The 288,358-nt window shown below is 44.7% G+C and overlaps 2 protein-coding genes across 8 annotated transcripts; both read right to left on the bottom strand.

Annotated features, from left to right (window-relative positions):
- Positions 1-12,206: 12,206 nt before the first annotated feature.
- LOC116975428 (aryl hydrocarbon receptor-like) lies at positions 12,207-103,060 on the bottom strand. 3 transcript variants are annotated; one of them, XM_033024541.1, is made up of 11 exons: positions 102,877-103,060; positions 101,785-101,972; positions 61,022-61,137; positions 48,772-48,861; positions 47,018-47,132; positions 44,486-44,616; positions 28,399-28,601; positions 27,562-27,671; positions 20,641-20,782; positions 18,233-19,631; positions 12,207-16,706 (listed from the first exon to the last, which is right to left on the bottom strand). In XM_033024541.1, exons 1-11 carry the CDS (start codon positions 102,915-102,917, stop codon positions 16,560-16,562), a joined length of 2,682 nt encoding a protein of 893 aa, XP_032880432.1. In that variant the 5' UTR covers positions 102,918-103,060; the 3' UTR covers positions 12,207-16,559. The 3 variants fall into 3 exon arrangements, with proteins under 3 accessions (XP_032880432.1, XP_032880431.1, XP_032880433.1); XM_033024540.1 differs by having other exon boundaries at positions 47,009-47,132; positions 102,877-103,059; XM_033024542.1 differs by lacking the exons at positions 48,772-48,861; positions 61,022-61,137; positions 101,785-101,972; positions 102,877-103,060 and adding an exon at positions 47,292-47,381 and having other exon boundaries at positions 47,009-47,132.
- A 6,403-nt stretch (positions 103,061-109,463) lies between these two features.
- Positions 109,464-253,278, bottom strand: LOC116975427 (aryl hydrocarbon receptor-like). 5 transcript variants are annotated; one of them, XM_033024536.1, is made up of 12 exons: positions 252,845-253,275; positions 252,552-252,739; positions 156,590-156,711; positions 148,993-149,082; positions 139,612-139,735; positions 130,201-130,340; positions 128,238-128,440; positions 127,107-127,216; positions 121,294-121,435; positions 118,330-119,160; positions 117,003-118,068; positions 114,833-115,838 (listed from the first exon to the last, which is right to left on the bottom strand). In XM_033024536.1, the coding sequence occupies exons 1-12, from the start codon at positions 252,901-252,903 to the stop codon at positions 115,818-115,820; spliced, it is 3,096 nt and encodes a 1,031-aa protein (XP_032880427.1). In that variant the 5' UTR covers positions 252,904-253,275; the 3' UTR covers positions 114,833-115,817. The 5 variants fall into 5 exon arrangements, with proteins under 5 accessions (XP_032880429.1, XP_032880427.1, XP_032880426.1 ...); XM_033024538.1 differs by lacking the exon at positions 114,833-115,838 and adding an exon at positions 109,464-109,539 and having other exon boundaries at positions 117,727-119,160; positions 252,845-253,278; XM_033024535.1 differs by having other exon boundaries at positions 114,833-115,835; positions 117,003-119,160; positions 252,845-253,277.
- Positions 253,279-288,358: the final 35,080 nt, after the last annotated feature.

Below are 288,358 nucleotides of genomic sequence, written 5' to 3'. Positions count from 1 at the left end.
CTCCTGCCCCACAGAACCTATTTTAAGATACCTCAACTCAGTCCTATCATCCTTGTCCAGTCCATTCCAACCTACATCCAAGACATTTCACACACCCTTCAACCAGGAAGAAGGATTCCAACCCGAAACGTCACCTATCCATGTTCTCCAAAGATGCTGCCTGACCTGCTGATTTACTCCAGCACTTTGTGTTTCTCTTTGTAAACCAGCATCTGCAGTTCCTTGATTCTATATATCACCAGTGGCCATTCTTCAAAACATTTTGTTAGCTGCAACACACCTAACAGTCGTGAAAGGCACAGATAAATATTAACGGCCATATTCAATAGTACCCTCAGTAATATCTAAATGCCATTGCCACAATCAGTCATTTATCCATACATGGCATCATAATGACAATGTCCTTTCAATGTCATTGAAAGGAAAGCAAACCAAAACATACGATAAAGAACTGAAAGGCCAAGATTAAACACGTACAGATCCTATCATTCCCATAACTACATTAACCCTGTTACATCATTCCCTCAGCAGAGGTGGAGTGTGACTACATTTTACAAGATCAGAGACATCCCACTAACAGGAAGGATAAAATAGCTCTGTGATATTGTTTTATACACTGCATCTGAATGGAGTGCTACCATTTGACCCAAGGCTGTCACACTGTACAGAACAATGTGAAATAACCTACCTGACCTCCGCAATAACCTACCTGACCTCCCGGTGGCTCAGCACTTCAACTCCCCCTCCCATTCCCAATCCGACCTCTCTGTCCTGGGTCTCCTCCATTGCCAGAGTGAGCACCAGCGGAAATTGGAGGAACAGCACCTCATATTCCGTCTGGGGTCCTTGCGTCCCCTTGGCATCAACATTGAATTCTCCCAATTTGGCTAGCCCGTGCTGTCCCCTCCCCCCCTCCCCTTCCTTCACCCTCTAGCTGTCTCCTCCCATCCGCCCGCCCTCGGGCTCCTCCTCCTCCTCCCTTTGTCCTTCTCTCTTTCCCCACCCCCTATCAGTCTGAAGAAGGGTTTCGGCCCGAAACGTCGCCTATTTCCTTCGCTCCATAGATGCTGCTGCACCCGCTGAGTTCCTCCAGCAATTTTGTGTACCTTCGATATTCCAGCATCTGCAGTTCCCTTTTGAACAATGTGAAATGTTTGGTCATTTGGACAGGTTGAACAGTCAGGATCCAGTGGTGTAATCCAGTGAAGAGTATGTCAACACGGCATTTAATAACAAGCTAAAAATATTGATTAGCCAAGAGATTTTACTGATTAGCCAAGAGAGCAACACTGATATTTAATATATTTGCCTGTGGTTCTCTTATGGCTTGGCAAGGACGTCATTGGATTTACTGATGAGAAATTTAACATAAATGTACCACATCGCCCCACTTGAAGCCACCACTTCCCACCCACATACAGCCTGACCACAAGATCAGAAACAGAAAGAGCAACCGTGTCCCCTTTGTGAGCAGACAGAACACATCACCTCTTCCTCAGAGTTATCCTTTCTTAACAAGTGAATGATTTCATTTAAACCCACAAAGCATACTACTGAGTTTAGCACATAATCAATTAATTTTTGACAAAGCTTATGTTAATGATAATAAATGTGGAATATGACTTAAGTTGCCTGAGACGTGGTCTATCGTGGCTGTTCTGCTTTCTCTACTCGCAGAGCCTGCATTGCCTTATACACCTACAAACTTTAAGCAGGGAATGGTGAGGCATATTGAGGGATTCACCGGGATGATGGCGGGGCAAGAGGTCCTAATTATGAAGAAGCATGAGAGGGATGAGAGTAACCAAAGTGCATAACTTTACAGTTATCATGGAAAGAGCAAAAGAAGAGGGTAGAATACCAACATTTTCTATACACAGTATTTTTGTCATGAAATATAGATATCGAACATTTTACCATCAATAAGGTTTGGGAGCATTATCCATAAAAACAGGTAAAAGAAAAGGTTTTTAATGGAGTACTTTTTCAGAGTGTTCTTGTAAGCTTCTGATGTTCAATGTCCTGCTTTCCTCTGCTTAACTATCATGTTCCATTTCATAATTTCTTATGTCTTTATTATTCTTTTAGCTCAATTATTCAGGCTTCCTACATTCCACAGTCCATAAGTGTCAGCTCATCGAAAACATTACATGTTATATACTTCCTCTGGCATTAACTCCCATTCAGCCTTTGCTCACCCTAGTCCAAATGCCTCCAGTGTAAGTGACTCAATGTTTGTGATTGGATCTTTTCCATCCCCATCTCCGGAACATCCCCAACTCTACAAATACCTGTCCCCAACCTTGCCTCCTGCTAAATCCAGTCCAATAACCCAGTGCTTCACCATGGGAAAGGACACCTTCAACTACCTTGGTCCCTTGTCTGGAACTCCCTTCCTAAACCCCTCCACCTCTCTGCCTAATTTAAAAATTACTCCATGACATTAACTTTTCATTCCACGTTCTTGCCCTATCATCTGCTTCTTACTTGATTACATATTTGTAAAGAGCTATTAAACATTTTTACCGGTTGGTGGTACTGCATGAATAATATTTAATCATTTTAACCCACTCAGTTTCAATAGGTTAATGTACATTTGCCATAACAGAGAGTGAATTTATGGATGAAGATCCCTGAAAGTGGCCAAACAAGTAGATAGAGTGGTAAAGGAAGCATATCGTTTGCCTGCTTTCATGGGTCAGGGCATTGAGTATAATGCCCCTGTCCCACTTAGGAAACCTGAACGAAAACCTCTGGAGACTTTGCGCCCCACCCAAGGTTTCCATGCGGTTCCCGGAGGTTTTTGTCAGTCTCCCTACCTGCTTCCATTACCTGCAACCTCCAGCAACCACCTTCAACCTCCAGGAACCGCACGGAAACCTTGGGTGGGGTGCAAAGTCTCCAGAAGTTTCCGTTCAGGTTTCCTAAGTGGGACGGGGGCATAAGAGTCAGGGAGTCATGAGGAAGTTTTATCATAGGGGCGGCGCGACTTTTGTCTGCAGCGGCCTCTGCAGTCTATCTGTCTTTTTATTATTTTCTGTCTTGTTTCTATGTAATTTTTATAATTTTTTTTTGTCGGGGTATGTGTGTGGGGGGCGGGGGGCGGAGGTGGGGGGGGGACTTTAAAATCTTTCCCCTGCACGGGAGACCCGACCTTTTCTTTGTCGGGTCTCCGTTGTAGTTGGGGCTGCAACGTGGAGCGGCCTCCGACAGGAATGACCTGGGGCTCCAGACGCGGAGCTGCGGTCGTACTCACCGTCGCGGAGCTGGCCGAGTCCTGAGCGGGTGGAGCTGTGGTGGCGCGCTGCTGTGACCCGACCCCCGGAGATTCGGAGGCTGCAGCTGCGGGTCTGGCGGACGTGAACACCGGGAGCCCGCGGGTCCCTGGTGGGAGACCGCTTTTCGGGGCTTCCGCAGCGGCGACTTCTCCCTCCCGAGTTGCGGGGTTGAAGAGCACCTGGAGCGGGACCTTACATCACCGCCCCGCGCGGCTTGGAATGGCCGCGGGACTTTGCGAGCGCCCGCCGAGGGCTCCAACAACAAGACCCGGTCTCGGCCATGCATCACCCGGCGTGGCTTTAATGGCCGCGGGACAATCACCATCGCCAGCCGGGGGCTTTGACTTTGACTCTGACTTCGGGGGGGAGTGGAGGGGAGAGATAAGTTTTTTTGCCTTCCATCACAGCGAGGTGGAGATGCGCTGTGATGGATGTATGTGTAAATTGTGTTGTGTCTCGGGTCTTTTTCGTTTTGTAATGTATGACTGCAGAAACGACATTTCGTTTGGACCTCAACGAGGTCCAAATGACAAATAAATTGTATTGTATTGTATTGTATTGTATATTATCAGACTTTGTTTAGGGCACATTTGAAATATTGTGTGTAGTTCTGGCCATCTCATTACAGGAAGGATGTGGAGGCTTTGGAAAAGGTTTATCAGAAATATGTCTGGATTAGGGAGTATTAGTTACAGGAAGAGGATGGACAGACTTGGATTGTTTGCTCTGGAACACCGGAGAATACAGGAAGTCCTGATAAAAGCATATAAAATCGCGTAGAGAGTCCCTATGAGTATGCAGAACAGAAACAGGTCCTTGAGTTTATCGAGTCTGTGGTAACCATCAAATGATCATTTACACCATTCCCATTTTACTCCCTACACATTCCAATCAGCTCACTGGAGCAGAGAGGCAGCAGCAGCTCTACTATTTGCGTCATTGTGCTGCCCTGGGACAACACTGTACACAGGATACAAAGCAGGTCTCAATACCCTGCATGATGCTGGGAGAAATTACTCATACCGATACAAAGGAGCCAATTCATAAACTGGAGCAATTCGGACAGATAATGATCTCGACTCTGCTGCCATAAGCATTTCCCACCCTGGCTAAACAACTCCATTTGGAATCTGCTTTAAGTAAGATTGTAATAACTTGGTGTAAACTTTGCAATGTTGCAGGAACAGTAATAAACCCTGCAGTTTGATGCACATGCGAGCTGAACATCCACTGGCTATGGATCACATTATAAATGGCGTGAGAATGAGATGGTTTATTTTATTGTAGACTCTCTGAAAGATTTAACACAAAGCAGAGCAGTGCATGGCCCTTGTGGTAATTCAATGTACCTAACTCAGAGTGCTGACATTTTGAAAATGCTATTGCTGGCCACTCATTTATCGCAACAGTGGTTAGGATAGAATATTGCAGAGGCTGTCTTGACTCTATGGTGAAGCTGCTTGCCTCACAAGCCAACTGGTCGTGACAAAGCAAGTCCTTATATAAAAGAGGTGGCTTCACTAGTTCAAATACCCAGCTATCTTCCAGTGTCTTTGAGAGCGAATGAGAGAAATGACTGAAATGTGCAAAGGACGGTTTTACTCAGCCCATGTCGGGTTTGTCCTCCTCCCACATGCCCTCCTTCCTGCACAGTAAAGGCCAGAGATCCAGTGTACTATCCCATATTACCAGTCTCAAGAGTCATTCAGGACAAATGTCTCTGTTTATTCCATCCTTTGCAGCATAAACTTACTATAATTTCGACAATAGAAAGATAACAATTATACAAAGACAACATAATTATTATACTTGGAAATAATTATAGTTTAAGCATAATTCTTAAGTATAACTGAGATTTAAAATGCAATACAGTAACTATTAAACAAAAACAAAACATTAGATGCACAATCTCTTGCCCAGAGTAGGACAAGAGGACATACATTTCAGGTGAAGGGAAAATGATTTAATAGGAATTTGAGGGGTGACTATTTCACACAAGTGGTGGGTGTATGGATCAAGCTGCCAGAAGAGGTAGTCGAGGCTGGGACTATCCCAATATTTAATAAACAGTTAGACAGGTACATGGATAGGACAGGTTTGGAGGGATATGGACCAAAGGCAGTCAGGTGGGACTAGTGTAACTGGGACATGTTGGCCAGTGTGGGCAAGTTGGGCCAAAGGGCCTGTTTCCACATTGGCACTCTATCACTCTATATATGCCAGAGGCTAGAAATGTGCCTGCACAACTCTGAGACCCAGCTATGGAATGGGCAGAACTTCATGCTGGGTTCCAGGTATGGCAACATTGTCACCAATACATGTCAATGTCAAGAGGGCCAGGACCCCTCTTAACACCGATTCCATGAGTCATCCTGTTCCTGCAAACTGACCCTGAGCCCTAAGATAAGTATCCGTGCCTCGGTCTACTCGTTCATTGGCACATATTAGACTCTTCACAGTTCCTGGGGCTGAGATCCACCTGTTCTCCAGGTGATTCTTCTCTCCTTGCAGAGGAAAGACTGCCAGCCGGTGTTTAAACACAGAGACACAAGAGACAGTAAGTTGGATTCTATTTACACATTTCACCCACTAGCCTCCATCTCTAAATCCTTCCTGGTCCACCTGCCTATCATACCTCCATTATGTAGCTCCACTAATCACCTCCAGCCTCCATCTCTACTTCTCCCTTTCTGTCCCTTGGCTTAATCTGCCCACCCCATCTATCATCTGCAAGCCCCAGTCTCAGCCTCCCTCTCACCTCTCTATACTGGCTATCTCTCCACTACACTCTCAATCTTGATGACTCAACTCAAATCATCGACCATTCCTCTGCCTCCATGGATGCTGTTCAACCCTCTGAGTTCCTCCAGCAGTTTGTTTTTACCTGTTTGATTTTAAACAAGCTGGTTATAATCAAGTGAGGACCCCAAACACAAAGGAGGCTTACGGCCAAATGTTTGGTGAGTCAGAAAAGGCAATGTGATTTTGTTTAATAGATTGCTCATTTTAGCCTTGTCATTCATAGAATATAATTATACCTACATATAGCAATTTTGCTGGAGGTGTTTTAAATCTTCACTTCTTAAACAATAAGGGACACAAAATGGAAAATGCACTTACTGCAACGATACGATAGAACTTTATTTCTCCCTGGAGGGAAATTGATCTGCCTACAGTCATAAAACACAAAATACATGAAACATGAAATTGAAGTGATGAATGGAAAGGATTGGGGATGTGCAAAGATTGGAGAAGGGGAGGGGGGGGGGGATAGTCAGTCTACTCCACTACAGAAGGGGGATGTTGTACAGTTTGATAGCCACAGGGAAGAAGGATCTCCTGTGGCGTTCTGTACCACATCTTGGTGGAACGAGACTGTTGCTAAAGGTACTCCTCAGGAACTGAACCCAATGTATGAATGGAGGTACAATCAGCAGAACCAAATGTATGAATGGAAGTACCATCTCTGTCCTGTCCCATTCACATTGCCATGCCCACAGTGCATACACATTGACCCTTATTGCTAAAGATGCCAGGGATAAGTAGTTGTGGTTGAGGTTACAGTGTGCAGCTGGAATCATTCCTCAATCCAACAGTTCCCAACCAAATGAAATTTTCCCAAGAGAAATATTTCTGGAAGTACCTATTCTATCTCTGGTTGAGATCAGATCCAGAAACAACAACTTCTCTCATATGGATAAATGACCAATTTTGCCTGAAGGTAGCATGAAACTAAAACAGCCAGTGTTGCTCCTCCCATCCTTTTCTACCGCTGATCACCAAAGGGAATCAGTTGAGACCAGTTTCAATGATGAAAATAATCCTTCACAAAATGACACCAACCATTGCATGAAGACATCGATAACTAACTCAAATAGTATTGGGTAAAATCAACTAAAGTATTGGATAAGATCAACAAAATTCCACAAATGAGGCCTCAGGCTTATGCCGGTTGTTCCTTCTGCAATATGAAGTCCAGTTGAACTCTTGCAGGTCTCCAGGTTGCCATGAACATAACCACCACCAACCTTCTGGAGCAGAACCCCCAACTTCCACTGGTCTTCTTTCATGAAGCTATGTAAACATCTGACAAGCCACCGCAGAATGTGGAAACTGAAGTAGCAATTAGACTGTGCTTAATCAGTCAAACATTTCTCAAGGGACTGTGGAATCCGACCCCATACTTAAACAAAGTTAACGAGGGGTTCCCATTTGGAAAGGACCTAGAAAGTTATAAAATGATTCATTATTATCTTTGAGAAAAGGTCAAAGCATCAAAGATAAGTTGAATGGAAGGAATTTATTGCATAAATCCACTACATCCTTCTCAGTCTATAGTTGATATAGTGCGGGATTAGCACACACCAGGGAACAATAAAAAAATGCTCAAATTATAATTATGGAAATAAATGGTACACAGTTAATTAAAGCATTGTTCTGGTCTGCTTCCATTTTGTAGCTTGTGGATCCAATGGGGAACCAGGGAACAGTGTGTTAAAAGTCAAGAGGAATAACAACAATAATGAATGAATGGGGTGGACATTACTGCTGGATTCAGTGCTCTGTGTGCACTCCACTGAGGCTGCCAAGACCACAGTGCAACAGGTATCAGCCGGTGGGGGAGGGAAGGTTGTCTTGTCCCCTTCACCAGCTGGGAGTGGGAAGTATCTGAAGCGGAATGACTCCTATCCAAGTGAATGTTCGATATTTCAACCAGCCACCTAAAAGACAGCTTTTATTTGCCCCTGCTGCTTTCATTAACTCTTTCATCACAGACACCAGGCACCCAGTAGTTCATGATTCTCCATTTGTACGAAAGTGTGAGAGATAAGAATGGCCAATGGATTGTGAACACAACATGAACAGGACCTTGAATAAAGATTATTTTTTGTAAGTACAGATAAATCAGTTCACTCAAGAACTAGACTTTACTTTATATATATATGTGTATAAGGTGTTATTGGACTTCTTAGTCAATGGGAGAAACAGCACAGAAACAAGTCCTTCAAACCACTGTCACCCTTTATACACCCTTCCAGAACATTTGCCACCTCCGTGTTAATTTTTAGGAAGTTTTGCACCTTCTGGATGTGCATACATTGGGCAGAGTCCACGCTGCAAATCACACTGTCACTTTGATTCTCCTACCACTCACTTCACACTAGGGGTAATTTATAGAAACCAATTAATCAACCAGTCTACATGTCTTCAGGATGTGGGAGGAAACCGGAGCACCACGGGGAAGCATGCAGTCGTAGGGAGAACGTGCAAACCCCACACAGGCGGCACTGGAGGGCAGGCTCTAACCCGAGCTTACCCGTGGTTTCTTACTCAGTGGATCAGGCAGCATCTATGGAGAACATGCATAGACACGATTTCTAGGGACCCAAATGTGACCTATCCATCCTCCAGAAATGCAGCCTAACTCGCTGAGTTACTCCGACTCCGAGTGTCCTGATTTCTTCATACTTTGCTTCCATTTACACCCTAATCACAGATGTCTTTACATTGCATTAACAAAATGCCTCAAAAATAAATGAAATCAATGCAAAGAACTCTTCCTCAAACTCCACGAATTTATTGGAGACCACATAAGTGAAATTCATTCAATGCACTTGAAGATCGATCATTCCAACAGTCCACATAAGAAAAATAGTAGAAGCCAAGGAATGTTGATTCGCAAAGGAAAAATACTGTTTAAGCACAGTATTTTAATGGATTTTAATGGAACAAATTGATTATTTGGCAGAGCTTCACCAGAGCTGGGTTAGTATAAGGGGAGAATACAGTTCCAAGGCTGCAGATGGCTGTGACAGTGCTCAGCTGGCTGAAATTGCTGTGGAGATGTGCACCATTCACCATCTGGTGCCATGAATGTTTTATTGGGAAGTTGCACTCCTTGAAAGGATATATTCCAGGACAGATATATTTCATTTCATTCTGCTTGACTAGTATTGACAGCTCAAAAGGAACCTGCTGATTTCTGGCCCATAGAATTATATGGTCTCATTTTTTTAACAGCATTGCCGTTCCTTCCAGATGCAAATAAAATATTCACACCACTAATCAGGTGGTTAATAGGGGGTTTGCTATTCTAGCCTCCTTAGTTCCCTCTCTCGTCCTTTCATTCATTCTACCCTTCCATCCACCACTCTCCACCCAAGATGGATCATACTAGCAAGCTAGACACCATCCTCAACGACACCATGCAGATCATCACCAGCTGCCTGGCACGTGCCATCAGGATAGGCAAGGTAGGCACTGCCTACTCTGACTAAAAGTATAAAATGATAATTATTAAATATAAATAGTAAAGGCACGGGAGAATTATGCTTACCTAAGAGATCGATCTCTTAGGTAGGCATAATTCTTCGTGCCTTTCATGTGCAGTACATGTAATACGGGAAAGTGTGTGCAGCCCACGTGCCGTGGACGCTGCTTCAAGCCGTCAATTTCAAGCAGAGCTGAAGGCAGCTGAAATTCTGCCTTTGCGGCTGTAAAGTGGGAAGCGGCTGCAAAAGGACAGCGCCGCTGGGGGAAGATTTCCTTTCACGGCGTGTGAGGAGTCTGGCCAGGGGTAAAGATGCAGGAGGGCAGGAGCGTTGAGAAGGAGGGGGTCGGGGATCATGCCAGAGCAACCAGCTCAAGAGCGGGTCAGCGGGCGATGGATAACAGGACAGTGGGCAGTGGAGATTACTCCATGTGTCAGCACGAGTAACCTCAATTGGTCCCTTGTTCCCGCTGACACAGGAGTGTCCACTGCCCGCTGTCCATTTATCCATCACCCGCTGACCCACTCCACTCCATGATCTTTGCTCTTGAGCTGGTCCCCTCACTGTTCAGATGGAAAGCACTGCCAGAGGTGAGCGGGCCGGCAGAAGGCGCTGAGGTCCGGCGGCCGCTCGCAGCCACCCGAACTGCTTCCCTCCCCAGCCACAATGCTGTGACTCCGTGCCCGGAGCACCGCGGCAGCGGTAAGTGAGTTGCTGGCATGATCCCCGACCCCCTCCTTCTCAACGCTCCTGCCCTCCCCGCAACTTTACCCCTGGCAAGACTCACCACACGCTGTGAAAGGAACTCTCCCCCCAATTGGTTCCTTCAATAAGATCACAACTGATTCAACTTGTCCCGGTGTGCTCCCGTTTTTCCCACCATCTCTCCACCTGCCATCACCCTCCACCCCTCACCCATTCAGTAATTCAGAATGAAGGAGATTTGGAAGCCTTGGGCAAATTGAATTGTTACTTTCTTTATTTTTATTCTTTATTTTTACGGAGAGGAGAACAATCTGCGCATGTACGGTTTAAGATTTTTTTTAAAGCCGACTGACTGCCTATCCTGAGTAATTACTCACGGCACGTGCCTGCCGGCTGCCTACGTCCTACTCCAACGGATCTTCTGTCGGTGCTCGCAGGTAATGCACCCGCCAAGCTTCTCGGAGAGTACTTCACCCACAGGCTGGTGTGCAAGGCCCCATCGGACGCCAAACATCCTTTGCACCACCTCGCCCAGGACACAGCAACTGGGACCTCAACACCTGTCATCTCGTCGTCCCTTCTCCCATCACACAATGACCCTCTGTGGCTCCGGTTTCAACACACTAGAAGCATGGAGAACCTGCTGGGAAAAGACTTCGCGACCTCCTTAATTCACTGTTGCACCGAACACCACAGCCCCACCCGGCTCGGACTTGCCCCGCAAAGAGTGGATCGCCCTGAACCGGCTCCATACAGGGGTCGGCCGGTTCAATGCCAACATGCATCGCTGGAGGCTGCGTTCATCAGCAGCCTGCGTACGTGGAGCAAACCAGCAAACAGCGCAGCACGTCATTTTCGACTGCGCTGTCCTTCGCCCCCCCGGTGGAAGGGTAGACCTCACGGCCCTCGACAACAGCACATTGAACTGGCTACAGCGCCTGGAGGGGGTTACATAACCTCTGCTGCCTCAAACGCATGAAGGATCCAAAATGCTGGAGTAACTAAACGGGACAGGCAGCATGTCTGGAGAGAAGGAATTGGTGACGTTTAATGTCGAGACCCTTCTTCAGTCTGAATGCTGCCTGTCTCACTGAGTTACGCCAGCATTTTGTATCTATCTCCAGTTCCTTCCTGCACACTCTCCACCCAAACTGATCTAAGCAGAGCATTGGTCATGATATGTGTTCTCTCAGAAAGAGCACAAGAACACCTCCAGTGAGGATTTCCCTCAGTGGAAATTCATGGAATGCCACCTGTGAAGAATACCATCAGGAAGGACTCATGGAGTACTACGAGCGGGGATTCACGGAACACTGCCAATGGGGATTCATAGACTGCTGCTTCCACATGGAAAAGATTTCTGAACATTTCTCTGGAAATGCATCAGTCTGCGAGATATTATCATGAGGTTAATCAGATACCTCTCCTTTTGTTCTCTTCCTCTGCACCCCTGACCCCATGCTCTGCAACTGTAAACATGATTTACCCATTTCCAGTTCGGAGCAAAGATCATCGACCTGGAATGTTAACCCTGTCTCACCCTCTGCAATTGCTGCCTGACCTGCTGAGTATTTCCAACATCTTCTATGCTGTTTCATGTACTGTATGAATCCTATAATTTGCACACATGAACCTGCTCATTCTGGGGCAATCATTCAGGTCTTTTCCTATATTAAAAGCAATGGGACTGTATTTTCGATTTGTTCCAAATACCATATTAACAGCACATCCAGAACGGCTAGCCTCCCGAGATGAGTTTGAGTGATTTGGATACCTGTGTTAAGCTATTCTCTCAGTCTTTGCAAGGCACTCTGTCGCTGAACTGCTGCTACACTGATTATAAATACAACTATGCAAACACACACACATACACACAAGTATGCAAAACCATTCATCAAAAAAATGTGCAGCTGCAAGAAATGTATAAATCCATGGTAAAATCTAAAGCAAGTTTCTTTTGTGTGAACAACACTGTGAAGTGACGGCACAATCTCTTTATTGTGGAGAACAAAGATTACATATCAACAGGCAACATACAGATTGCAATCATACAACAAATCACTGTTTTTATTCTTCAAAGTGTTCGCACGTTAATAATCAAATAAACGTGAGATGGCTACGAAACGACAAATTTAAATTCAACAGATATAAAATATCTTGACTCCTAAATGAAAACAATAAATAAGAGTGGGACCATCAGTTTCAAAAACAAGGTGTGAATGTTATGGCACCAATGGACACATCAGAATTAGTGACAATTAAAATGCTAAGCATATAGTATAGTCAAACTACAACAAATTATCATTGGACAGTAAAAAAAACAAAACTGACCTACATCTGTGTCCAATAAAGCATTGGTTCAAGGTGTGCTCAATGTATTTCTAGAAATTACACATTACACTATTTACAAAATATATATGTATATATAATATGCAAGTATAGATTGTATATTTATGTTGTAATGTTAGGCTTCAATACTGATTGTCATCACAGTCATTTACTGATTGTCCTTGTTGCTTAAAATATAAGTGTAAAACAACCATTTGTTCCACCTCTCCCAATTCCTCTACCCTCACCCAGGAGGTTGATTGCTGTTATTGAGATTCAAACTTGGCCTAAGCAGTCAACTCTGGCCTCTTGCTTTGATCTCACTCCTCCCTCTATTCTAATGGAGTCACAACTGACAGCAGCCTTCAGTTGCCAAGCCCCGAATTCTTCCTAAACGTCCTTGCTCTTCCTTTAGGGTGTTCTTATAGAGCCCCACCTGAGCTAAGCACTTTCAGTGGGTATTTTTCTTTGTAATTTGACATTTTGATGATAATGCCTCCTACCTTCTATAACTGCGAAGTGTTATAGAATCCCACAACACAGAAACAGGCCCTTCAGCTTACCAGATCTGTGCTAACCATCAACCACCCATTTACACCAAAACTACATTAACCTCTATTTTATTCTCCTCACATTTCCATCTACTACTCTGTACATTCTACCACTCTAGGGGCAATTTACAGCAGACAATAAACTACATTTTTGGGATGTGGGAGGAAACTAGAGCACCCGGAGGAAATCCACGTGGTTACAGAGAAGTTTGCAAACTCCACACAGACAGTACGTGAGATCAGGATTGAACCGAAGTATCTGGAGCTGCGAGGCAGTAGCTCTATCAGCTGTGTCATTATGTTGCCCCAAAGTTTTCAATGTTCTTTTTGCAACATTGATAGTGATGTAAAAGTGGAATTGTTGTTGCTGGAGATCTGGGTCAGAAGTTCTCCACAAAGGTGATGCACCCCACAGGACTGACACTGTCCTTTCCCCAGGTCTTCATGCCTTCACTTTATAGGGAGTTTCAAACATTCAGCAAGCACAGGTACTCTTGTAAATCTTTCTACCCCACAGCTCAGTGGTTCAAGGTTACTCGTAATTAGCTGACTATTGGCCAGGCTAAAGACGGCTACAACATGTGTTGGAGGACATGGCCAAAACCGGCAGTCGTGACCATCTGTGGGCAGGAGGGTAAGACACTTCAGGACTGGGCAGAGATGGCAATGGAAGTCAATACTGAGATAGATGAAGTGTTCCACTTTGGCAGGAAGAATAGGAAGAGGCAACGTACAGGGCACACCACTAAAATGGTACAAGAATAGTGCGTAGTTCATTCAAAGTGACAAATTGTTAGGAGAAAGGTTAAATAAGTGGACGGGATTGTGCTTAGTTTGGAGATACAGCATGAAAACAGGTCAGTTAGTAGGTAGATAGGAAAGTTTTGGTGGGATATTGGCAGGCAAGTGAGACTCGCTCAGTTAGCCACCTTGTTCGGCTTGGATAGGTTGGGCCGAAGGGCCTGTTTCTGTGCTGTATGGTGCAATCTTCAGCCCTTGCAATTGGGAACCCATGAACTGGACACTCAGTATCAAAAACATTAATTTTCCATCAGCCCCACAAAAGTACCTCTAAAAAGTCAGTTCCAGAGGCAGCAGAATGTTGACAAAAAAAATTACTTTATGAATTTTCAATCATGAAAGTATATGGGCAAAATATAGAAATGATTTTACATTCATTCCAGAAATAACATAGCATTGCTATTGTATTTTGGGCTTCACTCCAAATATGTTTCCCTGGGTGAACAAATAATGATCGTATTTATTAGACAATGCCTCCTACCTTTTGCAACCACTGGCTACAACCAAACTGTGAAGTCCTATCTGTCCAAGTGCTGTCAATATTCCACTCTGTCTTTTGCTCAGGACTATGCACACTATCATGTTTTCCAACTGTCATGGCATGATCAAACCCAACCTTATAACCTAGACTTGGCTGATATACTCTGGCAAAACCACTCTCTCCATATCCCATGTCCAGACATGCAGACCTTCCGGCCAGCATCACTCAAAGATGATCAGGGGATGACAATTCTTCCTCTCTCACGTTGGTCAAAACTCCTCCCCAATTGGGGTCGATCATCTCAGTCTCTTAATTACAATCAGAGAAATTGAGGGGAGAGATCATTTTATTACAGTGCGCACTGACTCTGGTAATTCTGTAATGGCATCAGAAATAGACGTAAAGTGCTGGAGTAACTCAGAGGGTCAGACAACAGCTCTGGAGAAAAAGGATGGGTAATATTTGGTCGGGACACTTCTTCAGACATCAAAGTCTGGTTAGAGACCACTATAAAGTGAAACTTGAAATCAAGGTGAATTTGATACGTCAATTCATCATCTGCCAGAAATTATTTGAACCATCACCATATTCCTGGGAGGAAACAAATTTTCCCCAAAGACTCTCAGACGTTCACAGATAAACAGGAAGTTCCACTATTCTACTTTATTCCACCACTGACCCCTTGTGTGGACAATATTCCTAATACTCCTCCCCATCCACACATGATTTATTACCTTTATTGGAATATCTGTTCAATTGATATCCATTCTTTGATCCAGCAATTCCAATCATAACAAGATCTTTTTCAAAGGTGCAGTTCATCTCGACCTCAATTGTTCCAGTATAGAATATCCTGCCATTCATTGTGTGCAAGCTTCTTCTAATTTATTGAATCCTTGGGCTTCAGTTCAATTCAATCTCTTCCACCCTCATTGTCCAAGTCAGATAGATACATGGGTGTACGCCATTGAACACTCAGAATTTTCTGTATCTCTTCCTCCTCATTTCAGCTATTAACCTCACTCTGTCGCTCAGTGAGACTTCAGCTGATCCATATCTCAGTTCCATGGACCCTTTGCCTTGAAATGGTTCATCGGTCTAATTTGTGAAAGCCAGCAACAGCTTCCAGGAAAATTGTGTGAAGGGATATGTCACCGGAATGATCTACTTTCAATTGTCCTGGACTTGAATAATTCTTCAAGATTAACACAATCACCTGCTCCACGTTTCATAGAGACCTGATTACATCACCCCATGTCTTCTCTCCTTAATAAAATACTTATTACTTATGCCTACAACGTAATAATTTGAGCCCCATCATCATTCTGATCAATCTGTGTGGAATTCCTCCAAAGCTAATTGTTCTTTTCTCCATTCCCAGCCCAGGACGGAAGACAATGTCCCACTAGAACCTTTTACATCTTTCCTCAAGAATTATTTCAACCGAGGCTCTATTCTCAGGTTTGAGTTTCAGAATCGTGTTGATTTTCTTAAATGTCAGTTTGAAGCAACAACTACATGAAAGTCTCAAATTAAAAAGTTTAAATACTTGTGAAGTTGCAACTCTATTGACACATGTGAAGTATGATGTGTCTGATGTCATGTTGTTGAAGATATCAAAGCACTGATCTTGGTCTGACTGAAAATAATTTTCTCCCCAATGTTAAACGTTGACACTTCTTCACGACCTCACTGACCTGCAGGCACCTTGTTCACCAAAGGGAAAGAGACAACCCACTGGCTGGTTTAAAACGGGACAATGATCAGAAATGAGGCTGTTTCCTATTCATGGCAGCTGAGACAGCAGAAACCTGTCGCCATCTTTCACATCCTCAGTCATTCTGAATGACTCTAATCAACACAAGGGTAGACTACGCAACAGGTTTAGAAGGCAATTCACACTGCAGCCTGCATTTATGTTTACATGAAAATCGCCCAGCTCATTCTACTCTGTAATTAGCACCTTAAAATTGTTTTAAGCAGAGTACACACTCAACGGTAAACCCATCCCCTCATTAACAAAGAAAACAAGGGGATTACATGGACAATAGTTCAGAGCAGCAGTACTTTAGTTTGCTTCAGAAATCTTCCGTTGCTGCACGTGGTCCTTGTGGTGACCCTGGAATGACCACTTGGTGGGAAGTCATTGAATGTAATAGCCAGACGTTGGAGGGTTTGCAAAAACGTCCGTGTAGGGCTGTCTTTTGTCTGAAGACATTTCGTTTCCACCAGGATGGACACAGGCATCAGGATATGCCACATCGATGGTGCTTGGAACACAGTTCTCCCCCTAAAGACATGGACAGAGTAAGCAGAGAGACACATGAGATGAGATGAGAGCAAGAGCTTAATTTAGTCTAGTTTACCAATGTTGACCTTAAACGGGAAATGCTCTCTGCTCCACTATTAGGCTAACAGCGCAGGAGAGCCTCTCTCCGAGTCTGAATCAGGCTCGCTCTCCTCTTCAAACCATACTCTCCGCCACAACTCCACTAGGGCCTTTTGTGTCACATTCTGACTGCTCCATTTAGCCACCTCCAAGGTAGTCACCTACTTGCCCAGAGATTCAATCTTGATTAACACACACATTACAAATGAGTCTTTGAAGCAATATACAATGCACAGCTGCAGATATAGCATTGATTTGAGGCACCTTCTATTGGGAAATAGTTTTTATTACCCCAATAGCTATGTTTCTTAAATAGAACGTGATACTGCAGGCAAAACACATGGGTTTTATGGATAACTGATAATACTAATGTGAGTGCTAAGAGTCAGATAGAAATATAACATGAAAATAGGCCCTTCAGCTCATTGAGTCTATGGTGCACCAAACACTATACAGCACTAATCCTGTTTCATTCCTCCCATATACCCATCATTTAGGCTCTTGATTCCATCCCTCACCTACATGTCAGGTGGAATTTAAAGCAACTGATTAGCCCACCAACTAACCTGCAAGTTTGTGGGAGGTGGTAGGAAACTAGAGCACCCGGGGAAACCCATGCTGCCACATAGAGAATATACAAACTGCACACTGACAGCGCCCGAGGTCAGGGTTGGACCCAACTTGCTGGCATTCTGAGTCAGCGGCCCTACCAGCTACGCCACTAAGCTGCCCTGTTGGAAAGGCAACATCTACACCCAACTCTACCTGCCCTTAGAATGTGCAGTTAAATATTCCTAAACAGCAGGAAGCAATCCGATGTCAACAATCACTAGAAGGGTTCAATCCCCTTCTCCCCGAGGTCCCACTTACCGAGTTCTTGGTAGCTGCCTCAGATTCCTCTTATATTCAACAGGCTATCCGCTGCCAATAATTCTTTGCAATAATTTGCAGGCACCTCCAATTACTAGTAAGCGCATTTCAGATTTTCCACAGGCCCTCTTAACTATCTCTGGCTTCCAGGCAGTCAAGTCCCTATCCAGTAGAAATTTATAGTCCACACATCCACCCAAAATCATTAATTAGGTAACAGTGTAAAAGCCAAGGGAGCTCACCCAGCACGGAGCCAATTGGGCTGATCCACATCACAACTAATAGAAAATAGGTGCGGGAGTAGGCCATTCGGTCCTTCGAGCCTGCACCGCTAATATTCTATTACACACCCTATCTCAGCTTTGAATGCATTCATTGATAGAATATCCACAGGCTTTCAGACCAGAGAATTAACAATCACTACCTCAGCAATTAAAAACCTCATGCCTTGAGCTCTTCAGCCAGTGGAAACAGTTTCGCAACATCTACCCATTTTCCTCAGAGACATTCGCTGAGAAGCTTAAGTCAAAATCCAAATGGAAACATGAATTTGTTACCTTTTGGGACCCATCCTGAGCAAGGGATGGTGGAAACAATCCATGCAGGTCCACCGTAGGCTGCAGCTCTGGACAATGTTCTACAAAGTGGGCAGTGGAAGGATTCGACAGCGGGTGCTGGCAGAGTGGAGTTCCTTGTGCCGGCTGCTTCTGTGACAAAGCCTGAAAAGTGGAGGAGTTGGTGAGGAAGCTGCGGTACTGACTATCACCAGTCATTGTTAACTCCACGTAAGGTGTCCCACCCATGTGGTAACCCATTTCCTGGCCAACTTGAGTGGGGGCAAGAGACGATGGCACAGGCTGCTGATAGGAATCCACATTTTGTCCAATACCATAGCCATGAAAGGGATCCAGCTTGTAAGGAACAGACTCAACAGCTGTAGGTGGGCAGACATAGTTTCGCCACCGGTGACCATCCCTTGGCTGGGGGTCTGCTAGATGGAGGGAATGCACGCCATTGACAACAACCTGCTCTGTGGTTGGCGGTTCAAACTGGCACTCCGTGTGCAGTCGCACTTTCAGCAGCGGAGGCGTGGGTTCGCCTAGAGATCGGGGTGCATGGCAGGGCAACGAGTGTTGGTTCCAAAGCTGATCGTTCTGGTGGGGTTGTGACAGGGCTTGATGCTGCATCAGCAGTGGAGGGTGGTGTCGAAGAACATCTTGGGAGGAAGACAGAGATTCTTTCCCTGAGACTGTGGGGTCCATGTTTGAAGCTTGGGGAAAGTTCGACAAAGGATATGGCTGCCCGTTTCCTGAGAGTTCCTGATCGTTGTTGGTCACCATCGAGTCGTGGATGTAGGACAAAATCTCACCATTTGTCATGATGTCATTTAACGTGGGGACGTAGTCAGGGTCTGTTTCCACCCTCACCATCCGCTCATCGAACAGGAGGAGCTCCAAGTCATCCGCCCCGAGTCCGAGATTTTCGAGCGCACTGAACAAGTCGCTGTTCAAGCAGTTGTCCTCAGCCACCAGGTTGAGGGAGTCCAAGGTGGCCAGCAAGGGATCGAGTGTCCTCTCGTTGCCCTCTGGCTGTCCTGCTTCACCAGGAACCAGCTGCCAGTTGCACCCAGTAGTGTCCCCAGAGTCAGCGGCTTCGCTGAAGGAGCCGCCGCTGAGAGGATACCTGGGCTCAGAGGCCGGGTGGCAGACGTACACAGACTCGTCCTGCTGCATCATGGCGCCCAGAAGCGAGCTGGGGTCCACCGATTTTTGGTGCTTCTCGATTTTGCCCGAGGTGTTCTTCCTCCCCCCGCTGCTCTTCCCCTTGGCCTGGTGCAGATGTGAGTGCCCTGGATTTGAGGAGGTGGTTATCTGGTAGAGCAGCGCCTCTCCCGTGGCAAAGTTGAAGGGCTGGTGCTGGGTGCGTTTACGGAGTTCCTCCCCTCCCTCCTCATCGCTGTAGGAGCACAAAATAAGAAACCAACAGGTTTGTCACATAATGGATATAAAGATTATAAGCTGGGTGTTCTGGCCAATAATTATCTCTTAAATGACACAATAAAAAAATCATTACCACTGCCGTTTGTGGGGAGCTTCTTGTGTAAAAAATGGCTACCATGTTTCCCACAAAAGAGATGATGCCTTAAAATGAAACATATCGCTATGGTAATGTATGAAGCAAAATAAACTTAATTGACTTAAAGATCCTGCACTTTAGGATCTCCTAAGGTCATCTTAGATTTATTTCTGGATTCAAAGCTCCAAGGACACTAAATACAGTTCCTAGTTTCAGAAGGAAGAAACTTCAACCAATAACAAGGCTTGGTTGTCCATTGACTGTTAACTAGGGAGAGGGGGAAGAGGAGGAAAACATAAATGGTGCAGCTGATAGAACCGCTGGTTCACAGTTTCAGTGATCCTATTCGATTTGACCTCATGTGCTGTCTGTGTAGATCAGTGTAAGGAATTTCATGGAACATCTCAGACAAGGCAGATAGTTTCACCAGATAAATGCTTGAAGATGAACTCAGGGACAGGAGCCTTCACATGGACATCCAGTCCCCTTGCAGGGATTGGATCATTAAATCTGCAGGCAATGTGAAGACCACCCAATAGATGGGGAGGAGCAGGTTGGAGGGTGGTGGACGATGCAAGAGGCGGGAAGACCCACTAGGAGCAGAGGAATGGGACTCGCAGTCCCAATTTTCCATCATCTTTCCCTATGGCCCCACAAGATCAGGTCAGAATCTGCCTCAGCTGAAACCCAGACTGGGGGAGAGCAAAAAGCACCGACCCTGTGCTGTGATCTGCACGTTCACTACTTTATTCATCTCTCAGCTTGTTAGACAAACAGAGTGAAGGGGTCCACAGCACATTCCCTGCCAGGAAGATCAAAACTGCGAGGGAATTGCGAAGCAGTAACAAAGGAAAGGGAACAGCGCAGATTGATCCGCACTCTCACTCACACCAGAGGCCTCTGTGTTGCAATGATGTAGTCTGGCTTTCCATTCTTGTACACCAGCCTGGCATTTGCTTGCACCCAGGCCCAGCGGTTGTTCTTGGTCAGCAGTCGGAACACAGTCAGGCCACTCTCGCCAGTTTTAATCACTGGAAGAGAAAGAAAAGTCAGAGTGAACACAGGCATCTGAGCCGATGGAAGAGCTTTCTTGATCTGATTAACAGGCTGGAGGACATGAATCAACTGGACAGATTACAGACGTTGTATTATACCAACACACAACTTAGGCGGAGGCCATTCAGCCCATCAGGGCCCTGACAGTGCTCAGAGCAATCCCCTTCTCTTACTTACTACCCGATAGCCTAGTCTTTTGCATGTGCCCATTTGCTAATGACAGGTCCAATAACAACATTTAAAGACAATTTGGACACGTAGATAGAAAAGGTTCAGAGGGATATAGGTCAAGTGTGGGCACCTTGGTTAGCAGACAAATTTGGCTGAAGAGCTTGTTTCTTTGCCATATGACCTTTCCCTACCCATTAACACTAGGGAGCTTACAGCAACCAATTCACCTCTAACCTACATGTCTCTCAGATGTGGGAGCAAGCCGTAGTACCCGAGGGAACTACGTGCTCATGAGTTAACTTGCAGACTCCACACAGACATCAACAAGGTCAGGATTGAACCTGGATATATTACGCTGTGAGGTAACAACTCTCCATGTTGTGCCGCCATTTTTAAGAGGGTGAGTCACTTAGCTATATGGGCATTACCTGCTAAGCACAGGATCTAGATTGTATTGGTCCATGAGCAAAACACCACGTGTTCTGGAGAAAAGATGATCTTTTCCCAACTGATGGACAATGCCAGGGCACTAATTCAACGTCTGCAGCCACCATAACCATGACTCCTATATCCCCATCACCCCGTTACTCTTTATGATAACTCTTGAACAGGACTGGGGAACGTTTTGCTGTTGAGCCAGGGACTGGATATTCAGTTGGATCATCACTGTGATGTGTAGAATCCCACCCACACTGGGAATGAAGACTTTCTAGACTGTTCCTTGCCTGGTTTTATCACAGACTTGCAAACACTCTTGTGGACATCTGTCCGTTAAAAGTAAATTCTATCTAACCATTCCTGTTCACTTCTGCACCTGGCTTGAGAAATCTCCACTAAATCTGCAGGACAACCTCTTGACCAGAGCAAAATTAGATATTGATCTTGGATACAAACACTGTCAGTTTTAGAAAATGACAAATCAGAAATAAATAATCTACAATTGCCTGCAGTTCAACCATGCAGTGAACCAATACTAACTAACAAGGTATTTCCCCTGTAACCTATTAAAACGATGAGGTGTAGGGGATTTAAAGCAAAGATCCTAGATGGTCCACTCGACGAAAAAGACGTAGTACGGTCATGGGCAGATTCATGGGTAATTTAAGGCCCCATTTCCATAACCGGCTTCCGTCTCCGCACCAAAGATCCCATAGGATAATAGTGCGGAGACGGAAGACGGTACAGGAAACATTCTCGTAAAAATAAAAGTATTTGCTAAAAATCTTCTCCTCATTTTCAGAATTTTAACTTATTAACACAAACTGTTCCCCCGCAACGTTGATTACACTGCGAGTCGGGTCGGGTCGGGTCCGGTTACGGAAATGGATGAAAAAATGGCCCACGTTCCGTTCCGTTGCGTACTACACGTCAGCCCATTGCAATTAGCAGGAGTCATCCATCTTGCTCCACTATAGGATCTTTGATTTAAAGGATGATCGTGTTACATTGAAAGTAGCATCCTGATTGGAAATACCCTGAAGATCTAACTGGGCACAACTTCCAAACAGCTTGTGTAAAACCAGAAGCAAAATGACAATTCTCTTAATAGTCTCAATGTTAATTTGGTCAAGAAATATGGAAATTGAGCTACACGTCCAAGTTTAAGGCCATCATTGAGCAGATGCTCAAGATCTAATTCGAATCTCATGAGATCTGAATAAAATAGCCTGTGGGAAACATCAGACTTTCATCTTCCCAAATGCCAGCTTCACTAAGAGCTAATGTTCACTCCTCTCAAAGTTGTGGCTTCAGTCGGTACTCCAGGACTTGGGTAGGGACTCAAGTTGACAGCCAGTTGCACTACCATTCCTGAGGAAATATTAAATCGAGACATTTGTTCTGACTGCAGTTGGATGTAAAAAATTCAATGCCGCATACTAAGAGTTTCGAATTTTCTCAGTGGTACTCCACTCACTGCTAAGAAGCTAATTGATTATTCTTCACATCTGCAGTTGATGCAAATAGATTGCAACACTCTGACAGCAATTGTACTGCCTAGGTGATGCATTGGTCTTGAAACACTGTGGAGTTTCTACTGCAAATAATAAGGTACAATAAATATAGATTTTATTTAAAGTGTGCAGTCACTAATTCAAGCATGGACTATTGGAGATGGGTGACCCTGACTCAGTGGATAGTATCTTCACATCACCATGTCATCTATTGGACAACGCCTTGGGTCAGACACGACTTCTGACCTTTGACCGTACGTTCCTGCAGAGGGGCAATGAAATCACGCCTTTCCTTGTCGCCACATCGTCTGAAGACGTTGGTTTCTGCAGCTAACAAGGTTTTCCCACCACGCCTTTTGCACTGCTAGCTTGTATTTTCCAGTCTCCATGTGGGCCCAGGGGAAACAAAGGAAACACATGCAACAGGGGCCTGGGGAAGGAGAGTCTGACACAGGCTCAATCCATACCAGAGAGGCAGACGAGAGTCCATAAAGATTCTAACTTAATTCTGGTTGCATTGCCCATTTGCCAGCATGAACTTTAAGAGAGTGGTGAGAGAGCTGAAGAATGGAACTAACTCAACAGCCAGCATGGTAACAATGTGAATACATTCTGCATCTGTGCAGTATGAATTCATACAATGATCTCAACTAAATGTTAAGCCAACAGTGTAATCTGGTTACTCAGATGTCAGTGTACTAGAAGGTTTGCATTTCAATAAAGAGTTCAACTTTAAGCCTCAACAAAACAAACTTCAAAGAGATGATGCGTGCGCTGGCCAAGGTAGATCGGGAAATTACGTTAAAGGGTAGGACAGTAAACAAGCGGTGGCTAATATTTAAAGTATTAATACATTGTTTACAACAAATATACATTCTTTTAAGGTGTAAAATTCCAACAGGAAAAAGTGGCAGTGGCTTTCATGAGGTTAAGATAGCATTAGATCAAAGGAATACGTTTATGATGTTGACAAAAAGAGCAGTAAATTTGAAGATTGAGAACATTTTCAGTATTCAGCCAAGTGCAAGGCCAAGGCATCGATGAGGAAAAGGAAAGTAACAAGACGCAATAATTAGGGTGTAACAGCTTACATGGACTGGGTCTGTACTCTCCAAAGTTTGGAGGAATGAGAGATGATTTTAATGAAACATTAAAAATCTTCTGAGCCACAAGAGAGTGGATGCAGGAAGGATATTTTCCTGGCTGCAGTATTGTAACAATGAGAGTCTCAATATAAAGAGTGTTCGTTTCGGACCAAGATGATAAGAAATGTCTTTAGTTAAGAGAGCAGTGAGTTTTTGTGTATTTCTACCCACGAGGGTTGTGGAGGCTCAGTTGCTGATATACTCCAGGCCGCCATTGTTAGATCTTTGACTATTAAGGGAATCAGCGAATATGGGCTCAGTGCAGGAAGACGGTGCTGAGGTAAAATATTAGCCATGAACTTACTGAAAGTAGGAGAAAAAATGAAGAGCTGAATGGTCTCCTCCCATTTCAACATTGAATGAGGCAACCATTCCCATTCCCCTGATGTTACTGGTGTCGAACATCACAGTGCTGTCCGAGCCCTCAGGCGACAACTCTTCTTTGACGAGGTCTTGACATTCTTGCAACTTTTTGACAGGATTGACACTTACGAGTGCCAATCCTGCCAAATAACATACAGACACGTTGCCCTAACTCGATTGGGAAACCACCTGGAGACTAGGTCGTTGCACGAGCGTGAATTGGTTTCAAAATTGAGCCTTTACCACTCAAAGGATACAACTCTATTCAGCTTGCAACAGCTCAGAATAATCAACAACCCTCAGAATAAAAAAACCCCAAAATACTGCAGACTCTGGAAATCTGAAATAAAAACTGAAAACATTGGAAACGCTCAGCTAGTCAAGCAGCATCTGTGGAGAGAGAAACAGCAGTTTCAGGTCTGTGACCCTTCATCAGAACTAAGTTCTGACAAAGCCTCCCTGTCCTGCAACAATAGCTGTTTCTCTCTTCACAGATGCCACCTGACCTGCTGACCAGCAATGTTTGTTGTCATCAAGCCCCAACTGACTCCAACCGGAATGGGTCAGTTTTGTTCAGTACGTTGAATTGGTCAGGCAACAGAACAATATCTTGGGAAACCTTTTTCTTCAAATCCCCCGGTACAATGTGACTTTGGTAGACATATCACAGACATGAGCTACCCCAGTTAACAGCTTTGGAGGGGGAGTGTTGGGGGAGAAATAATTGAGCAAATGTGCTTTCAGAGGCTCAAATTGGTGGGATTAGCAAATTCCACAGGATTGCTGAATTACATAGAATGTAATCTTTGTATGGGGGACTTCCCTAATGTATTAAAAAAACCGTGAGCATGTCATCTGTGTTTATTACAACTCATTTTTTAAAACTTCAATGTCAATGACAAAGGCAGCATCTAATGCCTATCTGTAAACATCCTTGACAAAAAGTGTCATCTTCTAGAACCGATGAAGTGCCAATGTAGTGTGTGTGATTTGCCAGGCTATTTTATGGAGCATGTAACCTGCTGTAATAATGCTGTTAACTGTAACATGGTGTGACAGGCTCCCTTTAATCTCCTTGCTGCACTGAATCCTATTGCAGTCCAAATGCCATTTCTTCACTAATCCATAGCTCTGGTGTATGTGTGAATGGGTGAGGCTCCTGTGGAACTGTTCCCAGCAGTTTTGGTGAAACAGACTGTCATTTCAGATCCAGGTTTTTCAACTGATCTCACATGGAGTGAACTATTGAACAAGGTGACAGATTCATTGAAGCAAACATCTTTGTTGTGGCAGAAAGAACATTTCCACAAACCACAAAAGCAGCTGCATCATCTTTTGAGCCTGATGCCCGTTTGCAAGAAAGACCCTGTTTTATCTGGGGCTGCCATCTCCACACGGGCTTTCTCCTCTGTTCCAGCCCACAGAGATTCATTCAACTTCATAAAGACCAAGGTGTCAATAATGGCCATCTCCATTAATTAGGTGGTTGGTGAAAAATAAAATTAAGCAACAGCCCCTCACAACTTTTCTGATCTTCCGCCACCCTCCATTCTGGACTTCAGCGCAGAGTGCTTATATACTAAAACAGGGATGTGATGTTGAGGCTCTATAAGCCGCTGGTAAGGCCGCATTTGGAATACTGGGAGCAATTTGGGCACCATATCTGAGGAAGGATGTGCTGGTTCTGGAGATGGTCAGGAGGAGGTTTACATGACTGATCCCAGGAATGAGTAGGTTAACCTATCATGAGCATTTGTCGGCACTGGGCCTGTACCCGCTGAAGTTTAGAAGAACGAGGGGGGGACCTCATTGAAACATACAGAATAGTGAAAGGCTTGGATGTGGAGAGGATCTTTCCATTAGAGATTCTAGGACTGGAGGTCATAGCCTCAAAATTAAAGGACGTTCTTTTCGGAAGGAGATGTGGAGAAATTTATTTAGTCAGAGGGTGGTGAATCTGTAGAATTCTTCGCCACAGAAGGCTGTGGAGGTCAAGTCAATGGATATTTTTAAGGTACAGATTAGTACAGGTGTCAGAGGTTATGGGAAGAAAGCAGGAGAACGAGGTTAAGAGGGAGAGATAGATCAGCCATGGTTGAATATCGTAGTAGTTTTGATGGGCTGAATGCCCTAATTCTACTCCTATCACTTATGACATGACCTTATTACTGATTTTCAGAAGATCACCCAAAAGGTCCAGGCCTGAAGGTAACCATGCATGGATAGAGGAATCAGCAGGTGAACAATCTAAGGTGTACCTGATATACTCATGTATGGTATGATTTGACTGGATAGCAGGCAAAACAAAACTTTTCTGTGCAGATAGACACAAAGTGCTGAAATAATCCAACGGGTCAGACAACATCTCTGGAGAAAAAGTATAGGTGATGTTATGAGTCAGGACCCTTCTTCAGACTTCAATAGAAAGCATCTAATATGCCATGTATGTTCTGTGTGTTGTCTGAATCTATGTGCCTGCGATGCTGATGCAAGCAAGATTTTCATTGTACATGCACTTAACTGACAATAACAATAAAGTTGTTTTGACTTCACTTCCTTCTAGAATTCTATTAATGGGAATCAGTACTTAGGTGTTCAGCATATTCATTTTCATCTCCACGTTTATTTTTCCTCTTTATTTTTACCACCAGGCCATATTCCTTCGGTCAACTGAACCCAGTCTGAACAAGAGTCTGGACCCAAAACATCACTTTTCCATTTTCACCAGATAAGTTGCCTGACCCACTGAGTTACTCCAGTACTTTGTGTTTATCTTTAGCTCATTGCTTCGACAATACTTCACAGTTGCACTGGAACCATTCTATTTGCCTACATTGCAAATCTGTGTTTACTTGTGCCTTTATAATCTATACAGAAAGAAAACCAATAAACAAAATGGGCATAGTTTGAACGCTGATGTGCAAGGTTCGGTGGAGGGCATGGCACTCATAATTCGGTGACCATCTTTTAATCCAACACCCCGCTGTGGGCCTTCTGTAATTTACCTGAGCTGATATATTATTCAGTGCTTCTGCTATAGCTGGGAAAGGTTTGAAAGGTCAGTGAGTGAACCAAGGCAGCTGGGAGGAACATTAAGACAAAGGCAGAGTCTGAGGCACTTACTCCGGACGTGATTTTCCGCACAATGCAACATATCAGCTGCATGGATGAACTGGTATCCGGTCCCTCGTGCCCGGAGTTCAGCCTCTGTGTATCCCAGAACAATCTTCCCTCTGAAACAAAGAACAAGGGAGGGGTTCAAAATCTTCAGTTGCACAGTGTGTTTCTTTCGCTAAAGAAATTAAAAAGTGCTGAGATTGTTGTTCCTCTGCTAGAGCAGTAATATGGATAATTATGCTTAAACCCAATATATTTGTGAAAGGATGGCAGGAATAGCCTTCCTTACTACCATTTCAAATTGCAAATTAACCTTTTAGGAATCCTGTATCAGCACTCTCAAGTCCCTTTGCACCTCTGATTTCTGAATCCACTCACTATTTAGAAAATAGTTTACGCCTTTATTCCTACTCTCAAAGTACATGGCCACACACTTTGCTTTGTGTATTCCATCTGCCACTTGTTTGCCCACTCTCCTAATATATCCAAGTCTTCCTGCTTCCACCACACTACTGGCTCCTCCACCTATTTTTGTATCGGCCACAGCCTGAATCAGCAGAATAGCCTGACCAATAGCCCACATTGGTCTTCTGTAATCTGCCATCAGTGAAATGTTGTCTGGATTCACCTGTAGCAAACCTTGACTAAGTAAATCTCAACTAAATACATATGAAAGCCCACACAAATGCTCTGAAAGACTGGACCCTGTAACTGACGCTGGGAATTTGATTCAAATGTTCAATCCCTCAATTAAATTCCATTCCTGGTCCACCCCAAAAAATCTATACTTCTTTGTACTTATTGTTCTAAAGGTTCCTTTCACCTTTCTCCCCAGGTTCTTACTTGGCATCACAGGCAAGTGGTGTGAAGTCTAACTTGTGTTTGGTTCTGAAGATCATGTTCTTGGTCCGCACCTCCAGGATGGAGGAGGACTGGAGGGGAGCAGCCAGGGCAAAGAGAGCCAGTTGCGGTGGGATGGGAGTTCCGTCCTCAGCCTTCCTGTTCTGTCCATGGAGGAACCTCAGCCGTCCCTGGAGGTTGAGAGCCTGGTGGTAAAAATAAAGAGGAAAAATAAACGTGGAGATGAAAATGAATATGCTGAACACCTAAATACAGATACCCAGTAATAGAATTCTAGAAGGAAGTCGTCAAATCAACTTTATTGTTATTGGCGGTTGGATGCGTGTACAATGAAAATCTTACTTGCATCAGGATCGCAGGCACATAGATTCAGACAACACACAGAACATACATTATACATAAATTACTCATAAATTCGACAAGCCCGTGAGTAGAAAATGATTTCAAATCACAATTAGAAAACCAGTCCATGGCCGTGCACCATGTGGTCTATTGTTTTGTTGCAATGGTAGGATCAGGGCTGTGCAGGTTGGTTCAAGAACCTGATGGTTGTAGGAAGGTTGCTGTTCCTGCAACTAGTTGTGGTGTGGGACTTCAAGCTTGTGTACCTCTTCCCCATAGTAACAGCGAGAAGAGGGCATGATCCAGATGGTGACGATCCTTAATGATAGATGCTATTTTCTTGAATCAGTGCCTCTTGTGGATGCTTTTGATTGAGGGAAGGGCTGTGCCCATGATGTACCGGCTGAGTCCACCATTCTCTGCTGCTTCACGCGCTCCAGTGCATTGGAACTGCGATAACAGGCCATGAGGCAACCAGTCAGGATAGTTTTTACAGTACATCTGCAGAAGTTTGATAGAGTGTTAGGTGACATGTCAAATCCTTTTGAACTTCTAAGACAGGAAATGTATTGGCGCATCATCTTCATGATTACATCTGTGTGCTGAGACTGAGACACGTCATCCGGGATGTTAACTCCCAAGAATTTGAAAGCTAATTCTCTCCACCACTGAATCATCAATGAAAGCGCAGCTGAGAGGTGGAATGGGAATTGTTTTACAAGTTGCTTTTACAAGCCCAATGTTTTCCCACAGCACCGCCGCAGAATTGTATGTGCATTCTCCAAACGGTAAAGTGCACGCAAGTGAAAAGCCATGAACATCATACGGTTCGGCTCATTGGCTCTTGAAATATCTCATTGATATGACAATTGTTCCCTACCAGGGTCTAGCTGTTGACACAACTCATTGTGGATAGCACTGTTAGAGCACTGGCATATTTATCCTCCTCACACACTTTGTGCTGACTTTTAAGCATTCCCAGGTCAAATATTGCACATTCAGATGGACAATGAAGCTCCCACTGCTCTGCCCCACACCTGTACCAGAAGACTTCCAAATTACCCATTATATCATTCATTGTACTTTCATGGAGATCTATCTACTCAGAACTGGGATGAAGATGCTACGTAGTACAGTGGCTTTAGGTTAGTCTGACCTGGGTTTAAGTACACATCTTGCAGATGAGAGTCAACTCATGGGGGTGTGTGGACAATGTTAACCTAACACAGCTGCAATGAAAGTGATAGGATCAACATTGAATGTTTGCGCATGCAAAACTGTCCCTCTTTGAAAAGAAGAGTGAGTGTCGTACGGGACAAAATGAATAGAAATATAGTGTGTATGTTTCACTCAACTGGTGTGTTTGGAAAACTGATGTGATCGGGTAAACATCTACATGTATATTCCTTTGTGGAATTGAACGGACAGTCTCTGGCTTGAAGTCTGTTGCCAGGAAGAGTAGCTGCATTGGATTTCACTACCGTTCTTCGTGCTCCTTAGCTATCTTTTCTCTTCTCTTATTTTGGGAAGTGGGAGAAGGAAATGTGTTTGCTTAGATTCATACAGCACAGAAACTGGCCCTTTGGTCCAACTCATCCATGCCGACCAAAATGTCCCATCTAAGCTAGTCCCATTTACCTGTATTTCACCCATTTACCTCCAAACCTTTCCTTTCCATGTACCTGTCCAATTGTCTTTTAAATTCTGTTACAGTACCTGCCTCAAATACCTCTTCTAGCAGCTCAATGCATATACCCACCACCTTCTGAGTGAAAAAATTGGCCCTCAGGCTCATATTACATCCTGTCCCTCTTGTAGTTGCTTTGTTTTATGAATGAATGTTTCTTTTATTATGTTACTTCTTTTATTTCTTTACAGATGGTCTCACAGCAAACCGATCTACATGGACGCTATGTTAATCTGATACAGGATCAAGCCTAGAGCACTTCTCAAAAACTGGTGAAAATAGTATTCATGGAACTCTACATTTTTATTGCAGTACAACCAATTAACTCGAGAAGATGGAATTTCCAGCTAAAGACACTTGCCTAGAAATTGAAAGGTGCCTTCAGTAGACAATTTGTGGTATTTTTGATTTTAAGGGGCAGTGGCTGGAATCAGCGAGGGTTGGGAGGCGAGGGTGTGAATACTGGGACAGTTCAAGTTGGAAGGTTACTAGAGAGGCTGGGGATAAGTTGTGATGAGGGTCAGCAATTTGGAGAGGTGTGAGACATGGAGGCGGAAGTGTCTCAGTAGTTGTGGGAGGGGGTGTCGATATGTGTTGCTATATGTCACCACGCATGTCTGAGTTTTTCTCTGTCCAAAGGCACCTCAGATCCAAGTGGGTCTCAGGGATAAAATGTGGACTTTGCCTCTCAATTCTCTCATGTATGACACTTTTCCCTGAGACCAAACTGCTCAGCTCACAAGGTGGACCTTTGGACTGTGGGGAGTAGGGGCTTTGGTCATCCTCCAAAGTTCTCTTGATTTAGGAACTGTCCCTTTAGAATGAAAATTAGAAATATAACAGTATTTGAAGAAGGATTCTCTGTCCCTTTCTGCAAGAACATGCATGAAACTTAACCTAACATCAGTTCCAGAAATGTTATTTGAATCTATAATTAAGGATAAGAGAGACAGAGCACTTAAGCGAAATTTGAGCTGATTTAAAAGAGCCAACATAAATGCATGAAGGTTATTGCATCTATCCGATCACATTGAAATGTTTAAGCAAGTGCTTATAAGTCCAGAAGGCATTCAATAAAGTTTGACAGGGGGTAAAAAAGAAAGTGGGATTTATGATAGACTGACTGGCTTGTTTCCACTGGAATGCCAGAGGTTGTGGGTGACTTGATAGAAGCATATGAAATTATGCAAGGTATAGACAGTCAAAGCCTTATTCCCAGGATGGAAAAATCAAATACTGGAGGGCATGACTTTAAGGTGAGAGGGGCAAAGTTTAAAGGACTGTCATATGTTGATAGAATGGAGCGGCTGGGCTTGTATACTCTGGAATTTAGAAGGATGACAGGGTATTTTATTGAAACATATAAGATTATTAAGGGTTTGGACATGCCAGAAGCAGGAAACATGTTCCTGATGTTGGGGGAGTCCAGGACCAAGTCAAGTCAAGTCACATTTATTTATATAGCACATTTAAAAAAACAACTCTCGTTGGCCAAAGTGCTTTACATTTGTTATAAGAATAGTATAAACATACAAACTACATACATATATACATATAGCCCTCACTCAGTGGACGTCAGGAAAGGCTTGGGAGTATAGATAAGATTTTAGTCTTGACTTAAATGAGTCGATGGAGGGGGCAGTTCTGATGGGAAGGGGGATGCTGTTCCACAGTCTAGGAGCTGCAACCGCAAAGGCCTGGTCGCCACTAAGCTTATTGCCTAGACCACGGGATATTCAGCAGCCCCAAGTCGGCCGATCTGAGGGACCTGGAGGTGGAGTGGTGGGTGAGAAGACTTTTAATGTAGGAGGGGGCAAGCCCATTGAGGGCTTTGTAGACATAGAGGAGGGTCTTGAAATGTATACGGAACCGCACAGGGAGCCAGTGGAGAGAGGCCAGGATCGGGGTGATGTGGTCCCTTTTTCGGGTGCCCGTCAGGAGTCTCGCTGCGGCGTTTTGGACCAGTTGCAGGCAGGACAGGGAAGATTGGCTGATGCCAGTGTAAAGAGAGTTGCAGTAATCTAGGCGGGAGGAGATAAATGTGTGGATGATCTTTTCGAGGTCATCAAAGTGGAGGAATTGTTTTATTTTAGCTATAAAACCAGGGGCTACAGTTTAAGAATAAGGGGTAAGCCATTTAGAACGGAGATGAGGAAACACTTTTTCACACAGAGCTGTGAGTCTGTGGAATTCTCTGCCTCAGAAGGCGGTGGAGGCCGGTTCTCTGGATACTTTCAAGAGAGAGCTCGATAGGGCTCTTGAAGATAGCGGAGTCAGGGATATGGGGAGAAGGCAGGAACGGGATACTGATTGTGGATGATCAGCCATGATCACATTTAATGGCAATGCCGGCATGATGGGCCGAATGGCCTACTCCTGCACCTATTATCTATTGTCTATTGAGATGTACGGTGCAAGTTCTTTGCGGAAGCTGTGGGATTTCCCCCCCGGTGAGAGTGTCTAGAACTGAGGGTCATAAGGAATAGGAGTAGAATTAGGCCATTCGGCCCATCAAGTCTACTCCACCATTCTATCATGGCTGATCTATATCTCTGCCCTAACCCCCTTGATTAAGGGGGGCACCATTTTCAAAGTAAGGGGCTGCATATTGTAAACAGAAACAAGGAGGGATTTCTCTTGAGAATTGAGTCTTCAGAATTGCCGTTGTCAGGCCTGTGGAGAAGAATCATTAAACATACTCAGGCAGAGATTTTTTTGGGTCTACAGGGGAGTATTAAAATGAAATTTGTTCAAAAAGTATCACACTAAACCAATTGAATGCTCCTCATCTTAATCATTTGGAGCTCATAAGGAACACTCTGTATACCTCTTTGCATCCCATCCCAGAAAGAACATACACATCCTTGAAGGAATGTACACAGAGCCACCAGAATACTGTCAAGGATCCAAGGTTTAAGTAATGAGCAATTTTAAAAGTCTGTGGTCACTAAATTCAGAGGATTTTTAAAGGAAACTACTACTTCTAGGATGTGAGTGATTAGAATTAACATTATGTTTACTCAAAAATGGAAAGTGTAATAAAAAGAAAATGCTGGAAACACTCAGCAGGTTGGGCAGCAACTGAGCAGAGAGAACCAGAATTAGTGTTTCAGGTCGGAGAACGTCAGATAGAATCGGGAATGGCCATCAATGATGTCAAATTGCCCTTGACATGGTGATGCTGAGCCACCTTTTTGAAAAGCTAAGCTCACTGAAAAACTCTCAATGTGCTGGTGGGAAGAAAGTTTCAGGATTTGGACCCAGTGCTGATGAGGAATGGCATTTACCAACTCAGGAATATGTGTTACGGCATTTCTGTCTGCCTGAAGCCCTCATCCTTTGAAGTGGCTGAGGATGATGGGACAGTGTTGTCAAGGAAGCCTTGGAGTGTGGCAGAGCATTCTTCCCTTGCTTATTCACTGCTGTCCTCGTTGTCTTTTCCTCTTTCTTCTTCCTTAACACCATTTCCGCTGTATTTAAGGTCACTCCTGAAAAAATGGAGTCCACATACTTGACACCACTCCTCTACATTTTGATCATTGCACCCCAGGGATTCCCATAGCTTGGTGAGGCAGTTACACTTCATCACAAAGGCTTTGAAAACATCTCTATCTGCCTCACAATCTCTTACCACAATGAAGCTTGGAATGTGTCGAGGGTTGTCAACTGTCCCGTATTAGCCGGGACATCCCGTATATTGGGCTAAATTGGTTTGTCCCATACGGGACCGCCCTTGTCCCGTATTTGACTGCTACTACTCGCGTCGAGGGGACTGTCGGGTAGGAGCACTGCGTCCTGCCCCGCCTCACCTGTCCCGACGTACTACATCCCATGGAGTGCAGCAGCAGCGCCTCACCCGCTGCCCCGTCGGTCGGCAGCCCAGTCAGTTGTCCGACCTTCGGACTTTCGCTGACCGCCTACACCAAAACCGCTCATTCTCATGGCCGATTGTCGGTTCATGAGTTGGATGTGATGCTGGACTTTGCGAGTGACATTGCGCGCAAAGTCCGGCACCCAGGCCAAAACTCCTCAGCTGGCCCGCCGGCTGGGCTTTGTGTGCAGTCCAGCACCCGGGCCAACTCATCATTCACCCAGCCACGGCCGAGTCAGTCAACGAATTGCCGTCGGGAATTTGTCCCTTATTTCAACCTTTGGTCCCTTATTTGGGAGTGAGAAAGTTGGCAACCCTAAATGTGTCAGACATGTGAACAAAGTTGAAAATCAAAACAACTGCAAATGCTGGAAATCTCAAATAAAAACAGAAAGTGCTGGAATAAAAATCTGCTGTATTTTTCCTGGCATGTTCCAGTTTTTAGATGTAAGCAATGTCCCCTGCTGCCAGAGTTCACCAGAGTTCACCAAGGCCTCAATACTGGGGTGCTGCTTCAGGAGAGGATGCTGATCGTGAATGGCATTCTACCTTGGGACTACAGTGAAGGGAAATTTTAAGGTAATGAGAGGAATGCTAATTAAATGGGCAGTTGTGCCCTGGTTGTTGTACTTTTAGAAACATAGAAAAAAGGTGTAGGAGTAGGCCATTCGGCCCTTTGAGTCAGCACCTCCATTCAATGAGATCATGGCCGATCACCCACAATCAGTACCCAGTTCCTGCCTTCTCCCTGTATCCCTTGATTCGCCTAGCCCCTAGAGCTCTATCTAACTCTCTTTTAAATGCATCCACTGCCTTCTGTGGCAGAGAATTCCACAAATTCACAACTCTCTGTGTGAGAAATTTTTTCCTCATTTCAGTTATAAATGGCCTACCCCTTATTACTAAACTGTGGTCCCTGGTTCTGGACTCCCCCAACATCGGGAACATGTTTCCTGCATCTAGCGTGTCCAATCCTTTAATAATTTTATATGTTTCTATAGGATTCATTCTCATCCATCTAAATTCCAGTGAGTACAAGCCCAGTAGCTCCATTCTTTCATCATATTATAGTCCCGCCATCCCAGGAATTAACCTCGTGAACTTACGCTGCACTCCCTCATTAGCAAGAATATCCTTCCTCAAATTAGGATTTGAGAATGTTCGTTCTGACATCAATTTTATGCCCCTGTGACATCAATCAAAGTACCCTTGCTGCCACACCTCTGACCTGATGTAAGTGTGGTTGGTCACTCTTGCCTTACCTCTTGCATTACCGATTGCATTCATTATTTGGACCAAGGTCCCTTGAGGATTGGCCTTGATGGAACCCAAACAATGCAAGTGTGAGTAAGTTATTGGTGAGCTCCATGCTGAACACATACTCCACCTCCTGGGTTGGATTTGCTTTGTGTCCATAGAACTGATCTGAGCAGATGACAGCGTACTGGAGTAGTTGACAGTACTGAAAGCTCACCCAGAAATGTGTAAGCAGGAACTGCAGATGCTGGTTTAAACCAAAGATAGACACAAAAAACTGGAGTAACTCAGCAGAACAGGCAGCATCTCTGGAGAGAAGGAATGGATGACGTTTCATAGAAACATAGAAAATAGATGCAGGAGGAAGCCATTCGGCCTTCGAGCCTGCACCGCCATTCATTGTGATCATGGCTGATCGTCCCCTATCATAGAAACATAGAAACATATGTCGAGGTCGAGACAAGAATCCTGCTGAGTTACTCCAGCTTTTTGTGTCTATCTTCAGCTCATCAGAGATGATGGCAATGTGGGACAAGAAACTCCAGTGTCTATCATAGCCTGCACATCTTTCCAATCAACTGCTCCAGAAAACAAGCTCATGCGCACACCAAATGTTTACACTTTTCTGATCTGGCATCTCTGTTATTCCTATTCTACATGAGAATGAAAGATTCCAATTAAAACCAGCCTCTCCCGTCTCTCCTTAGTGCATTTGTCCACTTCTCCCTTGCTGGCCGAGTCCAAGGTCAGGAGCGTTTCATTGCCATAATATTGGAACAGGAACAGTTCTTATTTGCTGCAGCTTTACAGGCACATTAATGTAACAACACCACAAATTAATATACAATAATACAATAAATTATCACTGAAACAAGATAATCAAACCATTTAAGTGCAAGTGCATTGTGCAACCTTAAGCACGGTCCATAGTAGATCGTTGCTGAGGTAGGGTTGTGGGTAGGATTGAGCAGTTCATGTTGATTCAGTGACTGATAGTTGATGGGAAGAAGCTGTTCGTGAATCTGGAGGTAACGGCTCTCGGGCTCCTGTACATTCTTCCCGATAGTAGCAAGATGAGCGTGCGCTCAGAGTAGTGTGGTCTTTGATGATATAAGATGCATTCTTAAAGTAGATCCCTTAGTGGAGAGTTCAATACCCATGATGCACAGGGAAATCTCTGCCACCTCCTTCTTTCGTGGGTGTTGACGTTACGATATCAGGCCATGAGACAACCAGTCAGTGTGCTCTCCATTGCATAGTTGTATACATTCAACAGACTATTTGATGAGAGCTGAATCTCCTCATACTTCTGAGAAAGTGTTCTGGGGAGTGCTGAACCAGGGGTCACAGTTTAAGAATAAGGGGTAGGCCATTTAGGACTGAGATGAGGAAAAACCTTTTCACCCAGAGAGTTGTGAATCTGTGGAATTCTCTGCCAGTGGAGGCCAATTCACTGGATGTTTTCAAGAGAGAGTTAGATATAGCTTTCAGGGCTAACGGAATCAAGGGACATGGGGCAAAAGTAGGAACGGGGTACTGATTGAGGATGATCAGCCATGATCATTTTGAGTGGCGACGCTGGCTCGAAGGGCCGAATGGCCTGCTACTGCGCCTATTTTCCATGTTTCTATGAAGTAGACGTATTGATGAGCTTTCTTTGTGATTGCCTCATTGTGCTGGGCCCAGGACAGATCATCAGACATGTGCACGCCCTGGAACTTGAAGACATTGACTCTCTCTGACGCTGTATCATTGATGAGGACAGGTTCATGGATCCTTGGCTTTCCATTCCTGAAGTCACAATCAGAAGCCTGCAGGCAACTCATAGTACTGTTATAATCCTTTCCCCACCCTTGTCTTCACCAATAGTCTCTCAAAGAATTTTTGCAGCATTATCAATGGTGAATGTTATTGTTAAAACCATGTTTACTGTAATTTCTGATAAAATTCTGTGCCCTATGAAATTGGAGACTGAGAAAACATCTCTGTGCTTTCACGAGTAGTATTTAGCTTTATACGGCTGGTGTGGATCAAAGTAAGTAAGTAAGTAAGTAAGTAAGTAAGTAAGTAAGTAAGTAAGTAAGTAAGTAAGTAAGTAAGTAAGTAAGTAAGTAAGTAAGTAAGTAAGTAAGTAAGTAAGTAAGTAAGTAAGTAAGTAAGTAAGTAAGTAAGTAAGTAAGTAAGAAAGTTTATTGGCCAAGTATTCACATACAAGGAATTTGCCTTGGTGCTCCGCCCACAAGTAACAACATGACATACAGTGACAGTTACGAATGACTCAGAAAACACTAAACATTAATAATAATATAATTAATTAATTTATTTATTCTGACACATGAGCTTTCTCAATAGAAACAATTTGAACTGCTGTTTGGGGACACGAATCAGGGGAGGGTTCTGTAGACTCCTCTCCATCTCCAGTCCTATACCAATGGAGCACTATTTTCCCATAGTGGACTGCTGAATGTAAGACACCTTACATTGGCTTGTGATATAGGTATTACTCTGAAACATTGCCCAATGTGCTCACCACTGCAAACGTTCTTGTAGAACAAGTTCTCCCAAGGTGGAGAGCTTGAGGGGACAGCAGTGAAAATGGAGCACGACTGACAGGAAGGTCAAGAGCAAATTGCAGTCTGTTCATAGCAGAACATAAATTCCACATTCCATCGCACTTGCAAGAATCAGGCGGTGTAAATATAAGACAGAACAACAAACTGTGCTGAATAAAACAGTGAGTGAGAGAGTGGGATACTAAAACACATCTAACTTGATGGAAATATCCCAACAGAGTTTATACATAAAATTCCCATGGCTCTTTTGAAGCCATGTCAGGTCATGAAACAGTGTCAGTGAAACACCTCAGTGCTGTCCTGCTGATGGAGATGTTGAAATAAAATGTTGCCACCAAATCCTGTAAAGGGCACCGACGTTGAAAGATTTGCCCTTTTTCAGTTGATATGACTAATTTGTGATTACCATCTGGATCGTATTGCCAGCTATTTCCTTTTAGATTGAAAGGATTGTGTTTATGTTCCTTGTTTTCATAGTTTATAATCAGAAGGGAGACACCAGGGTGCTCAAATAATGTTCCAAATGACAACTGAACGTGTCAAGATGGTGAATCGAACATTCGAATTGCCTTATTTCATGCACGCCATAAATGCTCTTAAATCAGGGTCTACCATGACTGGCAACTGTTTGACTCACCAGATCCACCCCCCAACCTGGCTCCATCTGCCTACCATTCTCATTGGTCCACCTGTTACCTATTAGCCCCCATCTCTTCTTCTTCACACCGGCTACCTTCCCTTCCCACTCTCAGTCCTGATGCAGTGTCTCAACCTGAAACGTTGCCAATTCCTTCCCCGTCTCCCAACCACCCATAGATGTTACTCACCCTGTCGAGTTCCTCCAGGTGATTGTTCATCATTTGACCTGCAGACACCTCTTAAAGCCAAAAAAGCCACAATCATACATGAAGCTAAACTATATTGGATTGGGATGAATGGACAAATGTTTCACCCCAAAAGAAGAGCTACCTAATGAATTATCTGTGAATTGTCAATTAACAGTTTTTTATCCTGTTACTTTTCTAGCATCTGTTGAAATATTGAAGTGAAATATTGCGTGCTAAAAGAAATGGTAAAGAATTTTATTCGGACCAATTTGGTTTAATCATTCTTTTCTTAAAGGAATTTCATTCTGATTAAGTATTATAGAATGTTTAAATCCTACTAATAACAGCTAAGATGGAGGGGGTTGTTCGAGAGAGGGGTTGGTAAATACATTTTTATATCTCCTGCATGTATTTGACAGTTTAAGGTGACAAGCATTCACAAAATAAAGTACACAGTTACCAAGACGTAAAGTAACACTGAAGCACTAACTCACTGTGGGAAGTCCTGGCCAGAGGAAAAATGGCCAGCACTGCACAGGATGCTTCAATGTGCATCTCTGTTTTGGAGATCCTGCAACAAAACTGCAAGGGTTATGGCCCGAGTTTCTGAGCTGCCGTTCGTGTATTCTGAGCTCCCGAGGCAAAAAATGTATGCCTCAACTGTTGCCTATTTTCCCAGGAATAAACACTGTGTAATCTGACCTGAACAGCAACATGCAGGGTTCAAATTCCTTCAGGCAGGGCAGATGTCACTGATAATCCATCACTGCAGTTCAACAGCATTAACCAGTCCCTCCACAATCCTCAATGTACTCTCTGATATCCATTAAGCTTATTGTACAGTGCCCTCCATAATGTTTGGGACAAAGACCCATCATTTATTTATTTGCCTCTGTACTCCACAATTTGTGATTTGTAATAGAATAAAATCACTTGTGGTTAAAGTGCACATTGTCAGATTTTAATAAAGGCCATTTTTATACATTTTGGTTTCACCATGTAGAAATTACTGCAATGTTTATACATAGTCCCCCCATTTCAGGGCACCATAACGTCTGGGAAACTGCAATGTCATAAATGAAAGTAGTAATGTTTAGTATTTTGTTACATATCCTTTGCATGCAATGACTGCTTGAAGTCTGCGATTCATGGATATCACCAGTTGCTGGGTACCTTCTCTGGTGATGCTCTGCCAGGCCTGTATTGCAGCCATCTTTAGCTTATGCTTGTTTTGGGGGCTAGTCCCCTTCAGTTTTCTCTTCAGCATATAAAAGGCATGCTCAATTGGGTTTAGATCAGGTGATTGACTTGGCCACTCAAGAATTGACCATTTCTTTGCTTTAAAAAATTCATTCATTGCTTTAGCAGTATGTTTGTCTAATTGTCTTGCTGTACAATGAACTGCCGGCCAATGAGTTTTGAGGCATTTGTTTGAACTTGAGCAGATAGGATATATCAATACACTTCAGAATTCATTATGCTACAACCATCAGCAGTTGTACCATCAATGAAGATAAGTGAGCCAGTACCTTCAGCAGCCATACATGCCCAGGCCATAACACCCTCACCACCATGTTTCACAGATAAGGCGGTATGCTTTGGATCTTGGGCAGTTCCTTCTGTCCTCCATACTTTGCTCTTGCCATCGCTCTGATATGTTAATCTTCATCTCATCTGTCCACAAGACCTTTTTCCAGAACTGTGGTTGTCTTTTAAGTACTGCTTGGCAAACTGTAACCTGACCATCCTATTTTTGCAGCTAACCAGTGGTTTGCATCTTGCAGTGTATCCTCTGTATTTCTGTTCATGTGGTCTTCAGCGTACAGTGGTCATTGACAAATCCACACTGTCAGATTTTGACACTCTTGAAGTGTTTCTGATCTGTCGGACAGGTGTTTGGGGATTTTTCTTTATTATGAAGAGAATTCTTCTGTCATCAGCTGTGGAGGTCTTCCTTGGCCTGCCAGTCCCATTGCGATTAGTAAGCTCACCAGTACTTTCTTTCTTCTTAATGATGTTCCAAACAGTTGATTTTGGTAAGCCTAAGTTTTGGCTGATGTCTCTAACAGTTTTATTCTTGTTTCTCAGTCTTATAATGGCTTCTTTGACTTTCATTGGCACAACTTTGGTCCTCATGTTGATAAACATGATAAACGAGATTGATCCCTGGAATGGCGGGACTGTCATATGAGGAAAGATTGAAAAGACTAGGCTTGTATTCACTGGAGTTTAGAAGGATGAGGGGGATCTTATAGAAACATATAAAATTATATAAGGACTGGACAAGCTAGATGCAGGAAACATTTTCCCAATGTTGGGCGAGTCCAGAACCAGGGGCCACAGTCTTAGAATTAAGGGGAAGCCATTTAAGACTGAGGTGAGAAAAAACTTTTTCGCCCAGAGAGTTGTGAATTTGTGGAATTCCCTGCCACAGAGGGCAGTGGAGGCCAAGTCACTGGATGGATTTAAGAGAGGGTTAGATAGAGCTCTAGGGGCTAGTGGAATCAAGGGATATGGGGAGAAGGCAGGCACGGGTTATTGATAGGGGACAATCAGCCATGATCACAATGAATGGCCAAATGGCCTCCTCCTGCACCTATTTTCTATGTTTCAAAACAGCAATAAAAGTTTCCACTGGAAAGACTGGAGGAAAGACTAGGTGCTGAGACCTCTCTTATACCTGCATTAAGGAGGTAATTAAACACACCTGATCAAATACAAACGCCTGCTAAGCCACATGTCCCAAACATTATGGTGCCCTGAAATGGGAAGACTGTGTTTCTACATGGTTAGACCAAAATGTATAAAAATGGTCTTTAATAAAATCTGACAATGTGCACTTTAACCACATGTGATTTTTTTCTATTAAGTATCTCAAATTTTGGAGTACAGAGGCAAATAAATAAATGACGTCTTTTTTTTTTTTTTAATATTTTATTTTATTAGAAGTAAGTACAATCATATGGCACCAAAGTGCCTAATATATATTTTCATAATACATTTTATGTACAGCTTCTTATTTTTTTTGTTATATTAAAGAAAGATTAGAATAAGAAAAATAAATTAGATAGTAAAGGATAGAAAAGCGTGAGATATATAGTGTGTGAAGAAAAAGAAGAAAGACGAATGAGTGAAGAAAGTTGAGAAAAATAAAATATAAAGAGAATAAGACATAAAAAATTTTTTTTTTAAAGGGTAAGGAGATCATTGTTTATAATCTTGACCAACCCTCGTCCAGTCCTGAAACAGTTTTTACAATTGTGTTGCACCATATGATTCCAAAAAGACGACAAATGGAGACCAACTCGTTATGAATTGGTCTGATTTATACATTAGGAGGAATCGCATTTCCTCAAGATGTGCGGTGTCCAACATACTTGCAATCCACATTTTAAGCGTTGGTATTGATGTATTTTTCCAAAATTTAAGTATTAATTTTTTTGCTATTATTAAACCATAGTTAAAAAATAAATTTTGAGATGTGTTCAATTTATTCCCATCTTCAATTACTCCAAATATAATCATTTCAGTATTAGGTTCCATTCTTATCTTGAATAATTTTGTAAATATTTCGAAAATATCACTCCAAAATCTATAAAGTTTTATGCAGGAAACTAAGGAGTGTGTTATAGTTGCGTTTTGGGATAAACATTTATCACAAATGGGGGATATATTTGGATAAAATTTGTTCAATCTTGTTTTTGAATAATATAATCTATGTAAAATTTTAAATTGTATTAGATTATGTCTTACATTAATCGGACATTTGTGAATATATATCGTACTTTTCCCATGTAACCTTCGTAATTTTTATCATTAGTTCCCGTTCCCACTCTTCTCTAAGTACTATGGTAGGTCTATATTTAGAATACTATTATATAAATATGATATTAATTTTTGTGAGTCAGTTTCAATATTCATTACTTCTTCCAATAATTCAGGAGTTATTTTTTGATATCCTTGTATATATTTTTTCATTAAATCGCAAATCTGAAGATATTTAAAATATTGGTTGTTTTTCAGTTTAAATTTTAATTGTAATTGTTGGAATGATAGTAGGTTTCCCATTTCGTACATATCCCCGATCCTTCTAATTCCGAGACTTTCCCATTGGTTATATGTTTTATCAATAAGAGATGGTTTAAATAAAGGGTTATTCGCTATTGGCGTTAACAATGATAAATTTCTTAATTTTAAAGATAATTTTATTTGTTTCCAAATTCTTATTGTACCATATATAATTGGGTTCTTCTTATATATTGTGTTATTCAGTTTTTTCGGGGAGAAGAGGATCATTCATATATTACAAGGATGACAATCCTTTCTCCATTTTTATCCATTCTGTCTGTTGGGTAGAATTATCCAGCCAATAAATTATATTCTTAATATGCACTGCCCAGTGTCTTTGTCCCAAACATTATGGAGGGCATTGTAACTGGATGATGCAGAGCAAGAGACACCCTGGTCTGAAAACATGTACCACTAAATTCAAGAACAGCTTCTTCCCCACTGTTATTAGATTACTAAACAGACCTCTCAAAGCTCCCAATCTCGCAATCTACCTCATTACTTATTTTTTATCTGCACTTTCTCTGTAGCTGTAACACTATATTCTGGAATCAGTTTCATTGCTCTTTTTGCACCACCTGCTGAACTAGTGTATGGTCTGATTGTATTAATGGATTATATGATGTGCCTGGAGAGCACACAGAACAAAGTGTTTCACTTTAACTCGGTACATGTGACAATAAGAAACCAACATCAACACTGACAGATGGATGAGGTTTGTCGGTCGAGGCAACACGGAACTCGCTCTTCTCCAGACCACTCCACGGTACTTTACTATAAATGGGAATGAGCAGGTTCAGCAGTAAAAGCCCTGGTTCACAAGCTCTCGGACTATCATGATAACACAAGGTCACGTTCCCCGAGTATTGTACTGCAACATCAAGCTTGCTGCTCAGGTATTGGAAGCCAGAGTAAAATCCCATTCTCCACTCCCAGACTCACAGAAAAGGCGACAAGGTTTCCAAGATACACAAGTGCTGAACTAAATGAACGTCAGCTTCCAGTATTCCACTTTACTGCAATCCTTATGATGACACAGTGAATGAGGTGTTTAAAATAAGAGGACATTGGTACAAAGGTGACTGGTGGGAAGTTGGAGGGGATTTGAGGGGGAAATCTTTCACCCAGTGGGTAATTGGAGTCTGAAACGCACTGCCTGAGAGGGTAGAGGAGGCAGAGACTCTCACAACATTTAAAGAAACATCTGGGTGAGCACTTGAATTGCCAAGGCATGTGGCAGCTAAATGGGACTATTATAAGCACAATGGCTGGCATGGACACGATGGCCAAGAATCTGTTTCTGTGCCCAATGACCATTACCTACTTCTATGCAAGTTTGAAACTTAGCTGTTTCATGCTGGAGACAGATTTTACAAATGCTTGTTACTACATTTTTAAAAATCACGATATCACTCCTATGTCATTATTGAAAACAGCAACCTACCACAAAGCCAGATGAATTATCCAACAAACAGCGAAACTGGCAGATGAAGTTCCTCTCAAAGAATGATGTGTTTTCTGGTGGTAGCTGCTCAGGACCGTAGGGAATTACAGATGTAGATGCAACCCGTTCACCTGAAGGTGGCATTGAAAATGAGGCATAAATGAGAAAAGTGTTTCACTCCACATTCACCCCTCTTCCCCAGATTTAACCACTCACCCACACAGTGGGAACAAATTATGGCAGTGAATTATGTTTCTATGTTTCTATGCTTCTATGAATTAATTGTCTTTGTCATGTGGGAGGAAAACAAAGTGCCCGTGGGAAATCAATGCTTTTACAGGGAGAATGTGCAAACTCCACATAGATGCACCCAATGCTAGGAGTAAACCCAGGTCACTACAGTTGTGAGGTAGTGGCTTTGCCAGCTGGTCCACTGCACTGCCCATGAGAGACGCAGAGAGCAATTCTCCTGGTGCAGGAGATTAATTGCTCAGGTGTGCCCTGTTTCCTAAGAGAGCCCGTGGATAGCACAGGGCAGCAGGATCCCTGGAGTGCAATCATGGAGATCTTACAGCAGACCTGGGGTTGGAGTTGACCTTGCCAATAACACACCTTGAGTATGAGGCAATGTCCTCAATGGGAAATCCACTGTTGGGCAGGAATGTGATTACCAGGGCTGTTCCAACCTTGGTAAACATTACCCAGTGCAAGAAGACACACCCAATACCTAAGCTCCTACCTAAAGTCTTGATTAATGTAGGGATAGGTGATCTCAACAGGGTGATTGTAATTCTAATCTAACTGGCCCAGTGCCCCTCCACTATGAATTTTCAAGCGAATACAGGACAACCTTGAATGGCCTCCAATGTTTAACACTGATAAGAACATGTTTTGGCAATCAAATGAAGAGAGCATCAGGCACTGCGAGTTACCACTGAGGATGTTGACTTGTACTCAAGGTGCGTCACTGGCTCGGTCAACTTCATCCTCAGTCCTGTTACGGTCAAATTACATACAAACAGCATTTTGTCCCCAATTAACTGTGCGAAATGAACAATGAACCTGCTGTTTGTTGAAATTTGTTTCCGTTGACTTCAATCCTCAAAAGAATACAAGGCATATTTGTTATAATGTCACTCATTTCTGCCCGTCAAGTCTCTCATATGAAGTACAATTACATTCAGAGAGGATCTATGACACAGCAGGTCAGTGAGAAAGCGGGTGAACCTGGTGCAGTGAATCACATGGACCAAATGTTGCTTCTGATACTAGACAACACTTCAGTAAAACTGCACGTTAAAGGCCCAGATAATTCAGTGGTTGTGACACGAGCTCAGTTAGCCTCACGGGGTTGCGGATTGTACTGTCTTCCCGCATTAGTATTGTATCCTTAAGCCTCATTCCTCACTTCAAACCCAACACAGCTAATTCCTTATTCTGAAACAGTAATTGCTCGTTCCAGACATCCTGATTAAAATAAACATTAACGCCACATCTACCCAATGAAGCCTCTTAATTATTTGATATGATCTGCTTCTTAATCTGCTGAGCTGCATAAATTTAGGCCTGGTTACCGACCTTCCCCTCAGTGGTGAATGCTCAATCCATGAACATTCACTCCACACCCTGTACAAGAGGCATCATTTTGCTCAGCATTCCAGCTTATGGTATCATCAAATCCCTATAGAAATGAAGCAGGATTTCCTTACCCTCACCATCCAATCTATTGGCAATGCAAACTAACCTAAGGTTTGCTTTCCTAACTATTTGCTGCACCTGTGTGTTAGCTTTGTGGATTTCAAAATCCCTCTCAATACCAGCATCGTATTCAGTCTTCCCTTCATCCCCATCTAATGATTCACAGCCTTTTCTCCCGCTCACATTTGGGCGCCCTCATCTGGCTTTTCCACCCTTCTCAATGTATGGACGTCTGTGCCTCAGAACAATAAGTTAAGCAATAAGTTTAAGTTTATTGGCCAAGTATTCAAATACAAGGAATTTGCCTTGGTGCTCTACCCGCAAGTTACAACATGACATACAGTGACAGTTAGGAATGACACATAAAACATTAATAATAAAACATTATTGATTAAACATGTGAATTAAATAAGATACCAGAACAAAAGGAGGCTACAGATTTTTGGTTATTGAGTAGAGCTACTACTCATGAAAAAAGCTGTTTTTTTGTCTGGCTGTGGCAGTTTTGACAGTCTGGAGTCGCCTTTCAGAAGGGAAGTGATTCAAACAGTTTGTGGCCAGGGTGAGAGGGGTCAGAGATTATCTTATCCGCTCACTTCCTGGCCCTTGCAGTGTACAGTTTGTCAATGGAGGGAAGGTTGCAACCAATAACCTTCTCAGCTGATCGGACGATTCGTTGCAGCCTCCGGATGTCGTGCTTGGTGGCTGAGCCAAACCAGACCATGATGGAGAAGGTGAGGACAGACTCTACGATGGCGGTATAGAATTGGACCATCATTTGGACCAACAAAGGAAGCACGCGCCACATACGTTTCCCCCACTTGCCTGGCCGACCTTTGTCTGCCTTGTTCACGGCCGGTGGATTCAAGGCCCAGTGAAGGTTCCGGCGGAATTCTTGCTGGTCTTCGACGTGAATCAGCTCGAACACACTCTGGTGCATGACATCAGTCTGGCGAAAGAAAGACCCAAAACTTTGCACATTGGAAACTAGGTTTGACATTGAGCAGTTGCCCAACGTAACAACAAAGAGATAGCAGTGGCTGGCGGGCTTTCATCCAATTAGGCTGCCTCTGCCATTCAATATGACCCAACCTCCATTCAGTCTCACCTAATCTCATGCCTTCCCTCAGTCGCAAGCATTCCTTTGCCTCCCCTGCGGTCTCTCCCAATCCCAATTCTTCAGTCATATCAATTCTCCTGGTCTTCAATTCTGTCAGTGAGTCCACATGCAAATTGGAAGAATAACACCTCATATTTTGCTCCTGCATTTTACAACCCATCGTTACGAATATTGTTTCCTCTAATTTCACGTAACGCTAGCATTCTCTCTCTCTCCATCCCTCGCCCTTCCGAGTCATCCTGTTGGTATCCTTCATATCACCTCTTCCACAGCCAACAATGGACCACTGTGGGCTCCACCTTTACTTACTCTAATTTTCCTCTCCCCTGACTCTCAATCTGAAGGGTCTCGAATTTTAGGAAAAGGGGAAGTACATTGATCACATTGAATGGTGGTGCTGGTTCGAAGGGCCGAATGGCCTACTCCTGCACCTATTATCTATGACTGTTCTTCCTGAGGACATTAAAAAAGACTGGTCTGCCCCAACAGCTGCTGACAACTTTCTACCGCTGCACCACAGAGAGCATATTAACGTATGGCATCTCTGTGTGGTATCTCAGCTGCACGGAGGCGGAGAGGAGAGCTCTTCAGCACGTCGTACACAGAGCGCAGAATATTATTGGGACACAGCTACCAGCCTTGGAGGGCATCTACCACACACGGTGCCTCAGGAAGGCCGTCAGTATCCATAAAGACTCCTCACACCCTTGTAACGGACTGTTCGAACTACTTCCCTCCGGCAGACGTTACAAGGCCTTCTACGCCCGAACCTCCAGACTCAGAAACAGCATTCCCAGATCTATAGCGGCTCTGAACCGGCCCTGCTGAGTGCCCCCCATCCCCCCTGGACTGTCTCCCTCGGATGGTCACGTCACACAGCTTATTTATTTATTTTACTCTTCTTTTACATCGGTTGGAAGCTGCATACTAAATCTCGTTGCACTGATGTGCAATGACAATAAAAGATATTATTATTATTATTATTATTATGTATCTATGACCCTGAAATATCAACTATTCTTTTTCTCAACAGATGCAGCCTGACCTGCTGAGTTTACTCCAGCATGTTGTGTCTCTCTTTGGTGTAAACCAGCATCTGCAGTTCCTTCCTACGCATTGAAAATATATAACTGCTTCGGAAATTCCTATCCTAGGAAAACTATTCATCTGCAGGCTTAGACGCATGCAACCTAGAAACAGGCCCTCCAGCCCTCCGAGTCAATGTCAACCATCCAGCTGCCATCCACACTGAACCCATTGTATTCTCCGCACAACTGTCCCTGAGTCTACCACTCACCCACACAAAAGGAGAAAATTACAGAGGCCAACTAACCTACCAGCCTGCACGTCTTTGGATGTGTGATAAAACCAGAGTACCTGGAGGAAACCCACACGGTCACAGGCAAACTCCACACAAGACAGGGCCCGTTAAAATACAAAGAACAGAACAGGGCACATTCAGGCTCACCTGGTGAAATCCCAGATAGTCCTGGACTGTCGGAGAGACATAGAATATAACCCCATCTGCTGTGACAACCAGTACAAATCCATTCAGAGCCTGAAAGAGAAACCCAAACCAAGATTAATATTAATGAAATCTGGAAACAAAAGTCGAGGCAAAATTAAATTGTTCAATTCAACAATTACATGAATGAAATATTTGGAAATGTGACAATCATGAGGAGTGTTAGACATCAATCTGAGATACCCGCCCAACATCAGCAAGCAGTACATAATTGTGTGAATCAGGCATCAGTTTGGTTCCAGTCTTGGGTGTGTAGAAGTCACCCACAGTGGTATTAGCAGGCTGGCTGCTGAAAAAAAAAACGATTTTCAGCCGGGACTAAAGTACATATTTATTTTATTCAATGTTAAATGTTTTTGAAACTTTAACACTGCAATTGTGGCTGCAGAAGATGAATGGTGGTCGCAGAGGAGTGTTTGTGAGTGTGTAACCTCCAGGAAACAGGTACTCCCATGGTAACGATTTGCATTCTGTAATGACAAAATATATTTGACCACATCAGCAGCGAGGAAGCTAGGGGCTGCAAGGATGGCAGCAGCAGTTTGCTGTGGAAACCCAGTCTGATCTCCATTTCTGAACCTGAGCTTCCTTCTTTGGTTGAAGGGTGTGCAGATCAGATGAATTGACAACTGTGTGGGATCCAGGTTGGAGCTGGAGGGAGAGACAGCAGCTGTGCATAAAGGCACAATTGATTCAGGGATTTTATGAGTGAGGTTGCCCATTGAGCCATGGTTCGTAGCGAGTCTCCAGTGTACTCCAGTGCAAGGATATGCCGTGTTGATTAAAAACCTAAACAGCACCTGTAGGTGTCGATATTAAATGTCTCAGGGCGCTATTGAGCATTGGTCCATCATTCCTCCTTCAACTATGATCAAACATTCCTCCTTCAACTATGATCAGACTTTCAGACATTCCACCCCTACACATTCACTGTCTGGCATCCTGACTGTACCTACACACCTGTTAACACACCGCACAGAAACGCTTTCACTGACCTTTGCAATAGGGCCATGACAGGAACGCGATAAAACAGCAGTTCACAACATGGGGTGTCACAGACCAGAGGTTAGAAACTCTGATAGTTCTGCCTCTGCTTCAGAGAAATTCATTTCCGGCACCAACTCCACTCCACTCATGAATTTTCAGTCAGAACCATCCATTGCAACCACTATTATACTATTCTTATAACAAATGTAAAGCACTTTGGCCAACGAGAGTTGTTTTTTAAATGTGCTATATAAATAAATGCGACTTGACTACTTTATTACAACCCATCCGTTCAGGGGAGAGCAGGGGGAAATCACGCTAAAGCTTATAGCATTTGTGCAGGAGCAGGAGCATTTGTGCAGGAGCGCTGGAAACTGTTCAATCCACATGGATCTCTCCACTTTTTACTTCTGTTGACAGGCATAGACTGACCTTCAGCCTGAAATGCTCTCACTCATATCACACCAATGGCTAAATCCAAGGGCGACAGTGATTCCACTGTAGCTCGCTGATTGACGGTGATGACACAATTCCCTCAATCACACAAACCAACCTCCCTCCCATTCAGGCACGTGCTGTCAGGGTAGGCAAGGTGGGCACTGCCTACCCTGACTAAAATAATAAAATGATAAATATTAAATATAAATAGTAAAGGCATAGGATCGATCTCTTAGGTAGGCATAATTCTCCGTGCCTTTCATCCGCAGTACATGTAACATGTGAAGGTCTGTGCAGCTGACATGCCGTCGACGCTGCTTCAAGCCGTCAATTTCCAGGGTACTGAAGGCAGCTGAAATTCTGCCTTTGCAGTATTGCGCATGCGCAGCGCAAGTTTCATGGCGTTTTTTCAAACATGGATTGCCATTATCTTAAGAGTATCTTAAGAAACAGAGAGAGAAGAATGGAGTTTGTGTACAAATGATGTGGTAAGTAAATTTCTTGGTGCTATATGTTTTTAAATACCGTATTTCCCGGCAATGAAGACGCTATTTTTTGCACAAAAATAAGGCACGAAAATTTACATGTGTCTTGGAAGCCGAAGTTGGAAGGTTGTTAGCCAAGAAAAATAAACTTGGCTATCCCTCAGTACAGCAACATCAAGAACGATGTTGTTGTACTGAGGGATAGCCAAGTTTATCCCTCATTGCTGGAAGCTGATGGGAAGTGGCTGTAAAATGACAGCGACGCTGGGGAGGGGAGAGTTCCTTTCACAGCGTGTGGGGAGACCGGCCTGGGGTAAAGTTGCGGGGAGGGCAGGAGCGTTGAGAAAGAGGGGGTCGGGATCATGCCAGCAACTCACTTGCCACGACGCTCCAGACATGGAGCCACTGCATCGTGGCCGGAGGAGAAGTAGCTCGGGTGGCTGCGAGGGGCCGGACAGCGGAACCGGCCGCCACCTCAGCTCCTTCTGCCGGCCCCCGCTTGCCTCTGGCAGTGCTCTCCGTCTGAAAACCTCTCTCCTGCCGCTCGCCGGTCGCACTCATGTCAGCCGGTCCCCGCAAATCTTTAAATTCCGACAACGCAATCAAGGGACCAATTGAGGTTACTCGGCTTCGGAATTTAAGGATTTGCGGGAAGCGGCTGACATGAGCGAAGCCGATGAGCGGCAGGTGAGAGATGTTCAGACGGAGAGCACTGCCAGAGGTGAGCAGGTCGGCAGAAGGCGCTGAGGTGGTGTCCAGTTCCGCTGTCCGGTCCCTAGGCCACTCGCAGCCACCGGAGCTGCTTCCCTCCCCAGCCACAATGCGGTGGCAACGGTAAGTGAGTTACTGGCATGATCCCCGACCCTCTCCTTCTCAATGCTCCTGCCCTCCCCACAACTTTACCCCTGGCTAGACTCCCCACACGCGGTGAAATAAACTCTCCCCCAATTGGTCCCGTGAAGTATTGTCATTCAATAAGATTCAGGTCTTCACAACTGATTCAACTTGTCCCGGTGTGCTCCCGTTTTTCCCACCATCTCTCCACCTGCTGTCACTCTCCACCCCTCACCCATTCAGTAATTCAGAATGGAGGAGATTTGGAAGTCTTGGGCAAATTGCTTTCTTTATTTTAATTTTTTTGAGCGTGAGAAATTCTATGTCCCACCAGCCTTCTTTCAAAATTTAGCAATTCAAAATGGGGTGCATTTTCATTGCCAGGAAATACGATACTTTAGTAAGAGATTTGGCTTTTGAAGACTTTATAAAAGTCGACTGACCGTTTACGGAGAGAACAATCTGCGCATGCGCGGGCTAAGATTTTTTTAAAGCCGACTGACTGCCTTCCCTGAGTAATTACTCACGGCACGTGCCTGCTCCCATTTACACTTCACGCTGCCTCGGCAAGGCCACCAGCATAATCAAGAAAGAGTCTTCCCTCTCCCATCAGGCAAAAGGTACAGAAGTGTGAAAACGCGCGCCTCCAAATTCAGGAACAGTTTCTTCCCAGCTGCTATTAGGCAACTGAACCATCCTTTCAACAACTAGAGAGTGGTCCTGACCTGCCTTCTACCTCATTGGAGACCCTGGGGCTATCCTTTATTGGGCTTTACTGGCCACAGAAGGTAGTTGAGGCCAGTTCATTGGCTATATTAGATGTTGGGAGTTAGATGTGGCCCTTGTGGCTAAAGGGATCAGGGGGTATGGAGAGAAGGCAGGTACAGGATACTGAGTTGGATGATCAGCCATGATCATATTGAATGGCGGTGCAGGCTCGAAGGGCTGAATTGCCTACTCCTGCACCTATTTTCTATGTTTCTATGTTTCTATTGAACTAAACATTATTCCCTTTATTGTATATATGTGTGCTATGGATGGCTCAATTGTAATCACGCATAGTTTTTCCGCTGACTGGTTAGCTCGCAACAAAAGCTTTTCACTGTACCTCGGTACATATGACAATAAACTAAACCAAACTTTCCAGGGTTCTGTGCAGGTGATGGAATGCAGCAAGGCCCACTGCGGGTTCAATAGTGTTGTGGGTTCAAATGTAGGGGTGGCATAGTTGGAGAGCTGGTCTAGCCGATGTCTCTAAGCACCAGAGATCTGGGTTCAATCCTGACTTCTGGTGCTGAGGGTGTGGAGTTTGCAAATTCTCCCTGTAACTGTGCGTTTGCTTAGTAGGAAGGAACTGCAAATGCTGGCTTAAACCCAAGACTGAAGAAGGGTCTCAACCCAAAACGTCACCTATTTATTTTGTCCAGAGATACTCTCTGACCCGCTGAGTTACTCAAGCTTTTTGTGTCTATCTCTGAGCTTACCCTGGTTGCTCCAGTTTCCTCCCACATCCCAAAGGTGTGCAGATTAGTAGGTTAATCGACCACTGTAAATTGCCCATAGTGTGTATGTAAGTGATAGCACCTGGAGGTGGCCTGACTAGTAGGAGGATATTTCCCTCTGACAAAAAGTCTAGAACAAGCATTGTGAGTAGGCCTGAATAAAGGGGTGCTTTCTTCGCACAGAGGATGGCGAACATTTGTAAATTTCTACACAGTAGAGACCCGGTCAGAGTTCATTAATGGGGTGGAAGATTGCAACCTTCACGTGGTCCGCCCTGTTTCGACAAATGCAATCAACCCGACCTGCACAATCAAATAAGATCAAATAGAACAAGTTGTCCTACAACTTTAGGCTGTGCACGCCATACGCAAGAAGAAGAAGTTCATTAATAACAAGAGCTCAAGGGGCATGGGGATAGTGGAGGGAAATGGCACTGGGCATACAAGTAAGTAAGTAAGTAAGTTTATTGGCCAAGTATTCACATACAAGGAATTTGCTTTGGTGCTCCACCCACAAGTAACAACATGACATACAGTGACAGTTACGAATGACTCAGAAAACACTAAACATTAATAATATAGGGTTTTCACAGACGACACAAACGAACAAACACATACAATACAGCAAGGAGCAGTACACCGGGGCTGCCATCGTCGGCGCCAGCAGCAGCTGCACTGCAAGTGGCAAATAGCCTCTCCTGCTTCTATTTCTTGAATTGAATTGAAAGATACAACTTGGAACAGGCCCTTCAGCCCACCGATTACACACTGACCATCGATCAGTCGTCAGCACTAGTTCTTTGTTCTCCCACTTTTTCATCCACTTCCTACCCACTAGGGGCAATTTACAGATGTCCATTAACGTTCAAACCTGCGTGTCTTTGGGATATATGAGGAAACCAGAGCACCCGGGTGAAACCCACAATGTCACAGAGGAACATGCAATCTCTTACACAGACAGTACCAAAAGTCAGGAGTCTGCAGCGCTATGAGGCAGCAGTTTTATCCGTGATGCCAAGGTGCCACCCTAGGTCTTAGCAACCCTGTGTTCAACAAAATGGATTCACTGCTGGAGCTGGGTATGGTAGAATATATGTTACCAAAACAGAATTTTTGCTAACTACCCAGAGAAAGCGAGTTCAAATCCTACAATGACAAATTGTGAAATTCAACAGTTTCTTCATTAAGTAATCCGGGAATAAAAACTGCCACATTTGGCACAATGCTCAAAAATGCTTCCTCACTCGTGCTTTCTGGAACAAAAATTGTTCTCATTGAGGACTCAAGAGACTACAGATGCTGGAGTCTAAAGCAGTCTGCCAGAGGAACTCAGTGTATCAGATATCATCTGTGGGGAGAAAAGAACTGTTGACATTTCAGATCGAAACACTGCATCAGAACTCTCATCTCAATGACCTGGCCTCAATATAACTCAGGTCTCACAAAAGAAATCTCAGAATTGCTCTCTGAATTTTCCCAGTTCTGTCACGGTGTCCTTGACCTGTAACGTTAACACTGTTTCTCTCTCTCTGCAGATGCTGACTGATCTGCTGAGTGGTTCCAGCAGTTGCAGTGTTTACATCAGATTTCCAGCATCTGTGGTATTTTGATTTGGAGAAGGACTTGGTTACAACAAATATTCTGCAATCCACAACGCCCGATGGAAGGAACAGGCAAGAAAGATCCGACTTATTTTACTGCTAATGACTCTAGGCACTAGACTCTCTGAAGTCAGCCACTTCAACACTGCCTGTTTGCTGGACAAGGTATTCCTCTAACCGCAGACACAATTACTAACTGCGGTTACTAATGGGGAGGCAGCAAAAGAGAGCAGGAAAAATACATTTCAACACTGCTATAAGTTGTGACTTTTCAATCTTCTAGATCACCCTCATCAATCTTCGGATATTATAAATGCCATGAGTCACAAAGCCTTTTGACCAACAAGTAAGTCTCATACCAGTAAAAGAATCTCTTTTATCCCAAGTTTCTCCTTGGCACGGAGTTCAATCATGAGAATTCTTACAGTAATTTAAAAAAAAATCAGAATGTGGCAAAATAAAGCTGAGCCTGGGGAAGGGAAGAACAAGGGATATATGTTTTTTTTCCAAAAGTGGTGCCAAAACTGACAAGTCAAATCATTTTTGTTCACTGCCAAGTTCTACCCTCTTGCTATTAATAACATATCATTTTAAAATTTCATGGAATGATTCCTGTTTAGTTTTGTTAATGTGCATTAAAACATGTTTACATATCAGATTTCTACATGGTTTATATTCTCCTGTAAAAAATACTTGTTTACTGTTCTAGTCTAATTATTGACTATCAGAGTATGGCAAATTTCCACAGAGAAATCACAATCATTATAACTTTCTTACAGGATCTACAGCATTAGTGCTGTCTTTCTCTCGGACCTCTGTCTGCACTGCAACCTTCCTGGACTTTTCCACTTCTTCAATTCTGGATCTTGCACCTATCCAACTTTGATCGCTCTATGCCTTCAGCTTTAAGTGCTTTAATTGTGGCCACGTCTTCAGCTACCAGATGCTTCTGTACATCATTGCTGTTAGGGAATTGTCATTAACTTGTCACCATAAGTGTATAGATAAGAAAGGGTGGATAATGAACATATTATAAGAACTCATAGATACAATATTGTTTCGGCAAAGAGATCATCTGGTTATGATGACTTTGATTGAAGATGGAATGTTACTGGAGGATTCTATGGACTCTTTAAAATTCACACTAGGGGCAGATCTTCAAGTCATGGAGTTGTACAGCACAGAAATAGACCCTACAATCCACAATGTCTACACTGACTATCATGCCCATTTGTGCTAATTCACTTACCTGAATTGTATATCCCCCTATGGCCTGCTCATTTATGCACCTGGCCAGATGATTCTTAAATGCTCTTACTGTCCTTGCCTCCACCACCTCCTCTGGCTGCTCATTCCAGATACAAACTACCCTTTGTGTGGAAGATCTACCTCTCTTAAGCCTCCTCCCCTCTTATCTTAAAACCGCTGCCCTCCTCTGTTTGACATCTTCTGGTGTTGGTTTACATCTCAAACCCAAGGAACTTTCTTCGACACAGTGCTTCCTTTTGTTGTGTGACAGCCACTCCCACGTCCTGCACTGATGGCAGTTTGTAAATGCAGGTCGAAAGAGTGGCCCACAGCATTCTGCATTCCACCTCTTCCTAATACCACCAAGACTCCAGGAGTAGCAGGAACTCTTTCCATTGTAGGGATGGAGGGTGAATATGAGGAACCCTTCAGTTCTGACCCAAAGCATTTGACAAGTACATTCAACACCTCTGGACATTTACAGTCCCGAGTTGTCTCCTCAGACGGTGAGAGCAGTTGCCCTGTGAAGCTTACTCGAGGCAACAGGAACCCATCATTCCTCCTGTCACCCTTATGCACTATAACTGGATCTGAACCCTCCATCAAGGGCCTCTCCATGAGGTGGGTCCTCAAACCCAGCAGCAGGCAACCAGAGTGGGTAGAAGTGACCCCAATCAGTGTCCTCGGAGCTTCCAGAGGTTCTGTGGTGGATCACAGGTTCTGTGGTGGATCAGCGGTAAGTACAAGCAAAAACACACAGAGGAAATATCTGCTCACATTCCTCTGTCTCCAGATCGACAGCGAACAGCATTGTTAAAAGCACCTAGCTGTTTAAAGCTGATGGCATGGTGATTGATTAGAGGCTACCTCCGCCAAGACCATCAAATAGCTGGAAACTTTTGTGTCTACTCAGATGCCAACTCCCCATCTGCTGTCTATCGCAAGTCCTCTTCCACACTGTGCTGGGATGGGCTTCAATATATGAATTAGTGCAAAACAAGATAAATCATATATACAGAAAGAAGGGTCTCGACCCGAAACGTCACCCATTACTACTCTCCAGAGATGCTGCCTGTCCGATGTGTTACTCCAGCATTTTCAGTTTAAACCAGCATCTGAAGTTCCTTCCTACATAAATCATATATATGATAGGTAGATACTGATAGGGTCAAAGGAATACAGATGCTGGGCAGACAAGCGGATGTGAGATGGTGATTTTATTGAATGGCAGAACAGGTAAAGGTGGCTCTTCTCACTCCTGTTTCCCACACTAAGTCATAAACAATGATGAAGAAATGCAGCATTGCCCACAATAGTTCATTGCTGATGGAGATATCGAAAGCAGCAGTTCTTGTTATCTACTGTGGTTAATTAGATGTTCTGAAACTTTCCTCTTGTTCCCTTGTCAAATTTGATAGGAAATGCTTAAAAATGAGCAGAATATTTCTCACTCCTCTTATGAAAATAAGTGTAGGAATCCATACCAGAGGCCTACAAACACAGGAAGGATCTAGGAGGGAAGGTATGCCGTGAGCAGGGGAAAAAAAGAGTTAATCAGACAGAGTTGGAAGGGAAAAAACCCTACATCATGGAAGAAGAGTCAGGATAAAGTTCAATTAATAAAATATAAAAGCACCTCCACTAAAGCCGTTAGATTCCAAGATTGTTACGGTTGGGGGGAGGGACTCAAATAGAGAAAGCTAGTAGACAGTGTGTGAGGCAGGAGGCAGGAGGCAGGAGGCAGAGAAGGGAAGCACTCCGACCCAACATGTAGGGGAGAAAGAAGAAAAATATAATAAACAGGGAATAAGAGGTGGTGGGTTTCTTAAATGTGTATATTTTAATGCTAGGTGCATGTAGGAAAGGTGGATGAGCTTAGAGCCTGGATTGATACCTGGAAGTATGATGTTGTGGCGATTAGTGAAACATGGTTGCAGGAGGGCTGTGATTGGAAACTAAATATTCCAGGATTCCGTTGCTTTAAGTGTGATAGAATTAGAGGGGCAAGAGGTGGAGGTGTTGCATTGCTTGTCAGGGAAGATATTACAGCAGTGCTTTGGCAGGATAGATTAGAGGGCTCGTCTAGGGAGGCTATTTGGGTGGAACTGAGAAATGGGAAAGGTGTAGCAACACTTATAGGGGTGTATTATAGACTGCTTAATGGAGAGCGAGAATTAGAAGAGCAAATATGTAAGGAGATAGCAGATATTAGTAGTAAGCACAAGGTAGTGATTGTGGGAGATTTCAATTTTCCACACATAGACTGGGAAACACATTCTGTAAAAGAGCTGGATGGTTTGTAAAATGTGTGCAGGATAGTTTTTTGCAGCAATACATAGAGGTACCTACTAGAGAAGGGGCAATGCTGGATCTCCTGTTAGGAAATGAGACAGGTCAGGTGGCGGAGGTATGTGTTGGGGAGCACTTCGGGTCCAGTGATCACAATACCATTAGTTTCAATATAATTATGGAGAAGGTCAGAACTGGACCAAGGGTTGAGATTTTTGATTGGAGAGAGGCTAACTTTGAGGAGATGCGAAAGGATTTAAAAGGAGTGAATTGGGACATTTTGTTTTATGGGAAGGATGTAGTAGAGAAATGGAGGACACTTAAAGGTGAAATTTTAAGAGTACAGAATCTTTATGTCCCTGTTCGGTTGAAAGGAAAGAGTAATAATTGGAAAGAGCCATGGTTTTCAAGGGAAATTGGACACTTGGTTCGGAAAAAGAGAGAGATCTACAATAATTATAGGCAGCATGGAGTAAATGAGGTGCTTGAGGAGTATAAAGAATGTAAAAAGAATCTTAAGAAAGAAATTAGAAAAGCTAAAAGAAGATATGAGGTTGCTTTGGCCAGTAAGGTGAAAGTAAATCCAAAGAGTTTCTACAGCTATATTAATAGCAAAAGGATAACGAGGGATAAAATTGGTCCATTAGAGAGTCAGAGTGGACAGCTATCTGCAGAGCCAAAAGAGATGTGGGAAATATTGAACAATTTATTTTCTTCGGTATCCACCAAGGAGAAGGATATTAAATTATGTGAGGTAAGGGAAACAAGTAGAGTAGCTATGGATACTATGAGGATCAAAGAAGAGGTGGTACTGACACTTTTGAAAAATATAAAAGTGGATAAGTCTCCAGGTCCGGACAGGATATTCCCTAGGGCATTGAAGGACGTTAGTGTAGAAATAGCAGGGGCTATGACAGAAATATTTCAAATGTCATTAGAAACGGGAATGGCGTATTGCGCATGTTGCTCCATTGTTTAAAAAGGGTTCTAAGAGTAAACCTAGCAATTATAGACCTGTTAGTTTGACGTCAGTGGTGGGCAAATTAATGGAAAGGATACTTAGAGATAATATATATAATCATCTGGATAAACAGGGTCTGATTAGGAACAGTCAACATGGATTTGTGTCTGGAAGGTCATGTTTGACTAATCTTCTTGAATTTTTCGAAGAGGTTACTAGGGAAATTGATACGGGTAAAGCAGTGGATGTTGTCTATATGGACTTCAGTAAGGCCTTTGACAAGGTTCCACATGGAAGGTTGGTTAAGAAGGTTCAATTGTTGTGGATTCAACAGTGGTTGAATGGGAGATACCAGAGAGTAATGGTGGATAACTGTCAGGTTGGAGGCCAGTGACTAGTGGGGTGCCTCAGGGATTTGTGTTGGGTCCACTGTTGTTTGTCATATACATCAATGATCTGGATGATGGTGTGGTAAATTGGATTAGTAAGTATGCAGATGATACTAAGATAGGTGGTGTTGTGGATAATGAAGCAGATTTTCAAAGTCTACAGAGGGATTTAGGCCATTTGGAAGAGTGGGTTGAAAGATGGCAGATGGAGTTTAATGCGGAGAAGTGTGAGGTGCTACATCTTGGCAGGACAAATCAAAATAGGACGTACATGGTAAATGGTAGCGAATTGAGGAATGCAGTTGAACGGAGGGATCTAGGAATAACTGTGCATAGTTCCCTGAAGGTGGAATCTCTTGTAGATAGGGTGTAAGAGAAAGCTTTTGGTGTGCTGGCCTTTATAAATCAGAGCATTGAGTATAGAAGTTGGGTTGTAATGTTAAAATTGTACAAGGCATTGGTGAGGCCAATTCTGGAGTATGGTGTACAATTTTGGTCGCCAAATTATAGGAAAGATGTCAACAAAATAGAGAGAGTACAGAGGAGATTTATTAGAATGTTGCCTGGGTTTCAGCACCTAAGTTACAGAGAAAGGTTGAACAAGATAGGTCTTTATTCTTTGGAGCGCAGAAGGTTAAGGGGGAACTTGATAGAGGTCTTTAAAATTATGAGAGGGATAGAGAGAGTTGACGTGGATAAGCTTTTTTCCATTGAGAGTAGGGAAGATTCAAACAAGAGGACATGATTTGAGAATTAAGGGACAAAGGTTTAGGGGTAACATGAGGGGGAACTTCTTTACTCAGAGAGTGGTAGCTGTGTGGAATGAGCTTCCAGTGGAAGTGGTGGAGGCAGGTTCGATTTTATCATTTAAATATAAATTGGATAGGTATATGGATGGGAAAGGAATGGAGGGTTATGGTCTGAGTGCAGGTAGATGGGACTAGGTGAGAGTAAGTGTTCGACACGGACTAGAAGGGCCGAGATGGCCTGTTTCCGTGCTGTAATTGTTATATGGTTATATGGTTATAGATGAATTGATTTTAGTTGCAAAAGTAAGGGAGTTTAGTTCAGATGTGATGTAGCTTTGCCGTGTCGAAACATGAGGGTCATTCACTCCCCCGGATGAGCAGTGCTAATGGGTCCTCTCAAACTCACTGAAAGTGCAACTGTCACAATTGATCATCTCTCGAGCAAGCCAGAGCCCAGATCCCATGGCGTTGCTGCCGACCTCCTCAGCTTTCTCTCCTCACCTTGCTCAACGAGTATGCCCCAGTTTGCCCTTGGACGCTGAGAATAAATCGGAAGTCTGGGCATCGTCCGCTAAGCTCAATCAGTGCCTTGGAATTACAGTCAGAGCTCTTTAACACTCAAAAGGGAGGAATGAAGATGGAATGGATCTTAGCATTGAGGGGGTTACATCAGGGAAGAGATAGCCAGCGACCTGACCATAGAGACACACCTGCAGTAAAAGTTCTCCCTCTGGTAGAATTCCATCCACCAAACCAGGCATCTTCCCATTTCCATGGTTACCATATCCATCGGCTATCTTGTTACAGCTGTGGTTCTTGAAGGCAACTGCAATGAAGCACAATAATGGGTTTAACACAAACATAATATTTACTAAAGCCCCGCTGTGCACATCAGGACCTTTCAGTCCACTGAACTTCTGCGCTGCTTGCAACCTGCAATGAATGACGGCAATGCCTACACCTTCTCACTGCGACTAATCTGAAATCCCCAGTCACCGTCAGGCCAATTTAAGAACAAAATGGGACCCAAGGGCACCTGTGTGCATGATGCAGAGCAGGCAGGAGGAGTCAACATGTCAAAATGGGACCTCATGGCACCTTCACCCTGCAGAGACAGTGTTATGAGAAATGCAGAGACATATACTGCGCAGAAACAGTCCAGCCCAGCTCTGCCCACCAAGTTGCTTACATTGAGCTCGTCCCATTTGCCTCTCAATCTGGAATTGAATTGATGTTGGAGCAATGGCCAATGGCAGCTCCTGACTCTCATTAAAATTCAGAAACAAGCCACAAGAACTCAGCGGACTAGGCAGCATCCCCAGAGAACATGGATAGATGACATTTTGGGGTCAGGGCCCTTCTTCGGCGTTCTGGCGGCGGTGAACTGAGTCCTGGGTTCAGCCGCGGGCCAGTGGCTGCGTATGCTGGACTGGAGGGCGGCAGCTTCGACCACCCCCGGGCCGCGGTGTTTCAGCCGGCCCGTTTGCGGGGTTCGGTGAGCCGCGGGACTGTTGTGCCATCGCCCGGTGGGGAATCGCCTCAGCGCAGAGGGAGAAGAGGAGGGAAGAGACAGTAACCCTAAGATTTTTTTGCCTCCACCACAGTGAGGAGGTGCTTGGTGGACTCACTGTGGTGGATGTTAATTTGTGTTTACTGTTGTTTATTATTGTATGATGTATGTATGACTGCAGGCACGAAATTTCGTTCAGACCGTAAGGTCTGAATGACAATAAAGGGATTCATTTCAATTCAATCAATTCAGACTTTGCCCTGCTCCTGACTCTCATTAAAATTCAGAAACAAGGAACATGAACTCAGCGGATTAGGCAGCATCCCCGGAGAACATGGATAGACGACGTTTTGCGGTCAGGAAGAGAAAGCAGGAGGAGAGGACGGGCAGGCCAAAGCTTGGCAGGTAATAGGTGAGCACAGGGGAGGGGGAGGTTTGATAGGCAGATGGTTGGACAAAAGCCCAGAGATGAAAAAACAGGTTGTGTGCGACAAAAGGATTAAAGATTTGCAAAGCCAGAGAAAGGAATGTAGGTGGAAGGGGAGGAGTGAACTAGATGCAAGACTAGATGGGGAACAGAGAAGAGAGAGTGGAAAGAACGGGGGGGGGGAGAGAAAAGGAAGGGGCAGGGACAGGGGTGACGGACTCTATGATGGCCGTATAGAATTAGACCATCATTGCCGGTGGCAGATTGTGCTTCCTCAGCTGCCGCAGGAAGTACATCCTCTGTTGTGCCTTTTTGACTGTGGATTCGATGGTAGCCCCCCATTTAAGGTCCTTGGAGATGATGGTTCCCAGAAACTTAAAAGACTCCACAGATGTGACTATGGTGTTGTTGATGGTGAGGGGGGTGAGGGGAGGGGGAGTGAGGGGAGGGGGAGTGAGGGGAGGGGGAACTCTTCTAAAGCCTACTATCAATTCCACTGATGAACTAGTCACGTTGACCACTCAGGGCGAAATGCTCAATGATTCTCCTCTATTAAATCCAGAAGGGCCTCAAGTCCTGACTATCACAATATCTAAATAGCCCCACATTCTGTTTCTCACACAATTTCAGAGAGCTGTGCCAGTTATTCCTGCAGTCCTATCCAATCAACATCACTAGGAAGGTTCATTTAAACATTATTAAATTGCTGTTTGTGGAAGCCTGCGCTCAAATGGCTGCTAATTTTCCACCGTGCAATGGTGGAGTCACTCCAAAAATACTTTACTGACTGTTAGAATCTGTGGCATATCCTCAAGTCATACTAGATTCTTTGAATGCCAGGTTTAATTCACTCTCATTTCGCTCTTTTCTTTACAGAGGAAGACGATCAAAGTATGCAGCAGGATATAGATCAGCTACAGAAAAGGACGGAGAAATAGCAGATGGAGTTTAATCCGAGCAAGGATGAGATGAGGCACTTTAGAAGGTCGAATGAAAGGGAAAGTATAGACCCTTAACAGCATTGGTATACAAAGAGATCCAAGTCCATAGTTCCCTGAAAGTAGATAGACTGGTAAAGAAGGCATATGTATGCTTGTCGTTCGAGATCAGAGCATTGAGTGTAAAAGTGTAGAAGTCATGTTTAGTTTAGTTTATTGTCACATGTACCCGAGATACAAAAAAAGCTTTTTAGTTGCATTTTTTTCATCATGGTAAGACTTTGGTTAGGCTGCATTTGGAGTATTGGTTGCAATTTACTTCGCTCCATGACAGAAAAAATGTGGGGACTTTGGGGAGGGTGCTGAAAAGATTTAGCAGAATGTTGCTGGAATTAAAGACTTAGCTAGAAGGAGAGGTTGGACAAACATGGATTATTTTCAATGGAGAGCAGAGGCTTCTATATTTTATTGAGAAGTATATAATATTGTGAGAAGCATAAATAGAAATGTTGAAGACTAGAGAGTATAGCTTTAAGGTGAGAGGGGAAAAGGTGTGCGGGGCAAGATTTTTACACAGAGAGTGGTGGGTTCCTGAAACGTGCTGCCAGGGTTGACAGTGGAGGCAGATACAATTGTGACATTTAAGAGGCTTCCAGATAGGCACATGGATATGCAGCAAATAGAGGGATATGGATTATGTGCAGGCAGAGGATATTAGTTTCACTTGGTATCGTGATATTGTGAGCCGAAGGGCCTATTCATGTGCTATACTATTCTGTGTTCTTCAGATTTCATTTCCCCATGCACAATATTACCGTCTTATTATGCATTGGATAGAAACATAGAAAATAGGTGCTGGAGTAGGCCATTTGGCCTTTCGAGCCAATACCGCCATTCAATATGATAATGCTGATCATCCAAAATCAGCCCATATCCCTTGGATACCAAAGGCCAGGGGGTAGACTCCTTTGTGATTGTGTTATTGGCAGGTAATTGTATGGTTTCATACGTGAATGTCACCCAGGTCCTGCTGCATACATGGAGACAAAGAACAAAATTCCAACTTGACGTTTTGATCTTGTTTTCTACTTTGTTATCCAATAATATTACGGTCAACGAATCCTTTGTCATCAACATTCGCGGGGGTCACCACTGGCAAGAAACACAAATGAACACGGCCATGTAAGTGGCTGAAGTGACCATGAAGTGGCCGGAAGGACAGGTCAAAGTCTGAGTACCATGGGGTGAGAGAATCACATCCCGACACCTGAGAGTTCACAAAGCACATGTCAGGAGAGTGAAGGCTCAAACAAGTTCAAGCTATCGGTTTTAGCGAGGCACCTTGCCCACATGGGCACTAAGGGTCCTTGCCCATGCGGATGGTGAGCCTCTTTGCTCCGCCAGTTTACAATGAACCCTATCGGCCATGATTTTGCTCACTCATTCAATGTGGCCTCTGTTGCTTTGAGATTTCCTGCAACCAAATCTACAACTTATGATCATAAAAACAGAAAATGTTCTGTGGAGAGACTCAGTTAACATTCAGATTAATGACCTCCTACCAGCACGATTGTTCGGATGCTGCCCGACCTGCTGACTATTTACAGCACTGTTTACTATTTCTGTTTCAGATCTCCTGGACCTGAAGTATTTTACTTTTGGAATATAACTTACTGGATCGCACACGACGAACTGTAAATCTGGGCCTAAAAACACCTCTGTTCATACAAATTATTTGAAAATTAAGTGAAAACAGGTGCGTCTATTTCTTTATGCAAGTACATGAGTAGCAAGAGATTATTCAATCCCTGATCCTGCTCTGTCTTACATTAAGATTATGACAGACATTTCTAAATCCATTTACCTCTGTATCTCTACAACTTGTAACATCCATGCCAGATAAAAATACACCAGTCTTAATCTTCTTAATTTTAATCTACTCCAAGTCTTACAGCATTGAAGAGCAGGGAGAAATTGAGATTTCCAAACGCTTGTTTGTGAAGAACAGTCTGTTGCCAGAGCTCCCTCAACAGCCCCACCATATTTTTAAAGGTAACTAGACCCGTTGGGTCCCTGTCACACGGGAGGTCTGGTCCTCATACGCAACCTGTTCCCCCAACGCAATATTCCACCACTCACCCATAGCCCCCACAGGAGGCCTGGTCCCCCAAAGCAACCTGTTCCCCAATGCAATATTCCACCACTCACCCGTTCCCCCAACGCAATCCGTTCCCCCAACGCAATATTCCAATCCTTATCCTCCAGCAATCCCTCCCCCTCCTCTTCACCCTCCCTCTTTTTAAACTTTAAATTGACTTTTCATTTAAAAAAATCCAATTGCACTTGCTGCCAGGACTCAGTGTCCTGTGATTTGCAACATTGTAACGAGCAGGGCCAGCAAGTGCAATTGGATTTTTTACAGTGAAAAGTTAAGTCGGCAGTTTATGTAAATGAGATCCCATTGTGGCATCATAGCTGCTAACTGCCACTGCAACTTATAGTGATTTTTCTCAAACTGGATTTTGTAAAGTTAAAAATGTGAACAACTTGTAAAATATACTATCAATCTGACGAAACTCGATACAACACACCACAGGACAATTGTAAGGTGGTCCCAAAATTGTGGCACTACCGTGTACCGTTTTGGCGTAGTTCCGGGAGCACATGCATGCATGCAGAAAGAATCACAATCCAGATGAGAGTTTTAGTAATATACTAGACCAAGTGGGATCCATTGGGCCCCATTCCCCCAACGCAATATTCCAACACTCATCCGTTCCCTCAATGAAACCCGTTTCCCCAACGCAATATTCCACCATTCACCTCTAGCCCCCAACTTTGCAGGTGCGGCTCATTTCCCCTCATCCCCCAGCACTCCCTACCCTCCTCTTCACCCTCCCTCTTCTTTCCCCTCTCCTACCCTCATCGACTCCCTCCCTCCCTCCATAACCTCTCTGCTATTTCACTCCCCCACTGAACACAGTTTAAATAACATATCTCCTCCTCCTCTTCGCCACTCCCTCCCTCACCTCTCCCTAGCTCACCTTTCCCCTACCCTCAGTCGGCGTTGGGGGCTGCGCAGACGCTCCCCTGAGCCAATCAATCTTCCCCATGTGGGGGGTGGGTGGGGCGGAGTCAGCGCTCACCTCACCCCCAAACCCACCCCCCCCCCAATGAAAACAGCATTTTCTTTTGTAGATGAAACCTCACGTTGGGGTGGCATCGGCACTACCCGGAACCAATCAATCGCCCCCACGTGGGGGGGGGGGGGGGGGGGGGGGGGGGGGGGGCGGCGTCGGCACTCACCACCCCACTCATCCCACCACTCCACAAAGAAAATCTCGATTTTTTTTTTGGTTAATGAAACCTCTCCCCTATTCCACCCTGCCCCTTAATGAAAACCACTTTTTTTGGGAAATGAAACCACCTCCCAAGAGTTTGATTAAAATTATTTCTTTTTTAAAAACCTTGCTCCCTCCCTCCCGGGCAGTTTATGTAAATGAGATCCCATAGTGATGTCATTGTCGGGTGAAGCACTGCTCACGGGCAGTTTATGTAAATGAGATCCCATTGTGACGTCATAGCTGTAACTGCCACTGAGGTGTTCAAGTGATTCTTTCTCAAACTGGATTTTGTAAAGTTAAAAATGTGAATAACGTAAAATATAACATCAATCTGAACGAAACTTGATGAAAACACACAGGACAATTGTGAGTACTGGCCCAAAAATTGTAGCGCTATCATGTACCGTTTTGGCGTAATTTCAGGATCACATACACAGACATCCACACACAGGCACACATAGAAACAAACAAGATGAGAGTTTTAGTAATATACTAGACCAAGTGCAGACCCGTTGGGTCTGTTCCCCCAACGTGCGGTTGTGGGGGGGGGGAGGTGGCATGCAGCGTCACACACTAACTACCCCCCCCCCCCCCGCACTCACGCTAATGGAGGGGAGGAGGGGAGAGAGAGAGAGAGAGAGAGAGAGAGAGAGAGAGAGAGAGAGAGGGGGGGAGAGGGGGGGAGGAGAGAGGGGAAGGAGAGAGGGGGAGGAGAGAGGGAGTGCTGAGGGAGGGGTGGGATGAGGGGCGGGGGAGAGGTGGGGAGCAGGGAGGGGGAGGGAGGGTGGAAGGAAGGTGGTAGGGGTGTGTGGAGGGGAGGGGGGTTTAGGGGAGGGACGGTGGGGGAGGGGATGGAGGGGAGGAGGGGATAGAGAGAGGGGGGAGAGAGAGGGGGGAGGGGGGGAGAGGATATCTTGTTTTTTGCACCTTTTTTCTTTTCATTGTTTTCTATAATTTATATCTAATTTATTTTTTTGTAGGTTATCTGAGTCTATGTGTCTGTGATGCTGCTGCAAGCAAGACTTTCATTGTACCTGCAATGCATCGTATTTTTGCATCTGACAATAAACTCAACTTGATTTGTGGAGTTGACCAAATCCTTCACTGACATACATTGGCTCATAGTAAGAAACAACATTCAACATCCTGTCCTCTTTTTCAATGGGCTCCATGACCATGTGCCTTCCTTTCCCTGTATTGAAATCCATCCCTGCCACAAGTCAAAAGATGTGCGCCATTCTATTTTGATCATCTCTGGACTTTAGTGCTCCACCAATAGTAGCTATGTCCTCAGCGGCAGAGGCACCAAGCCTCAACTCTTCATGTCATTAAGGTACTCCTTCAAACCTCTGTCTTTAACCGAGCATATGGTCAAAAATCTTCTTAACATCTTTTTCCAGCCAGGGTGTTGGACTTAGAATTGTGGAAAATCTACAACACAAGAGGAGGTTGTTTGGCCCATCTTGACCATGCTTGTCAAAACAAAATTTCTCCAGCCTAATCGTATCTCTCTCCGGCCCTGGGCCCGTCACAAATCTGTATTTGCAGTTCCGAGTCCTGTGGTGCAATGCCTCCAGGGTGGCAGTATCTGCCTTCAGAAACTGGTCCAGGTCGCCATGCAGACAGCTGTACCGGAGAATTGCATGGTTCACAACCCAGAAGCCGACCAAAAGTGCGGAATCACAGCATGCCCCGAGGGCTCCATGCACCATGAAATGTGCAAGCCTTGAGAATAGAGGGAGAGAGGTGTGGGTTTTCTGCTTAACTGTATCCTTTCATCTCAGGTCTTTTGTGGTTTTTGACAATCCATTTACATGACTGTCCCAAGTAGAAACCAAATAAAAGCAATTGTCAGGGATAACTCAACAACAAACCATTGGATAGAACACGTGTGATATAAACAAGCTAGAGGGATCTTGTGGGTTCCAGTCCAGCATTCCCTGAGAGAGGCAACACAGATGGATAGAATGGTGAAGGAGGCAATTGGCATGCTTGCCTTTAGAGGTCATGGCAGAAGTTTGGTCATTAAATTAGAACTTTACACAACACTGGTTACAACAAACTTGACGTATTGCCTGTACGTACAAGTTATTTTTGATGAGATTAGTGGGCTTTTAGGTGCGGAGGTTTAAGGAAGGGATTGCTCCCCATCAGGTATATGGTACAGGAGCATGAAAACATGCACCACCAGACTCAGGAACAATTTCTTCCCCCTCTGTTAACAGGAGTCTGAACGGTCCTTCCATCAGCTAGGGTACTCGCCAATTCACCTCTACCCCACTGCGAACATTGGACTTCATCAGTGAAACTGATGCACTACAATACCGAGAACTGCCCTCTGTATCTTCCCCTTTGCTCTACCTATTGTACTTGAGTTTGATTGTATTTAAGTATAGTATTATCTGATCTGATTGGATAGCATGCAAAAGAAAGCTTTTCGCTGTACCTCAGTACACATGGCAATAATAAACCTAAACCCAACTATAAAAACATGTAGAGATAATCATAATGTATTTGTAGATAAGTGAAAAGGCTGGATTTTCCACCACATTCTATGCTGAAAATGGGTTCATAGCAAAATGTTCGTGCCATTAATTTGAGTGGTAGGTTCTTCACATGTGTTGGTGTATAACTGGCATGAAGAGGTGGGGTTTGTCAGAGGATGATCAGAAGCCTGTAACACGGCAAAACCACGACCCTTCTCACTGTAAGCATGTTCCATTTCCTACAACCCACTCCGCTGTTCATTCGCTGCATTGTTAATGTACTCTGCCAAAGCATAGCAAAAACGCTATAAGGGAAATTCTTCATATGTGCGGAGTTCACCTCTGTGAGGGTGAAAATGGACCAGCTGTGATTAATTATTTAATCTGCAACTCCTCGCCTCCCCTAACACACTGTCTGCTTATGCTGCAATTACTGGCCTTAAAAGCTTCAAGCTAAAAGTGTCATCCCTACCAGCACCCTGCTCCACAGCTGTTCTGGTGTCCGTCTGATGCTGAGAACACTGATACCAGTTCCAGCAGCTGAGTTCCACGGTACCTTGCCCATTTCCATTTTGTACATGTGAATTTATTTGGCGCCCCCTCCCCCCCCCCCCCCCCCACAGCTCCTTTCTTCCTAAACCTTCCCTCCTGGTTTAATCACCTGGTCTGAAACCCCAGTGTCAGCTGAGATCTGTTGATTCAGCGGTATTGATGTGGCAAACCTCTTGAGTTATAAATGAATGACATACTAAACAGCAATATTTGGTGAACCATTGCAATGACCACTGATTATTGCCCAGCAGACAGTGTCATCAATTCTAGGTTTCATTTCCAAGGGAGATAATGTTCTGAAAAGTTATACAAAAAGCAGATGATAGTTGGTGGATGTAAATCTTCCATCTGTATTCAAGATTCAAAAATCCCAACACCAACCAGGAAATAACAGCCTTTGACTCGTACCTCACTCACGCCCTTTATCATTCATTCACTCCACTTGTCGTCAAGAGAATCAAGAGTTAAGAGTGTTTTATTGACACATGTCCCGAAACGGAGCAATGAAATTCTTCTGCAGTAGGACAACAGACATATAAACACAGTACACAGGCGAGAGCAGAAAGTCATAGTGGGAGGAGAGAGAGAAACAGATATGTCGGGAAAAGAAAAAGTGTCTTTTGTTTTGGTCAGCCAAAGAACCAAATACCTGCTACATCAGAAAACCAGCTGAGTGAACCCTGTACATCCCACTAGAAATGTGTAGGAAGGAACTGCAGATGCTGGTTTAAACCAAAGATAGACACAAAAAGCTGGAGTAACTCAGCGAGACAGGCAGCATCTCTGGAGAGAAGGAATGGGTGATGTTTCGGGTTGAGTCTGAAGAAGGGTCTCGACCCGGAACTTCACCCATTCCTTCTCTCCAGAGATGCTGCCTGTCCCGCCGAGTTACTCCAGCATTTTGTGCAAATCTCACTATAAGCTGCTTGGAGTCCATATCAGCAGAAGCTGTCACATCGGATCTGCTCACCCTGCTGAGGATCAGCTGCAGGAATGATTATGGCTTCCTCCTCCTGCCTCTCACAGTTCTGCCTCAGAAGGATGTGTGGGGATTTGCAACTGGCCTGTGACAGGCAATGATTTGCGTTACCTTCAGACAGTGGAAATCAGCTGGTATTTAGAACTCTTTATAAAAAGCTTTATTGACAATTAAAGAGGAACAAAGATTTTATTCTTATCTTCTTATTGTGTTAATAAAGTAGTGCGATGCCTCCACCATAAACAGGGCTGACTACATTACATAGCTCTGCATGAGCAGCTTTAAGACAATAATTCCACAGTGCAAGGTAGCAGTTCCTCCCAAACAGACAATCTCTGTGAAGGAGGACAAGAGCACCATTATTTGAAGCTCACTCTCAAGGTGGCACCCAATCCTGTCTGGGAAATCAGTCACAGGTCCCTCATTGCTCATCATCATCATCGTTGAAAACATCAACGGGCACGGTGCCTTACAATGCTATGTACGTTAGTGATCGCAACTTCTACTGAAGTGTGGATGACCGTTAGCTCACTAGGAACTCATCCGCCTTTTGACAGGTCTTGTTTTTGGTCTCGCTGGGGGTCCACAGCCCTCTCCTCACCTGGCAAACCAGGTGGGGGAGACGGTTTAGTCGCCGACTATCCGACCATGGAGCAGGTATAACGGGATTACATGGTACCCGTGGCGGGGACAACTCCCCCTGACCTGACCTGGAATTGCTGCAGGGCCTAAATCCTTGAACTACCGACCCCTCAACACCATGAGAATAGCTTCATCAGAAGGAATGTGGGTTCAAGGCTACAACCCTCACTGGCAGCTGGGGTTGGACAATACATGCTAGTCCTATCAGAGGTGAGAGTATCAGGATATAAAGAAATCAATTAAAATTTGCTCACCATCACCTTAAATGGAAAAACCAGGAGAGACAACGTATGCTGGTATTGTCAATGGCCGAGACGCAAGAATGAATCTTAAAATCATCTTGTTCTCTAGCTTGCTTTTCAAATTGCAGAACTTAAGAAATATCTTTGGATAGGCGCCAGACTAATAAGAGTAAGAAAGAGTGTGATTAATTGTCATGTGCACCACATGTGGGCCAACACAATGAAATTTGTACTTCTTACAGCTTTACAGGCATATTAAATAACAATACAACAAATAAATATATCCTCGGTTTAAACCAGTATCTGAAGTTCCTTACTACACATAAATATACACTAAATTAGTTATTCAAGGTAAAGCAGACCATGATAGTGCATGCCAAAGTATGTAGTGCAAACTCAGTAGTGACAAGTCCATAGTAGTTTGGTGCTGAGGTAAGGTTTAGGCTCGGTTCAAGAATCGGATAATTGATAGGTAAAAGCTATTCTTGAACCTGGATCGGTATCTTCTTCTCAAAGAAGTGAAAGAATGTGGCCAGGATGCTGTGGGTCTTTGGTACTAGCTGCCTTCATGAGGCAGTGGTTCCTGTAAGTCCCTTCAATGGTCTGACGATCAATACCATAGACCAGTTAACAGCCACAACTTTCTGCAACTCTCTTGGTCATTTGAATTGTCAACCTAGACCATGATGCAATTAATGTAAGAAAAACACTCGTTGGTACTAATATATTGTGCACTAGATGCAAAATCTAAAACTTGAGCAAACCTAAGGCCTTACTGTCAAGGACCCCCAGATCCCGTTGTACTTCCCTTTTTCCCAACTTGACACCATTTAGATAGTAATCTGCTTTCCTGTTTTTGCTACCAAAGTGGATAACCTCACATTTATCCGCATTAAACTTCATTGCCATGCATCTGCCCACTAACCCAACCTGTCCAAGTCATCCTCATGCATTCTCATAGCATCCTCCTCACAGTTCACACTGCCACCCAGCTTTGTGTCATCTGCAAATTTGCTAATGTTACTTTGAATCCCTTCATCCAAATCATTGATGTATATTGGAAATAGCTGCAGTCCCAGCACTGAGCCTTGCGGTACCCCACTAGTTACTGCCTGCCATTCTGAAAGGGACCCGTTAATCCCTACTCTTTGTTTCCTGTCTGCCAACCAATTTTCTATCCATGTCAGCACTCTTACCCCCAATACCATGTGCCCTAATTTTGCCCACTAATCTCCTATGTGGGACCTTATCAAATGAGATTCATGGATTGTAAACTAATTCCAAAAGAAACTCTAAATACAACGCATTAGCAATGTTCCAATGAGCCAGGTGCACTGACTGACAAAATAATTCATCAACTCATTCAGCAACCACCCACTGATAGCTTGTGCATATAGAGCTTCTTTAATCTGATGTGAGAGGATATCTGTATGCACAGAGGAAATGCACGCAGTCAAATGTACAAACTCCACACAGACAGCAGCCGAGGCCAGGATCGAACCAGTGTCTCTGGAGCTGAGAGGCAGTAGCATTAACCACAATACCAACCCTGCTGCCGATTCCACAAATCAGTTACCAATATTCCAGCAAAAATACACTCATATTTCACAGAAAAACTATCAAATAGTTTTGCAATCCATGATAAAACACCACACTTACTATAATGTTTTTGTCTTAAACCACATGAAGCTGATAACAATGGTATTTTTAGTTTCAATGAATGTACATTCATTTACCAACTTAGAGGTTACAGGCCCCCTGGCTGAAGCATGTGTGGGTGTGTCTGTTGGTATTTGTAAGCATGTGCCCCCACCCCTCAATCATTTGTGTACTCATGCTGGACTGCGTCATATGTGTGCATCTGCGCTCGATTGCGCAGACTTCCCTTGCATTATATTTAGTCAGAATGGTGTCCAACATGGTCTCAAGCCAGACATCATCAATGGGTTCCAGGTTTCACAGTCTGTGGCAAGATGCTCATCTTGATCAGTAGTGAATGAAAACGGTCACTGGGTTCTGTGCCCTGGGGCCTTTGCCACACCCTGCGATTTAAGATCCACTTCACCTTCGTGATAAAACAAGATCCAGACACTGAACGAGGACATCAGACCCAGCTCCAGTCCCAACAACAGGCTCCTGCCAGGCACTGTGACATTCAGGATGAAGGGTCACAGAAACATAGAAAATGGGTGCAGGAGTAGGACATTCGGCCCTTCGAGTCAGCGCCACCATTCAATATGATCATGGCTCATCATCCAAAATTTGTACCCTGTTCCTGCTTTTTCCCCATATCCCTTGATTCCGTTAGCCCGAAGAGCTAAATCTAACTCTCTCTTGAATACATCCAATGAATTGACCTCCACTGCGTTTGTGGCAGAGAATTCCAGATTCACAACCCTCTGGGTGCAAAAACCTTGAGGCTTGCAATAGCTGCTATAGAGGGTCACTAACTCTGAGAGGGCTTGGAGTGGAAGTGAGGGGATGGGGAAGAGCATGCAGTCAAAGAAAGAGGGAGGAGGAAAGAAAACAAAACAGGAAAAATAACCCACGAGATTCAAGAGATTCAAATGCTGGAATTTTGAGTAAACAACAAACTGCTGGGGGAACTCAGCGAGTCAGGCAGCATCTATGAAGGGAAATGGGCAGACAACATTTCAAGTCAGGACACTCCTTCAAGATTGATAATTTTTCATCACAAATGCTGCCTGACCCTCTGAGTTCCCCCAGATAATCCGCATGCAATGCATAAACCAACTGCTATACAGTTGCAAACTGTACAAATTATTTAAACCAGAATGCATAATCAGTTCATTGTCATAGAGTCATACATCTGGAATTCACTACTTTGGAGAACGGAGAGACTCGGCTAATGAGTGCACCCAAATGTAGAGACAGAGATTTCTGGATATTGAGTGAATCAAGGGCGAGGGGAATAGTGCAGGAAAACAGTAGAAAATCAGCCTTGATCTCACTGGATGGCAGAGTAGGCTTAAATTACCGATTACCCACTCCTGCTCTTGTTATAAACTTACTTGTCAGTTCTAGCACCCTTGATAGCACTTTGGCCCAAGAATTAAAACTGTTTAGTTTTTTTTAGTTTAGAATTACAGCGCGGCAGGTAGTTGAGGCTATATTTAAGAGGGAGTTAGATGTGGCCCTTGTGGCTAAGGGGATCAGGGGGTATGGAGAGAAGGCAGGTACGGGATACTGAGTTGGATGATCAGCCATGATCATATTGAATGGCGGTGCAGGCTCGAAGGGCCGAATGGCCTACTCCTGCACCTATTTTCTATGTTTCTATGAAACAGGCCCTTTTAGCCCACCGCGCCGAACCAGTGACCCCCGCATACTAACACTATCCAACACTAACTAGGGACAATTTACAATTTCACCTAAGCAATTTACTATGTTACCTCAGCCTTTTAACCAACAAACCTGTCCATCTTTGGAGTGTTGAAGGAAACCATAGCACCTGGAGAAAATCCACGCAGGTCACAGGAAAAACGTACAAACTCATTCAGACAGTGGTCAGGATCGAACCCAGGTCTATGGCACCGCAAGACAACAACTGCGACGTTATACAAGGAGGGAGAAGTCACAGGAGTTGAAGATTGAGGAGAGTGATGGACCGGACCAGCTATGCTCACACTGAAACCGCGTTCAAGCAGAACTGGTGAGGAGGCAACACCCATCTCACTGCCAAGGACAGGAACTAATATCTGTGCTTCAGGGAAAGAAGATCACCAGCTCATAAAAGGTCATTTGTGCTCGAGAACAGTAATATTCTTGGACTTCAGCTGCCACTATAATCAACTCAGTACCAGTTAATACTGACTTATGGTGACATGTTTAATTACCAGTGTAATCTGTTACTAGATTGTTATGTAATGGTTAAATTATCCATATTCAAACTGCTGGATGACCAGGACAGTATTTATTGATTGCTACCTATTTGACCCTTCAGTTTCAAATTTGTAACCAACAACCCAGTAAATCCATTAACAAGAAAGAGATCAGTTGTTTGCTCAGTACGATGGCCATTCCAATCAATGATTGGAAGAAGACCTCAAATTTCCTGCACATCACCCTCCAATTTGTGTGTCATCGCCCTACTCACCCCACCTCCATATCCCTTAATTTCTCCTTGACTGCTTCCACCAATTGCCCACCTTACCCCCATTTCGCAACTCCATCTGGCTCTATCTGCCCACCATGTGCAACCCCTCCTTGATCCACTTGTCACTACAAGCCCTATTCTCATCACTCCCTTCTTCTCTTTAATCTGGCTCCCTCCCCTCTTGGTCCTGATGGAGGTTCCCAACCTGAACAATTCCTTTCCCTCCATAGATACTGCTCGACCTATTGAGTTCCTCCGGCAGTTTGCTTCTTGTGCCAGATTCTATGACTTGTGCCCTCAAATGATCAATGCAAGGCTTTGCAGCGAATCTCTGGAGGTTATCATTCATTGCTAAAACTTGCAGTTGGCAAACCTTCACACCAAGTGGTATCAGGACAGGTTGCCAAGAGCTTGTCAAAAGGTGAGCTTTAGGAAATGCCTCAAAATGCCATTTGGTGCATCAATTAAAAGTAGCAATGAGCAATGGACCTCAAATGTAGAACGCCAAGATCTGAGAAAGCTAAAGAATTTTAGCATTAGGCATTAAATTTAAGAGATGTGAATTTTAAAATCATGATGTTACTGAGTTTGGTTCACTGAGCATTGGAGTATAGATTAAACAAGCACAGATGCATATAAGGATATGGACAGGAAATGTCGGAAAACCTCAAGCTTAGTGGTGCTGACAAGTGTGAGGTGATGCACTTTGCAAAGACTAATGAAGATAAAACATACACAATGGCAGGACGCCAGGGAATATTGGGGAACTAAGGGACCTTGATATAAAAGTCCAAGGACCCGAGCAGGCAGCAGTCAAAGCAGATGATAGTTAAGAGAGCATATGGGATGTTCGCTTCTGTGTTCGATGCATAAATTATTAGTGTAAGAAAGAACTGCAGATGCTGGTTTAAACCGAAGATAGACACAAAAAGCTGGAGTAACTCAGCGGGACAAGCAGCATCTTTAGAGAGAAGGAATGGGTGACGATTCGAGTCGAGACCCTTCTTCAGACAAATATTCGAGCAGGAAGGTTATGATGCAACTAGATAACATGTTGGTTGGGCCACAGATGAAATATGTGTGCAGTTCTGATCACCACACAATCGGAAGGATAGGATTGCATTGGGAAGGGTGCAGAGGATATTCACCAAAATGGTGCTCAGGATGGAGTGTTTCAGTTAGGCGGCAATCCTGGAGGAGCTGGATTTGTTTTGCTTAGAGTGGCGGCGGTTGAGGGGGGTCTGATAGAGGTATAAAAATTCTGAGAGGCACAGATAGGGTAGATAGTGATTTTTTCCCCCCATAGAAGCAGTTTCCCCATAAAGCCAGCGGAAATCTCTTTAGGGTTAGGGGTTAGAGGAGATTTGAGGAAGACCTTCTTCCCCTCAAGAATGGGTAGAATTTGGAGCCCACTGCCTTTGGTGGAGGCAGAGACTCACATCATTTAAGGTGGATCTAGACGAGCACTTGAATCACCAAGGCCTTATGCTGGTAAATGGGATCAGTATAGACAGTCCTTGCTGGTTAGTATTCACATGTTGTGGCAAAGGGCCTGTTTCTGTGTTGTATGACTCTATGACCCTTCACTTGGCCAGTGGTGTTTAATTTAAATTAGCATGTTAAATTAAACATGTTCACATTAAATTATTTCCGCTCACTCACTAATGCTGACATGAAACAGAACATTTTTGTTACCGGTTTTCAATATCTTGTGAGTGAACTGATGAATCCTGCAGTTTAATCCCCTCTTCCAACAGTGCAATGTTGATTGCTGGTAACTGAAGGCCAAAGCACCATCGACAATGCAGAGAGCAGTGTCAGTCGGCACTTCTCCTTCAGAATGGTGTGAAACATACATGTCCTTGATCTGACACCAGGGTTTGAGGTGGGAGGGAGGGGGGGCTCGGAGATCCTCAAGGGTTTTCCCACTTCAAAGTTAAAGGTGTGACCCACAAGTAGGCCAGCATAATTAAGGCTGCATTAGCACTTCAGTCCGTTGAAGATTTTGGATACTTCATGTGTTTGAACAGGTCAAGTGGATTGTTTCATAAACTCTCCTAAAGACACGAAGTAAATTCAATTTATTTGAACAATACATTATTCATTCAATCTGGAATGAAAACAGAAGTGCCCATTAATGTGCAGTCTTTGTATAATGGATGAATAGCCTGATATGTATAATTGATGGTGCGCCATATGACGGGTTGCCGGAATACAAGCTTGTGTACAAAGACCTTGTTTACTAGTCCTCATTGTAGTATCAGAAATGATACAGATGGCATCAGCAGATTGTGTATGATGCACCTTCAGTACTGCGAATAATCAGTTCACACCTTACCTTGGCCGCTGCTCAATGAAACAGATGGATAGCCTACTGGGTTCGTTTATAAAATATTATTTATTATCTTCACCCAAAGCAGTCCCTGGGGAATTAGGCTGACTGGCATTCACTCCATTTTGGGGGGTTTGGAGATGGCTGTTGACTGATATATCAAGGTGAGCATTTCAGAATGTCGCACTCACTGACAGGAAGCCGTGGAGGGGATGAGAGGTTAGCTTGTGAGGTGGTTGGTTATTCCATCACTTCCACACGGTTTCAGTGTACAACCGATGGACAGGCTTGAGGACCTCAATCCTTTCTCAAAATGCCCACCTACAGAATTTGGGGGCTAGGCTACAGTCCCGTCAATCAGTGATCTTTTCTTTTTTTTGGTATTGAAGGATCTGTTCCAGGATTTTCGATTCCACTTCCACCCTATTTTGTCATTTTTGTACATGTTTTACAGTTGAACGATAACCTTGAAGGCATGGTGGTGCAGCTGTAGAGTTTCTGCCTTACAGCGCCAAAGATCCGGATTAGATACCGACTATGGTTGCTATCTGTACGGAGTTTGTACGTTCTCCCCGTGACCGCGTGGGGTTTCTCAGAGATCTTCGGTTTTCTCCCACACTTTAAAGACGTACAGGTCTGTGGGTTAATTGGCTTGGTATTAATGTAAATTGTCTCTAGTGTGTGTAGGGATGTGTTAATGTGGGGGGATCGCAGGTCGGTGCGGATTCGGTGCGCCAAAGGGCCTGTTTCCGTGCTGTATCTCTAACCTAAACTTTATATGTTAAAGTGAGGTTTATAAAACATGAATGATAGAGCAGGTACAATAACATTTTAAAGACATTTGGACAGGTACGTGGATAGAAAAGGTTTGAAACATTATGAATCAAATACAAGTAAATTAGATAACATTGATTGATATATCAGTCAGCATGGCCGAGTTGAGCCGAAGGGTCTGGTTCCATGTTGTATACTCTATCTTTATGATCACAACCCCTTTGTCCACCTGTAACATTACGATAATCATAGAGTGATACAGTGTGGAAACAGGCCCTTCTGCCCAACTCGCCCACACCGGCCAACAATGTCCCAGCTACACTTAGTCCCACTTGCCTGTGCTTGGTCCATATCCCTCAAAACCTGTCCTATCCATGTACCTGTCTAACTGTTTCTTTACTGCTTCCTCTGGCAGCTTGTTCCATACACCCACCCCCCATGGTGTGAAAAAGTTACCCCTCGGATTCCTATTAAGTCTTTTCCCCTTCACCTTGAACCTATGCCCTCTGGTCCTCGATTCCCCTTCTCTGGGCAAAAAGACTCTGTGCATCTTCCTGATTTATTCCTCTCATAATTTTGTATACCTCTATAAGATCCTCCCTGTACCCCCATCCTCCTGCGCTCCATTGAATAGAGACCCAGCCTAATCAACCTCTCCCTATAGCTCACACTCTCTAGTTCTGGCAACATCCTTGTAAATCGTTTCTGAACCCTTGCAAGCTTGACAATATCTTTCCTATAACATGGTGTCCAGAACTAAACACAATATTCTAAATATGGTCTCAACAACGTCTTATACAACTGCAACATGACCTCCCATCTTCTATACTCAATACAGATGAAGGCCAAAGTGCCAAAAGCCTTTTTGACCACCTTATCTACCTGCGGCTCGTCCTTCAAGGAACCATGCACCTGTACTCCTAGATCCCTCTGCTCTACAACACTACCCAGAGGCCTACCATTCACTGTGTAGGTCCTGCCCTTGTTCAATGTCCCAAAATGCTAAATCTCACACCTCTCTATATTAAATTCCATCAATCATTCTTCCACCCACCTTGCCAATCGATCCAGATCCTGCTACAATCGTTCACAACCATCTTCACTATCTGCAAAACCACTAACCTTTGTATTATCTGCAAACTTGCTAATCCTGTATGTTCTCATCCAAATAATTGATGTAGATGACAAATAGTAACGGGCCCAGCACTGAATCCTGAGGCACACAACTAGTCCCAGGCCTCCAGTCTGAGAATCAACCTTCCACCATTACCCTCTACTTCCTTCCACTGAGCCAATTTGCTATCCAATCAGCTATCTCTCCTTGCATCCCATGCGATCTAACCTTCCAGAGCAGCTTACCATGCGGAACCTTGTCGAACGCCTTACTGAAGTCCATGTACACAACATCTACAGCTCTGCCCTCATCAACCTTTATGGTCACGTCTTCAAAAAAATCAATCAGATTTGTGAGACACAAACTCCCACGTACAAAACCATGTTGACTATCCCTAATCAGCCCTTGCCCATCCAAATGACTGTCTATCCTATCCCTCAGAATACTCTCCAGTAACTTACCAACTACAGATGTTAAGCTCACCGGCCTATAGTTCCCAGCATTTTCCCTGCAGCCCTTCTTGAAGAGAGGTACAACATTTGCCACCCTCCACTCTTCCGGCACCTCTCCTGTATTTAAGGATGACTCGTAAATTTCAACCAGACAGTGCAAATCTGAACAGGGGATAGTAGGTTACTGACATGACAATATGTCATATTTAAGAAAGAACTGCAGATGCTGGAAAAATCGAAGGTACACAAAAAAACTGGAGAAACTCAGCGGGTGAGGCAGCATCTATGGAGCGAAGGAATGGGTGACGTTTTGGGTCGAGACCCTTCTTCAGACTGATGTGGGGTGGGGGGGGCGGAAATAAGAAAGGGAGAGGCGGGGGCAGCAGGCTGTGGGAGAGCTGGGATGGGAGGGGAAGGAGGGAGAAAGCAAGGGCTACCTGAAATTGGAGAAGTCAATGTTCATATCACTGGGGTGTAAACTACCCAAGCGGAATATGAGGTGCTGCTCCTCCAATTTGCAGTGGGACAATATGCCATTATTATTATTACTCCAATTTTTCTGTGGCAAACGCAGACTCTCTGAACCGCCTTCAGCTTTTCAGAAAGGTCCTGCTCATTTTCAAATGCTCAGCAGTAAGCAGGCTTAACCTTTGGTACTGATAATCTAACAGCAAGTGGTGGCATTCAATTCTGACAAGGGTCACTCCCACCTAGAAAGCAGCTTCCAATGCCTAATTATATACGAGGCTCTTCTAAGCACTACATGAAAATCATACAGACCATTAAACACCAGGGAGGGCATGTAATGTCAAGTGAAAGAATGGGAAGGGATTACAGAACAGAGTCCCATTCAAAGCAAATGGAATTCAGCAATAGCATCCAACACGCAGGGCCTCATTGCTGCACTGGCTGAGGAGCATACATTGCCATAACCTCCTGCTGTTAAACACACACAACTCCTGCATCTTAACACAAAGTGTGGGTTAATGCACAACCTCCCTTAGTCCTCACCCACCATGCCTCGCATTTGAAAACACTAGTATTTAATGCTACAGAACTCTCTTGAATTCAGCTATTGAGACACTGGGATTTTTTCGTTCTTCCTGTTGCAAAAGTTCCAATTCATTCCACGATCCTCCCATAACTCACCCTTGTGACCAGGGGTCATCCATAGGCTTAATTCCTATATCAAAGACAAAGGAGCAAATCTGGTAAAGCCACTGGCTCACAATTCCAGAGATGCAGGTTCAATGCTGACTTCAGGCGCTGTCTGAAGATGATATTTCAGAATAATTATTGGAATAACAGTGCCTATTTATTCTCATAAGGAAAGTATTAGCTACAGGGAGCACCATGTGGGAAATTGTGGGAACATCATGTATGAATGTACAAGTTCCTGAAGTCACAGTTGCATGTCTACAGTTTCATAAGACTGTCCCTGGGGATTTGCTTCCTGTTGGGAGTGACACCTTGCAGAATCTCCCCTCCATTTTCTGCTGGGTTTCCAAGTCCTTAATCTCACACCATTGTATTGAAGGGATGGGAGCAGTTCAACAAGGCAGTCTGTCACCTCCTTCCGTGGGAAGCGGACAGAGATAATAAATGTTGTGTTATGGTAGGAAGATCTGCAAAAATATACAAGCCGAGAATGTCTAACACTTCTCCCTTGGTCAGCGTTTGTTCAACCAGTTTATGTAGATCTGACACATTTCACATTTTGTTTAGCCCAACCAGTTCTATCATCAATTCTCAAATTGCTTTCAAACAGTAAATGTTTAAAAAAACCATTACACTTCAAGCAATTATGTTTTAATCAGACAGCACATGGAGAATTAACCAAAATAAAATCACTGACCAAAGACATTGACTGTTGCTCTTTCCACAGACTGTGTCTGACCTGCTGAGTTTTTTTAGTATTTTCTCTTTTTATTTCAGTTGAAGATTTAAGATACATTATTTGTCAAGGAAACATTCCACATTCTCCGTTTCCACGCTGGTTTCCCCAGCGAGCTCTGATTTCCTCCCACATCCCAAAGACGTATGGGTTGGTAGGTTAACAAGCTGCTGTAAATTGCTGCTTATATGTAGGTGAGTGTTAAAAACTGGGGTTGAGTTGATGGGATCGTGAGAAGAATAAAGCGGAATTGTTTATGCGAGTGCTCAAAGGTTGATAAGGACTGAATATGGATCTGCTGCATCACAGTACCAAAGATAGACACAAAGTGCTGGAGTAACTCAGTGGGTCAAATAGCATCCCTGGAGAAAATGGAGGGTGACATTTTGGGTCAGGACCCTTCTTCTCATCTTTCCTTTCTACACACCACAGTACCAGCCAGTTGAGATGAATTACATAACCAGTCTGAAGAAGGGTCTCGACCCAAAACATCACCCATTACTTTTCTCCAGAGATGCTGCCTGTCCCGCTGAGTTACTCCAGCTTTTTGTGCCTATCTTTGTTTACATAAATACATTTAAGGGGAAGATAAGCAGAGAAGGGAAAAAGGAATAAAAGAATATTCTGTGAAAATGGGATGCATTGGAGAGGAAAGCAAGAAAGCGACTGCCTCAGGATGTTTTACTACATTAAAAGGTGCTGGTGCTTTTATTTTTAAATGGCCAGCCAGACATTTGGTTGATAACATTCACATTCTGGCTGCTAGTATCAGGAAAGATATTGAGAGTTGTTGGGTGGAATGGTCTGTTCTGCACTGCAAATTAAAATAATTCCCTTCCCGTAACATATTAAATGGAAATAAAACATATTAAACATTGTCATAGAGTAACTTGAAGCCATTTTATAGATTTCTAGATATTCCCATTGACAGAGTTCAGCAGACTGTGATTTAATTTGTTGGGACAGGTCTGAGTGCTGTCGCTCTTGGTTTTGATGCACTCAGACAAGTTTCCAATTTTAGTTGCTCTCAACGTCGCTTGAAGTCTATTCACATTCAACTGGCATTTTCTGTCATGTAGCTAATGAAAATGCACAATGTGCTCTGACCTTTCCAGTCCCTTAAAGAGTCAGCAATAAAGGTCCCTGTTGACAAATAGCTACAAGAATCACAACTTTTGATGGCCATAATTCATACAGTATATAGTCTTTACAATAATTTACCAATGAGGAGAGGAAGGGGTATGCTGAGCTTTGTAGAGCAGCAGTGGAATAATACCATCCTCAACTTACTGGGAAGAGTTATGGTACCTAGTACTGACCCATTGTCCTGATACTGCCACAGGCACAGCTGGTGACATAGGAGGCTGTAGCAAGAGCAAACTTTCAGAGCTTATTATTTCTGTCTTTTTTTAAGAAGAAATGTCAGTTTTCTCTACTCGTTAAAAACACCCTAACCCAAAAACAAGTAATTTCAGATTTTTAGCAATTACGTCTAACCCTAACCCTGGGTGAGACTCGTTCTTGATTATACTGGTGGCCTTGCCAAGGCAGCACGAGGTGTAAATTGAGTCATTGGAAGGGTGGTTGGTTTGTGTGATGCGAATTCCCCACCACCAGCCATCCATGAGCACAACATTACCAAGATCTTCCTGTGTAATTGGTATTAGTCATACAAGTGTGGAACAGGCCCATCAACCTAACAGGCCCATCAACCAACATGTCCCATCTATACTGGTCCCACCTGCCTGCATTTGGCCCAGGTCCCTTTAAACATATCCTATCTATACACCCATCTAAATATTTCTTAAACATTGCAATAGTAACTCCTCCAACAGCTCGTTCCATATACCCACCACCCTATGTGTAAAAAGTTACCCCTCGGGTTCTTATTAAATCGTTCCCCCCCCCAATTTAAACCTGGTTCCCGATTGGTCTCGACCCGAAACGTCGCCTATTCCTTCTCTCCATAGATGCTGCCTCACTCGCTGAGTTTCTCCAGCATTTTTTGTCTACTCCCAATTCCCTTACCCTGGGCAAGAGACTGTGCGTTTACCCGATCTATTGCTCTCACAAGTTGGTACACCTCTATAAGATCACCGCTCATCTTCCTGCGCTCCAAGGTATAGAGTTCTAGCCTGCTCAACTGCTCCCTACAGCTCAGGCCCTTGAGTCCTCATAAATCTTTACTGCACCCTTTCCAGCTTGACAACATCTTTCTTATAACATGATGCCCAAAATTGAACACGATACTTTAAATGTAGCCTCACCGACATCTTATATAAATGCAACATGACCCCCCCCCCCCCCCCCCCAACTTCTATACTCATCAAACCACTGTTCAGAGACAGCTGAGCAAAGACAATCAATCCACCTCAATGTGTTCACCTGAGCCATGTAAATAATTCTAGAACCATTGCCTCATCAACCCAATGTGGGGGTCCAGTCTGGGGTAAAGCAATTTCTCTAAAAATTACACAATATGAGAATGAATGATACAATAGAAATAATATCCAACAGTCTGGAAAACTGCTAATGCAGCTGTTCCAAGTATCCAAGTATCCAAGTATCATATTCCAAGTGTGCCAGATTAATGGAGATGCACTGTATTCCAAGTATGTGGTATTATCGGGGTTAAACTGGATTCTGAAAGGTCTTACGTGCTCATTTGTTTGAAGAACCTGCTTTCAGGCAGACTGGATAGCCCTGGAAAGCCCCCAAGATCCACGCAGTGGGTCGTTTTAGCCCCACCACTGTTGTAACAATGCAAAACACGGAAGGCAGTTTAAAAGTTAGATGAACAGGTCCCAGCAAGATCTCCACCCCATTCTCTTGTACTTAAGACAGTCACCAAATGGTGCCAGTGCACACGAAAAGGATGTGGCCCTCGACGTCTCTAAGGCAACAGTGCAGTGGGTTAAATGCTACATAGGATTACCCCGCCCCTTCCATTCTTTGCAAATGAGCACATTTAAACTGGGCTTCCGGTGATAATTTGATGTGCAAAAAAGGCAAACCCATTAGCACGCACTGTGATATGGCCCACTGTAAAAGGCCGTGCTTGCCCATTGACCATTACTACTTTCCCTTAATTGGCATCAAAAACTCTGAGGTTCACTCGAGGTCGAGACTGGGGTTGGGGAGTGGGCGGTGGATGGGGAAGAGAAAGGCAGGAAAAAATAACTGGCAATACTATTAAGTTTCATAACCTTTTCTTGGCAGGAGAGCTCTCAGCGCCTCTACACACGCAATGGGGCTGCCAATTATTGAGTTTAGCAGTAATTCTGCAGCTAATTTCCAACAAAGAAATGGTGCCGAGCCAAAATAAACCAGCCCATTGTTTAAAAAAAGTTCTGAGCAGAGATAATGTCGAAGGCTTTTGGATTACGCTGTTGCATACCATTAAGGCTTCTGGCAGAGGCCCAAGTAATTGCTCCTTGCACAATAGTCAGGCACTTTAAGTAATTCTGCATTGTTAAATAGAATGGTTACACTCGGAGATATGGTGGTACTTAAAAAAAAAAGGACACATGAGCCAATTAACTTTTTATTACTCAGCAGCCAGAGGAGTAGGGGTGGGGAAAGCAGTGAATAAATCAATAAGGTTGTCCAATCTGCTTTCAGCTCAGGTACGATGGAGCCTCAATGATGTGGATAATGGGAAAACACAAATTAACTTTAGTTTACTTTAGTTTAGAGGTACAACGCGGAAACAGGTCCTTTGGCCCACTGAGTCCGCACGCCCCACACATTAACACTACCCTACACATACTAGGGGCAATTTACCATTATACCAAGCCAATTAACCTACAAGCCTGTACCTCTTCGGAGTGTGGGAGGAAACTGAAGATCTCGGAGAAAACTCACGCGGTCATGGGGAGAATGTACAAACTCTGAACAAACAATACCCGTAGTCAGGATCGTAGTCATAACCTACATTTACACAACACCTGATACATCCTCAGGATATTCCAGTGCATTTTACAGCCAGAGAAGTACTTCAGCAGAAGATAGACACAAAATGCTGGAGTAACATAACTGGTCAGGCAGAATCTCTGGAGAAAAGGAATAGGAATAGGTCCTTTTCTCCAGAGATGCTGCCTGACCCGCTGAGTTATTCCAGCATTTTGTGTCCATCTTCGGTGTAAAGCAGTTCCTTTCTACACAAGTACTTCAGCAGAGCAGTCAGTTCCATAAAGTGGAAACCACAAGAGCTGGATCTGGGAGGGCCAGTTGTGTTGTTTGTGCACAGGGAGCAGTTGCTATCTAGAACATGCTGCCAGAGGGGGTTTGAGCTGGGCTTAACTCTGGCAATGGAGGAGGCCCAGGACAGAAAGGTCGGATTCAGAATGGGAGGGGGAGTTGAAGTGCTGAGCCACCGGGAGATCAGGGTGGTAATTGCAAACTGAGCGGAGGTGTTGGGCGAAGCGATCGCCAAGCCCGCGCTTGGTCTCACCGATGAAGAGAAGTTGACACCTGAAACAGTGGGGTGCAGGTGAACCTCTGCCTCAACTGGAAAGACTGCTTGGGTCCTAGGATGGAGTCGAGAGGGGAGGTAAAGCGATAAGTGTAGCATTTCCTGCGGTTGCAAGGGATAGTGCCAGGGGAGGGGGTGGTTTGGGTGGGAAGGAACAAATTTACCAGGGAGTTACGGAGGGAACGGTCTCTGCAGAAAGCAGAAAGGGGAGGAGATGGGATGATGTGGCCAGTGGTGGGATCCCGTTGGAGGTGGCGAAAATGTTGGAGGATTATATGTTATATGCGACAGCTGGTAGGGTGGAAGGTGAGGACAAGGGGGACTCTGTCCTTGTTACAAGTAGGGGGATGGGGAGTGAGAGCGGAGCTGCGGGATATAGAGGAGACCCTGGTGAGAGCCTCATCTATGGTCCAGGTGAATTTGAGTGCCGGATGGAAGTTAGTGGTGAAATGGGTGAAGTCGGTAAGTTCTGCATGGGTGCAGGAGGTAGCACCAATGTAGTCGGCAATGTAGCGGAGGTAGAGTTCGGGGACAGGGCCACGTTACGTATCAAACAAGGATTGTTCGACCTACCCTACAAAGAGGCAGGCATAACTGGGGCCCATGCGAGTGCCCATTGCTACGCCTTGGATTTGGAAGAAATGGGAGGAGTCAAAGGAAAAGTTGTTGAGGATAAGGACCAGCTCTGCTAGGCGGAGGAGATTATTAGTAGACGGGGATTGGTTGGTTTTGCGGTCGAGGATGAAACGGAGCGCTTTAAGGCCATCCTGATGGGGGATGGAGGTGTAGAGTGACTGGACATTCATAGTGAAGATGAGGGAATGGGGGCCTGGAAGAAGAGCGTGTGAGGTGTCTTAGGGCATAGGTGGGGAGGGATTTAGGAGATGTGGAGGAATTTATTTGAGAGATTCTTGATGAGTAAGTGTGTCAGAGGTTATGATTGAATGGTGGAGTAGACTAGATGGATCGAATGGCCTAATTCTGCTCCAAGAATTTATGAACTGCCTCCCGTGGCCCATGAAGGGATTGTCCTGCTGATTGGAGAAGCTGATTGGAGAAGCTTCTGGAACTAATAATGTGGAACTCATTGCCACAGAGGCTAAGTCAGTGGATATTTTTAAGGCAGAGATAAACATATTCTTGATTAGAGCAGGTGTCAAGGGTTATGGGGAGACTGGAAAGGCAGGAAAATTGGATTAGGAAGCAGAGATCAGCCATGATTGAGTGGCGGAGTAGACCCGATCGGCCGAATGGCCAAATTCTACTATAACTTGTGAACTTATAATACTGCATGGGAGCTGATAACTGATGATAGGAAGCCTGGGTAGGGGCTTCCGCAACACGGTTCAGGAAAGCAAGATGTAGTGGGCAGTAGCTATTGACCGTGTTTTAGTGTCCGAATGTAACCCATGGCCAGACAGTGTACACATCTATCCGTTGGTGGCCTTGGTGAGAGAGTGGATCGGTCCTGCACTCATGCTCCCAGGGTACTGGCTGAACTCTCTCTCACACAAGGGACGGCCACTTGAAGGGAGTTCCATTTTCCCGGAGTCAGGAAATGGGGAAGTCTGTAATTATGCAAAAATAACATTCCGCACACTAAACTCGTGGTCATTTGTTTCACTTGTCAGTCTGATCTGATTTCAAATATTACAGACGAGCACTTGCGTGATTTATTTTCTGACTGCTCGGCAGACAGGAAACTGGAATGAGCGCAGAGACACTATCTCCACACACAGCTGAAAGAGGCACACGGAACCAAATCTCGGGAGGCTTCTCAGGACTATGAAATTCCAAGCAAATTGCACAATCAGTAGAAGCAAGCAGGGAACGGGATTAACCTTTGCAGCTCCAGCAAGACTATAGTACAGACCAAGTTTGCCCATTTGGACTGCTCTCCAGGGGCTCATTCATCAGGACACTTCAACTGAGTGTAGAAGACTACCAGCAAAGCACAGGATGAGAGGTTTAACGGGTGGTTGCCTGTAGGTTAAAGTGGTTGTGGTGTGCCTGTTTCCAAGCTGCACGGCTCCATGACATTTCAAGTCAAAAGCTCAACTTTAATTAGCAAATGCTACAACACTGCATCCCACACTCCCACCAACAAAATCAATTCAGCTTGTAATCAATTTCATTCCAATCAAAACTTGCATAATTCAATTCGTTCCTGCTTCACCCATCTGATGGGCACATCTGCTTGCAGATCCAAATGCAGGGATTTATGCTTCATGGTGTTCGCTACCATCCACAAGGCAGAAGCATGATGGAATACTCTCCCCATACCTGGCTGAATGCAGCTCCAACAACACTAACAATGCCACACATCATCCCGGAGCTTGACTGACTGACACCTCACTCATCTCTCTAAGCATTCACTCCTTCTACCATTGCAAATACTTGCCTAGATCACTCCAACACCCTCCAAATGCACGACCTCTACCACCAAGGATAAGACCAGCAGGCACAGTGGGACCCCACCATATGAAGATTCACCTCCAACTTGCTCACACCGAGGCCCCTCAATGCAGTCAGGAAGAATTCCTTCACTCAGAAGTTTGTGAACGTTCGGAATTCTCCAGTCCATACACAAGAGCAGGGACGACCAAGGAAAGCAAAAGAAAAAGGCACAAAGAAAAACAAAGATTTATTATTGGAAAAAATATTTGGGAATCTTGGAATGTAATCCTCCCCTTTCCTGGTGGATGTCACGCTTCAGAAATGAGGATCACACAGAAGGTACAGTAACAAACCAGTAGCACACAGATCAAATTTACATCAAGCCTAACCCAACTCGGGCATATGAGATGGAACACGTTACTAGCCTAGTGTGAGGTTCCATTCAATTTGTTACTTAGTTCTTTGGGTCAGAATGATCCACAGTCAGATGAGAGAAGATAAAAGGGGAAGATAAAAAGGTGCAGAAATTCACCAGTAATATCATCACGGCTACATATGGGTCTTTACTTCCAAAATACAGAAGCAGAGTAAAACATGCAGAAGATAGAGACAAAATGCTGGAGTAACTCAGGGATCGGGCAGCACCTCTGGAGAAGAAGAATAGGTGATGCTTCGGGTCAAGACCCTTCTTTAATGTTACATTGTACAATCAGGATAACCAATTGAGAATGAACTTCCATCCCAGAAATGCATCAAAAAAATTAACAGTAAATAAGCAAGAAGGTGATGACCAAATGCATGACTAATCTCAGTAGGAAGAACAAAAAGGATTAAGGTTGCTCAAAGTTATTAAATGTCATTCAGAGGAACCGTTGTGTCCCTTCATATGATCAGGCAGATCAGGACCACTCTCTAATTAGTGATAGAATGGTTCAGTTGCCTGTTAACAGCAGGGAAGAAACCGTTTCTGAATTTGGAGGTGTGTGTTTTCGCACTTCTGTACTTCCTGCCTGATGGGAGAAGGGAGAAGAGGGTGTGACTCATTCTCGATTATGTTGGTGGCCTTGCCAAAGCAGCTTGAAGTGTAGATGGAGTCAAAGGAAGGGAGATTGGTTTGCGTGACGGTCTGGGCTGCCTCCACAGTTCTCCGCAATTTCTTGCGGTCTTGGATGGAGCTGTCCCCAAACCATGCTATGATGCATTCCCATAAAATGGTTTCTATGGCACATCTCAGGAAGTTGGCGAGAGTTGTTGGGGACATGCTGAACTTCCCAAGCCTTCTAAGGAAGTAGAGGTGTTGGTGTGCTTTCTTGGCCATTGCTATTCAACTGTTCAAGGAAAGGGCGAGTATTCCCTGCCGATATTGACACTGGAGGGCAGGGTTGCTTGCCTTCATCAATCGGGGCATTCTGTACAGGAGTTGGGATGTCATGTTATAGCTTTACAAATCATTGGTGATACCGCACTTGAAGTACCATGCACAGTTCTGGTCACCCAGATATGGGAAGGATGTGATTGCACCATAGACGGTGGAAAAAAGATTCACAAAGGTGTTACCGGCACCAAAGGCTCAAGTTGTAAGGAGAGGCTGGAACTATTCCAAAGGAGGCTGAGACATGACCTTTTCAAGGTTCATAAATCATGAGGGGCATGGATAGATTGAATAGACACCATCTTTTCACCTACAGTAGAGGAATCTAAACACTAGAAACCATAGGCTTAAAAAGGAAAGATATAAAGGAGCCCAGAGGGGCATATTTTTCCACATGGAGGGTCGGTATATGGAAGCTTTAAATCTTTTCCCTCTCAGCTTCAACCTATGCCCTCTAGTTTTAGACTTACCATTCCACTGAGAACATTTTGATAATTGTTCCAAGTAAACCAATGAAGCTGGCTCAAATGACCCTCTCCCGTCTCCCCTCCATCCACTCAATGCTAGTTCCCCTTCTTTCTGCCCCCATTTAAGAGATGCAATCTCCTTCTTTCACTTTTGTCAACCATTCATTGGACAGAATGAATCACAGCTTTCACTCAAAAGCCAACAGGTCCACTCAGATGGTCTAGTTTTTATCTCTACAACTGGGCAGCAATCCCGCCTTCCGATCAGCAGCTCCTAGGGTACTGAAGTTGTACCAATGGCATCCCTGTCGACTGCTTTTCTCCAACTTCCCAGGGCTTTGGCTGTGGAGAGAGCAAGTCAATATCCCTTCTGAACACAAAGTGCTGCAATCATTTAACAGGCCCGGCAATAACTGAGAAGAGAAATAGAGTTAACGATTCAGGTCATTGTTGGAAGGTCACGGGCCTATTTCTCTCCCCTCAGATATTCATTTCCTCTCGTCCTCAGTTCTGTTGCAATGTCTTCTACCGGAAGTATAAACTCCGTTTCTCTCTCCACAGATGCAGAGTATTTCCTGCATTTCTTGTTTTTGTTGCATTTCTATAGCACTTCAATGCCTGAAATATCCAAAAGGTACATAGAAGTATTTTCAGCGTACAAAAGTAACTTTGTAACATAGGCAGAAAATCAAGACGCCCCAGACAGTTTAACATTTACCATTGTACCCCCAGACGAACTCTCTCAGCGATTCTCAGCAGCAACTGTTCCGCAAGTCACAATGGTACACCCATCACTGCTTCAACTCACAGCGGGCAGCACTCTCTCCCACTGCAATCCAGATCAACAGTGGGGCAGAGCAGTGAGCAGTGAAAAGTTCACATAGCCAGCATTGCGCTGCTGAAATTTTACTGACAACACAGCGGCTTTCCCGATAGCTCCATTACTCACCCTGCCAGGCCCAGGAGCAGAAAACTGTAATTGAAATGGATGAAATTGTTCACATCTAATTACCAACATTTCAAGGGCCACGTACGTTGCAGTGTGATGCGATAAGACTTCGGGCATTGACTTGCACCACCGACTGAGGGGGTTCAGGGCCTCCCACTCATTGAGAGAGCAATCAGCCTTGATTATTTCATCATCTTCGTATGAAACATTGTTTGAGTTTGTATGAAACAATGTTGGTTTACATCACTGGTGAACTTTCCATGCTCTTACTTGCTCACACAGCAGCAGCAATGAGATGGAATCAAGGTCAAGCTCGGCAGCATAACCACTGCAAACCGTCTCCCAGATCCATTCAGGCATTGGACGTAGACAGCCAACACAGTGCTAGCCCTTCCAACATCCCATGTCCACATTCAGGTGCTGCCGTAAACTCAGAATGAAGGTTATCGACAACCCCTTGCCCGATCACCTCCCTGTCCAAAGCAAATGAAGACAATTTGATCTGACAGACTCAGTGCCGACAAGGCATGCTGTCATTTAATGTAGGTAGTGAACTAATCAACAAAACCATTGCCAAATAGAGGACAGCTGCTGAATTGTGTCTGCATCCTCACTGTCAAAGCCATGAAGCTGCATTTTAGTGAAGCGTTTTATTTTGAAGGCTCAAGCCAGTAAGATTTACATTTTGCCAACAGCAAACTCCATGACCTCTGAATCATTTCCCAATACCTCCCCTTTCCCATTACACATTACCTCCCTGTTTTACCCCTGTTTTACCCCCACCCTGCTGCCTCGTTATGTGCCCGTTTTATTTCACAGTCATAGAATCAGGCCCTTCGGCCCACGTTGATCACCAAGCTATCATTTACACTGATATCATTTAATTCCCATCAATCCCTAAAGTTCTCCCATTCACTTTACAGCAATTTACAGTAGCCAATTAACCTACCAACCCACGTGTCCGAAACCAGAGCACCCAGGGAGATACCACACGGGCATAGGGATAGCATGCAAACTCCACGCTAACAAAACTGGAAGTCAGAATAGAACCTTGATCACCAAGTCATAGAGCTATGCAGCCCAGAAACATGCCCTTCGGCCCGACTTGTCGAGTTAGATTAGTTAACTAATGGAGTTAGTACCACTTGCCTATGCTGGCCCATATTCCTACAAAACCTTCCCATCCCTGTCCAAATGTTGTTTAAATGTTGTAATTACATCCACCTCAACCACCTCCTTTGGCAGCTCGTTTCCTATACCCAACACTCTCTACAGGAAAAGCTTGCCCTTTAAGTCCCTTTTAAATATTTCTCCTCCCATCTTAAAACTATACTCTCTAGTTCTTAACTACCCTATCCTGAGGACAAGATTGTGATTATTCACCTAATCTTTGCCCCTCATGTTTTAAAAACCTCTATAATTTAGTTTAGTTCAGAGATAGAGCGCAGAAACAGGCCCTTCAGCCCAACAAGTCCGTGCCGACCAGCGTTCCCTGCACACTAACACGAACTACGACACTAGGGACAGTTTTCAATTTTACCAAGCCAATTAGCCTATAAACCTGTAATTTTTTGGAGTACGGGAGGAAACTGGAACTCCCGGAGAAAACCCACGCCGGTCACGGGGAGAACGTACAAACTCCGTACAGGCAGCATCCATAGTCAGGATTGAACCCAGGTCTCTGGCACTATAAGGCAGCAACTCTACCGTTGCGCCACTGCGCCACCCCTTCAACCGGAGGTCTCCTTCAGTCTCTTATCTTCCAGGGGAAAATGTCCTAACCTATCCACCCTCTCTATCCACCCTCTCACGCACTTGGTCCTCATTCAGTGCAAAGCACAAGCAGAATAAGAAAGAAAAACTTGCATTTAAATTTTGCCTTTTACAACAGCCAGACATCCAGACAAATGTCAGGCAATGCATTTTGGAAGTACTAATGTGCAAGTGCATACACCATGAATGTCAAGATCTTAAGAAATATTGAAGAACAGAAGGACTTTGGTGTACAAACCTATAGATACTTGAAGGCGGCAACACCAGTAGACAATGTGGTTTGGAAGGCACATGGATTACTGGTCTTCATTAAGCAGGATATTGAAAACCAAAGTAAGAAAGTTATGTTTTCGGATCTCAGTTTAAATTCTCATTCAAGTTAGGATCGCAAACACCTCCCAAGAAAAAGCACTTTGCACATTTGCCATGGCCCCACACTGCTGCTGCACAGAGGGCACTCAAATCAACAGATGATCAGAAGATTTCCCAAACCAAATAAATGCAAATTCACTCAGCTACCAATAAGCAAAACTGTTCCTGACAATTCTAGCTGGAGAGGAACCGATTACAAGAAATACATCGCACACGTCTGAGATGCAGCGGGTTATTTAACAATGCCTTTTGCTCAGCAGTCTTGGAACACATTTGATTAACTCTTGTCGAAAAAAAGCACTGCAGATGCTGGTTTATACCAAAGGTAGACACAAAATAATGGAGTAGCACATCAGGCAGCATCACTGTAGAAAAAGGATAGGTGAAACCCACGTTTCAGTCTGAACAAGTGTTCCAATCTGAAATGTCACCTATCCTTTTTTTTCATAGATGCTGGCCAACCACTGAGTTACTCCAGCACTTTATATTTATCTCCGATTACTCTTGCCTTGATCAGCCCTGGATTTTCATCAAATTGTAAAGAATTGCCGCAGACGTCGTGGGCTGAATGGACAGAATCTGTATTTTACTTCCTGTAAATAAGGGAAACATAGAACACCTGGAATTGGATTAACTCAAGTCCATTATCAGGCTTTTCTAAGGGAACTTGCAGTTTCCTTGAAACCTCTCTCCTTGTCCAAGCCTTTGGTCTCCTGTCCTAATATCATCCATTTTTCACTACTCCTTTGAAGTGCCATGTTATTGTAAAGAGTCGTGTAATGTTTCTGTTTTATTACAGCATGTGCTTTAAGCTTCATTCTCTCCCTTTGCTCCTCATGTTATCTTTCAGTCAGTGAATCTCGTTGCCTCAGTGAATTGAAAGTGCGCGAGGCAAACTGCTGGGCAAAACAGACCTTTTGTAAAGGGAACAAAAACCCATTAGCCCCGACAAGCCCCTCTCTAATGATGCACCTTAATCCCCCTCACACCCGTCAAAGTCTCTCCCAACCAATTCCCTCTTGGATCCATTTGTATTATTCTATGTCAAAGGCCATTCTGCTGAAGCATGTTCCATAACTCCGTTTCTATTCTTCGAGAGAAAACACATGTGCCAGACAGAGAATGCTGGAGCAATGGTGGGTGTAGGAATCTCTTGACAACTCTCAGAGCAAAATCCACTGCTTGTTCTCTCATCCCCGCCCATGCACCCTTCCATCTTCTCCACAACTTACCAGAGAACAAACATAGGGATGCATTAAAGTGGCTAGGCTGAGAGAATGCAGAGCAAGCAGAGTCAGAAGACAAGCACTGCACCAAATTTCCACATGAACTGGTAATCTCCAAACCACTGTGCCCATGGGTTAAGAATAAAAGCAGCAATTTAGTTTAATTTAATGAATTGCATCAACCCTTATTACACAAATCATTAATAATCAAATTATTATTTAGGACCACACAAATGTATAGAACAATGTAATTCAGCTCGTAATGCTTTGTTGCTCCCAGAACCAGTCCCACTCTTCCACAGAAGGGTTGATTGCTGTCTCAGTCACCTCCCAGTGGCAGGGTAGTTGATGCTCCACATAACTGCATTGTGCTGAACACCTCAGCATGCTTTATGACAATCTGAACTTGCATTTTGTTGCCACCTTATTCCTTGCTGTTGTTTGCCACAACATGAAAAATAAATTAAATCTTACCTTGGCCTTAACTGCTGAGGAAACTTCAGTATCAGTCAAATGTTAGGTCCGTAATTGTCCACTGAATTTTTCCCATCGGGATGGTTTGGTTTACACGGGAAACCACAATGAAAAAGGCCCTCTCTCTCATATCAAGGCTCCTGCCATCTCCTTTCTTGCCTCTTAATAACTTGGGATAGATCTCATCATGCCCTGGGGATTTATTAACTGTAGTGATCTTCAAGAGCCCCAACACCTCCTCCATTTTAATCTCAAACTGTCCTTGCATATTAGTATTCTATGCAATGATGTCACTGTCCTCCGGGTTTGTGGAATTCCCTGCCATAGAGGGCAGTGGAGGCCAAATCACTGGATGGATTTAAGAGAGAGTTAGATAGAGCTCTAGGGGATAGTGGAATCAAGGGATATGGGGAGAAGGCAGGTACGGGTTATTGATTGGGGACGTTCAGCCATGATCACAATGAATGGCTGTGCTGGCTCGAAGAGCCGAATGGCCTCCTCCTGCACCTATTTTCTATGTCGTTCTCCTTGATAAAAATAGATGCAGAGTACTTGTTTAGCACCTCACCTACATTCTCGGATTCCAAGCACAAATTCCCTCCTTTATCTTTGAGTGGTCCTACTGTCTTGCTGGTTATCCCCAATGTTTTTAATGTAGACATAAAAAGCCTAGGGATTTTCTTAAATCCGATTCGCCAAAGCCATTTTGTGGCCCCTTTTGACCCTTCTAATCCGGATCGAAAGGTCAAGATCAAACCTGGATCACTGGAGATGTGAAGCAGCAACTCCACTAGCTACATTCCTATGTCACCCCACATGTTCTTCTGCATAAAAGGCAATCTCATTGTTGGTACTTAAAGCGCTTACATATTTTGATTCCTAGCACATTTCCATCTCTTGTTCAAGATCTGGTTTACAATCAGCTACATGAGCACAGTGAACCATCTCCAAATTACAATGAGCCCTAGTCACTATGTCATGATTACTAGCCCCTAATTAACCTACCCTTAAAAATTAATCACGTCACGTTACCTTATCCCAAGCTGAGCCTGAGCAGAGAGCATTTGAATGACAAACTTCTTGTTCAGGGATAGAAGTTGTACTCAAAGGATTTTGGCTCAAATCTACCCATTCATACCAGTGCAATACCGAGGAACTGACATTCTGTCAGACACATCACCTGCTTTACCTACAGCATGATATGATCCGATAAAACTTTATTCATCCACAGATGGAAATCTGTATCCCATTATGCCACACAGCTGGGCGCACAACACATGGTTAGATTAGGTCAGGTTAGAGAAACAGTGTGGAAACAGGCCCTTTGGCCCACAGACCAGTGATCACCCATACACTAATTCTATCCTACACACTAAGGACAATTTACAGAGGGCCAATTAACCTTCAAACCTGTACATTTTTGGAATGTGGGAAACCACCGGGTGGTGCTTCGATGGCAGCCTCGCCTAGTCTGTCTGTCCTTTTTGTCTTTTTTTGATTATTTTTAGTTTGTTTAAAAAGTATGTGTTCATGTTCTCTGGTTTGTTTTATGTGGGGGGTGGGCGGGGGAAACATTTTTTCAATCTCTTACCTTGCCGGAGATGTGATTGTTTTCCGGATCGTATCTCCGGTCGCTCTGCGGCCTAACATTGTGGAGCTGGAGGCCTTGCTCGGGACTGACTTTGAGCCCCGTCGCGGGGCGTGGACTTACCATCGGAGCCGAACCCTTGCCTGGGGTCGACGCTCCAACTGCAGCCTGCAGACTTTAACATCAAGGAGCTCGCAGTCTCGGATTGAGACCGACATCGGGAAGCTCCAAAAACCGCACGACATTCGACTAGCCCCGACCCGGGGTAGATCGCCCGGCGCGTGGGAACTGAGTTTCCTCACGATGCAGGAGCTTGATCGCCCCGACGAGGAGGCCCGCCGCCGGCTACGGGAATAAGATCGTCCCGACAACGGAAGGTTAGAGGCACCCAACCGAGACCGAGATGAGGAAAACTTTTTTCACACAGAGAGTGGTGAATCTCTGGAATTCTCTGCCGCGGAAGGTAGTTGAGGCCAGTTCATTGGCTATATTTAAGAGGGAGTTAGATGTGGCCCTTGTGGCTAAAGGGATCAGGGGGTATGGAGAGAAGGCAGGTACAGGATACTGAGTTGGATGATCAGCCATGATCATATTGAATGGCGGTGCAGGCTCGAAGAGCTGAATGGCCTACTCCTGCACCTATTTTCTATGTTTCTAACCGCTGGAGGACAAAGAAGGGAGAGATTTAACTTTTTTTCGCCTTCCATCACAGTGAGGAATGTGGAGGAGTAACTGTGGTGGATATTCATGGTAAAATATATTTTGGGTGTTCTGTTGCTTTTTATTGATATGACTGTACGGCAAATCAAATTCCTCATACGTTGCAAAACATACTTGGAAACACAGCTTCCCTGTCTTCACCTAGCTTCCCTGCCTTCATGCAAGTGGCCCTCCAAAGTATTTCTAATTCTCAGGTTGATCAGATTGTATTAATGGGGGCAACATCGACACAGTCTTCCCGGACAATATTCGGCAGAGCAAGTGACTTCTCCGTGGAGTCAGGTGAAACCGTTTCACTCAATCAACATCACAACAAAATAGATAAAGTTCTCAATAGCACACCTCTGTTTATGAAAAAAACATTAAGCAAAGTTCACGCCCAGTCAATAAATCCCAAGCAACAATCTGTTCGTATATAATCACCCAATACCAGTCAAAGAAAATTACACATTCACAAATCAAAAGAGATGGGGACCACTAATAGAAGTATGTCAGAGGAGAGACTATAAGAATTACAGTTTTTCTGGAGAGAACTCTCGCATATAATGCTACACAGCAAAAGACACACTTGCCAAGGGTGCAATGATGGAACTTGGGGATACGCAGTGTTGGATAAAGCGCAAAGTACCCAGAAAACAAAGCGACCAAACAAGGCTTCACTGATAATCATGACTGCAGGTGGCTGTGACGGGTCAAATTTTAGTACTGATGTGGGGGTACAGGGGTGAATGGGATTTGGTATGAATTATGATATTGGCAGAAGATTAGTGAAATAATTCTGAAATCAAACAAGATTGTGAGAGCAATACAATAATTCAGAATAACTCTCCCCAAAGGAGGATTTCTAAGCAAGAAATTGTTTCTCAGACTTTACAGGAAATCATTAAAAACTAAAAGCTACGTTGCAGTTTTTTTTTAGCTTTGAAATGCTGATCATTTCCTCAAACAGTGAAACAGGCTCATTAACTGTTGGTACTGGTGCATTTATACCAAACGCTGCCTCCGATTTAAACATGCTAACTGGAAGCTGACTGAATTGTTAACAAGTATTGGCAAATCCACCAAAATAGAGTCTAATTCATCTTTGTTTTGTGGTATTTTGATTTACGGAAGTGTTCTGGGGATTACAATCTGCCAGTCTACCTGCTTTTTTCCAATAGAAAGAGAAAGCTGGTGACATTTCCAAATTAAAAAAAAGGTTGCCATGGAAAAAAAATCAATATTTTTTTACTCGTAGGCTGTCGAGGTACGTCATAGTAGGTCGTAATGCTATCGTATGTAATCGAAGGCAATCAAAGGTATTCAAAGATAGTCGAAGGTAAAGCTCGTTGAGAAAAAAAAAAGCTAAACCGTTGCTAAAAAGCTAAATGTTAAATGTCCGCTAAACTTTATTAAAAGTTGTCTGGCTTCTTAAAAGTGTCTCCACTGCTTCTCCCCCCCTTCTCTCCCCCCCCCCCTCCCCCCCCCTCCTCTCTGCGCTCTCTAAAGGACTTACCGTAACTGTGCCAGCCGTCTTTTACCTTCCTGTTCATCGCGGGTGTGAATTTCAGACAGCGCTCCCCCGCTTTCCCTGGCCCTCGCCTTTGTGATGTGTTTGTGTGTGTGTGTATGTGTGTGTGTGTGCGCAGACGGTCGATCCGGCTCGCAGTTTCATCGCTGATGGTCGATCCAGCTCGAGGATTTTCAGGCGAGTGCCCTCAAACTTGAAGGTCGAAGACAGTTGCTGAAATCTCACGTTAGTGGGACAGGCTCTTAATTCCTGGACTTTGAATGCCATTTTTAGAATTACATTCCACCTCTTAAAAAGGAGACAGGTCATGGCAGGGTATTATGTAATCAATAGGACAGGGCTCGATATTAAATGAAGGTTCAATTACTTTTGAGAATGTAAAGTGGTAATCTTACAAAGGAATAACTTGCCTTAGGGACATTAGGAATAATCAGCACAAGACCATTTATTCTCTAGTTAAGAGTTCAAGCTTGGTAAACCTGGCATCGTTATGACTATCTACGAGTTAGTACTTACCCAAGGACTGCTTTGAAGTACATAACCAGCTGCAGCTTTCCTTTGAAAGTCAGTGAGAAGTAAATGTACAACTTATTTGAAAATGACAAGCAATCAATCGACAGTTCTGCAAAGTACATGCAATTTGCAAAGTGTAATGTGCTCCCACCTTGAGATACATCACAGACATTTGGAATGTCCATCACAGACATTTGGACATTGGATATATCAGACATTTAATTATTCCAATCAATTTTTGAGCTTTTACACAATTGCACTCAATGTTCTAATAAGATCCATTATTTAAACTTCACTTCCATCCATACGACACAATATTTTTTCCAAAAAACACATCTGTCACAGTCTTAAAGAGCACAAAATCAGCTAGTGCAGAATTCTCCATCTTCCCGCCTAGAAGATGCCTGTTCTCTAGCTCGAATGCTCATGAAAATCCAAGAAAAAAAAGACAAATACAAATATGTTTAATCCATAGATTTCCATATACCCAAAGAAGTACAAAATAATTAAGCAGGCTTCCCTAACAACCTCCATCATACAGGCAATCAAAAAGTGGTTGTGGTGACTTTCCATCCATTTTATAAATTCTTTAAATAGCACTTCTTTAAATTATTAATGCCTGCCATAGGGTAGAACCCCTGCAGTGCGCCAGAACAGGAACCAAGCATCCAGGCAAGATCAAAAATATATATACATTCAACAGCATTCCATTAATTAAAGTGGAAATAAAATTCCTTCCCATCGATTCAATACACAGAACAAAACCAGGGCCCCTGATGAACTGATATTTTGAAATGATTACCATTATTGGATATAAATATTTAAAGAGAGTTTGAATGTATCCTTTATACCAGTGAAGCATGTTGCATTATTGCGAATGGTTGTCCATTTTTACACCTCCACAACAAAGGAAAGAACACCGAGTCAAGCTTCCATAGGCAAGAATGTCAAAGCAAAGTAAAATATAAAGTGCTGGAGGAACTCAGCGGGTCAGGCAGCATTTGTGCAGAGAATGGGCAGGTAACGTTATGGGTCGGGACCCTTCTTCAGATCAAAACAAGCCACCCATTTAAAAAAATGCAACAAAGTGGGGAGGTACCAGTTCACCGCAACATATTGGCTCCAATATTTTAAAAACAGAACTCACTTTCTCTTATCCCTTGCACTAGGAGTAAACATATCGCTAAAGCAATGCATTGTTCAAACTGTTTTATCTAAAAGCTGGTTCTCCCCTCCAAGGCAAAATACTTTCCCACAATTAATGTGTACCAAAATTAAAAAACAATCAAAAATGTGACCCTACTTCCTTTCTTAAAAATAGTAGTTTTATTTAACACCAAAACATTGTAGTTCTTTCAAAATATACCTTCCAGGGTCTGTGAGATATACTTAAGAACAAAGACATCTTGTTAACGATGATGCAAAGCTCAATGAATACTTACTGCAACAACGTGAGAAAGGGAGAAGAGGGAAACAAGCCCCCTGGCTCAACTCGTCCATGTTGACCAAGATACCCCATCTAAGCTAGACCCATTTGCCCACTTTTGCCCCACATGTCCCTAAACCTTTTCAATCCAGGTACCTGTCCAAATATCTACATGCTACATCTAATGAAGTGATTCTGAAGTGCAGCCACTGCTGTAACATTGGGAATTATTTCGGGATATAAATATGTGCTATGTGAAGTATGTTAGTGTCTGCACACGATAGATGCCCCCGTTTCCTACGCTCTGCTCCATTCATCCCTGCATTGTGGGTCATCTAGAGATACTCCTGAGAAAGGGTCGCTGCTCCTCGTCATTGCCCACATCATTTCCCCACAACTTTTAACTCACCCCGGAAGAAAGTTTTGGATCGCAAGTAGCTGACACTCAGGCGGAGGATAGAGAGTTTGTCCAGGCTGGAGGTCACATCTTCGGCAAAAGGGAGCAAGCCCGCAAGGCGTTCCAATTCAGAGTTTAACCGGTCCCGGTGCCTCTTTGACGGATTGGACCTGATTCCATCAACATTCACCGGCTTCACACTGATAACAAGCCAAACAAGATAACATTACAAATCAATACACTTTCACAAAACAGTCTGACAGCTAATTCAGTTTGAAGACTCAGTTAAATGCCAATCCATGGTCTGCATTAATTGCCCCGTAAGATTATATTAATCCTCATGACAGACTGCATTAGTGTTCCACAGATAGGACTAATCATCAACATCGAGCAGGGTCAGGTCCATATTAAATGCCATAACACAAATGACAGTACTCTGCACCACATCACATAAGATAGACACAAAATGCTGGAGTAACTCAACGGGACAGGCAGCATCTCTGGAGAGAAGGAATGGATGATGTTTCGGATCGAGACCTTTCTTCAGACAGTGATGTAAAGAGAGATATAGAACAAATGAATGAAAGATATGCAAAAAAAAGTAACGATGATAAAGGGAGACAGGCCATTGTTAGCTGTTTGTTGTGTCCTTTATCATCGTTACATTTTTGCATATCTTTCATTCATTTGATCTATATCTCTTTACATCACTGTCTATATCTCTCGTTTCCATTTCCCCCTGACTAGTCTGAAGACAGATCTCGACTCGAAACATCACCCATTGCTTCTCTCCAAGATGCTGCATGTCCCGCTTAGTTACTCCAGCATTTTGTGTTTCTCTTAGGTTTAAACTAGCAACTGCAATTCCTTCCAACACATAAAGACCCAAACCAGGATGTGCACTAGCCCTACATTACCCACCCCGCTCAGTGCCAGAGCCTGGATCCGCCCCTATGCACCCCTGCACCGAGCCGGTACATCCCCTATGCCCCTCGACACCCACCCGCACCAACCCCCTCCCCCACGCACCCAACCCCTGCCTCCCGCACCCACACCTTCCCCACACACGCCGGTCCCCGCCGTCCTGGCGCCGATCGCACCCACCTCCTCTGCACCGGTTTCCTCCGCTTCCGTCCCGCGTACATGGCTGCAGGAGGGACGGCTCCCTCGCCCGCTGCCCGCTGCCCGCTGCCCGCTGCCCGCTGCCCGCTGCCCGCTGCCCGCTGCCCGCTGCCCGCTCTCCGCCGCCCGGACCCGCAGCCCAGTGGAGCGCGTCTCCGCCAGGCGCGCCGCCGCCGCAGCGCGTGACCAGCCCGGAGCGCGTCTCCGTGGATCAACTTGTCTAGAGCTGCAATTATCCGAGACGTTCTCATCCCACCTCACTTTCCACCCCCGGAGATTCCTCCTTCCCCTCACCCTGCGCGCAGATGGGATCTCTCCTGCTTCCTTCTCCCTTTACTCAAAGTGCGACCCATTTTTGTCCTCTTCCCTCCCACCCACAGCTTGCCAGACTCCATCATGTCCCTTCATACCATGCCCGCAATGATTAACTAGCAAAGTTGCAAAATTTTGAGATTTAAGAAATCAAGTCTGTAATTTATCCCATCAGATAAAGCATTAAAATAAGTTTAATTTGACACCTAATTCACTTTCAAATCTTCAGTATTAAAACAGTTATGGCCATTTTCATACTCGGAAATTAACATCTTGTTCCCTATTGCTTTTCCATTGATTTAACAAAAAAGCTGTGATCGAGGACAGTCAAAAGCCCATAACATTCTTAAAAATTAAGAGAACTGAAAGAAATGTTCAGTAATTATAGATTGAAGCATTCTGAAACAAATATGAAACAATCTTACTTAGATGACTTGAAATTAAAGCATATAATTAGTTAGTTACCTAATTGTAGCTAATAGTAAGATTAAACGAGAACTTACCAGTTTGAAGTTTGATCTGTATTTTATGAGGAGTTACGATGAGGGATTACGTGAAGAACCCGCTCAGTGCGCAGGCGCGGCATACTTCCAAGCAGCGGTGTGGAATCACAGATAGACACAGTTATTTTGAAGTAATAGTAAAGATAAGGAGACATCAATTTATTAGTTTGATCCATATAATGAGGGTGGGAGCGGAGGGCACGTAATCCCTCATCGTAACTCCTCATAAAATACAGATCAAACTTCAAACTGGTAAGTTCTCGTTTAATCTTACTATTTTACTTCGGAGTCACGTGAGTGACTACGTGAAGATTTCAAAGCTCTGTGATTTCAAACCGTGTAACAGTTTTCATTTCACTCACTGCCGAAGTTCTTGAGGGAGGAAGTGTTATCGTAATCAACCAATGAGTCTATTTGTAGAAAAACACAATGGTATTTTATTAAACAATAACAACAAGAATTAAGTTGCTCCCCCGGGCTTAAATTAAATATTTGCAGCTTGTAGTATTTTCTCTGCAAATAAATCAGGTTTCGTCAACGGCTTGTTATAAAAAGTTCTGAATGTCGTTTCCCTTGACCATCCTGCTGTTTTCAGAATATGGTCAACCGGTACGTCCATTCTCTCGGCCGTTGATGTTGATGCTGCCCTAGTGGAATGAGATTTGAATGTATTAGTATCTATTCCGGCAGCCTTCAGTACCTGTTTGAGCCATCTTGAAATGGTTTGGCTCGTTACCCGGCCATGAGGTTTCTTGTGGCTGACCCATAAGGCTTTTTCACTCCCTCTGATATTGTGGGTTGTGTCTATGTAATGTTGTAGATGGGTCACGACACACAACCGTGGCTCTGGTGGGTAGGCCCGGAATACCATTACTGGATTAGCTGTTCCTGGCCTGCTTTGTTTCACCAGACACTGTATGATGAATGTGATCTGATCTGGGGTGGTCACCATGTTGTCCAGCCTCAACTTGTGTAGTGACTGGACCCTCTGAGCGGATACAAGTGCCATCAACATGAGCGTCTTTAGTGTAGCTTGCTCGAGGCCGAGGGATCTGGCTGGTGGCCATTCCCTGAGGTATGTCAGGACCACACTGATATCCCAAATATGGGTGTACCTGGGCTTAGGGGGCTTGATATTGTAAATGCCCTTCATCAGTTTTACCACCAGTGGATGGGATCCCATTGCCTGTTGTCCTGGCGCTGGTTTGAGATAAGCAGAAAGAGCACTCCGCGCTGTGTTGATGGCACTGTAGCTGATCCTTTCATCGTGGTGTAGATAGGCCAGGAACTCCAGTATGTTGGTGGCTGTGGCTGTTGCGTACGTTGTCCCTGTTTCCTGGCAGTACTTCTCCCATTTTTTGATGCTGGTTAAGTACTGCCTTTTGGTGGATGTTCGAAGAGATGCCGACATGGTGGTGATGGTTTGTTCGGACAATCCCAGTTCCAGGTAAGGTCTGTTCAAAACCTGCAACCCAGGAGTTTAATTTTCTCATGGCATGGGTGGCTTATGCCTGATACTGGGTGAGTTAATAATCCTGGATCACTGGGAAAAACCATTTTATGCCGCCCATATGGTTAATATAAGCCACCACAGTAGTATTATCAATTTGTAACCGAACATGCAAGTGCTGCATATTAGATACATATGCTTTTAAACCATAAAAGGCGCCCAACATCTCTAGATAGTTAATGCCCAGTGTAAGTAGTAATGATGACTCTAGGTTAGTCCATCTACCACCTGTGCTGGATATGGAGTTAGTCGCTCCCCAGCCTTGAGCACTGGCATCTGTTTGAATAACTAAAGTAGGGTTAGTGATGATGATAGGGCTGAAACTATGCCAAACGTTTTCTGCCCACCACTGTAGCTCTGAGATTGCTTCAGTGGGTAATTTCATGACACGATCATAGTGACCTGTATGTCGTTTTAGTGCTGTACATTTGCTCTTTGTAAATTTTGATAGTGCAAAGGTCCGAATTGTGTTGCGGGAATTGCTGCTACCATTTTCCCAATTACTCTTGCTACTTGTCGAACAGTTGGTCGCTCGTTGACCATTAAATTGTTGCATGATTGTGCTAATTCAACCATTTTTGCTTTTGGCAAGGTAACAGTCATATGGACTGAGTTAATTGTGAAGCCCAGGTAGTCCATGATAGTGGATGGCTTCAACTTAGATTTATCTGGATGTAGGACGAACCCCAGAGTTTCGAGGAGCTGTTTTGTAGCTGATACTGCTGCCACAGCCAATTCCTTCGTTTTTCCTACTATCAGAATATCATCCAGATATGCCATGACAATATGTTTTTGTTTTCTTAGTATTGTCATGGCTGGTTTCAATATTTTGGTGAATAATCTTGGTGCTGAAGTTAGGCCATTGGGCAATGCTTTGTACTGCCATAGCTGCCCCATCCAGATAAATTTTAGGTATCTGCGATGATCCTTGTGTATGGGTACTAGATAGTAAGCATCTTTAAGATCAATGCTTGCCATGAAGTATCCTTGGGAAATCAGTTGTTTGGCAGTAACAAATGTCTCCATTTTGAAATGTATATACTTAACAAACTTATTTAGTGATGTTAAGTCAATGATGATGCGACATCCACCATTTTTTTTTTGTTTTTTTGTTTTTTTTGTTTTTTGGTTTTAGTGAATATATTCGATACAAATACCAAAGGTTCATGTTTGGTCTTTTCGATGACCCCCTTTGTGATAAGTCTCACCAGTTCAGCTTGTCCCTCACGTTTCTCTTTGACGGAGGGAGAAAATACCCTTTCGGGCCAATGTTGAATTGGCGGCGATTTTTCTGACATGAATTGTATTTTATATCCACTAATGCTGTTGAGTATATACTTGTCACTCGTGACAGTACCCCATGCTTCTTTGAACAAGTGTAATCTTCCCCCTGTTAGTAAAGAACCCTTACTCTCTATATGCTGGCAGGAACCAGACCCACCTACCTCCATGGTTATTGGCGATTCTGTTTCTTCATTTTCCTGAAGATTTTGTTCTGACGTGCTGGCGATGTTGGGGGGAGGCACATTTTCCAGAGGGTCCGCTGCGGGCCCTGATCTGAAAGATCTTTGGGGATAATGTGCGGACCCCAAGCGTTCACCAGTCCCATATTGCGGACGTCGACTGGTGGATGCCGTGGGGTGCTGCCACTTGGGTATCGGAGGTCTTGGTTTGCTCGTCCCGGGGCCTGCCCTCATTAGGCCGAAGGTTTTTGATGCTTCCTGCATCTCCTTCAGTTTTTTATTGAAATCTTTCCCAAATAGCAGCGCGTCCGTCTCCGCAGCTGGGGCTTTACACAAGCCAGCAAATTTGGGATTGAGGGCAGGTCTTATGTTTCCCTCCGGAGATTGTTGATCTCAAATTGTGTGGTACACATTAATGCCAGCACATCCTGCTGGCAGGTATCTATCTCCGTGCTGTCCACAGAACGAGCAAAGGCTGTGATGGCCGACGTCAGGAGCCTTAGGATCCGCTGTAGCTTGAGTTCATGGTTACGAATGTGTGACCCCACGTGCCCCCAGATTTGGCTGTTCACAGTCAGCACTCTGAGGGCCTCACAGTTCTCTGGTGCTGTGTAAAGATCTAGCGCCTCAGAAAGCACCTTCTCCTGCAAGGGCTTATTCGAAAGATGAATTATGCTGGCCGCCAATTTCGGTTTTCCAGTGGTCTTCCAGCACGTGGGGTTGCTACATAGCGGTCCACCACACCCAGCAGATCTTCCTGCTCCTGCACCCCTTGCATACTCCCGATCTCGTCCACCAGCCACTGTTCCAGACCAGCCCAGCGCTGGTCACCAATGCTAGCCTCCAGTGATGAGGGAGCAGAGGGCAGTGTACAAGACACTGTGGAGGGAGTGCCTGATATCCCTCCGCGAGAGCGCCCTTTCTGCGCATCCCGCTGGAGCATCTGCTCCAAGAGCCGTTGTATGTGGCTCAGGCGGCTGTCTCTCCTCCGTTTAGGTGGAGACATGTCCCCGTCCGACGAATTGGAAACCACCGGCCGGTTGGTTTTCCTGGTGGATTTTTTCCCAGTCCGCAGTGCAGGCGTTAGCGGGACTGGGCTTGGCTCGGTGTCGGGGATGGCGGAGCGCTCTATGAGCGGTCCTGCCGCCTGTTGCTGCCCCCCTGAGATTGAACGCTCCTTTGGTGGAGTTGAGCGGGGGGCAGTTCTCTTCGAGAACTTTTTCTTAAGTGCACTAATTTCTGTAAGCAGAAAACACACACACAACTCTCCTTCTCCGTTAGACTCCTTTCCACACCTCAGTGTACTTACCTAACGGTCCGTTTTTTAACCGCAGTGGGAGAGCCTAACTCCAGCTGCCGCCGCTTGTTGCACTGCTGGCGTAATGCCGCGCATGCGCGCTGAGCGGGTTCTTCACGTAGTCACTCACGTGACTGAAGTAAAATTAATTAGTTACCTAATTGTAGCTAATTACAAAATTCAATTACTAGATCTAAACATCTATCAATTTCTTAATAGATTAACATTTTAAAATAGCCTAAGTGTTCAAATAACATTTACACAAGAATTCACAATATAACATAATTTTTAAACCTCATTGTCATGGATTTATAGGCCAAATGGAAGGAATTTAATGTTTAATACCTGTAAATTAATGGCCATTTAAATCATCTTGTGCGTGGGTTTTTCTGGAACGCGATCAATTGTAACGTTGCTGTTTGCGGTGAATTTAGACCCGTATCGGCAGGAAAAATACTGCCGGTTCGTATGGGGACTAAATCACCGTTTCGCAACTTAAAATGTGAATTATAGGCATCTTAAGGAGCACATTTATACATAAACTAAACGGCTTTCGTTTACCTGTCCCAGACGTGAAATCCGTCCCCGTTGTCGGCGTTGACGGCTTTATAAGCTGATTTTAAAATTGCTCCAGCGCCGAACTTGTCGGGCGATTTAAAAAAAACAACCTAGATTAACATCGTGCCTTCCTCCCCTTTGTAGCTGACATTTCCAGTAAATCTATTTTCCATAATCATCTATTTCCTCAACTTCCAGCCCCTGAGCAGCTGGGACTGAGATACCACCTCCTCCTCCAGAGAGGCCATTTTAGCAAAGGCTATGTAGAGGTCAAAGTGCTGTGTTTGAGTGTAACCTGTTCCACTTAGGAAACATGAACGGAAACCTCTGGAGACTTTGCGTCCCACCCAAGGTTTCCGTGCGGTTCCCGGAGGTTTTTGTCAGTCTCCCTACCTGCTTCCACTACCTGCAACCACCGGCAACCACCTGCAACCTCCGGGAACCGCACAGATACCTTGGGTGGGGCGCAAAGTCTCCAGAGGTTTCCGATCAGGTTTCCTAAGTGGGACAGGTCTGGCTCCAGAGGTTTCAGCAACGAGGGTAAGCAGGTTGAGGGTAAAAGCAGGAAAGGTCTTTTCTGTATAGGGCCTGTCCCACTTGGGCGATATTTTCGGTGACAGCCTGAAAAGAGGTTGTCGTGGCGTGATTGGGGCGTGACGCGTGTAGTGACGCGCGGTGTCTCCCTGCCGCCCCTGGGTTTTGGAATGTTCAAACTCTTCAGGCAACATCTGGGTGTCTTATCATGTCGTTCACCCTGTCACACTATGACGTATGCTGTCCTGTGGGTGATGCCCGGTTAGGGTTAAGGCTAGGGTTAGGGTTATGGCTCGGGTTAGGTTTAGGACTAGGGTTAGGGCTTGGGTTAGGTTTAGGACTAGGGTTAGGGCTAGGGCTAGGGTTAGGGTTAGGGCTAATTTATGCAATTTTCACACATACAGGTATTATATTGGCCAGATTAAGGTTATGTAGTCCCAGGAACACTTTACAATGCTCATCTTCAGTACAATATGGCCATAGTATCATACCAGTTAGTATACCATAATGCTCTCAAAGGAAGCATATAGATACATAGCCCCATGCAAAAGGAGCATTGCACAGGGAATGGTATGCACACCGATGTTGAAGTCATGGTAAAATCACAAGCTAACCCTAAAGGGCCTGTCCCAATTGGGTGACCTAATTGGCGAGTTTAGAAGAGTTTGAAAAAATGACATGTTGAAGACCTCCTTCAACTATGTAAAAGACCTCCTTCGACCTCTTTCGACTATGTGGAAGACTAGCTTCGACTAGCTACGACTAGCTACGACTAACTTCGGGAAAATTGGACACCGAATAGTGGAGAGTGAAGATGACCTCCTTCGACCTCCCTTCGACTATGATGAAGACTATCTACGACTACCTTCGACTACCCTTGATTACCTACAACTAACATGCCGACCTACTGCAACCTAGTACGAATAAACCTATGAGTAAAAAAAGTATTGATTTTTTCCATGGCGACCTTTTTTTACTCGTGGGCATTTTTTAACATATTGAAAAAAATGCTGCGACCTAGCTGAGGCCTCAAGTACACGGAGACCACTCTCGAGCATGAAGGAGAGTTACGAAGACCTCCTACAACCTCGTGTCGACCATGCTGCAAGTATGAGTCGAGGGCAAACTCGCCAGAACTCGCGGATTAGGTCACCCAAGTGGGACAGGCCCTTTACCCTAACCCTGACCCTAACCCTAACCCTAACCAGGCGTCACCCGCAGGACAACATACGTCAGCGTGTATGTCATACAACTTGACGGTTTTTAGGGCGACTAAGGGCGTCAGTCACTAACGCTCGCAGTCACCGAAAAAATTGCAAAATGGGACAGGCCCTTAACTTTTTTAGAATGGTTGCAGTGCAGATGACAGTTAGTACAATTGGTATGCTCATCCTACAGGATGTGGGAAGGGGAAAACTTCCAGTGCCCCTGAGGACTACACCTACGGTAAGTGCATCCAGCAGCAGCTCCTGACTAACCACATGGGAACTGGAGTTGCAGCTGGACAATCTCAAGAACATCCAGGAGAATGTGAGCGTCATAGATAGGAGTTGCAGATAGGAGTACCCAATGGCCAAGAAAGCCCCCATAACTATTAACCAATTACCAATGTCTCTACTTTGTTAGAATGCTTAAGAAGTTCAGCATGACAGGTTCAGAAGGTTAGAAAGTTCAACAACCCTCACCAATGTCTACAGAGGCACTGTAGAAAGCATTTTATCAAAATGCATCACAGCATTATTTGGGAACAGCTCCATCCAAGACCGCGAGAAATTGTAGAGAGTTGTGGGCGTAGCCCATTCCTACACAAGGACACGTTGCACCTGAACTGGAGGGAGACCATTATCCTCACCAGCAGGTTTGTAAGGGCTACCTGAGAGATTTAAACAATTGGCAGGGGGATGAGATCCAAAGTAGTACTGAGAGGCAGGATTGGCAATATAAGGTTCCAGGTTACAATGCTACAAGCGAGATATGGTGAAGATAAAAGAAGAGAAGAATATCCTTTATTGATCAAGGGAAATATTGCAGCAGTAGTCCACACTGTCTATTACCGAAGGATCGTCCAGTGAGGCTACATCGGTGGAGCTGAGGAATAGAAAGGGAATAATCACCTTGTTGGGATTACAATATAGGTCCCAAATGGTCAACAGGAATTAGAGGAACAAATATGCTGGCAGATTGCAGGCAGCTGTAACAACTATGAAGGTTGTCATAGTAGGAGATTCTAACTTTCCCATGTAGGCTGGGATTGCCATAGTGCCAAGGGCTTAGACAGAATGGAATTTGTCAAGTGTGTTCAGGAAAGATTCCTCAGGTAATTTGCAGAGGCCCCTACTAAGAGGGCAAAACCTGACCTATTCTTTGTAAATGGGCAAATCATGTGACTGAAGTGACTGTGAGGTTTAAAATAGTTATGGATAACGACAGGGTTGGTCCACTAGTTAAAGTTCTCAATTGAGGAAAGGTAATCCTGTGCATCTTAATCTTCTGGATCAGCAAACTATGGGACACTTAATCAAATGCCTTACTAAAATTCATGTAGACAACATCCACCGTGCACCCATTTCTCTCTTTTCCTCACTATCATGACACCCCCAGCTTCCTCCCCTCCCCCCCAGCTTCCCCCCAATATAATCAGTTTGAAGAATGGTCCAGACCCAAAATGTCACCTAGCTGAGAACATTAGCTACTGTGCAGTCTTCCGAAACCTCGCCTGTGGCAAGAGAAGATGCAAAGATTTTTGTCAAGGCTCCTACATTTTCCTCTTCTGCATCTCTCAAAAAAACTGGGATAGATCCCAACGTGTCTTGGGGATTTATCCACCTTAATGCTCTTCAAAAACCCCAACACCTCCACCTTCTTAATCACAAACTGTCCTTCCATTCCACCACCCTCAATGTCCTTCTCTTTGGTAAACACAGATGCAAACTACTTGTTTAGTGTCTCATCTACATCCCCTGACTACAAGCACACATTCCATCTTTTATCATTGAGCTGTCCTACCTACTTCGCACTAACCCTTTTGTTTTTAATGTAGGTATAAAAATCCATGACATTTTCTTAAGTTCTCTCCTTGCTTTATATTCCTCAAAGTCCCTGTCTGATTTCATCTTCTTAAATCTTGCATCCAGTTCCTTTTCCTTTTTTACTAAATATACAAGCTTTTCAGGGTGTTTTATTTCCAGCAAGCTTCCCTTACTTTGCCATCCTTACCCCTCCCCATGACTGGAACATTCCAGTCAAAAAACTGGGTTTTAAATAACTCCCATGTAGGATGTGGACCTACCTTAAAACAATTGCTCCCAATGTGCCCTCCCAAGCTCATGCCTACAAACATGTTGCATAGAAAGGAACTGCAGATGCTTGTTTACACTGAAGATAGACACAAAAGGCTGGAGTACCTCAGCGGCTCAGACAGCATCTCTGGAGAAAGGGGATAGGTAACATTTTGGGTCGAGACCCTTCTTCAGACTGACAACAAACATTGTAATGTGCCTAGTCCAATGTTATACCTTCCTGCAAGCTCCAGATTTAACCCTATTCAAAACAATCTTAAAACATATGGAGTTATGATCACTATCACGAATGCTCAAAATATAACACATATCGATATGTATCTCAATACAAGTGCCTTATATGCTTTTGCATTTCCAGATATTAGTCAGCAAAACAGCTATGTTGGGAGTTACATCTCTATGTCAGAGCACAGAGGCAGAGAGTGAAATAAAGGATGCCAGGTTTTCCAAGGACTTTTCATTTGTATTTATTTTTGCAACCCTATAATTAGCATCCTTTTGGAACTGCCTAGATGATGTAACATACACACAAATCTCTACAGCTGTGAACATAAAGTGTCAGTGTCATATAGCTCGGACTGAGGAAGGGTCTCGACCCGAAATGTCACATATTGAGTCTGAAGAAAGGTCTCGACCCAAAATGTCACCTATTCCTTTTCTCCAGAGATGCTGTCTGACCCGCTGAGTTACTCTAGCTATTTTTGTCTATCTTTAACAGAGAAGGTTGTTGGCCCACTACACTAATGCCAACCTTTTTGCTTATCTTCACTGACCCCAGCCCACATTAGGACTGTACCCTTCAAGGACTAAACCTCTTAATTGCCTGTCTAGATGCCTTTTAAACATAGTAATTGTATGGGACTCCACCACTTCCTCTGGCAGCAGATTCCAGGTATCAACCATTAGTTGGGCAAAAAAAAATCTGCCCTTCAGACCCCGCTTTAACACTGCTTCCTCTCATCTTAAACTTGTGAGCCCTTGTGTTGATAATCCCCATCATGGAAAAGTAATTTGATTATCTACTCAATGTCGCTTATGATGTTAAATTCCTCCATCAGGTCATCCCTCAACCTCTTGTGCTCCAGTGTAACGACAAATTCTCCTTTCCATGTACACTCCCAGATTATGACAATTACCATTGCCTGTCATACCTCTGTATCAATGCTAACAGTAATCTCTCAATAATCAACAAGTATCCTTTATTGTATCTCACTGCAGTATGGGCTTAGATGTTATGACCCAATGCAATAACGCACCAGCCATCTCTTTGCACCTCATGGCCAATAACAAACCCCGAAGAGGACCCCTTCTTCCACCACAGTGCTCAGTTACTCTCGGGGTCAAGATTCCGTTGTTACTCTGAGCCATGCTATCAGCTGTCTCCAGCAACACCTAATCACTTGTCCACAAGCTGCTTGATTGCACACACTGTGAAGGAATGCACGGAGGGATCAGAGAAGGAATGAGCATGCATGCGACAGGTAATAGATGAGATCCCAGTCTGTCCTGGGTAACCTCCTCACTGCCAGGCCAGTGGTCAAGGAACTTACAACTGGCCTTGGTGTTCCTTGGCTCTGGCAGGTCCAGCCTATCGATGCAGCAGCTGTTCGCAACCAGAAAATGTCTGGGGACATTAGGACAGGGTCACACTGGCATAGCTAGTAGAGCCACTTCCTCAGATTGATCCTGACCTCAGGTGCTCTCTGCATGGGAGTTTGCATTTTCTCCATGTGACTGGATAGTTGTTCCCTGAATGCTCCGATTTCTTCCCACATCCCAAAGACGTGTAGGTTGGTGGCTTGTGTAGGAAAGAACTGCAGGTGCTTGTTTAAATCGATGGTATACACAAAATGCTGGAGTAACTCAGCAGGATAGGCGGCATTTCTGGAGAGAAGGAATGGGTGATGTTTCTGGTCGAGAAGAAGGGTCTCGAGCCAAAATGTCACCCATTCCTGCTCTCCAGAGATGCTGCCTGTCCCGCTGAGTTACTCCAGCACTTTGTATCTACCTTAGGTTGGTGTCTTAATTGGCTGCTGTAAATTGGCCCCGATGTGTAGAATCTGGGAGAGTTGAAGAGAATGTGGGGTAAATTTTAAAAATGGAACTACTGTAGAAGTGTCAATATGTGGTTGATGGTCGTCATGGATGCGATGAGCCGAAGGGCCTATTTCCTCGCTGTCTTTCTATGACTTCACAACGTATGACACTGCCTGCCAACACTGTATGTTTTAGATCTCCCATTAAGAACTGGTAAGCAGACAATTTCCTAACAACATATATCAGCAGGGAAACAAAACCAGCAGATTGTAGAGAGATTTAAAAGGAAACCAAAGAAAATAAAGTGTGGGATGGGGAGTAAAGGTTTTTTAAATGTATATTCAGAGGGAGGGATTTACTGAACCAATGCTCTCTGCTTTTTGACATATGAAAAAAAGGAAAAGGCTTTTTAAATAAGTAAAGAATTATGGTTTACCTCCCCGAAAGGAATTTTAATGTTAAGCAAAACAATACAATTTGTCAACAGCTAAATGTGTTAGACACTTATAAAACAGGATAACATTTTAGTAAAAGGCAGCAAATAAACTGACTGGGAAATAGTATCACGCACACAGCTGAAAAGAGTCTGGGTTGGTACCCCAGACAGCAGAATAACAGATAGGTTCTTTATTGTGATACATGTCATATCAAAACACAATCTTTCTCATACACTACGTTATACACAATTCTCATCTTTGGGGTATTGATTTAATACATAAATAGCTTAAAAAGTTGAAATGTTTCTGTTCTTTTAAAAAAAGCTTCAACTTCAGAAGATTGAGTGTTTTACCGAGCGAACTCCAAACCGATGTCTCACTGTCACCAACCTGGGTGATACCTGCCTGCTACAGCACTTCTGTACATAGATTTTTAAGCTCAAAGGTAAATGTCTTTGCTTTTCGATTAATACTTAGCACTTAGTTAAAGTATTCTAAGGGGAAGACTGCTCTTGGGGAGAGACCCTCTAGACATCTCCTTCATTAAAAGGTCCTCAATGAACAAAGCACACACAAACACATCAGTGAGCTTTAAAACTATCATCTTGTCAAAAAAGATGAAGAGCATAGCTCGCGACAATACGAGCAACATCGATACAAAGGATTTACATCGCGTTTGATATAAAAATATAAAAGTTAATATTTTGTACAGAGCAATAGAAAAAAATCAATCATAAAACATGTGGATAAACCAATGCTTACAATAAACAGCATTGTTTTACACTGGATTTGCAACTTCAGTTACTTTCTCCTTTATTTGAAAGTCCGGTTTATAGCAAACACTGTCAAACATTTCTGCACCATGGGTCCAAAAAGGTTGTATTGGACTTCCTCAGTCCAATCACATACAAGCAGAGGACGGCCCAGACCTCTTGGGAAAACAGAAGAGTAGAGACACCAATGTTTTGTTCCCTCAATTCAGAGCTTCTCCCTGCTGGAAGAAAAGCAAATAGCACATTGAGATCAAAGAATGGGTCATTTAAAATGGAGAAGACCTGCCATGAGGAAAATACTTCAGCTCATCACAGTATTGATCTCATCCTAGAGCATCACACAGGATCCCACTACTGGACACATCTTCCCATCTCCACCCCTTTCTGCTTTCTGTAGAGACCATTCCCTCTGAAACTCCTTGGTCAACTGGTCCCTTCCCGCCCAAATCACTCCCTACCCAGGTACTTTCCCCTGCAACCGCAGGAGACAACACCTGTCCCTTTACCTCCCCCCTCAACTCCATCCAAGGACTCAAACAGTCATTCCAGGTGAGGCAGAGGTTCACTTGCACCTCCTCCAACCTCATCTACTGTATCTCAGATCTGTGCTATAAAAATTGTCGTTTTTTGCCTGAAAGTCGCATATTTATTCTGAGTGTCCACTGACAATGACAGACCGATTTTAGTGACTGTATAATGAAAAGAGTTTTGCCTCTATGATTATATCTGAGTTTTAATTCAGGGCAGCAGAAGGTAGCTTGGGTGCTGAAAACAGCCAGGCACGGAAATCGCTATCAAAACATGGGGAGGGGGGGGGGGGACCGGGGGCAAAAAACGACAATTTTCATAGCACATATCTGAGAGCCAAGCAGCTCCTGCCAGACATTAGTCTGCATGTTTACAATGTAACAGAGTACACTTCTCTCCCATGTGAATTCATGTTAATAGGTTTATAGGAGGAGAATTAGGCCATTCGACCCATTAAGTCTACTCCACCATTCAATAATGGCTGATCTATCTACCGTTCCCTCTCAACCCCATTCTGCTGCCTTCTCCCCATAACCACTGACATCCGGAGCAGTCAAGAATCTATTAATCTCTGCCAAAAAAATATCCATTGACGCCCTCCACAGCCTTCTGTTGCATAGAATTCCATAGATTCACCACCCTCTGACTAAATAAATTTCTCCTCATCTCCTTCCAAAAGGTACATCCTTTTATACTGGGGCTGTGACCTCTGGTCCTAGACTCTCCTTTAGGGAAACACACTTCCACGAGAAACTACTCAGCGGGCCAAACATCTTCAAGTGATTCAAATTTTAATTTGAGCGGAATCATTCTTGGATACAATTGGTTTACCAGCTGCACAGAGATTTGGTCCTCACCTTGAACTGATTGTTGTATTTCCAGGAGACTGGACCCGTTGGAATTTCACAGACAGAATTCCCCGACAGATGAATGAAATTTGGCTCAAACTGACAGGAAGATTGATAAGTGTTCTGCTCCCCGTTGGGCATGACTGAGGGCCCCACCAGAGAATTAGCCGGCTCGTTCTCATAGTAACAAGTTGGCCGCAAAGGACTGTGATTTGGAGATATCTTAACCTTACTGTATGGAGGTTTCTGGACAGTGCTGTCAATGCCTGGGAACGACAGTCCATTCCTAGTAATTGGTGCACAACTTTGGTATTCACATGAGGCAAACATGCAGCTGCTGCTGCCGCTAGTAATTGTCCTCACTGGGAGATGGTTCACTGAGGTCCTTTGGTCGACAGCCAGATTGCAGCTGTAGTGAAGCCAATTGGTGTTGCTCTGATCCAGGTAAGTGGCAGTGGAAACCTTGTCCGTGGTGTCCTGCACCAAACTGTACAAAGACTGTGGCAGGAGGTGATGCATGGGCTCTTGCGCATATGGCTGCTTGGAAACCCGCTGCTCATTCTGCAGCTTTGCCCCCTGCGAGAATTGTTGCTGTGCTAAATTTACAGAGCACCTCTCCTGCTGCCTATTGACTCCCAAATACTCAGGCCTCTGCTGCAAGGACTGTTGCAAATCCCTTTGTAGCATCAGTACAGGTGACACACTCCCCATGTGTTTTTGCTGCATGTTGACTGCAGCAGTCCTGCGTGGTTTTTGAGGGCCATGTGAAATGGGGCTCAGTGTATCAGATGCCAAAGGACTACCCGAGTTCATTCCAGAAAAAGTTTGTGGGAAAGATCCCAGCGCATTCTGATTTCTGGATTGGATATTATTTTGCTGGTCGGAGCATCGAGCAGTTAGAGGCCGGAATGATGTTGTGTAGAGTGGCTGAGAAACTAGTGCCTTCTGAGGATTTGGCAGTACTGGGGCTTGACAGGCAGTGATCTGTGGGTTCTTGATGCCAGTCATCACTGGGTTTTGGATGCCAACCATCACTGGATTCTGTGCACCAGCCATCATTGAGTTCTGGGCACCAACCGTCATTGGGTTCTGGGCACCAGCCATTACTAGGTTCTGCGTTCCAGCCATTATTGGGTTCTGGGAACCAAATATTGGGTTCTGCACACCAGCCATTACTAGGTTCTGCGTTCCAACCAATATTGGGTTCTGGGCACCAACCGTCATTGGTTTCTGAACACCAGCCATTACTAGGTTCTGCGTTCCAACCAATATTGGGTTCTGGGCACCAACCGTCATTGGGTTCTGATCACCAGCCATTACTAGGTTCTGCGTTCCAGCCATTACTGAGTTCTGTGTACCAGCCATTACTGAGTTCTGTGTACCAGCCAACACTGGGTTCTGGACACCAGCTATCATTGAGCCTTGAGAGCTGGATATTACTGGGTGTTGGGTATTAAATCCAAATGGCTTACGTTCTATGGATCTAAATGTTTTTTGTTGAGCTGGCTCAATTACGTTTCCTGCTGTGCAGTCCAGCCCAACGTGTGGAAACTCATTCGCTTTTGAGTTGTCGTTTGATAGCATGTCCTCAACACATGACAATATAAAATCTGTGGTGAAGATTTCATTCAGATCATCTGGATTGGGAGGGCTGCTGTCCATTTTCATTAAAGCCTTTTCCCACTGCTCCAACTCTGCCTGCTCCACGTCCACATCCAGGTTCTGGAGAGTGTCGCAGAGGTTATTTTCATCGATATTTTTCTCCAACAGAATATCCATAATTGTTGCCAGTGGGTCATCCGGGCCTTGGAGCGCCTCCTGTTGTTTGGAATCTTTCCTGACACCATTGGTGATCTGGCAGAAGTCCCCAGGTACATTCAGAATGGCAAAGTCATCTGTGAAGGCGCTGTCCACATTAAACTCCGGTTCCTGGTGAGAAGCGTATGCAGATATGTTCTGAGTCATCAAGGCTCCCAGGAGAGAGTCAGGATCGACCCCATTTTTCTGCTCCACACAGTTCGGCTTCTTAATCTTGACACTGTTCCCCTTCACCAAGTATGGATCCAAATGCAACAGGTGGCTCTCATACAGGACGGCCTCACCTGTGGCGAAACTGAAGGAGACCCCCATGGATCGTTTACGCAAGTGCTCCTCACCTTCTTCGTTCCTGGGGATAAAGATAAGGAAAATTATTTGCAGTTCCATTGACCCTGCTGTTAAAAAGGTTGAGCACAAGAATGGTTACCACGGTCAAGGTTCAGACCCAGGGTGACCCAGTGGTAATAATGATGTGGTAGTGGCCGTTCCCCTTTTGTATTTGGAGGAGTTGATTGTCCAGGGAAGAATGGGCCACCATTCTGTAGGCTATCTGATCATCTACCACAAACCAGTCAACCAGTGAAATACCCTTGCCCTCAATTCAAAAACCTATACAACCCACTGCTGATTAACTGGGCGTGCGTGCAGATTCCTGTTTCAGAGAACTACAACAATTCACATTAACCCTTCCCATCCCAAGTGAAGACATTTCTCCTCATCTCAGTCCTTACTGGCTTTCTATTATCCTGAGACCATGGCAGGAATGTCAGGAGAAAGGGAGGCTTCCTGTATCTGGCTTGACATTGCTGTTTTCTCTCACTAACAGGCCTTTAAATAGGGGGTCTCTATGGAAAGCTGGCAGCAGGGGCACCACTGGAGTCATTATCAACCACAGAGCGTGTAGCATTATCAACCACGGAGCGCGCTGCTGCGACCCGACTCCGGTGGATGGTGACACCGGGAGCCCGCGGGTCCCTGCTGGGAGACCGCTTTGCGGGGCACCGGCAACGGCGACTTCTCCCGCTCGAATTGCGGGGTTCAGAGTGACCTGGAGCGGGGCCTTACAACACCCGGCGCGGCTTTAAATTGCCGCGGACTTGCTAGCGCCCACCGGGGGCTCCAACATCAAGATCCGGGGCAGGGCCTTACATCGCCCGGCGTGGCTTTGAGTGGCCGCGGACTTGCTAGCGCCCGCCGGGGCCTTTGACCTCGACTTCGGGAGAGGAATGGAGAGCAGGGGAGAGATAAGACTTTGCCTTCCATCACAGTGAGGAGGAGACTCACTGTGATGGATGTTTGTGTGAATTGTGTTGGTGTGTGTCTTGGTTCTTTTTTTTGTATGGCTGCAGAAACTAAATTTCGTTTGAACCTCATGTGAGGTTCAAATGACAAATAAAAGGTATTGTAATCTTTGGCAGGCCACACGGCAATGCTGCCAGCCATTTTCCAGCATCCCTTACCAGTGATAATCCAACAACTAGGTACTGTATGTTGCTCCTGCTTCAGGACCATCACAGCCAACACCCTCAGATCTCCCTAGCAGAATAAATTAAGGGTGCACTGGGACTTGCCAATGTGGACACATCAATCACCCATTGCTCAACTGTTAAACCATCAGCAAAGGTCTGGGTTGGATCCTATTTCAGTTGCAAAGGTTTTCAAGTTTTACTTGGCAAGAGATAAAAGAAAGGAAAGCAAAAATAATTTGTTAAAGTCACCTAGTACATAATTCTTCAACATCCAAACTAAGTCTTGCCACAATGCCTTTGACTCTTTAAGGTACTTGTGATCGATTTACAAAGCTAACTTTTGATATAATTAATAGCACACCATTCTTCATGCATTAGACTATGGTGTATCAAAATACTCGGTGCTCTTTGTTCAAAATAGAACATAGATTATAGAACAGTACAGTACAACAGGAATGGGCCCTTTGTGCCACAATGTCCGTGCGAACATGATGGCAAGTTAAACTCTGCCTTCATGTGATCCATATATCTCCATTCCATGCGTACCTATGTGCCTATCTAAAAGTTTATTTAAGGCCACAATCATCTTTACCTCCAGAACCACCCCTGGCAGCATGTCCCAGGCATCCACCACGCTCTGTGACAACAACTTGCACAGCACATCTCTTTTAAACTTTAATATTTCCACCCTGGATAAAAGATTGCGACTGTCTATCCCTCTGCTAATTTTATATACTTCTCTCAGGGAAATAACAATATGTTTCTCAGAAATGTGTCTCTTTTAGAAATTGAGCAAAAGACATGTAAAAGACAATATCTTTTAACACCTGGGATGAAGATAGTGTGCAATTGGTTTAACTGTTGCAAGGATCAAGCAAGTATTGGTCTGTCGAGGTAAATGCTTTGACAGTGGGCAGTGCCAAGCTAACAAAAACGCCGCATGGAGTAAGTGCCTCAAGAGCATTGCGCCCATGCAAATCAAATTAAAATACTCCTGCGGACACTGCACTTACGTCAAGGCCCTCTGCTTGCAAATGATGGAGTCGGGCCGGCCTCCTCTGTAGACCAACCTGGCATTGGCCTGGACCCAAACCCAACTGTTTTGCTTGGTCAGCAGCCTGAAGACTGTCATCCCGCTCTCCCCGGTTTTAATCACTGAAACAGAACGCAACACGATTAGAAAGCGCAAAGTGTCTTCATCTCAATATATAGTATTATCTGATCTGATTGAATAGTATGCAAAACAAAGCTTTTTAGTGTACCTCCGAAAATGTGAATCTATTAAACCAACCCCTCCCCCCCACCCCCTGCATAGATCAGATGTAATCAATCCAAAGAAAACGATCCATAAAACTTAGCGTTCGATATTTATAGAAAAATACTAGACTAAGGGGTAACATGAGGGGGAACTTCTTTACTCAGAGAGTGATAGCTGTGTGGAATGAGCTTCCAGTGGAAGTGGTGGAGGCAGGTTCGATTTTATCATTTAAAAATAAATTGGATAGGTATATGGATGGGAAAGGAATGCAGGGTTATGGTCTGAGTGCAGGTAGATGGGATCAGGGGAAAATAAGTGTTCGGCACGGACTTGTAGGGCCGAGATGGCCTGTTTCCATGCTGTAACTGTTATATGGTTATATGGTTGTGGGACCCGTTGGGTCCCAGCATCACACAGGAGGGCTGGTCCCCCAACGCAATATTCCACCTCTCCACCAATTCCAATATTGGAGGCCTGTGGGAGGGGGGAGGGGGGGGGGTGCTTTCTGGAGCGCTAATATGGGTGTTGTGTGTTGAAGGGACTGGTTTCCAGAGGGCATTGTGGGCCAAATGGATTCTTGGGCTGGCAGCCCAGTCACTCAAGCCTGTTGTGTTGGCAGCTCACTCACAGCTGGTGGGCTCGCAGTTGACTCACGGCAATTCCTTGAAATTCCATTTCAAGCAGGGTGCAAGGGCACCAAAATCAAGTGCAGTTTCATATCATTTCAAGCAGGGTGCAAGGCCACTAAAGACAGCGAGTCGTGACCTCTCCCTCCCCCATCTTGCAGAGACTGAGCCACGAACACACTTCCGGTTTATATAGTCTCTCCCCCCTCCCACGAAAAGGGGCTTGGCCTTCATAGCGTGATTGACAGGAGAGAGAATCTCAACATTTTTTAAACACTAATAAATCTTTTATTTTTCATCGATCTGAAAAATCCTAGGCACCTGATGAGGAGGGGGACGCTGAGTAAGATGGCCAAAAATCACAGCCGTACGTAGTAGCGTTTTTTTCTAATATAAACATAGAAACATAGAAATTAGGTGCAGGAGTAGGCCATTCGGCCCTTCGAGCCTGCACCGCCATTCAATATGATCATGGCTGATCATCCAACTCAGTATCCCGTACCTGCCTTCTCTCCATACCCTCTGATCCCCTTAGCCACAAGGGCCACATCTAACTCCCTCTTAAATATAGCCAATGAACTGGCCTCGACTACCCTCTGTGGCAGGGAGTTCCAGAGATTCACCACTCTCTGTGTGAAAAAAGTTCTTCTCATCTCGGTTTTAAAGGATTTCCCCCTTATCCTTAAGCTGTGACCCCTTGTCCTGGACTTCCCCAACATCGGGAGCAATCTTCCTGCATCTAGCCTGTCCAACCCCTTAAGAATTTTGTAAGTTCTTATATAGAAGGCACGGCAACTCTAATTAGGCAAGGCAGCTCTAATTAGGCAAGGCAGCTCTAATTAAGCAAGGCAGCTCTAATTAGGCAAGGCAGCTCTAATTAGGCAAGGCAGCTCTAATTAGGCAAGGCAGCTCGCTTTAGCACTTTCAAAACCAAAGGCAAGGCAGCTGGCTTTAGCACTTTCAAAACCAAAGGCAAGGCAACTCGCTTTAGCGCTTTCAAAACCAAAGACAAGGCAGCTCACTTTAGCACTTTCAAAACCAAAGGCAAGGCAGTTCGCTTTAGCACTTTCAAAACCAAAGGCAAGGCAGCTCGCTTTAGCACTTTCAAAACCAAAGGCAAGGCAGCTCGTTTTAGCACTTTCAAAACCAAAGGCAAGGCAACATTTTTTAAACACTAATAATTATTTTATTTTTTATCAATGAGAAAGATCCTCGGGACCTGATGAGTGGAGAGGGACCCTGAGTAAGTTGGCCAAAAATCACGCCCATATGTGGTAGCGTTTTTTTCTAAAATCAATATAAAGCGCAAACAGGAAGTGGCAAGATTAGCCTTTTAATTATATAGAAGGCAAAGCAGCTCTAATTAGGCAAGGCAGCTCTAATTTAGGCAAGGCAGTTCTATTTTAGCACTTTCAAAACCAAAGGCAAGACAGCTTGCTTTAGCACTTTCAAAACCAAAGGCAAGGCAGCTTGGTTTAGCACTTTCAAAACCAAATGCAACACAGCTTGCTTTAGCATTTTCAAAACCAAAGGCAACACAGCTTGTTTTAGCCCCTTCAAAACCAAAGGCAACACAGCTTGTTTTAGCCCCTTCAAAACCAAAGGCAACACAGCTTGCTTTAGCACTTTCAAAATCAAAAGCAACACAGCTTTAGCATTTTCAACCCAAAACACACTTTTGCATTTTCAAATTACATTTTCAAACCACATTAAGGGCACTGACAGGTCAGTAAAACCACTCACAGTTTAGTAGACATGTGTTCAGTGTTATTCACAGACTGAGAATTGCAACCTCTCGCTCCCCCATCTTGCAGAGAACTAAGGCACCTCCACACTTCCAGGTTTTATGGTCCCTCCGGAAGGGGCGTGGCCTTCAGGAGAAAGAATCTCAAAAAAATTTAAACACTACTATTTTATTTTTCATCGATGGGAAAAATTCTCTTGTCCTGCGCAGCGGAGGGGGACTCTGAGTAAGATGGCCAAAAATCACAGCCGTAAGTGGCAGCATGTTTTCTAAAATCAATATACAGAACAACAGGAAGTGATCAAGATCAGACTTTTAGTAATATAGATTCCAAATTCCCTTCTGCTTTCAAGCAACATTATTCCATCAGCTGTGTTTAAACATTTTTACTTGGTTTGCCAACAAATCCAGTTCAGGAACCACCATAGGACAGAAAGAGCTGGAGTAACCCAGCAGGACAGGTTACATCTCTGGGGAACATGGGTAGCTGGCGTTTCAGATCGAGATCCTTCTTCAGACTGATTGTTGAGGAGGGAAGAAAGCTTGAAAAGGGGAAAAGGCAGGTAATAAATCAACACAGATGCGGATTTTATTGATGGGCTGATGGTTGAAACAAAGGCCAGAGATAAGAATAGTAGGTGTGAGCCAGGTTTGAAGAGTTGTGGATGTGAGGCCGGGGGAAGAAAGTAACAGGAATTGGGAGGGGAGAGTTGGAGAGGAGAAATAGGTGGGAGTCCAGATGGGGCACAGGAGAGGCAAGTGGCAGAAAGGAGAGGAAGGATGTAGGGGGGGGGGGGGGGGGTTAGACGTTACCTAAAATTGGAGAATTCAACAGTGTACCCCTGAAACAAGGACTGTTTGACAAAACCAACAAAAAGGCAGGCATAGTTGCCTGGCCCATGCGAGTGCCCATGGCTACACCTTTAACTGAAAAGAAATGAAGGAGGTCAATGGAGAGGTTGTTGAGGATAAGGACATGTTCTGCCAAGCGGAGGAGAATGTTAGTAGTGGGGAATTGTTTTGGTCTCTGTTGGAGGAAGAAATGGAGGGCCTTGAGACATTCTTGGTTGAGGATGGAGGTGTAGAGATTGGACATTCATGGTGAAGATGAGGCAATGGGGATCTAGACATTGAAAGTTATTATTAGTGTTGAAAGGCGTGTGAGGTGTCTCAGATGTAGGTGGGAAGGCACTGGACAAGGGGGGGGGGGATAAGATGGAATCGAGGTATGTGGAGATGAATTCAGTGGGGCAAGAGCAAGCAGAAACAATCGGGACAGTCATGTTTGCAAATTTAGAGGAGGAGGTAGAAGAGGGCAGTGGTAGGGGAACAATGAGGTTGGAGGCTGTGGAAGGCAGATCGCCAAAAGTGATGAAGTCAGAATAGGAGAAGGTAGCCTGGTGTTCATCTGTGGGGTCATGGTCAAGGGGTAGGTATGAAGTGTCCGAGAGCTGGCACCTGCCCTTAGCGTGGTAAAGTTCAGCTGCCAGACTACATTGGCACCTCCCTTGTCGATGAGTTTAATGACAAAGTTGGCTTTCTTACAAAGTGAGCGGAGGACTGTGCGTTCAGAGGGGGTGAGATTGGAGTATCTGTGGGGAGTAGAGAATTCAACACAGTTGATGTCGCACCGACAGTTGGAAATAGAAAGATCCAGGTACACGATAAGGGATTGCTGCACCAAGCCTTATTTAACCTCTGCGTCATCTGTCGACAACTTCTGGAGTTTCTGCTTGGACCTGTGAAAATGCCGATTTTGTGTTTTGTTCGAGTTATCCCCTCTCTCCTGTGAAACTCTGACTGAAGATGTCTGAAGAAGGGCCTCGACCCGAAACGCCACATATTCCTTCTCTCCAGAGATGCTGCCTGACCCGCTGAGTTACTCCAACATTTTGTGTCTATCTTTGGTTTAAACCAGCATCTGTAGTTCCTTCCTACATAAACTCCAACAGAATCTCACACGTGTTGGCTGCTGCACTGCCAGGACATCGGTTTGTACATTGCTTCTGTCTTGCCTCTGCGGCTGCGTTGATGCCTCCCCTCCACAGTCAAGGCTAGAGCAATCTGGGCTGCCAAGCCAATGGAATGTGCAGAGGATACACTGTATGAGGTGCCATGGTTAGGATGTACTACTAAATGGTGTCCCATCTCTTCTCTCAGACAGATATGAAAGACAGCGCAGCAGAGTTTCATTGAGTAATGCAGTCATTGCCCACACCCACATCTGTGGGATGTTCAGTAATTGTCATTAAGTCAGTCAGTGCTCCGATCGCTGGCCCGCAGACTGTTACATCCTGAAGCCGCGGTCTGCGGCGCTTATAGCCGCTAGCGCGGCGTGGACTTACCATCCGGAGCATGGGATCCCTCGCCAGGGATCCCCGGAGAAGAGCTCCGACAGCCGGCCTGTGGCCTACAACCTGACGCCACAGTCTCAGGTAAGAAAGTGCCGATTCGGGACCTCCAAGCCGCAGACGTCGGAGGTTCAATCATCCCGACGAGAGGGCTTATACATCGGGTTGTTCGTAGCAGCGACTACGGAGGGTTCATGGCCCTGACCACGGGTGAACAAGGAGGAGGACTGACTGAACTTTGTGCCTTCCACCGCAGTGAAGAATGCTGTGGTGGATGTTTGTGTTAAATCTTACTGTGTATTGTGTGTTCTTTTTAATTGTATTGCTGCTGGCAAATTCATTTCACTGCACCTTCGGATGTATGTGACGAATAAAATTGACTTTGACAATATATCTTTCCAGGAATCTGCTGTGTACAAACTGGCTGCCACATCACAATGAGACTAAACTTCAAAACTTATTTGCTGACCATCAATTGTTTTATATCTTCCCAGGCTTCTGAAAGGCACAGTATAATTATATTATTGTATATTTATTAAACAGCTAGGGTTTACAGTCTCTCCAAAATTTCAATCTACTAAAGTTCCTTTGGCACTCTTTCCTCCAATCATCAGTGCAGTGAAGCCAAACACAGTTAGACCCTATCCCTTCCCTTAAGTTATTTTATATACAATTAATATTTTTGTGTGTGTTGTCTGAGTCTATGTGCCTGCCATGCTGCTGCAAGCAAGATTTGCATTGTACCTCTACCCCACCATATATGGCAATAAAATCAACCAAACTGTTTTACTTTGCTGTCTCAGGTGGTGTTTTCGTCCACCTCAAATACAAACGTACTTATACTCACTCTTCACATGATTGTCAGCACAGTACATCATATCAGCCGCGTGAATGAACTGATAACCGGTGCCTCGCATGCACAGTTCGGTTTCCGTGTAGCCCAGTACAAACTTCCCCCTGTAACAATGAAATAAGAACAGCCCATAATTAAACAGTGCACACATGCCAGCAGGTGACCCAGTGCACAGCTGCCCGGTCACCAGCCCTTAGCTCACCCACTACTGAAGATCCCTTTGCTGTGCCTTGCTAGGGTAGAGGTGAGGCTGCAGATCTAGCTTTTTGCCTCAGGTTTTGAAGATGAAACAAAGAACTCTCCCTGCTGATCCACAAACAGCAACTGCTACAGGATATAGGAAGCCCTTTGGCAATACTGCCCCAAATAAGTAATCCTAACCCCACTAATTTTCCCTATAGTCTATTCTTCGCACATTCCTATCGACCACAGATATTACCACCCCCTTACAATGTGAAATTTACAATGGTTGGTTGTCCTACAGACCCTCACGTCTTTGGAATATAGGAGGAAACCAGAGTATCCAAGGGAAATCCATGCCATGTCAGGTTGAACATGAAAACTCCACACCGTAAGCATCCGGTCGAGACTGAACCTAGATATCTGGATTTGTATAATACAGTGTCTCTACCGTGCCGCCTAAACTCTTGCTGCCAGTGTTCCTGTCCCATTATCAGCTCAACCACTCCCCCTACCCGGCTCTACCAGCTTCGGTAGAAGCTGCCTGCACTTCACCATGCAGAGTGGGTGGGCACTGAGGGATGGTGAGCATCTGCCACTATAAACCAGTGAGAGTTTGTGTCCCCAGTGGTGGCGAGAGCAGCCAAGGAAGACCATAGTAGCTAAATGATGTGGTTAGTAAACCAGAGTACACCCACGCATGGAATGGAATGGAATGCTGATGGAGCGTGCAGCGGGAAGTCAGTTTGATCCGTCGCCCTACTGAGACAGTGTGCCCCCCCCCCCTGAGCTAACATATTGAGTGCCTCACGCAGGCAGCAAGAAGAAGAGGATGCTTGTCCCCACAATCAGACTCATCTGCTGCCAGGATGAACTTCAATGTAACAAAGGTGAGAGAATGTGATAGAATTTGAAACTACCCAACTCCCAACCGACACAACGTACTTGGTGTCACACGCCATTGGAGTGAAGTCCAATTTGTGCTTGGTCTGGAAGATGAGAGTCTTGATCCGGACCTCCAGGATGGAGGGGGCCTGGAGGGGAGTGGCCAGGGCAAAGAGAGCCAGCTGCGGTGGGATGGGAGTGCCGTCCTCAGCCTTCCTGTTCTGTCCGTGGAGGAACCTCAGCCGTCCCTGGAAGTTCAGCGCCTGCAATTGGGATGGAATCAATCAATAGATAAGAGGGAGCCGATGTGGTGGGTACACGAGTAACCCCCATCTCGTCCCTATTCGCCCCCACCCACTCCCCAACCCAACTGTTCCGTAAAAACAAGAGAGGCTCGCGCTGCGAGGCGATACATCCAGTGTGGTGAATCTGTGGAATAGTACGGGTGTCAGGGGTTATGGGGAGAAGGCAGGAAAATGGGGTTGAGAGGGAAGGATAGAATGGCAGAGTAGACTTGATGGGACAAATGGCCTAATTCGGCTCCTATAACCTATGAACCTGATCCCTGCCAACATGTCAACTGTGGCTCATTGCCCCACTCTCTACTCATTGGCAATAGAATGAGCTTTCAAGTCCCCAACCGGAGGCATGAGCACAGAAATTAGGCTGAAACTCGAGTTCAGTACAAAGGGTGTGCTGGGCACAGCCATCCCATTCGCTGTCCTAAGTGGAGATGTAACATCCCATCGCATTGTTTAGAAGAAGGCCAGATGAATTACCCCTATTCTGACCAATATATGTGCCTCAATCAACAAACAATGGAATTGATCTTGAACTCAGTATCATTTGTGGGACTTTAGTTTAGTTTAGTTTAGATACAGCATGGAAACAAGTTCTTCAGCCCACACCGACCAGCGATCCCCACACATTAACACTATCTTACACACACTAGGGACAATTTTACATTTTTACCAAGCCAATTAACCTACAAACCTGTGTGAGAGGAAACCAAAGATCTCAGCGAAAACCCACAGAGGTCATGGGGAGAACGTACTAACTTGGTACATACAAGCACCCATAGTCAGGATTAAACCCGGGTCTGGCGCTGTAAGGCAGTAGCTCTACCGCTGTGCCACCGTGCCGACATGCAGTGTACCAACTGGCCGTCACGTCATCTACTCTGCAATAGTGTCAACAATTCAGTAGTTTGGAATGTTCTGAAGTAATAGAAATGCTATGTAAATGCAATTCTTTCACTTGTGAAGAAGGCAACACACACATACTCATTAGATTTCATGGCCTTTCATTGTTTCATCGCCACATGGACCAGCAAACGACGTCTCTGCCTCTTTATGTAACAGTGGGTGGAAGGATCTGTTCTGTGCTATTATTTCCATCACTCCTTGTTAAAGTAAACAGACCTCTATATAGCGGATTTTAGTTATAGCGGACCGAGGTTCCGTTGCACTGCCCTCCCACTTCTGCCACTGTGCTGGCACCACGTGGTGTGTTTCCGGTTGTGAGAGCAGACAGAGCGAGCTGCATGAAGGCACATGAGTACCGGACCCATCCCTGAAGCACCACTTGTGGGGCCGGAAGCACTGGCATGTGAATCCCCGCTTGTTTAACCCAAAGCCACATTTCGTCCCTCTTGGCCTTAGGTTAAACTTTAGCACCCTAAACTTTTCACTCGGTGAAAGCGGACAATCAGCATTAAGGACATCATCCCTCATCCCTTGTGGTCCGTTTGTAGAGGGGGTTTACTGTTATTGATAAGCCAAGGCAGAGTGGGCTACAGACCAAGTGTTGATAAATGGGATTCAGGAAGGTGCCTGATGGTTGGCATGGATATGGTGGGCTGAAGAGCCTGTTTCTGTGCCACGTGACATTGATGCTATTCCATCTGGAGTGAGGGTTAAGCAATTTCAATGAATAAATCTTAGGTCGCTTCTGCAAGAGACTGCTAGACATTGAAAAGAAAGTGAAAAGCACAGGAGAACAGAGTTGATTCTAATTTACATACCAGGAAGCCTGACGAATTGTCCAAAAGACATCGGAATCTGCATATAAAATTCCTCTCCATGAAAGAGGAATTCTCAGGAGGAAGTTGATGAGGATCATAAGTGATAACGGTGGGACAAAGGTTGCTGCCCTCTGTAATGGCTGGGTGGTGAAACAGAAGGAGAGGGTTAAATATAATGCAAAACTATGAAATCAAATGCATGGCTTAAAATACACAGATGTTTTAGATAGTGTTTAAAACTGCTTACACAAAAAGGATTTCATCTAAACAAGATGTGATGGACTTGCCCTGTGTTTCCAATGGCCTTTGTTAAGCTGGAAGAGTCAGGAATGCCCATCACTTTGACCATTCCCTTTTCTCTCCTGGGAGAAGATACAGGAGCTTGAAAGCCCAGATGTCCAGACAAGAACAGTGTCTTTCTGACCTTTAACAGACTCCTAGACCAATCACCTCTTTCAACCACATTCCCGGTGGTTCTACTTTTACTTAGTTTTTAGTTTGGAGATACAGCATGGAAACAGGCCCTTTGGCCCCCTGAGTCCATGCAGACCAACGATCCCCACACACTAACACTATCCTACACACACGAGAGACAATATACATTTATACCAAGCCAATTAGCCTACAAACCCGGACGTCTTTGGAGTGCAGATGGAAATCGGAGCTTCCTGGAGAAATCCCCCGCAGGTCACGGGGAGAACATACAATGACCGTACAGACAAGCGATTGTAGTCAGGGTTAAACCTGAGTCTCTGGAGCTGTAAGGCACCAACTCTACCGCTGCGCCACCATGCCGCCATTAACTCTACTTCATTGATTATTCCATTATTTCACTTTAATATTATTTTGCACTCGTCAGGATTTTTGCATAAAAATCTTGCACTGCTCTGCTGTTTTACACTTGTCATTGTATTTATTATCGTTTATATCATTACCATGTACTCTATGAGTTTTATCTGAACAAGAAATTCCACTGCACCCTGCTGTATATGACAATAAACTAGTCTGTAATATGTAGTTCATGAAAGGGTTATCCTTATGGAAGAGATGCACATTTCTCTCTCACTGTCAAATTTTAGTCATTTTCTCGCACTTCCCTCTTCCTGCCAGAACTATGCAGCTCACTCTGACCTGACCTGGTGCATGTCCACAGACATAGAGAAACATCAGCAGTAGGGCTGCACCTCATATGACGGCACTTAAAACAGTACCAGCTTCACCAGCGTGAACCCCATGGAAACCAGAGAGACATAAAGATGTGCCATCCACCAGCGGCGGGGAATTCTGCCTGGTATCACTTACTGCAGTGCCCTAGATGAAGAGTTTCCAGTTTCAACAATTTCCAAATGATGAGAGGGAAAATAAATTATGTTGGATGAAAAAATGATGGGAGAAATTCATAAACCAAGCAAAGATTCTCTTCAAACGTCCAGACATCCTTGCATTCTTGCATAATCCAAAGACATCCCTGCATTCTTATCTCCAAACATGGCAACAACTCAGATTTCACAGTGCAAATGTGAACCATTCCCAGTCTCTTCCTCCTGGTCAAAGGAGTTATTGCTGAAGCCATATCAAACCAGCAACAACTCCCTTTGTCTACCATTTACCTCATTGGAGACCCTCAGACTATATTTAATCGAAATTTACTAGACTTGCACTATCGTTATTCCCTTACTCCTGTATCTGTGCATTGTGAACAGCTTGATTGTAATTACATAAAGTCTTTCCACTGACTGGACTGCATGCAACATGAAGGCTTTTCAATGTACCTTGGTACACATCACAATAAACTAAACTAAAACTAAAAAAAATCCTTCCCTCCTCAATCTCCATGCAAACTAAAACTACATTTTCTCTCTTTGCAAACTAAAACTACATTTTCTCTCTTTCACGTGGTTTTCAATACGAACTTTGTTCCTCTCTCTGGCAGAGCTGCCTGACCTGCTGAGTCTTTCCAGCATTTTTATGTTTTTGTTTCAAATTTTCAGTCTCAGCAATCTTTGATTGAATAAAAGTATTAATTTATTGTATAATTGTTACTTGTCTGAACCATTTAAATCCGGCCATACCATCAATACGAGGGCTTTAGACAATAGACAATAGACACTAGGTGCAGGAGTAGGCCATTTGGCCCTTCGAGCCAGCACCACCATTCAATGTGATCATGGATGATCAGTACCCCGTTCCTGCCTTCTCCCCATATCCCCTGACTCTGCTATTTTTAAGAGACCTATCTAGCTCTCTCTTGAAAGCATCCAGAGAACCTGCCTCCACCGCCCTCTGAGGCAGAGAATTCCATAGACTCACCACTCTCTGTGAGAAAAAGTGTTTTCTCGTCTCCGTTCTAAATGGTTTACTCCTCATTCTTAAACTGTGGCCCCTGGTTCTGGACTCCCCCAACATCGGGAACATGTTTCCTGCCTCTAGCGTGTCGAAGCCCTTAATAATCTTATATGTTTCAATGAGATACCCTCTCATCCTTCTAAACTCCGGAGTGTACAAGCCCAGCTGCTCCATTCTCTCAGCAAATGACAGTCCCGCTATCACGGGAATTAACCTTGTAAACCTACGCTGCACTCCCTCAATAGCAAGAATGTCCTTCCTCAAATTAGGAGACCAAAACTGCACACAATACTCCAGGTGTGGTCTCACTAGGGCTCTGTACAACTGCAGAAGGACCTCTTTGCTCCTATATTCGATTCCTCTTGTTATAAAGGCCAGCATGCCATTCGCTTTCTTCACTGCCTGCTGTACCTGCATGCTTACTTTCATAGACTGATGTACAAGGACCCCCGGATCCCGTTGTACTTCCCCTTTTCCCAACCTGACGCCATTTAGATAGTAATCTGCTTTTCTGTTTTTGCTACCAAAGTAGATAACCTCACATTTATTCGCATTAAACTTCATCTGCCATGCATCTGCCCACTCCTCCAACCTGTCCAAGTCACCCTACGTTTTCTCAATGTTATAACCTGGAGTAATGCAGAAGCACATACTTCCACGCTCATCGGAGGAAGGAAGGTTAGGAGTGAGTGTGGGGATTGGCTGAACAATTAGTTGGGAAGATCGGTAAATTGGATAATTAGGCAATTTAGCATCTGCTACAAGCATGATTTGCCCAAGGGGTGCGGCCCTGTCGCGGGAAGTGCCTTGTGAGAAAAGTGCGAGTCTTCGGCGAGGAGGCTGAGGGAGGACGCCACACCAAACGCTGGAGAGGGAGAGACGAAAGAAGGAAATGTCAAGCAAGCTGATTCAGTGCGATGCTTGCAGGATGTGGGAGGTCAAGGGCACCGCTGGTGCCTCTGGCTGCTACAAATGTGAGAAGTGCATCCAGGTACAGCTCCTGAAGGACTGTGTTGGTGAACTGGAGAAGCAAGTGGATGACCTCAGGTTCGTCCGAGAAACTGAGTCGTTCCTCGACAAGTCCTACAGTAAGATTGTTACACCTAAGGTACTGGAAGAGAGAAGGTGGGTGACGGTGAGCAAGGGAAGGAAACATGGAATGCAAAGGTCCCTGGGTGTTGTACTTCTTGAGAACAGGTTCACCCATTTAGAAGCTGTCAGGACAGAAGACGTTAACACACTGAGCGCCGGACTGGCTTGCGAAGCAAAAAGTGCTGTTGAGGCAAAACCAAAGAGGCTGACGTCAGGCAACACCATGGTAGTTGGAGACTCCATTGTGAGAGGTACGGACAGGGGTTTCTGCGGCAACAGACGGGATTCGAGGATGGTGTGCTGCCTCCCTGGTGCCAGGATCCAGGATGTCATGGACAGAGTGCAGAAAATCCTCAAGGGCGAAGGTGAACAAGTGGTAGAGCATGTCGGCACAAACTATGTCAGAAAGAAGGGGATGAATATTCTGCAGCGTGACTTTAGAGAGCTCAGAAAAATGCTGAAAAGCAGGACCTCCAGGGTGGTTATCTCCGGTTTGCTTCCAGTTCTTCGTGCTGGACAGAGCAGGAACAGGGATATACAGGACCTGAATGTGTGGCTGGGGAACTGGTGCAGGGGGCAGGGATTTGGATTCTTAAATCACTGGGATCTGTTTTGGAGTAAGTGGGAACTGTGCAAAAGGGACGGATTGCACCTTAACAGGTAGGGGACCAGCATTCTGGCAGGCAGGTTTGCCACTGCTACACGGGTGGTTTTAAACTAAATAAGGTGGTGGTGGGGGGTGTCAAATGGGATAGTCAATGATGGAGTTAAAGGGAAAAGGAGTAAAGGGATCGTTAATGCCCCCACAATTAACGGGAAAGAAAGCTCACAAAGGGATAGGAGAGTATGGCCAAGTGTAATAGGGATCGATGTGAAAGGTGAGATGCGTAAGAAATTAAAAGTATTGTATATGAATATGTGAAGTATAAGAGGTGAAGTAGATGAGCTTGAGGCTCAGTTAGAGGTTGGTAGATATGACATTGTGGGGATTACTGAGACGTGGCTGCAGGAGGATGGGGACGGAACTTAATATTCAGGGTTAAACATCCTATAGAAAGAACAGGCAGGTGGGCAGAGGAGGAGGGGGGTAGCTCTGCTGGTGATGGATGGAATTCAGTCCCTTGTGAAGGAAGACATAGGGACTGACGAGGTAGAGTCACTGTGGATTGAGTTGAGGAATTGTAAAGGCAAGAAGACACTAATTGGTGTTATCTACAGACCCCCAAATAGTAGTCCGGATGTAGGGTGTAAGTTGCAGTAGGAGTTAAAACTGGCATGTAACAAAGGTAATGCCACTGTGGTGATGGGGGATTTCAATATGCAGGTAGACTGGGAAAATCAGGTTGGTTCAGAACCCCAAGAAAGAGAGTTTGTAGAGTGTCTCCGAGATGGATTCTTAGAGCAGCTTGTATTGGAGCCGACCAGAGAAAAGGCAATTCTGGATTTAGTGTTGTCTAATGAACCAGATTTGATAAGAGAACTCAAGGTAAAGGAACTGCTTGGAGGTAGTGATCATAATATGATCAGTTTTAATCTGCAATTTGAGAAGGAGAAGGTTAAATCGGAAGTGGCAGTGATGCAGTTGAACAAACAGGACTATGAAGGCATGAGAGGTGAGCTGGCCAAGATCAAGGTGAGAATGATCCTAGCAGGAATGATGGTGGAACAGCAATGGCAGGAATTTCTGGGCATAATCCGGAAGACGCAGGATCATTTCTTTCCAAAAACGAGGAAAGATTCTAAGGGGAGTAGGTGGCAACCGTGGCTGACAAGAGAAGTTAGGGATAGAATAAAACTAAAAGAAAAGATGTATAACACAGCAAAGAGTAGCCGGAAGCCAGAGGATTGGGAAACTTTCATAGGACAACAGAAGGAAACAAAACGGGCAATACCGGCTGAAAAGATGAATTACGAGGGAAAGCTGGCCAGGAATATAAAGAAGGACAGTAAAAGATTCTTTAGATATGTTAAGGGTAAAATAGTAGCAAAGTCAAATGTGGGTCCCTTGAAGGCAGACATGAGTGAAATTATTATGGGTAACAAGGAAATGGCAGAAGAGTTGAACAGGTACTTCGGATCTATCTTCACTAAGGAAGACACAAACAATCTCCCAGATGTACTGGAGGACAGAGGATCTAAGGGGGTAGAGGAACTGAAAGAAATTTTCATTAGGCGAGAAATAGTATTGGGTAGGCTAATGGGACTGAAGGATGATAAATCCCCTGGGCCGGATGGTCTGCATCCCAGGGTCCTCAGGGAGGTGGCTCTAGAAAAAGTGGATGCATTGGTGATCATTTTACAATGTTCAATAGATTCAGGATCAGTTCCTGTGGATTGGAGGATAGCTAATGTTATCCCACTTTTCAAGAAAGGAGCGAGAGAGAAAACGGGGAATTACAGACCAGTTACCCTGACTTCGGTGGTGGGAAAGATGCTGGAGTCAATTATTAAAGAGGTAATAATGGGGCATTTGGATAGCAGTAAAAGGATTAGTCCAAGTCAACATGGATTTATGAAAGGGAAATCATGCTTGACTAATCTTCTGGAAATTTTTGAAGATGTGACACATAAAATGGATTAAGGAGAGCCAGTGGATGTAGTGTATCTAGACTTTCAGAAAGGCTTTGATAAGGTCTCGCATGGGAGACTGGTGACTAAAATTAGAGCACATGGTATTGGGGGTAGGGTGTTGACGGATAGAAAATTGGTTGGCAGATAGGAAGCAAAGAGTAGGAGTGAACGGGTCCTTTTCAGACTGGCAGGCAGTGGCGAGTGGAGTGCCGCAAGGCTCGGAGTTGGGGCCACAACTGTTTACCATATATATTAATGATTTGAATGAGGGAATTAGGAGCAACACTAGCAAGTTTGCGGATGACAAAAGCTGGGTGGCAGTGTGAACTGTGAAGAGGATGTTAGGAGGTTGCAGGGTGACCTGGACAGGTTGAGTGAGTGGGCAGATGCGAGGCAGATGCAGCATAATATAGATAAATGTGAGGTTATCCACTTTGGCGGCAAAAACAAGGGGGCAGATTATTATCTCAATGGGGTTAGGTTAGGTAAGGGGGAGGTGCAGCGAGACCTGGGTGTCCTTGTACACCGGTCACTGAAAGGTGGCTTACAAGTACAGCAGGCAGTGAAGAAAGCTAATGGAATGTTGGCCTTCATAACAAGAGGGTTTCAGTATAGGAGTAAAGAGGTTCTTCTGCAGTTATATAGGGCTCTGGTAAGACCATATCTGGAGTATTGTGTACAGTTTTGGTCTCCTAATTTGTGGAAGGACATCCTTGTGATTGAGGCAGTGCAGTGTAGGTTCACGAGATTGATCCCTGGGATGGCGGGACTGTCATATGAGGAAAGATTGAAAAGACTAGGCTTGTATTCACTGGAGTTTAGAAGGATGAGGGGAGCTTATAGAAACATATAAAATTATAAAAGGACTGGACAAGCTAGATGCAGGAAAAATTTTCCCAATGTTGGGCGAGACCAGAACCAGGGGCCACAGTCTTAGAATAAAGGGGAGGCCATTTACGACTGAGGTGAGAAAAAACTTTTGAATTTGTGGAATTCCCTGCCAAATGGTGGGGGACAAATCACTGGATGGATTTAAGAGAGAGTTAGATAGAGCTCTAGGGACTAGTGGAATCAAGGTATATGGGGAGAAGGCAGGCACGGGTTATTGATTTGGGACGTTCAGCATGATCACAATGAATGGCTCGAAGTGCCGAAAAGCCTCCTCCTGCACCTATTTTCTATGTTTCTATGTTTCTAGATCATAAGATATTTACAATTGTACTGCAAGTCAAATGGATAAAAATATATAAAAATATATAAAAATCACTCCAATATCACAGCTGAATAAATGCTCAAACGTGTGCCCAGCTTGTGTGCCCCTTTCATACAATTAGTATATATTGAGTAAACTACAAAAAATAAATTATATCATGCTGCTCATAGGACGAGCCTCCAATGGGAAGTACAATTGGGTCTTTGCGATGTGACATTCCAATGACAAAACTTCAAATCCAATTTGCTAAGTAGGGTGTGGACACTTCTCTTCAGTAATATTCTGCCACATTTAAATGGCCAATGTTAATCCCTCAAATATCGAACAAGATTATCCGTTCTTCCACTTCTGCTGTAATGAGGGCTTGCTATTTGAAGAAATAATGACGTATTTCAACAGTGACAACAGTTCCAACCAGAGATGCTACTTGATTGTAAGATGTTTTGGGATGTCCTGGAAGACCTATGAAAATATAAATGGACATTTTTTTGGCAGGCATACACTCCCTCTAACATACTGATGGCTCAATTCCTGCACTCTGTCTAACACCTTAACGCCCTCAGACAATGATTCATGAAAGGAGCTCAATATCACTTTCTTGGGGGCCATCACAAATTAGGAATAAAAAATTGCGAGCCTTCCCAGCAATATCCTCAAACTGAGAACAAACCGGACACCTGACTCAACTTCTTCCTCAAGCAAAGAAAAGCTTTCGTATTTTTCCATATGACATCACCAAACTCTATGGTCAATGAAATGCAATGTTTGAGACGTCGACATGGTTATATTGCAGAATACATCATTATTCTACAAAACCTCCCCCATCTCTATACACCTATCATTTGCCAGGCATTGCCCCGACCCCACCTCTTTTCTAGCTTTCTCCCCCTTGCTACAATTAGTCTGAAGAAGGGTCCCAATCAAAAACATCAAATAACCATTTCCTCTACAGATGCTGCCTGATATGCTGAGTTACTACAGCACTCTGTGATTTTCTGGTAAACCAACATCTGCAGTTCAATCAATTAATCAATCAATCAAAGACTTTATTGTCATTCAGAAATACACCAATAAATGCAAGTCTGAACGAAATTTCATTGCATCTGGCTCCCCTTGCAACATAAAATAACAAAAGGATAAAATGGATAAAGAGATAAAATAGATAAAAACGATAAAATAGATAATAGTGGCGGCACATTACATGGCATTCAAGAGTCTGATGGCTCGGGGGAAGAAGCTGTTGCAAAACCTGGCCGTTCTGCTCCTTATACTACGATACCTTTTGCCCGAGGGCAGCAGAGTGAACAGTCCATGATGGAGATGTGTGGGGTCGTTTATAATGCTGTTGGCCTTGGACAAGCAACGTTTGCTCGCAATGTCCCCGATTGAAGGAAGAGAAGTCCCGATGATTTTTTCAGCCGTCCTCACCACTCTCTGCACGGACTTCCAGTCGGAGGCTTTACAGTCCCCAAACCAGACAGAGATGCAGCTGGTCAAAATGCTCTCTCTGGTGCCCCTGTAGAAAGTGGTGAGGACGGGATGGGGGAGGTGAGCTCTTCTCATCCGGCGCAGAAAGTGCAAACGCTGCTGCGCTCTCTTAACTAGTGATGCAATGTTTTGTGACCAGGTCAGACTGTTCGTGATCTGCACCCCCAGGAACTTAGTGCTACTGACCAACTCTACCGCTGTCATTAATGTGTAGTGGTGTGTGACTGTGCCGGTTTTTCCTGAAGTCAACGATGACCTCCTTTGTTTTGCCAACATTCAGGATCAGATAGTTCGTGTTGCACCAGTCCACCAGTTGTTTCACCTCCTCCCTGTAAGCCAGTTCATTGTCGTCCCGGATAAGGCCCGCCACTGTTGTGTCATCTGCGTACTTCATGATGTGGTTTGTACTAAACCTGGCACAACAGTCGTGGGTCATCAGGGTAAACTGCAGAGGACTCAGGACGCAGCCCTGAGGGGAGCCGGTGCTCAGAGTGATCATGTTAGAGGTGTTGTTTCCAACCTGCACTGACTGGTTATAGTTCCTGGTTATAGACTGATATATAGTTCCTTGTGTCTATGTGATTATGTCTATGTAATTATTCATGCACATTCTGGCAGTGTTCCCACCATGTGTAACATGGGAAAGAGTGCCCATGAGTACAATATAAGGTTTTGATGTGTAAAATTCGCCGATAACTCACTGTCGTTGTGGGGGCTGGGATCTTGGCATGCGGGTGGATTGAGGGCCCAGTGGAGCTGCCGCTGAAACAAGGGCCGGTCATCCGTGTGGATCAGCTCATACACACTCTGGTGCACCACGTCCGACTGGAAAAGAACAAAATAATCCCATCAAGTCAATCGACCGGTCAGACAGCGCAGGGGCCGAGAATAAAGAGCAGCTGTGAACCGAGCAGAGGCACCAAAAATTCTTTGCATTCCTGGGAACAAAGAATTAGAGCTCGTATAGAACTAGTATGAGAAACTGGAAATACTGAAACCTAAACAAACAAAACAGATTGAAACTGCAAAAACCAGTCAATCAGAATGTATATATATAGAACATTGGGTGGCATTATTCATCAAAGTAAGTAAGTAAATTAAGTAAGTTTATGTTTATTGGCCAAGTATTCACATACCAGGAATTTGCCTTGGTGCTCCGCCCACAGGTAACAACATGACATACAGTGACAGTTATGAATGACTCAGAAAACACTAAACATTAATAATAATAAAACATTGATGATAAAACACCATTGATCAAGCATGTGAACCAACAAAATACCAGATCAAAGGGAGGCTACAGATTGTTGGCTGTTGAGTAGATAAAAACTGTTTTTATGTCTGGCTGTGGCAGCTTTGACAGTCCGGAGTCGCCTTCCAGAAGGAAGTGATTCAAAGAGTTTGTGGCCAGGGTGAGAGGGGTCAGAGATTATCTTGTCCGCTCGCTTCCTGGCCCTTGCATTGTACAGTTCATCAATGGAGGGAAGGTTGCAGCCAATAACCTTCTCTGCTGATCGGACGATTCGCTGCAGCCTCCAGGTGTCGTGCTTGGTGGCTGAGCCAAACCAGACCATGATGGAGAAGGTGAGAACAGACTCTACGATGGCTGTGTAGAATTGGACCATCATTGCCTGTGGCAGATTCTGCTTCCTCAGCTGCCGTAGGAAGTACATCCTCCGTTGTGCCTTTTTGACTGTGGAGTCGATGGTAGCCCCCCACTTAAGGTCCTTGGAGATGATGATTCCCAGGAACTTAAAAGACTCCGCAGATGTGACTGTGGTGTTGTTGATGGTAAGTGGGGTGAGGGGAGGGGGAGCTCCCCTAAAGTCTACAATCAATTCCACTGTCTTAAGAGCATTGAGCTCCAGGTTGTTGCGATGGCACCAGGACGCCAGCTGTGACACTTCCTGTAAAGCAGTAATGGCAAGGGGAGGTCCTTTACTTTAGTTTAGTTTAGTTTAGAGATACAGCGCGGAAACAGGCCCTTCAGCCCACCGGGTACGCGCCGACCAGTGATCCCCGCGCATTAACATTATCCTACACCCACCAGGGACAATATATATTTTTACATTTACCAAGCCAATTAACCTACAAACCTGTACGTCTTTGAAGTGTGGGAGGAAACCAAAGATCTCGGAGAAAACCCACACAGGTCACGGGGAGAACGTACAAACAATCTGTAGTCGGGATCAAACCTGGGTCTCCGGTGCTGCATTTGCTGTAAGGCAGCAACTCTACCGCTGCGCCACCGTGACCTCATAACCCTCATGAGATTGGATGGAAGGAGAGTCACGTGTTTTTCATTTTCTTATGTATCAGGACTGGAACAAAGACGTTCTTACTTTGTAAGCACATTAGCACAATGACACCACAAATAAATGTACAACAGTTAATAATACAATAATGTTTCAGTAATACTAGGTAACCAGGCCATAATAGTGCAAACCGAGGTACTTAGCGCAACATAAACAAGGTTCAAAATAGTTGTGGAAGTAGGGTTGCAGTTAGGTTTGTGCAGGGTGATTCAAGAGCCTAATTGTTGATGGGAAGAAACTGGACTTGAACTTTAAGGTCACGGTTCTCATGCTCTTGTACCTTTTCCCCGATGGTAGCAACCAGGTGAGAGCATAGCCCGGATGGTGGGAATTTGATGATATTAGCCGTCATTTGATACAGCACTTCCTCTAGCTCCCTACAATAATGGGCTGGTTAATACCCGTGATGGACCAACCAAGGTCCACAGCATTCTGCAACTCCTTCATTCACATTCGAGTTACCAAATCAGGCCACGACCTATGATCCAGTCAGTGCGCTCTCCACCATACACCCCAGTGTATATAATGCAGAGTATTTAGCATTATGCCAAATCTCCTCAAACTTCTGAGGAAGTACAGGCATTGTTGAGCTTTCCTTGTGATTGGGTCAATGTTCTGGGCCCTGAAAGGAAAGGCATGGATGGAGAGAGGGGAATTGGGATTCCGAAGTTCAAGAGATAATAAGCACTCCCACTACTGACGTGTTTATAAGCAAATAAATAAACTGCTGGAGGAATACAGCGGGTCAGCAGCAACCATGCAGGGAAATGGACAAATAAGGTTTCAGGTCGGGTCCCTTCTTACTTCAGGTTTATAACCTGTTTACAGGACAGCAAGTTGAATGAACAACAGGATTAGAATTGGGTTCCACAGCTGCAGTAGAGTGGAAACAAAACTTTGAGAGCAGTGGAATGAGGTAAGAAGGGGCATGGGGAGATCTGGACACAGAGGGGATAGTTGGAAAGAATGGAAGGAACCGTTGAAGCAAGTGAAAGGCAGAGCTAAAGGAGAGAAAGTGGGAGAGGAGAGGAAGGGAGAATGAGGGGTGGGGAAGAGTGGGAAAAGAGAAAGGAAAAGGTGGATGGGTGCAGGGATGGGTAGATAAATGGGGGAGACGAAAGACTGAGAAGAACAAATAGAGAAAGAGAGAAAAGGGGGATGGTAAGAGAGAAAAGCAGGAAGAAAGGGCAGAAGAGGTATAACGTCAAAATGATAAAGTGAAGGAACTATGTGCTTCTCTCATCCATTCTCAATGATCACTACATGCTGACGGTTTCTGGTGCTGTACATCATGGTCATTCTTTACGTTTTTCAGCCACAGGGTGCAACACAACTGTGCAATCTGACTTGTAGCGGACATCCACATGTACACCCTCGGATACTTTGCATGAAGTGCCCCATCCCTACTGCCCGAACTGAGACCACTGTGCATCACTGAGGAGCACCCAGTGTGCATGCGACATCTCTATAGCAGATAGACACAAAATGCTGGAGTAACTCAGCGGGACAGGCAGCATCTCTGGAAAGGAATGGGTGACATTTCGTGTCGAGACCCTTCTTCAGAATGCAGTCTGAAGAAGGGTCTCAATCCAAAACGTCACCCATTCCTTCTCTCCAGAGATGCTGCCTGTCCCGCTGAGTTATCTTCGGTTTAAACCAGCATCTGCAGTTCCTTCTTCCACATCTCTACAGCAGATGGTTCTTATTCCTTAATAAATGGTCATAGTCACACACTGTGGAAACAGACCCTTCGGCTGATCTTTCCTACACTGTCCAACATGTCCCATCTGCACAAGTGCTACCTACCCACCTTGGCCCACATCCTTCTAACCCTGTCCTATCCATGTACCTGTTAAAATGTTTCTTAAACGTTGTGATATTAAAGTCGTTCAATATATTCTGCTCCTCCAAATACAGCATGCAATCTACACAATGGTGTGACTGATGCTTTTGCTTCCATGACTCAAATTCTATTAGACATGCTTCAATTGGAAAGACAGCTAGCATTCAACCTCAAGGTCAATGGACATTTATATGATTCTACAAATGGGAAATTATGCCATCAACTGGAGCTTTGGAGGGTTGCTTATTCTGATTGGAGGCGTGTGGACCGATGGAGAGCCGCAGGAGTCGGTGCTGGGTCCACTCTTATTTGTTATCTACATTAATGATTTGGATGACAACGTAGTTAACATTGTTAGTAAATTTGCAGATGACACCAAACTTGGTGGAATAGTGGACAGTGAGGAAGGATATCCTACTTTAGGTCAGGATGTGGATTAGTTGGTAAGGTGACCCAACTAATGGCAAATGAAATTTAACTCTGACAAGTGTGAGGTGTTGCACTTTGATATACCTAATCCAGGGAAGGACTTGCACAGTAACTGGTAGAGCCCCGGAGAGTGTTGTGGTACAGAAAGATCTTGGAGTAAAGTGGCCTGGTTCCCTAAAAATGGGCGGATGAGATAAATAGGGTAGTGATGTGTGGAATGTTTGCCTTCTTTGGGAAAGTTACCGAGAACAAAAGTTGGACATCATGATGCAGCTGTATAGTCACTGGCAAGACCACATGGAGTACTGTGTGCAACTCAACTATGCTCACGCAAGGATGGCATTAACTTGGAAATAGTGCAAAAGAGGTTCACCAAGATGATACCTGGACTTACGGGCTTTAGTTAGAGGGAAAGGATGGATAGACTGCAACTTCTTTCATTGCAGCATAGGAAGCTGAGGGATTACATTATTTAAGTATACAAAATCATAAGGGGCGTGGATAAAGTGAATGCTCAGTCTTCGCCTCAGGTCAGAATATTCTAAAACTAGAGAGCAAAAGCTTAAAATGAGAGGGGATATTTAAGTTTAGTTTAGATTGGTTTATCATTGGCACGTGTACAGGTACAGTGGAAATCTTTTGTTTGTGTGCTATCCAGTCAAAGAAAGACTGTACTTGATTACAATCAAGCTATCCACAGTACACAGATAAAGAATAAAGGAATAAAGAAAAACATCGACTATTCATTCGCTCCATAGATGCTGCCTCACCCGCTGAGTTTCTGCAGATGAAAATATCATTGCCTCATTCCACAAGTGTCCTGGATCTACTGTATATTCTGGCACAGGCCTAAGCAACGGTGAGGAAGTCAATGGCTCTCCTTGAAACCTTGTCACCCTCCACCTCTGCCACTGGAACAGTTAGTCTGTTGTGGAGAGAAAGGCTCCATTGTGAACTGTCATATGATCTGTAGTTGCAGCTACACTGGGACCTGGCCCTGTGGCTAACAGCATGAGCCCTGCCTTCCCACCTTGGGATGGTGCCCTCAAAAACTTGGAAAACATTCCCGAACTCCAGGAGTGCTTATTGAATCAGCCATCAATCATCCGCACACGAACATGCACGTGCCACGCTCCATCCTGAACATCCTTACGGGTTGAGACCCGTTGTTGATACTGGATACGAGGCTCCCTCCTAGGACAAGTAACCACAAATAGGATCCGTCTTCCCACACAGCCAGGATACAACTTCAGTCAAAGCACCAAAGCAGAAGTTTCCCATTAAAATTTGGTTTATTAGAAGGTGCTGAGCAGACTTCATTTCCTGGCACTGTCAATGCTCCTTAAGCACAGCAGCAGGGAGTGGGGAATGTATGAGGGGCTTCCAGTAAACTAAATAAGGGAAGCAACATCATAAGCACACAGCTTTACTATACCACGCAGTGCCAACTTATCGAACGGTCGGTATCAGTTTACTCTGGACCACTGGGGTTTAATCATTCCCACTGCAGGAATGTGAAGTATCAATCCCCTGACATAACACTTATGCTGGAGAACCAAGACTCGGTTTGAAGTTTCCATTTCTCTGTTTGCTTCATGTGCCCGCCTGTGACATGCAACAAGTGAAAAAGGTTTGACTTCCAACTCTCAGGCAATGCTTCTCAGAATTGCCTGCTGAGAGATGGCGGGAGAGGGACTGTGTGCTGGCACGCAAACACATGGGGCTGTGTACTGACTGTACAGTCAGAGCTATGTAGTGACACGCAGGCACGGGGCTGTGTACTGACAGTGCAGACACAGGGCTGTGTACTGATGATGCAGACACGGGATTGTATACTGACCGTGCAGACACGAGGCTGTGTACTGATGGTGCCGACATGGAGCTGTGTACGGATGGTGCCGACATGGAGCTGTGTACTGATGGTGCAGACATGGAGCTGTGTACTGATGGTGCAGACATGGAGCTGTGTACTGACACGCAGACATGGAGCTGTGTACTGACACGCAGACATGGAGCTGTGTACTGATGGTGCCGACATGGAGCTGTGTACGGATGGTGCCGACATGGAGCTGTGTACTGATGGTGCAGACATGGAGCTGTGTACTGATGGTGCAGACATGGAGCTGTGTACTGATGGGGCAGACATGGAGCTGCGTACTGATGGTGCAGACATGGAGTTGTGTACTGATGGTGCAGACATGGAGTTGTGTACTGATGGTGCAGACATGGAGCTGTGTACTGATGGTGCAGACATGGAGCTGTGTACTGATGGTGCAGACATGGAGCTGTGTACTGATGGGGCAGACATGGAGCTGTGTACTGATGGTGCAGACATGGAGTTGTGTACTGATGGTGCAGACATGGAGCTGTGTACTGATGGTGCAGACATGGAGCTGTGTACTGATGGTGCAGACATGGAGCTGTGTACTGACACGCAGACATGGAGCTGTGTACTGATGGTGCAGACATGGAGTTGTGTACTGATGGTGCAGACATGGAGCTGTGTACTGATGGTGCAGACATGGAGTTGTGTACTGACACGCAGACATGGAGCTGTGTACTGATGGTGCAGACATGGAGCTGTGTACTGATGGTGCAGACATGGAGCTGTGTACTGATGGTGCAGACATGGAGCTGCGTATTGATGCAAAGACTCGGGTTCATGTGGACAGCAATTCCAGTGAATTACAATCCCTGCAAAAAAACATGTCTCCCCATTCCTTTTATCTTATGACCTCTCATATTCAACATTTCACCTGGACAAAACCGTGTGCGGACGTGGCGTCGAAGGACGAGAAGGCGAAGCAAAGAAGTCAAAGCCAAATAGCCGAATGGAAACGAAGCCGAAACCCCAAATAACCGAAAGCGTATGAAGCCAAAACGCCAACGAACCGAAAGGGCGAGATGCCTAAAACCAACTAACCGATAGGCTGCGTCGCCTAAAAGCAAACTCACCGACTGGCCGCTCTGCGGAAACGCCACCTAACCCAAAGGCTGAGTCGTCTACAAGCCAACTAACCGAATGCTGCTCTATCGAAAAGTCAAATAATGGCTTGTGTGGGAAATTAACACCCATCCTCCTGTCTCCACCGGCCAGTGATGTGATGGACGCGGGGGTCTGGAACGATTGCTGACAAGTTCCACCCCCCCGGCGACTTCATGTCCGTTATTTGACTTTTCAGCAGAGCAGCATTCAGTTAATTGGCTTGTAGGCGACGCAGCCTTTCGGTTAGTTGGCTTTTAGGCGTCCCGCTCTTTCGGTTCGTTGGCGTTTCGGCTTTGTTTCCATTCGGCTATTTGGCTTCGACTTCTTTGCCTCGGCTTCTCGTTCTTCTACGCCACGTCCGGGTCCCGGACAAAACATTCTCTGTGCATCCACCCTCCGGGACCTTTTCTTTCAATTATATAATTTCTCATCTTTCCTTTCCAAATTCAGTCAATCTCACTCAGTTTGTTCTCATTCAAAGAATCCTGATCCCAGGTAATGGTGTGATAAATCAGTGGTGCAGAGTGGCTCTGACAATGGCTCATGACTATTGTGCAAAGCAGGCACGGCAATCTCTATCAAAATATGGAAAGAACCGGAGGACAGGAGGAACACAATTTCTTGGCGGCTGCGCGTGCATGCGCACACTGACACACACGCGCTAGGCTTCGGAGGCTCAATCCAGCGCTAAATGCAGCTCAACTCTGCCTGTCTCGCCGGGTTAACCTACTGCCCTGCCTGGACTGACGGGACACCAGCGCTGCTTCTCAGCGCTGGCTGTAAACCTAGGCCATATTTCCCACAAGCCCAGGCAGGGCTGTAGGTTAACCTGGTGGGACAGGCAGAGTTGAGCTGGGTTTCGCGCTGCTTCTCTGCGCTGGCTGTGGGCGTGGGGGCACAGCTCCCGTCTGACTCCCGACCTCTCTGGCCACCCTCGGGCCTGGGGGGGGGCAACTCGGGTGGGTGCGGGACAGCGCCGGAGAGCCGTGATCGATCCTGGCTGCGGATGAGGCGCAGGTCTGTGCCAAGAGTGTTTTGGCACGTCTCCCTCCTCCAATTACCAGGCTCTATCCTCAGTTCCCCCCCCCACTCCTCCCTCCTCCAATGATCGCGTTGAATCATCATGTTCCGCCCCCATTGCCTGCTGACCGACGTCTCTTTTGTTCAATCGGCGCCCTCGATCATCAGTCCCCCCCCCACTCCTCCCTCCTCCAATGATCGCGTTGAATCATCATGTCCCGCCCCCATTGCCTGCTGACCGACGTCTCTTTTGTTCAATCGGCGCCCTCGATCATCAGTCCCACCCCCACTGTCTCACGGAAAGTGGAGATTTCACCGTGTTTTAAAATCCGGATTACAAAAACTTGGGGGGGATGTCCACCGCCTCTCCGCCCCTGGTGCAAAAGCACGTCAGTAAATGTACAAGAGCAGAAGGTCAGTCCAGGATACCATGCTGAGCCGTCAGCTTTCCAAGACACAGTGCCTGGAAATGGAGGATTTTGGATAGTTGAAAAGATTGGCAATGAAAATGTGTTTTGCCTATCCATCAGCATTTTCACATAGAGCCTTATTACAATTAATGGTCTACATTGCCTCTGCCCTGCCATTCAATGTGATCATGGCTGATCAGACCAGGCCTTGCCTTCTCTTCCATAGGACACCGAATTCCAGAGATTCACCACCACCACCTCGAGAAATGTTTTTACACATCTCAGTTTCAATTGACTGATCCCTTATCTTGTAACTGTGTCCCCGCATTCAAGACTCTCCCATCAGTGAAAACATCTCCACATCTATCCTTGGGAGAGATCCCTTGGGATCTTAGGGTTTTTATAATAAGGTCACCCTTCATTCTTCTAAATACCCTGGAATACGAGACCCAACCTCCCTTAATAGGACGGCACTCTCATCCCAGGAATAAGCCTGGTAAATCTCTATTGAAGTACCTAAACACTTTTCCCTGTCTAACACCTTAAAGTTTAAGCCCTTAAGTCTGGGGAAGTGAGCTTTATTAATTAACACTTAAGTCTCCTAGTTCAGTGTCCTTGGCAATGGCTCTGAACTACACCGTGAACATAGGGGGTCTTCACCACAAGTGCATGGGGCTCCTTAGATGCAGACATCTTTGTCCATTACACAGTCAGAAAGTCTGAATTTGTAAATCAACAAAGTTGCAATTGCTGGAAATCTGAAATGAAGTCCACACCGACCAACAATCACCCGTACACTAGATCTATGTTATTCCAGTTTCATACCCTACACAACTAGGGACAAGTTACAGAAGTGAATGAATTTACAAACCTGTAAGTAGTTGGAATGTGGGAGGAAACTGGCGGACCTGGAGAAAACCCATGGGGTCACAGAGAAAAAGTACAAACTCCGTACAAACAGCACCCATAGTCAGGATCAAACCGGGGTCTCTGGCGCAGTAGAGCAGCAACTCTACCGCTGCGCCACTGTGCTGCCCACAACGGTGAGGCCCGTTCGTGCAGTGCATATTCAGACTCACCTGGTGGAAGCCAAGATAATCCTGGATGGTGGAGGATGTGTAAAACACATATCCTTCAGCGGTGACAACCAGAATAAAGCCATTCAGAGCCTAGAAAACAGCACACAGGAGCATAAGTACCTGAAATCAGCTAATGGCACTGAGGACTACAAAACAAGCTAATGGCACTGAGGACCACAAAGCTGACCACGATGGAGCCAGTGAATGTTTAATGAATAAATCTTTAACCATGCTTAAATGACAGACAAAATATGGGTTGGAATTGGATTTGTGACCTTTTGGAGCTTGTTTTTGTTTGGTTGCTAAAGGAGTCCCTAGGAATCCACTGCATGTGCCCCATACACCACATGTGCAGGGCAGGCAAATCAATGAACAATACGGAGCTCAGCATAGCACCTTAGAGCTAAGGCGATGCAAGGCCTCATCAACTCACGAGAGTACATGACCACCTGTCCTCGCACAATGAAGCAGCCATCCGATGTGGCTGGTGCTGTGATGGAAGATGATGTCAAATGTTGTGAGGAAAAAGGAGGGCACCTCTCTCACACAGAGAGGGTGGGCTTCAGTGTCTGAGCAGAGATTTGTGCCAGTCTTCCTCTACATGCCTCCCGCCTCCATGGCAAGACGCCAGGTTTCCTGACAGTTTAGAGATAGTTCAGTTTCGAGATACAGCACGGAAACAGCCCCATAGGCCAAAGAGTCCGCATCAACCAGCGACCCCCGCACGCTAATACTATCCTACACACACTAGGGACAATTTACAATTACACCAAGCAAATTAACCTACAAACCTGAACGTCTTAGGAGTGTGGGAGTTACCCAAAGATCTCGGAGAAAACCCATGCGGTCACGGGGAGAACGTAAAAACTCCATACAGACAGCGTCTGTAGTCAGTATCGAGCCCGGGTCTCCGACATTGTACTCGCTGTAAGGCAGCAACTCTACTGCTGCGCTACAGTGCCGCCCCATTCTCCCATCTATCTGTCCATTAGCTGGTGCCTGGAGAATCCTGCTTCCTATCCTCGTCCAACCCAACCTCCTTTTAAAACAAATTTGGGTGATTTTGTTTATCAGCATATCTATGGTGAGAAATGTAACACTCTGCCAGAATGTGAGCACCAAGAATTGGTGGGTCAAGGCTGGGCCAGATGGTGATGTAAATCAAGGCTCCATTTACAGCACCATCACACTGAAGAACACCACACTCATGTGAGGAAGATTTCCAATCTAAGTGACATTCTGAACTAAACTGAACACTAACGATTTAACATTATATAGTGAGGTCCTCGAGGGGAGAAAGAGAAAAGTGGGGAGAGAGAAAGAAGATAGAGCGAGGAGGGAGTTAGGGAGGGAGATGGAGTAGGTATGTTGCAAAGCCTACCTGAAGCGTTGTTGAAAATCTGTCGCTGCGGGTGTGCGCGATTTTGGCGCCGTTTAGAGGGGGGCGGGTTTAAAATGCGATTTTCTCTAGGCTGTTCAAATCGAAGATGTTCAGCCTAGTTAATTATTAACGAAAAATCGCTGGAAGACCCCGTCGCAAAAGCTATTATTAGTTTTAAAGGCCTCGTATAATAGTTATAGTAGTTTAAAAATCAATCTCTAAACCCGCGACCGCCAGCAACCGCGGTATTTTTCTGGGCATTTGGGGCACAAATCTACCGCAATGTGAACGTTCTAAACCAGCGCGTTCCACAGGGACCCACTGGAAAGCTGATTTAAATGGGCATTTATTTACAGCAATTGAGCATTAAATTCCTTCCATTTGGTCTATAAATTAATGTAAATGAGATTTTAAAATCATGTTTTATTGTGAATTATTTGTGAATATTATTTGGACATTTAGGCTATTTAAAAATGTTAATCAATTATTAAGAAATGGATAGATGTTTAGATCTAGTAATTGAAGTCTGAAATTAGCTACAATTAGGTAACTAACTAATTATATGCTTTAATTTCAGGTCATCCAAGTAAGATTATTTTATATTTGTTTCAGAATGCTTCACTCTATGATAACTGAAAATTTCATTCAGTTCTCTTAATTTTTAAGAAAGTTATGGGCTTTTGACTGTTCACGATCACAGCTTTTTTGTTATGTCCATAGAAAATCAATAGGGAACAAGATGCTCATTTCCGAGTATGAAAATGGCCATAACTTTTTAAATACTTGAGATATGAAGGTGAATTAGGTGTCAAATTAAACTTATTTTTATGCTTTATCTGATGGGATAAATTACAGACTTGATTTTTAAAATCTCAAAATTTTGTAACATTGCTAGGTGGAGAGATGGGAAGTGAGGAAGAGGCATGGAGAGAGGAGAAAGGTAGATAGAGAGCAGGGGCAACAGAGAAGGAGCAATGAAAGAGGGAGGAGAGAGAGGAGGAGAGAAAGGAGAAATATTGAGGGGCATGGAGGGGTGAAGGATGGGGAGAGGGTGTGGGGAGTTAAGGGGCAGAGAGAGTGAGGATGGTGAGAGGGAGGTTGCAAGAGAGGATAGGAAGAGAGGATAGAGAGAGAAAGAGGGTAGAGAGAGGGGTAGGGGGGTAGAGAGGGGGAGAGGTGGGAGAGAGAGGGATGAGAGAGGGGAGAGAGGAGGAGCGAGGGGGAGAGAGGAGGAGCGAGGGGGAGAGAGGGGAGTGGGGAGAGAGAGAGGGGAAAAATAGAGAGGGGGAGAGCGAGGGAGATAGGAAGAGAAAGAAAGGAGGAAATAGAGATAAGATAGAGCGGGGGGAGGGAGAGGGACGGAGATGGGAAAGAGAAAGAGGGAAAGAGAGAGGGAAGGGGAGAGTGAAAGACAAGTGAAAGAGTGATTGTCCCTTGCAATCAGAGACAGGTGAAATTATAATGGGAAACAAGGAAATGGCAGCACAGTTAAACGAGTACTTTGGTTCTGTCTTCACTAAGGAAGACACAACCAATCTCCCAGAAATACTAGGGAACTGAGGATCTAGTGGGAGATAGGAACTGAAGGGAATCCACATTAGTCAGGAAATGGTGTTAGGTAAACTGTTGGGACTGAAGGCAGATAAATCCCCAGGGCCTGATGGTCTGCATCCCAGAGTACTCATGGAGGTGGCCCTAGAAATTGTGGATGTATTGGTGATCATTTTCCAATGTTCTCTCTACTCTGGATCAGTTCCTGTGGACTGGAGGGTAGCCAATGTAACCTCACTTTTTAAGAAAGGAGCGAGAGAGAAAACGGGGAATTATAGACCAGTTAGCCTTCGGTAGTGGGAAGATGTTATAGCAGCGCATTTGGAAAGCAGTGACAGGTTCAGTCAAAGTCAACATGGATTTACGAAGGGGAAATCATGCTTGACTAATCATCTGAAATTTTTTGAGAATGTAACAAGTAGAATGAATAAGGGAGAGCCAGTGGATGTGGTGTATCTGGACTTTCAAAAAGCCTTTGACAAGACCCCATACAAGAGATCAGTGTGCAAAATTAGAGCACATGGTATTGGGGGTAGGGTATTGACATGGATAGAGAACTGGGTAGCACACAGGAAGCAAAGAGTCGGAATTAACAGGTCATTTTCCGAATAGCAGGCAGTGACTAGTGGGGTGCCACAAGGCTCGGTGCTGGGACCCCAGTTATTTACAATATATATTCATGATTTAGATGAGGAAATTAAATGTGACATCTCCAAGTTTGCGGATGACACAAAGCTGGGTGGCAGTGTGAGCAGCAATGAGGATGTTATGTGGCTGCAGGGTGACTTGGATAGGTTAGGTGAGAGGGCAGATGTATGCAATATAAGGTGGATAAATGTGAGATTATCTTTGGTGGCAAGAACAGGAAGGCAGATTATTATCTGAATGGTGTCAGATTAGGAAAAGGGGAGGTACAGCAAAACATGTACATCAGTCGATGAAAGTAAGCATGCAGGTACAGCAGGCAGTGAAGAAAGCTAATGGCATGTTGGCCTTCATTGCAAGAGAATTTGAGTTTAGGAGCAAGGAAATCCTATTGCAATTGTACAGGGCCCTGGTGAGACCACACCTGGAGTGTTGTGTGCAATTTTGGTCTCCTAATTTGAGGAAGGACATTCTTGCTATTGAGGGTGCAGCGTAGGTTCACTGGGTTTCTTCTCGGGATGGCGGGACTGACATATGATGAAAGAATGGTTCAACTATGCTTGTATTCACTGAAATTTAGAAGGATGAGAGTGGATCTTATAGAAACATATAAAATCCTTAAAGGATTGGTCAGGCTAGATGCAGGAAAAATATTCCCGATCTTGGGGGAGTCCAGAACCAGGGGTCACAGTTTAAGAAGAAGGGGTAGGCCATTTAGGACTGAGATGAGGAAAAAACTCATACAACCAGAGATATGTGAATCTGTGAAATTCTCTGCCACAGAAGGCAGTGGTGGCCAATTCACTGGATGTTTTCAAGAGAGAGTTAGATTTAGCTCTTAGGGCTAAAGGAATCAAGGGATATGGGGAAAAAGCAGGAACGGGTAACTGATTTTACATGATCAGCCATGATCATATTGAATGGCGGCGCTGGCTCAAAAGGCCGAATGGCCGACTCCTGCACCTATTTCTCTTTGTTTCTATGTTTGTGCCCACCATCTGCAGGGGAGAGTAGGCTGCTGGTTGTTCTTGGACCAGCAGAACTCCCAAGCACGTTGTAAACAAGCACCAAGTGTTTACAGATTAATAAAGAGAAACGGAGCTTACAATTTTTACACCCAACAGTAAAGCAGAATGTAGACTTTTGCCAACTTTTCTTGTACCCTGCCTATTCGTGCAGGGTGATCCAGTCCTTAAGATTTTTTTTTAAATAACACATTCCTTAAAATAACACTTTGCCCTGTGCAACGCCATCAATGCTGGAGAAAAAAAATCTCACACAATTAATGGCTGCTTTGTTCTGCTGCTGCTCCAATATGAGAAGAAATTGCCAGCAAATAATATAAAATCAGCCCCAAGTCACGCAAGCGAACCTTTTCCTTCCAAACAATAGGTCTCGGCTCTCTGAAACAGCTCAAGCATGGGAAGGCACCATTAAACTCTCTATCAATGCCAAGATAACTTGACCTTCTTGGCTCAGACTATTTTTGGTCTCATTCAAAACAATCAAGCCCTACACTTGGCAGAGTTCTTTACATTTAAGGCTGATAAGAGCTCCACAAACAGCATAGTTCTCCAGTCCTGACCACCTTCCGATGCATCAGGCAGGGCACCTCCCTGGACTTGATGGCACCAGAGAGACACACTCCTTGCAAACCTCCTTGAATGAATGAAAACTTTATTGTCATTCAGATATACACCTAGACACAGTGCACCTTGAACGAAATTTCGTTGCATTTGACTCTCCAATCAGGTAAATAGTAATAGTAATATCCTTGAGATATTACTCAGATATATGCATTGTAATCTGCACCCCCAGGCCATCAATCCCACTGACCAGTCTTCATTTGGAGGAGATGAAGGCTATCACAAAGAGGTATTAGTATTCATGCCAGTTTATTATTGTCACATGTACCGAGATACAATGAAAAGCTTTGTTTGCGTGCTATTCAGTCACATCATACTATACAAGAGTACATTCAAACCATACACAGGTAGAACAGGTAGAGTAAAATACCAGAGGTCAGAATAGCATATTACAGACCTCAATCAGTGGAGGTCTTCAGAATGGAGTTGAGGAATTTATTTGGTCAGAGGCTGGTGAATCTGTGGAATTCATTGCCCCAGATGGCTGTGGAGGTCAAGTCAATGGATATTTTTTAAGGTGGAGATTGGCAGATTCTTGATTAGTAAGGTTGTCAAGGGTTATGGGGAGAAGGCAGGAGAATGGTGTTGAGAGGGAAAGATAGATCAGCCATGATTGAATGGCAGTGTAAACTTAATTGATTGAATAGCCTAATTCTGCTCCTGGAGCCTATCACAACATCACCTCCACAACAATTCTCAACATTGGTGCCCTGCAACACCGGATGCGTTCTCAGTCCCCTACTATGCTTCCTGAATGCTTCATGACTGCACAGCCAAATTCAGCTCTAATTCTATATACAAGTTTGTAGATGACACCATTGTGGTGGCTCAAATCACAAACAATGTCGATGCGAGCACAGGAAGAAGGTAGAGAACTTAGTGACCTGGTGTCAGGACATTAACCTTTCCCTCAATGTCAGCAAGACAAAGGAGCTAGTTATTGACTTCAGGAAGCATGGTGTAGTATATGCCCCAATCAGCACCAATGTTGCAAAAAGAAAATAGTTGAGAGCTTCAAGTTCCTTGGTGTTAATACTACCAATGATCTGCCATGGACCTGATTGATATGACAGCCAAGTAGGCACACCAATGCCTCCACTTCCTGAGCAGACTGAGGAGGTTTGGCATGCCTCCAGTGACTCTTACAGACTTCTACATCATAGAAAGCATATTGCTGGATTGCAGCTTGCATTTAGGAACAGCTCTGCCCAAGACGCAATAAATTACAGCGAGTTGTAGATGTAGCCTAGTCCATCACTCAGACCAGACTTTCCACCATTGACTTCAGCCACCCTTCACGCTGCCTTGAAAAAGCAACCACCATTATCAAAGACTTGTCCCATCTGGTCATTTCTTCTTCTCTCTGCTCTTGTCAGGCAGAAGGTACAGAAGCTTGAAAGCACGCACCACCAGACTCAGGAACAAATTTCCTCCCCTCTGTTATCAGGCTTCTGAATGGTTCATCCATCAGCGGGGATGCTGTCTGATCCACCTCTACCCATTGTAGACATTGGACTCTGTCTATGAAAGTGAAGCACTACAATGGGCTGTAATGCTGAATACTATATTCTGCACTCTGTATCTTCCCCTTTGCTCTATCTATTGCATTTGAGTTTGAAATGATTGTATCTGTGTATGGTATATCTGATCTGTGTGGATAACATGCAAAACAAAGCTTTTCACTGTACCTCAGTACATGTGATGATAATAAACCTAAACCTTCCTGTTGCTAATTTAAGTCAGTGGTCACTTTCTATCCTCTCATAATGCAGATAAATTTGCACACAACATACTTCCCTGGAGTCTGAACCAACCTTCCAACCACTGCAGCAAGCAGTCTTCCATTTTGCAAACCTCCCATTCACATCAACACCCCCATCAGTATTCCACACAATTAATTCATCAACTATTTCTGGAGGGATTGTACAATCCTAAATACCGTCGCATCTACCTTTCTTATCTGCCTTTCGTTATCTAACACCATTATGCTCCTCTTTCAAAGTGGGAGAGAAAACCAAATCTCGCTCGTCAGCACTCTCTCTCAATCTCTTTCTCCTGCCCAGTGTATCTTCTATCAACCTTCTAAATAGCTGGCTTATATTTGTCTTTGAGTTGTCCATCTCTGGCAGGTCTTTTGCTAATCACCGGCCTTGTCACTGCATCGGATGGGCCTGCCTCTGTACTCTAAGGTCTGTGCATGGTCAACAGCCTTGACATCGAGTGTCACCTCATGCCCTGCCCACACTGCTGCCCAGACACGTTTGGTTCCCCTACTACACTTACCCAACACCCACATTTCCCTTCTTACTACTAAAGGGCTGAGAAGCAAATGCCAGGATAATCCACCCCATGGATGAGCTATTTCAATCCTCACCTCCAACAATAATTCTCCCTCAGAAAATAAGGGTACGTTCATCTGACCACTCAGCTGTCTGTTCTCGTGGAAGTTATCGAGCTTGTCTGGCATCCAGCCGGCCTTGTTTTTCTTCATTTTGGCTGCAAAAACAAAAACAAAAGGGTGCTTTAGAAAAGGAGTAGGCAATAAAGGAATTTCAAGTCAAGTGTTTTATTGTCATATGTCCCGGATGGGACAATGAAATTCTTACTTGCTGCAGCACAACAGAATATGTGAATATGTAAACATAGTACATAGTACATAACGGGGAAGAGAAAAAAAAGAAAAAGTTCTATAAATAACAAATATAGTGTAATAATAGTTCTGCTTTTCCCCCCCAAGAAATAGTGATGTGAAGGACACGACTGACCTCTATGCTTCATGAGGCATTGTTTTACTCTGAAAGAGTAAATTAATGCATGCCCACAGGTCAAACAAATCACAACTGTCAATTCAGTCTAGTATGACTCTACCTTCACCAATGAGTGATTCACCAATGAGTCTTACAATTGATTGGAATTCTGACACATTCACAATTCACACTTTGCATTTCTCATGAATGTTTTATGCAACATAGTTTGCATTATGAGGATGTTGCCAGGACTGGGGAGTCTGGGCAATAGGGATAGCTTGAGTAGGCTGGGACTCTATTCCCCGGAGCGCAGGAGGATGAGGAGTAATCTTATAGAGGTGTGTAAAATCATCAGACGCACAGTCTCTTGCCCAGAGTAGGTGAATCGAGAACGAGACGACATAGGTTTAAGGTGAAGGGGAAAAGATTTAATACGAAACTGAGGGGTAACTTTTTCACACAAAGGGTGGTGGGCGTATGGAACAAGCTGCATGAGGAGGTAGTTGACGCTGGGACTATCCCAACGTTTAAGATGCAGTTAGACAGGTACATGGATAGGACAGGCTTGGATGGATATAGACCAAAAGCGAGCAGGTGGGACTAGTGTAGCTGGAACATGTTGGCCGGTGTGGGCAAAATGAGCCAAAGGGCCTTTCCACACTGTATCACTCTATGACACTATAACATAGAACACCACAAGAACCACCTCTTCAACCTACAATGCCTGTGCCAAACCTGATGCCAAATTAAATAAATTGCATTTACCTGCATATGATCCATATCCCTCCGTTCCTTGCATATCCTTATGCCAATCTAAATGCCTCGTAAATGCCACCATCTGTTTCCACCACCACCCATGGCAGCATGTTCCAGGCACCCACCACTGTTTGTGTAGAAAAACTTTCCCCTCCTTTAGAGACTTGCTTTGAGACATTAAAGGGTACGTTTATCTGAGCACTCAGCTGTCTGTTCTTGTGGAAGTTGCCTTTTCACCCTAAAAATATTTCCTGAGGATTGCACATCCTCTGTGTAGGAAGTAACTGCAAATGCTGGTTTACATCGAAGATGGACACAAAATGCTAGAGTTGTGCCCCTGTCCCACTTAGGAAACCTGAACGGAAACCTCTGGAGACTTTGCGCCCCACCCAAGGTTTCCGTGCGGTTCCCGGAGGTTGCAGGTGGTTGCCGGAGGTTGCAGGTAGTGGACGCAGGTTGGGAGAATGACAAAAACCTCCCTACCTGCTAATAACCAAAAACTAATTAAAGAGTTGAGGAGGAACTTCTTTAGGCAGAGGATAGTTAATCTGTGGAACTCACTGCCGCAGAGGGCTGCGGAGGCCAAGTCAGTGGATAACTTTAAGGCAGCAATAGACAAATTCTAGATTAGAACGGGTGTCAAGGATTATGGGAAGAAGGCAGGAAAATGGGATTAGGAGGCAGAGATCAGCCATGACTGAATGGCGGTGTGGACTCAATGGGCCAAATGTCCTAATTCTGCTCTTATAACTTGTGAACCTATGAACTTATCGCGTGTGTGCTAGCCAACAAGGACTTGAGATTAATCCCATTTCGCAGCCCTCCTCAGGGCCTCTTCCAGACACTTCCAGATATTTAATGTGGTGTGTGTTCCAGCTTTCAGGATTTAGCTGTTCTCACAGCACAGGGCTGTTGTGGAAATTAGGCAGCAACCCCATCCTAACCTCTTCCTGTGCTACTGCGGGTGGGCAGGTGTGAACAGATGTGATCATGTGAGCAAGCAGGGGGTGTGTGCAGATCGTGTTAAGACAAGGCAAGCTGGTGCAATCCCCACCTCAGTTCACAGTCCATACTCATTAAATGATTTCAAAACAGGATATAGATCAGATGGAAAGTTGGGTGGCATTGGCAGATGAAATTTACTCCCAACAAGTGTGAGATGGTGTATTTTTTGGAAAAGCGTATATGGAAGGGAAATACACTGTAAATGATGCGGCGCTGAGGAATGTTGATGAACACTGTTCCCTAAAAGTGACAACACAGGTGAAGCAGAAGGCATGGCATAGTGGACAAAAGAGAGGCATATGGTATTCTTGCCTTCATAGGTCTGAACATCAAATATAAATGTTCAGACTTTGTGGCAACTCTGCAAATCATAGTGAGATGGCACTTGCGATATTGTGCACAGTTCTGATCACCAATAATAGGAAGGACATATGGTGCTGGGGAGCGAGTGCAGAGTAGATTCGCCACAATGTTGCCTCGACTGTGGGTCTTTGGTTATGCGGAGATATTGGATGGGCTTGGTTTATTTATTCTGGAGTGAAGAAGGCTGAAGGGTGATCTGTTAGAGATACATAACAGGCTATGAGCCATAGAAAAGGTAAATAGTCTGAGTCTTTTCCCCATGGTAGGGTCATCTAGAACAATCACCAATTAAGAATCGCCAATTTAGAATCATCAATCACAATTAAGAGGCATTTATATAGATAATTGTACAGGCAAGACAGTGGGTTATGTCCTAAAGGAGGGAAAATGGGATGAGTGTAGATGAACAATAATTTCAGCATGGAGATAGTGAAATGAAGGCTCGTTTCTGTGTTGCCTCCATGATTCAAGTGAGGCATTTCAGGGCTGGTGGAACTGTGTCTTTGGAAGGCAGACACAAAATGCTGGAGTAACTCACTGTGTCAGGCAGCATTTCTGGAGAAAAGGAATATGCGACATTACGGGTCAGAACCCAACTTCAGAGTTTCAGTCATCTTCAGACGCTCAGTTTAAAGAAGGGTTCTAACCCAAAATGTCACCTGTTCCTTTTCTCCAGAGATGTTGCCTACCCGCTGAGTTACTCCAGCATTTTGTGTCTATCTTCAGTATAAACCAGCATCTGCAGTTTCTTCCCACACATTGTATCTTTGGAAGGTTCAATAGTTTAGAGGCATGGGAAGACAAATATTTTAGGGCATAGGAATGTCACAGCTGTTAATAAAATTAAGGAAAATGATGGAGACACTAATGATTTTGAAACATGTAAGCTTGTCGTCTCTGCAGATCTGTGGTCAATGCTGCTAATCTTGATCACGGTCAAAGCCCTGAATACCAATCACTTTTAAAATCATGAGCTTGATTGTATTTTGGCATGTTTGTATCTTCTTTCCATTCCTTCCTTTTCAAACATGTAAAAAAATAATCGACAACTTCAAACTCGCAGGAGGTGAACCTCAGACACAGGGCGGCTGATAAAATGAGCTGCTATGGTCCCTTTCATCCTCCTCAGGGCATTTGTCATTTATTGTCTGTGAATAAATTTTGGTCAACAGGAGGGTCTGATCCGCAGCCAACAAAAGCAAGAACAGTAACAAATACTACCCTGAACCAACCATATTGGAGGCACTACAGTCTCTCAACCCAGGAGTAATACATCGAAGTAAGCACACTAACCCCTCTACTGTATCCAGTAGACCAAGGAAATGCGGCATGTCCCCAACGAATCTTACCATGTTCTGCAGGCGCACCATGGATAATATCCCATTGGGATGCATCGCAACTTGTCTGCCCAAGACTGTAGGAATCAGCAGAGTTGTGAACACAGCCCAGTCCATCACACAGACCACCCTTCCCCAATCAGCTTTGCCTGCACTTCATGTTGCCTCAGGAATGCAGCTGCCATAATCACGTATCACTCACACCTCAGTCATTCTCGCTTCTCCTCTCTACTGTTTGAAAGCATGTATCACCAGTTTCAAAAACAGTTTCTCCCACGCTGTTATCAGACTTTTGAACAGATATCTCATATGCTAAAGATGTATTTGCAATCTTCCAATTTACCATTTTTTGACCTGCATGTTTTCTGTAACTGTAACACTATGTGTAGGAAGGAACAGCAGATGCTGGTTTAAACCGAAGATAGACACACAAAGCTGGAATAACTCAATGGTACAGGCAGCATCTCTGGAAAAAAGAAATGGGTGACATTTCGGTTCGGACCTAGTCTGAAGAAGGGTCTCGACCCGAAACGTCACCCAGAGACCCTGCCTGTCATGCTGAGTTACTCCTACTTTTTGTGTATTTCTTTAGCAGTAACACTATATTCTGCACGATCTTTATTTTCCTTTTTTGAACTAGTTGCTATACTTATTATATGGTATGATTTGTTTGTCTATTGTGTATTGTGTACTGTCTATTGATAGCATGCAAAATTTAGTTTTCATTGTATCTCAGTCCACATCACAACAATAAATCAAAACCAAAACCAAAACCAAAATGATTATTTCAGGGCTCGACAGGATGGGTGGGGCGAGGGTGTTTCCTGTGGCTGTTGGTTCAAGGGTCATGGGACAAAAATGAATAAATAACTTTGTTCAGAAGGTAGTGGATCTTTGGCATTCTCCCCCTGAGCACTGTGAATGCATACTTGAGATCATTCAGAATGGAGATCAATAGATTTCTGACATTGAGGAAATCGAGGGATAAGATGCTAGTGCTGTAAAATGGCACTGAGGTGGAAGATCAGCCATGATCTGAGGGGGGTAGTGAAAGCAACAACTCTCACGACATTTAAGAAACATATGGACAGGCATTTAAATTGCCAAGGCCTAGTAGATCGGATAGCTAAATTCAATAAGTAAATTGATAGGCACTTGATGGTTAGCATGGCCATGTTGGGCTGAAGGCCCAGCTTTTGTGCTGCACAACTCTGTAAGAACAGGATTAGCTACTTTGCCCCTTGAGCATATTCTAATTTTCAGAGATCATTAAGGTATTGAGGCGTTTGATTAATAAAACTAAAAAAGACCAATCTGTGATTTAAAATGAACTATTATTGAGTATCAATCACAAGTAAAGAGTTCCAAAGGTCTGTCTCTCTTTCCATGCAGAAATGCATCGTAACATCATTCTTTCTGGCCTGGCACGGTGGCACAGCGCTAAAGTTGCTGCCTTACAGCGCCAGAGACCTGCGTTCGATCCTGACTAGGGGTGCCATCTGTACGGAGTTGGTACGTTCTCCTCGTGACCACGTGGATTTTCCTTGGGTGCTCTGGTTTCGTCCCACGCTCCAAAGGCGTACAGGTGGGTTGTTTAATTTGGCTTTGGTAAATTGTAAATTGTCCCTTGTGTATAGGATAGTGTCAACATATGGGGATCACTGGTCGGCATTGGACTCAATGGGCCGAAGGGCCTTTTTCTGTGCCGTAACTCTAAACTAACTAAACTAAGACTCTGATTTTTGTGCAGTGTCCCGTCAATTCACCTCAATGCCCAGAGTAAGGATTACAGAGACTGCTTAGTTTAGTTTCAGCTTAGAGATACAACGTGGAAACATGCCCACCGAGTCCGCGCCCGACCAATGATCATCCCGTACACTGCTCTCCTTACACCTGAACACATTCCACAACTTTTCCATCCATGGCTTTTGATATCTATCCATTGTCCACATTGAGAGAACACTAGACCATTTTAGATTACCTCCAATGACCTCCATGGCCTTGGATTCTCCATGCGTTAAGCACTGCAAGAACATTCCTTCAGGCAGCAACTCACGTAATTATAGATCTGAAACAGAGCAGCCCTATTTTGCTTTAACAAATTACTACCAAATGAAGCAAAGATCATGCCAACTTGAATATTTATCTTGAAAATCGCAACCCTCGCTGGAGCCAATCAATGCATTGAAAACATCACACCATTAAATTTACCATCTGAGCAAAAGTTGTTCCAATTTTCAAATTTTCCTTGACCAGTGCAACAGTGGCTACATCAACCTTAGTATCAAACCTTTTGATGACAAGGTTAATGTCAACCTTAACATCAATCCTTTTGATGACTATATGCTTTAAGAAAGAAAGGGGAGCTCAGCCACTTCTCCACAACCAGGCATGACTTGAGCCCACCCTGACTTGAGTATAGCAGATGTTCCTATTTGGCCCATCGAGCCTGCCTCGCCATTTAAGAAGATCATGGCTAATTCGACTGTAACCTAAACTCTGCAATTCCACCAGCCTTGATAGTCTTCCACCCACTTGCTTGGCAAGAATCTCAACATTTTTCAAAGAATGCTTCCATCTCTCTCTGAGAAAGAGAGTTCCAAAAAGGATCCATGACCCTGAGAAAAATATTACCTCATGTCAGTCTTATGCTGGTGCTCTAGCTCTGAACCAGTGATCCATAGTTTTAGAATCAGTCACAGGCTCTCTACACCCCCTCTCTGAAGATCCCTCAGAATTTATATATTTCAAGTACCTTATAACTCTTCTGAACTCCAACAGATGCAAACCTACCCTGACCACTATTTCCTCATAAGATTATTCCCAACAGCAGTAATCGAGCAGCAATAATCAAGCCCACAGCATTGCTTTAACGGCTTCAGCAGCAGCATTTTACAAATAGCTTACCATCACCTTCCCAAATGAAATTGGGAAAGGATAATAGGTCAAGAATGAATTAAAGCTGGTGGACCAGGATGATCAAATATTTCATGCAGCACATTTATTGCTGTGAACAGTAGATGACAATGCGAGGAGAAGGCTGAGGAGAAGATGAAGATAGAATGTGAGGTCAAGCGGCAATAGTGTTAAATGAAGAAGGCCCATCAGTGGGGCAAATGTCAGGTGCAGTGCTTTACAGCCCTCGGACTCTTGGCGTGGAACTGACACCATTGGGGACATTGACTACATCTCAGCCTTTTACATCATAACATCGAATAAGCTCATCTCCGAACTCCTGCACCCTGGCCTTGGAGATTCCATTTGCATCTGGCTTCTGGACTTCCTGACTGGCAGAACTCAGTTAGTCAGAATTGGTCAAAACATTTTCTCCACAGCGAGAACAGAGAGGGACCCAGCAGTGGGGCGCCACCAAGAACAAAGAGGGACCATTGGGACTAATGAGTACTTTGTAACTGTCAGCGCCAGATAGGTGGTGATTGTTTGCGTACTTTGTGTATTATATGCAAAAACAAAGAATTTGTTCTCAAAGAATACAGTATCATTGAATCATTGGTCAACATCTTCACGATCTTAGGCATTCATATCACAGGTATCCTAACCTAGTTCCTTCACAGTGATGCAGTGATCAGCAAACCATATCAACGTATTTGCTTTCTTGGGCATCTCAAAAGATTTAGCATGTCCACGAGGGATTCACTCAAACCTCTGCAGATGTGTTATGAGAAATATTCTGATGGGATGTATCTCAGCAACTAACAACTGCTTGGCACTTGATCATCTAAACCTTCAGAGAGTGATGAACACTGCCCAGCCCATCACAGGCTCATTAACTCCTACATCTATTCCATCTTCACGGTGGCTGGAGGTACAATCAAGGGTTCCTTCCACCTGACCATCCCGTTTTCATCCAGGTGGCTCTAGATATCAGCTGCTCTACATCAGCGAGACCAAGCGCGGGCTTGGCGATCACTTCGCCGAACACCTCCGCTCGGTTTGCAATAACCAACCAGATCTCCCGGTGGCTCAGCACTTCAACTCCCCCTCCCATTCTGAATCCGACCTTTCTGTCCTCGGCCTCCTCCATGGCCAGAGTGAGGACCACCGTAAATTGGAGGAGCAGCACCTCATATTTCGCATGGGCAGTTTGCACCCCAGTGGTATGAACATTGACTTCTCTAATATCAGGTAGTCCTTACTTTCTCCTCCTCTTCTCAGCTCTCCCTCAGCCAACTGGCTCCACCTCTTCCTTTCTTCTTCCCGCCCCCCACCCACCCTCACGTCAGTCTGAAGAAGGGTTTCGGCACAAAACGTTGCATATTTCCTTCGCTCCATAAATGCTGCCTCACCCGCTGAGTTTCTCCAGCATTTTTTCTCCAGACATCAAAATTTAAGACCAGCAACTTCCCCACCGCTGAACCAAGCACCTTGTCTACACGCTCTCTTCTCACATACACTTACTCTTAACTCTACCTCATTCAGTTATTCTGTTATTACACCAGTATTTTTGCACTACTTCAGGATACAGTCTTTGCACAATTCTGCTGTTTTGCATTGGGCATTGCATTTACAGTGGTATGATGTGATTGGCATAGATACTGTGTACTGTATGAACTTCACATGAACAAGGAATTTCATTACACCCTGATATTAATGATAATTAACAAATCTGAATCTAATCTGACACTCAAGGCCCCTGCTTGGCCAAACTCGAGATAGTTTGCAGAAGCAACAGAATAGGAGCTGACAAATGGTTTATACTCAGCGCAAATGTTCTGAAGTTTGGAATTGCTGCTTTTTTAACTGAGGGGAATTTAATATCAGTCAGCAGGTTATTAGGATCCACTCTCCAATATATAGTGGATGCAGTTATAACAAATGAACCTAACTATGCCATTAAATAACTATACGTTATCAACCCCCCCCCCCCCCCCCCAACCCCTCCTCCACCTCCCTCCCGCCCCCTGCCCCTCTCCCTTTTGCTCTGTGGCATAGGCTCTTGGACTGTTGCAATGTTCTCCCTCCCAAAATTACCACTCATGTGCTGATTCCTACCCAACTTTCCATCAAAGACATGGAGGCATGGAGATTCTGCAGTTGTAAACGGGACGGTAAACTAATGTATACGACGGAACTGCAGATACTGGTTTACACCGATGATAGACACAAATTGCTGGCGTAACTCAGTGGGTCAGGCAGCATCTCTGGAGAAAAGGAATATGTGGTGTTTGGGGTTGAGACCCAGTTTGATGAAGGGTCTCGACCTGAAACTTTTTCTCCAGAGATGCTGCCTGACAGCTGTTACTAGCAACAATACTCCAAAATTACTCCAGCATTTTGTGCCAAACTAATGTACATCAGCTGCCAGCCTAATGGTCTACCACACAAGAGTCTGAAACCCCCTAAACATAAAACCCCGTTAATATCTAACAGCTAGTTCACATTGTCTTGTATAAATATCTTTAGCTTGAACCCTGAACTTCACTTTGGTAGTGAGGTGACTCACACCTTTGGTAGATGTATAAGCCCCTGCATCCTTCATAAACTTATGCCCGGTGCCCAGGGCTTTGGCAGCTGTGTGATTGTTCCATTGCACTCTGCAAATGCTGCAATTTTCTAGCTGAAGAAAATGTCTTCAAACTGAACGAAGGCAATGGACAAACTTGTTCCAGTAAGTAAAACCAGATGTGGCTGGGCTAAAAGTGGTCTGCATAACATGACAAGGAAGCAAGGCACGCACCAGTACCGTTTTCTGCACCAGTATGACCCACGGACTGGGGTAAATGGGACAAAGCACACGCATGCAAGAAACAGCAAGATCTCTCCTCCCCAGGGTTTTACAAGAGACTCAATGGGTTATTGTTCTCTAAGCTTTCAGGAGAGTGAGGTGCCTATGGTTTACTTCCAAGCAAGTCTGTGCGAGCCTATGCATGAGACAGGCAAACAGAGGCGTCAGCAGGTATGTCACAGCAGGTGTGCTCAGGCCTTTCAAAAACAATGCCTCTTAAACCTCGGATGAACATTGATAATGGGATTACAATCTACCCGCTCATCCTCACAGGCTAATTCTTTTCTCACATCGGGGCTCAATTTCCCTCTCCTGGCAGCTCCCTGCTGCCTTGCCCAGTCTCTGTCCCTGTGTACAACAACAAATACAACAATGTAACTGAGGGGGAGAAGGGAAGGAGCAGGCTATCTGGCCCCTTCACAGCTCTGGGGAACATACCATCAATCCCACGGTCAGCTGCAGCAGTCATGTTTCGAGAAAGATAACAGCAAGCGTGCAATGTTTTGAACATTGACTGTTTCTGTTTTTCCTTGAGCTGTTGAGTTTCCCGAGCATATTTTATTCCAGATTTCCAGCATCGGGGCAGTTTTTAAAATCTTTGTGCAAAGTTTTATCCATCCACCTGGATTGAAAGCTAAGCACTAAACGATCATTGATGGTGGGAAACAGAGCATCATATATGCAACTACAGTACGGGTGAAATATTGGTGGTTACAGGCGCATGATGAATGAACAGTAATTAAATGTGTCACGCAACACTGCTGTGCACCTCTTCAAAATATTAAAGATGAGTCATAAAATTAACAATGAGACTGATGATTATGGAATCCGCTTTTCCCGTTCCTTTTTAATCAACATTTACTATTCTATCATGTAACAAGCTGTTGACGGTTCGACTTTAAAACCAGTTGGATGAAGCTTCTGGCACGATTACAAAGGAGCAGTAGGTGGTATATTCTTCTGGTAATTTTAGACACGTTCCTGGTAAAACGCTGCAGGCCTTTGGGAAAAGCTAGGTTGAGAGCACCAGTCAGAGTCACACAACCCTCATTTGTTTTCTTGCCAGCATGCATTTTCACCCCATGAGCTTTGCATGCCATCAAACCCAGCTATCACCGGGTTCATCGCAATGTGCAATTGATACTATTTATTTGGCTGAGCCAAAACAGCCGTTACCAACTGCATATGCAATTCCATAAATGGAATGGAATGTAATACAGTGAAATGTGAGGTGTTGCATTCTGGGAAGTCTAACATGGGCAGGACCAAAGATCCTATAGATCCTATAGAAGACAAAGATAGTCCACTCGGCGATAAAGTGGTAGTAGGGTCATGGGTAATCTTTAGTGCCATTTCCGTAACCGGCTTCCGTCTCCGCACCAAAGATCCTATAGCGGAGCAAAGATACTAGTGCGGAGACGGAAGCCGGGTACAGAAGCATCCTCGTAAAAATCTTCTCCTCAAGAGCATTTTCTTTCTGCCTCTCTGCCTCACAATAAAAAGCAAAAGGATGCCTATGTTCCCTCCACAGCGTGTGGGGAGCCTGGCCCGGATCAGCACGGCTGGGAAGCCAGGGTAAAGTTGCGGGGAGGTTTGCAATGTATTTTTATGTAATGTTGTCCCTTGTCTGGGCCTTGAGTCCGAAAAAACGTTTATCATTATATATAAAAATCTGGAGAAATATATACGTGTCTGTTATACGATTATATACATCTATATCACATTCATATATGTGTGTTCTTTCCTACACAATCTAATCAATTGTATGGTCGCTGAATAAAATCTTCCTTAAGTTATACATCATTTGTTAATCTTGCTCAAAATACATATTAATTTGTTAAATACTTCATTTAGATAATCCCATCATTACACACAGGTCTCATTCCACTCTCTGGCTATTGGGAAGACCAGACCCATTTTATTGTTGAAAAACTATTCCATAGGCACAAAAACACATTAAGGAACATTCCAAGAGTAGAGCAACTGGAATCTTCATATTGATATTATTTTACCAAATACCGCAGTTGTGAATTACAGAGTAATACAAAATCAACTCAAACACACCACATGAGTCATTTAAAAATAAATTTAAAAAAACACATTAAATAAGAAAATTAACAGAATTATAATTTATTAACATATTAATCATTATCAAAAAATAACAGAATTATGAATTATGAATCTAACCCTATATCACACACACAAACTGTTCCCCCACAACGTTGATTACAATGCGAGAGGGATAACCAAAGTCGGGTCCAGTTTACTGAAATGGCCGAAGAAAAGGCCGACGTTCTGCTCCGTTGCGTACTACACAGCCCATTGCATTTAGCAGGAGTGGACTATCTTGCTCCGCTATAGGATCTTTGGGCAGGACCTACACAATGAATGGTAGAGCTCTGGGGAGTGTTGTAACGCATCTAGGTGCATGGTTCCTTGTAGGGCGAATCGCAGGTAAATAAGGTGGTCAAAAAGGTTTTCATCAGTCAGAATGTTGAATATAGATGTTGGGAGGTTATGTTCCAATTGTATAAGATGTTGGTGAGATGCATTTCGAGTATTGTGTTCAGTTCTACGAGTTATGATTTACGAGGGTATTGCCAGGACTAGAGGGTGTGAGCTATAGGGAGAGGTTGAGTAGGTTGGGACTCTATTCCTTGGAGAGCTGGAGGATGAGGGGTGATCTTATAGAGGTGTATAAAATCATGATAGGAATAGATCAGGTAGATGCACAGAGTCTCTTGCCCAGAGTAGGGGAATCAAGGAACAGAGGACATGGGTGAAGAGGAAAAGATTTAATAGGAATCTGAGGGATAACATATTTACACAAAGGGTGGTAGGTGTATGGAACAAGCTGCCAGATGAGATAATTGAGGCTGGGACTATCCCAATGTTTAAGAAACAGTTAGACAGTACATGGATAGGACAGGTTTGGAGGGATATGGACGAAACGCAGGCAGGTGGGACTAGCATGGCTGGGACATGTTGGCCAGTATAGGAAAGATGGGCCGGAGGGCCAGTTTCCATACTGTATCACTCTATGACTCTATGCACCTTGCTCATCTTGCATCTTCCACATTCAGAGTGAGGGGAAAAGACACTGGCAGATGAGACACACAGAGGGCAATTCAAACTTGCGAGCGCCACCATTAATTTCACATTATGTAGGAGGCTTTCCTTGTAATTATATACATTTTCAATTATTTTGTTTTAATCTTTCATAATGCTTCTTTTTCATTAACTGTCATTTAATTAACAGTTAATTGTAAATATCCTGGATACCAGCCAACTTCCTGCCTGAGGCCAATGAATGGAGGCGAAATACTGAAGATACTGAAAACGCCCACAAATAAAACTGCTAGAGGAACTCAGTAGGTCAGGCAGCATCTGTGGAAGGAAATAGACAGTTTGGGTCTTCATCTGTCCAATTCACACCACACATGCTGTCTGACCCACTGAGTTCCTCCAGCGATTTTGTTTACCTAGGCAAACTAATATTCGATTGTAGTTGAGCCACACCCTTACAAACATAAAACACATGCGCACGCACATGCACATGGATACAATGAGCAATGTACATAAAGATATGCAAGTAAACATGCCGTCAATGAGGGGAGAGGGTGGGTTTGTGGGATGGACTGGGCTGCATTCACAACTCTACAATTTCATGCAGTCTTGGGTAGATCTGCTACCAAACCAAGTTGTAATACCGAGTTGTTTGGGCGGCACGGTGATGAAGCGGTAGAATTGCTGCCTTACAGCGCCAGAGACCTGGGTTTGATCCTGACCACGGGTACTGATGTACGGAATTTATACGTTCTCCCCATGATATGTGTGGGTTTCCTCCGAGATCTTTGGTTTCCTCCCACACTCCAAAGACGTACAGGTTTGTAGGTTAATTGGCTTGGTATAAACGTAAATTGTACCTAGGGTGTGTAGTACAGTGTTAATGTGTCGGGGTCGGTGCAGACTCAGTGGGCTGAATGGCCTGTTTCCACGCAGTATCTCTATAAACTAAAACTAAACATAGAAACATAGAAAACATAGAAAATAGGTGCTGGAGTAGGCCATTCCGCCCTTCAAGCCTGCACTGCCATTCAATATGATCATGGCTGATCATCCAACTCAATATCCCGTACCTGCCTTCTCTCCATACCCCCTGATCCCTTTAGCCACAAGGGCCACATCTAACTCCCTCTTAAATATAGCAAATATAAACATTCCAATACGGTCGGTGGCAGGAGGGTAAAGAGGCACAATCAGAAAACTGGACGATTTCCAAGGGACTTTAGGGAAATAGAGGTGAAGTGGACTTGACGGATAAGAGTCGTAGAGCATTTCAGGGTCCGAAGATAAACATTGGATTTATTCGCAACCCATTGCTGGAGTGTCTCAGCCAGTGCCCAGTGACAGTTGGAGCATGGACCGCATGGTCCACATTCCCTTGCAATGCTCCAGAGCAGTAAAAAAAAAAACCTACAAATGGTCATCACCCCAAGAGCCAGTCTCCAGTCACCTAATGCCGAAACAAAAGCCAACAAAAAAACCTGGATTTCATGGCCAGGGTGTTCGTTCATTCATTCCTTCATCATCAATTCCTGCAAGTTATCATTCCTTCATAGGTCACGGTAATTTACTCGGAACAAATAATCCACACATTTGGAATATCGTGTATAGTTTTATCACCCTGCTATTGGAAGGATGGTGTTAGGCTGGAGAGTGCAATGAAAATTTACAAGAATGGTGCCAGGACTCGAAGGTTTGAGCTATAAAGAGAAGTTGGGCAGGCTAGGACTTTAGTGCTTGGAGCGGAGGATGAGGGGTGATCTTACAGAGATGTGTAAGATCATGAGGGGAATAGATTCATGCGTTCCTGTAAATGGTGAATGTGCTGTAGGAATATAAGGCCTTTCCTTCCCGCTGACATTCATCAGGAAATTACAGCGAAAAAACACAAATTACGTTTTTTTTTGTAAAATTGAGAGGAAAACCATTTTTACATTAGATTGCAATGGACCACTGCAATGTATCAAGTAATGAGAAGCAATTGCCCTTGACGAGAAAAAATTGCCCAGCTGAATATCATATTATCATTGTAGAAAATGTCCTACTTCCAATTGGAATTCCACCCAGTGTGTGAGGCCCAGCAAGGAATGGGGTAGATTTGTAGCTGAAGTTACTTTCTGGGGGATTAACTGTTAAGGGGCTGTCCCACTTGGGCGACCTAATTGGCGAGTTTAGAAGAATTTAGGAGAGTTTGAAAAAATGACATGTTGAAGACCTCCTTCGAATATGCAGAAGACCTCCTTCGACTATGTTGAAGATTAGCATCGACTAGCTACGACTAGCTACGACTAACTTCGGGAACAGTGGAGAGTGAAGACGACCTCCTTCGATCTCCTTCGACCTCCCTTCGACTATGATGAAGACTATCTATGACTACCTTCGAATACCTTTGCCTACCTTTGACTACCTTCGATTACCTACGACTAACATGCCGACCTACTACGACCAAACCTAAGAGTAAAAAAAGTATCGATTTTTTCCATGGCGACCTTTTTTTACTCGCGGGCATTTTTCAACATGTTGAAAAATACGTCGCAACCTAGCTGAGGCCTCGAGTACACAGGGACTACTCTCGAGCATGAAGGAGAGTTACAAAGACCCCCTACGACCTCGTGTCGACCATGCTGCGAGTATGAGTCGAGAGCAAACTCGCCAGAACTCATGGATTAGGTCGCCCAAGTGGGACGGCCCCTTTAGAGGCACCAGGCTATCCTCTCTGTTCAGTGTTAAACTGAAGCAATTTGCAAACTCTAGAATCTGAGAAACGAGTTGCCTGCAGTTTATTAAATTACTTTTGGAGCGTCCTATACACATAGTTATGACATGACACCATCCTTAATGGGTAATCATCTGAAAGCAACAACTATTGCTGACAACCAAGAGTGTAAAGATCACAAACTGCGCGTGCATTGCTTTTATCCACAGCCTGTGTGTGAGGCAAGTATTGACATGTTAGAACACAGGCAGAGGCTCCAGACAGGTTCCATCTGACATGGAAACTACCTGTAACAGCAGGAGGTGGATGTGTATGTAGGTAGCTTTCTGTGGATACATACAAGTTCCGACAGAGGTTCAGAGCCTTGCTGAGCATTTACACTAGCTGGTGGGTCGTTGGTTACCTCAGTTGACAAGTGTGGAGGAGGAAGGGAACTCAATCCAGGTTCACTGTGGCTTGTGGCAGTTTGAGTCGGCCTATATGGTGCTCGGGCAGCCCACTCTCACCAGGGATCATTTCTATCTGCTGTGCTACAGTGAAAACATTTCATGCCCTTGGTTGCCCCCCCTAAGTCACTGCTTAAAATCGACCCGTCTGATTAAGCTTTTGGTCGGCTCGTCTCATGTGTGGCTTGATGTCAAATCAAGTCACATATTTACCTTGGGCTATTTTACTACACTATATGAATGAGAATGCTATTCTTTGCATGAAGGCATGTTGTTGGGACATGAAGAGAGGTTTTGTTCACTAAGGTTTAGGTTTTGGTTTATTATTGTCACGTGTACCAAGGTGCAGCAAAAAGCTTTGCTTGGCACGCTAAGCAATGAAATCAGAAAATACTATGCATATATACAATCAAGTCAAACTCAAGTACCTTAAGGGGCTGTCCCACTTGGGTGACCTAATTGGTGAGTTTAGAAGTGTTTGAAAAAATTACATGTTGAAGACCTCCTTCGACTATGTAGAAGACCTCCTTCTACTATGTTGAAGACCAGCTTCGACTAGCTACAACTAACTTCGGGAAAATTGGACACTGGATAGTGGAGAGTGAAGACGACCTCCTTCGATCTCCCTTTGACCTCCTTTCGACAATGATGAAGACTATCTACGACTACCCTCGATTACCTACGACTAACATGCCGACGCACTACGACCTACGACTAAACCTACGAGTAAAAAAAGTATCGATTTTTTCCATGGCGACCTTTTTTTACTCGCGGGCATTTTTTAACATATTGAAATAAAAGCAGCGACCTAGCTGAGGCCTCGAGTACGCAGAGACCACTCTCGAGCCTGAAGGAGAGTTTCAAAGACCTCCTACGACCTCGTGTCGACCATGCTGCGAGTATGAGTCGAGGGCAAACTCGCCAGAACTCGCGGATTAGGTCGCCCAAGTGGGACAGGCCCTTTAGGTCGAGCAAGGGAGAAGATATAGTTCTCAGCATTGTAACTCACCAGTTCCAGAGAGGAAGTTCAATGTCCACAATGGGGTAGAGTTGAATCAGACTACTACCTTAGCTTATGGGAGGCTGTTAAGAAGCCTGATAACAGAGGGGAAGAAGCTCTTTCTGATTCTGGTGGTGCACACTTTCAAACTTTTGTCTCTTTTGCCCGACAGGATAGGGGAGAAGAAGAAATGACTGGGTTGGGAGAAGTCTTTGATTATGTTAGGCACTTTATCAGGACATCAGGAACTAGAATGAGTTAATGCTGGGGAATCTGGTCTATATGAAGGACTGGGCTACAGCAACAATTCTCTGCAATTTCTTGCGGTCTTGGGCAGAGTTGATTCCAAACCGAGCTCTGATGCACTCTGACAGTATGCTTTCTATGATGCATCTGTAGAAGTGTGTTAGAGTCATTGGATACATGCTTAATTTCTTCAGCCTCCTGAGGATGTAAAGGCCTTGGTGTGCCTTCTTGGCTGTCACTTCAATGTGGTTGGTCCATGACAGATCATTGGTAATATTTATGCCAAGGAATTTGAAGCTCTCAACCATTTCAACTATTGATGCAGAGTGGGACATATACTCCAACATGCTTCCTGAAGTCGCTAACTAGCTTGAGTTACCTTGAGGTACCAGCAAGTTCTCTTGCTGAGAAATGAGGGAGCAGATATTGTCCTGGATACCATGATACTATATCTCCTTCCTGTACTCCGTCTCATTATTGTGTCATCTGCAAACTTGTAAGTAGAATGAGTGCTAAATGTGGCGTACCTATGTCTTTAGAGTCCTCCATCCTCGGTCCGCAGTGGGCGAGTCGGGCCTGCCGGAGGGCTTGGCCCCACTCACTGGGATACTCCTGGTGCGAGGCTCACCAAGATACTCCCATGCTGGATATTCAGCTTATGCCCGAGGAACAAAAGCCAAGACACTCTTCGTGTCAATCTCAACGCAGAGAACCGGCAGCTCTGTGTCAGGGCAGCGGCTAAGGTCCAATAGGGTGCTGTTTCATGATGAGTCAATGCCAAAGTTCTTATCAGTGGAGCTATGTAGTTACAGCTAAATACACAGAGCATTCGCATGAAATTATTGGAGTTCTTGGGCAGAATCAGGATCAGAAAGCAACAAGGATAAGTAGGCTGCAGGGATGGAAGTGGAGTGAGTGAGAGAAATGATTAAACACTTCAAACACATCAACAAAGGGCGTTCCTAATGCTAACATCAACTTGTGCCTTTCAACTTCAATGGTAGAGGAGAAAGGTTTACCAACTTGTGGTTTGTTTTACTTTCAAGACTTAATTTAAACTAACTCGGGAGACTCCTTCATGATTGGAAAAAAACACAATGGCTGCAGGTATATATGTATACCTGAAACGTTAGCTTTTTCTCTTCCCATGGGTGCGATCTGAGCTGCTTCTTCCAGCATTGGCTGGTTTTATTTAAGGCTTTGCAAAATCAACAGGTTTATTTTCAATGAATACCTGTTGTGCATGTTTACAATCCATGATTCAATGATACTTTACTGTCACGTGTACCTAACTACAGGGGAATGCTTTGTTTTGCATACAGCCCAGTAGAATCATGCAGCAGCCCTCAGCTAGGCAGTACACAAGTGTCGCCACGTTTTGGCGTTGACGAAGTTGCAAAAGGTCTCTGAATATTCCTTTGGACTATCTGCCGCCGCACGTCCAGTCACAACATCCCACAATGGGGTACCATCGGTCTTTCCAAACCTATCAGTCCAGCATTGCCCTTCCACCAGTCTGTCCCCACCAGTCTGTTCTCCACCCCCACCTTACACATTGAAAGGTGCTGGCCACTGATGGGAATGTCCTTCTGCCTGTGTCCTCTCCTGTTCAGTGGATAACTCAACATGAAATAATAGGGCAGGAAGCTAACAACTTCTCCCTTGCGCCTGGCCCTGTTCTTTCACAACTGTTCCTTAAGGGCATGTCCCACTTTGCGATTGTTTTCGGTGACTGCGAGCGTCAGTGACTGACGACTGTAAAACCATCAAGTTGTACAACATACACGCTGACATATGCTGTCCTGCGAATGACGGCCGGTTAAGGTTAGGGTCAGGATTAGGGTTAGGGTTAGAGCTAGGGTTAGAGCTAGGGTTAGGGTTACGGTTAGGGTTAGGGTTATGGCTAGGGTTAGGGACCACAGATGGGCTGTAAAATATTCTTCCTTCAATTGTAAAATATTCTTCCTTCCTCCTGTTGTACTCAAAGTCAGCATTTATCCCATAGTCAATATTACTAAAACAGATGATGTGGCCTTTGTGCAGTACTATTAGTGGGATCTAGCTGTCACAGGCTGGGTCCACAAATGGGGGGCGTCGGGGAAAGTGGGGGGGGGGGGTGGGTTGGAGAATGGGAGAAGGGAGGGAGAGGGGGAGAAGGGTATGTGAGGGGAGGGGGGGGGAGTGGAGAAGGGGGAGAAGAGTGGAGTGGGGAGAAGGGAGGAAGAGGAGGGAAGGGAAGAAGGGGGGAGAGTGGAGGGGAGAAGGGTAGGGGGGAGTGGAGGAGGAGGGATGGGGGTGGGAGGGGGGAAGAGGGGAGTTCAGTCTACACTCACTGAATCCATCCCTGTGATAGAGCTGCTTGTTATTTGAATCCCAACAAAATATTTGTGTACAATTGTTTCATGAACTTTCGTTTTCCACTTCAGGAAGTTGCAGAACACCACAGGTCACGTAAACACTACTCCCTTGCAATCGACCTGCTATACATCAGGAGTTATAGCGTCACACAGCATGGAAACAGGCCCTTCGGCCCACTCGACCCATCCACACTAATCCCACATCCCATCTGTAACTTTTTCAGCCTGGGCGATTCAGGTGCTCATTGGCACACCTCATAACTGTTGTCAGTGATTCTGCCTCCACCAGTCTCTCTGACAGTACATTCCAGGTACTTCCCACCATCTGGGTGATTTTCCTCAGATCCCCTCTAAATCACTCCCCCCTTTCCCTAAATCTATATTCTCGAGTTTTACCTAGATTTGATATTGAGAAAAGTTTCTTGCTGTCTACTCGATCTATACCCCTCATTATTTTATATGCCTCAATCATTTCCCATCTTAACCTCCTCCGCTCCAGGAATAACAGGCCTAGTTGTTCCAGTCTCACCTCATAACTGAACTGCTCCAACCCTGGCAAAATTCTGGTGAATCTCCTCTGCACCCTCTCCAGTCCCCATATGGTTAAAGGGACCAATCCTCAGATGCACATAGCATCCTCATTTCTGGTTGCCCAGTTCAAGTGATTTCTGATGGCACTCCTGCACCTTACGACTTTGGCCTTCTTGGCCTTTTATTCTCCTTGTTGATCTAGTTCATCTGTGGGCCTCATTTCCATGGGGTAACAGAACTACTTATTCCAGTACTTCATTTCTATATCAGCCTCCTGAACACTGCTTACAGAGGAACAAACAAGTGCACAGAACCGTATCACAGCTAATGGGGGGGGGTTACAGGTGCTAATGGGTGCCCCCAGCACAATGACTCACAGAAATCCAATAAATTCTGGGTGGGGGCAGCAAATCGGTTGCATTGGCAAAACACAGCCAAGGCAGAAAATGCAACTAGTCTCCGCACTGTACATCCAATGCACAGATACGCAGAGATGGTAGGATCGTGGCCACCAGAAGATTGACGCCACTTGGTTATTCACTGCAATATTGCTGTAAGTCCTGATTGAATCCCAACCGCCTCAATTAATAGTTATATTCTACGTCAATGTTGGCCCTGAGCACCTGCATCGCAGAGGACTCTGATCTACAGATTGTTCCCAGAGCCATGCACGGAGTTAAACATCAACTGCTGCTGGAAAATCATCAACTCAGTGAAAGGTCCACTTAGTTTGCCCAGAACCCGCTGACTAGAATGAGCTTTTTCATCATCTCCCAACTCTGCCCAGTATAAGATGTCCGTAAGGGAATACTGTTCACTTTGACATTCCAGGGTGCAGGAGTATGTTCTGAGTCTCACACTGAAGCAGTGCAGTCATTGCAAAGGCTCTGCAGGGAAGGAACACAGGGTCCTGCCAGTCTGAGTGTTGGGCCATGTATAATAGCTTCTCAAAGCACATTGTGGGTGCCTTGCTTAAGGAAACATGAGCGGTGTTTATGCATTTAAGGAATGCGACAATGTGGAAAGTGTAGAGAAGAACATGTACTTTTGTAGTTATTGTAAATATCATGGACAAAGTCTGTTCTTGAAAAATAACAAAGTCACATTCGGTTTGCTCTCTGTGTCTAAGTGAATGAATAAGTGCCAGTGATATTTTTCTCTGGCCTGTTAAAAATAGTCCATTAGACACCGCCAAGGGACAAAGGCAGGATGCATGGAAGCCCTGGGTCATGAAAAATACAAAAGTAAATTGGCAAAACTGGAGACATTCTTTGAAACCATACAGAATGAGAGCTCAAGGCAAAATGGTGGAAATGCCCTACCTCAAGAGTTCAAGAGAGTTCAAGAGACATTTATTGTCACATGCACCAATTGGTACAGTGGGATTTGAATGACCATACAGCCATACGAATATAATGAACACAATACATGATAGAATTTAACATGAACATCCCCACACAGCAGAATCAACATTTCCCACTGTGAGGGAAGGCAATACATTGCACAGCTTTGGAAACAAGTTAAAACACCAGATCCTTGATTATGTTGGCAGCTTTCACGAGACAGCATGAAATGTAGGAGTGAATGAGGAGAAGGCAGGTTTAGTTTAGTTTAGTTCAGAGATACAGTGCGGAAACAGGCACTTCAGCCCACCGAGTCCACGCCGACCAGCGATCTCTGCGCACTAACACTATCCTACACTCACTAGGGACAATGTATATTTACATCAAGCCAATTAACCTACAAACCTGTACGTCTTTGGAGTGTGGGAGGAAACCGAAGACCTCAGGGAAAACCCACGCAGGTCACAGAACGTACAAATGTAATCAGGATCGAACCCGGGTCTCCAGCGCTGCAAACACTGTAAGGCAGCAACTCTACCGCTGCTCCACTGTGCTTCACGAATAAAAGGTTTGTATGACAGACTGGGCTATATATATATATCAGGTCTGTTCAATGGAACATTTGGATGTGTCCATCAAAACCTATACACTCGACAAGTATTTATCTACACTACCTTCTCATCTGAAGAAAGACACAAAGTGATGGAGTAACTCAGAGGGTCAGGCAGCAACTCTGGAGGAAAAGGATGGGTAACGTTTCGGGTCGGGACCCTTTTGCAAATGAGGTCTCGTCTGAAGAAAGGTCCTGACACCACCCATCCTTTTTCTCCATAGATGCTGCCTGACCCGCTGAGTTACTCCAGCGCTGCCTGACCCGCTGAGTTACTCCAGCACTTTGTGTCTTTCTTTAGATGAGAAGGTAGGTGTAGATAAATACTTGATCACCTCCCTCCCACCCTATCTCTTGCATGTGTCTCTAACATGTTAAAGTTGTACCAGTTGGTAAAAGGTGTCTTATGGAATGTATGACCAGAGAAGAGAACACATCCTGAAATTTCACCAGCATCAGCACACTCTTCCCTTGTGGCATTGACAGATTGGAGGTGAAAAGAACTAGTTTCAGACCCCATGCAATGTAAATTCTTGGACTTCTGATATCTGGACCTGTTTGTTTGAGGTAACCTCACCTGCCCCAGCACATTGTTTTTGTCTAAACCCACTGCTTGTAAGAATTCCTTAGGGCCCATACATGGAAAGGTTGACAGCTCCTGTGATAATACTTTAGTGCCAGTTCAAAAGATTCAGAACAAAATAAACTAACAGCTCTTCCCTCATGGGGCATTGCAAGAGAGCGGTGGGCAATGCAGGACTGAATCCAACTAAAACCGCACAGTTAAGGGACACTGAACATATTTGAACGTGCTTGCGTTGAGTATTCTAAACAAAGCAACTTGTACTTTTAAAGCAGCCTCGATCTTGAAGGGAGAGATCATTACTTGATGTTAAATGTGAGTGGTTACAAGGACTCAGCTGCTTCCTGTTTTTCTCACAGGTATGGCTTCTTTGCAATGTTATCCAAAGGCATGGGCTGTCTTCCCTGTGTGTGTAACTGACTTGCTTGGAAACTGTTGTTTTCTCCAATCACTTTCTCCAACTCAGGGATCCCACAAATACCATCCACAATGGCAAGCCCATCCCTGGATGCTGGCTGTGTCTCAGTGGATCGTGCTCTAGCCTATAATCGAGAAAGTCCAGGGTTCAAGCCCCACCCCAGAGACATCAGCTGACGGACATAGGCGGAGCGCTGTGCTGACAATCAGGTGAGGCTTTCAACTGCTCTCTCAGGTGGAAATAAAAGATTCCATGACACTCGCATGAAGCAAAGCAAAGACGTTTTCCCTTGTGTCCTTTTCAATATGAACTCCCTCAACCCACATTCACAAGCACTCTCTACTCTGTGATTATCTCCTGGATACCCTTGGGAGGTCTCTATGTCAATATTACCCATCATGTTTCCCTCACCACACCACTTCCAATAGACTTCCTTGCCTGTGGGTTGCAAATTGAGATGTCCGAACAAGAAGATCAAATCTGTTTATAAATGTAAGCCTTGTGTCTCTACCTGCTGGTTTTGACTGCTGCCCAGCTGCTGATTGTGTGCTGCTTCACTATCTTGTTTGCAGCTGAACTTGGATCCAACTTACTTGCACCTTCTCCCTTCTCCATGATCCCGGCACACTGTATGGGTGTCCTGACCACTGCCACCAAAAGGCTCAACCAGCCTCCCTGCCATCAAGCCATCTCAGATTCTGCCGCGCATTTCCCATCCTGTGCCTCCTCCCTCCACTTTGTCTCCTCACCAGGCTCCATGCTGCCTGTTCTGTGTAAGTGGCGGCAGAAATATGAGAATCAGCTTCACATCATGAGAAGCCAGATCTGGAAGTCATAGTCGTGGAGTCATCCAGCAGGGAAACAGGCCATTCGGCCCAACGTGCCTATGCCGGCCATCATGCCTGCTTTTATTCATCCCAATTTCCAGCACTCAGCCCATGGCCTTCTCTGCCTCTGGGATTATCTAAACACTTCTTAAATGTTGTGGGAGTCTCTGCCACCGACACCCCCTCAGGCAGTGTGTTCCAGATTCCAGTCACTCTGGATGTAAAAATAAAATCCCCCCTCATTTCCCCATCAAAACTTCACTGGTTGTGAACACTGGTTACAGATACCTCTGCTATGGGGAACAGTTTCCTGCTTTCTACCATGTCTGCATAATCTTGCATACCTCAATCAGGTCCCCACAATCTCCTCCTCTCCAAGGAAAACAAACCCAGCTTCTCCAGTCTCTCCCTGCAACTGAATCACTCTATTCCAGGCAACACCCTGGTGAAACACCCAACTCTCAGTAATCTTGGAGTGATCTAACCAATGTCTTATACAGGTGCACCATAACCTCTTTGCTCCTATATTCTAATGAGCAAGCATCTTATAAGCTTTCTTTTCCACCTGTGTTGCAGTCTTCATGAATTCTTAGGAGATGTAAGACAAGGTCTGTCTGCTCTATAGGACTACCCAAAGAGCCGTATTCATCTTCCTCAACTAACACTTACCTTTCAGTCTCAGATCACTTAGTTCATGATAGCGTGAACCACAGATAGCGTGGCTCTCTGCAGACCGATGTGCAGACACATCTATTGCTTGCTGGTTGGATAACATAATGAGCACAGAAGAGTCTGCTCAGTTCATTGTGACCATGCTCAATAAGTTAAGATGAATACTTCTCCCTACTTCTTGGTCCACAGCCCTGCAGTTATGGATATTTATGGCACTCCAGGTACTTTTTAAATGCAATTGTGATTTTGACATTGTAACTTGATGCAGTCTTAGTACAAAAAACATTTATTTTCCATGTCTGGACCAGCCCAACAGAGCCAATTCTTCATCAACATGATTGTTAAAGAAAGCAAATTGCTCTGTCCAATTGTGATCACAGAACAATAAATGAAATGCTGCTGGAAGTTGTGAAACTAGCCATGTTTACTCATACACACGTTCACTCACTCACAATTTTGTTGCTCTAACACGTATGCCAGACTCTTCCTCTGTTTAAGCCAGATAGATCACAGAGCGAGAGAGAGAGAGAGATGCAGAGGGACTTGTGCAACCACACTGCACGGTAGTAAGCCGCAAGGCCCAAAAGATTCCAAATTCAGTTCCGTTTCATGGTTTAACTGGCTTGAGAATGTCTAACTGAAGCATTACGGTCCCCGACCTCAGTTAGAACCATAGATATATTATTGCTATAATAATTATGATTGATGGAAGTTGAGGAACAATTAGGTTTAACCTTCATGGGCAGTTTGGCCTGATACCCAGCTGACACACACTGACCTACTTGTGGGACAGTTGCTGGACTTCTATTAATGGCAGTGTCATGGAAACCTAGTCTTAGTCAATCTGCTGCAAGAATATAACAGCAGATGGCACAGCAAACCTTAAGTCAACAGCAACAATCACAAATCACAAAGCAGCACGAAAGACCAAAACCATTCATGATACAGAGCCAAAGACCACGACCAACCATGAGACATAACAAATATTTTGCTCTTTAAAACCCATTGTACTAAAATAAAGAATCATCTGTCAGATCTTGTTGAGGACAGTGCTCTTTTAAATTAGAACTGGATTTTCCAAACATCTGTGATTCATTTTTGTTTGCAGTATTAGCACAAGGCTTTTACGTGGTCACACTTCTTAAGGCACAGGCACAGGCACACACATTGGCTACCTGCAAAAGGAGTTGGCAAATGCCAGGACAGCATGGTGCGGACACAAATCGCTGGAATCTGTCCTCAAAACCTCATCAAACTCATGGTGGGGAAAGGCCAGGGCCAGGTCACATGCTTTCTACCATGTATGCAAGATTATGCAGGCATGGTAGAAAGCAGGAAACTGTTCCCATAGCAGAGGTATCTGTAACCAGAGTGCCCACAACCAGTGAAGTTTGGAGGGGAAAGCTGCTTTCCAACACTCAAGTTCTTGAAGCAACCTGCACAGCTCTAATCCTACCTCAGTAACAGAACACAACAGACCACCTCTTGTATTACCACAGATTTATTTTTCTAATTTATTTTGCACTAAATTCTTGAGTTTATTTTTGCAACCTTTATCTGTTCATTCTTTACACCCATGACTCTCCGGTTAATTGTAATACATGTATAATCTATGTTTTAGTGCATTGTCTGAGTATGCAGGCCTGTGATACTGCTACACACAAGATTTTCATTGTACATGTACCTCGCTGTGCTTGTGAATAAAACAATAAACTCCACCATGCCTATGTCAGCCCAATGGCTCAGTGCCACAGAGTGTGTGGAGTTTGCATGTTCTCCCTATGACTGTATTACTTTGTTCTCCCCCCCCCCCCCCCCCCCCCAATGTCTCGAAAAGGTTGCTGGTAACTTAAATTCTTACTGTAAATTATCCCTGGTTTATGAGTGAATGGCTGGAAAATTAGGGGAAATTCATGGTTAATTCAGAGAGAAAAGGTTGCAAGGAATAAGTGTGGAAACTATGGGGCAGATTGGAATGGTCTGAGAGCTAGTATGGACTGGTTGGGCCAAATGGATTCCTATGTTGTTAAGAAATATGAGAAACTGCCAAAGAGATTGATGAAGGTGCAAAGTAGGGGAAAGGAATCTGTGGAAGTTTATTCATCTCATGGCTCGTGTAAGTTTCTTACACTCCCGTGCAGAATGCAGCCTGAACCAAACGTGCTTTAGTCCAAGTGTACGATCCACATCCATTAAATAAAATATAAGAGGCAGCAAACATACAAGTCAGGTAGCATCTGTGGAGTAAAAGGAAGAAGACCATGTCCTTTAGAACTAGGGTTTAAATCCAATCTAAGTCCCAGGGCGATTCAGCAAGTTTGCTGAAGAGAAGTGGGTGTAGTATAGCAACACAATAGGTTTTACTTGCCATCTTTCTTGTAAAACTATGCTTCACAGGCTGTCTGCTTAGTTACAGAAACTGCCTGATAGGCTGAGGGAACTGCCTCCTTTACAATACTTTCCAGCCACTGCACCACATTGACCACCAGTGAGGTCAAATTAGATTACTCCTCATCCTGAACCTTCCTTCAAAACTGCACGTAGACTCAAACTGCAGGGATAAAGGGTGATAGGTCACGAGGCAGGAGCAGAGGTCCTGCCTGAAGTGCCGCACAAGTGTCATACAGTCTTCTTAGAACATACAACATTACATCATGAGGATGGCCCTAGAGTCCACAATATTTGTGTCAAATCTGATGCCTAGTTAAACCGATCTCATCTACCTGTGCATGATCCATATGCCTCTATTCTCTGCACTTCCAGAAGCCTATCTAAAAGCCCTTTAAAAGCCATTATTATATCTGCCTCCACCACCACCCCAGGCAATGCGTTCTAGGCACCCACCACTCTCCATGTAAAAAACATGTCCAGCACCTCCATTAAACTTTTCCTCTCTCACCTTACAGCTATGTCCTCTAGTGTTGGACATTTCCACCACTTAAAAAAAGGTTCTGATTGTCTACCCTATCTATACCTCTCATAATTTTTTGTACTTCTATCAAATCTCCCCTCAACCTCCAACATTGAGAAAACAATCCAAGTCTATCCAACCCTATTCCTCAAACCTTATATCCAGGCACCATTCTGATAATCCTCCAACGTGATCCCACTACTGGTCACATCTTCCCATCTCCTCCCCTTTCGGCTTTACGCAGAGATCGCTCGCTCTGTAACTCCCTGGTCAATTTGTCCCTTCCCAACCAAACTACCCCCTTGGGCAGTTTACACCCCAGTGGTATGAACATTGACTTCTCCAATTTCAGGTAGTCCTTCCCCTCCCCTTCCCAGCTCTCCCACAGCCTACTGCCCCCGCCCCACCCCCACATCAGTCTGAGGAAGGGTCTCGACCCAAAACATCACCTATTCCTTCGCTCCATAGATGTTGCCTCACCCACTGAGTTTCTCCAGCATTTTCGTCTACCTTCGATTTTGCCAGCATCTGCAGTTCTTCCTTAAACATTCTGATAAACCTCCTCTGCACCATCACCAAAGCCTCCACATCTTTCCTGTAATGGGGAAACTAGAGCAGCTTGCATTACTCCAATGCAGCCTAATCAAAGAGCTGTAGATGTGCATCATTGCAGGTTTACTCATCAATCTGGTTTCAACTTTAAATACTTCAGAATCACAGAATCTCACAGAAAGAGCCACAAGGATTCTACTACCGAATGTCTGCAGCCCAGACACTATTTCAGAGACAGAAGATCTCCATGTCTCTGTATACAAGGGGATTTTTATGGTGGAGTGGGAAATTTCAAGGTACCATACATATTCATTGGCTGATGTTTAGTTTAGAGATACAGCACGGAAACTGGCCATTCGGCGATTCGTCCCACCGAGTCCATGCCAACCAGCGATCCCCACACACTAACACTATCCTACACACACTAGGTACCATTTACAATGATACCAAGCCAATTAACCTGCACACGTGTACGTCTTTGGAGTGTGGGAGGAAAGCAGAGATCCCAGAGAAAACCCACGCAAGTCACAGAGAGAACGTACAAACTCCGTACAGACAGCACCTGTAGTCAGGGTTGAACCCAGGTCCCTGCCGCTGTAAGGCAACAACTCTACCGCTGCTCCACCATGCCGCCCGATGACATTTAATTCCCATAAGTGTGAGGTGATGCACTTTGGGAAGTGGAGTAGAAGGAGGACCTATTCAGTAAAGTGAAGGGCAAAAAGAATGTTGGTTAACAGAGAGACTTAAGAGTTCCATTGTTCCCTGAAAGTGCCCACACAAATAGCTGATGTGATGAAGAATGCGTTTGGTATGTTTGCCTTCATAGGTCGCGGCACATAATGTAAGTGTTGGAATGATATGTTGAAACTACAAAACACTGGTCAAACCACTCTTGGAATATTTTGTGCAGTTCTGGTCGCCTCACTATAGGAAGAGTGTGACTGAACTGTGAAGAATACAGAGAATATTGATACAAGGAACTGCAGATAGAGGTTTTAAAAAAGGCACAAAGTACTGGAGTAACTCAGCAGGTCAGGCAACAGCCCATGTTCTTCAAGGATGCTGCCTGATCTGCTGAGTTACTCCACCACTTTGTATCTTTTTTCACCAGGATGTAGCCTGGATTAGATGAATGCAGTTATTGGAAGAGAATGGATGGGCTGGGCTTGTTTTCCCTCGAGCAAAGGAGACTGAGGGGTGATCTGCTTGAAATATATACGGTTATGAGAAACATAGATAGGATAGATCATCAAAATCTTTTTTCCCATGGTAGTGGCATTAAAAAAAAAGGTTATTTGGGAGGAAAAACTTTCAAAGGGGATCTGAGAGGTAAGTTTTTTTTTAGTGTTTGATATCCTGAACTCGTTGCCAGCGGAAGTGGTGGAATCAGATAAAATCACCACATTTAAGAAGCATTTAGACAGGCACTTAAATAGGCACGACATAGAAGGATTAGGTCATAAGCAAGCAAATGGGGTTGCAGCACAGAATGCCACAGAAGATCTATTTTCCCTGTGGCTATCAAACTCTACAACTCTTCCCTTCTGTCATGGGGTAGACTGACTCCCCTCACCCCCCCCCCCCCCCCCCCCTTCCAATCTTTGCACATCCTCAAATCCTGGACTTTCCAATCCATACTTTAATTTCATGTATCTGGTTGTGTTTTATAACTGTTGGCAGACCAATTTCCCTCCTGGGATAAATAAAGTTCTATCGTATCGCATCTTATCGTTAGTGTAGATGAGCAAAAAAAGGGTCAGCATGGATGTGGTGGGCAGAAAGGCCCAATTCTGTGTTGTACTACTCAATGACTCAATGCATTAATAGAGTTAAAGCGGGAAGAAGGATAAATATTTGAGATCCATTTGTTGAGACAGAAGTGATCTCTCAACCAGGCTGGATTGCCAGCAAAAGAAACACTTCAGAATCATGTAATCCAATACTCACGTCCTACCTAGAGACTCAAAATTAAAATCCGTGCACTGCCACTCATTCAATAAGGTTTGAATAAGTGTCACACATATTCTGCAAGATGAGGCCCAAAAAGGCCCAGTGTTTTAAGGAGCCGAACTATTTATTCAGAAGAAGGATGGCACCAATTTTTCTTTCACACGCCAGTACTCGAATTGTCAACACTTGTCTGTTCCACCCACTGAAAATCCTTAAATTGTTCCGTCTAAGGGGCCCCATAAAAAAGGAAATGTTTTGTACAGATTGATTTGCCTCTCCCTTCAAATTACAGAATTATCGACCAGCAGGCAAGATTTACATAGCTTGCATAATTCAGCGCAAGCACGCACTATTCTACACTTCAAACAACCTCTCCATAGTTTCAAAGTTAGGCTTCACTGGGCCTCTGGAAATTACCAGTTATTATATAAATGCAATTCCCCAGACCAAGTAAACAGATTGCTATCTGCAAGAATTCACTTCAATCGCTTTAGACTAGGATCTTTTCTCTTTGGGTTGGGGTTCGGGAAGGTTGTGATGACTGCTCGGTGGAGGGATGATTAACAGCAAGGGTCTGTAAGGACACAGCAATACTAATCAGGCCTGCATGCTTCATGGTCAAATATTGCAAACAACCTATTTCTCAATAAAGTCTTCACACGCAATGTACTGGCAGAGCGAGCTGTTCTTGGCCACATCTGTCAAGCCCTGTCAGCCAAGGGTTTTTGCGCAGCGCATTGCTCCAAAACTCCGAAAGGCAGATTCCTTGTTTTGATTTGGAGTGGATACAAAAGATTAACCCCGTGAGTGCCGAGGGCAGCAAAAGGAAAGCTGGGGAACTAACGACACCGAGGTCCAACGTGCAACCTGATCCTAAAGCAGCCCCCTCAGCTGACCCCCAGCAGCTGTGACCTGGCCATCTCTCCTGCCCGGGAATTCACACAACCTTGGCCGAGCCAAAAACAACTGCCTCTGCAGATTATTCTGCGGCAGTCAGCACCTGAACATGTTTGTATTAGTTTGGCTTCAGTTTGTTGTACTGGAACACTAATTACACTTTCCAAGTATTTCACATGTCAGGGTGTCCTGTGAAAGATGTTGTAGACAGACAAGTATTTTGGCTTTTGAGAAATATCCTGCACTGCTCTCTCCAGATTTATTTGCATTATTGTACAATCTTGCCCCTTCTACTCCCATATCTGTTCTTGTCAGATAGAAGCTGCATCCTGGAAAGCAGAACAGCACCTCATACTCCGCCCGGATAATGTTCAATCCAATGGCATTATCATTGTATTCTTCAATTTCAAGTAACCTGCTCCCCATCTGTTCAGTTCTCTCCCCTTCCGATCTGCTCAGGGCCTTTTACACATACTTTTCTTTCCAACAACCACTGCCCTCCCCAGCCCCCTATCATTGTTTCTTTCCCCTTCCCCACTAACTCCATCTGCCCATCGCCAACACATTCCCCCCACTGGGTCCCCGATCCTCTAACCTGATTGTTCGCATATGTCCACCATTCCTCTCTGATTTTGCTCTCTCTTCCTTTCTTATCAGATTCTATCATCTGCAGCCCTGTTGCCTCCTTCTATCCCTCCCAGACTCTGTGGTTGATCTTTCTTCCTCCACCTGAACCCTTCTCCACCTGACTCCATTTGCCAATCAACCCCATGTCACCTCAATTCACGTATCGTTTAGGCCTGCACTCCCTTCTTTATACTGGCTATCTCCCCTCTACTCTTCTAGATTAAAATATATTTCCCTCCGTAGATGCCGCTTGACCCACTGAGTTACACCAGCAGTTTCTTTTCAGCTCTCATGGACAAGACAGCAGGTTGGTTATTCAGCGAAGCAAATATCATTCACCTATACGGTGGCATAAGGATCATAAGAAATTGTAGCACGAAGGGCCATTAGCCCCTTAAACATGCTCCATTGTTCATCAAGATCACAGCTTATTTTCTACTACTACAACATTTTCATAGAAACATAGACATAGAAACATAGAAAATAGGTGCAGGAGTAGGCCATTCGGCCCTTCGAGCCTGCACCGCCATTCAATAAGATCATGGCTGATCATCCAACTCAGTATCCTGTACCTGCCTTCTCTCCATACCCCCTGATCCCTTTAGCACAAGGGCCACATCTAACTCCCTCTTAAATATAGCCAATGAACTGGCCTCAACTACCTTCTGTGGCAGAGAATTCCACAGATTCACCACTCTCTGTGTGAAAAATGTTTTCCTCATCTCGGTCCGAAAAGATTTCCCCCTTATTCTTAAACTGTGACCCCTTGTTCTGGACATCCCTGCCTGTCTGATAACTCTTCATCTCTGCCATATCCTCAAATCTATCAGTCTTAATTATGAATGAGCTTATTAGCCAAGTATTCACAGCCTTGTGGGTAGAGAGTTTCAAATATTCACCACCCTCTGAGTGATGAAATTTCTCCTTACATCAGTCTGGAATCGCCAATTGTAACTTGACAGAAACGTGGCGACACTTGTGTACTGCCTAGGTGAGGGCTGCTACATGATTTTACTTGGTTGTATGCATAACAAAGCAAAGCATTTCACTGTACCTGGGTACATGTGACAATAAAGTCTCATTGTATTTCCACTTCTGATGGTCAAGAGTGATCATACGTAATGTCACTCACTGAGAAGAGACTTCTGGTTCAAGAGTCATTGAGCTGTGGGATAGGATAGATTTAGTGGATCTGGGCCCATCACAGGCAGGTGGAACTAGTGTAGATGGGGTACATTGGTTGGTGTGGGCATGTTGGGCTGAAGGGGCCAGTTAGACAATAGACAATAGGTGCAGGAGTAGGCCATTCGACCCTTCAAGCCAGCACCGCCATTCAATGTGATCTTGGCTGATCATCCACAATCAGTACCCCGTTGCTGCCATCTCCCCATATCCCCTATCTTCAAGCGCCCTATCTAGCTCTCTCTTGAAACTATCCAGAGAACCAGCCTCCAACGTCCTCTGAGTATTCCACAGACTCACAACTTTGTGTGTGAAAAAAGTGTTTCCTCATCTCCGTTCTAATGGCTTACCCCTTATTCTTAAACTATGGCCCCTGGTTCTGGACTCCCCTAACATCAGGAACATGTTTCCTGCCTCTAGTTTGTCCAAACCCTTAATAATCTTATATGTTGCAATAAGATATCCTCTCATCCTTCTAAACTCCAGAGTATACAAGCCCAGCCGCTCCATTCTCTCAGCATATGACAGTCCGCCATCCCGGGAATTAACCTTGTGATCCTATGCTGCACTCCCTCAATAGCAAGAGTGTCCTTCCTCAATTTTGGAGACCAAAACTGCACACAATACTCCAGGTGCGGTCTCACTAGGGCCCTGTACAACTGCAGAAGGACCTTTTTGCACAATTTCCACACTGTATGATTCTATGAGTCTACTGTACCTCAATGCTATACAGTGACCGACCCGTCACCATCAGTACTATACCCATATTAAACAGGGACAGACCCATCCCCACCAAGCCATACCCCAGTGCTGTACAGTGACAGACCTGTCCTCACTGCAGTACCCTAGTGTTATTCAGCAACAGACCCGTCCCCACCAGTTATGTGTCACAGTGTTACACAATGACAGACCCATTCTACCCAGCACAGTACTCCAGTGTTATAAAGTAAAGCGACCTAAGCTGCGAGTTTAGAAGAGTTTGCCCTGGACTCAAACTCGCAGCATGGTCGACATGAGGTCCTAGGATGTCGTATGAGGTGGCTAGAACTCTCCTTCATGCTCAAGAGAGGTTCCCGCCTACTCGCGGACTCAGCTAGGTCGCGGAAATTTTTTCAGGATATTGAACATTTTTCCACGAGTAATATTTGGTCGGCATGGGTCTTTTTCATTCGTAGTGCAGTGGAGTGGAGTCGCTATTTACTTACAGGCACTCGAGGGCAGCCGTAGGTCATCTCCTTCGCTGACCGGCCATTTTGATTGGCTCATTGGAGTTTGGCGACCTAGGAAGACCTACCGGGAGGTAAAATGCCCGCTAAACTTTATTAAACTTCTTAAAAGTGTCTCCACTCCTTCTGCATCTCTTCTCTCTCCTCTCCTCTCCTCTCTCCCCCCCCCCCCCCCCCCCCCCCCCCCCCCGCCGCACTCTCTAAAGGACTTATGGTACTCTGTGGCAGCCGTTTACCTTCCTCGTCATCGCGCAGACAGCGCTCCTCCGCTTTCCCTGGCCCCCACCTTCGCGATGTGTTTGTGTGTGTATGCGGTATGTCGATGCAGCTCGCGGTTCGGTCGATCCAGCTCGCGGCCGGTCGATTCAGCTCGAGGCTTTTCAGGAAAGTGCCCTCGAGCTTGAAGGTCAAAGGCACTCTTCTGGACTCACGGATTAGGTCGCCCAAGTGGGATAATTCTTAACAAATTTGTCTGCACTAGTACCAAAGATGATCTTTGCTATTACTGTACCCAACATGATACAGTGAGGGACTTGTCACCACCAGTATTCTACACCAGAGTTAGACACTGACAGACACTGACATTTTGATGCAATAACATATTCGGGTAACTCACTTTAACCCAAACTAACTAGTTCTGCTGTAACTTTGATTTGGGCTTAGTTTTCTCTCTCAGTGGGCAGAGCCTAACCAGCTATGCATATCCCACTCTGCATTTCACAATATTTCACATTTAATTGTATGTATTCCCTCTGTAACTATCCTCATTTACACAGCTTTCATTCATTTTTCTTTCTTAGAAACAGCCTTTTCTACACTTTATCTCCACAGTAATCCTGGTCTCATTCCATCGCTTATATTTCCCATCTCCACCCTTGCCCAAACTGCTCTGCAAATTAAAGCCAACTTGTTTTCCCAGTCTGAAGAAGGGCCTCGACCCAAAAAGTCACCTATTCGTTTCCTCCAGCGATGCTGCCTGACCCACTGAGTTACTCCAGCATTTTGTGTCTATCTTCGGTGGAAACCAGAACCTGAAGTTCCTTCCTGCACACTGTGTTCTCTCCTTCGCAGTTCTGATGAAGAGTCTTTGATCTGAAACGTTGACCTTAATTCTAGTTCCACAGATACTGCCTGCCCTGTTGCGTTTTCTGTTTTTTATTCCCAGGCACCGGGGAGTGTTGAGTTTTTAATCTCATGTCTTCAGATGCAGGCTCCAGAGAGACTGGTCCCAGGCACCTTGTGATGCAGGGTAACAGGACGGTGACTCCATCAACCACTTCCTGCTTGACAGTGCATGTGACAGCGGCAGCATGCAATGAGGTGAATCCTCCACCTACCCCTGGAACAATAAACAAAACCGGTTCCAAATATTTCAGCATCTTTATACATCAGTCAGTAGCAAAGGAGGGACAGCAAACCCTGCCAGCCAGTTTAACCTGACAGCGCCTCCCCTTAAATGGGAGGTGCACTGTTCTCCCTTCTGCGCTTCAACTTGTTCTCATCCTGCTTTTGGCACTGTTCAGCTAACAGGGAAACAATCAAATAACTATGAGAAACACCAAGCAGAGCGAACTCAGACATTAGCAAGGGTGAGACAACAAAGCATAAAGTTTCTCTTGGCATCTTCCAGGCTGAAATGTTCTTGCAAAACCATAAGCTGCTCAGCAACAGGAACCCCTCGACTTCCATAGCCCAAGGATTTGCAATGGAGAGTAAATTCAATGTGATAATCTGAAGACATCCTAACCCAATGTTACTCCTGTGTTGTATTCCTGATGTTATCTAATGGATGAGTGGGAAATAAAGATGGCTGCTCCTAATGGCCAGTACATGGACACTGATCTCAGGAGCTTTTGTCATTTGTACTCGATGCCCAGATGTATGGAAAGACGCCATTGTTGATGACAAGGACAAACCAGAATGTCCTCTAGAGTGCTTGTAGTTTATTACATTTTAGGGCTTTTCCCTTTCTGTGGAGCAAACACATGATTTAACAGACACTTATGATATTATTGACTGGATCTCTTGTGTTTGCATCAGTTGTGAACTGGCACCATCAAATCTAGATACCCACATTTGTGACCAGATTTCCTTGAATAGGTCACAAACATGCAGAGGAACGACAGAATATTTTTGCACTGAATTCATTGCAGAACAGAAGAATGTTTTGTTTAGTTTAGTTAGACTTTACTTTAGACTTTAGAGATACAGCATGGAAACAGGCCCTTCGGCCCACCAAGTCCACGCCAACCAGCGATCGCCCCGGACATCAGCACTATCCTGCACACAAGGAACAATTTACATTTACAGAAGCCAATTATCTTACAACCCCGTATGTCTTTGTAATGTGCGAGGGAACGGGAACACCCAGAGAAAATGCATGTGATCACAGGGAGAACATACAAACTCCATGCAGACAGCAGCCGTAGTCAGGATCAGCGTCTCTGACTCTGTAAAGCAGCAATTCTACCACTGCGTCACCCATGGTTTAGTATATTTCGCTTTGGTAATTTACACCCCAGCGGTATGAACATTGATTTATCCAACTTCAAGTAGTTCTTGCTTTCTCCATCCTTCCACTCCCCTTCCCAGCTCTCCCACAGCCTACTGTCTCCGCCTCTTCCTTTTTTCTTCCCCCCCCCCACCCCCACATCAGTCTGAAGAAGGGTCTCGACCCGAAACGTCACCTATTCCTTCGCTCCATTGATGCTGCCTCACCCGCTGAGTTTCTCCAGCATTTTTGTCTACCTTGGATAGTAGCTCTGGACTGCTAGTTGTTGATGAAGATTTGATGAACCGAATGGCCTAATTCTACTCTTATCACTTATGATCTTCCTATTAAAAGCCCGCTAACCTGTATCTACCTGCACTTGCTAGACTTTGTTCTGCCCCCACCTCTCATCCATATTTTTCCCCCACCACCACTACAATCAGTCTGAAGAAGGGTCCTGACCTGGAACATCAACTATCCATGTTCTTCAGAGATGCTGCCTGACCTGCTGAGTTACTCCAGCACTTTGTGTCTTTTTTTGTAAACCAGCACCTGTGGTTCCCTGTGTCTAAATTTACACTTGTCTGAAGCAAAGGCAATGTGCTGGCCTCTTCGCCACCACTCCCAAAGCAACTCAATGCATTCAGAAAAGGCGTGGTGAAAATTGTTCGTGTCTGGAACGTGTGAGAATTCTTACATAAACAAAAAACAGAAATTAAAACAACTATATTTACACTGGAAACAAAATCAACAAAGCAAACCACAATTGTCACTTTACATGGAAGTGCATATTTTCACTCAACTGTTGTATGGCGTGGTTTTAACCAGTCACTTTTCCAAACATGGTTTTGGTTTTGTTTGCAACCCTGCTGCCCAACAATTGTTTGAATAAAAAATACACTGATTCAATGATGTGCTTGTCTGATAGATGAATGTTCCTGACCTCCAATAGATTAAAGCACATACCCCCCAGTCCCAGGAACGGCTTCTTCCCCTCTATTATCAGACTTCTGAACGGTCCTTCCATAAACTAGGGCAGTCCCAATTTTCTCTGGAACTGCCTCATTGCAGACATCGGACTTTTTTCTCTGGAACTGTTACACTACAATGCAGAAAAAAAACATTTCTGCTCCCTTGTTTTTTTTCTTTTGTCTCTACCTGTTGTATTTGTATATGACTTGGTTGTATTCATGTATAGTATTATCAGATTTGTTTGGACAGCATGCAAGCAAATGTTTTCTCTGTGTCTCGGTACGTGACAATGATAAGCCAATACTAATGATGAAATATCAAGCCCACCAGCTAGAGGACCATTCACTATCTCCAGTGGGTCTTGCCATGTCACTGGCTCACTCCATAACTGGGGACACAGCACTGGGTACAGTGCAGAACGTTAGGGAGCAAGACCAGTACTCTATCTTATCAACTCTAGTCTGAAGAAGTGTCTCAACCCGAAATGTCACCTATTCCTTTCCTCCAGAGATGCTGCCTGTCCCGTTGAGTTACTCAAGCATTTTGTGTCTATCTACTCTCATCAACTGCTGTAGAGTACACCTGGACAAAACATAGAACCAGATGAAACTTTTCATGCCTTCACTTGCCTATGAATCTGTGTGATTCATTAGGACCACTTACTCTCATCATTAATTTAAAACGCCTGACATTGGGTCAACTGAATCTTTTCTTCCCCTCTTCCCACGGCTGTTCTGAGATTCATTAATCATCAGACTATCAGCTTTTCTCATCTCACAAACTGTGGGTTGTTGGGGATAGCACCACAAGGGAAGTTTTTTTATGAGACACACAGGCATTATCTACCTGCCCTCATACCTTCAGGGAATGATGCCTCATATTAGAGAATGCCTGTTCCTGTAATGCAACTTCCACAAGCTCAGGATGGCTGGAAACCCTTCACATCGAAGGTGGGGATTGTAGATGAACGACCATTTTTGTACTCCTCCACCAAGGAGACACAAATTTCCGACAAATTGCATTGCTGACGCAAGTCACAAGGATAAGAAACAGGCCCTTCGGCCCACATCTACACTGGTCCCACCCGCCTGCGTTTGGCCTATATCCCTCTAAACCTGTCCTATCCATAAACCTGTCTAAATGTTTCTTAAATATTGCAATAGTGAACACTATCCTTTTTCACAGTCTGTATGGCCACTCAAATACAGATGGGCCCCTCAGTTTAGTATTTCACCTTAAAGCCTCTACATGTGACAGTGCTGTACCCCCTCAGTACTGCACGGGAGTGTCGGCTTTTATCTGCGCAACTCTTTAGGAAATGAGACCTTCCATGGTCCTGCATACACATTCACACACAGACACACATGCATAAGCACACTCACATGCTAAAGCACATGCTTGCACACACACACAAACACACACACATATGGACTGCTGCACTTCATCCAATAAATATACAATTAACAACTCAAACAGATCTTTAGGTTTTGCAGTTCACCTCTGATATCACCATTGAGGCAGCTTAATATACAAAGAAGACAGATTTTCCAAGATCCAATTGGGAAATAATTTATTCCACGGACTTGAGAGCTTCACTCTGAAAGGGGACAAATATGAGTAATCAGAAATGCCACCGGCAGTTCCTGTCCTCAAGGAAGACGAGACAGGCAAAATCAATGCTATGTTCTCAGAGAAAATAACACAGGAAACCAGGCAAGGAGCAGAGAAACAGTTGCCTCTGGCTCTGCAATCAATCAAGGTCACATCAAGGAGATAGGAAATAAATTATACACACGGCATGATGTTGCCTCTAGAGATAATAAAGTTGTGGCGACAGGTGTTGGAAAACGTTTGGTGCAAATGAGTGAGGTGGCCACCTGCTTTATGACCCTGGAGTTGGCCTCAACACTCACTTGTGACTCATTGTGAGATGTGGAGACAGCTGGTGTGTCCAGCTTCCCATACCTCTCCCGTCCCGCCAGTACCAGACAAAACAATGGAGCTGGTGAGATGGGGGAGGGGTAAGGAAGAGCCGTGAGGTCGATCTCTGCATCTCCTGCACCAATGGGCAGGAGGCCATGATCATGAAAAAGATGTATCATGAGATAAGAAATGAAAGGAGTGGGAATCGAGGAAAAAAGAATCAGAAAGGGGCGGCATGGTGGCGCCGCGGTAGAGTTGCTACGTTACAGCGCCAGAGACCCAGTTTTGATCCTGACTATGGGTGCTGTCTGTACGGAGTTTGTATGTTCTCACTGTGACCACGTGGGTTTTCCTTGGGTGCTCCGGTTTCGTCCCACACTCCAAACACGGACAGGTTTGTAGGTTAATTGGCTTTGGTAAAAATGATAAATTGTCCCTGGTGTGTAGTATAGTGTTACTGTATGGGGTGATCGCTGGTCAGTGCGTACTCAGTGGGCTGAAGGGTCTGTTCCCGCACTGTATCTCTGAAGTCTAAAGCAGACAGATTTACAATGGGTAAATATTTCATTTCTTCTGCACTGTTCAGCACAATGTCGGTGGGTGTTAGCTATCTCTCCCTGTACTCTCTGCCCCTGAAAACGCCCAACTGGATCCTCGACTTCATCATCAGCAGATGGTACGAAATGGCAACAAGACTTCTTCCTTGATAACCAGCAGCCCAGGAACACCAGTGGGCTGTGTGCCCAGCCCCCTGCTCTACTACTCTATACTCATGACTGTATAGCCAGACACAGTTCCAACTTCATCTTTAGATTTGCCCAGGACACCACCATTGTTGGACGAATTACAGATAATAATGAGATTGATTGTCTGAATGTATGGTACCCATCCAACAATTTTGCTCTCAGCATCAGTAAAACCAAGGATCTGATTGTTGACTGAGAAGAGGAAGGCAGAGGATCCATAAACCTGTCTTCATCGACGGGTCGATGGTGGAGAGAGTCAACAACAACAAGTTCCTGTGCATACACATCTCTGAAGATCTGTCGTGGACCCAGCACATTGATGTAATCATAAAGAAAACACATAATCAGCCTGCCTTCCATCTCAGCAGTAGAATGATCCAGCCCTCCTCAGCCCATCTCTATTAGGAAACGGAAAATTCAACCATTGGGAAACATTCTTCAGGAAAGATCAGGTGATAAGATTTAAAATGGCACAAAAGAAACAGAAGTTTCCTCGAAGATTATTAGGTGGCAGGGGTTGGGTGAATGCTAAATGAGCAGTGCCTTTGTGTTAGGCAGAGGCAGGTCATTGCAAAACTCACAATATCACATTACTTGCCAGCACTCAGCTTTTAATTAAACATGCTTCCGCCCACACACCACACAGCACAGCTACCAAAAGTAGGTGACTCTCAACATACTTTTCCAGAAACTGTGAACAGATCGAGTCACATTTTTAATCTTTGCTTGCTGGCTGGTGCCCCTACTTTGCTGGACGATATTTAATTCAGTGTCCTCCAAAGATTTCCTCACTCCTCCCCTTACTCCCTCAACTTGGCTGACAGTCAGACACTGCCTGTTCTTGGAAGGTGCCCAGTGACTCTTGCAACTGGATGCAATGCAGTGACTGGCACAACGCAATCAGCTCTCTTATCCCCGCTGCGCCCTTCTCCCAGTTTCTGTCCAGAACAAATTTGACCTGGGGTGGGCAATAATCTCATTACACCAAAACTCAATCTGTTGCCAAACTGCATGATATCTTTTGGAGATAAGACACAAAATGCTGGAGTAAATCAGCGGGACAGGCAGCATCTCTGGAGAGAAGGAATGGGTGACGTTTCGGGTCAAGACTCTCATTCTTTTTCTCCAGAAATGCTGCCTGTCCCATTAAGTTACTCCATTGCATTTGTGTCTATCTTTGATATAAACCAGCATCTGCAGTTAACTTCCTACACACTTGATATCTTTCAGAGCTAGCCTGGCCTATAACCCTCTATGACATTCCTATCCAGGCATCTGTCTAAGTGTCTTTTAAACATTATAATTGTATCCACCTCTACCACTTGTTTGTGTGACTCATTCAATATATTCACCACCCTCTGTGTCAAACAGTTGCCTGTCAGATTCCCTTTAAATCTTTCTCATTTCACCTTAAAGGGAAGGGTGGAAGAAGACGGGGAGCTGTGTATTAATATAAAGGCACAGTAAGGGATCCGTTAATATGGCTGTGCTGTCTCTTCTCCATTAGGATGGCCCCTGTTGCTGAGAAGGTGTTGGCAGAATTATATGTAATACAAGCGGACAATAACAGAGCCAGTTAACCTACAGTCCTAATGCAGGGTCATGACCAGAAACGACGACCATCTCATTCCCCTGACAAGTGCTGCCTGACCCGCGGAGTTTCTCAAGCAGTTTGATTATTTTCCGCTCCAAAGTAAAGCAGCCGCAATCTCGTTATTAACTGCAGCATGACCGACCCAAATAGAGACACGGTGAGATGTCCACTACCTAAAGCTCAGGACTCCAACATGGATTGGACATCATCACCAGAGGACTTGGGAATGACAGAGGTGGAGAGAAGCAGTGAAGAAAGAGTGGTGACAAAGTGGAGCAAGAATAGAGCTGATGCCTTACAGCGCCAGAGACTCAGGTTCGATCCTGACTATGGGTGCTGTCGGCATGGAGTTTGTACATTCTCCCTGTGTTGGTTTTCTCTGGGTGCTCCGGTTTCCTCCCACATGACTAAGACGTGCAGATTAAAACGTGCAGGTTTATAGGTTAATTGGCTTCCGTAAATTGTCCCGAGTGTGTAGGATGTAGACTTTAGACTTCAAGAGTGTTTTATTGTCATATGTCTCAAAACAGAACAATGATATTCTTACTTGTAGCAGCACGACAGATATGCAAACGTAATACTGTTAAACCCATAATAAACCCATTAAAAAAATGTTCTGTCTATATATAAAAAAACAGACAAGTAAATATATATAAAAGTGCAAAAATAATGTTGCTACGTCTCTATAGTTTGTAGTCTGGGTGGACTCACCCCGTACTGCCCACACCTAGTGTGCTGCCGCATTGAAAGCCATCTCCTTTCTTTTAAACAACTGGCAACACATATTTCGCTTGGGCAGCTTACAACCCAGGGGTATGAATATTGATTTCTCTAACTTCAAGTAACCCCTGCATTCCCTCTCTCTCCATCACTCCCCCATCCAAATCACACCATTTTTTTGTTCTCACCTAGAAAACAGCAAATAATAGCATGTTTCCTTTATCATTGTTACATTTTTGCAGATCTTTCATACATTTGTTCAATATCTCTCTACATCATCGTCTATATCTCTCGTTTCCCTTTCCCGTGACTTTCAGTCTGAAGAAGGGTCTCGACCCGAAATGTTACCCATTCCTTCTCTCCAGAAATGCTGCCTGTCCCGCTGAATTATTCCAGCATTTTGTGTCTGTCTTTGGCAACACAGCCCTGTCGGACTCCCACAATAAACATTGGGCCAGCAACCCCTTCGGTTCTCCAATTATTTTCTGTACCCATGGTTGAGATTTTTAATTATTTATTTTCATGGATTCTCGGGGCCCTGGAGTTCCCACTGCTTCCAACTATTTTCCAACTAAAAATATACTTGGGTTAAACCATTATGGGTCTGAGAGTAACTCGCAATGGACCGCAATTAGGATCCATCTGGATTTCACTGCTGGATAATTGATATTGTTATATTTAAACTACTTGTATCCATCAATTAATTGCCAGCTTGAAACTCACCACATGTCCACCATTCCCCATTTACCTTCTAATTGGCAGTTTATTTGAATTATTAGATGGTTCAATTTCACTTTAATTATGTTGCTTAATTCTAATTGCTGGAGAACTTGTTGTTCTCACACTGATGTTTACTTTAAGTGATGAGGTGTCAGCTGGATGAAAAATGGAAGCAAAACCCTTTAAAAACAGCGGTGCAGCTGGTGGAGCTGCTGTCTCATAGCGTCAGAGACCCGGGTTTGATCCTGACGTTGGGTGTTATCTGCGTGAAGCTTGCCCCTTCTTCCTGTAACTACATGGTCAAAATCGTACGGGTTTGTGGGTTAATTGGCCTCTGTAAAATTGTCATTAATTTGTAGGGAGTGGATGAGAACGTGGGACAACATAAAAACGGGGTGTGAATGGGTGATTAATGGTCGGCATGGACTCGGTGAGCCGAAGAGCCTGTTTCCATGCTGTGTTTTTAAATTAAATTAAACTAATGAGTAGGAAGTGGAGGAGAAAGTGGGATAACATAAAAACTCAGTGGGCTGAAGGGCATGCTTCCATGATGTATCTTTCAATGATTGAATAATTCAATTGCATCTGCCTGCAGCAAGGATGTATGATCTTTGGATCAAAGGGTGTTCCAAGAGTTGGCTGGCTGGCTGAGTGAATGAAGGCTGGTTGGTGAAATGGGAAATGCAGCGAGTTCATGTTGAGTTACTCAAAGCATCAGACTCTGACTGGAAGTGCTGCATTCTTAAGAGTTGTCCAACAACTACCTTGTTTTAAGCATAGACTGCATTTCCTGTTTTGCATGCCCCAAGCCTGACCCAAAACTAACTACAAACTTTTGCAAGAGAAGGATTGTGATTTAGAAACAAACCAAGTCTGACAAGGGAGGTGAATCTGTGGAATTCTCTGCCACAGAATGCTGTGGCAGCCAAGTCAATGGATATTTTTAAAGCAGAGATAGATAGATTCTTGATTAGTACCGGTATCAGGAGTTATGGGGAGAAGGAAGGAGAATGGGGTTAGGAGGGAGAGTTCGAGCAGCCATGATTAAATGGTGGAGTAGACTTGATGGACCGAATAGCCTAATTCTGCTCCTATTAGTTTTGACCTTATGACAACCCTGCAGGAAAGAGTGTTTTAGAAAAGTCTACTCAAAGGTCTTGTGTGTTCTGTAAGGGTTTGATGTTTTTCTTTGTACATCAGTATGGATGCAACATCCAGGTTAAATTTGGAAATATTTGTAACATGCAGGGGCAAACCACGCTGTCGCAGGGAGAACTTGCAAACTCCAAACAGACAGCATTCAAGGTCATGACCGAACCTAGTCTCTGGTGCTATGAGACAGTGGCTCTACCAACTACACCGTTGGCCATCCTATAGATGTGAGATGACAAACTACATTGTTACTAACAAATGCAAACTATTGTATTGAAAGAATAATCAAATTTGTTGGACAATGAGCAGAATTACCACCAGGAAACATTTATTAATCGAATCATTCATAACTTTAAGTCATCAACTCTTCATTGCCCATGTTCTGCTACTCCCAGTTGAATCAGAATATATAATATAGCAGGGGCTATGACAGAAATATTTCAAATGTCATTAGAAACGGGAATAGTACCGGAGGATTGGCGTACTGCGCATGTTGTTCCATTGTTTAAAAAGGGGTCTAAGAGTAAACCTAGCAATTATAGACCTGTTAGTTTGACGTCAGTGGTGGGCAAATTAATGGAAAGGATACTTAGAGATAATATATATAAGCATCTGGATAAACAGGGTCTGATTAGGAACAGTCAACATGGATTTGTGCCTGGAAGGTCATGTTTGACTAATCTTCTTGAATTTTTTGAAGAGGTTACTCGGGAAATTGATGAGGGTAAAGCAGTGGATGTTGTATATATGGACTTCAGTAAGGCCTTTGACAAGGTACACAAAATTGCTGGAGGAACTCAGCGGGTGCAGCAGCATCTATGGAGCGAAGGAAATAGGCGACGTTTCGGGCCGAAACCCTTCTTCAGACGGGTAGGCCTTTCAGACGGGTAGGCCTTCAGACAAGGTAGGCCTTTGACAAGGTTCCTCACGGAAGGTTGGTTAAGAAGGTTCAATGGTTGGGTATTAATGGTGGAGTAGCAAGATGGATTCAACAGTGGCTGAATGGGAGATGCCAGAGAGTAATGGTGGATGGTTGTTTGTCAGGTTGGAGGCCAGTGACTAGTGGGGTGCCACAGGGATCTGTGTTGGGTCCACTGTTGTTTGTCATGTACATCAATGATCTGGATGATGGTGTGGTAAATTGGATTAGTAAGTATGCAGATGATACTAAGATAGGTGGGGTTGTGGATAATGAAGTAGATTTTCAAAGTCTACAGAGAGATTTATGCCAGTTGGAATAGTGGGCTGAAAGATGGCAGATGGAGTTTAATGCTGATAAGTGTGAGGTGCTACATCTTGGCAGGACAAATCAAAATAGGACGTACATGGTAAATGGTAGAGAATTGAAGAATGCAGGTGAACAGAGGGATCTGGGAATAACTGTGCACAGTTCCTTGAAAGTGGAATCTCATGTAGATAGGGTGGTAAAGAAAGCTTTTGGTGTGCTGGCCTTTATAAATCAGAACATTGAGTATAGAAGTTGAGATGTAATGTTAAAATTGTACAAGGCATTGGTGAGGCCAATTCTGGAGTATGGTGTACAATTTTGGTCGCCTAATTATAGGAAGGATGTCAACAAAATAGAGAGAGTACAGAGGAGATTTATTAGAATGTTGCCTGGGTTTCAGCAACTAAGTTACAGAGAAAGGTTGAACAAGTTAGGGCTTTATTCTTTGGAGCGCAGAAGGTTAAGGGGGGACTTGATAGAGGTCTTTAAAATGATGAGAGGGATAGACAGAGTTGACGTGGATAAGCTTTTCCCACTGAGAGTAGGGAAGATTCAAACAAGGGGACATGACTTGAGAATGAAGGGACAGATATTTAGGGGTAACATGAGGGGGGACTTCTTTACTCAGAGAGTGGTGGCTGTGTGGAATGAGCTTCCAGTGAAGGTGGTGGAGGCAGGTTCGTTTTTATCATTTAAAAATAAATTGGATAGTTATATGGACGGGAAAGGAATGGAGGGTTATGGTCTGAGCGCAGGTATATGGGACTAGGGGAGAATACGTGTTCGGCACGGACTAGAAGGGTCGAGATGGCCTGTTTCCGTGCTGTAATTGTTATATGGTTATATGTACAGCACATGAACAGGCCCTTTGGCCCACAATGTCTGTGCCAAAAATGATGTAAAGATGAATTCTTATCTTCCTGCACATAATTCACATCCTTCCATTCCCTGCATATCCCTCTGCCTCTCCGAAATTATAAAATCAGCTCAATTCCTTTAAACCAATATTTATTAGACCTGGGCCCGAACTCCTGTACAGCCAGGATTCAAAGGATTAAGTTATACCTCCTCAAACTTTTATGAAGAACTTACCTGGACAATGGCAGAATATGTGTTTGCAGTTTCTTTATGATCTTATACCCAGAGCCACTTTAGCCATCGGGGTTAGGGGATTCAAGAGAGATTCAAGATACATTTAATTGTCACATGTGCCAGATGGCACAGTGAAATGAAATTCCCATACAGCCATACAATAAAAATAAACAATACAACACACTATAGAATTTGACATAAAACATCCCCACACAGCAGAATCAAAGTTTCCCACTGTGTAGGAAGGCACCAAAGTCAGTCTCTTCCTCCACTGTTTAGGTATGTTGCAAAACGTACCTGAAGCGTCGCTGAAAATCTGCGCCAGCCCGTGTGCGCAATTTTGGCGCCGTTTAGAGGGGGGCGGGTTTAAAACGCGATTTTCTCTAGGCTGTTCAAATCGAGGATGTTCAGCCTAGTTAATTATTAACGAAAATTCGCTGGCAGATTCCCTCGCTTGAGCTATTATTAGTTTTACGAGCTTTGGCTAAGTGTTATAGTAGTTTAAAAATTAACCTCTAAACCACCGACGGCCGGCCCTCGGCAGGGTCTCATAGAGCAGACAACAGAAGGTAGGCTGTTTATTTTTACATTAAAAAGGGCTTCTTAAGATCCCTTTATACAAAGTTTAATATTGCAAGTAGCTCATTTTGGGCCCATAATATCCCGCAGTATTTTTCTGGGCATTTGAGGGCACAGATCTACCGCAATGTGAACGTTCTAAACCAGCGCGTTCACAGGATCCCACTAGAAAGCTGATTTAAATGGACTTTAATTTACAGCAATTGAACACTAAATTCCTTCCATTTGGCCTATAAAGTCTACAAACAGTGGAAACCCAATCTCTTATGCATACCAAAAAAATGTGCTGTGTTGTAAACAGGGAAAATCCTATGGGGGGGGGGGTTTAAAAAAAAAAATTCTGTTATTTTTGATGGACTTTCATTTGACCAAGAGACAAACCTAATGGAGCAGGCAGCTCAAACTGTGTGAGTAGTGTTTCAAAATCTTTGTTCTTACAATGTAATGTCACTGTTCAGTGAATGCATGAGTTAATGCTGGTGTGATAATCATTCTTGATTTACTGAACATGTATTTATTATATGCAGATTGACAGTTGATCATCTATACTTTTTAATGGTATTCTATCCTTGATAAATCATCTGAACCCAAAACCCTAAATTAGTCTCATCCATAATATTTAAACAGATAAAAATAACAATGCATTCAAAATAGATATTTTATTGCCCAAATTGTTCCATTTACCCGATCTTTCAGAGGCATATCTGTACACCAGTAAGACAGAAAGGTTAAAGTGATTCGTAGACAAGGCTGTTGCTAGGCTTCACTGGAGATATGGCCTTGACGTGGCGTTACCAGTTACCCTTGGTTGTTAAGCAATTCATCAAATGGGTGTAGTATACAGATGGATACATTCTGGATTCAATTGCATGTCAAAAACATTCAGCCACGGTGTGCTGACAAACTTCAGGGAGCAGCACACTAGGCAGGCTAAAATCCAACAGACAAAACGGGTCTGAACAAAATTCAACAAGTGTAGACCACCTGGGGATACCAAAAAAAACACAATGCTTGATCTTCCTGCAACTTAGCTGGCTTCCTGCAGGTAGGTGGTGCTGGAACTGGAGGTCAAGGTTAGGATGTGTAGGAAGCAACTGCAGATGCTGGTTTACACCAAAGATAGACACAAAATGCTGGAGTAACTCAGCGGGACAGGCAGCATCTCTGGAGAGAAGGAATAGTTGATGTTTCGGGTCGAGACCCTTCTTCTGACCACTGTTATTCAGGTCTGAAGAAGGGTCTCGACCCAAAATACCCCTATTCCTTTTCTCAAGAGATGCTGCCTGACCCGCTGAGTTACTCCAGCATTTTTTGTCCATCTTCGGTCAAGGCTAGGAGTTAGGCTTTTCTTATTGGAGCTGGTCAGTGCCTGACAGAACCTTCCACCAAGATGCAGTACAGAACACCACATGAGATTCTTGTGTCCTGTGGCTATCAAACTGTACAACTCCTCCCCCTTTTGTTATGGGGTGGGCTGACTGCCCCCCCTCCCCCCCTCCGCACCCCCCCCAATCTTTCCACATCCCCAAACCTTTCCACTCGTCACTTTAATTTCATGTTTCATGTATCTTGTGTTTTATCACAGTTGGCAGATTAATTTCCCTTTGGGGATTAATAAAGTTCTATCGTATCGCAATTTTGGGCATGGATGTTATTTGCCATTTATCAGCCCATGCCATATCTAGGGACAGCTAACTGTTTCCATCTGGCTGCATGCAAACATGGGCTGGTTCATTTGCTCAGTAGTTGTAAATGAAATGGAACATTGTGCAACCAGCACCAAACAGCCCCATGTATGACCTAATGATGAAAGGAAAGTCATTGATGAAGCATCTGAAAATTGGTTGGGCCAAGGACATTACTCTGATAAACTCCTGCAGTGTTGTCCTGGAGCTAAGGCCCACCGAGTCCGCTCCAACCAGCAATCCCCGTTACACTAGCAGTATCCTACACATACAACAGGGACAATTTACAATTTTTACTGAAACCATCTAACCTACAAACCTGTATGCCTTTGGAGTGTGGGAGGAAACCGGAGCACCCGGAGAAAACCCATGCAGTTCATGGGGAGAACGCACAAACTCCGTACAGACAGCGGTCAGGATTGAACCCGGGCCTCTGGTGCTGCAACTCTACCATTGCATCACCGTGCCGCCCTAAACCGCCCTTAGAGAGCCCAATGGACGTGGAATGAGGTGTCCTGGTCAATGATATCTCATGACCATTTAAAATGGAAAAGGAGCATTGAAGAACCTCAAGAGCAACAACAAACCTCAACCAGACAAAAGGCCATTCTCTTTGTAGTCAATGGGACCCTGCAGTTCACAAAATTGGCTGTTGTTCGTCCAAGGGATTTGGGTCACCACATGCAATATATAAATACATATTTTTCTTTTTCTTTGGTTCATGGATAAATTTGTGGGAGCCCTTTGAATTAATTTAAATAAAAGTATCAGCAATTGAATACATCGATTACTCACAAAACCTTCAATGTTAAGTTGTACTGTTTTACATAGTTTCTGTCGACCTATTCCAATTCTGTGTATCCCACTGAAACCCATTACAGACATTGTCAGCTACATTTGTCATTGATTTGCTGAGCTCTCCCTCTGCCCTTCACAACAAAACCACAGGACAGCTGTTGGTAACCTGTGAGGAAACTCTTCTATTTACCTACACTCCTTTCTAGTTATAAATTCAATCCCCACATTTGTGGCGACTACCTATAAAAACATTGCATCGCAATTATACCTTTCCCTAGAGGATCTCTAGCAGCTGAATAACAGCTCTGGTCTTGAGTGCATGTCTACCAGAAGCCACAGTCACAGAGTCCTACAGCACAGAAACACACCTTTCAGTCCACCATGTCCACACTGACCATCAAGGAACTGCCTGTACTAATCTCATTTACCAACACTAATCTCATTTACCAAGACTTCTCTGCCATGGAGATTCATATGCTTGTCCAAATATTTCTTAAGCATTGTGAGTGTCCTTACCTCCAACACCCCCTCCGGCAATGTGCTCCAGATTCCAACCACCGGGAGATAAAACTCTTCCTCAGATCCACTCTAAAGCTCCTAATCATCTTAAAACTATGCCCAATGGTCTTAGATGCACCTCCTATGGGGAAAGATTTCCAATTACCTGCCCATCTACACTTATTATCGTCAGATCTCCTCAGCTGTGACTGGAGTACGGGGACCAGGCAAGTGTTGGGAGTCAATAAGGTGACTGACACAGCATCTCGAGTCTGAAGAAAGGTTCTGACCCGAAACATCACCCATTCCTTCTATCCAGAGATGCTACCTGTGCCGCTGAGTTACTCCAGCATGTTGTGTCTATCTTCGGTTTAAACCAGCAACTGCAGTTCCTTCCTACACATCTCAAGCCAATACTGTTAATGTTCATTGCAATACTAAGGCTGATCCCTCCTCTATTTCAGACTTACTTGGGCCTGGGCGACCTTGAAGAAGTACATGAAATAAATAGATTGTTCAGGCAATTGTATGACGGGCTCCCTGCAAACAGTGCTGGTGTTAATTAGTGAGAATGGCAGGCGAGCTGTGGGAGGGATTGAGCAGGGCTTCAAGTGCACACCAACAGTCTGTCCTGCTATCTCAGGCAGAATCTCCACAAGATGTTATCACCGAGCCGTGTTTGTTTCAGCAAAAGAAAAGGAAAAACACGACAAAGAATGCAACAGATGTTATCAGAAATTGGAAAACATTTAGTTACAGCAGACCAGACACAGAGGTTCAGCTTGCACTGCGACAACCTGGCTCATTAACAAAGCACTTCAGTGCACTCCCAGCATGGCACACCACCTCCTAACTGGCTACAACAGATATCCCCATGAAATACATTATGATACCAGTGGATTCAACATTAAGAGGCAGAAGAACTTGCTTTACTGCAGAGCTTCCTGCAACCTGAGGACTCTTCAGACCGCTTTACCGCCAACAGAGCCATTTTGAAGTGCAGTCCCTGTTGTAAATTAGAACAGTAACGTGAGGTGTTTGGGATTCTGTGCCTCCACTGATGGTGACTCCTCAATGCGGTACTGAGCCCCGCGCACTAGCAGGTTAATTGCAGGGTGACCTAATAGCACCTTATGTGAAGAAAGGACAAAATGCTGCAGATGCTGGAAACTTGAGCTGAAAAACAAACTGCAGGAGGAACTCGGCAGGAAGCAGCATGTGTGGAGGGAAAGGACATTTCGGGTGAGAATCCTTCTTCAGACTGATGGAGTATAGGGTGGGGGGGGATGCTGGAAAAGAACGTGTGGGAGGGGCAAACCAATGATGTGGATATAGGTGAGGGAGGGGTGATTGGACTTTGGGTGGAGATAGTGACAAAGGTTCGAGGTGAAAAGGATTCAAAAGCATGTGGATAAGAGGAGACGAGAGGGTGAAATGTAAAGCCAGAGGGAGGGGAAAGGGGAGGTGGGGATCTCCATCTCTGGTCCCCGAGTCCCATATTTTCCTTTTATTGCCCCTCTTTCCCCTTCAGCAAGCTGGCCTCGGCATAATTAGGATTCCTTCCAAAAAGTGACATGCAAACACTTTGTCCATAATTTCTAAAAGAGGCGAGAGTGTTAATTATCATATGGACGGAAATAGAACAATGAAATTCTTACTTGCATCAAAACACAAGCACTGTGTTAATAGGTCTATAACATAATAAACAAAACAAACTTCAATAAATTTAAAAAAAGTGAAAAACCAAAAGCCCCGTCCCCTACATTCAAGAGAATTTGCAGATTGTAGTTTATTTGCTGTTTGCAGTGTTCGAGGGTTTTTTGGGAAGAAGTTGTTCCTGAACCTGAAGGTCACAATTTTCAGATTCCTGGACCTTTTTCCAATGGCAGGAGTGAAATTGGAATGTGGCCAGGTTGGTGAGGGCCCTTGATAATGCTAGCTATCTTTTTGAGGTAGCACCTCCGACAGATCCCTTCAAAGATGGGGAGGTTAGTACCCATAATGGATTGGACAGTGTTCACTGGGCCTTTGAGTTACCGACCCAGGTTGTGATGCAACCAGTCAACATGCTCTCTACCGTATGCCTGTATCTACCGTCTCCCCTCTGCGCCACATGAACCCACACCTATTTCTTCCCTCCCCCTTCCCTTCCGCCTACATTCCTACCTCTAGCTTCATAATTTGCAAATCTTTAATCCTTTAGTCGCACACCTTCAGTCTTTTCATCTCTGGCTTTTGTCCACCATCTGCCTATCCGAAACCATCCTCACATGTATCAACCTATTACTTGCCAGGCTTTGTCCTGCCCCTCCTTAGCTTTCTCCCCCCCCCCCCCCTACTGTCTGTCTGAAGAAGGATCCTGACACAAAACATCACCTTTCCATGATCACCATAGTTGCTGCCTGACCCACTGAGTTACCCCAGCACTTTGGTCCCTCTTTTATAAACCAGCATCTGCAGTTCCTTGTTTCTATATTACCCATATTTGTCCAACAACAGTGGGCTTGGCATCAAATTTAATGATGGAGCTGGAACTGTGAGCGGCTACAGAGTCATGGGTATAGAGTGAGTGAAACAGGGGGCTGAGCACACAGCCTTGAGGTGCTCCTATGCTGATGGTTATCAAGGAGGAAGAGTTGTTGACAATTGTGTTCTGTTGATGAGGAAATAGAGGATCCATTTGCAAAGGGATGCACAGAGACATAAAGAGGAGACAGTTAAGAACTAATCATATTGCTGAGTCCGGAGTCACATTGACGCAGATAGGGTATGGAAGGTAGATTTCCTCACAAAAAGATTGCGATGAATCCGATGGGATTTTCGCTAAAATTAGGGAACTTTATGGTTGCCTTTATTGACATTAGCATTTGATTCCAAACTTCCCATAGGAATTAGACAGCATCTGTAGTCAGGATCTCTGGAGCTGTGAGGCAGCAACTCTACCGCTGCACCACCATGCCGCCCTGGTTCACATGTACTGTAACTTGGTAGGTAATGCTACTGTATTCCATTTCTCTCCCTACCTCTTCCAATGCCCCCAACCCTTTCCCCTCCCCCCACAGCACACGCATTTATGAGGAGTCTGATGTTAAATCAAAATGGCTCTCATCTATCAGCAGCTACAGCTTCACATCAACAAGGGCTGATCGGCTAGGAAGATAGCTGCTCTCCGGAGTAAGGCTGTCCCTGAATGGCACGCTGAAGCTAGAGATTTCAGATAACCTATCTGCTCGTTTTCCTGCTGCTCTTATCAGCCAGACAGAGCTGAATACTGCAGCTCGTTAGACTCTGTCCGTACACACACGAAACAAAAACAGACCCAACCCAAATATAGTGGGAGATGAGAGGTGGGGGGGGGAGGAAAACACTGAAACAGAAATGGAATAAAATTCCAATCATTTTCAAGTCGTAGAGGACATTTAAAGGTTGAGTCACGCACAAGCCTGGCACAATGAGTGCCTGCCTCTGAGAGAAATAGCACCAGGGGTGAAAGGACAACATATGACCAATGCATAACACCAACATTGGTTGGATAAGCTGAGGATTAGTTGGCTCTTTGCCAGACTTCGTGTCAACACCAGCAACCCTTGAAGAGAGAGTGACGGTGCTCTCCGGCATTAAAGTGATGGGTTCACTTGTTTCAGTTTAGTTTAGAGATACAACGTGGAAATGGGCCCTTCGGCCCACTGAGGCCATGCCGACCAACGATCACCTATTCATTAGGTCTATCCTACACGCTCGGAACAACAAACAGAAGCCAATTAACCGACAAACCTGCAGTTCTTTGGAATGTGGGTGGAATCTGGAGCACCTGGTGGAAATCCATGTAGTCACAGGGAGAACAGATAGCATCATGGTCAGGAACGAACCCGTGTCTCTGGCGTTATCACTGTGCCGCCACAACTGGTTGGTCACTGTTTGGACAGCAGGATTCCAGATAGGGGATAGATGTTTGGCCCTGAATGGAAAGCTGGTCAGGAGTGACAGTGGAGGGGAGAAATAGAGATCCATGGGTTTGGGCCCAGTGGTAGGAGATGATCTGGATGGACAATGGGACAGTTTAGTCTGTCAGCAGGAAGGAGGTCTAGACACTGTACAGGTCAACAGGGAGATGCCCTGGAAGGCCAAGTGGGCGATGGAGAGTGAGTGGGAGGATGGTGCAGCCTGTCCCAAACTGCTGATTCTCCCCCACCCCCACAGATATAAGAAAAAAATGACAGATTGGCACTAAATGGTGTCAGATGTGTTCTCGGTAAACTGGTACAATGCACCATTGAGTGCGATAAACAAGATGTTGCCACTTCAACAAAAGGGAGTTACTGCAGAACTGCTACACGCAACATTTTCACACCGAAACTCTTTCAAGAATGTGGCCTCTATCACATTAAACCTTTAACTCTTAATCGTACCAAGATGTTAGCTTGGTTAAATGTAACAATCTCAAACCGGTTAACCTGTTAAAAGCTTCCAATGTAAGAGAGAGACAGTTGAAACAAAATCCCTCTGATGGACAGAGGTCCGGGCAGTAGTCAGGAAAACAAAGTGTGAGGATTGCACTGTTGCACGGCTAACAAGGATATGGTGTCAATTATCAGGAATCTACAGACAAATTAACCATCACACCAACCACTGTGCAATCCACTGATGTGAGTAAATGGGTTAGTGTAGCTGGGTGCCACACGCAGCAAAGACACGATGGCCCAATACCTTATTGATCTTATTGAGATGTATAAAATCTTGAGAGGAATAGGTCGGGTAGATGCACAGTCTCGTGCCCAGAGTAGGTCAATTGAGGACTAGCGGACATAGGTTTAAGGTGAAGGGAAAAGATTTAATGGGAATCCGAGGGGTAGCTTTTTCACACAAAGGGTGGTGGGTGTACGGAACAAGCTGCCAGAGGAGGTCGTTGAGGCAGGGACTATCCCAACATTTAAGAAACACTTTAACAGGTACATGGATAGGACAGGTTTGGAGGGATATTGACCAAACGTGGGCAGGTGGGACTTTAGGAGGAACATGTTGGTCGGTGTGGGCAAATTGGTTGGGAGTGCCTATTTACACACAGTATCACTCTATGACTGTGACTCTATGACTTCTACTTTAAAACCTGCAGAGTAAATATTCTTGAAGTGGTGCTAGTCTGAAGCTCATTGGAGCGCCTGTACAATGGTACGTTTGCACACTGTAAGGTGAACTGCTGCAGCTAGATCATCCAGCATGGAGATGACAGGCCAGTAAGCATTGATGTTGAAGGTCAGTGAGTATAAGGGTTGAAGGTCACAGGCATCGGGTTACAGGTCAGCCAACACAGAGATCAGAGGTCAAGGAGCACAGGTTTAGTTCAGAGATACAGCATAGAAACAGGCCCTTCAGCCCATCAAGTTCATGCCGACCATCGTTCACCCACACACAAGTTCAATGTTATCCCGCTTTCTCATCCATTCCCTATAGATGGACCGGATGGTTTAATTCTGCTCCTAGAACTTATGAACCTACTAGGGGCAATTTACAGAGGCAGGGCTCGAAATTAGCGGTTGCCCGGGTGCCAATGACCACCCAAAGTACCGCCAGGTAAACTAAACGCCGAGTCATTTTGCCCGGCTTGGCACTGCAGATACTGGTTTATACCGAAGATAGACACAAAAAACTGGAGTAACTCAGCAGGTCAGGCAGCATCTGTCAGCACAGGGGACAGCATGAAAAAGTGACGTTTACAATGGGAAATGAATTTCTCTAAACATAAAAGGGAACAACTGGAAACACTGATGATGAAATCAGCTTGGCACCATTTTCAAGGTAGGAAAAGAGATTGGTCATGTCAGATTCAGCTGGCCTCCCAGACGACAGGGAACAGACATGCCACAGTCTCTCCAGAATACTCACTGATGATTTATGGGATCAGCAAGGCTCTCACTCACACAGCTTAATTATGCGTTTGGTTCCCATGCTCCATTCTGCCACTGGTCGGGTTCAATGATAAGTCACAGGATGAATGATCAGAAGGACAATGCAGACCATATACTTGGGACAGAACCTTTGTCCACTCACTCAAAGTCCACCACTACTCTCGGTCAGGCACCTCTACACGGTGGGTGCAGCGGGCTCATCCCATGGAGGTTTAACTGGACAGTCATCAATGTCATCCCAGAGATTCATGAGCATGTGTAAAATTCGGTGGTTTAAACTCCAGCTGGGAGCATGTGCGGGTTGACACTCACAGAGTTTCCCACATGGGACGTGGTGCAAGTTAGGATGTGATCAGAAAGCAATGAGGAAGTCAGTGCAAGGAAGGGGAGACAGCAAAGGTGACAAAACTGCAGATAAAACAACAGGTTGAGGAAGGAACACAGTGAATACATTGGAATGGAAAGAAAGGGACAGAGTGCAGGGAAAAAACAAGAACAACAAAAAAGACACAAAATGCTGGAGTAAATCAGCGGGTCAGGCTGAGGAGGAGGTGATAACAAAGGGATAAGAACAGTGAAACTAGCAAGATGCCCAGGTTGGCAGAGGGAGGAGAGAGAGGGAATGTAAGGGTTACTTGAAATTAGAGAAATCGAAACATACCACTGGGGTGTAAGATGCCCAAGCGAAATATGAGGTGCTGTTCCTCCTATTTGTGTGTGGCCACACTCCGACAGTGGAAGAGGCCCAGGACAAAAAGGTCGGTTTGGGAAGGGGAGTTAAAATGTTTGGCAACAGGGAGATGAATAAGATGGGAATTAGCTGGGCAATGTTGGTCAGAGGCCCTTGCATTACACACAACTGTGGCTGTGTCACTGGGCAGCAGGGCAACCTCCAGGACCTCAAAGAGTGCATTTCCATGGCTCCCTTTTACATCCCAGGGATATACCCAAGCAGCTAATAGACCAGTCACTGTTATGATGCAGGAAATACCACCGCCGATTTGCACACAGCGAGCTCCCATGTATTACTGTGATAATAAGCTGATAATCCAATTTAAAATGAGGTTTAAACCTTGGCCAGCATACTGGGGAGCAGTCAAACTACCAGCTGGCAACAATTATCATTAACTTCAAAATCATTTCCCCTCCCCAAGTGGGGCCCCGCTTGCCCCACCCATGCCAACTTACCTACCACCCTATCCCTGGCCTTGTTGTCTTAATATCTCTCTCGCTCTGATAAATATTGAACTCAAACCAGAGGAGACTGGAGGTCATTGCTCCACGCTGCTGTGGGGAGTCTCGGACACACCCATCCACCTGCCACCCTGTGTACCTGGACACGGACTCAACGGGCCGAATACCCTCCCACACTGACATTTTGATTCCATACAAAATGAATTTGGAGGAGATCCAAAAATGATGGCAATAACTTTCGCAGGGAGGTTTCATCAAAGGGAAACATGAGAACTAGTAACGGAATATTCAGAGCTGAGCAGACTAGAGAAATATGAAAATACAAGGCTCTAGCCAACCGCCCGACTCTGACAATGAACTGTTTAATGAGGAGCAGCAGGGTGATGGCAGGATTCGAGGACTGTGCCTGCCAAGGATCGGATCAAATGAAACAATTAGCAGAGTTCCCAGTCTTTAAAGAGTCCGGGGTTAATTGACACAGAAAGCGCCTTTTGTTTGTTACCCCGAGGTTCCTTCAAGCCTATCATTTCATCAGGGCAAAGGCTAGAGTTTGCCATGACTCTGAACTCCCTCCTGCAGACTAGATTCTGTGGTGACATTTGCGTACTGTACAGGCAAAGGGTGTCCTGCACCTCACAATAACTCTCAAAGCTTTGGATCCCACATACAGGCACTGATCCTCTCTGGTGCATGACTGTCTTGAGGCCAGGAAGCAAACTAGACAAAGCAAAACAGGAAAGAGAAAAGAAAATTACAGAGATCCCAAACAGACACTTGGTAATTATAAGGTTTCAACTATACAGACAGTCTTGCAGTTTAACTAGCACCACTGAGATCAGTGACGGAAGACATCCAGACCCATTTGAGTGTCTGCTATGGAGAGCACGCTTCAAGATTTAAAGACATTCTCTTGTGCTTCTTGCCACTGGAAGAGGAGATGTGCAAGGAGTGAGTGGAGAGATATGCCCCTGTCCTACTTAGGAAACCTGAATGGAAACCTCTGGTGACCTTGCGCCCCACCCAAGGTTTCCGTGAGTCGCCAGAGGTTTTGGGCACTCGCCTGGAAAGCCTCCACCGAAGCGTGAGCTGCATCTACTGACCAAAGATCCTATAGATCCTTTGCTACTGACCGCACACACACACACAAACAAACAAACACATCGCGAAGGTGGGGGCCAGGGACAGCGGAAGAGCGCTGTCTGCACGATGAAGAGGAAGGTAAACGGCTGCCACAGAGCACGGTAAGTCCTTTAGAGAGTGCGGGAGGGAGAAAGAAGGGGAAAGAAGGGGAGAGAAGGACAGAAAAGCGGAGAGAGAAGCGGAGAGAGAACGGGGGGAGAGAGAAGGGGGGGAGAGAGAAGGGGGGAGAGAGAAGGGGGAGAGAGAAGGGGGAGAGAGAACGGGGGGAGATAGAAGGGGGGAGAGAGAAGGGGGGAGAGAGAAGGGGGGAGAGAGAAGAGGGGGGAGAGGGAGACATTTTTAAGAAGTTTAATAAAGTTAGCTGGCATTTTACCTTCCGGCGGATCTTCTGGGTCCTGAAAACCAAAGATGCTACAGAATCTTTGTCCCCCACCTCTCAAAACATGGGGGGGAGAGGTTGTTCCCCCGTCCCCTTCAGGATTTCCCCCCATGCGCTTTGTGCGAGCAGTGGCGGCTGAAGAATGTCAATGGATGACCACTGTAAACTAGAAGCTGCTGTTCGTGCAGCGATTAGACGGCTGCAGAGGTCAGCATCCAGCGGAACTTTTGTCCGATCAAACCCTCCCTATACATCACCCAGATACACATCATTCCGGTAGACACAAAATGCTGGAGTAACTCAGCAGGACAGGCAGCATCTCTGGAGGTACACAAAAATGCTGGAGAAACTCAGCGGGTGCAGCAGCATCTATGGAGCGAAGGAAATAGGCAACGTTTCGGGCCGAAACCCTTCTTCAGACTGAAGACATCTCTGGAGAGTAGCCAGCTGGTGACTTTCAGGTCGAGACCCTTCCTGTAGGGTGAGTTATTCCAGAATTTTGTGTCTAACTTCGATTTAAACCAGCATTTGCAGTTCTTTCCTACACATATCAGTCCGGCCCACTTTGGTCTTTAGACTACAGCCTTTTAGACTTTAGAGATGCAGCGCGGCAACAGGCCCTTCGGCCCACCGAGTCTGCGCCAACCAGCCCGTACAGTAGCCAAAAAGTAGGGGGGGCTGCAGCCCGCCCGATTCTGCGGCCCATGCATATGAAGACACATGTACTCCCTCAGTTCAATATTGAAGTCCCTGTGGCCCGGTTTAATGCAAGGAGAAGACCGTTTATCTTTGGTGACTCGTCCAGTATTTATATCTCAATCAACTTCATGACAAGAGATTACCTTGTTATTAACTCTACTCTTGGTGGGAACTTGCTGTAAGCAACTGGACTTTTGTCTTCTCGTTTATTATATTGTTTACAGTGTACTATGGTTACATATTCTGTTGTGCTGCTGCAAGTAAAGATCTCATTGTTCTATCTGGGACATTTGACAAAAAAAACATTCTTGACTCTTGATACCATGTTCTCTACATTACATCGCGACCATGGAGGAATTGGTCTTTTGACCCACAATGTTCATGCTGAACATGATGCCAAGTTAAACGAATCACCTCTGCCTGCACGTGACCCAAATCACTCCATTCCCTGCATATCAATGTGCCTGTATATAAAGCCACTTACATGCCCATGTCATATTTGCCTGCACTACAACTCCTGACAACATGTTCCACTCACCACTCTCTCAAAACACTTTCCCTGCACATCTCCTCTTCCACTGGCTAAAGCACCGCAGGATGTCTTTAAATCTTTAAAGCTCTTCTAAAGTCAGCCTCTCCTGCCTTTTTTCCTCGAACAGGGACCAAAAGCTACATCCAGTAGTTCAACTGGAGCCACAATGGAGAGGCCACATCTTGATAGACACACTTCCTACTCTTAAACTTGATGGTTTAACCCCACAGTGAAGATCTGACCACAAGAACCTGGGCTGACACTGCAGTGCAGTACTGAGGGACTGCTGTATTGTCAGAGGTGTTGTCTTTCTGCAAACATCCTAACCCTCCATTGTAAAGAGCACGGAAGTGAAATGAAAATGCGATGAGCTGTTCGGCCTGCCCTGTGCTTGAAACTGCAATGGCAATGGAATAGGATGTTATCTTGAAGAGTTCACGTTATAGGAGTAGAATTAGGCCATTCGGCCCATCGAGTCTACTCCGCCATTCAATCATGGCTGATCTCTGCCTCCTAATCCCATTTTCCTGCTTTCTCCCCATAACCCTTGACACCCGTTCTAATCAAGAATGTGTCTATCTCTGCCTTAAAAATATCCACCGACAGACTCCACAACTCTCTGTGGCAAAGAGTTCCATGGATTAACTACTCTCTGACTAAAGAAGTTCCTCCTCGCCTCCTTTCTAAAAGAGTGCCCTTTAATTCTGAGAAGCTCTGAGAAGAGAAGCTAAACTGTTTCTGTCAATATTTATCCCCAACCAATAACAATTAAACAGTCGATCTGGACATGTGTGCATTCCTGTTTGTGCCATTTAATGTGAGGAGTTGACTGTGGCCTTTCCATTCAAGGTAAGACCACTTTCAAACCACTTCGGTGACGTGGAGTCAGTGTTGGGTGTGCTGAGGTAATCAGAGATGCAAACTTGTCCCTCGGGCGAGCCAATCATGATTGCATTCAATGGCCCCTGCTGGAAATACACTTGTGTGCAAACATTAGATAAAGTCTGTAAGAAGGATCTGCAGATGCTAGTTTAAACAGAAGATAAACACAAAATGCTGGAGTAACTCAGCTGGACCGGCAGCGTCTCTGGACTGTCTCCCAAGGAACCACCTGTATGCAGTACAATAGCCCAATGACACCCAGACTCCAGGATCACAAGTGGATGGTGGGAGTGCTTAGGAAGGCAGCCCCCATGGGAATGTAACATGGTGCAAGGTGCTTTCTGTCAAAAATCTCAAAGCAAAGGGTAACAAACAGAGCAGGAAGACCAAGAGCGGGGCCGGAGTCTGACGTACTTATGATGATGTGAACAGGTTTGCAGTGTGGATGGGGAAGAGTACAGAGAGTTCCAAGAAACATGGGAAAAGCGGTTGAAGTAGTGGTGAAGCCACAAATGGAGTGACTCGGGAAGGTGAATTCGGGAGGAGTGGGGGATGCAAGAAAATGATTCACAAGTAAAAAGACCCAACATCTAATGGACATTCATGAAGGTGCAGCTGAATCTAACTCTGACTTTCCCCACCTGTTGCTGGGAGCTCAGGCAGGCTTCTTCACATTGCTTCAGAGTCAAGTCTTTCCCTGGTTCTATCAAGATAGGGGGTGGCTCAAGAATTACACTCTTCAGCTAAATATGCTCATAGCAATCGTAGGCAGTGCCAAATCTACCTATGTTACATCATGAAACTCTCCTTTCAAGGTACTGCAAAAGCTCGCCCTGCTTGCTCGTGCCTGTGGCCAAAAGCACAGGTTATAACACACACACACACACATAAAAACACACAAACACTTACACCCACGCTCACAATCACACACAGACACGGACATGCATGCACCCACATGGTCACACAAGCATGTGCACACTTATGCATATGTTCAAATATACTAACGCTCACACGCCCCGACATACTAGCAGGGACAGGAGAAGCAAATTGCAAGAGTTCAGAACAACTCTCCCAAATGTTTATATCTCACAGCCCCATGGTGGAGCAGTCTCTTACCTGCCCACACCGTGGCAAGTTTAGACTCTGAACTCCTTCTCCAGCATGCAGCGATCTGGGCAAAGTATTTCATTCACTCTAGACCTTCAATGTACCTGTATAAACAACCGCATATTTTAAATTAACTCTCTCGAGTCTGTTTTGTATTCATAGATCTTCCTGCACAATAACAAATCTTTTAGCCCACACACCATCAGCCTCCCATTTGTACTGATTACACTAATCCCATTTTTATTCCCCACACATTCTTTTCAACAGCCTCCAGTTTCAACCGTTCGCCTACATGATAGGGACAATAAACAGTGGACAATTAATCTAAGGACACTTTGGAATGAGGGAGGAAAGCAGAGCATCCAAGGGAAACACACGTGGTCACAAGGAGAATTTGAAAACTGCACACAGTCAGAGTAGGAGGTTGGGATCAAGAACGGGTCTCAGGCAGTGACTCAACTAGGTCCACATAGGCTTTCCTACCTTCTCCAAATTGATGTTCAGAGGATATCCATAGTTTTTAAGAAAGAGTCACCATGAACTCAATAACATAAAGGCCAATGCTTGACTGGGGCTGGAGTAGTGTCTTTCAAGTGGGAGAACAAACTAAAGGCAATTTTACATCACTGGAGAGGTACCAAAGTTGCCTCAGCAAACATCTGAAGAGGAACAGGATGATTAGACTGACACCATCCTTCATCCATCGTCAGGAAGCATGGTGGTGCAGCAAGTAGAGCTGCTGTCTTGCAGTTCCACAGACTGGTGTTCAATCCTGACCTTGGATGCTGTACGTGTGACATATGCATGTTCTCCCTGTGACCACACAAGATTCTCCCAACTTCCCCGGTTTCCCACCACATCCCAAAGATGTGCAGGTGGATAGGTTAAGTGGCTGCTGCAAATTACCACTAATGAGTAATTGTGTGGTAGAATCCGGGAGGAGCTGATGGATATGTGAGATAAATAAATGGGATTAGTTACGATTTAATATAAATGGGTCGGCATGGACTCAACGGACCAGAGGGCCTGTTTCCATGCTAGATCTATCACCATCAGGGCGGCACAGTGGCACAATGGTGGAGTTGCTGCCTTACAGCACCAGAGACCCGGGTTTGATCCTGACTACGGGTGCTGTCTGTGCGGAGTTTGTACATTCTCCCTGTGACTGCTTAGGTTGTCTTCGGCAGCTCCGGTTTCCTCCCACACTCCAAAGAAGTGCAGGTTTGGAGGTTGATTGGCTTCGGTAAAGATTGTAAATTGTCTCTAGTGTGTAGGATAGTGTTAGTCTCACACCACCAGGTTCAGGAACATCGACATTCCTGCAGTTTTCAGGTTCTTTGAAACAACCCACACAACCCTAACGCAACATTAACAAATGAAAACTGCGACCCACTTTTGACTCTATGGACATGTTTATTTTTCCAATTATGTTTTTGCACTATATTTCTTTTTCTTTGCAATTGTCGTTCACTTAGAGCTTTATTTGTGGTCTATGCATAATTTGTTTTTCATGTGTTTGTCTTATGTACCTGTAATGCTGATGCAAGCAAGATTTTTCATTGCACCTGTACCTCCCCATATTCATGCCTATGATGACAAACTTGACCTTGAACTTGGACCATCAGGCTCACACCTCAATTCAGGCTTGAACCCTGGCAAGCAAAAACCAAAAAGTAGGGCAAACCTCTGCCAGACAAGGCAATTATACCGACAATAGGGGAATGTAACAGGTCCAATCAAAACATGCAAGTACAATCTGTGCCAGCATTATTCCATGTCAGTCACCTCCACTCCAAACTCAAGGGCTGGCGTGTATATGAACAGCAGTCTGAACTGGATACAAGCATCAAGAGCTAAATTCAAAATATGAATGGATTTCAAAGTATCAAATAAAACAGCAATGTTGCCAAAATACCACAGATGCTGGTAAATGCTGGGAATACTGGCAGCATCTGTGGACAGAGTTCCAACATCGTTCCATCAGAATGGTTGTGATTAAAGACATTAACCTGAAATGTTGATTCAGACGTTGCCTGACCTGCTGAGTGTTTCCTGCACAGGCTGTAAGGGTTCAACAGATGCTGAGATATTTCCTGCTTTCTGTAATGTTCCCAGTTCAGACCCACTGTAAAGTGTTGTCTGCATGCTACAAATGCAGACTGGTTATTATTAGCCATGACTCTGCAGCCATCCCCACTCCTGAGCGTCTAATGAGAGGCAGCCTGGGAAAGGACAATTCCTCCAAGACCGATCATTTGGAGCTGTGAGCAGCTACGCTTCCCTGGTTGAGGCTAGCACTCCACTTTCACAATGCGCTTCAGGGTATCAACATCAACCCAGCAGTTTCAGAAGTGAGATCAAAGGAACTATAGAAAGATTTAACATCAGGACGTTTGTAGAGGGAAGGTGAGCAAGCTCAGCAGAACGCATGATACCCCATCGCCTTCCTCGCCCTTGCAAATAACCTTGGGCCTTACTTTGATTTCTGCATTAGCCACAGAACAACCCTCCTTCCCTGCTCTCGGCTTAGAATGCTCAAAAGCTCAAATCTTTCCTTACTTATTACCGCTGACGTATTAAATTTCAGCAAAGCTGGTACACGGAGCAAAATTAAATCCACCTCATTAGCCTTCAGCAAGGATTAAGGAGGACAAAAGAACACAACAGGCTTGAGCCGTGGATACATGAGGGATGACTGGAGCTCTGTGCTCAACATCAAACTGCTGTTCAAAGTCCAGGAGAAAGGGTGTCTCTAAAACTGAGAGCTGGTAAATTTCAATTGTCAACAGCAAGTTGAATAATAGACTCCTACTTTTTGCAGTAACTACAGTATAGGTTGCGCGCGCGCGCACACGCGCACACGCACACACACACACACACACACACACACACACACACACACACACACACACACACACACACACACACACACACACACACACACACACACACACACAATTTAGGGAGCCTGGCCATGAATTATCTCTGAATCAGCATGACTAAACAAAAATGATCCTGTCAACATTAATTATTGCTGCTTATACTCAGCACGTCAGGGCGAGGTTGTGGAAAGAGAAACAAAGATAAAATCTGTTTCCTCTGCCACGGATGCAGCCTGACCTACTGTGTATTTCCACCATTTTCTGTTTATTTTTTAGATTTCCAGCATCGTTATTTTGGTTCAATGTTGATCATCTTGAAATATTCATGATTGTGGTAATTAGTAGAAGGGAATAGTGAGGGGAGAAAGGAAGACTGCAAGATCAGGGGGGGGGGGGATGGTGGCAGTGTTTTTGGGTTATCTCTTGAATTCATGTTATTAACTTGTTTTTAATGCGTGTACCAAAGCACTGAAGCAAAATTATCAATTAACTGCTTATCAAACAACACCTCAATATGGTTTCACTACTGTATCAGTCACTGCTCTGGTATTCAGCCAGATCACTCTGAGAAATAGTCTTGATACTTGCCAACATAGTTTTATTGCAATCACTGTGCCTGTGCAATGGTGATTTTAATACACATTAAACACATACAGATTATAAGCATTCCTAAAAGCAGCACTGATGATAAATTTCCAGCTAATAAGTTCACAATACCCAGTTCAATATTGATATTATTAATTTCATATTGATTCAATCAAAACACATTCTATCAAATTTGGGCAGCATAGTGGTGCGGCAGTAGTTACTGCCATACAGCGCCAGAGACTCAGGTTCGATTCTGACCACAGGTGCTGTCTGTACAGAGTTTGTATGTTCTCCCTATGACTGCATGGGTTTCCTCCTCGTGCTTTGGTTTGCTTCCACACTCCAAAGACGTGCAGATTTGTAGGTTAATTGGCTTTGATAAAATTGTAGTTGTCCCTAGTGTGTATGATAGTGCTAGTGTATGGGGTGATCGCTAGTTGGCATGGGCTCGGTGGGCCAAAGGGCCTGGTACCGTGCTGTATCTCTAAAGTCTAAAGTTTGTTGTATTCAAATTGGCTGCTGCATTTCCACCATTACAACACTGAAAATCCTTAAAAAGTACTTCAACAGCTGGTCATGTGATTTGAAGTATCTTGAGATTGTAAAAAGTAATTTACAAATGAGGGTCCTTCGTCAGAGTATTGTTGGGTTCAGAATGTTAGAGATGCATGGATCAGAAAACTTTGGGAAGGTCTGAGGATGTTTTCAGACCACTCAAGTGTCTACTCCCCGTGAAGTCAGCTGCACCCTGTTGGATCATGTTGGACAGTCAGGGCCTTCAGAATGCTTTGGCTGGCCCTCAGATGATTTTTTTATTTTGCTTGGCTTAAAGCCCAAAAGATCTTGGAGGAGGATGGAGCACATTTCCCAACTGTGTGTGGTCTGAGAAAATCATTAAGAAGGAAACTGGGAATGGGAAAAGTCATCGGGATCACAGACATGCAGGAAGAGAAATGTATGGTAGGAATGTCACTGGCCCATCGGCACAATGAAGCTGTCAAGAAGAGGTGGTCGAGGACGAATAAGAACAAAAGACCTGGGTGCCCAATGTCCCCATAACAAGGTAGAAGAAACCATGGAGAACTGGCCACAGCATCATCTTAGAAGTACACAGAATTGGCGTAGGGAGTCGGGTGAGGGAAATCTTTTGGCTTGGTAATGGATAAATGAGAAATTGGCACCATTGACAGGCAAAACAAAAATTATACGCAAAATTAAAACAGTAAATGCTGAAGATACTCCAAAAATCAGGAAAATTACTACCCTATTTGGAGCTTCTTGCATTTTCTGTCTTTATTTCGGCGTGTAGAATTTTCTCCTGACAGAAATGCAAAATATTGCACTCAAACAAAATCCACATTGTTTGTGTTATTTATAGACACTCTTAATGTTCCTCACACAAAAGAGCGTTACCCCAATTATCATTATGGCTCCAATAAGCCAATGCAATGACACATATCAAAGATACGGTAATATCTGTTATTATCTCATATCTGTTAATCTCTTGTTCCAAAGGTCTTTGGCTGTGACTGCATCACATCTTTTGATTCTAAACACAAAAACATCATTGAAATTATTCTGGACTCAAAGATGCGATAAATGAAATAGGGGGAGATAAAGGAGCAGTAATACAGAACTGATGGAAGGTTTTATCCAAACAGAATACAATGGTCTCTTTGCAGAGCTGGCTAAAAGGGAACTGTGTTGTGTGCCACCATGATGACTCTGCGGTTCTCAAGCTTAATTCCCAGCAAATCCTAAAAATAATCACGGCTGAGGCAAACTAACAATACGGGAATGAGCCTGTCTCCCTGTGATCCCAGACTGAGGTTACAATGGAATGAATCAGCCACAATGCCAATGTCAGTCAGTTCAGCCTCTGCCTCAATGAACTAGAGTCCCAGTCCCAATCCCAATTTCAGATGCTGTCTGTGTGGAGTTTGCACGTTTTCCCCCGGGTGCTTTGGTATCCTCCCACATTCCAAAGGCATGCTGGTTGGTGGGTTACTTGGCCACTGCAAACTGATCTTAGTGTGTAGGCGAGAGGTACAATCTGGAAAGGGGGGGGGGGGGGATGAAAAAAGGGATTAATGTAGGATTACATAGGTAGTTGATGGTCAGCTGACTTGATGGTCTAGAGAGGGTCAGTTTCTGTGCTGTATCTCACTGTGACTCTCTTACTGAATGGGAGAACGGACTCAAGGGATCAAGCAACTGACTCCTGCTCCTAGTTCATAGGCTCACGTGGGCTTGGGAGCTACAGAGCATAAAAGCTGCCACCACAATTCCTGCTCTTGATCTCCAGTGAGGGGTTTCTTGTGAACGTCAGGGAAGAAAACCCATAAGCAGATTTACAGATGGCTCCAGTAGGGCGGGAGGAAAGACTATACCTAACGTATCACTCTTTAATGTTTAGCCAAAACACCTCAGCAAACACTTAGTTCATCAATCCTTTACTGCCAAAGCTATCACTAGCAGTGCCAGACCTGCAAATAATTAACTTTAATATAACCCAAAATCAAACATTTATTTCAACTAAATCTGAATGGTGTATACTCTTCTGCACTTCCAGCAAAACCAGCAGGAAAACACCAAATGCCCTATCCTAAAATGCTTGGAATAACCCCTAACGGCACATCCATGGACATCTGAGCAAGTACAGCTACTGGCAGGATACCACACACTCCTCTGGTGGTGATGTCAAGTCGAGTTTATTCTCATGTGCATCAGTATAGGTGTATAGGTACATGAGTATTGGCACAATGAAGATCTTGTTGCTGCAGCATAACTGACACATAGACTCCGAAAACACAAAAAAAAATAAAGTATACATAAATTACAATTCGCCATCATTACAATTAGGTGTAAAGAGAGAAATGAAAAAGACTAAACAAAAACAAGACATAAACCTCCACAGAAAGTAGTTGAGGCCAGTTCATTGGCTATATTTAAGAGGGAGTTAGATGTGGCCCTTGTGGCTAAAGGGATCAGGGGATATGGGGAGAAGGCAAGTACAGGATACTGAGTTGGATGATCAGCCATGATCATATTGAATGGCGGTGCAGGCTCGAAGGGCCAAATGGCCTACTCCTGCACCTATTTTCTATGTTTCTAAGTATAAAACACAATCAGAAAACAAATCCATGATGGTGCAGGAGGTGGTCCATTGTGTTATGTTGCTGATTAAGGTTGTGCAAGTTGCTTCAAGAACATGATTGTTGTAAGAATGTGTCTGTTCCTGACCTGGTGATGTGGGACTACACTACCCTCTGCTCAATGTTATCAGTGAGAAGAGAGCATGGCCCAGATGGTGGGGGTCTTCGATGATAGAGACCGCATTCTTGAGGCAGTGCCCATGTAGATGCTTTTGATGGTGGGGAGGGCTGTGCCTGCGATTACCTGGGCTGAGTGCACCGCTTTCTACAGCCTCGTGTTTCTGTGCATTGGAATTACTCTACCAGACCTATGATGCAACCAGTCGGGATACTTTCTACAGTGCATCTGCAGAAGGTAAAGTATTTGGAGACATACCAAATCTCTTTAAACTTCGAAGAAAGTACAGGTCCTGGCATTGGTGGAGGTTTTGATCGTCTTACTTTTGAAGACAGGTTATTCATGTTATTACAAAATCAGCCTGGGCTCTAACACAGTACACTATTGATGAGTTCTCGCCATTTACATATTGAAGGCAGTGAACAGAAACTGCTTTGCTTCATTTTCAGTTTAATTTGAAAGGTTGCCAAGGTTGGTTATGGCTGAGAAACACGAGCCCTGCTTGTTGAGGCTTGTTCAGTGTGCTGTCAATGGACTACTGTCTGAGCCATGTGCCTGACCAGCAAACGGAGAGGGAGAGGAAGAGAGAGAGACAGAGACAGAGAGAAAGGCAGAGACAGAAAAACAGAGACAAAAAGACAGAGAGGGAGACAAAGGAAGACAGAGAGACAGAGCGAGAAAGGCAGAGACAGAGACAGAGAGATACAGAGACTGAGAGAGAGAGAGATACAGAGACAGACAGAGACAGAGACAGAGACAGAGACAGAGACAGAGACAGAGACAGAGACAGAGACAGAGACAGAGAGAGAGAGAGAGAGACAGAGAGAGAGAGAGAGAGAGAGAGAGAGAGAGAGAGAGAGAGAGAGAGAGAGAGAGAGAGAGAGAGAGAGAGAGAGAGAGAGAGAGAGAGGCACAGAGAGAGACGCAGGGAGAGACAGACAGAGAGAGACACAGACAGAGAGAGACACAGACAGGGAGAGACAGACAGAGAGAGACAGACAGAGAGAGAGACAGAGAGAGAATGAGCAAGAATATATGGAGAGAGAATAAGAGAGAGAGAGGAAAGACAATGAGTGACAGAATATGCGAGCAAGAACAAAAGAGAGAGGGGGAATAAAAAGAGAGAGAAAATTGTTTTCTCACAAGTCATCATCACCACATCTAAGTAATTTCCAGCAGTCAGTAGGAATACGTTGCCTGATACTGTGTGAGTTAATGTTGAATGTGGAGGATGTGCCTGGCACATGTAAGTTAGATACTATTTTGAATGTCAACTACAGGGGTAATTTGACTGAATTGCACCTCTGCCATGGCTGTCACAAGAAGGTAATTGCTGGAGTCTTCAATCCCACCACATGCATCAGGGTGTGTTAGAGGAGAACATGATTACGTTATGTACTGAAATACAGTGTGGAATCGCCCAAAACCCATTATCAGTCTCAGAACATTCCTCTAGAATGGCAATCCGGGAAGGTTATTGTTAATCCTAGAAAAGTCCCAGTGCTTTTTGGGGAGTGGAGAAAGGAGTAGGGTTTGAAGAGATTTTGGGAAGAAAAAAACTATTGGAAAAGTAGCATGGAGTTTGGCCAGCTCTCCCCAAAGTGGTGACTGAGGTTGATGAAGCCAATGGTGTTGCAACATGTGGCTATTCTTCACATTGAGTGCCTTACAGGTTGGATGCACCATGGACAACTCTCCATTCCACAGTATGAAAACATTATAGTCAAAAAGTCAATATTCATCGGGGGTTAAACCTGGCACCAGTGTCTAAAAATACCATACCTTTTTTGGTGGCAGGTAGATTCAGGCACATTTTTAACAACCAGTCACAATGCTTTGGAATTTGATAGCACTATTTGGTATCATCAGCAATAGAGTCATAAACTCATATAGCATGGAAACTGGCCCTTTGGCCCATCTCGGCCATGCTGCCCAAGGTGACTGTCAGAGCTAGTCCCATTTGCCTGTTGGGCCCATGTCCCTCTGAACCTTTCCCATGTAGGAACCCATTGAAATGTTTTTAAATGGTGTAACTGTACCCTTCTACAGTTTCTCCTGGCAGCATGTTCCATATACCTGCCACCCTCAATGTGAAATAGTTGGCCCTCAGGAAAACAATTCCTTGAATTTGAAAACAACAACACTACCTCTCCCGCATGCTCTCCCTATCATCCCCGCTGCTTTCTCACTTCCGGGTTCACTGCCTCCCTCTCCCACTAACTTTTTTGGTGAGGAGGGAGAGAGGTTGGTAGCCTGCCTGACAGATACGGCGAGTATGTTTAAATTCTGAAGTCGCATGTGTGTTTAACTATATTCGCTCTTTACAGGGAAGGATGTAGATTGGTTATTGCATGTGAACCAATCATGGTAGAAATAGCATCACTAACCCCACCTTACTGTATGCTTTATACTAACACCCACTTCCTACACTGTTCAGTCTTGGAAGCGGTAACGATGAACTAACAACTAAAGGGCCTGTCCCACTTACGTGTCCTTGGCACGCAAATCACGCGACCTCGTGGTCGTGTTGAGACGCACGGGCATCGTATGGCCGCGCGGTGCCGGTCCCACTTAGAAGCACGGAGGGATATGTAGTTGGGATATGGAGGGATATGTAGTTGTGCTATGTAGTAGGGATATGTAGTAGATATGTAATGTAGATATGTAAATTTTTGTAGCGAACGAAATCTTCGCGCGCCAACGGCCTGTCGCGGGACTGACGGCCAAAGTGGGACAGGCCCAAGACCCCAAGGCAGGCGCGACGCAACGTCTCGTCTTCAACAGCAGCAGAGGCAGGCAAACGATCACCGAACTCAGCCTGGGGCTCGCGGCCGTTGCGGTCCGGATCCGCCCCCACTTCAACTCCCAGAGCAGGGCCAAGAAAATTGAAGATAGACACAAAATGCTGGAGTAATTCAGCAGGACTGGCAGCATCTCTGGAGAGAAGCAATGGGTGATGTTTCTGGTCAAGACCCTTCTTTTCAGATGAAGAAGGGTCTTAACCCGAAACGTAACCCATTCCTTCTCTCCAGAGATACTGCCCGTCCCGCTGAGTTACTCCAGCTTTTTGTCCATCTTCAAATGATGTCACGCGCTCCGGACGGCTGTGCGTACGCATGCAATCGCGCCCGACCTTCGCAGGACCATCGCGGCTCAACGCAACCACGAGGTCGCGTAATTTGCGTGCCAAGGACACGTAAGTGGGACAGGCCCTTAACAACCTGCTGTACCGCTATACTATGTGTACAGATTAAAGATGACTTTGAACTCCAGACTGTACAACTCGCCTATTTACATTGACCATAAAAGAACTAATCCTTTCTCAAGTCATCCAATTAAAGAAGGAAAGCCATAAATAAGCACAACCATGTCTGGTCAACTGGAACCTGAATAGACAATGACTTCCTTGGCTCCTTTTTGCTGCAACCATCTTTTCTCTGTCTGATGTCAAGTGATGGAAGAGTGGTTGACATCTAATCAGCCTCATGGAAGACTCCCATACAATGTGCTGGCTGCCTTATTGTTGTGTTGGACAATCACTACAGGTAATTAAACTACCAGAAGCATCAAGAGACTGAAGGATGGAGATTGCTTGAAAAATAAAAGGGGATGGGCGGCACTATTCAAATAATACGAACAAGCAACAGACACCTCAGGTTATCATGCTTCTCGCAGGCAGGGAAAAAACCCTCACCCAAAACAAGAGCTCTCAGTCCTAGCGAGGAAGTGATATGCACACAGAAACAGCAAAGAGCATGAGACAGATTGGAGGTACACTCGATCGTACCCTCTTTAGTCAGGAGGTGGTGAATCTGTGGAATACATTGCTGCAGACAGCTGTGGAGGCCAAGTCAATGGATATTTTTAATGCGGAGATTGACAGATTCTTGATTAGGAAGGGTGTCAGGGGTTATGGGGCGAAGGCAGGAGAATGGGGTTGATAGGGAAAGATAGATCAGCCATGATTGAATGGCGGAGTAGTCTTGATGGCCCAACGGCCTAATTCTGCTCCTACAACTTATGATTTTATTGCAAAAGAATCGCCACATTTATCTGCAAGGCCCCTAAAGTAGAGTTTGAGTAGAGTGGAAGCTATTTGCTTTGGCCCCTCAGTGTTTGAAAACGTGGAAAGTGGTTATCATCATCCCCTTCATTACAGCTGGGAATTAATGATTTCAGGCTGATTGCTTTAGGCTGGTCCTCCTACTCCGCACAGACTTTATAATTAACCATCCTTTAGAAGTGAACAGCCACACTCATGCAACAAGCAAGAATCTTTCCAGTTAACAAAGAGGGACATGCAAAGGAAGCAAACGTGACTGATATCCAAGGCAACGCATTTTAATTTGTCCATAAATCAGCTGCGCTGTTTCATATTACTTTCTAGCTACATTCTCCCTCCATGACCTCGTTTTAAAACTTTGCAGCATTTAGAGAGGGGTTTTATTTTGGAACTACAGGAGGAAGCTGGATACTTAACAATGGTCAACTAAAACTGCTCACAAAACAAAGCCCAAAGATTATTGGCATGCTGTATCTGACACACATCACATCTGCTAACATCTTACACTATCCAAATGCAATCCACACATTATCAACTGAGAAATGGTTAATGCTTGCAACCAGAACCCATCCTCGGCATTCATTAATGCCCTTCGAAGAAATAAAACCTCATGCCTTTACCTGATCTCTTCTAGATATCTCCAAACCCACCCATGTGGTTGACTCTCCATCGCCTATGAAATGGCCAAGTGTGCCACCCCATCCAAAGTTCACCAGGAAGGGGCAATAGATACCTTCCCATCAATATCACCCAGACTCTGAACAATGCAATCCATACAAATATTGTGCTGGGTAATGGCGATCCAATTGAATGGTTCATCGCCAGAACAGTCAACAGTCAGAAGGGAGCAAGGCTATACGTGTGACGTATTAAAGTCTAGAGGATGAGGATGAAGGGCTGGAGCCTCAGAGACCCGAGACCTCTGGGACTGACTCCACCCACACTTTCTGTTCAGTGGTACTGTAGCCAGTGACCATAGACAGAGGGACGTTCATCGACTTTCCAGGGACAGTAACTGTACATGTTCCAGTTGCCATCTTCCTACTTGTCCTTGCTAGGAAACTGGTGTGATGGCAATCTCACTCACTCCTAGAACGGAAGGCATTTGACACAGGCGGTGGGTAAAAAACAGAGTGAAAATGAGAAAAATAATGCACAAAACCAGCCCCCATCATTATTGATTTGACACGAGCACTACTCACACGGATGATAAAGTTACCAACAAGGTCACCTGAAAGCAGCAAACAACAGCATCTGTAATCCTCACTGTCATGCAACAAGTGGGGAGTGCGGGAAAAAAGTGCTGGAAAACCCTGAGAATTTGTGTTCCCAGAACATACTAAGATCTGAAAACATTCACCGAGAGCCCCAAATTTCTCTGGTGTGTTGCATCTGTAGAAAGCATTTGACATAAATGATTCATTCTCATTCCATCATCTTTTCATTAATGTTTTATTTGTGTCAATGGAGCTGTCTTAATGTCTCTTTCAATTTCATTGAAATGAAATAAAGGTTTGCAGTGACTTTTAAATGCAAGTTGCCTCTCAAGAGGCCACACTGGGATATTGCCCTTGAACAATGCTAGTTAAGTGAAGACAGCAGCTAATTAAATTAGTCATTGTCAACTCCAAACCAGTACAATGAAGTGTGAGAGAATTCCTTTCCTTCTGATAATAAGCGAGTTCGCTACTCCGACTGCGCATGCCCAGGTCATAGGTCACTCGCTATAAACATTCTAACAGCTCTGGTGCTGCGTTTCATTCATGGTCAGGGAAGGGCCCAGGTCTCCGGCTTTACATTTTTTGAGAATATAATAAATAGAATGGATAAGGGAGAGCCAGTGGATGTGGTGTATCTGGACTTTCAAAAAGCCTTTGACAAGTTCTCACACAAGAGATTAGTGTGCAAAACTAGAGTACAGGGTATTGGGAGTAGGGGTCGGGTATTGACATGGATAGAGATCTGGTTGGCAGACTGACTGGAAGCAAAGAGTAAGAATTAACGGGTCCTTTTCAGAATGGCAGGCAGTGACTAGTGGGGTGCCGCAAGGCTCGGTGCTGGGACCCCAGTTATTTACAATATATATTAACGATTTAGACAAGGGAATTAAATGTGACATCTGCAGGTTTGCGGAAAACACAAAGCTGGGGGTCAGTGTGAGCTCCGATGAAGATGCTATGAGGCTGCAGGGTGACTTGGATAGACAATAGACAATATGTGCAGGAGTAGGCCATTTGGCCCATCGAGCCAGCACCGCCGTTCAATGTCATCATGGCTGATCATCCACAATCAGAACACCGTTCCTGCCTTCTCCCCATATCCCCTGACCCCGAGATATCTTTAAGAGCCCTATTTAGCTATCTCGTTAAAGTATCCAGAGAACAAGTCTCCATCGCCTTCTGAGGCAGAGAATTCCACAGGCTAACAACTCTCTGTGTGAAAAAGTGTTTCCTCATCTCCGTTCTAAATGGCTTACCCCTTATTTTAAACTGTGGCCACTGGTTCTGGACTCCCCCAACATCAGGAACATGTTTCCTGCCACTAGCGTGTCCAAACCCTCAATAGCAAAAAGCTCCTTCCTCAAATTAGGAGCCAACATTAGGAGTGCAATTTTGGTCTCTTAATTTGAGGAAAGACACTATTGCTATTGAGGGAGTGCAGTGTTGGTTCACCAGGTTAATTACCGGGATGGCGGGACTGACATAAGATGAAAGAATGGGTCGACTGGGCTTGTATACACTGGAATTTAGAAGGAAAAGAGGGGATCTTATAGAAACATATACAATTCATAAAGGATTGGTCAGGCTAGAATGCAGGAAAAATGTTCCCAATGTTGGGGGAATCCAGAACCATGGGTCTCAGTTTCAAAATAAGGGGTAGGCCATTTAGGACTGTGATGAGCAAAAACTTCTTCACCCAGAGAGTTGTGAATCTGTGGAATTCTCTGCCACAGAATGGAGTGGAGGCCAATTCGCTGGATGTTTTCAAGAGAGATTTAGATTTAGCTCCTGGGGTTAAAGGAATCAAGGGATATGGGGAAAAAGCAGGAATGGGATACTGATTTTAGATGATCAACCATGATCATATCAGCCATGATCTGGCACAAAGGGCTGAATGGCCTACTCCTGCACCTATTTTTCTATGTTTCTAAAACAAAGTTTCCACTATAGGGCAACTCTGGGAAGGGCAATGGGCAGAGGCAGGGACTGGTGAGTACCCCGGTGGCTGTACACCTTGAAAATAAGTACTCATGTTTGAGTAAGGGTGGGGTAGACAGCCTACCTGGGGGCAGCGACAGCGGCCGGGCCTCTGGCACAAAGACCGGTCCTGTTGCTCAGAAGGGTAAGGAAAAGTAGAGTAGGGCAATTGTAATAGGGGACTCTATAGTCAGGGGGTCGGATAGGCGATTCTGTGGACGCAGACAGGAGACCCGGAGTGAGTTTGCCTCCCTGGTGCCAGGGTCAGGGATGTGTCTGAACGTGTCCAAGAAATCCTGAAATGGGAGGGAGAGCAGCCTGAGGTTATGGTACATATTGGTACCAACGACATAGGTAAAAAAAGAGAAGAGGTCCTGAAAGAAAAATTTAGGGAGTTAGGTAGAGAGTTAAGGAGAAGGACTGCAAAGGTAACAATCTCAGGATGACTGCCTGTGCCACGCAACAATGAGAGTAGGAATGGAGCGAGGTGGAGGATAAATGAGTGGATGAGGGACTGGTGCAGTGGGTATGGATTCAAGTCTCTGGATCATTGGGACCTCTTTTGGGGAAGGTGCAACCTGTACAGAAAGGACGGGTTGCACTTGAACTCAAGGGGGACCAATATCCTGGCGGGGAGATTTGCAAAGGCTACTGGGGAGACTTTAAACTAGTATGGTTGGGGGGAGGGACTCAAATTGGGAAAGCTAGCAGTCAGTGTGTGAGGCAGGAGGCAGAGAATGGTAGCAGTCTGACCCAAAATGTAGGGGAGAGAGAAGAAAAAGACAATAAACAGAGAATAAGAGAGGGTGGGTTTCTTAAATGTGTATATTTTAATGCAAGGAGCATTGTAAGAAAGGTGGATGAACTTAGAGCCTGGATTGACACCTGGAAGTATGATGTTGTGGCGATCAGTGAAACATGGTTGCAGGAGGGCTGTGATTGGAAACTAAATATTCCAGGATTTCGTTGCTTCAGGTGTGATAGAATTGGAGGGGCAAGAGGTGGAGGTGTTGCAATGCTTATCAGGGAAGATATTACAGCAGTGCTTTGGCAGGATAGATTAGAGGGCTCGTCTAGGGAGGCTATTTGGGTGGAACTGAGAAATGGGAAAGGGGTAGCAACACCTATAGGGGTGTATTATAGACCACCAAATGGGGAGCGAGAATTGGAAGAGCAAATATGTAAGGAGATTGCAGATATTAGTAGTAAGCACAAGGTAGTGATTGTGGGAGATTTCAATTTTCCACACATAGACTGGGAAACAGCCATGGTTTTCAAGGGAAATTGGACACTTGGTTCGGAAAAAGAGAGAGATCTTCAATAATTATAGGCAGCATGGAGTAAATGAGGTGCTTGAGGAGTATAAAGAATGTAAAAAGAATCTTAAGAAAGAAATTAGAAAAGCTAAAAGAAGATATGAGGTTGCTTTGGCAAGTAAGGTGAAAGTAAATCCAAAGGGTTTCTACAGATATATTAATAGCAAAAGGATAACGAGGGATAAAATTGGTCCATTAGAGAGTCAGAGTGGACAGCTGTCTGCAGAGTCAAAAGAGATGGGGGAGATATTGAACAATTTATTTTCTTCGGTATTCACCAAGGAGAAGGATATTGAATTATGTGAGGTAAGGGAAACAAGTAGAGTAGCTATGGAAACTATGAGATTCAAAGAAGAAGAAGTACTGACACTTTTGAGAAACATAAAAGTGGATAAGTCTCCAGATCCGGACAGGATATTCCCTAAGTTAGTGTAGAAATAGCAGGGGCTATGACAGAAATATTTCAAATGTCAATAGAAACGGGAATAGTGCCGGAGGATTGGCGTACTGCGCATGTTGTTCCATTGTTTAAAAAGGGGTCTAAGAGTAAACCTAGCAATTATAGACCTGTTAGTTTGACGTCAGTGGTGGGCAAATTAATGGAAAGGATACTTAAAGATAATATATATAAGCATCTGGATAAACAGGGTCTGATTAGGAACAGTCAACATGGATTTGTGCCTGGAAGGTCATGTTTGACTAATCTTCTTGAATTTTGTAAAGAAGTTACTTGGGAAATTGATGAGGGTAAAGCAGTGGATGTTGTATATATGGACTTCAGTAAAGCCTTTGACAAGGTTCCTCACGGAAGGTTGGTTAAGAAGGTTCAATTGTTGGGTATTAATGGTGGAGTAGCAAGATGGATTCAACAGTGGCTGAATGGGAGATGCCAGAGAGTAATGGTGGGTGGTTGTTTGTCAGGTTGGAGGCCAGTGACTAGTGGGGTGCCACAGGGATCTGTGTTGGGTCCACTGTTGTTTGTCATGTACATCAATGATCTGGATGATGGTGTGGTAAATTGGATTAGTAAGTATGCAGATGATACTAAGATAGGTGGGGTTGTGGATAATGAAGTAGATTTTCAAAGTCTACAGAGAGATTTATGCCAGTTGGAAGAGTGGGCTGAAAGATGGCAGATGGAGTTTAATGCTGATAAGTGTGAGGTGCTACATCTTGGCAGGACAAATCAAAATAGGACGTACATGGTAAATGGTAGGGAATTGAAGAATGCAGGTGAACAGAGGGATCTGGGAATAACTGCACAGTTCCCTGAAAGTGGAATCTCATGTAGATAGGGTGGTAAAGAAAGCTTTTGGTGTGCTGGCCTTTATAAATCAGAGCATTGAGTATAGAAGTTGGGATGTAATGTTAAAATTGTACAAGGCATTGGTGAGGCCAATTCTGGAGTATGGTGTACAATTTTGGTCGCCTAATTATAGGAAGGATGTCAACAAAATAGAGAGAGTACAGAGGAGATTTACTAGAATGTTGCCTGGGTTTCAGCAACTAAGTTACAGAGAAAGGTTGAACAAGTTAGGGCTTTATTCTTTGGAGCGCAGAAGGTTAAGGGGGGACTTGATAGAGGTCTTTAAAATGATGAGAGGGATAGACAGAGTTGACGTGGATAAGCTTTTCCCACTGAGAGTAGGGAAGATTCAAACAAGGGGACATGACTTGAGAATGAAGGGACAGAAGTTTAGGGGTAACATGAGGGGGAACTTCTTTACTCAGAGAGTGGTGGCTGTGTGGAATGAGCTTCCAGTGAAGGTGGTGGAGGCAGATTCGATTTTATCATTTAAAAATAAATTGGATAGTTATATGGACGGGAAAGGAATGGAGGGTTATGGTGTGAGTGCACGTATATGGGACTACGGGAGAATACGTGTTCGGCACGGACTAGAAGGGTCGAGATGGCCTGTTTCCATGCTGTAATTGTTATATTGTTATATGGTTATATGTTTGTTCATGTGACAATAATAAACCTAAACCTCAATGAGAAATACTCCATTTTCAAAAGTTCTGTCCTAGAATTTTTTTAAACATATCAGCCCTTGTTACTTCGAGCTTTGAGCAAAAACCACCAAGTGCTCCTTCAGTGAATAAACGTTTAGTTCCAAACACTGACCTTCCCTTCCACAACTCACTGCACAATACATGTGTAGTTGTAGAAAACACTGGACATCAAACCAAGAAAACCAAGCTTTTTTTCAATCTCTTACTTCGACAGATATGCGATTGTTTTACATATCGTATTACCGTCCGCACTGCGGCCTAACATTGTGAAGTTGGCGGCCTTTCCTGGAGACCGACGAGAGCTCTAAGCCGCGGCGGGGGTCTGCGGGACTTTAACACCGTGTAGCTTGCGATCCCTTTGCCGGCGATCGAAACTCCAACCACGGGGCCTGTGGACTTGGTGAAGCCCGCGGTCTCTGGTAAGAAGAGGCCGACGCGGGAGCTCCATGCCGCGGACAGAGTTTTAACCGCCTGGACGCGGAAGTTCCGATCACCCCGACGGGGGCTTCAACAGTCAGCTGCGGTGGATTTGATCTCCCCGACTGTGGATGGTTCGACTGCCCCAACAGCGGGAGAACAAGAGGAAAAAGATTGAACTTTATTGCCTTCGATCACAGTGAGGAATGTGGAATCCATTGTGGTGGATGTTTATGTTAACTTTTATGTGGTTGTGTGTCTTGTTGCTTTTCACTTAGTATGGCTGCATGGTAACTCAGATTTCACTGTACCTTAATTGGTACACGTGATAATAAACTGACTTTGAAACCTTGAAGCACCCAAAAGCCCTCGATCAATCACAACCTGGTTACTGATTCAGCAAATTCTAGTTTATAAATTTAATTTAGTTTAGTTTAGTTTGGAGATACAGAGCGGAAACAGGTCCTTCGGCCCACCGAGTGTGCACCGACCAGCGATCTTCGCACATTATCATTATCCTACACACACTAGGAACAACTTTTTTTGCATTTATACAATGCCAATCAACCTACAAACCTGTAAGTCTTTGGAGTGTGGGAGGAAACCAAAGATGTCAGAGAAAACCCACACAGTCACAGAGAGAATGTACAAACTCCATACAGACAACACCCATAGTCGAGATCAAAATTGGGTCTCTTGTGCTGAGAGTACTGTAAGGCAACAACTCTACCGCTGGGCTCTACGCTATTATATATAACATTTTACCAATTATATATAATCCTCAGTAAAAGAATCCCACATTGGCAAAAGAGTGTCAGTCACTATTATCCATTTGTCACTATACAACATTAAAACACATTTGGACAGATATGGATAGGGAAGTTTTGAAATCAGAGGGACAAAAGCAGGCAAATGGGACTAGCCCAGAATGCCAACTTGGTCAGCTTGGATAAGATGGGCTGCAGGGCTTGTTTCAATGTCGATAGGCCTATGATTCTCTGACAGTCACACCTTCATCACTTAGGCAGTTACTTTGCAAAACAGTCCAGAGGAACTATACCACATGGTATGATCAGAAGCTCCCAGCTCCAGTTACAGTAGAATAGCTGTGGTTCCTCAGCAAGCACTACTCTGCCTGTACATGCCCAGTGCAGCTGTCCCTCAGTAATGAACTGTGCTCACAGCTTGCAAATTGCGTTAAACCTTCACTACTCTAGTGACCAAGAGAAAAAAAATTGATAAACAAAATTCAGCCAACATTTCGCAACATTTTTATGGATCGACTCATGGTGCAATTTCGCAAGGAATTAAGTTTAATTTGCTGCACTATGGAAAACTAAGCACTCTTATTTTTAAACAACACATCCACTGGTAGCCTCTCGAGCTGGGAGACACATTAGTGCAAGAACAGCAGTTTAAACATTAATGCTTCTGCCATTTCATTAAATATGAATTGAAGGCATTTTTATTCAACAATGCACAATGCAGCAGTGGATGAGGTATAAAGAAACAATGCAATAAAAACAGAAATAACAACATGAGTGGCTCTACATCAGAATGCGATGATAAAAAATGTAGAAATATAAAGTACAAGGAGCCAAATAAACCCAAAGTGCCCTATATTCACTGGTTCAATTCTCCTATTTGAATTTGAATTCCATAAAGCAGAAATTGCCCAGAGACATTCTGGAATAAAAGCCTAGCATCTGTAATGGTCCTACACAGCTAAAGTGCTGTCATAAAACTCATGTGGTACATCAGTGCCCCGTAGGGAAGAATATCTGCTATCCGGCCTGCTCTGGAAGTAATTAGTCTATTAATTGCCCTGCAAAATCCCACTCGGTTCCAGTGCAGTTGAGGATACATTACAAATGCTGGTCGTGCCAGGAATGCCCAATTCCCAAATATTTAGCAAGTGGCGGCAACAGTGAATGTGACGCCTGAGAAGTGGACTCTGTTAAGACCAAAATGGAGATCCAACAGACTACAGATGCTGGAAACCAGAGCAAAAAAACAAAGTGGTAGAGGAGCTGCAAGTACGGCGGAATCTCTGGAGAAGATGAACTGGCGACCTTTCGGGTCGAGATCCTTCTTCAGACTGAAATAACGTCTCAATCCGAAATATCACATATCCATGTTCTCCAGAGATGCTGCCTGGCCTTCTGAGTTACTCCACAAACGGCCAAAGTGGACTTTGCCCTCACAAATATGGAGTTTGAACTCATGTTTCAAGACCATTTAAATAGTTTGTCCACAAACTATCCTTCCACTTTTCTCCTGCTGTTATGCTGGAGTTCCACAGGGATCTAGACAATAGACAATATACATTAGGTGCAGGAGTAGGCCATTCGGCCCTTCGAGTCAGCACTGCCATTCACTATGATCATGGCTGATCATCCACAATCAGTACCCCATTCCTGCCCTCTCCCCATATCCCTGGATCTGTGCTGCGACCTCTTTTGTTTGTGATATATATAGATGACTTGACCACAAATGGATATGGGTTTGTTGGTAAGTTTGCAGAAGGCATCAAAATTAGTGAAGTTGTGGACAGTGAGGGCTGTCAATGCATGCAGCAGGATATAGATCAGCCACAGAATGGGCAAAGAAATAGCAGTTGGAGTTGAATCCGATCAAGTGTGAAGTTTTGCACTTTGGGAGATTAAATGTACATGGAATGTATATGAAGGTACTGCAGATGCTGGTTTAAACCAAAGATAGACACAAAAAGCTGGAGTAACTCAGCGGGACAGGCAGTATCTTTGGAGAGAAGGAATGGGTGATGTTTTGGGTCGAGACCCTTCTTCAGGAATGTATACAGTTACTAGCAAGATCCTGACAGCATTGATATACACAGGGATCTTGGGGTCCAAGTCTATATCTCTCTGAAAGTAGCATCACTGGTTGATAGAGTGGTAAGGATGGCATATGGTATGCTTGCCTTCATTAGTCGGGTCATTGAGTATAAGAGTGAGTTAGTCATGTTGCAGCTTTGTAGAATTTTGATTAGGCCACATTTGGAGTGTTGTGTAAAGTTCTGGTCACCCCATTAAAAGAAGGATGTGGGGGCTTTGGAAAAGGAGCAGAAGAGGTTTAGCAGAATTCTGCCTGAATTAGAGGGTTGAACTGCCTGAACTGTAGGAAGAGGCTGGACAAACCTGAAGAGTTTGTTCTCGAATGTCAGGGATTGAGGGGACCTAATAGAAGTATGTAAAATGATGATAGTCGAAATCGCTTGGGTAGCTTACACCCCAGCGGCATGAACATTGACTTCTCTAACTTCAGATAGCCCTTGCTTTCCCTCTCTATCCCTCCCCCTTCCCAATTCTCCCATTAGTCTTACTGTCTCCTACTACATTCTATCTCTGTCCCACCCACTCCCCTGACATCAGTCTGAAGCAGGGTCTCGACCCGAAACGTGACCCATTCCTTCTCTCCAGAGATGTTGCCTGACCTGGTGAGTTACTCCAACATTTTGTGTCTACTTTCAATCCAACATCCTTCTTAGTCCAAGTCACGGGACTAGTCAGGAATGAAAAAACTGGTTGATTGTTCAGGTATTACACACAAGAAACTGAGACATAAATCAGCACCTTCTTACATAATTTCCAACTCCACATTTAAAACGGCAGCAGAATGCGTTGAGGCAGGTATGCAGAAGCTGCTCACTCCAGCGAGGAAATTATTGGTTAGCTGGAGTTATTTGCTAAACCATTCAGGGGAAAGGTTTCTTTTTCTGAAGTAAAAATCTTAAAAAGGGGGTAGGAAATACTGTGGAAATTGAAACTTTGAAATTTGGCACAATATTTTGGATCTTGCTGGACGTGGATCTAATAATGTTTCAACTGGTGGGAAGTAGGACGTTCCTCATCGAGGACACAAAATGTCAGGTGTCCCTAGCAGGGATCTGCTTCAGAATCTGCACATGATTTCCACAAGGCCAATGAGGAGGAAGGAACTGGAGAGGGGGAAGAAAAATGAAAAGTGGTTCATGTTCTCTCGTGAACTGGTCGGAAACTTTGCAGCGGAGATCTTAATCGTCTTTCCACCCAAAGACTTTGTGCCTGACTCAGTCACAACTTTCCTCGAAGGCTATCCTCCCACTGTAAAGCAAGAGCCACTCACAATATTAGTTAATACCCTGGGCCTTAAAAGTTTTATTGAAGGCCTTTTTCCGACACCACAGATGATTGCCCTTCTCATGATTAGATGCTTTTGGTAACATTGCCAGTCACTCAGTTGTAACCCACTGCAGAGCAGGGCTTTGCAGGGAGAATTATTTCACGAGCTCTTGGATGTAAATATTATTCTTCACACTGACAGCTCTGCTTGCATATCACAAGTGCATGTAGGTGAGTCATTGGTGTGCTTGTTCCACTGGGAGTACTAATATCATGACAGGTACGTTTCAAGGGTATCGTATACCAGAAACCAAAGCCAGGGATAGTAATACGATCCACTATATAGACACCTTAACCAATCAGCTAAAGTTGTGTCAGCCTCACAGTCAAGAACCTGACGTCTTCCATGACCAACTTCCGGCCATTCTTCCACATTTCACCTGATCGCAGGCAAAGTAATGGAAAACTCAAAATAAACACAGAGGGCACAAAAAAGGACACCAACGAGAACAGTAATACAGATGAAAGCAGATTCAATAGACTTCAGGTTTCTTTAGTCATGAGTCTGCTGGAGGAGGGAATTGATGCAGGTCCTATCGCAATATTGAACAAACATTTAGACGTACATATGTGGGATAGGTTTAGAGAGGCAAACGCAGGCATATGGGACACGTTGGTCGGTGTGGGCAAATTGGGCGGAAGGGCCTGTTTCCATGCTGTTATAGAAACATAGAAACATAGAAATTAGGTGCAGGAGTAGGCCATTCGGCCCTTCGAGCCTGCACCGCCATTCAATATGATCATGGCTGATCATCCAACTCAGTATCCCGTACCTGCCTTCTCTCCATACCCTCTGATCCCCTTAGCCACAAGGGCCACATCTAACTCCCTCTTAAATATAGCCAATGAACTGGCCTCGACTACCCTCTGTGGCAGAGAGTTCCAGAGATTCACCACTCTCTGTGTGAAAAAAGTTCTTCTCATCTCGGTTTTAAAGGATTTCCCCCTTATCTTTAAGCTGTGACCCCTTGTCATGGACTTCCCCAACATCGGGAGCAATCTTCCTGCATCTAGCCTGTCCAACCCCTTAAGAATGTTATACGTTTCTATAAGATCCCCTCTCAATCTCCTAAATTCTAGAGAGTATAAACCAAGTCTATCCAGTCTTTCTTCATAAGACAGTCCTGACATCCCAAGAATCAGTCTGGTGAACCTTCTCTGCACTCCCTCTATGGCAATAATGTCCTTCCTCAGATTTGGAGACCAAAACTGTACGCAATACTCCAGGTGTGGTCTCACCAAGACCCTGTACAACTGCAGTAGAACCTCCCTGCTCCTATACTCAAATCCTTTTGCTATGAAAGCTAACATACCATTCGCTTTCTTCACTGCCTGCTGCACCTGCATGCCTACTTTCAATGACTGGTGTACCATGACACCCAGGTCTCGCTGCATCTCCCCTTTTCCTAGTCGGCCACCATTTAGATAATAGATTCTCCAGGCACCAGCTAATGGACAGATAGATGGGAGAATGGGGCGGCACTGTAGCGCAGCAGTAGAGTTGCTGCCTTACAGCGAGTACAATGTCGGAGACTCGGGCTCGATACTGACTACAGATGCTGTCTGTATGGAGTTTTTACGTTCTCCCCGTGACCGCATGGGTTTTCTCCGAGATCTTTGGGTAACTCCCACACTCCTAAGACGTTCAGGTTTGTAGGTTAATTTGCTTGGTGTAATTGTAAATTGTCTCTAGTGTGTGTAGGATAGTATTAGCGTGCGGGGGTCGCTGGTTGATGCGGACTCTTTGGCCTATGGGGCTGTTTCCGTGCTGTATCTCGAAACTGAACTATCTCTAAACTGTCAGGAAACCTGGCGTCTTGCCATGGAGGCGGGAGGCATCTAGAGGAAGACTGGCACAAATCTCTGCTCAGACACTGAAGCCCACCCTCTGTGTGTGAGAGAGGTGCCCTCCTTTTTCCTCACAACATTTGACATCATCTTCCATCACAGCACCAGCCACATCGGATGGCCGCTTCATTGTGCGAGGACAGGTGGTCATGTACTCTCGTGAGTTGATGAGGCCTTGCATCGCCTTAGCTCTAAGGTGCTATGCTGAGCTCTGTATTGTTCATTGATTTGCCTGCCCTGCACATGTGGTGTATGGGGCACATGTAGCGGATTCCTATGGACTCCTTTAGCAACCAAACAAAAACAAGCTCCAAAAGGTCCCAAATCCAATTCCAACCCATATTTTGTCTGTCATTTAAGCATGGTTAAAGATTTATTCATTAAACATTCACTGGCTCCATCGTGGTCAGCTTTGTGGTCCTCAGTGCCATTAGCTTGTTTTGTGGTCCTCAGTGCCATTAGCTGATTTCAGGTACTTATGCTCCTGTGTGCTGTTTTCTAGGCTCTGAATGGCTTTATTCTGGTTGTCACCGCTGAAGGATATGTGTTTTACACATCCTCCACCATCCAGGATTATCTTGGCTTCCACCAGGTGAGTCTGAATATGCACTGCACGAACGGGCCTCACCATTGTGGGCAGCACAGTGGCGCAGCGGTAGAGTTGCTACTTTACTGCGCCAGAGACCCCGGTTTGATCCTGACTATGGGTGCTGTTTGTGCGGAGTTTGTACTTTTTCTCTTTGACCCCATGGGTTTTCTCCAGGTCCGCCAGTTTCCTCCCACATTCCAACTACTTGCAGGTTTGTAAATTCATTCACTACTGTAACTTGTCCCTAGTTGTGTAGGGTATGAAACTGGAATAACATAGATCTAGTGTACGGGTGATTGTTGGTCGGTGTGGACTTCATTTCAGATTTCCAGCAATTGCAACTTTGTTGATTTACAAATTCAGACTTTCTGACTGTGTAATGGACAAAGATGACTGCATCTACGGAGCCCCATGCACTTGTGGTGAAGACCCCCTATGTTCACGGTGTAGTTCAGAGCCATTGCCAAGGACACTGAACTAGGAGACTTAAGTGTTAATTAATAAAGCTCACTTCCCCAGACTTAAGGGCATAAACTTTAAGGTGTTAGACAGGGAAAAGTGTTTAGGTACTTCAATAGAGATTTACCAGGCTTATTCCTGCGATGAGAGTGCCGTCCTATTAAGGGAGGTTGGGTCTCGTATTCCAGGGTATTTAGAAGAATGAAGGGTGACCTTATTATAAAAACCCTAAGATCCCAAGGGATCTCTCCCAAGGATAGATGTGGAGATGTTTTCACTGATGGGAGAGTCTTGAATGCGGGGACACAGTTACAAGATAAGGGATCAGTCAATTGAAACTGAGATGTGTAAAAACATTTCTCGAGGTGGTGATGGTGAATCTCTGGAATTCGGTGTCCTATGGAAGAGAAGGCAAGGCCTGGTCTGATCAGCCATGATCACATTGAATGGCAGGGCAGAGACAATGTAGACCATTAATTGTAATAAGGCTCTATGTGAAAATGCTGATGGATAGGCAAAACACATTTTCATTGCCAATCTTTTCAACTATCCAAAATCCTCCATTTCCAAGCACTGTGTCTTGGAAAGCTGATGGCTCAGCATGGTATCCTGGACTGACCTTCTGCTCTTGTACATTTACTGACGTGCTTTTGCACCAGGGGCGGAAATCCCTCTGTTTTGAGAGGCGGGGGACACCCCCCCCAAGTTTTTGTCATCCGGATTTTAAAACCCGGTGAAATCTCCACTTTCCGCGAGACAATGGGAGTGGGACTGATGATCGAGGGCTCCGATTGAACAAAAGAGACGTCGGTCAGCAGGCAATGGGGGCGGGACATGATGATTCAGCGCGATCATTGGAGGAGGGAGGAGTGGGGGGGGGACTGAGGATAGAGCCCGGTGATTGGAGGAGGGAGACGTGCCAAAACACTCTTGGCACAGACCTGCGCCTCATCCGCAGCCAGGATCGATCACGGCTCTCCGGCGCTGTCCCGCACCCACCCGAGTTGCCCCCCCCCCAGGCCCGAGGGTGGCCAGAGAGGTCGGGAGTCAGACGGGAGCTGTGCCCGCAGGCCCACAGCCAGCGAAGCGCTACATGCGTTTCCTCAACCCTTCCCTGGGGTGCCGTCTTGTGCCACGAGTTACTCCAGCACTTTGAATCTTGTTTGTAAACAACCATCTGCAGTTCCTTCTTTCTACATTCTATCAGAGCCGCTGTCTGTTCTTGCTCCACCGCCCCTGCCCTTCTCAAACTCAGGTGGAGGCAAAACGAAGCAGGAGCTAACTACTCAACTATGGTGACTGAGTAAAGCCAGCTGCTATTGGTCTGCATACCACTGAACTTAACAGCAGATCCGTAGAAAGAGCCCTCAAACAGTTGCCAAGTGTGATGTGGCACTTGACACTGTCCAATGCTACTTCCTCTCTTCAGGGCGAGTTCTGCTGCGATTAGCTTGCACCACACCCTGAACCAAGATAAAATCTACCATCCTCAGCCCTTTTGCAGTCGAGCTAAAATACAATGTTTAAAATTCAATGCCTGATTAGTGTCATCGACCTGTTAAATAAGATAGGCTGTGGGCCGAGGAGCTTTTTCGTTCAGGTTCGTGACCCAGCTCACGGAACTACCTGAATTTTTAACATATTGTGTAAAGATATTATATAAATCATACCTGAAAATCACCAAGACCAAAACCTGCACATTTTTAAGCAATATGAGAAAAACCTCAAATTTGCTAATTGCCCAATCAATGCACGTTTGACATTGAGGTCGGACACAAATTGACCAATCCCGCGCTTTGTTTTATGGTCGCTAGGCAGCGAGGATCCTGGGATCATGGTCAGTCAGTCGGTCGGTCAATCGGACAGCTTTCAAATGCATTAAGGGAGCATAATATCCAATTTGGATTCAATAGACCGCAGATTTCTTTATCCACGAGTCTCAGAATGGGTGATCTTATCGAACAACACGGTTTGCATTAAAAGACAACAACACCCTCAAGTTCATAACAAAGCTTGCACAATGTTAAAGATACCAGGAATGCACCTTGACTGCATTTTGATCTCTGACCTAGTGTAATTAATATAATTAACTCAGAACAGTATAATACAACTCAGTTAATATCATTAACTTATCATGAACTCTTGCATCATATCCAATGCAACATTCCTTGTGTAGTGGAGTTGAGCGAGCCAGTTTGCATACACCAAGTTCTCATGAACAGCCTGATAAAATAGGTTAGGGGTATTAGCTGAGGAATACAAATGACAAGGTACTTCCCTGCTATACTTTAGTTTAATTATACTATACTATAGTTAGTTTGTGCTAACTTTGGGAATCCAGTATCTATTTAAATAATGAAGCGTACAAAAGAGAGGAGACTCTTCATGAAGGTTGGCTTATTGTTTGCCATGGACAGAAGAAAGCAGGTAACATTTCTTAAAACATAAAACTGATGCATAGCATTTCAATGTGGATTACATAGTTGAGGTCTTGCAAATGGTAACAAAAATCGAATCACAAAGATAAGGTGAAAGGAAGTGAACACATCAAAACACCAACCCCTGAAGGGAAATTTCACAAGGAAAACAATGTTTTTCCAAAATATGGTCTGTTTGTACTTGGTCAATTTTCTCAGTGTTAAGGTTGTCCCAAGTTCGAGATTTCCCTTAACAGCTGCGTGCCACCGCTATCAGCAGGGTACTCCAGAATCCATCCCATTTTCAAACAAAGATGAACTTACAGAGTCGCTTTCATCTCTTATCTATAGTAACTCTCAAAACAAAAGTCAAAGTCAATTTTATTCGTCACATACACCCGAAGGTGCAGTGAAATGAATTTCACTTACAGCAAAAGTAATGTTTTATTATTTCCAGCACCTTTAGCCTTTGTGTCCTTACTTCTCACCCTCCAGCAGCTATCTCCATCTTCACCCTCCTCGCCCTCCATGTGGCCTTTCTTTCCCCTTGTCTGCTTCCATCTATCATCCCCCTGTCTCTGCCTCCTAACTCTACCCCTTCCCCTTATGCTTCCATCTGCCTATCATTCCTCTCCACTCCTCGACCCACCTACCACCTCCCAATTCCCCTCACCCCTCCCACTCTGCTCTTTATACCGGCTATCTCCCTTCCCCACTCCTGGTCCTGATGCAAGTTCCCAACCTCAAATGTCGACAGTTCTTTCCCCCTACCCCATCTGCCCCAACAGTCACTGCTCGACCCACTGGGTTCCTCCAGCAGATTGGGGGGTTTTTCACAGCAAAAGTGAGCCTTTATTAAGAAGTGCAGTCCCCGTGTAATTTAAGAATTGAAGCAGCTAAATTATGCAGAGCAAGACTGAAACATTGACGTGGTTACTGCCAGATAGTCTATTTGAGAAGTGATTGAAAGCTAAGCTAAACAATGTTGAGAATGGCAGAAAGTGCTCTGTTGCTCTCCTTCAAACTGGTGCCTGGATTCTTTCAGATCAACCTGAAAGGGAGGATCTTGGGTTAACAACTCACCCAAAAGGCATTCAGAATGGTCAGCTACCGATTTCACAAGTATGTTCTATCCACAGTGCCAATCGAAATTCTACTGCTGACTTATTATTTTCTAACAATAGGCATTTATGTCACCTCCTAGATGCCTCAGAGAGCACGTTCATCGTTAGCTGTTAATACGACTCCAATGCTTAACAGTTATTAGTATAGTGCTTAGGCAAATAAACAAGCTCATGTGCAAAAGCACACACCTAGAACCTGCAAACATGACACACCTGTAACTGTTTGCATACGGACAGTGGAAAGATTGTCATGTACTAATACCAGTTATCATGCTATCAGCCAGTTTCCAGGGGTACCTGCAGTACTGAGAGCTGCTCTACATCGCTGAGCTGTGCTTATTGCATGAGGAAATAAAAGAAATGCAAAGCTTTTCCCATTAAATGACTATATCTGTCTTTGATGGTGGAAGCCACCCGACGTCTTTTGGAGATTCTGTCGCAGTGTCTGTGCCAGCCCTTTTTTAAATGTTTTTTTGTTATACAAATACTTTTATTCAAAAAATAAAAATAAACATACGGAGGATTAACACAATCAAAGGCTGACAGTTTACAAACAAACGATCATCAAATTTATATATCGCCAACTTTATCAACAAAACACCCGACCTCCCACTGAGACCAGCGCTCACGGAAGGCCCCCAAAGTCCCCGTGGACACCGTATATTCCCTCTCCAGAGACACGCGGGCACGTGCATAGGCCCGGAAAAGGGGCAGGCTGTCAACCCCGGTGGGGCCATCGACTGCCCACTGCCTGGACCTGCGAATGGTCATCTTGGCCAGGCCCAGGAGCAGACGGACAGGGAGATCCCCACCTCCCTCCCGATCTTCTCCCTTCTGTACCGGGAGCCCAAATATCAGGAGTGTGGGGCTAAAATGTAGCCAAAACTTGAGGAACAGTCCCTTCAGTCGAACAGGGGCTCCAACCTCTCACATTGCATGTACATACAGAACACGTTCTGACCCTCACCACAGAAGTGACAGGCGGCTGGCGAGTCCGTGAACCAGCTCAAGTATCTGTTACAGGCCGCAGCCATGTGCAACACTCTCCACCCCAGGTCCCCAATGTAAAGGGGGAGCACTCCCCTATAAAGAGACCTCTACTGGGGACCATTCCCGCCGTCAGGTGATAACATGGACCGCCAGAGCATGTCGGGATGGAAGACGAGGGCGAGGGCGTGTAGGGAGTGCAGGCGCAGCCTGTACAGTACGCGTCTCTCAATGTCACGGAACAGCACATTGGGCATCTCAGAAAGGCAGCTCATGTTGCGTGGGGCCGGCTCTCGGGAAGGGTCCCGGGCCATAGGTCCTATGAGCAATTCCGACGGAGCGGGGGTAAGCTCAGCCGGAATCGCTCCACGCACACGCGTCTCCTTGATACCCTCCGTGACAGGGTGAGGACCGTCCACCCTCGCAGCCACAACATCCCCCTCCCCCTGAGGAGCAGCGCCCTGGCTGAAGGTGACCAGGTTCCTGGCTTTAAGTATATCTCGATAATAGCCAGGCAACTCCCACCTAGCGTGTCGACTAATGCCCGCTACCGGGAGCTGTGTGCCCTCCTGGAGGCAGCGACCCTGGCAGTAAAGAATCAAGATTCAAGATTCAAGAAGTTTATTGCCATGTCAACAAGTTGATAGGAATGTGTCTTGGTTCGCTCTCAGACAGATACAATACAGTACAATACAACCACCACATACACCACAATAAATAATACAGACAATACCGTACGAAGGACAATATATACAGGAAGGACAGTACCCAGCAGCGCAGGCCATCTTGGGGGACACTCGGAATCCATATACCTCTGCAGGGTCCTGAGACGGAGAGCCGCCACTTGGGTACAGACGCGAACCAGCGCCTGACCGCCCTCCTCCAACAGGAGACTCAGAACCCCAGCAGATACCCAATGACTCTTCTCCCCCCAGAAGAAGTTCACCAACCTCCTCTGGATCATGGTGACAAATAAAGAGGTTGGGACCAGGGTGAACAACCGGTACGACAACATAGAGGCCACCAGCTGGTTTATGACAAATGCTCTCCCTGGGAGTGGGAGGCTAGGTCGCTGCCAAGCTGTTTAGAACAGCCTTGGACATATTAGAGAAATGTAAAGACAAAGAACGGTGGGTGCTGGTTTGTACCAAAGATGGACACAAAGTGCTGGAGTAACTCAGCGGGTCAGGCAGCATCTCTGAAGAAAAGAGATGTGTGATGTTTAGGGTCGGGACCCCTTTGCCCCTTATTATCTTTAAAAAGAATAGACTCTGACTTGTCTGAAAGTGGCGGTGGTTGGCCAATTCAGATGTTTTTATCTTCACAGATAATACTTCTTCCATAACAGAATAATCCCCAAAACAGCATGGATATTCATGCAATTAAAGTGAGATTTGGTTTGTCCAGTCAGTCATTAGAAAGCAATGGTCCTGTTTATTATTAATCCTCATCCCCTCTCATTCATCTTGCAGTGTGGTCCCATGTTACAGTCTTGTTAGTCATTCTTCACTCACACAGGTTTTGACAATGTCATGCAAGTATGATCAGCCACATTGCTGCCAAGCTTTTCCTAACGCTCTGTGAGAAAGCAGAGCATATAACTCCATTGCTGCACCACTGATAATGACCGGCACAGGAGCAAAGCTTTCCAGCAAGAATCCCATGAGGAATGCTTCTCATGTGTCCATTTGCCCTCTTGCTCGCTCACTCAGTTAGTCACACACTGAGACCCAATATACAGTACAAGATGATGTCCACTAATGTCCCTCTGCAAGCATGGTAGCAATCCAGACCCATCGTCTGATGTACCAAGAAAAAGCCAGTAGGGAGGGCACTCTGGCTCATGGCACAAGCAAATGTTGCTCTCCAGGGTGGTCCTTGCCTCAGGGTTCACTGCGCTCCCCAGAGTTACAGATGCAGCAAAACCATTGTACAGTCCTAATAAACTTGGAAGGAGGAAGTTGGCTAACATCAAAACAACCTGGGAGGTTCATTAAAACTACTGAATGCCACCCAGACTCATGATGGGCTGGGCCCAGCATCAATTGACAGCCAGCAGAGTTATCCTGCTGGGGGATTAACACAGACATGAACACTCAGTACAAGTGGGGGTGGGTGGATGACTTCCATTGTGCCCCATCTAAGACTCTGTGATTTGTTTACCCAAATTATGTGCCAACCACACACTCCTCCAGCAGACAACGAGTGTGGAGGTGGAGGAGAGGGTACAATATAGACACAAGGAACTGCAGATGCTAGTTTACAAAAAAAAGAAGACAAACTGCTGGAGTAACTCAGCGGGACAGGCAGCTTTTCTGGAGAGAAGGAATAGGTGGCGTTTCAGGACGAGACCCTACTTCAGGCCTTTATAGAACATGGATTGGTGACTTTTGGTTCAGGAGCCAACTTCAGAGCATGTCACCTCTTTAATTCGTCCATTGTTTAACATCATTGAAAACAGCTTTTCCAAGGACAATGCAAACCTGTCCTGCTACAGCACTCACAAGTTCTGTTCACCAGTTAGAATCCAATTTCAATCACACCTTCTGCCACATTTCTCAAACAACTACCTGCTGAGTTCCAGACACATTGGGATCTCGGTCCCACCCTGAGGTGGCCTGACCACAATCTGATGAAGGCTCTCTCCACCAACTATCTTCCATCTACTTCATCAGTCCAAAGGGTGCCGACTCAAATAATGCTGTCCAGTTCCCTCCGCAGACGCTGCCCAACCCACCGAGTTCCTCTAGCAGCTTGTTTTTGTATGCTCCAATTTCCAGCATACTCAGCGGGTTGAACAGCATCTGTGGAGGGAATGGACAGTCGACATCTCCGACCGTCTCTCCTCCAGAGGATTTCCCCTCTGCCCCAGTCCCGATGAGAGGCCCCGACAGGAAAACACTGGCTGGTAAATTTGAGTGATCTGGGACACGCCAAAGTCACCGCCAATCATGACATCTATTACTTCTACTACAATCTGATATCTATTACAAAGCCACTGACTCCCATAGCTATCTCAACTACACTTCTTCCCACCCTGCTTCCTGTAATATCCCTATCTCCCAATTCCTCCATCTATGCCGCATCTGTGCCCAGGATGGGGTTTTCCATAACAGGTCATCAGAGATGTCCTCACTAGGGTCCCCTCAATATCCCGCAGCTCCGCTCTTGCTCCCCCTCCCCCATTTGTAACAAGGACAGAGTCCCTCTTGTCCTCACCTTCCACCCCATCAGCCGTCTCATACAGCATATAATCCTCCGACATTTTCGCCACCTCCAACGGGATCCCACCACTGGCCACATCTTCCCATCTCCACTCCTCTCTGCTTTCCGCAGAGACCATTCCCTCCTCAACTCCCTGGTCAACTCATCCCTTCCCACCCAAACTACCCCCTCCCCAGGTACTTTCCCCTGCAACCGCAGAAGATGCAACACCTGTCCTTTTACCTCCCCCTCGACTCCATCCAAGGACACCGATAATCTTTTCAGGTGAGGCAAAGGTTCACTTGCACCTCCTCCAACCTGAGGCCCAGCGCAAATTGGAGGAACAGCATCTCATAATTCGCTTGGGCAGCTTACACCCCAGCGGTATGTACATTGACCTCTCTAACTTCAAATAGCCCTTGCTTTCTCTCTCTCTCTCTCTCCATCCCTTCCCTCCCCAGTTCTCCCACTAGTCTTACTGTCTCCGACTACATTCTATCTCTGTCCCGCCCACTCCCCTGACATCAATGTGAAGAAGGGTCTCGACCCGAAACGTCACCCATTCCTTCTCTCCAGAGATGCTGCCTGTCCCGCTGAGTTACTCCAGCATTTTGTGTCTATCGTCGCCAATCAATGCTGAATGACACAGCTTTCTTTCCCCCGCTGTTTCAACTGGGGTGAGGCCGTCATATCGTGCTAGGCATCTCAGCCGGCTGTTGAAAGCCAGCGGATTACTCCACGCTCCGACTGGGACCCGGCGGGGACGCCCGCGACACAAACCCTCCCGACCGCCTGTTGAAAAGAGACCCGCGGGGCAGTCGGGACTGGGAGACGCTGAGAGCTGACACGCACACGAGGAAAAGCTGCCCAGACTATCAAGGGTTAAAACAAATGCAACGTTAACCCCTTGTGTAAGCAGGAACCGCAGATGCTGGTTTAAACTGAAGATAGACACAAAAAAGCTGGAGTAACTCAGCGGGACAGGCACTATTGTTCACTCTCTCAAGTGCAAACTGAACGGCCTCTCACCGCACAGCGCACTCTTCAACTTCAACTACATACTCGCACATTCCGGAACCGCTGCCAAAAATGTGCGTTTGATCCCGGATCTGGGCCGATTTCGGGCAGGGTGGAGAGGCGACTGCCGTCTGCCGTGCGGGCGAGGCACACACGCGATCCGGGATGCACAGTGCCCCCGATACCCAGCCCATGTGTGGGGATGTGTCTGTACATATACTTGTGCCTCAATGTCTGTGTACACCAAATGCGTGTACGCACTTCCATCTGTGTGTGTGTCTGTGGCTGGGTGTATGTCTGACTCTGTCCCTGTATGTCGATCTGACTTCGTTTGTGTGGACGTGTGTGAATGTCTGTGTATGGATGTGTGTGTGTGTGTTTGGTGTGTATGGGTATGTGTGTGTGTGTATGTCGGACTTGTGTGTAGATCTGCTTGTGCGTGTGAGTCTGTGTAAGGGTATGTGCATGCGTGTGTATGTTTGACACTGTCCCTATGTGTGGGACTGTCTGCCTGTGTGTGTGTGTGTGTGTGTGTGCCCATGTTTAGGTATGTGCGTTTCTCAGTAACTCGGAGCTCGATGTATAGTTAACTCAGTTTCCTTCTTACCGCTGAAGAAACTCTTGGCTTTCAAGTAGCCGACGATGAGGCGCAGCACGGAGAGTTTGTCGAGCCGGGCGCGGATATCGTCGTTGAAGGGCAGCAGGTTGGTCAGTTTGTCCAACTCGCAGTTCAAACGGTCCCGGTGCCTTTTGGACGGATTGGACTTCACGCTGTCGACGGGAGACGGCTTGGGGCTAACGATTTCAAGAGGAGAAAGAGAATCAGACTTTACCAGAACTGCCAGCACTGTTTGGAAACCCTCCCTTTCTCCCGGCAAGGCTCTTGCCTCTCCTCCTTACCTCTTTTGCACGGGTTTCTTCCTCTTTTTCACGGCGTAAACCCCCCCGCGGCTCAACATATTGTCGGCGATTATATCCACGGGGAATAAACCACAGGGAGGTAAATCCACGGGGCGAGGGCGCCTCTGGGCCACGTTCCCGGACTGGGAGAGACGGTGCTTTCCAGACTCACAGCGCCGCCCTACTAATCCGTGCTCGGTCGCAGAGCCCAGATCTCAGCTCTCAAGACGTCGTGTTACCGCTGGAACGTAGACGCTCCGGCAATGAGTCCTGCCAATGTCCCCCTCCCACTGCTACCAGGACCTTTCCCTGTCTATTGCGCTCTGTGTGTTTGTGAGTGTGCGCCTCTCTGCTTTCCCTCTTGCCTCTGTCTGGGCTGGGCTACGTACAACCCGCTTCACATCATTGGTTCCTGCCTGCTACACATTCCCGGAAAAGCAGCTGCAAGCGGCGAGGGGGGGTGGCTGTACACGGAGGTGCCGCACTTGGAACAGTGGTTGAAGGAGGGGGGGACGGGGGAGGCGGCAGTAGAATGCACTCAAATGACGCCGACGCTAACCCTTCAACTCACAACTTAGGCATTTTATTTACCCTTTTTTGTTGTTGTTCGGCCTGAGATGTTGTGCTTGTGTTCGGATTCCCTGTGCGATGACTTCAGCGGTGAGTCACAGAAACTGCACAGAAAAAGTACCTGACCGAGAAGATGCAGTGTCCCACAGGACGGCAAACGCAATGTCAAGGCCAAGTCAGTAGATATTTTTAAGGCAGAGATAGATAGATTATTGATTACGGAAGTCAACGGTTATAGGGAGAAGGCAGGAGAATGGGGTTAGGAGGGAGAGATAGATCAGCCATGATTGGATGGCGGAGTAGACTTGATGGGCCGAATGGCCTAATTCCTCTCCTATCGGTTACGACCTTGTTAAGGTGGACCACCGAGGGCATGCAAGAGTTCTATTAGTATAGAGTTCCCAAAAAAACATAATTATACCCGGCACCCTTGCCACTCATGTGCCCCCCTCTGGGGTGTTTTCCCTTCCCTGCGTGACTCTGAGTCACTGTAGCTCTTCTGCAGTTCCTCTCGATCGAGGACAACGTGCTCCGATGAAGACACCAGAGACTGCAGATGCAGTAATCTTGAGTTAAGAAAAGAAATACTGCTGAAGGAACTCAGCGGGCCAGGCAGCATATGTGGAAAGAAATAGATAGACCTTCTTCAGACAGATGAAGTAGAGAGGAGAAAGGATAGAAAGAGGTAAGGGGGAGGAGTGGGTCAAAAGCTGGCAAGTGACGGGTGGATTCGAGTGAGGAGGGGCTGATTGAGAGATGAGTCAGGTGAGTGGAGATAGTCACCAAGGAAGGAGGTGATAAGGGTACAGATTGTGGAATCTGATCAGGAAGCAAGATGTTTAAGAAAGAACTGCAGATGCTGGAAAAATCGAAGGTAGACAAAAATGCTGGAGAAGCTCAGCGGGCAAGGCAGCATCCATGGAGCGAAGGAATAGGTGTCATTTCGGGTCGAAACCCTTCTTCAGACGAAGGGTCTCGACCCGAAACGTCACCTAGTCCTTCGCTCCATAGATGTTGCCTCACTCACTGAGTTTCTCCAGCATTTTTGTTTACCTAGGAAGCAAGATGTGGTGTGCACTGTGGAACCAGAGGGAGGAATGGTATGTGGAAGGGAACGGGGTGATGGGGTGGCCAGGGGATTTGGGGACCCAGAGGAGAATGGGGTGGGAGATAAGCAAACGGAGGAGGGGAAATGAACTGAATGGCAGGGGTGGGCTGGGGATGAGAGAAGCAGGGATGGGGTGGCAGGATTACCCAAAACTGGAGAATTCAACATCAATGATGTTGGGTTGTAGCTACCCAGATGGGATATGAGGTGTTTTGTTCCAGTTTGCATGTGACCTCACTCTGGCCATGGAGGAGGCCGAGGATAGGCAGGTTGGCCAGGGAATAGGACGGGGAGTTAAAATGGTTGGCAATGAGGAACTCCATCAGACCCTGGCAGACGGAGCACAAATGTTCGGCGAAGTGGTTGCCTAGTCTATACTTGATCTCTCTGATGTTCTGATGCTGCCTGACCTGCTGAGCTTTTCCATCAGTTTTCCAAAACACTTGGTAATATATTCAGCTAAATCACTGAATATATTTAAAACAAAAGTACTTAAATTTCCAGTCACAAAATGCCTCAGATATATAGAAAGAGCAGGAGCATGCTATTGAGGTAGAGGATAGAAACATAGAAAAATAGGTGCAGGAGTAGGCCATTCGAACCTTCGAGCCAGCACCGTCATTCAATATGCTCATGGCTGATCATCTAAAATCAGTACCCCAGTTCCTGCTTTTTCCCCATATCCCTTGATCCCTTTAGCCCAAATAGATAACTCTAACTCATCCAGTGAATTAGCCTTTAATGTCTTCTGTGGCAGAGAATTCCACAGATTCACAACTCTCTGGGTGAAAACAAATTCCTCATCTCAATTCTAAATGGCCCACCCCTTATTCTTAAACTGTAACCCCTGGTTTGAGACTTTCCCAACATCGAAAACATTTTTCCTGCATCTAACCTGTCCAACCCCTTAAGAATTTTATATGTTTCTATAAGATCACCTCTCATCCTTCTAAATTCCAGTGAATACAAACCCAGTCGACCCATTCTTTCATCATATGTTAATCATGCCATCCCGGGAATTAACGTGGTGAACCTACGCTGCACTCCCTGAATAGAAATAGTGTTCTTCCTCAAATTAGGAGACCAAAATCGCCAGGGCCCTGTATAACTGCTGTAGGACCTCCTTGCTTCTACATTCAAATCCTCTCGCAATGAAGCCAACATGCCATTAGCTTTCTTCACTGCCTGCTGCATCTGCATGTTTACTTTCAGTGAATGATTTACAAGCACACCCAGGTCTGGTTGCTCCTCCCCTTTTCCAATCTGACACCATTCAGATAATAATCTGCCTTCCTGTTCTTGCCACCAAGTGGATAACCTCATATCCTGCTGCATCTGCCATGCATCTGCCCACTCACCCAACCTATCCAAGTCATCCTGCAGCTTCATAGCATCCTCATCGCAGCCCACACTGCCACCCAGCTTTGTGTCATCCACAAACTTGGATTGAACTGAATGGCAGACCAGACCTGATGGGCCAAATGGCCACCCCTGCTATTTTCTATCTCTCTGCAGCAACAAAGAAGGGGACTATGTTGGCTCCTGTCTTCAGGATTCATCATCCCCAGTCCTTGCCCTGTTCCATCTTGTATTTACTTCACAATGCCTCAGGACATTCCAAATCAGCCACAGGCATTTGAGAATTCAGCAGCCAATGTACTGCTAAGTCTGCTAGAGAAATATCTTCCACGATGCCAAACAGAACCCACTTGCTCTTCTCTGGAATGTGGATTTGGAACTAAGGATTTGCAAGTGAATATTTTAAATCTGATGCATTGTCACACCAGTTAACAATAGTAGCCAATGAACACAGAGGTGAAAGATGCTCAGTAATGAGCTTGGACAGCAGTGACATGCTTGTATTTCCAACCCTTCAGTTATTCCATGTGTAGACTTAAATGAATGCTGCTTTTGGTATCTCAGGTTTGTAATAACATGAACCATTTTATTAACTTAGCAGCAAAAATGTGGACTCCTCTGAGGAAACAAAACAACAACAAAAATATCCTTTTCTGCAGTGGTTTCAGATATATTGGGCTTGATTCTCTTCTTCTTTCCTTCTTCTGATATGAAGTTCATTGATTTACACCAAAGCACTAGTTGGCTTCCTGCACCGTCCAAATCAATCTAGCCAATAAGTGTCAGTAGACAAATGAGGACAAAAGAGACAGAGGTCCTGGAATCTGGAACGAAATGCTTGGTTACACCAATGTAGGAGACCACATCGTGAACATGAAATGCAATTGATCAGACAGGAGAGGGTACAGGCAAGTACATTGACTTGGCCCCCTCAATCATCTGACGTTTTCTTGCCTTTTTTGTATTAGTTATTCGTTATTATTTATCTGATACGTTGGAGCTCAGTTCGGGCAGTGCGCCTGAAATTTTGTTGTATGTATTTACAAAGACAGTAAAGTGTATTATTATTATTATTATTATTAGTTATTATTATAAAGAGAGCCTGTGTGTGTATATTTGCGTGTGAGAAAGAGAAAACTCCTCTGATGCTAATGGGCCTGTCCCACAGGCGACTTTTTAGGAGCGTGCAGGAGACTCTGCACTCGCCACATGATCGCTACATGTTCGCTGGTGGTCTCTGGTGAGTTTCCTTCACTGTCATGAGGAGTTCCCGCATTCTGGGAACTGGTCACGGCCCAAGTATGGTCTCCGCAAATTTTTCAACATGTTGAAACATTTTTGCGACCAAAAATTGGTCACCATGGAGATAATCGATAATCCAGTAGTCGTAGGTGCAGTTGTAGCAGGGTCGCCATGTAGTTGTTGGTAGTCAAGGTAGTCGTAGGTAGTGTTAGTTAATCGCCTTTGCTGACCGGTCAGTTTCATTGGCTCATTGGGGGAAAAAAACTTAAGCAGGAGTTTTCAGAACCAAGGATAACCGACCGGTAATGTTAAATGCCCGCCAAACTTCACAACTGCGTATCTCTGGCTTATTAAAAGTGATCTGGTTTCTTAAAAGTTGTCTCCACTCCTTCACTCCTTCTCCCCCCTCCCCCCTCTCGCTCCCTCTTTTAAAGGACTTACCATACACTGTGCTAGCCATCTTAATTACAGCGCCAACCTTCCTGTTCATCATGGTGTGTGTCTGTATCACCTTGGCTTTGCGAATTTCAGCCAGCACACCCCCCCCCGCTTGCCCTGGCCCCCGCCTTTGCAGTGTGTGTGTGTGTGTGTGTGTGTGCGCGCGCGTGTGTGTGTGTGTGTGTGTGCGCGTGTGTGTGCGCGTGTGTGCGCACGCGCGTCACCTATACCTCAGGACCACAAGTCCTAGCAATATCTCGTGAATCTTCTCTGCACTCTTTTCAGCTTAACAACATCCTTCCAGGGTACTCCAAATGCAGCCTCACCAATGTCTTGTTCAATTGTAACATAACACCCCAACTTCTATGCTCAATACCCTAACTGATGAAAATCAATGTATCAAAAGCCTTCTTGACCACGCTATCCACCTGTGATGCCACATTCAAGGAATTATGTACCAGCACTCCTTCATCCCTCTGCCGTAGAACACTACCCAAGGCCCTGCCTTCACTACGAAGGTCCTGCCCTGGTTTGACCTCTAAATGAAACACCTCGCACTTATCCAGATTAAACTCCATTTACCATTCCTCAGCCCACATGCTCAACCGATCAAGATCCTGCTCAAATATTTGCTAACCATTTCACTATCAAAAACTTTAGAGTCATCTGCAAATTTAACAGAAAGTATCTTCCTGTTGGCACCTCAGTTCACTGTTTATATATTCTGCAGGAAACTGCTTACTGTAGTGGTTACTTTCTCTTATGCTTGAGATTTTCTCACTTCTGCCTCCTCTTAGAAATCATTGACCCTCTCAGTCAAAAGCAGCTCCTGTGGCACCAGTCTCTGGATGAAATGGCTTATCTGCTTTCAGCAGTCTTTTATAGAATATGAATCCACCGTTAGATTGCAGAGAACATCACTGATGTGCCCATTTCAGTTCTCACCCGCATGGGTTGGCTGAGTAAGACCCTAGAACATGGCTGACTTTCTACTTCACCAGCAGGGACTTTGAGACTGCTGTAGTGATCATATTATTACCAAGATCCGGCATTGACAAGTGATGGATCATTGGAAAATTTAATCTGTTCCAAAAACAAAATACCACAGATTGGATCAATCTAAAATAAAAGCAGAAAATGCAGTAAATCCTCAACAGGTTTTACAGCATCTGCAGAGAAAGAATCGTCTAAAGTTTCAGTTGGATGGCTTTTTGTCAGAACTGGGGAAAGTCTGGAACAAAGTTTTAAAATTGCAGAGAAAGGGAAAGGAACAGGGGGAACAAAGGGGATTGCGTATGACCGGGGCGGAGACCAAGAAAAAAGATGAATGACAGAAGTGATTGCTGACAGAGGTGGAAAAGGCTGATGAATACAAAAGGCATGTTGCAGGGTGGGGTGAGGAGGTGGGGAGATCGCAAATAGGAGGTGACGAAGGAAATCTGATATCACTACAAGAGAAATGAACAGTGAAAGCTGGAAATGTGAGATAAGTAGTTGGAATGGCTGATTGCACAAAACTGTTGAATTCAGTCTTAAGCCTGGAAACAAATGACAAATGCTGGGGAAACTCAGCAGATCAGGCTGTATCTGTGGAGGCAGAGAGGTGGTGGATGTTTCGGGTCGAATCCCTGCATCAGGACTGGTGTTCATCCAGCAGTTTACCTTTTGCTTCAGATGACAGCATGCACAGCCTCTTGTATCTCATAAGGTCATAAGTGATAGGAGCAGAATTAGGCAACTAGGCCCATCAAGCCTACTCTGCCATTCAATTATGGCTGATCTATCTCCCCCTCCTAACCCCATTCCCCTCCCCATAACCCCTGACACCCATGCTAATTAAGAGTCTATCTATTTCTGCCTTAAATATATCCACTAACAGACTCCACAGCCTTCTGTGGCAAAGAATTCCACATTCACCACCCTCTGTCTAAAGAAATTCCTCCATTTCACCTTCCTAAAAGAACGTCCTTTAATTATGAGGCAATGACATCTAGTCTTAGTCTCTCCCACTAGTGGAAACATCCTCTCCACGTCCACTCTATCCAAGCCTTTCACTATTCTGTATGTTTCAATGAGTTCCCCCCCTCATTCTTCTAAACTCCAGCGAGTCTCTCCATAAGGTTTTAACATGCTTGGTTGGAGAGTAAAGTGGTGTTTGCCAGCTTACATTGGGTTATCTTGGACTGCTATAGGAGGTCAAGAGAGGTCAGCATGGGAGTGAGGTGGAGGACTGGGATCTCAGGATCACTCCTACACAGTGACTCCCTTCATATCCTTCTACCTTGTAGAGGCTGATTCCAAACTGTCTGACATGTCTTCAAATCGCCTTCTGGACTCTTATTCACCACAGAACACCAGGCCATTATTTAATAGATTGGCAACACCTTTGTTCAATCATCTAGAGTGACTCCCCTGAGCTGCTGATCACCCAGCTCTGAATCTTTATCCCACAAGATCCAACATAGGTGTCAGTGCTGATTCACCATGTCGTTGAAACATAAAAACAAAGAACTGCAGATGCTGGTTTATACCAAAGATAGACACAAAATGGTGCATTAACTCAGCGGGTCAGGTAGCATCCCTGGAGAAAAAGGATAGGTGATGTTGTAGGTTGGGACCCTTCTTCAGACTGAAAGTAGGGGATGGGGAAGGGTGAAGAGCTGGAGGCTTTCTCATTTTCTCTATCTTCTTTCATTCATCCCCCAAAGGTATTTCTCATCCAATATCTTACCAACTGGTTATCCTTCGTGCCCTGTAGGAGAGAGGATCGGTGGGCAATGTTCCCATGACAGTGAAACAAAGACAATTCCAATCATCTACAAGGTGATTTATTCCAGTGGGGTTTGGCAGGTGTGGGGGAAGGGGTGGGGGTAGTGAGGGACATTGCCTAGTGTTGAGTGGCAAAATTCCTGGCAGATTTAGTTTTACATTTGTTATCGTCGCGGACAGTAAAACGTTTTGTTTCGCATGATATTCAAACAGATCCGATATAAATGCATAAATACAATAGTCAAACTCAAGTGCAATAGATAGAGCAATGGGGAAGATAGTGTGTGCAATATATAGTTCTGCGCAGTGTAGCACATCAGTCCATAGACTGTGTCCAATATCCTCAATGGTGTAGTGGTGAATAGGACAGTGTCCTAGTTTATGGGAGGACCGTTCAGAAGCCTGATAACAAATGGAAAGAAGTACCCTCTGCCGGACAGAGTGGGGAGAAGAAATGTCTGGAGTTGGACAAGTGTTTGATTATGTTGACTGTTTTTTCCGAGGCAGTGTAATGAAGTATACGTGAGTCAATAGCAGGAAGTCTGGTTTGTGCGATGGACTGGGCTACATCTACAACTCTGCAATTTCTTGAGGTCTTGGGCAAAGCTGTTCCCCAAAAAAGCCGTTGCACACGGCAGTATACTTTCAAATGTAGAACACAAAGTAGAGTCACGGGAGACATGCCAACTGCCCTCAGTCTCCTCGGGAAGTCTTGGTTGTACCTTCCCTTTCCGATGCCGATGATGCCAATGGCACAGGTTCTTTAGCTGGTGGGAATGAGGTGGGCGCACTCCCTAGATTGTCAAACCCGGCACCTTCACATCTCGGAGCCCAGCACCACTTTCAAATACACATAATTTTCCTTTCACTGGGACCTTGGTACATAAAGGCCAGTTCGGAGAAGTAACAAATGGTGGGAGGCTGCGGTCTTTGTTAACTGCTCTGATGCTGCACGTTTACTACAACCTTCTCCACGGCTCCCGGTTGGGTATCAGCCTTTATATTATTGTCTTCATTTTGTTGTTTATTATGGTGCCCACTGAGTATAATGTTTACATATCTGTTATGCTGCTGCAAGTAAGAATCTCATTGTTCCGTTTCGGAACATATGACAACAAAACACTCTTAACTATTTCCACCCGATCGAAATTTGCGTTGGACCTCCCCGATATTAGGCAGGAGCCAGGCGGGATAAACACTGGGGATTTATGCAATCAGGCAGCAAGCTCGGATAGAGACTGCGTCACCTCAAACCGCAACTCTGCGCTGAGTTCGCTGAGTTCATTGAGTTCACTCCCTGAATTTGCGTCTCGATTTGGTCTGTTTGGTAAAGTCAACCAGCTAATGAAATGCACGGCGTACGGTGGTAGAGTCATATAACTACAAGGTATGGAAACAGTTCCCTCGTGCATTCTGACCAAGGTACCCGAGTTAGTCCCATTTGCCTACGTTTAGCCCTTATACCTCTAAACATGTTCTATCCATGAACCTGAGCAAATGTATTTTATTTGAACCCGTCGCTTCCACTTCCTGTCTAGATTTAAAGTGGCAGAGATGAACATTACTTGGTTGACAATAGGTCAGATCCAGTGCCTAGTGCCTGATATTAAGCTTCTTAAAATGGGCAATCATTTCTGGAGCCTGTGTTTTTTTTGTTATTGTTATTCAGCACGATGGTTAACAAGTTCAGACTGAATCGCTTTCTCAACTACTGAACTGTTGCCAAGAAAAAATAAAACAGAAAGGCGCCCTCACTAATTCCTTTATACATAGCGGAGCGCGATCTCGACAACGTCTCCCCTGATGGACAACTTTTAACAACCATTTTGCGTAATCGTGTTTTCACGGGTCAGTAAATATGCAATCAAAAAGACGACCGTTCTATATATCTGGGCTTAGGTGCTCCATAAAAAATGGAGCTCCTAGGCGCAAAATCAGCTCTTCCTTCAATAATTGCTGAGCTTCACCTCCAGTCCTTCCCCAGTAATCCTTTCCACAGAATTATGCAACTGCAAGGCTGGATATACTTGGAATAATATTTGCATCGCCCGCTGTTCAAGGGGATCTTGGTGCCCAAGCAATGGATGGCGAGTAAAAAGGCAGGGGTTAGATGTCGGTGGTGGGCAGAGGAGATGTGGTGTCCCGAGCGTGCTGGGTGGAGATTACTGGAGGTCGGGGTGGGGGTTAGCGACCATGACATCGTTATTGTTCACCTGGAACTGACAGCCAAGTGGAAACGACAACCTAGAAGGAAATACTAAGTACGGCGGAAAGCAAACGAGGAACTGATCAATGCAGACCTGGATGCTTTACGGGATCATTATCTCTCAATGGGGAATGCTTCTATTCAGGAGAAGTGGGACACTGTTGAAACCGAAATAAAGCAGATCATGGAGAGACATATTCCAAAAAAGACAGCAGCCAAACCAAACCAGTGCCTTCTGATTGACCCTGCGTCTTGCTATTTTAATTCCTCATCCCACTCTCCCCTCTTACATCTCCGACATTGATTCTATATAAGTGTGTGCCAATATCTCATCTTTCCATTGGCCTTCCAAGGGCAGCTCCTCTGACTGGGATGGTAGCACCTCCTGACTCAATGCACTTGGTCCTTGCAAAGTCAAGCCCTTTCCAACATGCAGTTGATGATGATCTATTCGGGCTCTATTCCAATGCATTGCCACATTCTCTAACCGCAGTAAATATATTCACATTCTTCACCAACAGTTCCCATTCTTTCCTCATCCTGTTTCTATTCATCTGAACTCATCACTTGCTGTTATGTTTATTTGTTACACAGTGATGGTTAGCATCTGGAATGCACTGTCGAGTGTAACAATGAGGTTAGGTTCACTTGTGGCATTTAAAATTGAACAGGACAAGTCAGTCATACAACATGGAAACAAGCCCTTCTGCCGATGCATCTGTGCTGAACATATAGCACCCATCTACATTGATTCCATATTTCATCTTTAACTCTCATCAACTCAAGAGTATTCAATTGTCATGTGTACTGAAAAAGGAACAATGAAGCAGACTTGCAGCAGCATAACAGATCTGTTAACACAGTACTCTTAAATAACACAATAAACAAAATAAAGTTCAATAAATTAAAAAAAACATTAATGCAATACAAAAGCATGAGGTCAGCCCGGCCCAACTCAGTTCATAGTTCGTACTTTAGTTGGTGTTTGTCATGTTCAAAAACCTGATTGTTGTTGGGAAGAAGTTGTTACTGAACCTGGATGTCATACTTTTAAGACTCCAATATCTTCTTCCTGGTAGCAGGAGTGAAATGAGAGCATGGCCAGTGTGGTAAGAGTCCTTGATAATGCTGGCTGCCTTGTTGAGGCAGCAATCTCCTATATATCGCTTCCATGGAGGACAGTAAGCATGATGGGCCAGACAGTGTCCACCACTTTTTGCAATCTCTTTTGTTCTTGGGCACTTAAGTTGCTGAATCATCCCATGATGCAATCAGTCAATATAACTCTCTGCCATACACCTATGCAAGTGCAAGACAGTATTTGTCAACTTTCCAAATCTCCTCAATCTTCTCAGGAAGTGGAGGCATTGATGGGCTTTCTTTCTGATTGCATCAATGTACTGGGCCCAGGACAGATAATCAGAGATATGCCGCCCAGGAACTTTGAGTTGTTGACTTTCTCCACCACCCACCTGTCGATGAAAACAGGTGCATGGAAACTCGGCCTTCTTCTTCTAAAGTCAACAATTAGCTCCTTGCTCTTACTGGCATTGAGAGCATGGTTGTTCTGGCACCCTTCAATCAGCCGATTGATTTCCCCCCCAATACACTGACTCATCGTTACCCGTAACTTCACACATTCCCCTCACCAATCCTCCTGCCATCCATCTACACGAGCCAATTTCAGTCACTAATTAATCTCTCTGTATCTGAAAGGAAACAATTTATTTGAGGAGAGGGTGGGTGATTGAGACTGACTGGATCACTCTTACATAGAGTGTGTAGGTGTTTTAAATGAGCCAAAGGCCTCCTCCCATGTGGTAACTGTTCTGTCATTCTTTCACCTTGTGCTAACATTGTTTTTGCGATATAATTACTCCTGCTCCCCCAAAAATTTACCTCATCCTGCAATACCAAATCCCCTTGACGATAATTACTTCAAAGATTGTTACATCACAAATTTATTGAAAATCGCTTTGTTATTTACCTGAGAAAGTATTTATTTTTTCTCTTTTTTCTATGTCGGTTCATTTGTGGCAACTTTGAATCAAAAGCTTCTATTCAGAAGACTCAAGCTAGAAAGCTTAGGCTGACAATCCATTTAAAGTGCCACTGACTTTGGACGGCTATCAAAACAAAGTCGTGTCTCCTCTCTCAGACTTAAAATATACTATGGTAGTTTTCCAAAGCAGGGTTGTTGTTCTTGGAGTCTAGCTCGATATTTACCTCTCAATCATCATCAAAGATCCTATAGCGGAGCTCTGCTATAGGATCTTTGATCATCATTACCAAAAGCAGGTTTTCTGGTCATTATTTCACTGTTAGTGGATCTCATTGTGAGGAAATAGGCTGTAACATTTCCCCACAACCAAGCCTATCCCCAAGGCCACAAGATCAAACAGGATTTAGTGTTGTCAGAGCAATGCAGAATTCAGCCTAGTTCCTGGATACTTTGAAAATTTATACCACTTTACATTGAAACAAGGAACTGCAGATGCTGGTTTAGCAAAAAAAAAGGCACAAAGTGCAGGATTAACTTAGGAGTCAGACAGCATCACTGGAGAACCTAGATGGGAGATGTTTGAGTCAGGGCTCTTCTTCAGATATTGAAGGGGAAGAGTAGAGTACGAAAATTGGAGAAAAGGGGCATCAAGACTAAGTCTAGCAAGTGATAGGTTTATACAGGTGTGGGGCATTTTAATAGGTAGATGGGTGGGCAAAGGCCAGAGATGAAGAGACAGACGTTATGAGACAAAAAGATTGAAGATTTGCGAATTGTGAAGCATGAAGAAGGCATCTAGTTGGAAGGAGTGGGGAAAATAGGCGTTAGTGCAGATAGGGCATAGCGGGGGGGGGGGGGGGGGTAGCAATAGTTAGCAACTGAGAGATCCAGACGTTGGTGGGCCAAACGCAAGTGTGCAGTGAAGCAGTCGCCATGTCTACCCTTTGTCTCGATGATGTACAGGAGGCCACATTGGGAACAATGGATGCAGTTGAAGTTAGAGGAGGTGCACATGAATATCTGTCTCACCTGGAAGAACTGCTGGGGTCCCTGATGGAGGTGAAAGAGAAGGTATAGGGACAGGTGTCACGTCTCCTGTGGTTGCAGGGAATAGGACCTGGGGAGAGGATGGTTTCAGTGGGAAGGGATGTGTCAACCAAGGTGTTGCTGTGGGAATGGTCTTTGTTGAGAGTGGAAATGTGTGGGGGTGGAAAGTTATGACTAGTGGTGGGATCATGATGGAGTTGATGGAAATTTCAGAGGATGACGTACCTTCAAGGTCGGCAGAGGAATGGCAGGTGAAGGAGCGAGTGCGGGGGATTGGCTGCAGAAATTAAAGCCTTGAACAGCAAATAAAAGTAGGGCTTGCTCTGTTGGGGAGCGGCCTTGTTGAATAAAGTGTGAGTCTTTGGCTCGAGAGTCTTCGGCAAGGAGGCTAAGGCAAGAAGGCTACACTTCATCGAAATTTGTGATTTGTAATTTTTGCCCACTGAAGAAATGGCAGGCAAGTTGGTACAGTGTATTTCCTGCAGGATGTGGGAAGTCAGGGACACAGCTGGTGCTTCTCGAAACAAATGTGGATAAATGTGAGGTTATGGCAAGAACAGGAAGGCAGATTATTATCTGAATGGTGTCAAAATAGGAAAAGGGGAAGTACAATGACATCTGGGTGTCCTTGTACATCAGTCACTGAAAGTAAGCATGCAGGTACAGCAGGCAGTGAAGACAGCTAGTGGCATGTAGGCCTTCATAACAAGAGGAGTTGAGTATAGGAGTAAAGAGGCCCTTCTGCAGTTGTACGGGGCCCTGGTGAGACCACACCTGGAGTATTGTGTGCAGATTTGGTCTCCAAATTTGAGGAAGGACATTCTTGCTATTGAGGGAAATCAGCGTAGGTTCACAAGGTTAATTCCCGGGATGGCGGGACTGTCATATGTTGAAAGAATGGACGACTGGGCTTTGATACACTGGAATTTAGAAGGATGAGAGGGTATCTTATTGAAACATATAAGATTATTAATGGATTGGACAAACTAGAGGCTGGAAACATGTTCCCGATGTTGGGGGAGTGCAGAACCAGGGGCCACAGTTTAAGAATAAGGGGTAGGCCATTTAGAATGGAGATGAGGAAAAACATTTAGAGTGGGTGGGTTTTAAACATTTAAACACCCGGAGAGATGTGAATCTGTGTAATTCTCTGCCTCAGAAGGCAGTGAAGGCTGATTTTCTGGATGCTTTCAAGAGAGAGTTAGATAGAGCTCAAAGATAGCGGAGTCAATGGATATGGGGAGAAGGCAGGAATGGGGTACTGATTGTGCATGATCAGCCATGATCACAGTTAATGGCGGTTCCGGCTCGAAGGGCCGAATGGCCTACTCCTGCACCTATTGTCTATTCTCTATTGTCTAATGATGTGTCGGATGCGGAGGCTGGTAGAGTGAAAGATGAGGACCAGGGAAACTCTATCCTTGTTCTGACTGGGCGGAGGAGGAGCAAGATCAAATCTGCATGACAGAGGAGATGCCTGCATGGGATCCATCTATGACAGCTGGGTGGAAACCATGTTTACTAAAGAACACAGAGATCTTGGATGTCCTAGATCCCCTCAGCTATATTGCCCTATTACCTGCCAGGCTTCGTTCTGCCCCTCCTCTCTTCCAGCTTTCTTCCCCACCCCAACAATCACTCTCAAACATCACCCATCCATTTTCTTGAGATGCTTCCTGTCCCACTGAGTTAGTCCCATCTTCATTTTTACCATTTTATATTACAGATTATTATGCAACTAAAACCATGAATGATGTATCATGTGGTGCTTCCTATTCATCTTATCACTACTGAAACAGCACAAATACGTTCATTCAGGCAAGCTCAGATGCACTATATGTTCATTCACAAGCTCAGCTGTACTATATTGTCCGTGGTTGTTAACGGCATTGGATGACTGAAAATATATACCATGCTTCAAAACCCACCCATATATGCTACCGGACCTGTAGAGATTCTCCAACAGATTTGTTTTTTTCCAAATTCCAGGAACTGCAGCCATTTGAGTGTTGATCTTTGGTAAATTTTGGGAAACAATGAACTGTTGATCTCAGTTCAACACCCTTGGAATTTGCAGATGAAATGTCAGCAAAACTATCAGGTCACTCTCATTGAATCACACAAAGTAATTCCAGCACAAAAATAGGCTCTGCTTCCCACCACGTCTGGGTGACCATTGTACCTACCTGTAACAGTTCCATTTAACAACATGTTGTCAGTGGTCATCTATGCCTTGTTAATTCAAGTGAATAGCTGTCAGGGAATCTTTCAGCAAACACAGATTTTAATGCACGTTGGATTAGCGAGTTTGGTATTCCGACTGCGCATGCCCAGGTCATAGGTCACTCGCCATAAACATTGTTGGTAGCAGAGCATACAGACCTCCATCTATATAATTAAAAGTCTCATCTTGACCACTTCCTGTTTGCACTGTGATTTGACTTTAGAAAAAACGCTACTACATATGGCTGTGATTTTTTGGCCATCTTACTCAGAGTCCTCCTCTGCTGCGCAGACCCTGAGGATTTTTCCCATCGATGAAAAATAAAAGTCTTATTAGTGTTTAAAAAATCTTGAGATTCTCTCTCATGTTAATCACCGCCATGAAGGCCACGCCCCTTCTGGTGGAAAGGGGGAGGGGCTATAAAACCCGGACGTGTGGGCGTGGCTCAGTCTGTCTGCAAGATGGCGATGGAGAGGTCACGACTCTCTGAGCTGGGAAACTACAGAACACTGTGAGTATGCAATGTACTTGAATGAATGATTTGTTAGCCCTTAATGAAAATGAAATGAGTTGTTTGGCCTGCCCTGAGCTTGAAAGTGCAATGTCAATGGAAATGAAGTGAAAATGCAATCAGCTGTTTGACTTGAGCCTGTCCTGTGCTTGAAAGTGCAATAGCAATGGAAGTTAAGTGAAAATGCAATCAACTCTTTGGCTTGGCCTGCCCTGTGCCTGAAACTGCAATGGCAATGGAAGTGAAATGAAAATGCAATGAGCTATTCGGCCTGCCGTGTGCAATTGGAAATAAAATGAAATGAGTTGTTTGGCCTGCCTAAAAACATTAATTTTGGCCCACAAGGCCCCTATTAGCCAAGAAACCAGTCCCTTTTGTCCAAAACGCTCGTATTAGCCCAGGAGGAGCATTTTGGCCCAAAAGGCCCGTGCCAGGCCAGGAAAAGTCCAGAAAAAGTGCCTTTCACTGAGATTTCACTCAGACTTTTTTTTAAAGAGCCCCTTTGGCCCATCAGGCCTGTACTAGCCCAGGAGCCATCGGCCCATCAGTAAGTATTCCCCCTGCAAGTATTAGACCTCACCCCAGTATTTTTCTCCCTCCCTTCATTTGCTCCCTGTGAGATCCAGGCCAGGATAGACTTTCCTCCTTCATTGCTGTGATCTGCAGAAAACGATGAAAAATGGCTAAAATTGATTCTCCACCCTATCACCCTTCTCTCTCACAGAGTCCCTCACCTGTTTTGGGCAGAATTTCTGGAAGTTTCTGAGCTGCCAGCCCACCAGGCCTGAGTGACTGAGCTGCCAGCCCACCAGGCCTGAGTGACTGAGCTGTCAGCCCACCAGGCCTGAGTGACTGAGCTGCCAGCCCACCAGGCCTGAGTGACTGAGCTGCCAGCCCACCAGGCCTGAGTGACTGAGCTGCCAACCCAAGAATCCATTCGGCCCACAATGTCCATACTAGCCCTCTGCAATCTAGTCCCTTCGGCCCACAACACCCATACTAGCCCTCCAGAAAGCCCCCCCCCCACTGGCCAGCAATATTGGAATTGGTGGAGAGGTGAAATATTGCGTTGGGGGACCAGCCCTCCCATGTGAACATGGGACCACTTAGTCTAGTTTCAACCGTATTTTCCAGCTTTGATCCTTCCAGGTAAGAAAATATGCTTTCAAACTATGAATTAGTTGTATTTATTGTTCCTTTGTACAAAGCTACGATGATTTTGTCATTTTTATTGCTTTATCCTTCGGAGAGTGAGCGAGATCGTGCTGCTGCTTGGGGTTGGGGTCCATCGTCCGGGTCAGGCCTGGGTCTCCGGTGCTAAGTTGCTGCTGGGCCGTCCCCGTCCCCTCCCAGGTGTCCTATTCCTGTCTGGAGGTGTCGGGCCGGGCTTGCAGCCGGCGATGGCTCCAGCTCAGCTCTGCTCTGGCTCCCGGGGGGGCCATTCCCCGGCAGGCCGGGGACCATCGACTGTGCCTCTCTCCTTGTCCAGTGGCTGTCAGCTTGTCCCCTCGGTTCCCGGCAGGGGCCGAGCGCCGGTCATCAGCGGGGATGCACACGGGGTGCTGCGGTGGCTCGGCGGGTCATGCAACATCTCTGGAGAAGGGTCTCAACCCGAAATGTCACTCATTCATTTTCTCCGGGGATGCTGCCTGTCCAGCTGAGTTGCTGCAGCATTTTGTATCTATCATCGCCAATCAACTTTGGCCAGCTCTGCTCTCACACCCTCATATTTGCTCTTCATTTAGCCTTGGACCAGTTTTCTCTCCGCATGAGCGAGATTAGGCTATAAGGTAGCAAGTGGGGTAATAGGACTTAGAGCTAGCATTGACACAATGGGCCAAGTGGCTATGTCGTGAGATAGTCCAAAAAATATTAGATTGGGGGAAAAAAAGGTGGAATGAGAATTATAGATAGATAGATAAGATAGATAAATATTTCATTAATCCCCTTATTCAGGGGAAATTCTGATGTCCTTGCAGCACACTAATAAAAATACAACACAGTATTCATAAAGAAATTCAACACCAGAACATCCCCCCACAGTGATTCCCACTGTGGGGGAAGGCACAAAGTCCAGTCCCCATCCTCTTGTCACCATATATATCACCATAACAAAGAATTGTTCAGAAAAAGAAGGGACAAAGCAGGGCACAAATGTGAAGCAGTATTATATAGGCTTAGAGCACACATATGTAGTACATAAGTTTTTGAGCTTGTGGGGCTATGATATAAACTAATATAATTGAAGAGATATGGTTCAAAAGAGAATAACATCGTGACAATGCTGGCTGCTGGGTATTCAGGAAGTAAAAGGAATGTAAAAAAGGAAGGTGTGGCAACATTGATCAAATAAACTATTGTAGCTGTGCGGCAATGATGTCGTTGTAAACTCCAAGGTGGGGTTGATTTGGTTAGAATTGAGGAACAATAAAGGAGCTATTATGTGACTGGGTGGAAACTGTAAGCAGATAAATTGGAAGGAGGCAGAGCTGTAAATGTGCAAGATATACAAAGCAGTGATAATGGGGGACTTCAGTTATCTAAAGATAAACTTAAAAAGCAAAGGGAGGAGTTCCTGGAAAATTAGCCTTTATGGTCTAAATATTTACTTCAACAATAATCATAATGCCATCAGGTTTAAAGTAATTATAGGAAAGAAAAGGCTAAAATCAGGAATAGTGAAACTGAGATAGACACAAAATGCTGGAGTAATTCAGCGGAACAGGCAGCATCTCTGGAGAGAAGGAATGGATGACGTTTCGGGTCGAGACCCTTCTATTTCGCAGTGGAGCAGATAAAATGTGTGGGAAAGAACTACATATGCTGATGTCTCGACCCGAAACATCACCCATTTCTTCTCTCCAGAGATGCTGCATGAGTTACTCCAACACTTTGTGTCTATCTTCGATTTCAAAGGTTCAAAGGTCAGTTTATTGTCACATGTACCAATTAAGGTACAGTGAAACTCGGATTACCATACAGCAATACAAAAAAAAAAGCAACAAGACACACAACTACAGAAAAGTTAACATAAACATCCACCACAGCGGATTCCCCACATTCCTCACTGTGATGGAAGGCAATAAAGTCTAATCTACTTCCTCTTTATTCTGGGCAGTCGAATCATCCGCAGCGGGGCGATCGACTGGGTGCGGCCCGCAGACCGGATGCGGCCAGCGAAAGGGTCTAATTGATGATTTCCCCGATGCCGGAGTGGGCTGCAGCTGTTCCCGGTGCTGGATCAGGCCGCGGATTTTGAAATTCGGGAAAAAAAAAAGAAAAGGCTAAAATCAGGAATAGTGAAACTGAGATAGACACAAAATGCTGGAGTAATTCAGCGGAACAGGCAGCATCTCTGGAGAAAAAGAATAGGTGAATTTTCTTGTCAAGACCTTTCTTCAGACTGGGATTTTACCTGTTCATTTTCTCCTAAAGACGCTGCCTGACCCGCTTCGCATTTTGTGTCTATCTTCGGTGTCAACCAGCATCTGCAGTTCCTTCCTACACATATAGTGTTTCTCCTGTCAGGCAGACGATACAAAAACTTGAAAGTACAAACCACTAGATTCAGAAGTATTACCAGAATCTGAAGAAGGATCCCTACCTGAAACATTAAAGGGCCTGTCCCACTGTACGAGGTAATTCAAGAGTTCTCCCAAGTTTCCCCTGATTCGAACGCGGCGAATTACAGTAATAGCCGCACGTAGGTACTCGGGGCTCTCATGGACATTTTTCAACATGTTGAAAAATCTTCATGAGTCTTCACGAGCTTACCATGTTTCCCGAGTACCTGCTGTTAGCGTTACGAGCTGCTGAGACGTCCCGAGCTCCGACATACCCGCTACGTACATTCTACGTGCTTACCACATAGATTTTTTTTTAACTCGGGAGAGCTCTTGTATTATCTCGTACAGTGGGACAGGCACTTAACTATCCTTGTCCTGACCATCTGAGTTGCTGCAGCACTTGTTCTCTACTTCTGCCTAAAAAACAAACTGCTGGAGGAATGCAATGGGCCAGGCAGCATCTGTGAAGTGGATAGACAATGAGGTTTTGGGTCAGGACCCTTCTTCAGATTGAAGGAGCGGGGGAGGGTGTGGGGAGAGAGAAAGTTGGACAAGAGAGTTGGAGGTGAGGCAAAGCTTGGCAAGTGACAGGTAATACAGGTGAGGAGGTGTGATGGGCAGATGATGGAGTAAGTGATAAAGGATAGAGGTGAAAAGGAGATAAGGAAAGTAAAAGAATTGTTAAATGTATAGCTGGAGGGGAGGATTATGAGTGGAAGGGAACGGGGGGGGGGGGGTGGGGAGAAGGATAAAAGGGAAATATACTGTAGGACTCAGGGATGGGAGATGAGTGTACAGAAGAGCAGAAAGGAGCAGGGTGATTCGGACAGTGGGAGATTCCCCTTGAACTTTCTTGCCCAGTCCCACTCTATCAGCCTGACCCAAAATGTCGGCTGTTCATTCCCTGCACAGATGCTACCTGATCTGCTAAGTTCCTTCAACAGTTTTTCTTTCATTCAAGATTCCAGCACCTTCAATTTACAGGTGCTGTACAGTCTACAGCTTCCTTCCCGCTGTTAACAGACTCTTGAATTGATCTCTGATATGCTCTCTTTTCTTTGTCGCTATTAATCTTAGCACCAAATTTTGTATCAATGGCAAATCTCTGAATAGTGCTCAAAACATTTATGTATCCCACAGAAGACCAGGGCCAAAGACACAGCCAATGCATCATAACGCATTTTGCCCTCTTGCTACTAAAACCCCATCGACCATTACCCTTTGATTTCTGCCACTGAACTTACTCTTAACCCATTTTGCCTCTACATTGTGAGTGTCATGAGCTTTTTACTCTCTCAAATAAACTGTCACGCTTTGTGAACTGCCTTTGTAAAATTCCTGCACACCATATCAAATGCACAGTCGACATTGTTTGTCAGTACAACCTATCATTGATAAATCCATCTGACTGTCTCACTGAATGCTGGTTTATGCTGTCTCTTTTCCGACAGTCTGCCCACTTTCCATGACAGATGACACCATTTATCACTTTCCTCGATTTCAAGCAATGGTACGATATCGTCATCCTGTCCGTCATTTGGTCTCATGCTTTTAGCCAATGGGCAATGGAAAATTAGTCAGAATCTGTGCTATTGCCTTTCGTTATTCTTTTAAGAACCTGGAATACATTTAATCTTGACCAGATTCATTTAATTTTAAAGAAGCCAAATCCATGAATGTGTCCTCTGTTCATCATTTCCAGTACCACCGTTAACGTCAATGCCTATTTCATTCCCCAATATTATATTAATCCAGAACTTTACACACCATCTGCCTCCAGACTCAACCTACCGTTTTGTTTGCAATGCTTTCCTTTCTATTCACTGTGCCTTTGTGTGAGCGTAGGGTGACTTAGTGCTCCCCTTGTTTTTACCTGTTGATGTTTTTTACATGCATCTTCACTGCCTTCCTAAATGCTCACCTGTTTTCATCTCCGCACCTTTCACACTCCTCCGTCATGGGATAGAATTGTGAGCACCCCTTTGCTTTTAACCTCACATTTGCTTTGAATCCTCACTATTTCCTCCCAATGACATAACACCAATATAACCGCAAATATCTGCTTTCAATCCTCTTTTGCTAATCGCATCTATCCAGTAAACTGGCCATACTTTCTTTGTCTACATTTGTCCTTTTCCATATCTGTACTGAACCTAACTGAATTATGCTTGCCACCGTCAAATGCTCTCCCACTGTAACCTTTACCTCTTGCCCACATTCATAAAACCAAATAAAGCACTGTTGCTCCCTTGTTGGGCTTGCTATATTCTGTTTACAAACAAACTTGAATAGATTTGAAGACTTCTGCTTCATCTGAACCTTTTTGTACTATCCCTGTTAATGTTATGGTAATTGAAATTCCCAGCTACCACTGCCTTGTTAGTTAAGCTCCTGTCAGAACTTTGCCTATATTTTAGCATCCACCTCATCTGACTGTTACGGAGGCACAGACTAAGGGAGGCACATGAGAAATTCCAAACAAAGTGATTAGCACCAAAGATCCTATAGCAAGCAAGATAGTGCACTCCTGCTAAAACCAATGGGCTGACGTGTAGTACGCAACAAAGGCGCAACGGAGCGGAACGTCAGCCTTTTCGTCGGCCATTTCAGTAAACCCGACCAGACCCGACTTTGTATATCCATCTCGCAGTGTAATCAGCGTTGCGGGGAACAGTTTGTGTGTGTGATATAGTGTTAGATTCATGATTCATAATTCTGTTATTTTTCTTAATGATTAATATATTAATAAATTATAAATCTGTTAATTTTCTTTTTTAATATTTTAGATTCAAAGCCCCGGGATTGGGATCGGACTGTGCAAGGATGGAGGGGGCACTGAGGGCAAAGAGGCTGTGCCCACACGGCAGTGTCAAAGGGGAGACCTTTCCAATCCACGCTTCCCTCTTTCTGTCTCTGCTGTGCCTTTTCAAAATTGGTTGTTTATTTTTTCCGCAAAAAGAGAAAGGTGGAGTGAGAGAGAGTGAGGGGCTGAGGCTTGCACTGAGTGAGCGAGCGGGTGTAGCCCAAGGAAAGTCCGCCTGCTCCCCACCCCTTCTGCCCCAACAAATAACAAATGTAGCTTGCAAGATGCTGAGACCTGCGAACGGGGAGCAGCTGCACGCTGTGAACTATGTGGAGGATTATCTGGATTCAATCGGGTCTCTGCCTTTCGATCTCCAGAGGAACGTTTCTCTGATGAGGGAAATCGATGCTCAATAACAAGGTAAGAGCTGGGCTACAAGCCCGACCCCCACCAAACTGCTGCAGCACTGGGGCGGGCCGAACAAAAGAGCCGTTCCAGCACTCAGCCATTTTGGCAGAAAGAGGAATAAATGTCCGACAGTCAGCGACGCAGAGGAGTAGTGAAGAGCAGACCAGTCCGGAGTTTGGGAGCCGGGCAGCGAGCGTGATGGGGGAAGAAACGGAAGGGCCGTCTGTTCTCAGCTTCGGATCTCATGCCCGCCCTCTTTCCCCCCATCAATGAGTCTCTTTAACGGGGCACAGAGGCAGAGAGAAAATGAGGAGAAGATTTTTAACAAAGATCTTTGATTTTTACGAGGATGTTTCCGTAACCGGCTTCCGTCTCTGTACTAGTATCTTTACTCAGCTATGGCGGACAAAGATGTCGGAGACGGAAGCCGGTTACGGAAATGGGGCCGAAGATTACCATGAATCTGCCCATGACCGTACTACGTCTTTTTTGTCGAGTGGGCTATCTTGCTTGCTATAGGATCTTTGATTAGCACTATTTTGTTTTTACTTCAACCCATAGGGGCTCATTTCCTGATCTTTTTAGTGAAGCATTCCTCATCAGTATTGTGATTGTTTCATTAAGCATTGTTGCCACACACACCTCCTCCCACCTCAGCACATCACTCACCCCAAACTATTTCATCTGAAAATCCTGTAACAACTCCTGGCCTTGATTCGACAATGGCCACCATGTCACGCTCCTTCATGGGCACCTTTGCATAAAGAATTAATAATTGAATACTGGTTGCATTTTTTCCAGTCACTGTTCTTCCAAACTCATCCCTCTGCTTACAAACCCAAACTTCCAAAAACCCATAAATCAATGTACAATAATTAATCACACAATAAATTAATCATCAGAAATAATAGGCAGCGAAAAACCAAAGACAGTGGCGCAACTGAAAAAAAAAGCCATAAAAGGTCATATAAGTCCAAAGATCGTAGTTGCTGAGGTGGTGGTTTGTGATAGAGTCATAGTGTGGAAACAGGCTCTTCGGCCCAACTTGCCCACACCGGCTAACAATGTTCCAGCTACACTAGTCCCACTTACCTATGCTTTGTCCCTCCAAGCCTGTCCTATCCATGTACCTGTCTAAGTGTTTCTTAAACGAAGGGATAGTCCCAGACTCAACCTCCTTCTCGGGCAGCTTGTTCCATACACCCACCACCTTTTGTATGAGAAAGTTACCCCTCGGATTCCTATTAAAGCTTTTCCCCTTCACCTTGAACCTATGTCCTCTGGTCCGCGATTCCCAACTCTGGGCAAAAGACTATGCATCTACCCGATCTATTCCTCTCATGATTTTGTACACCTCTATAAGATTCCCTCTCATCCTCCTGCGCTCCATGAAATAGAGACTCAGCTTACTCAACCTCTCCTTATAACTCACACCCTCTAGTCCTGGCAACATCCACGTAAATTTTTTCTGAACCCTTTCAAGCTTGACAATATCTTTCCTATAACATGATGCCCAGAACTGAACACTATATTCTAAATGCGGTCTCACCAATGTCTTATACAACTGCAACATGACCTCCCAACTTCTACACTCAATATTCTGCCTGACGAAGGCCAAAGTGCCAAAAGCCTTTTTGACCCACCTGCGACTCGACCTTCAAGGAACCAACCATGTGGATCCTTATTAAATGCCTTACTGAAATCCATCATATGCCTTAATCGACCTGTTTGGTCACGTCTTCAAAAAAATCAATCAGATTTGTGAGACACAACCTCCCACGTACAAAACCATGCTGACTATCCCTAATCAGCCCTTGCCCATCCCAATGCCTGTATAACCTATCCCTCAGAATACTCTCTAGTAACTTTCTAACTACAGATATTAAGCTCACCGGCCTAACACCTTTTCTAACCAGCATTTTCCCTGCAGCCCTTCTTGAAAAGAGGCACAACATTTGCCACCCTCCAGTCTTCTGGCACCTCTCCTGTATTTAAGGATGTCTTGTAAATTTCAATCAGGGCTCCCACAATTTCCACTCTAGTTTCCCCGCAATGTCCTCGGATATATCTTATCAGGCCCTGGAGATTTGTCTACCTTCATACACAACAGTACCTTCAGTACTTCTTCAACAGTTACACTGACTACTCTCAAGACACTTCCATTGACTGCCCCAAGTTCTACTGTCTCCTCGCTAAATACAGAGGAGAAATACTCATTGAGCACCTTGCCCATCTCCTGTGACTCCACACCGAGGTGACCGCTTTGATTCCTGAGACGTCCCACTCTCTCTCTGGTTACCCTTTTTCCCCTTATATATTTATAAATTCTTTTGGGATTGTCATTAATACTCCCGCAAAAGCTATCTCCTGCCTCCTTTTTGCCTTTCTGATTTCCTTTTTCAGTTTACTCCTTAGCTCCTGAAACTCCTCTAGTGATGCACCTGATCCCAGCTGCCTATACCTGTCCCATGCATCCTTCTTGTTTTTGACCAACACCTCAATTTCCCTCGTCAGCCAAACTTCCTTACATTTGCCTGCTTTGCCCCTCACTCTAACGAGTACACTTTTAAAAGCATCCCACTTGGCCGATTTTCCTTTCCCCTCAAATAACCTGCTCCAATCAACTTGAGCGAGACCTTCTCTCATACCCTCAAAGTTGGCCTTACCCCAGTTGAGCATTTTAACACAATAACCCTCTCCATCCCTATCCATAACTATCTTAAACCTAATCGAACTGTGGTTACTGGTCCCAAAAGGCTCCTCCACAAACACTTCATTAACTTGCCCTTCCCAATTTCCCAATACTAGATCCAGCGTTACCCTCTCACGTTTGGGGGCCTCTATATACTGCTTAAGAAAACTCTCCTGAACACTTTTGAGGAATTGTACCCCATTTAAACCCATCACACTATGATTTTCCCAGTCTATATTGGGAAAGTTAAAATCCCCGACTACAACATCCTTATTTGACCTCCAGCTGTCTGCAATCTCCTGGCACATTTGTTCTTCTAATTCCCGTTGACTATTCGGGAGACTGTAGTACACTCCCAACAAGGTGATCATCTCTATTTTGTTCCTCAGCTCCACCCATATAGCCTCACTCGATGAACCAACCGTAATGTCAGCTCTGATCACTGCCGTGACATCCTCCTTAACCAACAATGCAACCCCCCCCTCCTCTTTTCCCCTCACCCCTGTCTCTCCTGAAGCTCCTGTACCATGGATCATTGAGCTGCCAGTCCTGCCCCTCCCTTAACCAGGTTTCAGTCATGACTACAACGTCCCAGTCGCTCGTGCCTATCCATGTGCTATGCTCATCTGCCTTACCCGTCAGGCCACTTGCATTAGAATATGTGCAATTTAAATCAACCCTCCTTCCTCGCTCTCCACCTTTCACCTGCCTATTCTGTCCACTAACCTTTCCCACACCACCCTCTATACCAACTTCAAGCCTCTCACGTGCCTCTGTCCTGTATTAGATCCCACCCCCCTGCCAATCTAGTTTAAACCCTCCTGTGTAGCATTAGCAAACCTGCCCGCCAGGATGTTGGTCTCCCTCCAGTTAAGGTACAACCCGTCCCTTATACAGGTCACCCCTGCCCCACAAGAGATCCCAATGATCCAGAAATGTAAATCCCTGCCCTATGCATCAACTCCTCAGTCACATATACATTTCCCCTGTCTTCCTGTTCTTACCTTCACTAGCACGAGGTACTGGAAGCAATCCTGAGATCACTACCCTGCAGGTTCTGCTTTTCAGTCTTCTACCCAATTTTGTAAACTCGTGTCACAGAACCTTCTTCCTTTTCCCACCTGTGATCAGCCATGATCATATTGATCAGCCATGATCATATTGAATGGCGGTGCAGGCTCGAAGGGCCGAATGGCCTACTCCTGCACCTAATTTCTATGTTTCTATGTCGTTTGTGCCAACATGCACAACAAACTCTGGCTGCTCCCCCTCACTCTGAGGGATGCCGTGCAGCCACTCTGAGACATCCGGGACCCTAGCACCAGGGAGGCAACACACCAACCTGGAGTCTTGCCTGCTGCCGCAGAATCTCCTATCCTAACCTCTGACTATCGATCCCCCACCACTCTGGCTCTGCCTGACGTCACTCTTCCCCGTTAAGCCTCACCACCAGGGTTGGAATCACAGCCCTGGCTGCCACTTAATCTTGTCATGTTGTCCGCTCCGACAGCTCCCAAGAGGGTGTACCTGTTTTCAATCGGGGGCTCTTGCAATCCATGTTTACATCAGTTTTTATCAGCCAAATGGTTGCTGGAAAGAATTCTTGATCTGGTTCTATCAGTTTACAGTTATTAGTTTACAAGCTCCTGTATCTTTTTCATGATAGTAGTAGTGAAATGAGAGCATGGCCAGGATGGTGTGGGTTTTGATGATTTGGTCTGCCTTTGATCCCTTAGATGGTGGGGAGGTCAATATTTGTGATGGACTAGGCATTGTCTACCATCCTCTGCAGCCTCCTTCTTTCCTGGACAATCAAGTTAGTGATTCAAGTTGCGACACAATCAATAGGAAGTTCTCCACTATTCACCTAAAGGAGTTTAATAGCGTATTCAATGACATACCGAATCTCCTCAGAAACTAATTATTGTCTCCTACCTGTCTGCTACTTGAAACCTCTGGCTGCTGGCTGTTCTCCCACTTGTTAACTGTCAAACCCTTTCAAAGATTTTGAACCCTTGTATTAGACTCGCCTCTGACCTTGTGCCCCAAAGGAATCAATCGCAATTTCTGTGCAAAATTAAAATCCCTCCTCTGTGGAAACATCCAGTAAATATTCTCTTGAGGCTCAGGAAATGTCACTTAAATTACGTTGATTAAAATTGGTCACAATATCCAATTGGCGTTGAACCAGGGAATAATATTGTTCTGAAGCAGCCGACATGAAACAGATAGAAATTTGAACTCTTCAGCTGAACATACACAAATGAAAAGGAAGACACAACACTCAACTATATTGTGACTTTCTCCCAGTAATATATTAACTATTTTTATGCAGCCTCTTTGGCTTTGTGTTAATAGGTACCTCAAGGATTTCATACAGGGTTGCTAAGAAATTGAGTGGAGCGACTCCAAGAATAATTGAGTGGAATCTCGATAATAGGCCATGAAGACTGCTCTGTCCTGCCAGAGGGTATGATGTTTCAAAAGGTAGTTCTTTTAAATGGTACCTTTTTTTTCAAAAGTGGATTTTAATTACAGATTTTTCTATCAACGGCTCTTCTTTTAAATGTAGGTTTTAGCCCATTGATTCAAGGTGAAGGCAGCTAAAGAAGCATTGTTTGTATTTGAACAAAATATGTAACATTACTTATGGACAACAATTGTCTACTTCCCAAGACTTAACATTCACCTGGTGTGTTCTACAAAGTGGTGGTTCAATCTGCATTTCAAATCCGTACATTAAATGCAGTACATTGGATTGAAAAATGTATGTGTATGCTTGTTTCACTTGGGAATGTTTGGATCCCAGGGTAGAAGGAGCTGTAGGGACTGAAGATAGAGCGCGGCGATTGGAGGAGGGAGACCCCCACCCCCCCACGAGTGGCCAGAGAGGTTGGGAGTCAGACACGAGCTGTGCCCCCAGGCCCACAGCCAGCGAGAGAAACAGCACTAAACCCAGCTCAACTCGGCCTGTCCCGCCAAGTGAACCTACAGCCCTCCCTGGACTTGCAGGAAATATGGCCAGCGTGGAGAAGCAGCGCTGGTGTCCTATCAGTCCAGACAGGGCTGTAGTTAACCCGGTGAGACAGGCAGAGTTGAGCTGCATTTAGCGCTGGATTGAGCCTCCAAAGCTTTGCGCGTGTGTGTGTGAGTGTGCGCATGCGCGCGTGGCCGCCAAAAAATTGTGTCCCCCGTCCCCTCCATATTTTGATAGCGAGTTCCGCTCTTGGCAACAAGTGCAATAAACCTCTGAATTCTGTCCAGGAGTTGGAAGGCAGAAACACTATATTCATCTATGCACACGGGAAGAACACACAGTAGGTCGGAAACAAGAAATATTCCACATAAGGTGCAGCACAGTGGTGCAGCTGGTAGATCTGCTGCCTCACAGTGTCAGAGACCCAGGTTTGATCCTGACCTAGGATGCTGTCTGTGTGGATTTTGCATATTCTCCCTCTGACCACGAGGGATTCCTTTGGGTGCTCCATTTCCCTCCCACATCCCAAAGACATTTGGGTTTGTAGATTAATTGACATGTAAATTGTATGCAGGGAGTGATCACGAAGATAGAATAACATAGAATTAGTGTGGGTGGGTGTTCGATGGTTGGCATGGACTCGGTAGACCAAAGGGCTGGGTTTCATGCTGTATCTTTTAATCAACAAAAATACAGACATTTGTTGGGATTGTAGTAATTCCCATAGTTATGACCTTGAATTTGGGGAATCTGGAGCGGAGTTCACAGAGTAGTTAAACCAATGCAAGAATCTCAGCCAGGTGAATGGGTGTTATTGTGGAGACGGATTTTTGGGCCTTTGCTAAAGCAAGAAGTTTGAAGAGAATGGACAAGGGAACAAAGAATAGCGTCACGATTGGATGAAATAAGTTTTTGATTACGTTTGGGAAAAAATCTGATCTTCCTCACAATAAAAAAGGAAATCAGATGTACAATAAAACAAGTTATCAAAACATTACTGCTTGTTTTTAACTTAACCCAACATAAAGTTCTACCTAAGATAAATACAAAAAGTTTGAGTAACTCAGCGTATCAGACAGCATCTCTGGAGAAAAAGGAATTGGTGATATTTTGGGTTGAGACCCTTCTTGAGAAACGTCACCTATTCGTTTCTCTAGAGATGCTATCTGACAAAGTTTTTTGTGTCTATCTTCGGTTTAAACCAGCATCTGCAGTTCCTTCCTACACATAATTTCTACCTGATCATGTTAAGTAGCACACTCACATTCTAGGCCATCTCGCGAAAGTCGAGGTATTCTCAACTTTATTTATCCCATTTGTACATTCTTGCAAAGGGCACTTCAAGCAAATGTTTACATTCTGGCTTAATTGCCATTATATTAACTCCACAACCAGAGGCATACTGCGAATGGCACCTGCATGACCCTGTACCAGCTCAGTTGGAAGGGCAGTATAGCTGTACAGCTCCATCCTCTGCTAGAACTGCTTGGTATTCTGTTGTCTTCCTCCAGCTGTTACAGCAGCAGCTCAGATAATCAACGCTCACTGAAAACTGATCCAGAATCTAGACAACTACAGACTGAAGGCTGGTACACAGCCAGGCAGAGCCAGACTGTGTACAAACTGAAACATTCATTGCCTTCATTTGGTGTTTCTTCTCCCAAAACTGCTGCAAATTACCTTCTGGCTTGACCCATGGAAAATTCTGTTGTGGGAATCGGCTCCAGCTCCCAACAGTCATGTTCTGAGAGATGAGTGCAGGCTGCTTCCTTTCCTTCCACCTCCACATTACCAGTTTATTTTCTTCCCAATTGGAACGTCACAGTTCACTGCAGCCAGAGACGCAGACTTCAGATCTGAACTGGCGTCTCCAGTAATTTGCAGAAATTACAGGGGCTCCGGGGACTTCAAAGTAAAATCCTGGTTTCCACAACCTCCGCCATCTCTCCACAAGCCAGACATACACCCGGGTTGTCTCCTCCCCACAAGCTCCGAGGAAAAGCTCAGTGAGGGGTTTGCAGATATGGAAGAGTCAGTGGGCATCACCACTGTTGGTCCATCCACCGGTACTCGCATCTCATTATAGAAATAAGGAATTGCAGATGCTGGTTTACAAAAAATAACACACACAATGTGCTGGAGTAACTCATCGGGTCAGAGAGTATCTCTGGAGATCAGAGGCGTATCAATATAAACTAACATCCCACCCCTTACCTTACTCACTCTAAGGTATAACCTAGATTGGGCGGCGCGACTCTTGTCAGCAGCGGCCTCTGCAGTCCGTCTGTCTTTTTATTGTTTTCTGTCTTGTTCTATGTAGTTTTTATTGTTTTTTTTGTCGGGGTATGTGTGTGGGGGTGGGGTGGGGTGGGGGAACTTTAAGGTCTTTCCCCTGCACGGGAGACCCGACCTTTTCTTTGTCGGGTCTCCGTTGTCGTTGGGGCTGCAACGTGGAGCGGCCTCCAACAGGAATGACCTGGGGCTCCAGTCGCGGAGCTGCGGAGCTACTCACCATCACGGAGCTGGCCGAGTCCGGAGCGGGTGTAGCTGTGGTGGAGCGCTGCTGTGACCCGACACCCGGAGATTCGGAGGCTCCTACCGCAGGTCTGTGGACGGTAATACCGGGAGCCCGCGGGTCCCTGGTGGGACACCGCTTTTCGGGGCTTCCGCAACGGCGACTTCTCCCGCCCGAGTTGCAGGGTTGAAGATTACCTGGAGCGGGGCCTACATCACCGCCCCGCGCGGCTTGGAATGGCCGCGGGACTTTGTGAGCGCCCGCTGGGGCTCCAACACCAAGAGCCCGCCGGGGCTCCAACACCAAGACCCGGTGCGTGGCCTTGCATCACCCGGCATGGCTTTAATGGCTGCGGGACATTTAACATCGCCCGCCGGGGGCTTTGATTCTGTCTTTGACTGACATGGGGGGGAGAGGGGAGTGCAGGGGAGAGATATGTTTAAGTTTTACCTTCCATCACAGTGAGGAGGACTCACTGTGATGGATGTTTATGTGAATTGAATTGTGTTGGTGTGTGTCTTGGTTCTTTTTTTGTATGGCTGCAGAAACCAAATTTCGTTTGAACCTCATGTTCAACTTCAAATGACAATAAAAGGTATTTAATTAGATCATTTGGTATTTATTTGGAGCATTCACTTCCAGGTAACACTGTGGCATTCTCTTAAGAAATCTTAGTGTCATGTTTTCCTCGCCATGCCAGTTGGGTGTCAGGCAGTGATGGCCGAGTGACTATGAAGTTCATGTTCAATGGCTGGCATCAGAGGTATGGGTTGATTTTACTCCTGTTTTGAAAATGCTTAAACATAAGAGCACAGATTGCACAGTCGCATGAAAGAGCAAAGTTTTTTACCCAGCGTAGGAAAATCAAGTACCAGGGATATAAGTTTAAGGTGAGAGGGGAAGGATTTAAAAGGAACCTGAGGGGCAACTGTTTCACACAGAGGGTGGTGGAAATATGGAACGAGCTGCAAGAGGAGGTAGTTGAGGCAAGTACTATAATCTGTCTAAAATACATTTGGACAAGTACATGGATAGGAAAGTTTTAGAGGTATAGGCCAAACACAAGCAGATGGAACTTGCATGGATGGGGTATCTTTGGCGGCGTGGGCAAGTTGGGCTGAAGGGCCTGGTTCTGTGCCCTATGGCTTTATTACACAAGTGCAGTGAATGAGGTTTTAAAGTGAAATTTCTAATCCCGGTCAATAGACAATAGACAATAGGTGCAGGAGTAGGCCATTCGGTCCTTCGAGCCTGCACAGCCATTCAATGTGATCATGGCTGATCATCCCCAATCAGTACCCCGCTCCTGCCTTCTCCCCATATCCCCTAACTCCGCTATTTTTAAGAGCCCTATCTAGCTCTCTCTTGAAAGCACCTAGATTGTGCAGAGATCCAAAGATCGCCTTTCTCTTTAAATTAAATATAATTGGAGGATCTTACATTTTCTTGTGCCCAAGAAGGCTGTTAATACTTCCACGAGGAAATACAGAGAGGGAAACAAAACTTTGATTTGCACTCTTGATAGCACCATCTTAACAGCACAAAAGTGCCTACATTAAAAAAAGTGGACTGACAGATTGTGGGTTGCAAACAATTATTATGGCGCATGATCGTATCATGAGGAGTGGTTATGTGATTCGACGCAATATAACCTCCGTACAAATAAGAAAAAAATGGACATACATCATTCCGTAAAGTTATCAACCCTTTAAGAAACGCGATGCAACCGAGAAAATAAAGGCATTTGCAAATCCAAAGGGAGAAAAGACATGCCACTCAAATTTCTGGTGAGTTCTATTAGTATTGCAACTTCAAAAGCCCATAATGATATTGGTTTATTAAATAACTGCCAAATGTGAGCAACATCATTCTGGCTGGTGCTAAGTTTACATTATTCGAATCAATGACTACTCCAATTTTGCATTAAAAACATGTCAAAATGCAAAAAATGACAAATGAAAAAACATTGCGTTTGATCAGGTTCCAGCAAATGAATTTGGCATACCCAGTCTCCATGGCCACTCAGCAGTTGCCCCAATATGACAAATTTAAGCTCATAGAGGTTGTCTGCATCTATGTAAATCAAATTGGGAAACTCAGGCTTTTATAATCAACTTAGGTTGAACAGAGAACAGGAGTACTGTATATCTGATTCAATATTATCTCTAGCATTGGAACATGCTTCTGACATGGAACCTTCTGAGAATTACAGTACTTTCTCCTCAGTAAGTTTTACATCTTATTTCTTTCAGAGACAGGTTCATTGAAATGTGATGTGGCCAGATAATGTGGCTGGCCACTCTGTTCCAGTAATTAGCAAAACTGTTTTTCTGTGCAGCAACTTCACACCAATCCACGGGTTGATTCGGAAAGGTTATTAGGAGTACAGAAAGGTGGCACAACAAGTGGAGCTGCTGCCTCACAACACCAGCGATCCTGTTTCAATCCACATTTCTGAGGCTGTCTGTGTGGAGTTTGCATGTTCCTTGTCATCATGAAGCCACTGTAAATTGCCACTAGTGTGTTGGTAAGTGGTAGAATTGGGAGGGGGTTCATGGGACAATGTTACAGGGAAAGACAGAGAGGGATGGGATCAGTGGGAAGTACTTTGATTGTAGGTAAACATTGGAAGAAGAGGATTCAAACTTCCTGAGTGTTAACATCTCGGATGATCTGTCCTGAACCCAGCACACAGATGTAATCATGAGGAAGGTGTGCCAGCTTCTCCACTTTCTTTGAAGTTTAAAGATTTGGCTTGTTACTTTTTACAAACTTCTATTGATGCATGTTAGAAAGTATCTTGACTAAGTACATCAATTCTAACGCACAGGAATACAAGAGCATAGTGGACTCAGCAGGTCCATTATGAGCACAGCCCTCCCCATAATCAAAAGCATCTACATAAGGCGCCACCTGAAGAATGCCGCATCTATCATCAAGGATCCCCACTGTCCAGCTCATGCCTTTTTCTCGTTGCTACTGTTTAGCAGGAGGTGAAGGAGCCTGAAGTCCCATGCCACCAGCTTCAGGAACAACTACTTTCCCACAACTAACTGGTTTTTGAACCAAGCTGCACAACTATAAAAGTATCTTGGACTATGTACCACCTCTTGCACTAGCATGGTCTGGTTTTCCTAATTGTGCTTTGCACTAATGCTTTTGTAGTCTTTTTCTTTTCATTGTCTTGTAGAACTTTTATATAATTTCTGGCTAATTTATGTTTTTGTATATTGTCTGAATCTATGTGCCAATGATACTGCTGCACGCAGGATGTTCATTATATCTATACCTCACCGTACATGTGCATATGATAATAAACTGGACCAGGGAGTTGCCTGGAGACTCTCCGAAGGCATGCTTTTAACATTTGTAAATGCCAGCTTATAAAAATCTGTAAGTACAATGTTTTTATTACATGATAATGCTTTTTTTTTAAATCATCAGGGCAGGGCTTCTTGAATGGACAACACAATTCTATGAAACTCCCAAAGTTAATATTCGTCAATAAATCAGCTCCCATTTAATCAGAAATCGACAGCATTGCCGATAAATTCATCCCCATTCCGTAAAGCTGAACTCTTGCTGAGATTGAATTTGGAAAGCATTCTATAACCTTGCTAACTCTATAGTACCGACTAGATTAATTCCCAGATATCTGGTTGATATATAGTTATGATATATAGTTATGATATCGTGGCCATTACGGAGACATGGCTGCAAGGGGATCAGGACTGGGAGTTAAATATAGAGGGGTACTCGACAATTAGGAAAGATAGACAGGAAAGAAAGGGAGGAGGGGTGGCCCTTTTAATAAGGGAGGGAATAACGGCAATAGAGAGGAAGGATATTGCGTTGAAGGATCAGGATAGTGAAACAGCTTGGGTACAGATAGAGAATAATAAGGGGAAAAAAACACTAGTGGGTGTAATTTATAGACCTCCAAATAGCTGTGACGCTGTTAGTCAGAACATAAATCTGCAAATAGTTGACGCATGTAAAAAGGGAACTGCTGTAATCATGGGGGACTTCAATTTTCATATTAATTGGGCAAACCAAACTGGGCAGGGTAGACTAGAGGAAGAGTTTATAGAATGTATTAGAGACGGGTTCCTAGAACAGTATGTCACAGAACCGACAAGGGGGGAGGCAATCTTGGATCTGGTCCTGTGTAATGAAGCAGGATTAATTAAAAATGTCATAGTTAGGGACTCGTTGGGAACAAGTGACCACAATATGGTCGAATTCCATATTCAAATAGAAGGGGAGCAGGTTGAAACTCAGGCTAGGGTGCTTAGTCTAAATAAGGGGGATTATGAAGGTATGAGGACTGAGCTGATCAAAGTTGACTGGGATAGCAGACTCAAGAATAAGACGGTACATGAGCAGTGGTGTACGTTTAAGGGTATACTGTATAACCTTCAAGAAAAATTTATTCCTATGAAGAAAAAAAGGGGTAAGGGTAAGAACAGTCAGCCATGGCTCAGTAAAACTATAAAGGATAGTATTCGGCTGAAGGCAAGGGCATATAAGGTAACCAGAGATAGTGGGAGGGTAGAGGATTGGGAAGCATTTAAAGGTCAGCAAAAAATAACTAAGAGATTAATTAAGACGGGGAAAATAGACTATGAAAGGAATTTAGCGAACAACATAAAAACTAATAGTAAGAGTTTTTATAGTTATATAAAAAGAAAAAGGGTGGCTAAGGTGAACGTTGGTCCATTGGAGGGTGAGACTGGAGAGTTGTTGGTGGGGAACATGGAAATGGCAAAGGCATTAAACGAGTATTTTGTATCAGTCTTCACCATAGAAGACACAAAAAATATTCCAACGCTGGATAAACAGGGGGCGGTAGGAATGGAGGAGCTAAATACTATTAAGATCACCAAGGAGGTGGTATTAGGGAAATTAATGAGACTGAAGGAGGATAAATCCCCTGGGCCTGATGGATTACATCCAAGGGTCTTGAGGGAGATAGCGGTGGGGATTGTGGATGCATTGGTGATAATTTTCCAAAACTCCCTGGAGGCAGGAACGGTCCCAGTGGATTGGAAAATGGCCAATGTAACACCTATATTTA

The sequence above is a fragment of the Amblyraja radiata genome, chromosome 7 (assembly GCF_010909765.2).
Source record: "Amblyraja radiata isolate CabotCenter1 chromosome 7, sAmbRad1.1.pri, whole genome shotgun sequence".
Taxonomy (NCBI): Eukaryota; Metazoa; Chordata; class Chondrichthyes; order Rajiformes; family Rajidae; genus Amblyraja; species Amblyraja radiata.
Note: the sequence above shows the minus strand (reverse complement) of the source record. Positions and strands in the feature narration are given on the sequence as shown.

What these genes read in the sequence shown, in the direction of transcription:
- LOC116975428 (XM_033024540.1), bottom strand. Translation starts at nt 102,917, where the DNA reads ATGTACGCGGGACGGAAGCGGAGGAAACCGGTGCAGAGGAG. An exon ending in AGGGAGAACTTTTACTGCAG is followed by an intron (nt 48,862 to 61,021) that starts GTGTGTCTCTAT and finishes TTTCTCTTTCAG; the next exon opens with GCTCTGAATGGATTTGTACT. An exon ending in ATAATTCATCTGGCTTTGTG is followed by an intron (nt 28,602 to 44,485) that starts GTAGGTTGCTGT and finishes TTTTACCACCAG; the next exon opens with GCTCTCAACCTCCAGGGACG.
- LOC116975427 (XM_033024534.1), bottom strand. Translation starts at nt 252,903, where the DNA reads ATGTTGAGCCGCGGGGGGGTTTACGCCGTGAAAAAGAGGAAGAAACCC. An exon ending in AAGAAACCCGTGCAAAAGAG is followed by an intron (nt 252,740 to 252,844) that starts GTAAGGAGGAGA and finishes TGAAATCGTTAG; the next exon opens with CCCCAAGCCGTCTCCCGTCG. An exon ending in CCAATGGCGTGTGACACCAA is followed by an intron (nt 127,217 to 128,237) that starts GTACGTTGTGTC and finishes TCATTGTTACAG; the next exon opens with GGGGAAGTTTGTACTGGGCT.